Source organism: Elgaria multicarinata, chromosome 5 (assembly GCF_023053635.1).
Source record: "Elgaria multicarinata webbii isolate HBS135686 ecotype San Diego chromosome 5, rElgMul1.1.pri, whole genome shotgun sequence".
Classification (NCBI taxonomy): Eukaryota; Metazoa; Chordata; class Lepidosauria; order Squamata; family Anguidae; genus Elgaria; species Elgaria multicarinata.
The window spans coordinates 105508586-105783840 of record NC_086175.1 but is presented as its reverse complement, the minus strand read 5'-3'; the positions used below and the strand labels follow the sequence as shown (position 1 = coordinate 105783840).

Here is a 275255-nt window from a genome sequence, read left to right as displayed (position 1 = left end):
AGAGTGATGCTTTCAGAGTCAGCATGACGAAGAGCCATCAAACCAGAAAAAATGCCTACAGGGATAGGCAGAGATGGAGCAGCAGAGGCTGGTTTGTAAACACTTGGCTTGGCTTCCAGCAGCGTTCAGAAGGAATGCCCACCCACACCCAGCCACCACCATCCTTTGTGGCCTCCTGCCAATGCTAGGCAGGTTACACAGCACCAAGCGGAGGGCCTACCAGGCCAAACAAGAGTGCATTACAGCATTCTCCCCGGGTAGAATTCCATCTCCGTGGATGGATGCAAACCACGCCTCCTTTCTAAACCGCTGCTTCCCTTTACATGGGAAAGGTGCAATTAGCTGCCGTACATCGCCAAGCTCATCTGCTTTGCCTTGTTTAACAGAGGCTTTAATTAAAGACCCCCTGATGTTAGAAAGCCACATTAATTATTCAGCTGAAAACATTTACATAGAGTCCCCCGTTTCCCTTCTTCAATAAATTATCAACTTCACGTCTCCATAATTTATCAAAATGACTAAAAATACATTGTCTCAGCCCCCGTGACCTCCCTCCTTGCTCTGGCTTTGTGTCTCCAAAATGTGATGGGTTTGTTTTCTTAATGGAAAGATTTCCTGTGTGGTTCACAGGGGGGAAAAGAGACTGGAGGAAGAAAAGATGGTGGGAGCTTGTGCTGTACCAGCTGATGCAGATGGGGGCTCTTCTTTCTCTTCCATCGATCTGGCATGAAGATGGGACTCTAAGAAGTTCTCATAGAGGACAGTCTCCTAGGGTGGCCATTTAGGCATCACCGAAAAAGAGGGCAAAAGGGGACACCAATTTGTGTAACATTTGCTTACATCGTTAGAAATAGTAACTATAATTTGAATAGAAATACAGTACATCTCACCATAGTGAAGAAGACTGACCAAGTGACCTGTGTGCCTGCTGCTCAGTCTGCTGTCCAGGTGTTAAGTGTTGATGGGCAACTCCCAAGTCCCTATCTGATTTCTTTCCTTATAGTTCATTAACATGGATTAGACACCTCTTCAAACAGCTTTAACTGTTGATGAAGAGGGAATTTCACCAGGTGCTGCAGGCATACAAATGACACCTGCTGAAATTTCCCTTTCTATACCATCATGCTAGATGTAGGGAATGTGGACATAAGCTTAAATATGCCGTCAATCTCTGCTTTGTTCAGCTAAAATGGTTTAAAACAGGGAGCACGAGACAGAGCGAGAGGTAGTAAAGTGCTTCTAGTAGATCTTAAGAAACAATGGAAGAAAATTGGATTGTGGAACTCACTGCCACCAGATGTAGCTGAGGTCAAAAAATTGTTGACTGAAGAATGGATCTCAGATCTCTCTATGGATAATGACAACAACTAGAGCTTTAATATTACCAAATGTTGAAAAGGATATAAAAACAGATGCTGCAGGACTAAATCTAATCTCTAACTACTAAAGATTAAGATCGGACTCCTTGTAAGAGCAATTTATTCCCCATCTGCCAGCTGTAGGGAGCTTGTTTGCAGGGGATCTTCTAAAGCATCTGGTACCGGCCACTATCAGACAGAATTGTGGACTGCACAGACTAGTTTCTGGGGAAGACGAACAATCTTTAGATTCCTAAAATATCGTAGGGATAAAAGGTTAGCGACTTTGAAAATCCATCTAGAGGTTGACAGGAGCAGTGGAAAGAAAACCGCTGGTAGAGAGGAGTACATTTTTCATTGACCCTGGAATGTCATAATGTACAGCTTTAGCACTGAATTTAGCATCAGGTTTGAACGCTTTGCAATGCGTTTTGCTCCTTCCTTTATGGAAGCCTTTGCTGGGGACATACCAGGGAGGGGCTGGCAGTCTCGTTTGCTTTCTTGCCCAAAGTGTGAGCTTCCCTGAGACACCTGGCTGGCCACTGTGGGAAACAAGAGGCAGGCCTGGATGAGGTGGGCCTAGCAGAGTTCTTCTTATGTTCTTGGGAACGTTAGTAGCTTAGGTGCACTGCTGATCTGCTCCAGAACGAAGCTTTTGTATTCATCTTTCTTGTGTTCATCACATTTGCACTTTTAATTTATACATATTTTTTAAACAGTGCAAACAAGGTTTGGTCTCCATTTGTTTTGTGGGTTCACCTAAATTTGTGGCAGCATTTCGAGGCAAAACCCCAAAAGAAAAAGAGAGAGGTCAAAATGGGGCTGGGGGGCTGGGAGGAACTTATATTTGGGGTGAGGGTGGGGACCTGTTACCTTCCTTCTTTTTCTTTTCTTGATTTTAAGCATTTTTTCCCAACTGATATGTATATGAGTTAATAAATGCTTTTGACTAGTCAAGTAGTTGGCCCCAATAATATATGATTAGCATAAGGTTATGAAAATTGAAAGGAAACAATAATCATTTTAATAGTCATTTTAATGTTCTATTTCTTTATCTTCTTTTCTTTTCTATTTCTTTTAAGGAACAACCATGTTCATTATTAAAGTCCACATTCCCAACTGCACAAAAACTTAGTTTCCCACCCCCACCCCAGCCACAATGTGTCCAGCCAGAATAAACCTTGCAGAGACTTTAGTGGTGCATCTGGCCACCAATGCTCTTCCTTCCCAGTGAGCCTCTAGAAAAGGTGCTGTCATGTCCAGGCCTTACACTGAGGCAGGCACTCTGGGAAGGAAAAATGACCATGGTGGCAGCTAAATTCTGGTGGTTTGAAAAAAATGTCTGGGGAAAATAGAGAAAAGGTAAGAAGTCCCCACCTTCAGCATGGTAACCTTTATTGGATATGACCCCACCCCACCCCCACCTGCACTATTACAGTACAGCCATCCCAGTTAAGAATGTCATATTAGATATTTTCTGGCATCACCACCCTTATAACAGCATTGACAAATTTGCATGACTTGTCAGGAAAAAGGTCGCCAGGTCCTAAAATGATTTCCTTCATCTTGGAAACTTTAGTAAATACTCTGTGGAGCACAGCAGTGGTGTCTGCAGGGAGTGTTTTGGCAGCAGAAGGAGAAATGGGTATGTCTGACTAGAACTTGGGGTTTATATTTATTTATTTATTTATTACATTTATATACTGCCCCACAGCCGAAGCTCTCTGGGCGGTTGTAAACCGCCCAGAGAGTCCAGGCTTTTTCTAGAAAAGCCTGAACTAAATTTAGTTTTTACATGGTTATCAGTCATCTTTTGCACCAGCTAACCCAGGTTGGAGAGCCTCAGGCCTGGGGTGTGTATGTGTGCCAATCTGGACCTCCGGGGTTCCCCAAATGGTCATGCTTCCCTGCCCACCCCACCCATCACTGGAATGTGTCCCCCAAGAGTTTCTCTGAAATTGAATTTGTCCCTCAGGTTGAAAGAAGTTTCCCACACCTGTGTTAATATAATGCGACTTTTGCTTACCTTGCATTTTGAACTGCACAAATGTCCTTTTGAAATGCATCTTTGTATCTGTTTGCCCTTTGAAAAATGCTGTCCATCATGTTCCCTTGCTACACCGAGGCCTTAGCTAGACCTAAGGTTTATCCCGGGATCGTCCCGGGGTCATCCCTGTTCATGTAAATGACACACAGGGGATCCCGGGAGCAGGCAGGGATGACCCCGGGATGATCCTGGGATAAACCTTAGGTCTAGCTAAGGCCTGAGCCTGGATAAAGTCTTCCAGAGTGAATCCAGACTTGCCAAAACAGTGCCCAACACATTCTTCTTGGTACACCGAGTTTGAACAAGGCGTTCCAGTACATTCTCTTCATCTGCAGCTATTTCAGGTGTTTATAAGTCCCCTGCAATACTAAACAATACCGTCCACACAACATAACTCAGACCAGATGATAGGCTACAATCAGAAAGCAGCAAATCCCTGGCGCTTCTTCCTAACGCATTCTGTTTTATTTTGCAAAGAAGCAGTGTTTTCAGAGTGTTGGACTATGAGCCGGTATGCTGAGTCCCGGGAGCCCAAGATCACTAGCTGATCTTGGGCTAGCCATGCTCTTTCAGCTTAATTTACCTCATAGGGCTGCTGTGAGAATAAAACTAGGCGGGGGGAGTTTTGTGTGCCACCTTGAACTCATTGAAGGAAAGGCAGGATATAAATCAACTGATCAGAAATAAGTCTAGATCAACCCTTTTCTAACCTGGAATCCTCCAGATTTATTGGACTACAGCTCCCATCAGCCTTATCCATATGTTGTAGGCCTTTTCTTTTACTAAACATGCATAGGATTGCATCCTTATCCTGGCATAAGCTTTTATGGACGCTGATGAAGTGGAGAGTGTCAAGAATACATGTGTTAGTCTTTACGGTGCCACAAGACACTTTGTTGATTTTCTCACAAGTAAGGTTCAGGTGTTGCACAAATGTTGTGTACAGAATAATGGTGTTGGCCTTGTAGACTGGGGAGACCTGAATTCAAATCCTTCCTCATCCAATGTGTTTTCTAGGTGGCTTTTGAGAAATCACTACTTAACAGGGTTGTTCCAAGGATAAAATAGAACAACACCCATTCCTGCCACCCTGACCAACTTGAATGATGTGAAATCAATCTGCCATTCCACTCTTCCCACTCCCATATCAGGGATCTTCATAAGTGAACGTAACTGCTTCTTAAAGCTGGAGTCTATTTCATCAGCCATAAGACTATCTGTTTTCTTACACTGACAGGAAATGGGTTGAAACAATTAAAATTTGGACATGAAATCAATATTTCGGAAATAGGTTTGACATCCGCTTCTCAGCGGCTTTAACGGGGAGTTGCTTCTGTTGCCTGCTCTTAGTAAGGTCCAGTAGCCCCTTGCTTTGTCATGAGAAACTGACAGTCCGGTTAATTGAACTGTGCTCAAATTGACGCAGTGGACACTTTAGCCCAGGGCTCATCAAACATTGCCACAATTCGCATAATAAACCTCCCAAGGTAAAGAAATCCTCTTAAGTGGACACAAGTAATCACAGGTAGCGTGACTGGTTAAATGCCTTCTTATCCTAGGACCAGAGGCAGGCAAATCACAGGGCACTGGAAGAAGCAGGACCATGAAGGAATCACCGTGCGATTTGTATGGTACTTGAGGGAAAGAACACAAGAAGAGCTGTGCTGGGATCAGAACAAGGGTCCATCTAATCCAGCACTCTGTTCACACAGAGGACAACATTACTGTTACTTTGTTATAAGCTACAAAGCTACAACATTACTTTGTTATAAGCTACAAAGCTCATAAAAATTGGTTTCAGAGAGTCAATGCAATTGTCATCCTGATTTGTTTTTTTTTAAAACTGATCAAGAAATCAGACTATTAGTCTATTTTAAACACAGATTTGCTTACATCAGGGATGGTGAGTAGCTGTATTCTCAGGGGCTGCTTCACTCTCCAGACAATGTAGAAACATAGAAATCTGTTTGTATTGAATAACAGGGTTGTGTAGACATTTTGAACGCTGTCATATCTGTCTTGCACATTATCAGGTCAAAACCTGCATCAGGTTAAGAGGTCATGATTGAGAGACAACGCAGTCCTTTGTACAGCAAGACAAGACCCATCCAGTCCTGGTGCCAGGTTTTTGAGGGCCCCTGAGCAAGAAACCCTTGATGGGTCCCTTCCATCAGTGTGTCTACCTTCTTGCCACCATCGGCACTGGCTGCTATTTCTCTTCTTCTTTCTTATTGCTTGCTTGCAGAGAGCCACCGAGCAATTAGACAGTGGTGTCTCCTGCTGTTTTGCACCACCACTGTTGTCTGGGCCACAGCAAGAGCAGATGAATAAGCAGGGTGCAAAAATGAAAAAAGAGCAACTCTCTTAGCTTGCTGAGATATGGGCCTGGCTCACTCCACTGTTTGCCTTTGGACCAAAGTGTGGCAGTTCTGCTATACAGTTCCCAGAGACCAGGCTAATTAGTAGGGCTGCAGTCATAATGGACTCATATGGGAGTTTGTGGGGAAATCAGAAAGGTTCTCTGACTACTCTTAGTAATCAACTAGCAAAGGTGTTCATTAGTGAGTGGCAGCTAAACCCGCTCACTGCTCTGCATGATATCAGTCATGAAGGAAAACACAAACTAAATAACAAAACACAAATAAGTCATTAACCGAGTAGGTGTGTAGAAATGAACAGAGTTGTCCCTATATATTCAGAATAGGTTGCTGCTGAATAAAAGTGCACAGTATTCCAGCATAGCCTTTTCCATTTCCTCCCTCAATGATCTGGCAAGGGCCCCATTCAGAAGACACCTTAAGCCATGGCTTTAACCACAGTGAATAAGGCTTTTTGCCTTATTAATCATGGTTAAAGCCATGGGTTAAGGTGTCTTCTGAACACAGCCCGGCTTTCTGGCTTAACTGCCATGGTTAAAACTGTGGTTTAAGATGTCTTCTGAACGGGGCCATTGAGTGAGTGATTCCCTCAGCCTTCAAAATTATGTCACTTGTGACAATTCCCTGCTACTTCTGTCCCCACTGTCAGAATACTGACAGGAATACTTAGGGTGACCATATGCAAAGAAGGACAGGGCTCCCGTATCTTTAACAGTTGTATTGAAAAGGGAATTTCAGCAGGTGTCCTTTGTATGCATGCAGCACCAGATGAATTTCCCTCTTCGTCACAACAGGAGCAGGAGCCTGCCCTCTTGACCAGATACAAAAGAAGGCAGGGCTTCTGCAGCTTTAAATGTTGTGATGAGGGAATTTCACCAGGTGCTGCATGCATGCATGCATGCTTCCAGCTGAAGACCTTTTTTATTCACTCAGTATTTTAACACTTAATTTTAACTTAAATTTAAATTTTACTGTTTTAACTCTGTATTTTAATCTTATATCAACTTTGCTGTGTGGTTTTATCCTGGTTGCGCTTTTTATATTGTATCTCGTAATTGTGTTTTAACCTGTTGGGTGTTTTACTGTGGTTTTAATTTTTGTGAACCGCCCAGAGAGCTTCGGCTATTGGGCGGTATAAAAATGTAATAAATAAAATAAATAAAATAAATAAATAAATGCAAATGACACCTGCTGAAATTCCCTTTTCAGTACAAGTGTTAAAGATACGGGAGCCCTGTTCTCCTTTCCATATGGTCACCCTAGGAATACTGGAATTTAAAACATTGGAGTACTGGCAGTATTCTAGTTTCAGAGTAACACTAAGCATGGCTGACATAAATTTGCCTGCAGTTGCTGCCAGTCTATCGGGACAGAAAAACCTTGATAACTTTTAAACAGCTGCCTAGAATTTAATCAAACCAATGAAAGGCACACCTCCTCAACAAGCTTAAATAAAGTCCATCAGTAGTTTTCCTCAGAACTTGAAAGAAATATATGATATGCCAAGCCACTGGATGAGTAAAAAGTACAAATCTATCACTTTTTCAGTACTTTTTAATTTGCTGTATCTGTGGCAATTGGTATCAGATTGATTTGATTTTTTGCACGATTTCTGACCTGAGCAGGTAGCATATATATAGATGCTATGTTCCTTCTGACATTGGAACGGAAGCCATTAGTGGAAGGGATTTCTTCTCTCTCCTGCAGGCATCTTTGCCGTCCCCCCCCCAGCAAATCTGCTCTGGAGGTTGGAGGGAAAGATTTACAGGGCACATGGGTAACAGCAAGGGAAGGAGAGGGTGGGCAAGTCCCATTGCATAAGCAGAAGTTGACTTGTGCAATGTTGGATTTAAGCTGATGCTTAATGTGCTATAATGGCTATTCATTTCTCATTGACAATAGAATCTATACCATACTCCAGCGGTAGTCACTCTGGTGCACCCAGTTGTTTTGGACTACAACTCCCATAACATCTCTACGGCACCAGGTTGACTACCCCTTGCAGAGATCCACCCAATTGAGGCTTTATTATTTTATTTATTTATTTGACGTATCTGTATCCCCACCATATTGAAGTGGCTTGAGGGTTGAGTGTGAGGATGCCTAGGTGGCTATCTTTTGGAACTGGGGCTTGTGGAAGAGCGAACCAGTTAGTGGATGAAGAAGGCTTGAGGATGCTGGCAGCCAAATACAGGGAATGGGAGCATTAAGGAATAGGCTCTGATTTACGCCCAACTTTCCACAATGCAGGAACACTCAGGAGAGGTAATGAAGGACTGGCAGACACAAAGATTTCACCATCATAAGAGTGATGCTGAATCAGATGAAAGGTCCATCTAGTCCAGCCTTCTGTTCACACAGTGGCCAACCACCACCTGCAAAATCAGGAGGTGAGGGAAGCATGGGCGGTATCGGAGTTGTCCTTTTAATAGTGTAGCTCAGCCCTAAGGCTGGCCCATTCTTTCCCGTTCCATTTTTTCTAGAAGATACTTTAACTGGGTGTTAGTGAAAGCCACAAACTCAGGGATCAGTTCATGACAATTAATCATTTAAGCTTTGTGTGTTTTCAGTAGCTTGTTGTAGGAGCACCTCCAATCCAAATGGCTATAAAAAGTGGTAGAAGACGGGTTCCCTCCTCTTAGTGCAGCTTTGTGTCTGCTGATATAGAAGGGTTCTAATAAATCCATCTTTATATAATTGTGAGTCTGGGACCAGAGACCAGCAATGATTTCTATCCAGACTAATTAGGTCATAATAAAAGAAAACGTGCTCTAGCCCATGCCAGCAGGGCACTTACATGGTGGAGTATTTAAAGAAACAGAAATGTACATTTGTATGCAAGGGTGGACAGCACAGGCAGCTGCTGCTTGTCAACTTTGAGCACAAGCCAGACTATGTCATGGGTCTTAAACGTCTGTGACATCAGGGTCAGATGCTATCACCATCTTCTGAGAGGCAGAGTCGTGCTGCTGACTCACTCTGGAAATCAGATTAAATAGATGCTATTAGTTCCCATGCAGAAGAGTCAAAGCTCTTCAACGTCAGAGGGAGCCTGTAGGTAGTAATCCCTGTTGAGCCGCTGTCATAAGGTCAGCGTAGTACAGAGGGCTGGGTGGGGAATGGCTTGAAGAGGGTGACCCCTGTTCAAATCCCCGCTCAGCCATGGAACCTGTTTGGTGTCTTTGCTAAGTCACTGACTGGGTTCACACAACGCACTAACCCATACTCAGTGTTTGAGTATGGGTTGTTGGTTGAACTTTGGGTGAGCGTGTTGTCTGAACCCAGGGCATTTTCCGCAGGGTGGCTTATTTTTCTTGGACAAGCCACCTTGAGAACCCATGGTTTGACGTTGGGTTGTTCAGGGTGTTCAACAAGCCACCCTGCAGAAAATGTCCTGGGCTCAGACAACACACTAATTCACAGTTTTAACAAACAACTCTTGGTTGAACAATAACTCACATTCAATAACTGACTGTGGGTTAATGTGTTGCATGAACAGCATCTTCCTGCTTAACCCATCTTGGCTCACAATGCTGAGAGGGAAAAAGAGACAATTACAGTCAAGATTTTTGCATGCTGAAAATGGCTATAGAAATGGTAATGACATTTGAGCTTCACAGAACCAGAATTGGAGGGGGTTGTGGTGTTACCCCACAATTGAGTATCCTGTATGTGTCTGGCTTAGTATGTCTGGTGAGTATGGAATGTTAGAACTGAGTGGATGTGGTTTGTGATGTAATAGGTAGGGTGGAAGGAAGGAGTATATAAAGAGTGACTGAGGGAGCAGTATGGTGGTTAGGTTGTTGTTGGGAGTGGAGATTGGAATAGTTTGTGGTGTGAGGGGAGATTAATTGCTAGGGATTTAGGATTAGTGTGGAGAGAGAGAGAGAGGGAGAGAGAGAGGAAGAGAGAGAGAGGTGATTGGTGTGTGTGAGGAGTTTGGATTGGGCAGGATTGGAAGCATTATATTTTTATCTAAAGCTTTTAACATGTCAATAAACTTATTATTATTTTGTTAGCTACCAATTAGCATGTGTCAGCTTGGCATTATTTAACTGCCTCAGTTACCAAACACCCTGACCAGAACATACCCACAGTACACTTAAAAACAGATCCTATATTTAACCTGTTTCCCTCATAGCTAGGGGAATGGTTTTATTTAACCCACCTTCAGATTTTCAAGTGGTGGTACTTGTCCTGAGAAGGGTTTATGCAGCGGGTCTAGTATTGGTGTAATGTCGCAGGGGTCTTGTAGCCCATCTAGCCCAATCCTTTACTCCGAGGGTAGGCAACCTGGTTTTGGACTACAGCTCCCATATTCCTTGGCCATTGGTCATGCTGGAAGGGGATTATGGAATGTAGTCCAAAAATCATCTGGAGGGGACCAGGGTAGAATCCTATTGTGCCTGTTCATTCATGAGAGTGACTGCTTGCGCAATGGAGCATTCACACTTCAAAAAATAATCTGAAATGAGCTTGCAGAAGGGAGTTACGCTGACGTGTCCCAATCTAGAAATGAGAGTTTCTGCTCATTTCTGGGGTTTTGTTTAGAATTGCAATACCCCCATCGTGCAAGTAGTCACTCCCATGAGTGCAACGAAAACAGCGTAAGCATAACAGCCCCATAGTATACTGTCCCACATTGCCTTACTTACTTATAGAATCACAAAATAGTAGAGTTGGCCATCGAGTCCAACCCCCCGCTCAGTGCAGGAACGCACCCTAAAGCATACCTGACAGATGGTTGTCCAGCTGCCTCTTGAATGCCTCTAGTGTGGGAGAGCCCACAACCTCCCTAGGTCATTGGTTCCATTGTCGTACTGGTCTAACAGTCAGGAAGTTTTTCCTGATGTCCAGCCGGAATCTGGCTTCCTGTAACTTGAGCCCGTTATTCCAGGTCTTGCACTCTGGGAGGATTGAGAAGAGATCCTGGCCCTCCTCTGTGTGACAACTTTTCAAGGATATCAAAGTGCTATCATGTCTCCCCTCAATGTTCTCTTCCCCAGGCTAAACATGACCAGTTGTTTCAGTCTCTCTTCATAGGGCTTTGTTTCCAGACCCCTGATCTTCCTGGTTGCCCTCCTCTGAACACGCTTATTGCAGAGTATCCAGATTTAGACCATCCCAAACTGATGGCAGTCCGTCCTCTGCTTGAAGACCTCCAGCAACGGAGAACTCCACTGTTGGACTGCTCTTACTATCATGCAGTTTCTCCTAATGTACAGTGGAAATCTACCCTCCTGTTAGATCTCATGCTGTTTTCTGGAGCAGCATAGGAACAAGTCACTGCCCTCTTCTAGGTAAATGAAGACAAAAGAGGACACCAATTTGAATAAAAACTATGTGTGCTAATTTATATGTATAGATGCAAATTTAGAAATAGCTCTTGAACAATTTCTCCAGTGAGGCCCACCTGGCACCAACATTGTTGTCTTTTCGGCACCAGGTTAAGACCTTCCTCTATTCTCAAGAATATGATAGGTTTTTATTTTGGGTCCTCATTTTCTTATAGATGATTGTTTAAATTGTTTGTGTTTGCATTTGTGTGTGAGAGTGTGAGTGTTGTGTACAGTCTGTTTACATGTTTGTACATAAATATTTGTCATATTATATACACTATTGTATTTTTAAGATTTTTAATCTTTGTAAACTGTCCAGAGAACTTTGGCTATTGGGTGGTAATGAAATGAAACATATTGGGCCTATTCAGACAACATACTAAGCCATAGTTAGGCTGCTAACCCTTTTGCAGCAAATGCTTAGTGAGCATGTATAAACTGTAAGTGTTGTAGCCACCATGGTTAAGAATGGTTCGCACGACACGCTATGTCATCATGTTTAGCTCAAAATGCTTAACCACCATGGCTTAGCGTGTTGTCTGAACAGGGTCATTCACTGGCTCCTGTGGAGGAGCAGGATTCGAGCTACACTGATGATGCCCAGTAAAGGCTTATTGCCAGTTTTAGCAAAGGGTAAAGTTAGAGCAGCAGACTCTAATAAGTTTAATCTGTAGTTCAGTCAACAAAAGCTTTAGTTGATTAATCATTGGAGACAATTTTAATCGATGCCAACAAATTTTAATGGCTGGGGCTGAGAGTTAAGGATGCAATGCTTTATTTTTGAGGCAGTCTTGGTTCTGGTCTGTTCATCATAGATAGGAATGGAAAAGAAAATTTTAAAGAGGCCTTTCCTTCTAGCAAGGAGCGATAACAGAATTAAATTGTGAATTATCTCACAATGCCTTTAAGATGACCTCAGCACCAAATGTGATGGGAAAGAGTCTGATCATTCTATTTTTCCAAGCTTTAATATATATATATATATATATATATATATATATATATATATATTATCTTCTTATAGTTTGCCAGTTTTATCATGTACAACTGTTTCATTCTTCTGTATTGTGTATTTTATGAATCCATTGTAGCCACCTTGCGGACTTCCTTTTCAATAAATGGGAAAGTGGGATAAATGTTTCTGAAATAAATAAATAAACTTGTAAAATGTTTTGAAAGGTTCTTTTGACATTCTCTGCCTTATCAAGCACACACTCTTCTATTGTCTCACAAAAAGAAACCTGCCATTTTGCACGTTCACTGAAATTTTATTAATTTACTGAGTTACCCTAAGTGAACAATGGCTGCACATGCCCATACTTTTATTTATTTACAGTGTTACTTACTTTGGAACTCTTAATGAGTAGGATGATAATAGGCCGAGGCATTATGAGGCCTCTTACTATCTACATTTGCAGCAATTGGAGCTAAACATTTCCCAGCTCAAAAACTGTCTTCTTGTTTCCTTTTTGCTGAATGAACATATTACTGACATTTGTCCTCTGCCACTACTGTCAAGAGAGTATGAAGTGATGTGTAAATCATTATCTAAATCAGCAAGAAGTAAAAAAAAAGGACTGATTTGAATCAAGTTTCCCATCAATACAACTTCATATATTTTCTAAATGCTGGTGCAAATCTGACCTCTAAATCGTGGTAATTTAACCAGGCTTTGTTAGTTGTGCAACTGCTAGCAGAACAACACCAATTCCTGTTTGTGTAACATTGAATGTAATCCAGAACTAGCACAAGTAGCACAAGCAATACCTAGTCTAATGAAGTTATAATGAGTTGCACAATACTTGTGCAATGACTGCAGAACAGCTTCTGCATCGGCTTGTTTAACAGATTGTGGATATCTTTGCACATTGGCTTGTGCAGCACATTGTGAAACAGCCTGCACAATGGCTTGTGCGACACATGGTGCAACACCTTGTCCAGCGGCTTGCACAAGCAGAATCAAAATACTGGATTTGACACTTGGGCAAGGATAAAAACAGGGTTTCTGCAAGCAGTAGAAGTTTAGTGCAAGCAGGATGACGCAAATGGATACAAGCCTATGTGTGATTTAAAGTGGCCTCTGTGTGGTGACTGTATCATGGCACCAGCCTTTTGCTACGGCTTTGGGGATGATTTGATCCATTTGTCATTTATAGCAAAGCACTTTAATCTCTTTCCAAGTGCAGAGTGGAACTCAGCTGTGGAGCTGCAATCATTGCTTTCACAAAATAAAAAAGGACAATATTTCATTATTCTCCTGTTGCCAAGAGAATGACAATGGAAAGAGGGAAGTTGTGGGATCATAGCCATATTCGTGGGCACTTAAGATGTGTTTTATTTCTCCAGCAAGGAGATTGCCCCCAAATCTAGCTCAGATGCCAAAAGTTTGCAACATTTCACACTGGCTGATTATTTTAAAGGTATCCGTTATGGATCTAATAGGTGTTAATGTGGATGTAAGGATGTTGCTAGGAAACTTGCAGGAGCTAAATGGAGAGATGCTACTAATAGAGGCAGTGACAGAGCAGGGCTAGAAAATAAATGTTTACAGCTCTTCTGTAAAGTTATTACATATGCAGCATTTAAACACTGATTCAGCTAGTTATTTAAACACATTCTTCAACGTGTCCTGGCTGAACCGGAGTCTTAACCAGGGAGAGGAAAGAACAACCTGTAAGGCTTCAGATCAGGGGTGGGCAATGTGTGCCCCCCCCCGATGTTTTGGCCTGAAATTACCATGACCCCTTAACATTGGCTATACTGGGAGTTGTAGGCCAAAACATCTGGAGGGCCACAAGTTGCCCACCCCTGCTAGATGTTGTTTAGTTATATTTAGTGTGGTCCACAACAACATGGGCACTTGCCAGCTCTCTCTCTACTCAGCCCTTTTCCCTTCTCTGCTACACCCTGGAGTAGTGGAAGGTCCCTCCAACTATTTTTTGGGGAGCCCACCCCATTCAGCAGAATCCCCTGTCTCTTTGTGTAGAATTTTTCAGAGGGCTGGTGGGACTCCTATGGGAAAGAGGGTCCACTTCCATCAGCGAAGTTGATCCATTGGGAATCTGGAACCAGCCCTTTCTGTTTCACATGTAGCAACATGGAAGCCTAGGGATTTGACCTGGGAATTTCAGGGTCAGGGATTAGCAGCTACCCTGGTGAGTTCTCTGTGACTGTACGTGTGCTCTCGAGATGCAGAAGGAAATAGAGATACAGAACCTCCACCTGTGCGATTGGCAGGCATGATGAAATCTCTGAATTAGCTGGATCTGCCTTCTGCCCATGTGTAATCAAGAGACCAGTACTTTCTGCCTCCTTTAGATCAGGTTCTGTTTTCTTCAGCTTCCAACTTCTCTAGCTCCAGCTCCAGGGAGCCTGAGTGGAAGAACTCATCTTACCGGTTGAGATTCAGGTCCACAACCCTGGCCAGACACTTACAATTGACATGCATTACTCAAGGGACTGTGGCAAGTGTAAAATGGTGGGTGGCTTGGCTTGCCAGATCCAATATGTTACCTGGCCTTCATCTGTGATTATCATTATTTTTTTATAAAGAAAAGACTGTTGGATTCTTTTTTGGGGAAATTATGCAAGTTTCATTTCTCCACCCCCAAATATCTTTGAAGTTTTATATACCTCAGTACCTGTTTTCCTCACACAGGCCAGGTGGTGGACCCTAGCACCCTCGGGCAGCTGCTGGGGCCTGTGCCCCCAACCACACTGATGCTGAATCCTACTCTCTACTGTTCTTCTGACTGTGGGCTCGTCTAGAAGAAGCAGCTGGGTAGGGAAAAATCTCCCCCTTTCCCCCCAAATCATGGAAAAACAAAACAAAAACAGTTTAAAAAAATCTCCCTCATTTTTCCAGCCCCCCCCCCCCCCCGCCCCAGGCCTTCATATCTCTACTTTTGGGACTGGGAAGCTGCCCACCATTTTACATCTCCTATAGTGCCCCTGGAGTGATGCAATGTCAGAGCATTGTGGGAAATTTAAAATGGAGGGTAGCTCACACCCGCCATTCACAAGTCACAGCACTGCTATTGCTGCTGGCTGCTTTGGGCTTTGGTATCAGAGGGGACCCACTGGACAGCTCCTCAAATCTGGACCTGGGTGAGTCTGCAAACATTGGAGACTATTTCAGCATGTATTTTCTCCCACAATTGGTCTGGTCTGCAGCTTCTGTACCAGATGAGTCTGTACTATGCAACAGGAGCTGACATCTTTTCAATGCAGCATAAATCAGGCATCCTGATTTATAACATTTAGCCTCTTTGAAAGCATGGAGGTGTTAGTGCTGAGATCCTGGCTTAATTCCCACTTGAGTAATTATATTCTGCTTCCCCCTGCAGTTTCAGCAGGATAGAATATTCTTCATTGCTTGCTGTAATGTCAGAGATAGTTGGGAGAAAAATCATCCAGGGTAAATTCAACAGCAACAAAATCATGAAAGAAGTGAAAAGAAACTGAAAACAAGGGGTGTGTGTGTGTGTGTGTGTGTGTGTGTGTGTGTGTGAATACTTTTCCAACTTATTCAAATGGCCAGATATATCCCACCACAGCAGCAGTGTTTTACTTCAGTTTTAAATTTTGTTGTACAGGCATACATATTTGGTGTTTACTGTTTTCATCTCTAAATACATTTGGAGTGAGGTGACATCGATGCTTGATTATAATATGAGATGATAATATTACTCATAGGTGAGGCATCCATATACAACACATTGGAGGCATTATTGAGATATATTTATCTTTTGGGTCTGAGCAGCCTGCCTCACTTGTTCATCTGCTGTTTCCCATCATGTGACAGATGAAAAGAGACCACGATCTTAAGCATAGTTCTACAGCGCTCCGATCATACTCACTCACTCATACACACAATGATAAAGGCTTGACTTCATTTGCTTTGAAAAACACTATTTCTTTTGTACGTCTTCACTTGTCAGTGATAGAGATTGAGGGCGTTGCTAGACCAGGCCTTAGCACGCCTTCCAACCCGGTTTCCCTGCTGTGCGTCCAGATGACGCACAGGGGAATCCGGCGGCAGGCCGCAGTGAGGCCTGGTCTAGCGCACCATAAGCTAAGTCGCTTATGGCGTGCTTTTTCCCCGGCTCCGGCCTCAGGCCGGGGCTGGGGGAAGTGTGGAGACTTCCGCAGCTTTTCGCGGCTCCTCGCTTACTCGCGAGGAGCCGCGAAAAGCCGCGGACTGGCCTGGCACAGCGCTCGTATGCTTGGGAGCGGCAATGGCGGCGCATGGCGCTCCCTATGTCACCCGCCCCCCCTTGCCACCCACCCTGCCTTCCTCCCCCCCCCCCCGGTATTTTTTAAAAAACCCTTACCTTCCCGGTGTCTTCGGGCCACCCACAGCCCCTTTAAACAAAACAAAAAAATGGCGGACGCCACAGGGCTTCCGTCCTCCCTGCGGCTCTGCCGTCTGGAAGTGTGGGGGAGGCGCGCTAACATTAGCGCGCCTCAGCCCCGCCTCCCTGCCGGCGTAAGCCAGCACGTCTAGAAAAGCCCTAAATCCTAGGCACACTTACTTGGGAGTAAGTGCCATTAAACTCCATGGGACTTGTTTATGAGTAAACATGCACATGTTTTTCATAATGTGTAACATATGAGTGGTTAGAAAAGCCCTGGTAGATCAGATTAAAGGGCCCAATTATCCCTGCTTTCCACAGTCAGGGTTGGCCCAAGACAATTTGCTGTCTGAGGTGAAAGAGTAAATATCATGCACATACATTGCCAAGGTGCATAGTAGCTCAGGCTGCCCAAGTTACTTTGGCACCTGAGGGAGAAAATCCCGCAAGTGTCTCTTCCTAGCAGTAAAAATACCAGAATATGAATTAAATAATGGACAAGATTCTGCCCTTTTGTGACACCCATAATCAGCTGCTGCAGGAGGTTGTTTCACTTTGCCTAATGGTAGGGCTGGCCCTGCCCACAGTGACCAATCAGAGGTGGCTTGAAGGCAATAGACCTCCCCGCAGCAACCAGCATTCAATGGCATATTCCTTCTGAGCATGGAGATTTCATAATGCCATCATGACTAATGGTCGAACTACACATGGACATAACTTCATAGCTCTGGCTTTAAGTGCAGCCCCTCCCCAACCCCACATGCACACATTACCAGGGCAAAATTTAACTCCTTTCCTCCATTGCAGCCCCAGTTTGGATCAGGGGCCCTGTACCTGAAAATTGCATTGCAAAAATGGGTTCCATTGAAAGAAATCTGACCTCTTTTTGCAATGCCTCGTCTGGATCTGGACTGCAGCAGGAAGCGAAGAGTTAAAGCCCTTATTACACTAGGGGCTCATCTACACCTGCAGCCCTTTGGGGGGTGGGGAGGGACAATCACGGAGTTTTCCACTTCCGGGATCGTCCCTCAGGGGCCACACGCCAGTGAGTTGTCACGGAAATAAAGAGGGATATTCCAGTGGCACAATTTTTAAAAAAGAAGAAGAGACAATTGTGCAATCGCATGGGCATGATCCTGCACGAAGGAGCTATTGTTTTAAAAACAACAACAGCAACAATAAACTCGGTGCTGGAAGGCACCAAGCGCCATCCCAAGGATGGTGAAAATGCTCTCCCCCTTAACCCCCTTAACCCCCATGCCCACGGACTCCCCCTGCACAGCTCCTTGCTCTTTTCCTGAGCCCTGCTACTCATGGGGAAGAGGGAGGACCCTGGGAGGGAAAGCCACACTGCCCGTGGAGCTCAGGATGGTCCCAAGATGGCAGGAAAAAAACAAGAAAAAAAGCAATCCCAGCTATCCTGGGAGAACGGAGTGCTCGTCCTGGTTCACCCCCAGGATCAGCTGTGCATTATTTGGACATGCAGGTATGACCTCGTGACCACCCCAGGATAAATGGCAGGTATAGATTAGGCTTAGGTTCCCAATCCAGACTGAGTCCCCAACCCCTCCTGGCAATTTGTGGACCTGCCTACACTCTAGGGTCATGTGTAGTTTGGCCCTAAGAACCATTGATAGGCTTATCCTTCACGAATGTAAAAGTTATGCTCCCTGAAGCATCAGAATTCCCATCATTGAGATGGTTAGAGCAGGGGTCCTCACCATTTTGGGGTCAGTGGGCGCATTTGGAATGTTGAAAGAAAAAGTGTTGTGGGCATTCTCATAAAATGGCTGCCACCTGGGATGGGTGGGAGGCTTCCATATCTCCATTTCCCAGAAGGCAAAAAAAGTAATTAAAACTTATCTAATAAAATAAAATAAAAATCAGGAAGGATGGGGATCTTGGCAGCCTCCAAAAAGAGTCCGTAGGCACATTGGCTTATGGCCTCATGTCTTCTGCTTTAGCCGTTTATTTTATATAATCATTATGTTTCACTTTATTTCTGTGTCTGTTTCATTGCCATGATTTTCCAAAGCACTCCATGCATTTTGCAAGACATGACAGCAGCAGCAAAATACTCCATTTCAGGAATATTGGATAACTGCTGTAGTTGTAGTTGTTGTTGTTTTAGTTTTACATATCTCATAGGTCTCTATATCATTAAGTCAAATGCTTTGGTTTTTGTAACTCTGGAAGTGCTCAAAAACTGTGAATAGGTAGCTCATTGCCAAACAAGATGTTACCCAGAGTGCCGTGTTACTTTCCTCTGCATTTTTTAAAATTTAAAATCCAAAGTTGTCTCAGCAAATTGCCAATCTCAGCTGAAAAAGGAGTGGTGGAGAGAGAGGGTACTTAAGCCTTTTCCCTCCAAACATATTGGCTTCATCTACACCAAGCAGGATATTGCACTATGTAAGTGGTATATAAATGGCAGGAGCCACACTATTGCTTTATAGTGGTATTGAAGTGCACTGAGCCCATTGACGCATACTATATATACCACTTTCATACTGCTATATCCTGCTTGGTGTGGCTCCTGCCTCTTATATACTGCTGTCAAAGTGCAATACCCTGCTTGGTGTAGATGAGGCCATTGTTTCAGCTCAGAATAAACCCTCCTCTTCTATCCATGGGAATATGAGGACCGTTTGTCTTTTTGACCCACAGGTGGGAAAGCTCTTTGGGGTGAGCAGACACGTGGTTGGAAGGGAAAGGATAAAGGGCTCTTTCCCTCTCATCCTTCAGATCTTCTCCATGTTTTTTCAGGTGTTCGGGAGTTTTTTTAAGTCAGGAAAAGAAACAAGGAACTCTGTGTCACATCTAATTTATTCCTGGTTCCTACTTGAAAAGCGGTTTTGGTCTCTTCTTAAATTGTGACAGGCAATTATTTGCACAGGCAGATTCATTTCCTAACTAATGCTGCTGTGACTTTCAGGAAACTGTATATCTATATTAAAGTGTTGTGACTGGGGGTCGGCAAGGAATTGTTCTTTCATAATTTGCTGGGAGATTTGTTATATAGTTTTAAAAATTCTGCTCAGGGTGTCAAGGTATTAGGCGAATACTCGGGGAGATCCAAAGGTGAAACATGCATGATAAATTAACGTACTGCTGCAATTTATTGTAGCTGAAGACAAAATCCATGCCTGAGAAAGCCCAAGAATTGAAATTATCTTTTATAACAGGAGTGGAATATTATTGGATCTTCATGCATGGGGATTTAGTTATTTTGTGTGTATCTATAAATGTTCTACCTTCAGAAATGAATCCCCTAAGAGGTAAGAGGTTAAAAAAAAAGTTTGATTACAAAAATAAATGAGAAGGAACCAATGGAGAAGCAGATGAACAGTGGCCAAAAAGCAATGCAATGATGGATGACAAGTAAAGTGTGCACTGATAGCTCCCTTTCTTTGTATTGCTAAGGTAGCAGCATTTTTCTATGTGCACAGGAGAAACATCTGTGCCTCGTTCCTTTTTATGGAGCTAAACTGGTGTATATGGTTACCAGTTAGAAAGGCAGGGCAGGTTGTAAAAGAGAAAGTAGCATTAAACAGAAGGGAAGCAAGAGAAAAATATAAGTATTTGGTTCACATTGTTTATTTAAAAGTTGTTTTTTTTAGTTTTTTTCTAAATACAGAGATATTTATTTTTTATTTTTTTATTACACTTATATACCGCTCCCATAGCCAGGGCTCTCTGGGCGGTTTACAGAAATTCTAAAATTGAGGTAAAAACAAGTATACAAAATTTAAAACTCTAAAACACAGAACATACACACATAAAGCATTAAAAACCAATTAAAAACTAAACATGTGGGTAATTAGAAATAACACCAAATGGTATCCTCATTCCACCCACACCTGTCTAAGAGTCCTCCCCACCCCACAGTAACCCTACTAGTTTGATAGTTAACCTCCATCTGCAAGGGGAATATAAAAACTGTTACTCTGACATCTCCTTCTCTATTCTCTCCCGTTATCTTTTGTCTCTTGGGTATTTGATTTGTTTGTCTCTTTTATAAGTCTCTATGTGTAGCAGAACTATTAATTATAGAATTGACACTATTTGCTGATAAATGAAATAAATAATAAAGAGAGGAACTGGGAGTGAGCAATGGTTCTATTCTGAATTTCTAGCACTGGGAGAACTTGCGTATCTTTCACATTAGGAATTCATGTGGTCCAAATTCTAGGGTGACCATATGGAAAGGAGGACAGGGCTCCTGTATCTTTAACAGTTGTATAGAAAAGGGAATTTCAGCAGGTGTCATTTGTATGCATGCAGCACCTGGTGGAATTCCCTCTTCATCACCACAGTTAAAGCTGCAGGAGCTATACTAGAGTGACCAGATACAAAAGAGGGCAGGTCTCCTGCAGCTTGAACTGTTGTAATGAAGAGGGGATTTCACCAGGTGCTGCATGCATACAAAGGACACCTGCTGAAATTCCCTTTTCTATACAACTGTTAAATATACAGGAGCCCTGTCCTCCTTTCCAAATGGTCACCCAACAAAAGAAGGGAAGTTTAGCAGTATCATATATTCCAACTATCTCTCTTTACCAGAGGAATGTGCCAGTTTTGTGCTACCTGTCCCTGGTAAGTCACCGCCTCTATTTTTGTCTTTGAGGGATGCCTTCATATGTAAGCTGCTAGAATTGTCACTGTTCCTCCCTCCCACGGTCTCTATCAGTAAAATCTCTGAAGACCAAACTGGATTTCACATTAGTTGCAATTAATGCGATTAATTAATAGCAATTAATGCAATTAACATGTACATTTAAAAACAAATAGCAGCAAAACCGCAGAGGGTACAGAGGGAGAGTTTCACTCTTCACCCCATTGCTGAGATCCCATAGGCAGAAACAGTCAAGAGGAACCAGGGTTGGCAATGAGAAGTGCTTCCTGGAGAGGGACTAACATCAAGGGGTCGAACATTTCCAACTGCCTCACCCACCATTTGGAGCAGGGTTGGATTTAGGGGTAATGAACTCAGTGGTTGCCCGGAGGGCCTTCTGCCAAGACTCTCGTTCACGCACTGGTTATCTCTCGGTTGGACTACTGCAACCTTCTTCTCTCTGGCCTTCCTTCGTCTCACATCAGTCCGCTGGTCTCTGTTCACCACTCTGCCGCTAAGATCATCTTCTTGGCCCGCCGCTCTGACCATGTCACTCCACTTTTGAAATCTCTTCATTGGCTTCCAATTCACTCCAGAATCCAATATAAACTTCTCCTGTTGACCTTCAAAGCTTTTCACGGCCTAGCTCCTGCCTATCTCTCCTCTCTCATCTCACACTATTGCCCCGCTCGTGCTCTCCGCTCCTCTGATGCCATGCTTCTCGCCTGCTCAAGGACCTCTACTTCCCTTACTCGGCTTCGTCCTTTTTTTTCTGCTGCCCCTTACGCCTGGAACGCTCTTCCAGAACACTTGAGAACTACAAACTCAATCACAGCTTTTAAAACTCAGCTAAAAACTTTTCTGTTCCCTATAGCTTTTAAATATTGAGTTTGTTCTGACTCTATACTGTTTAGCTTCACCCTACCCAGTGCCTGTTTACACTTCCCTGTGCCTGTTTGCATTCTCTTTCCCTCCTTATTGTTTACTACAACTTTATTAGATTGTAAGCCTATGCGGCAGGGTCTTGCTATTTACTGTATAATCTGTACAGCACCATGTACATTGATGGTGCTATATAAATAAATTAATAATAATAATAATAATAATAATAATAATAATAATAACACCTGCACAAAGCCCCATAAACCTTCTGGGTAGCCCTGCAAAGGTAACACCAGGGGCAGGGTACCAAAGGCACTCCTTGCCTGGGGCACTATTGATCTGTAGGCCGGTCCTGCCTTGGAGCCTGTACAAATGTACTGCCTGAAGACCAGTGCTGGAAGGGATGCTTGGTGGAGAGACAGAATATCAAAACTTTGTGGGCTAATGGGGCTTGAGGAAGAACTGGCAATCTCTACCTCCCCAGGTGAGAGACAGCAAAGGAACTATGAGAGCAGAGGCAGGTGAGAGCTGGGAGAGAGGAAGGCTGCCATGCATGAGAGCTGTGCTTGTAGGCAAACTGTGGCAAACCCTCCTGTGGAATGGAGGTTCTTGACAGCTGCCCAACCATGCCTACTCCTGATGCTGGGACTGGTTCAAGCTAATGTTTTATCATGTGATGAGAATGTGTTTTCAGTTGACTGATGGCCTTTCTCATAGTCAAGCGGTCTTCGTGAAACAACTTCTTCAAGCATAACATGATGAAGATCTTGGTTGAAAAATATTGGCCTATCTTCACATAATGAATCACTATTTTCAAGCATGAGACTTGTCTTTTCCTGTCATTATGTGCAATTATTTGGTGTGAGCCATCTCATAGGCAATTGTCTTGCAGATTGCAAAACTGGAGTGCTTATGACAAGGAGAAGCGATCAGTGTGACATTCAAGGACGGATCCCTCTGGTGCCAGCATCTTTTCTCTGAGCTTAAACAAAGAACAGCTTATTGGTTATTGAAGGGCAGCTGGCAGTGAAATATGAAACAAGCATCTTCTCCAAAGTATCTTGCCAGAAGGAATGTTCAAGACAAAGAGACGTCACGTAGGTCATGGGTATTCTACAGTCACACCAATATTTTGCTATCAGAGTGATGAAGGTGCTCCTGGTAGAAACTAAAAAACAACATGTTGCACTGCTTCATTGTGTTCTTTCTGGATTGTCCTGTAAGTCCTGCTACAAAACCAATAGCTTTCAGGGGCAGCATTTATCTTGGGTGGGTTTCGTTTGGAAGGAGAAATCCCTGGAGGCTCCTGGAATTTTAGTAATAATGGCGTTCGTATAGAAACATACAAGCTGATGAGAGGTACAGACAGCAGAGCACTCTTACAAGCAGAAAATCCAGTGCTCCACATCAAAGGCAGCCTAGTACCTTTCCCCCCTTTAATTCTCAACTCATCTCCCTCTTTCTTTTCATCTCAGTCTCTAGGCTCCTCTAAATGAGTGATTTATTACATGCTTGTGATTGGCCACTCACTGAAGTTTGTGGGTCAATTACGTGACATTGTTAATGCCCAGGAAGTCTCCTGTGGTATCCCTTGAAATCCTGCTATAAGAAGAACCACTTTTAATGTGGTAATATCTGGGGGTAAAGCAAGATCTTCTGCCACTAGATGTCATGTCAATTGTAATAAATGTAATAAATAAATAAATAAATAAATAAATTAAATTAAGTGAATGGAGGAAAAGAGTTTAATTTTAAGTTATTATTAAGTTAAGGATGATCTAGTTATTTCCTGGCTCTCTGTGCCTGATCTGGATTGCTCTCAAGTACCTGCAATTTCTGTTGCAAAATAGTGATCCATAATAATAGGCTTAAGCAAAAGGCTCACGATATATGATTCATTGCTGATATCTTCCTTTTATCCATGTATGGTGCCATTATGAATCACCATTTTGCAATATAAATTGCGGACACGGGGTCCTGATCCATCTAGCCTGGTATTGTTGACACTGACTGGCAGCAGCTCTCCATGGTTTCGGGTAGGAAATTTTCTAGCCCTACTTGGAGATGCCGGGGATTGAACCTGGGACCTTCTGCATGCAAAGCAGGTGCTCTGCCACTGAGCTCCACCCAAAAAGGCTACCCCTGAGCTATGCATAGGGATGGTGGAGAAATCTGAAATGGGCTTAAATAAGTTTGGATTTCTAAGCTTTTCACTGTCTAGCTCCTTCCTATCTTTCCTCTCTCATCTCACACTATTGCCCCGCTCGTGCTCTTCGCTCCTCTGATGCCATGTTTCTCACCTGCCCAAGGGTCTCTACTTCCCTTGCTTGGCTTCGTCCATTTTCTTCTGCTGCCCCTTACGCCTGGAACGCTCTTCCAGAACATTTGAGAACTACAAGTTCAATCGCAGCTTTTAAAGTTCAGCTAAAAACTTTTCTTTTTCCTAAAGCTTTTAAAACTTGATTTTGTTCTGACTTTTATACTGTTAGTTTTACTCTACCCTGTGCCTGTTTGGTGCATTCTCTTCCCCTCCTTATTGTTTTATTATGATTTTATTAGAATGTAAGCCTATGCGTCAGGGTCTTGCTATTTTATTGTTTTACTCTGTACAGCACCATGTACATTGATGGCGCTATATAAATAATAATAATAATAATAATAATAATAATAATAATAATAATAATAATAATCCAACCCTGCAGAATCTGCTGTGGATCAGCCTCCACTGGAACGAATGATGACACTGCACAATCCACAAAATCCAGACATCCCTAGCTATGCATCCCATCAAAAAGAGAAAATGCATCACCGAAAAGGAGGATTAAAAAGGATGCAGATTTGCATTTAATTTGCATGTGCTAATTTCGAGGTATAGGTCCCAATTTTGAAATAATTACTATAATTTAAATAGAAATGCAATACATCACACTGTGGTGGGGAAAACTATGACCAGGAGGCCTGTGTTGCTGTGCAGTCTGCTGTCCAGGTTCTGTTAATTGACAACTTTAAGACTCCTGCTGCTCTCCCTTCTTAGGGCCCTGTATCTTTAAACTAGACTTAGGGCTCCATCACACCTACTTCCCCACCCCCCTGGTTTGTTTCCACGATTTCTAGCTCTGTTTCATTAGCACATCAAGCTAAAGTCCTCTTTCACATGCGTTTGTGGCATCGTGCTATACCGATGAAACCTCCCTTTCGCTTGTTTGCTCTTCCACTCCACCCCACACCGCCCCTTCTCGTTCCACCTCCAGTTCATTGGTTGTAACATTGTGATGGGCGTGAGCTTGTTCCCCACTCGCTCTGGCGTTGTTGTCTAGTGATTTACTGATTTAATGTTTCATCAGCTGGGCTCCGTTTCTGCAGGCAATGAGAGTGGGGTTAGAGCAGTAAAAGTCCATTCAACCGACTCGGCACAAGTCCATTGTTTCAACACGGTCCTGGAGGAGGAGAACTGCCCCACCCTCCCCTTTCATCAGCAAGCTCTCCCTTCAAAGCACATCCCCCCAATAAAGGAAATAGCGAGAGGATGGCACTACACAGGGGTTATTATTATTATTATTATTATTATTATTATTATTATTTATATAGCACCATCAATGTACATGGTGCTGTACAGAGTAAAACAATAAAATAGCAAAACCCTGCCGCCTAGGCTTACATTCAGGGCACTTTAATTCCATTTGGGGGAAATAATCCAGACTTTCCCTGCTGTAGGAAAAAACGAAATAGGGAGGGGAAGAGGCAGGGTGTCTGCAGGACAGGCATGACGTCATCTGAGTAGTGTGCTGCAAACTAGGCATGACGAGAATGCAATAAAACTCTGGTGTGATGGTGCCATTAGAATGGACAGCCCTTCTAATAGAGGGCACTTCAAACTGAGATCTGTCCTCTGACAATCTTTCAAAGAGAGGACTATCGTCTGTCAAACAGGACACATTGCCACCCTGTTCCTGAGTTGGGCACTGATTTGCCTAGTCTCACTGGTGAGTGCTAATGCCACCCCAGAGACATGTACGTGTATTGGAGTGCCTGTTCTGGTCATGGGAAAAGAAGAAATTAAGATGGAACTTGGCAGCAGCCTTGCTTCACTGTGCAATCTTAAGGTCTGTTTTGTGTTAGCACACTGCAATGGCAACATTGCATGTATCTCCTCCTGTGCAGCTACTTTAACGGAAATGATTTGAACCTTCTTGACATCAGGGTTGTATGTAGTTTGTTAAATCTGTTCCATCTGTGTTTCCCAGACAGCTAGGCATCTTTTGCTCCATTTTGCTCATTGGTGCACAAGTTCATAGAATTTGTGCAACTTGGAAAAAAGGCAGCCTAATGTGGAATCCATACGTTGGATCATAGAAATCCAAACTCATTTGAGTCTGTTGCGGATTTCTCCGACATCCTTAGCTGACATACTTCAAACATGCACTAGCGTAAATGAATAACAATAAATAATAATTACATCTCTGCATACATTAAGTTTTGTTTGAGCCTTCCAAACTCTCTCTCTCTCCCTCTCTGTATATTCTGACTCCCATTATGCTCTTCTTCACAAGCTACTCATGACATTCCTTTTTCTACACAGCTATTAACAAAACAAAACAGGGACCTTGTCATTTATTGCTTGTGTGTACCCTACTGGTATCTCTTCTGTTTGTCTAAAGTGAGTCTTATCCTCTGTGCCCTCTGTCTGCGACTGAGATCCAAAATGGCATCTTAAGGATAATCCCTGGGGCTGACTCTAGCCATGGGGAGTTCATTAATTACATCGAGATAAACGGCCTTCAAATGATCATTTGGAAATCTTCCAGATATTCTCAGCACACTTGGACCAAAACATTGTGTGAGGTTTTGGAAGGAGGCATTGAAAAGCCTGGGCCAGGCATTACGGCGAGCCATGTGGTAGAGCCGTGTGGGGAGGGGGCATAGCTCAGTGGTAGAGCTTTGCATGTATAAAGTTCCCACTTCAACCCATAGCAGCTTCAACTAAAAGGAAACCAGGTAGTAAAGAAAATAATTAAGATGTTGTTCAACAAATGATGACGCGGTTGCTTTATCAATCCATTCCTTTGCTCAACTAAAGTAATAAAGATAGCTGTGTTTGTCCATGAGAGAGAGAGAGAGCAAATGATTTTTTCCAAATCTAAATACACTCTTATTTTAAAACCTTCACATAGTTTAATCCTATAAAGTAGGCTGTATTATCCCAATTTGACAGGTGGAAGCTGGGAAGTGGCCAAAACCAGCTAATGTGCTAATGGAAGAAGTGAGATTTGAATCAGAAATTCAGAGGCCTAAAACGAACTAGTGGTGTATACTCTATGAACATAAGAAGAGCCCTGCTGGATCAGACCTGAAGTCATCTGCTCTAGCATCCTGTTTCTACAAGGGTCAAACAGAACCCTTCCCCAAGCAATTGGTGGCAGAAGGGGGACCAGTACCAATTCATCAGCAGCAATCCCAAGAGGCTGTTCAGTGGGAGGTGGAGGGGAAGCAGGGCCTTTCTACTAGCACTATTGAAAGACTGCTTGATTTTTTCCTCTTTCCTCCCCATCCCCCTTTCCTTGTGTGTTGTGTCTTTCTAGATTGTAAACTGGGACTGTCTAATTCAACTGATTGTATGTATGCCACTCCGGGAGCCTTTCTGGCTGAGGAGTGGAATATGTCATGGTGTAGAGTTCTCCTGTTCTGATTTACACACAGACACATCTTTTTATTCCCACTTCCCCTTTGGTTTTCTCCCTTTGCCCTACTAGGATAGCCAGCTGCAAAAAAAAGAAAAAGAAAAAAAAGGACAAGGCTTCTGTATTATTAATGGTTGCATAAAAGAGGGGATTTTAGTAGGTACAGCTTGTCATGCAACCAAGAATCAGTCAGTGGAAGCTGGTGGCTCTGATATCAGTGGGGTTGTGAATCTGCGCTGGGTTTCAATCAGAATCGGCCCTGGTTAGGCCTCACCTTGAATATTGTGTCCAGTTCTGGGCACCACACTTCAAGAAGGATGCAGACAAGCTGGAGTGCATTCAGAGCAGGGCAACCAGGATGATCAGGGGTCTGGAAACAAAGGCCTATGAGGAAAGACTGAAAGAACTGGGCATGTTTAGCTTGGAGAAGAGAAGATTGAGGGGAGACATGATAGACATGACTCTTCAAATACTTAAAAGGTTGTCACACAGAGGAGGGCCAGGATCTCTTCTTGATCCTCCCAAAGTACAGGACACAGAATAATGGGCTCAAGTTACAGGAAGTCAGATTCTGGCTGGACATCAGGAAAAACTTCCTGACTGTTAGAGCAGTACGACAATGGAACCAGTTACTTAGGGAAGTTGTGGGCTCTCCCACAGTAGAGGCATTCAAGAAGCAACTGGACAGCCATCCATCAGTGATGCTTTAAGGTGGATTCCTGCATTGAGCAGGGGGTTGGACTCGATGGATTTATGGGCCCCTTCCAACTCTACTATTCTATGATTCTGTGATTCTAAAGGAGCTATCCAAGGGGCCAAACACATTTTGGATAGCCTCTTTAGCATTCTGGTTGGTTTTGAGTGAAGCCCAGAATGAATTCACAACCCCACCAAAATCAGAGCAAGAAGCCTCTACTGGGTGTAGCTTATCACGCAAGCCTAACCTCCCTGCAACAGTCCACCAGAATTTTGTGTCCACTAAGCCTGCCCAGTCCTCATAAAGCTATTTTTTTGGTAGCGGGGGGGGGGGATTTCTCCCTGAGATTTGATTTACTTCTGTAAACCTTGAGTTTCCTCCCCATCCTACTGATTTCTCCCCCTTGTCCATGCATGCTGTTATTTTGACTACATAAACACTGGTACTCAATTCAGATTGCTATTCCTATATACCTGCTCTGAAGAAGGAGAATTCACTTAATGATCATGGCTAATTTCCACTGACGGAGCTGTCATAGAGAAACAGCCCATCCATCCAAGCCCCAAATAAAATATCTATATGGTGTTATTTAATAGCCTTAAGCAAAAGGCTCACTATATTATTCACTTGGTATATTAATACTCAACTGGACTGGATGATTTGTTTTTATATTTAAAATAAAAAAATATAAAGTAGAAAAGAAAAGAGGCAGCTATCCGCCATACATTTGTTAAGTCTCCCCTTAAAGCCGTCTAGGTGATTGGCCATCATGACACCTTGTAGCAGCAAATTCCAAAATTATGTGTTGTGTGAAAAGGTACTGTTCCTTTTTCTATACTGCTTCTATTGATAATCGATTTCACTGGATCAACACAAGTTCTAGTATTATGGAGAAGGGAGGTTCTCTTTGTATAATTTTATAAATCTCTTATCATGTTCCCGTTTTTCACGCACTGTTATTTGTTCCTCAATTACACTGGCTGAAATTCAGCCAGTAGAACGTCCACTGCATTTCCATGTTGCAAAAAGTTATACTTTGTTACATTTATGCCTTCCTATATCTGTTAGAGGTACAGGAACTCTGGCAGAACAAAAGAAAAGAAAGATGACTACCAGTGCAATTGCATACAGCTCTACTCAAAAGTAAGTCCCACTGAGTTTAATGGGACTTACTTCCAGGTAAGGGTGTTGAAGATTTCATCCAATTTACAGCCTGCCTGGAGTTCTTGGCCCTTTCATTAGATGCATGACAGGCTGAAGTTCAACACGTTGTGATTTTTCAGGCCTTGTGATGCAAAAAGCTTCCCCTGTTAAATTCCTGCCTTTCATGCTGTGGTTAAATGCTAATTTACTACCTGCCAGCCCCTGGGTCCATCAGTAGTTCTTTCTGCTCTTCCCTCAGGAGGAAAGAGTGTAAAACCTGGACAGTATCATCACCTGTCAGGGGCTAGAAGAGGCTGCTGTTTCCCTCACACCGAAGCAATAATTATATTGTATCTTTTTGCAGGCTTTAATTAGCTGTTTGGAGAGAAAATTTTGGCTGAAAAACTGTATAGAAATACAGTAGAGTACAATCATTTATTTATTTTTGCTTCTGTTTTGCATTTTAAAAAAAATATCAGTGAAGAATGGCTTCACTAAAAAACAACAAACAACCATGCCCCACGGTTATGAAATATGAATGTTTTTAAAAAGTGGTTCTTCCATCACATTGAATCACCAAATTCAGAGACACAGTGAGGAAGATTGTTCCAGACAGAACCCATGTGGCTGGTGGTGTCAATACACAAAAACAGCCACACAGTGTCAGCAATAACATCAGGATTAATGGTCCTTGTTCATTTTGATTTACATGATGGATTGTAATAATTTGAGATGGGAGGAAGACCTATTGAGATCAGATTGAACACGATCTCAGAGACAGTTCCTCACATCTCCCAGCCCAATAAGGCTATTGTGTTGGGAGCCCAGTTGAATAGTCAGCTCTCTTCTTGTAAGTCCCTTGCATTTAGGCTCAATTCAGAAGATGTATTATAACTCAGACTTCCCCAACCTGCCTGGGAATTATGGGAAAAGCAGTCCAACGCATCTTGAGGGCAGTAGGTTAGAGAAAGCTATTAATCTCACTAATTTCAATGGAGTTGCATCAGGGATAAATTTGGCATTTGGGAGAACATTCATACAGTTATGTGCAATAGAAGGGAAAATGTCTCTAACCTTCAGGGCCATTTTACCCAGCACAGTTTAATGTTTATGCATACACACACACACAAATGAACTCATATAGGACTTATGCGTAGGCATGCTCAGTATCACCAGGATGAGCCCTAGACATTTTTCTGCCTCAAGCAAAGGACAAGTTTCAACTGCTCAATTCCACATACCTGACGCCACTTCCTCACTTTCCCTAATGGTAGGGCTGGTCCTGAAATATCTGCACATCATATTGAAAGCAATAGCATTTAAGTTATTTTCCTGTCAAGCCCCACTGAATTCAGTTCATGCCCAGGTAAGTGTGTTGGTCATGAGTGGGGAACTTGTGGCCATCCAGGTGTTGTTGGACTACAACTCCCATCAGCCCCAGCTAGGGTGGCCACATATGAATCACCAAAAAAGGAGGACAACTGAGGATACTAAATTTGTATAAAATTTGACATTCTATTTTATAAGTAAATATGCAAATTCTGAAATAATAACAGGAATTTAAATATACATATAGTACATCTAACCATAGTGTGGAAGACTGTGACCAGATGACCTTTGTGCCTTGTTCATTCTGCTGTCCAGGTGGTAATTTATGGTTCTTTATCTATAAAATGGAATTGGACAGCTCTTCAAATAGAGGATGACTTAATAGAGATCAGTCCTCTTTCAGTCCTTCAAAGAGAGGACTGTCCTCTGTAAAAGAGGACACCCAGCCACCTGAGCAGGCAGCCTAGCAAATGATGGGGTGTGTGTGACAGGAACTACAGTCTAATATCTGGAGGGACATATGTTGAACCCAATCCAACCCAACCCAACCCAACCCAACCCAACCCAACCCCGCCCCAATATTGCAGCAGCCTGATTTATTCATTGCCATTTATATCCTGCTCTCCTTCCAAGAAGCTCAGATTGACATACTTGGTTCTTCTCTCTCCCACCCATGTTAGCCTCACAACAACCCTGTGATGGAAATGAATCTGAGAGATAGAAATTGGCCTAAGCTCCAAAGCAGGTTGCAGTTCCACACGTCCAGAGGTTAAGTCCCAATTCAGGGGGTCCCAATTCTGCTCTTCCAATCCAAATCCCTAGATGGGCCCCCTTTCCCTGGCCCTGCTCCCTTCCCCACAATCACCGATTGTGTTTTCCCAGTTTTATGCAGTTTATGAAAGGTTGAAATGCCTCTCCTAAGGCTTAGATGCTGACAGTAAGAGCTTTACGCTACAATCATTTGTGTGTTTAGACAGAAAAAAAGGTCTATAAGTCCCAGCATTTCCCAGACGGTTGGGTTTGGTAGGTCTTCCTGCCTAAACATCAGAGGGCTTCCACCTTCAAGCTACAAGATGCTGGTATTTCTGGTATTATCTTGGCCCCTTTCCCCCTTGGCTCCACCCACCACTGGAATTTGGGGCTTGTCTTGATGAACGGTTTGTGCCAGAGTGGATTTGGAGTGGTGGCAGGTCACCTACATGATGCAGGCACCATTATGAAGCCATCCAGGGGCAAACCCCAGAAACTCCGCTGAAAAAAAGGCAGGCACTTACCCCAACCTTTTTGGTTGCGGAGCCGATGGCAGCCCCTGAGTGGTTGCCATCAGCTGGGCTGGACAGAGAGGGGGCTGTCTGGGAGCTCCAAGTTGAGCTGCAATAAATAAATACTGGAATGGGGGAGGAACGGGGCAGCCGGCTCTCCTCCCTCTGACCTCGCTCTGGCTGCCCCATTCCTCTACCTCCCCCGTGTTGTTGTTTTTAATCTGTAGATGCGAAGGTTCACATCTGCAGATTAAAAATAGGGGGAGAAGAACGGGGCATCCAGAGGGAGGTCAGAGGGAGGAGATCCGGCTGCCCCATTCCTTCTCCTTGGTGCAACAGCACCTCCGCATTGGCACTCCTTCCTGTACAATGCCAGGATGGAGCACCAATTTGGGAGCCCGAGGCCTCGCGGCGCAGCCCCACCGCTGTCAAGACGGGGGCTTGGTCTTCAGGCTGAAAGGCATTCAACAACCCTGCTCTTAAGTCACCAAGAGAGCATCAAGGCCAGCTGGGCATTTGAACCTGGTTTCCTCAATCCTTGTCCATTTCTCTAACCACTACACCACACTGGCTCCATTGAGTTCATTGAGACTATTGATGTCAATGGCACCCTTCCATGTTGCATCAAATAGTGGTGTGTGTGTTTTAAAGACATGTTAAATGCATTTAATGCAACATATAGTTTAGATCTTAAGCATTTTTTTTTCTGGATTGAGCCCATATGTTCATTGCTTCAGTGTGGATTCTGATTAAAATAAGCAAGCTCAGCTAATTCAAAGCTGGGTGATCAAAACAGAATGTCTCATACAACCTTAGCTTCCCTGCTAATTAATTCAAATTTGCATTTTCATTTATTTTGGTTTTGTTTTGCAAAACATGAGGTGCTGGAGTAAAGCAGGACTGCTTGCAAAGTTTCAGATCTTCTCTGCAGATTGATTATGATTAATTAAGATGTATTATCTATTACAAATTTTCCCCACCCTTCTTCCAAGAAGCTCAAGATGGGATGCTTAGTTCTCCCCACTACCTCTTGTAACTTTACAAGAACTCTGTGAGATTGCTTTGGATGAGAGAGATGGTGATTGGCTTAAAGATGCCCATGGAGCTGCACAGGTCCCCCTACTCTGGCAACTCTAGCCACTACACTGCACTACCTCTAAGATGGCAACTTTAGGAGATCAGATTTAAATAATGAATATTGGAACTTGAAGGCAAAGAAAGGTATAGTCTTTGCTATCATGGTCAAATAGGACATAGTTCCAACAGCACATAGTCAAACTATGGAATTCGCTACCACATGATGTAGTGATGGCCAGCAATTTGGATGAATTTAAGAGGGGGTTAGACAATTTCCTGGAGAAAGCTATCAATGGCTACTAGTCCTGATGGCTGTGCTACCTCCAGTATCAGAGGCAGTAAGCCTATTTGCACCAGTTGCTGGTGAACATGGGTGAGAGGGTGCTGTTGAACTCATGTCCTGCTTGTGAGTTTTCCATGGGCAGCTGGTTGGCCACTGTGTGAATAGAATTCTGGACTAGATTGGTCCTTGGTCTGATCCAGCAGGGCTCTTCTTATGTTTTTATGTTACTGTATTTAGGCTTTTTAGCTTAGAAAAAGGGTGAGTTGCGGTGTGTGGGGAACATGTATAAAATTAGGGAAAGCAAGGAGAAAGGAGATAGGGAAAAGTTTCTCTCTCTCATAATACTGGAACCCAGGGTCATCCAATGAAGTTGGGTAATAGTCAATTTAGGATAGATGAAAGGAAGTACTTTTTCATACAGCGCCTAATTAAACTATGGAATTCACTACCACAAGATGTAGTGATGGAAGAATGGAGGTTGGTGAGTCCAATTTTGGTGAGGCTGTGAATCCATTCCGGGGTTCAGATGGAAACAGCCAGAACTCTCAAGGAGCTATCCAAGGTGCTGAACCCAATCTCCAAAATAAGTTCAGCACATTGGATTGCTTCTTTAGGGTTCTGGGTAGTTCGAATGAATTTGCAGCTCCATTGATATCCGCACCACTGACCTTCATTGTGATAGAGACCAAGTTGGACAGCTGTAATAGGACAGTTCTTCATATTACCTCCTGTATTGGTAATATACACTCGTTGCTCAGGAACATGAGCTGGAGGGTGCTGTTGCTTATATGCCCTGTTGTAGGATTCCCATTGGCTTCTGGTTGGTCACTGTGAGAATCAAATGTAGAACTAGATAGGCCTTTGATCTCATCCAGCAGGGCTTCTCTTTATGTCCTAATTGCTTTATGAAGGATCTTAATGGTACATCTTTTTAAAAATTAGGAATATGTCCTGAATGAATTTTAATACTGAAATACTTGCTTGGTTCTCCCAGGAAGAATTAGAGCAGTGCAGTGGAGCATATGCTTTGCATGTGTAAGATTAGAGGTTCAATTCTTGGCATCTCCAAGTAGGACTGTGAAGGATTCCTATCAAGACACTCCAATGAAGGATTCCTGTCCTGTAGTGTAGACAAAACAGTGTTAGATGGACCACAGTATGACTTGGCATAAGGCAGAATTCTAAGCTTTTGGCATGGATCTGATAATGATATTTAAGGAACTGTTGCTGAGAGAAAAGAGATTACATCAACCTCCCTTGGACTTCAGATGTCATCAGGGATGGTATATTAAGGACAACCAACCTCACCTTAATTTTACAGCCATCTTGAGACTCAGACCTCACTTTCTTGCCCTCTTGTTCTGTGCCATACACTATATATATGGAAGTGTTGATGTTCACAGGACAGTGTACAAACGTGTGTGGTTTCTGGTATATCTACACAAGGCCCAAGCAATTGCACTGTGGCACCACCAGTGTCCTCCTCTCCTCTGAGGATGTTGCACGGGATTGCCCAAGCACTGCTTTGGTGTGCCTTGCTCCCCAGAAGCATTTTGCCTCCTCCATTCTCCACTCCTCTGCCTAGTCATTGCACTCCTTGCCTGAGTAGATGTGCATCTTTCAACTGCCAGTGGTGTGGGTTGTGTACTCTAGCGAAAGAAAGAAAGAAAGAAAGAAAGAAAGAAAGAAAGAAAGAAAGAAAGAAAGAAAATGGTGCATTTCTTGTGCCAAAGCAGCCCCACCTGCTGGCTCTGAAATGATTGAATCCTGCCATGAGCAAGGTAGTTCTAGCCGTACAGTCATTATTGCTTGCAGTATAGAAGAATGCAAACATAAATCCATTGCTTTATGTTCTAGCTTTGCTTTTCGACATTTTTAAAAGTAAAGGAAGGGGGCAGGGCAGGTTCAGTGTACCCTAGTTAGCAGTGCTATCTAAAAGGGTGTCTTTTAGCAACGACAATATAACACTCCTGATATCCTTGTGACACCAAATGGAAGTGTGCATCCTCTGTTTGCCTCAATATAACTTTACATTCTCATTCAGATTTATGAAAAACAACCATCTCAGCCTTCCTCTGTAAAGCAGAGGAGCACAATTAGATTCCGCTTTCTGAATACTGCAAGTATTGTTCTTAAAAGGTTCCCTGTTCCTTGTCTCAGGGTATCTGCTGGCAAGCTTCAGTTGATCTATTGAAGTCCATGCCGACTTGGGGAAAGGAATGGATCTTGTGTTCAGAGCTGTGGGGACAGTTTGGCATGTTATTGTGGCAGTGGTGGTGGTGGTGGTGGGGTGATAACAAATAGTGATAGGGCTTACTCTCACAGAGGAGCAGAGGAAGGAGAAAGCTCTCTGGGAAGTTTAGCCAATGACAGTAGGGCAGCCACTTAAAAATTGTCCCAAAAAAGAGGCAGAGAACATTAAAACATATGCAGAACCATGCTGGATGAGACCAAGGGTCCATCTAGTTCTGCATTCTGTTCACAGTGGCCAACCAGCTGTCAACCAGAAACCTACAAGCAGCACCTTACCATCCATGTTTCTCAGCAGCTGGTATATATAGACAAAAGAGGGCAGTGGTTTGCATAAAATTTGCAGATGCTAATTTCTATGTATAGATGAAATTCAGAAATAATTGTTAATTTAAATAGACATATAGTACAACTACCTGTGACCAGGTGATCTGTGTACCTTTCTCAGTCTGTTGTCCAGGTGCCAACTGTTGAAGGCCCACCTCTCCCTTCTGATAGTTCTTTATCTTTCAGCCAGACTTGGGCTGGACAGACCTTCAGATAGAGGATGCTTTTGAAATAAAAGGCAGTCCTTCAATTAGAGGGCTGCCCTGTATAAAATAGGACACATGGCCACCCAATCCAGACAAGGAGAAAGGCAGTCAGAAGGCCTAAGAAAGGAAAGGCAGAAAACAGAGGTGTATGAAGGGAGGAGGCATACAGTAGGTCAAAGGAAACAGGATACCATGGAAAGAGAGGTTAGAAGAGGTTGTTGTGGTTCAGAAGATTGAGGAGAACACAGGTACGGGTCTTAGGGCCACACTAGGCATGACTTGAATTGCGTGCAAGTAGTTAATAGGCATATTATTTAAATAGCAGCTGGGGAGGGTCTGTCGCCTGAGCGTGCTTGGAACATGGAGGTGGGAAGGCGAAATTTAGTACTTTCTCCACCTGCAATGGTCCTGACCAAAATTGCCTCTTGGAAGCTGCTGTTTGTGTTTAAAGAAAAGCTATGCACCAGTTGCTGGGGAACATGGGTGGGAGGGTGCTGTTGCACCGTGCCCTGCTTAGTTGGTCCCTGGCTGATGGTCTGATCCAGCAGGGCTCTTCTTATGTTCTTATGTCCTTTTGGCGCCAATGGGGGCTTTGAAATTCAGGCAGCCGCTTTGGAGAGGCAATTCTTCTGAGGACTATGACAGGGAGAGGAAGGGTTCCATTCTACACTTCCCATGATCCAGAAGCTGCTCAGGCTTTCTAGTGACATAACCTAAACTGGGCACACTAACCGCATTCGTGTAATTAATGTCATGTTAAGTTTGGCCCAAAAAGGCAGAAAGAGAAACAGGGAGAGAGAATTAACAACAACAACAACAACAACAACAACAACAACAACAACAACAACAACAAGGTGGGGGGAGACACACGTGGCCGAGAGTTACAGAGGTCAGAGTGGCTGAAGTTGACATACTGACTTGAAATAGCGGCCTGGTTCAGACAACACGCCTTAATGTGCCTTAATGCATTGTGCCTTAATGCATTCCATTAACCATTTAATCCATTGTGCCTTAATGCATTCCATTAACCATTTTGTGGTTAAGCACAATGGTTTAGCGTTTAGCGTGTTGTCTGAACCAAGCCAGCGAGCCAGATCTTTGGCTGCAGTGCCAAGGATTTTCTTTTTCAGTAAATGGTGGTGAGATAAAAATGATATAAGGTGATCACTGGTGGGACTTCCACAGTTCACTACACTTAGCTGAGTTTGCTGTAGTCAGAGACTTTGTTGCCCAGTAAAATCTTCTAAAGATTGTGTTCTTCGGAATGGGTGGGGTGGGGGGAATGCAGAGGTAATTAAATGGATGCATTTCTGATGTTCTGCCATAATGCTCCCTAAATAGAATTAAGGCAAAGCAGGCTGCCAAATTCATTTCTTCAATAGCAGCACTGTGAGATAACTTGGTTTCAGCAGGCTGAGGTTATTAATGATCAGTCCAGTAAATTTTATCTATAATGTTATAGCTCAGGAGAGCACTTGGATGAAACTGATTTTGATCAAACCTTGAATACTGTCACCTTTAATAAATTGTGATCTGGTGGTGGGTAACCCAATATTGGTTTCGGAGATAGAAGAAAAGGCAATTCTGGACTTGGCACCTGATAAAGTAAACGTTCCTAAAACAGACGGATCTCTCACTAGTTTTTCTGCAACATTTCAGAAACAGGTGGCACTGATCCTGGGTCTTCCCTCAAATGTTCCAGAGAAGAAAAAAATAATCCCCAGGGGCATTAAAACACTCTTGCTTACCAGGATACTTAGAAAGGCTAATGCAAGTGATAATTACGGAATCTTTCACCTTGTGTGTTTGCTAAATATAGATTGGATGCACAATCTCACCAGCGCTATTAGTCACTAGGCTTCATTATCTCACACCACTTCTCATTAAAAACATGAAAGAGAGACTTACAGCTGCCAACTCTCTGCTTTGGATTTTATCACCTATCTCGTTTTCTTGATATATGCCAGGATTCACGATCTCAGTTTCAGTGAGAAGCTATCCTCATCAGGCAGTGTAGGGAAACTGAGCCCATAAAGAAAAATATGCCATAGTTATTTACTTATTGCACTTATATCTCACCTCCAAGAAACTCAGGGGGGTCTACATAATCCCCCTTCTCTCCATTTTATCCTCACAACAACCCTGTGAGGTAAGTTGGGCTGAGATTCTGTGACTGGCCCAAAGTCACCCAGTGGGTTTCCATGGCTGAATGGGGATTAGAACCCGGATCTCCCAACTTCCAGTCCAACACTCTAACCACTACACCATACTGGCTCTACTTGCCATCCTATTCTTGCCATTCTTTCTCTTTGGCTCTCATTGCAGATGTATGTGTATGCATAAGCAATACTTAGTATGATGGACAAAATGTAACAGCCTCAAGGGAAGATTTGCCTCAATGTGAATTCCATAGGTAGATGTGAAAATCACATTTATTCTAGCTACTATAGGTTGAGAATTTGCAAGAGTTGGGTGCAGTGAATTACTACTCAACAAACTGTGAAAGAACAGTGGTAATCCCTGTAATGATTCCTACTGTCAAACATCTGGCAACAACAACCAGCAGGGATGAACAGTGACATTTATTTATTTATTTATTTATTTATTTATTTATTTATTTATTTATTTATTTATGGTATTTATATCCCACCTTTTTTCCTCCAAGGAACCCAAGGAGGCATATATAATTGTTCTCCTCTCCATTTTTATCCTCACAACAACAACCTTGTGAGTTAGGTTGGGCTGGGAGTCTGTGACTGGCCCAAAGTCACCCAGTGGGCTTCCATGGCTGAGTGGGGACTAGAACCCGGATCTCCTGACTCCCAGTCCTACACTCTGAACACTATACTACACACTGATAATGGATGAGGAGAGACTAATAATGACTACAGTGGCTAAATCTTCTAGGTACCTTTTCATGGAGGTACTATTCCTGTCTCTCTCTCCTACTTTGATTCTGCTATTTTCTTTTAGGCACAAGATTGGGGAAATGCCAGCACCATCTGTAAGCCCTGGAAACACACATACGAATTAGTTGCTAGGTATGTTGGATTATTTTGATGGGATGCTAAGTGAAATTTTTTTGTATTGTCCAGGCTAATCTGTATTCTGAACGTAAGCCACCATTATTATTATTATTATTATTATTATTATTATTATTATTATTATTATTATTTATTTATTTATATAGCACCATCAATGTACATGGTGGAGATTCTACATGGTGCATTCCCATATTCTCAGTTTGGCACTTTTCCTGTAAAATGGAATCAGGGTACCTTTTTTTGGAGGATATGCAAATTCACATATTGAATTCAGCCCTCTCTTCTTCTGCTACCTCGACCTCAACAGGTGTGAATTGGAAAGCCCAGGGGGAAAGCGCTGCATATCTGATTCCTCTTAAAACCATATGGAATTGCCTTTTAGTACTGGTGGGGGTTTTTTGTGGCAAACTACAAAATGGGGGTGAGTGGGATGAAAATTAATCAAATTATACATACATTACATATATTCTTCCAGAAATATATTCTTACAAAACAGATCATTCAAACTAGAAAGATTTGCTTAAATGTCCTCTTCATTACCACCCTGTTGGGGGAAAAAAAACCTCTTGTGTTGTATGATAGCTCTGAATGGCAAGATAAAGGTTCTACTCTAAGTTTTTCAATAGTCCACTGGTCTTTTTTATCTCAAAATTTCTGTTCCTTCCAACACTCTTAACTAGGGTGACCATCTGGAAAGGAAGACAGGCCTCCTGAATCTTTAACAGTTGTACTGAAAAGGGAATTTCAGTATGGTGAGTTGTAAGGTCAGTAACAAAAGTCACAGAGGATAAAGGGTTGTTTTAGTGGAGTCTGCCAGGAAAATTAAAGACATTAAGTTGGTAGCATGGTGAAGACCAGAGGAGGGAAGAGGCAAATAGGGGACTATGTTAGCTGGCTTGCTTGTCTCCCTTCCTTCTCACTGTGCAGACTAAAGCCTTCGACATCACAGATGCTAAAACTAAGAATCCACAGTTCTTGTCTACTGTACCAGAAGGAGGTTTATTTTTGACTACCAAGCACAAATGCTGTCCTCATACTTTGTCCCACTTTAGTGATTATCCTAGTAATGTGTAGGACGTGATTAAAACATACACAGGCAGTTGTGTTTTTTGGGGTGGGGGTTGGGGCAGGGGATTAGAAGGTAATTGCTAATTGATTAATTTTAGGGTGACCTGTATCTGTAACAGTTGTATAGAAAAGGGAATTTCAGCAGGTGTCCTTTGTATGCATGCAGCACCTGGTGAAATACCTGCTTCATCACAACAGTTAAAGCCCTGCCCTGTTGACCAGAAACAAAAGAGGGCAACTTTAATTGTTGTGATGAAGAGGGGATTTCACCATGTGCTATATGTATACAAATGACACCCATTGAAAGTTCGTTTTCTATGCAAATATTAAAGGTACAGGAGCCCTGTGCTCCTTTTTTTATGGTCACCCTATAAATTTAATTTTAGAAGTCTTCAAGCAGATAACATGTTATCCAATAATAATAATAACAACAGCAAGTTTGGACAACATGAATTAGATGCCTTAGAAAAGTTATTTATCAAATGTTTCATTTGTCAAGAAGGACAGGTTAGGTTCTGGGTCTCTGTAGATAAGAACAACATACATTTCAGCAGAATACAGTTTCATCATGCAAATGCTGCTTTGTTTCTATGGTCCTGGTCTATCTGCAAAAGCACTTGTCCTCAAATACTTGGTTTCCAGGACAAATTCAGGGAGGATTTGCACATTATTGCTCCTGCTGCAAGCAGGAGTGGCTGAGCAAACCATCAACCTTTCATCCATGGGTTAGAATCATAGAATCATAGAATAGCAGAGTTGGAAGGGGCCTACAAGGCCATCGAATCCAACCCCTTGCTCAATGCAGGAATCCACCCTGAAGCATCCCTGACAGATGGCTGTCCAGCTGCCTCTTGAAGGCCTCTAGTGTGGGAGAGCCCACAACCTCCCTAGGTAACTGATTCCATTGTCGCACTGCTCTAACAGTCAGGAAGTTTTTCCTGATGTCCAGCTGGAATCTGGCTTCCTTTAACTTGAGTTCATTATTCCGTGTCCTGAACTATTCCCTCCACTCCAACACGTAAGATAAATAACCCACCAACAAACCACGGCCTGTTGAGGAAGAGACAAATCAGAGATCTGGGTTAACATGTCATGCTAAACAAACCTCTGGGTCCACGTGGGGCCCAGAGGCATTCAGGGGAATGAAGATGGCAGCTGGCTGGAGGCCAGTGCTTCATTCTGAAGCATTCCTGTTCATCCCAATTTAAAATAAAAATAAAAATTATCACAGATAGCTATCAGAAAGATACTGGCAGATGTAGGGAGAGGGGTCTATTGTGCATTGGTGTTCATGGGCATCATGTAGCCTACTGCCTGCGAAGGATACATTCACATGCAACTAGTATTTAATCCATTCCTATATTTGATTTGTTCCAGTCTGCTAATTTCTCAGCATTCAATATTGCTCCCCACACACCAGGAGGGGAGGGTTAAACCTCTCCCACATTTTCCCAAATTGAGCGTGTTTTTTTTTTTTTTAATCTCCATTGGTGTAAATGGAGGATCCCCCTCCCCCCGCTGCTCATTTTAAACACCCCTGTGGGATTTTGAGGGAAATGTGGTGGTGGGAAAAGTTTAATCCTCCCCTCCAGTGTGCGATGGTCCTGATCCAAACTGGGATTGTATATTCTTACATTAGAGTAAAAAAGAAGCTAACCTTCAACTACATGCCATGCAATTAACATGATGTGTAGCTTGAATTTAGGTGGTGTACATGGAGGTCCTTGGGTGTTTTACCATCCAGGCACAGGACAAACCCAATTTTGCTTAGTTTCAGCAAGATGGCTGAGTCATGGTAGTGCAGTGAGTTGAGTGGGTCAATACAATGGTTGCACAGCTGTTTCAGTGGAAGTAGCTAAGATATAGACTTCTATATTATGGTAGCAGCACAATGAGGACCACCAGAGGGCTTAACCTTAAGTGGTGTGCTTGCTTCCCTTCCTTCTCATGATGCAGGCTGCAGCTTGTTCTGTCACACCCTTTCCCAAAGTTGTACTGCCCATGACACAGGTACTTGGATTTCCCCCATGCTACTAGCAGTTTCCCCATTTAAATTGGGGAAATAACCTGTGTGTGATGGTTTAAGCATCCTGTTTTCCCCAATACCAGCGCTGTGATCAAAATCTGAGCCCCCAGTAGCTGGTTTTAAGTTTTTTAAAGAAGTCAGGAGATCAGATACTGGATCTTCTGTATCACATTAATTATGGCTCTGGTTTACAAACATTTAAGAGGCAGCTGGACAACCATCTGTCAGGGATGCTTTAGGGTGGATTCCTGCATTGAGCGGTGGGTTAGACTTGATGGCCTTATAGGCCCCTTCCAACTCTACTATTCAATGATTCTATGATTTGGGGCACATTTAGAAAAGGAGTGGATATGTGCAACTTTCCCATGACGAGGAACATTTCCTGTCCTTGATAACAGCATTAAAAACAGGGGAAAGCTTTCATGAAAATGCTTTCATGCAAACAGTCAAAAGATTTCATTCAATAGATATAATATTCTGCCTCTGAGAGTGGTTAATTCCATGAAAGATCCCGATAACACGCTTTAGGAATCACTAAACTTGTTGTTCATCACCATTTCCTCTGGGTATTTTTTGTCTGCTTTTCATGTGATCATTTTGGTTTTCAAGAATGCTAGCGCCACAGTCACTCCCATTACTAATATCATAACCTGAGACACTAAATTGAGTTATATACTCAAAAAGGTCCCCAAGGGCAGTTTACAACCTAAACATATATTTCAATATAAAATGAACTGAGAAACTTTGGCCAGTTCTAATGTCTCCAGGAACAGATACAACTGGTGCACTGACAGAATATAGATATCCAGTGCAAGGCCTGGTTTAGGGGCATCTCCCAAGATGTGAATTTGGTACTTCAGTGGGAGTACAGCCTCATCCAGAATAGGCCATATTTCCATTCTCAAATTAGCTTAGTCCTCTTCAGGCATTCCAGATCTAATCATGGAGAGGACATAGGGATGTACAAGTCTCCTCCTCCACTCCCTGACTTTCTCATGCTGAACTGGAAGGTCTGAAATGAGATAGTAACTCCACTCAGCTGAATGTGGTTACAGTCCTCCATGCCATTGGGAACCCTGATTTCGCAAAGTTCCTGTTCACATGAAGGACTTTAATTGCACTCAACTGAACATGGTTACAATCTCTTTTCAGAACTTCCAGTTCAACATGGGAAGATTGGGAGTGGAGGTGTCATGGACCAGTACCCTGAACCATCATCCTGAGAAGATTCTGCCCCTCATCCTTAGATGAAGCCCTGGAGTCAGTAGGAGAAAACTCAGCCATGGAAAGGCATTGTGAGGCTTCTATCCTCCAAGGACCAAGTTCTCCAGAGGAACTCCAGGGAGCATCCCTCTCCCGCGAGTCCAGAAGAGGATCCATTATTGTCCTTAGCTATGAAGACACTAAGATGCCACAGCCCCTCCTATGTTGCTTCAGCCTGAGGCTGCTAAAACAGACCAGCCCACTTTAAGGGCTAAATGATAGAAGAAAAGCTAGTCTGCCTAAAGTCAGTAACTTGCTATTTAAGCCTCAGTCTTGCTCTGATCTTTGTTGGATCAACATACATTGTAGCATTAAAAAAAGCAGAAAAGACCGATCTATTCTGGCAGGCCTATCCAGTGAAATTTTAGAATGTTTTTAGGATGTTTTAATCATGTATGCTATGTTTTTAATCAATTTTTTAAATGTGTTTTATATTCACTGTTGTTCCCCACCTCAATGCAAGGGGAGAGGCGGGTAAGAAATTATTATTATTATTATTATTATTATTATTATTATTATTATTCAGACAATTCTGTCTGCTTTCCAGCTCTAGTATCACTTGGTGCTTTCTATTGCTTCTTGCAAAACCTTACCCAAACTGATCCTTGCTCAAGGTCTGATTGCTAACAGAACCCTCTGAGCCAAGCTACACCTCAGAGCATCATCAGAATTCACAGCCTGAAATAGTACTGGCAGGGTCAGTATGGCGGCTTCTTTCTTCTTCTTCTTCTTCTTCTTCTTCTTCTTCTTCTTCTTCTTCTTCTATTTATTTATATAGCATGTTAAATGTAGATGGTGCTGTACATAGTAAAAGAATAAAATAGCAACACCCTGCCACATAGGCTTACATTCTAATAGCCTTAATGCATTCCGTTAACTATTTTGTGGTTAAGCAGGATGGTTTAGCATGTTGTCTGAACCAGGCCTATATGTGCTCTCCATCATTCGACTTTGGAATGGCTGGATGGGGCTTCACACTTAATTCAACACAGATACAGTGGGGCAGCAGGACCACACCTAGCTCCACCCTCAGGTTGCCTAGTTTCTCCCACCCTTCCCCTTCACATGTTCAGACTGAACTTCTGCAGTGGGGACCTTATTCACACATGGAGGCTCCCCATGTCATGGGTTCTAAATCTTGTGGGGAATTTCCACAGCTGCAGAAGACTCAACAGTGGAGGCTGGTGGCTCTGATTTCAGTAGGGCTGTGAATCTGCTCTGGGTTTCAGTCAGAACCACCCAGAACTCTAAAAGACCTATCCAAGGTGCTGGATTAATTTTTGATGTGTAGGTTCAGCACCTTGGATAGCTCCTTTAGTGGTCTGGCTGAAACCCAGAATAGATTCATAGCCCCACTGAAACCGGAGTCACCAGCCTCCACTGGAAGACTCCCTGCTGCAGGTGGTCATCCTGAACATGTGAGGGGCTGGGATGAGCTGCATGACCTCAAACCTGGGACTAAACATGGCCAAACCAAAATGTGTTGTTGCCTGGGCAAGGAGAAGATGGTGCCTCTCCCATTCCGTTATCCAAAATTAACTGGACTGGAAGTTGATCTTACTTTGACTCTGGTAAAGGGACAGCATCCTCTACTACACCTGAAGACAACAGGCTACCTTAGGCTGCATGGCCTAGATCTCTCCTCCTACGCCTTGCTGCTGCTTCCCATGAGCTGTCATCTGAGGCCATCACATCACTCTGCCTAATGGTAGGGCTGGCCCTGATGCTAAAGCACAGCCCTGTAATCCCACTGTATTCATGTTGACTTTAAGTATGAGTAATGCCTGAAGAGCATTACTCTTCAGAAAGGGAGATGGGATCTCTCTCTCCCCCCTCCCTTTCTGCACACCCCGGGTCGCAAAAAAATCTACTGACCATCAGTACATTTCCGTTGTCTGGATTAAGTCTCAGCTTGTTAGCCATATCCAAGCCAACATTACACCCAGACTTCTGCAGCCTCCTTGGCATTAGTTGAAAAAGACAAATAGAGTTGGGTATCACCAGCATTTTACCACAACATAATAAGAACTTCCACGTAATCCCAGCAGGTTTGGGATCCCCCCTTGCAGCCCTATAGATTACCAGAAGTTGCCACTGTATGGGACCTTTGGGATCTATGAACTAGACCAACCCTTCTCAAGGATGCTTAAGCTTCAATTGTAGTGCATTATCTCTTTGGATACCATTTTTTTTTATTTATTACAATTATTTATTACATTGGTGTCTGAACATACTAGATGGTTTGTGGAGGATACCCTGGATCCATTTTAAGAGCTGAAAAATAACAGGGGAGACGAACCAATCTCTATTGTAGGGATAGGCAACCTGGTGCCCTCCAATTGTTTCGGATGACAACTCCCCAAATTCCTTACCCTTGGCCATGCTGGGTGGGTCTGATGGAGTTGTAACCCAAAACATCTGGAAGGCACCAGATGTCCCTGCAAAAATATGGTGGGGACCTTAATTGTGTTCAGAAGATACATGAAGCTAGTAGAAGGCTGGAACAGTGGTGTAATACAATCCCAGCATCCTAGTCCAAGTTTCTGAAGGCCATCAAGAGCATCTCATGAAGCAGCTTCCCCTAGCCTGGCTGGAACCCTCTAGATGTGTTGGGAGTACTATCCCTGTCACCCCAGCCAGCATGTCCATTGTCCATGCCGGTTGGAGAAGATTGGAGTTGTCACCCAACCCATCTGGAGGGTTGGGGAAGGCTGCCGTAGAGTGTGATGTGCTTCATGGTGGTGAATCAAGGACACCATCACTTTTACATGGGTTGCAAAGAAGATCTGCCTCCTCGTACAAGGTGTGAGAAAATTGCTCCTGGTAAGTGCTGGAAAAGGAGGAATGTGAGTGAGATCCGAGGTTTAGTGATACATTCTGGAGTGCTCTGAAGTGATGAGCCTGAGTGACAGATAGAAACATAACCCCCTTCAATGGCACATTTCCAAACTCTGCCTCCCCATCATTACGTCTGTCGTGCCTGGATTCAGCTTCAGGTCGCTTGCCCACACCAGGTATCCACTCCAACCAGAGGGAGCTTTGGCTATTATCCCGAAGTGTAGTGAGTGAGTTACACTTTCTTCTTCTGCATTTTTAGGGGAATGTTTGAAATGGGGATTTGTGCATTTCTCCTGCAGTGTTTTTTTTTTTTTTTTTTCTTCAGAAGCATGTACAGGCTCATGCATTTCTCTGCAGGGGAGATGTGCAAGAGTTGCATGAGCTGATCTCTCTCTCCCCCCTCCCTTTCTGCACATCCCGGGTCGCAAAAAAATGAAGCTCCACAGCTTCAGCCCGGTGGGTTTGGCCACCCCAAGAGGCAGCACGGCAGGAACCCAGAGAGGCATGCCCCAGCCAGTTCTCTTGCAATGTCACAGAGGATAATGCAGGTGCAACTCCGAAGACTGCTGCACGTGATCCTAGAGTTGATCCTTGCAAAGGATCCTGGGTTGCAGTTTGGGCCACCCTTCCGAGAGGGCTATAAGCAAACGGAAGGAAATTGTTCCAACTTCAGCAGCTTGCGTCTAACATGTGAGGGCAGAATCCCTGGAGAGGAGGGGATGGGAGTAAAGCCGGGCTCTTTGGGTTAGGTCTCTTTCCACCCCACCCCCCCGCCGCCCCCTTTCGAATGCAGTTTTCTGAGCTGCTGGTAAGTCGCCTCAGGAGTGTTTGGGGCGGCGGAAAGGAGGAGGGAGGAGGGAGGGGCGCGCGCTCGAACTTTGGGACCCGTCGGCGCCCGGCTAATTGGCGGGAGCAGCCCGCCTTTCGCGAGGCGCGCGCGAACGGCGGCGCGAGTCCGGAGCCGGCGGCGCCCCCCCTCAGCTCCCGCGGGAGCCGCCGCCCAGCCCTCCCCGCTCGCCCCACCCGGGGCAGCACGAGCCAGGCTGGCGGGGGCGGCGGCGAGCGCGTGTGCCGCGGCCGAAGGCAGGGCTGCCGCTCCTGCGTTGCCGCAGCTCGGTGGGGCCGCCAGGCTGCGCTCTCGGGCCGGCTCGGAGCCTGGCTGCGTCCCCGGGCTGCCGGGGCTCCGGAGCGCCACAGCCTCCCGGGGAGCGGGCGGTGCGAGCGGGCGGTCCCGGGACAGCAGCAGCTGCTGCAGCGGGAGGAGCCGGAGCGGCTCGCTGCTGCAGCGGGAGCCGCCCCGGCTCGGAGCTCCGCTTAGCCGGGCTGCGGAGCGAGCACCTGGCGCCCCTCGAGGGGGGCTTCTCGGCTGGACTTGGGCGGCCGGAGGCGAGCTGCCTCGGAAGCGCCGCCGCAGCTGCCCGAGGTGCCCGTGCAGCGCCTCGCCCTCCGCGCCCGGCATGACTTGCAAGGGCTCATCGAGCTGGGGGCTTTGGGTGGCCCCTTTGGCTGCGCTGCTCTCCCTGCGAGGTAAGCGGAGGCTGGAGCGGGAGGCGAGCTGGGCGATGGGCGGGCGGCGGCGGCGGCGAAGAATCACCTGGCGAGGTTCGCGGCGCCCGAACCCGCGGGCAGCCGTCCTCCCTGCGCCGGATTCGAACTCGCAACTTTGGAGCTCGGGAAGCATGCTTGTTTGGCGCTCTGAGGTGGGCAGAGCAGCAGGCTGAGCCCGGGTCCGGGTGTTGGGCGCTTGTCGGAGTAGGTGGCTTTTGCTGACTCAAGCAAGTTGCTGTGAAGTCCCAGAGAGAGTGAGAGGCGCTGCTCGACGCCCCCCCCCCCCCCAAATCTAGAAATGTTTCCCCGGACGCCCTGATTCTTTTGCAGAATAGTAAGACCTCTCCTTTCAGTTCTGTGCAGAGGAGAAATGGTGCAAGGAAGAAGATATATAGGTTTTTTGTTTAGTTTTTGTTATTTTGGAGAAAAAAAGAAATCTGGTCTGATTATGTGACCTTTAAAGAACAGTAGCTCCAGACGTGATTTTATTATAGGGAACTGGAAAGGCTTTTATTTCCTCCTATAATCTTTTCTTAATGCAGACGTAGAAAGATTGGCGGAGAGGTTATATCTACCAGGTGTAGAAACTTTTCTTTTTTGTTTATGTACAAAACGGTGTTATTTGAAAAACACACACAATGAGATAAGTCCATTGTACTTTTAAAAGTATGATTTTGTGAGGCCTTTTTTTAAAGAGTTATAATTCGATTTACAATTTGCCAGTTGCATTTGTCTAGCAGTGTCATCTTTAAAAACAGCTGTTTTTCCATAACCATAAACAACTTCTTCTTCTTATTATTATTATTATTTACAGTATACATTTTAATACTACCTTTACTGCACTTCACTTTACTGAAACCAACTTTAATGTGGTGAAGTTCCTTTAACTTTCAGGTATTTTTTTTCACAGTTATGAGTGCAGAAAGTTTGATGTAGGAAAACTTTCTTCATTAGAAGCACAGGCGCACTAAAAATGTAGTTAGTAAAACTCTCTCTAGCACTCCAATCCTATGCGTGTAACAGAAATAAGTCCTAACAAGTTAATTGGAGGTTATTTCCAAGTAAGATTAATGCCTAGGATATTTGGGGCCAGATTAATGTGATATTTTATCTTAGCTTTATATATTGCTTCAATGCTAATTGTTTCCATTTTAGTATGGCAAAACCTTCTGTGGGCACATACACACAAAAATGGTATTGGTACAATGGGGTACAAAGAAAATTAGTATTTCTGTGTAATCCTTGTTAGATTAAATCTCAAAGAGTTGCAGGTTCCCACATCAGCACCTTGTTTTGGATTTCAGTTGTAGCTTGTTTCATAAGGGCAGCAATTCCCTTGAGATAGAAAATAAGTCAGTGTCTTTGGTCGTTTATTATACAACATAAATTGATTTTAAGTCATTGAGGTCATAGTGAATATCATTAATTTTGCTCTGGGATGTGGTAACAGCATTGCTTTGTAATATATTCGCTTTCTTAAAATTTGCATGGGACATACATATGACTAGGCTAGGAAGTATGGCTAGGAAGTATGATTTAAATTCACTGAATTTATTTGTAGAACAGTCAAGAACTGAGCTACAGGAATACTTACTTGGAAGCAACTGATACCAATGGGACATACTGTAATTGCAAGTAACCATGTTTAGGATCGGGCTGTAATACTTAACTTGGCTCAGTTTACAAAAACTGGAAAGCACCTGAGAGCCATAGAGTTACCTTCATTTCAGTACTTTCTGTCCACTAACACTCTTGAAAGCAGATGAAAATCAATAATGTTGCTTTTTATTTTTTTTTAGCACTTTATAGAAATACAGGAATTAATTTTGCCATTGGGTTGGTTTGATTACATGCAAATATGATCAATCCTTTATCACTGTGTCTTTTGGATAACTTTTTAAAGTCACACTGGGAGTTTTAGTAAACAGAAGGTATTTTTGACTCTTGTCTCTCTTTGATTATATGATTCAGTTACCACAGCATGTGGGGTGTTTCCAGGGGACTGTTTTGTGCCACTGAAGCTTGAGACTGAAGGACTGAGGCCCCTGCTGCTGCTAAGATCCAGATGTAGAACTCCACCAGCTGCATTGCAATTTGTTTTGTATCTTTGCCAAAGCACCTTAATTTGATTCTGCAACACTCCCTGTATTTGTGCTACTGGTTTTTCTCCAGCATTCATGCAGTTTTAAAACCTTGGGAAAAGGTACTGGTTGTTGATCCTTTGTTCGGTTTTCTTTAGTCTTAATATACAGCACATACACATCTTTCCCTCCCATCTCTCTTCATCCTATCCAACCGCTTTCTATTTCAGTGCCACTCCCAAAAATTGTTGCAGGTATTCCTCAATCCAAGGCTTGTTTTGAAACAGTGCAGAATTATAATTCAAGTGAGTTCATGTATGACCTTTCAACATCAGTTTAGTAGGTCATGAAGTGGACTCTGGGCTTCACAAGTTATGGTTTATGAAACTGGGTGTGAGCATTGGGGAGGAGTGATTCATCATGCTCTGGCTTCAGTGTGAAGAACCTGGTTTGTATTAAGCCACATTTTCCTGTTATGTCCAAACCAGGTGATTCTGGCTGAAAGTCAGCTAATATACTAGGAAAATAAGTCAGGAAGTAATTGGCTGTAATAGGGAACTTTGGCTTAATACAAGCCAGGATCTTCATGCCAAAGCCAGTGTGTGGTGGGAAGAATGCTTGGCTCCCATCCCATCGGCTGTTGCACTGTGTCCTGCTTTGTTGGTCCCTGGTCTACAGCTGCTTGGCCACTGTGTGAACAGAGTGCTGGATTAGATGGACCCTCAGTCTAATCCAGTATGGAACTTTTTATGTTCTCTCACGTTTGTTCTTGGCTTCATAAGCATCTAGGATAGTCTCTTTTAGGCCTAGTGTTAGGCTAACTTCTCTTAAGAAATGTGCTTGCTAGAAGTGGTACAGGCTCCTCCCCAAACTCCAACTATTGGAAACAAATATTTCATTTCTTATGGGATTTCCCCCTTCTTTGCTGTGGGCCCAGTGAGAGTTGGACCTTTCTGTAGGACCAAAAGAGGTATGCATCAAAGACCTTGCATATTAGTATGATACATCCACAAGCCTTGATGCAAGATCTGAAGAATTTTACTCTTCATAAATGGGGGTGTGGTTTTGCTGTAAAGGTAACGTGGGCGGTGGAGATTGTCATTCTTCTGATTGTGTCTGTCTGTGTATGTGGGCTAGGGAGTCCTCTAGCTCTGGCTTTGCACTGCAGAGGATCATTTGGCCAGAATGGCAATTTTTCCCTAAATGATGGAAGGATGAGGTAATGGCAGAAGTGTGGAAGCTTATGAGCTCTGCAGACTTTTTCTAAAGCAGCACTGGATGTGAACTTCAGTACAGGGTGTTGTGCTGAAGTTCACAGCTACCTAAAGGCATGCATTAAATAAAAGTTCCAAAAATTATATGGGAACTGGAAGGGTTGAAAGGAGGAAATTGCGTGACTAAGGTGACTGATATACCCTAGATCTTGGCCCATGATATACATGCAATGGCACTACACATGGCAACTGTAATACCAGTAGTTTAGTTATTTGGGGAGGGTGGGTATCATATTTTCGTATGTGCAAACCGTGATGGGAAATTTGATATGCTCATAACAGAAGGGCAACCACTGGAGAAGACTGCTGGACACTATGCAATAAATGGGCAATGACTCTGCATTTATTGTAATGAGAGTGTATTGTGTAGAAAGGACATCTGTGGGTAGTGGTATGGAGGAAAGTACTATGCTTTTTCCTATATATGATGGGACAGAATTTCTTGCTTCTTGTAGGAAGGGGAGTACCCAAAGCTTCTTCCCCAACAGCCATGGATCTATTTCTGAACTAGAGAACTAGCAGAGGCTGAATGACAGAAAGGAAGCACTATTTAATATGGTGAGAATAAAAACAGTTTTCATCTTGACATCGGAATGTTCACTCAATGTATCAGGGCTCAGATGTTGGTCAGGTCCTACTCAGATGGATGAGACTTGGCATTGCTTTGAAAATTGCATTGCCCATTGCTGGGTATTTGAACCATCTATTTTAAAAGGAAGCAATGTTTTCTCTTCACTTGTATCAAAGCCTTCTCAACAGTTATTCATCACAGTGCAGCAAAACAGATTTATGCCTCCTTTTGTCTGTGTAAGCCACTCTCTCAATGCCTATATCAGTGGCAAAAATAATTACATGTTCTCAGGGTTTTTTTGGTCTAAGGTTTTCTAATTATAAACCATGGCATTCAGAATGACAGCAGGATCTGTATGCCAGATCTAGGCTTCTGATGCATCTGTAGTGCCTAGATTTGTTCTCCGTTTCAGCACTGACAATTGAGACAAATAGGCAGAATTGCTCTCAGAGCAGGACCCTGCCCATTTTTTTATTTTTTTTGCAAATGTGTTGAGTTACTGCAATAGGCATTTCCTTTTCTCTTGCCTCCATCAAAGGTGTGTGTTTGTGTGTTGTTGGGAAAGCAGACATAAACAAACAAACCTCGATTCATTCTCAATAACTCATTTTTGGAACTAATTTGAGAGAAGTAAAATGTTCAAGGACTAAGAATTGTTGATGGAACTCAGGGATCTTTTGAAGAAGAGATGATGGTAAGTTTCTGCATGCCACTATGCCACAGTATCCTCTCCTTGTTCTGCAAAGGTATCAAGTTCTCCCATTCCAGGTTTTATATAGTCAGGTATATGAGGATTTTTCTACATTATACGGTGGTGTCATTCTGCTAGTGGACCTCTTGCAAAAACCCTATTTTTTATCCTTGTGCAAGTGTCAAATTCAATACTTTGATTCCACTTGTGCAAGGCTAGGTGTTGCTTGTGTTAGTTCTGCTAGTAGTTGTGCAACAGGTAGCAGAACAACGCCAACCCTTGTTAATTTTAACATAATGTTTGATATAACCCTACAAGTTAGCGCTGACCTGAAGTTGATATGACAGCAGCATAAGAACAGAAGAAGAGCCATGCGGAATAGGACCAAAGGCCTTTCTAGTTTAGCAATATGTTCAAATAGTGAGCAACCCCATGGGAAGCTCACAAGTAGGATATTTATGCAATTGCACCTTCTGGCTCATGTTCTGAGGAACTGGTATACATTCTTTAATACTGTAGGTAATATATAGCCATTGATAGCCTTATTCTCCATGAATTATTGATAACCTTATTCTTCATTTATCCAGTTCCCTTTTAAGCCCAGGAGGGGGCAGAAGGAAGGTCCTTGGATGCTTTGGACTTCAACTCCCACAAGCCCCTGCCAGCATGGCCAGTGCTAGGAATGCTGAGAGTTGAAGTTCAGAACATCTGGAGGTCCTCTTTCTGCCCACCCTACTTTTAAGCCATCCAAGTTGGTGGCCATCACTACTTCTTGTGGCATTAAATTCCGTAGTTTAACTGTGCGCTGTGCACACACCCTTTTATCTGTCCTAAATCTCCCACCATTGCAGGGTCTCCGGGTTCTAGTATTGTGAGTGAGGAAGAAAAACTATTCCCTATCCACTTCTTCCTATCTACACTGAAAGATTCTGAGTCCTAGTGTGGGTGCCAGTGGATCATTAGGGTTGGACAGCTCAGATTGTTTCTCTCACTACCTCAAAGTAAAGCATTCTCAACTTCTAATTCTCTCTCCCAAATTCAGAAATGGAAATCCTTAGTTAACATTAAAATCCATAAAATCATAGAATAGTAGAGTTGGAAGGGGCCTATAAGGCCATCGAGTCCATCTCCCTGCTCAGTGCCGATGATGATCATGTGTTGGCCGAACAGGTCTGTTTTCCCTGTGCCTTTCCTTACCTTTCCCCCACTGCCTGGCACAAAAGGTGATGGCATTATCCTTCAATCCCTTCAGCTGTAGAGAGTATGAAAGTTCCAGTGCTGCAGCTCAGGATGCTGTTCACAAGGTCTCTTGGAGGAGAGCTAAAATAGTTTGTATCCGTATACACAACAGGAAGTGGAGGCACTCAGCAGTCCAGGTCTGACCTGGAATGAATAGATGGCATATTCTTGGCTCCCTGGTCCAAGTCTTAACCACTAGAGAACATTTTATATCTTATGGCAAAATAAGCAGTATTCCCCATGGTACCCCTTAGGGGATATTTAGCTACTCTTTTCTGGTGACTCATCTATTTGGCAGGATGCTACTATTATACTTTTAAAAATACAGTATGCAAGAGTGCTTGTAAACAGCTTATTTCAAGGAGAATTGCACACACAACATATTTGGAGTTCTTCGGAGCAATAAGCTTGCTTTCCTTGTTTTAAAGGCCTATTCACACTTCTGAATAGTTGCAAAGTTGTTGTGTTTGAACTGTGTGAGACTTGTTACCCCAGTGTATTTACATGGTCATTCTTTTTTGCAAGCTGGAAAATGCATAAAATATTTGCTTGCATTTTATAAGTAGGAAGTTTATATTGGGGTGCTTCCAGCAACATGATGCCATTGTCTTGGCTCATTCACAGAATTGTCTGGGGCTTCAATCATCATTGAGCTCCTTCAGACAGGGGAAAATCACGTTCCTTTACCATGGCTCTGCTTCCTGCTTCTCTTCCGCATTTGCAATGAGCTGTAATTACACAAGGAAGAGAGCTGTGACTACATGGCCCATACAATTCAATGGATAGTGCCCTCTACTGGGCATTTTCTAGCACAACTTTGCCTGTACACAGCATGAGAACCCGAAAAATACCAATATATCTCAGAAGCAGTGGGTTTTCTGAGGTTTATTTTTTACCACTAAAACTGGGGATGGAGCGGGAAATGTCCAGGAGGCTGACGTTGTCAAAATGACCCATGAACATATGTGAGTGGCCAGTCATAGGCGTGATATGAAACACTCATTTAAAAAAGCTCATCGTCTTCCACTTGCAATCCTCCTGTGTTTTCCCACCATGTTCTCCATCTTTTTTCTTAAGAGAAAAAATGGAGGGAAAATCACATTTCCCTACTGTTGCTTTGGCCTCTTGCTGCTGTTCCACACGGTGAAGAAAGAGGAAGCAGCAACGACCATGTGGCCCATTCAGTAGGCATTTTTATTGTGCTTCTTTTCCTGCGCACAGCAGGAAATGGCAACAAGTTGTTTTTTAAAAAAATTGGCTTTAAAGGGTCTTATTTTTGGATGGAAAAAGACCAGAAGGAGCAGGAGACACACAGGAGGTGGACAGTGTTGTCCAAAGGACCCCGAAAAGCCACGAGTGGCCAGTAACAAGCGTGTGATGAAACATTCGTCTGATGACGCACTTACTGCAGAAAATCTGTTAAGGAGAAAAAGATGGAATAGTTCATCAATACCTTGTAATTGGTAGTGCTGGAAGATCTCCATCACTGAAACAAAATCCACTTTTGTGAGGCAAATGGCACCTGAAACTGCATTTGTTCAGGGTCGAGTGGGTGAAGTCCCATGAGTAGAAATGAAAGTCATCAACCGCGTAGAACGTCATCAACTGTCATCAACTTTGGGGCAGTGAATGAGCAGAGGCTTGCTCCTCATACCTCCCCTCCACTCTCTCAGTGAGGTGCAAGGGACGCTGAGTTTCTTCGAAGTGGCCATGTTTAGCAGATAGCTCTCCTCCATCTCTACTCCACAGCAGCAGTTTCAATGCAACAGGGCTGCCTGCCCACCCACTCCCACGCTCAATGCATATTTAAAACAAAGGAATTCTTCTGACCTCTCTGCTCCAATAGGCAAAGTGCAATTGACCTGACTTCCGGGTAGACATGTTTAATAGGGATGTGCTCCGCTTCTAATCAGACCGGCGAATTAGAAGCGGAGCGGGGGGCTTCGCCTGCCCTTAAGGCAGAGGCGAAGAGGATTGGGGGGCCGGCGGAGCGTGGCAAAGAGGATCGAGGTGAAGGCGGATCCTTCGCCTCGATCCGGAGCTCCGCTGGAAAGGTAAGTGCCACTGTCGCCCGGTAACCCCCCCGCCCTCCTCTCCCTTACTGTCGGCATCTTCAATTGAGCCCGCGGTTCAACCAGGAAGTCTGGTTGAACCGCGGGCTCAATTGAAGACGCCGATGGACGGAGGCAGGTAAGGCCCCCTCCCTGGTCCCTTACCGGGCTCTGCCGCCATCGCCGCACGGGCGGCGATGGCGGCAGGGCCCAGTAAACCTCCCGCCCTCCTCTCCCGGCCTTACCTGGCGCCACTCCCCTCCACTGCAGAGCTCTGATTCGGAGCCGGAGCTCTGCGGTGAAGAGGAGCGGAGTATGGGCGGAGCAGCGCGGAGCGGAGCGGGCCGACCCGAAATTTTCGGATCGGCCTGCGGGGCGGAGCGGGGGGTCCGTGCACACCCCTAATGTTTAACTCTCTGCTTCCCTCCTCCCCAACTTTCCTTCTGCCAATCAACGCTGCTCCCAGCAGCATGCACTGAGGGCAGTTCAGGTCACAGAGACTCCCAAACCCCACTCTGAAGTTGATGCGACGGGAAAATCTGTTAGAAAACCAGATTCCGAAACATTGAATTTTATAGCAAGAAACAATGCACTTGCAACTGGTGAGTACGCATCATTTGACATGATTATTTTCGTGATGCAAAAGGACTGGAGAAAGTACCCCATGTAGATAGGCCTTAGTAATATGTGCTATTACTGTCTGTATTTAAACTACCTCTCAGTTTCATATTGATGGCCACTCGTGTCAGTTTCAGCTTTAGAATTTTAGTTTTGTTTAGATCCTGAAAGCACAAATGTATTGACTATTATTAAAAATCTTTTTTTTTACTAGTTTCAGTCATTGTTCCCTATTCATGCAAATAAACACAGCCTATGCTAAACTTTATTCTTGTTGAAGGATGCAATCCTGAGTATAAATACTTCATCTGTTATTAGTGGAACTTATTAGTAATTAAATGTGCCTGTCACTTTGACTCAACCATCTTCACATTTCTGTCATATATATGTAGGAACACTTCTGGGTAAATTAGTGTTAAGAGATTAAAATTCTTGATGCCCGAAATAACTGTGCCCTAGAACAGTTGACATGGAACTGACCAGAGTGGAGGAGATCCTGGATTTAATCCTCAATGATATCATCCAGGACCTAGTATGAGTTGTAAATGTTCTTGAACCTATTAGAAGCAGTGACCACAGAGCTATCAGATTGAATATATATTTAAGAGGAAAATTGCCAAGGAAGTCCAAAAGAGGAAACTTCCTTAAAATGAGGGAACTGATAAAAAGGAAGTTGAAAGGGGGAGTCAAGAAGGTTAACTCCCTTCAAAATGCTTGCAGGTTACTCAGAACCACAATAAAGCGCAACTAGAATATATAACAGGTCATGAAAGGTAGCACCAAGTCCAAGACATCACCAGCATGATTAATGAGCATTGTCAAGGAAACTCTTTGAGAAAAGAAGGCTTCCTTCAGAACATTGAAGGCTTGATCAAATGAGGAAAACAAAAGAGAGCACAAGCTTGTACCAAGGCGATGCAAACAGACAATAAGAGATGGGAAAAAAAAAAGAAAGCATTTTTGAGGAGCATATTGCTAGCAACATCAAGGCCAGCAATAAAAATATATATTTAAATATATCAAAAGCTGGAAACCAGCTAGGGAGGCAGTTGGAACGTGGGGTGACAATGGAATTGAAGGAATATTAAAGGAGGATAGGGAGATTATGGAGAAGTTCAGTGAATTCTTTTAATCTGGTACATGTTTTCAGGAAGGGAGTCTGAGGAACTCAGGCGAATAGTGCTGACAAAAGATGAAATTCTCAACCTTATTGACAAATTAAAAGCTAATAAATCACCAGGCCTAGATGGTATCCATCCTAGAGTTCTTAAAGAACTCAAAAGTTAAATTGTAGATTCTAACCAAAATATGCAACATGTCCCTAAGATTAGCCTCTGTATCAGAGGACTGGAAAATGACCAATATAACACCAATTTCTATAGAAATTTAAGCCCTGAAGAAAAAGAATTAACATGGCTTCCACAAAGGCAAGTCCTTTCTTACTAACCTTTTAGAGTTCTTTGAGAATGTCTGTATGGATGGGTAGACTTCTAAAAGGCATTTGACAAAGTCCCTCTGAATAAGCTAAGCAGTTATGAAATAAGAGGTGAGATCCTCTTATGGATCAGCAAATGGTTAAAAAATAAAAAGCAAAGAGTAGGAATAAACATCATTTTTTTTCCAATGAAGGGATGTAAATAGTGGAGTCCTACAGGGATCAGTATTGGGACAAATGCTTTTAAACTCCCCTCCGCCCCAAATTCTACATCATTTAAAGAGAAGGGAAAAAATACTGAGAAAGGATTTAATATTTCAGATCTTTCAGGTTTAATTTTCATATTTTTCAGTTTGAAGAACATAAATGCTTTTAAATAACGGACAAAGGGAAGAGGTATTCTAAATATGTAAATTTAGACAAAAGTGTTTTCTCTACTGCCTCTCTTCTCTGCCCTGTTCCTGCTATGTGTAGGAATGGGTCTATAGAACCAGCAATAGCTTTCTTGTTTTGGTAATGATTAGCATGGCAAATGTTTCTGTTCACTTTTCTGACAACATAGAGTTTTATCTACTCTCCTAACTAGGGAACTGCACAGATGTTTCTAGTGCAGCCTTCCCCAATCTGGTGCCATCCAGATGGGTAATACTACAACTTCTATCATTCCCAGCCAGCATGGGAGCATTAGTTTGGGGAAGTATTTTCTAGTGTACAGTCCACAACGAGGCAAGGTCTTACTTTGACTGGTTAGAAAGCAATGGCGTTTGCGTCTATGCACAGACTTCTGCATAGTTTGACATGAGTCCTGCAGTATTTCAATGGAATTCCATAGAAAAGAAAAGATAATGTGTCAAAACCTTTGCAATATGAAATCCTTTGCGTGTGTTAAATGTCTTCAATTTGTCATAACCATACATACTTGATTTAATCTGCCTTCATATTGCCTGGAACCCTAGCTTTGTTAGATAAACATTTCCATAAAGGGAGACAATGCAGCATTGCTGTGTTTTTCCTTTATAGGGAATGACATTTAAATCCTTTTGACTGTCGTATACTCTGGAATAATCTGAATTTCCTGCTGCTACTTTGACATGTTATTTAGAAGGAGAAGGAGCTGAAAGGTGCCTCTTAAAACACATATAGGTGTGACGTGCCTGAAGGCCCTTATGGATATATCTGGCTGTTGTATAGTGCTGTCTGGTTCCTCCTCCCCACCAGGCCTTGGGGAACCTGTGGCTCTCCAGATGAGTTGGACTACAACTCCCATTACCCTTCACCATTGGCCATGTTGATTGTTGCTGATAGGAGTTGTTGGAGTCCAACAACATCTACAGAGTTTTGTGTGTAATTCAAGTTGTGATATGGTATGGATCTTCTAAGCTGCTTTAGGTTCCTTGCAAAAAAGGATGTGATATATATATAGAAATAATAAATAAATCTTAGAGGTGCTTGAAAAGGTAACATACAAGTCACTTCAAGCAGATACATGGAAGTCAGCCTTTAAAAATGCGAAATATGCATTCAAAGAAGACATCCCACAGCCTTAATGTGGAGTAATCATAAGTATAATTATTGGCATTTTATTTTATGGTCCCATTGCTTCCTGCCTCTTTAGCTCAATAAAAAAAATTAACTTGACCCAATCCTAATGAAAACATTTGTACACAACCCAGTGCTCATTAATTTTTCTGTGTGCTGAATATGTAATATGTAACCATACACTTCTGTTTTGGCACATCTCTGGTAGAACTATTGTTACAACAGGGTGAGCACGGTCTCCTTGTTAGTTTTTATCCAAGAGTCTTTGGCTGCAATCCTAAAAACACTTATTTGGAAGTTCATTTTATGGCAATCAATGGAACCCCACTTGCAAGTAAATGCAGCTAGGCTCATTTGTCACCAACCTGCTTGATAACTTCATGGCTAAGGCTGCAGCTTTAAGCAGGTTTATGAGGGAGGGAGCCTTATTGAAGACTATGAGATTTACTTTTGAGTAAACATGCTTGAGATGATGGTATGACAGTTCTTCAATCTTACTATCAGGCAGCTTGTGTCCACAGCTTAGAGCGTGGATGCTGCATGGGAGAAGGATCCACACATAGGTGGAATTGGATTGAAAGTGGACGCTTTGTTGGTTACAGCTCAGAGTTTTGGTGTGGCATAGGGCAAGGATCTAAACATTCAGGCAGCCTCGATGCTGACTGATATCATCTCAGCCCCTAATGCTGGGATAACGTTGGATCTTTGTCTGACCTTGGTGGGCTATTCCTGGTTTAGCATGTTAACCCCTAGACCTGCCTAAGTCCTCGAAGTGACATCCCCAAGATCCCTTAGGGGGAGTTACCTCAGTGGGGAGCCGACCCATGCTTATGCCTGCTATGGATCTAGCCCAATGCCTCCAGTACCAATGCCTTGGGTCAAGACCTCTACTGGAAGCTAGGAGTAGGCCAGAAAGAGAAAGTTCCTTCTCAGGTCTACTCTAAAGCCTCTTCCCCAGAAGCCAACTGGCTAGTAGACTGGCTCCTAGGATAGGGCTTGAGCCATAGCGTGGCCGAGCAAAGAGCCTGATCAGGAAACTGCTAGTTGCATGGTGGAAACAATTCCTCACTACCTAGCTGTACTCAATGGGCCTTAATAGGAGAGGATCCTAGCTTCTCCCCACTCTTTTTTTAAAATAGTGTAATGGTGGCCTCTCTTTCTGCAATACATTTCGTTTATAGCATCCTGAGACAATTCTTTCTTTTTGTGTTCTCTGTTTCTGTGCAAACTACTTTTCTTTTAGGCTATCTGCTGTTTTACATCCAATTATTCTACTCTAGGGTGGGCAGACTTCAGGCTTGCGGAATCTACTTTGTTTTCTAATAGAACCCTGAGATCCACCAACTGGATCCACGTAGGTAGGCATATGCTAAGAACAGGGTGCATCTGAGCACATGCTTAGCCCAGAACCAAGCTCACAGGCCCTTCCACACAAAAGTCTTTCCACACAAGCATTCTTCAGGCATTCTGTCTAATTCAGGCAGCTGAGGGTGGAGCTTTTTAGTTGTTCTTTTGCTAGATAATTGGGAGTCAGAAACCTAGTTGTGTTGTAGTGTTGGACTTGGACTCTGGAGACCTGGGATCTATTCCTCACTGGGCCAGGAAGGTCACTGATTAACTTGGGGCCAGTCACTGACAGCATGGCTAGATAGGGTGATATCCTGTGGATTGCCCCAGGATCATCCCTGTGCATTCACATGACACACAGGGGATCCCGGGAGCAGGGGGAGATGATTCCTCCCTTTCCTGGGTTATCGCCCTACCCTTTTAGCCTGCTTTTTCCACGGTCTTGGGATGATCCTGAGACAATGGAACGTGTGGTCAGGCGTCATGGGTTGTCCCAGCTCCTCGCGAGTAATCTCAGGAGCTCTGTGCCCATCGGGAGTGGGGGGAGCACGGAAATGGTTTTTTTAAAAAAACAACTTAACAATTTGCGTTTGAGCGCTCATGTGCTCCTTCTCCTTTAAAAAACAAAACAAAATGGTGGGCGTGATGTCCTCTTCCTCCTAGCCATGCCCTGACTCTCAGCGTAAGCTACCTCACAGGGTTGTGAAGATCAAATGGATAGCAGGAGGGTCTTGTATGCTGCCTTGGGCTTCTTGGAGGAAAGGCGGGGTATAAATGTAATAAAATGTTTGTTTGTTTGTTTGTTTGTTTGTTTATTTATTTATTTATTTATTTATTTATTTATTTATTTATTTATTACGTTTCTATACCACCCAATGGCTGAATCTCCCTGCAAATCACCCAGAGAACTACCAGTAGATCCTGATTGGTATTCTGCCCACTCCTGCTCTACTGCAGTGGTGAAAGCAGTAGCTATCTTGGAAAGGTGAGGAGACCCAAGAACCATGGTGCTGTCAGCTCTCAAGTCAGGAGCCCTAAAACCTTCATCTGACCAAACCTCATTGATGTTTTGGCTGACTCCAATCATTGGATAACAAACAATTGTCACATGTTCAGAATTTTTCTCCCAGAATCTACAAGTATGAAAACCTATTCCAATCAGAGCTTGGATCATATTTTTATATATATATATATATATATATATATATATATATATATATATATATATTAAGAGGCCAACCTGTACTCCTGTACAATAAGTGTTGCGAGCACCTCTGTTTTAATGTGTGTTTGTCCATGTAATTTACTTTTGAATTCCTTTATAATCATAGCTTTAATTACCATTTCAGGTAGTTTATGTCTTAATGAACTGTAAGTTCCAACCACTTTTAAAAGTACAGTGCAGAATTTGCTGATATTTAGTATTCCTGATTATCATCTGATCTAGTAAGGGAGTGAATTTTATTTTGTTAACACTTCATCCACTCTGTTTTGCAGTTGCTCAAAATTTGTACAAGCATCATCATCCTGCGCTGGCGGTTCTGCACTTATTAAGAATGCAGAAACATAGATTGAAGCTTAATTTTATTTCGTGCATCCAGACAAATGTTCACAGCAGTCTTATGGTACAGTGAACATTTGACTAAACCTGTGAAAAATGTGGACTCTGGTCATCAATGTGCATCATCCCTTTTTCATCTTGACACCTTAATCCTCTGGTACTGTTCTATTAACTAAGAGAAGTAATAGATCTGGTGTATAACATTTCCCCGGAATCCTCTATGTAGAGATAAATATAGGAAGATAATGTTGCTTTCCTGCATTGGCTGTATTCATAACTTCACCTTTTATTCTGTGGTTTTTAGATATCTAAAGTACTGATAATCATGTCCATGATTTTTCTGGTTTTCTTAATGAAATTAATGTTTATATTTTCTTTAATTGGCTTCATGATTTTCAAAAGAGATAGATTGGACTAAACTCACTAAAACCGACTAAACATGCATAGGATTGCGCCCTTAGATAGAAAAAGTACAACTCCCAGCATTCCCCAGCTGGCATTGCATAGGACTGTGTCCTAAATTGTTTTAGAAGTTTTGATTTTGTTCTTCACTGACTTATGAAAATTTGAAGAGAAACCCTCCAAATTTGTTGCTAGGGACATTTTTTTTTTTGGAGGATCTTATTTTTTAGAGTGTAATCCTGTGCATGTGTAGAGAAAAAATAGGACTTTTCTCTCTAAGCATGTGTAGGATTGGGCCTTAATGATTTTTAGTATTGGTATATTATCTCACACATTTCATTTTATTATGTATGTATGAAATTCACTTAGGTTTTTAGGTTGTGTCCATTCATTTTATTGAATAAAGTGACACCTTGTTAATAGTAAAATATTTCCTTAGAGAATGGTTGCCTTTTGAAATGAACACTAAAAATTTAAGTACGTTTATATTGAAATAAGTTCTATTTATTTCAGTGGAACTTCACAGTGCTTATGAGTATAGCTTATAATACTCCTCACTCAGGGCTGACCTACACATGATGTTGTATGTTTTTATATATATCCCCTCCCCATATGTTGTTTACAAAATCCAACTGCAAAGACTGCAATATGAGGTAAGAGGCATGATGAGGGGGTTAATCCTTTCCCCTCCAGTGAGTTTTCTACTAAAAATGACTTCACCAGCTTCTTTTCTCCTACAGGGGAATCTATATGGGTATTCATGTATTTTTCTCCATGGGTAGAGCGGATGCTTTGGGTAACTTTAATGGAAAAAACTGCCAGGGGAAAGGGTGAAGTAACCCCCTCACCAGTATACTGGTTTTCTGTTTCAGATTATAGCATCCATGGCTGCATTTGGTGTTTTAAAAAAAATTACAGGAAAACTGTCTGCAACTGAGAGGTGTTTGGCCTCATAATGAGTTTTTGAGTCGCTTCTGGTATTCAGTGAATTATGACCATGAAATATTTGGTGGCTTAAGCCCCATTGAGTTTAATAGGAGAGTTCAGTGAAAGAGTGGGACTTGAATGTTATTTACTAAGGATGGATCCTGCCTTTGCACATATCTAGAATTATTCAGCGTTATGCACCAAGTTCTGCGAAATAAGGCTGCTCCTCTGGATATAAGACTGATCTCTTCCGGCAGGCCTATCCAGGGGAATTTTAGGATATTTTTAGGTTGTTTTAACAATGTATATTATGTTCTTAATTCAGTTTTATGTATTTTATATTTACTGCTGTTCCCTGCCTTGATCAAAATAGAGAGACGAGTAAGAAATAATTTATTATTATTATTAGGCATCCAGAGATCCTTCAGGATGAAAGATTCCATAGAGATGTAAATGTTTGTGAGAGGGTTTTTAAAATGGCTTACAATTAAGTGTTTTAACTAAACCACTTGTGAGGGAATCTGTCAAAAGTATTGAGAAAAGGACTGCAGTTGGTGTGTTTACACACATTGTTTGGGGAAGAGGAAGTGATGTTTATCTGTAGCTACTCTATGCTTTTTCTGCAACATTTTTCTGTTCTGTTCGTCACAGTGTTTAGTTAAACTTTTATAACAGTCCAGTAGCTATAGAAACAGTTAACCTTGGCAACATGGAAATATAAGGTGGTTTGTAGGTATCATGTGGACTGTGACAAGACAAAGAGGAACAGATGAAAGGTAATGTGGCCTTAGTGGACCAGAGTGCTGTGCTCGAGAGCTCGAATCAGATCCCTGTTTAATAGGGCGACCATGTGAAAAGGAGGACAGGGCTTCTGTATCTTGTGTAGGAAAGGGAATTTCAGGAGGTGCCATTTGTGTGCATGCAGCACCTGGTGAAATTCCCCCTTCATCACAACAGTTAAAGCTACAGGAGCGATACTAGAGTTACCAGCTACAAAGAAGGGCAGTGCTCCTGCAGTTTTAACTGTTGCAATGAAGAGGGAATTTGACCAGGTGCTGCATGCACACAAATGACACCTGCTGAAATTCCCTTTTCTACAAGTGTTAAAGATACAGGAGCCCTGTCCTCCTTTTCATATGATCACCCTATTGTTAACTATAAGCTCTCTTGAGATGAGCCTTAGACGAGGAAGAATGAATAAGATATCTGCATAAAAATACTTTATATACTAAATTTGGCTAGAGAGACAATACTTTGCAAAAAGTTGGTGTGTGTTGTGCTGGCATTCTGCCTCTCACAATCATTATAGCAGCACATGCTTCTTCTGATTTCTGGTTCTTTCTCCCCTTTCCTCCTTGCAGTTGGAATGCAAGTTGGGAAGGGGGCATGCTTTGCATGCAGAAAGTCTCAGATTCGATCCCTGGCATCTCCAGGTAGGGCTGAAAAATTCCTGATTAAAACCCTGGAGTGCTGCTGCCAATCATTGTCAACAGTACTATGTTAGATGGAACAATGGTTTGACTCAGTATAAGCTAGCTTCCGGTGTTCTTGATCCTAGAATCATGCACACTTAAAAGTGCCCTGAAACACATTTTTTTCTTGCCCCAACTATGTTTCAGGTGTCCTGGCTCTGCTGGTGTCCAAGCAATCACTAACCAGTGAAAGAACATAGGAAACTGCCTTATACTGAGCCAGACCATTGGTCCATCTAGCCCAGTATTGTTGACACTGACCTGCAGCTTCTCTCCAGGGTTTCAGGCAGGAGTTTTTCCAGCCCTTCTTGAAGATGCTGGGGATTGAACCTGGCACCTTCTTCATGCAAAGCATGGGCTCTGTCATTGAGCCACAGCTCCTTTCCTATGTTACAGTGATGTGAACTATGCTTTCAGTTCTTTAAATGGTCTATTGCAAAACTGCTGCCTTGTTAATGTAAGGGTTAAACCTCTGCTGGTTCTGGATTGGAGGGAGGTACAGTTGATTTGTGGGGTTGCTGTCAGAATCCCATGACCAGAATAGACCAAGGAGACCTTGGCTCACTGTCAGAGGAACAAAATTGCCCAAGCCTTTGTCTTCTGGTTTGTCAAGGGCAGTCCCTTTCTCTGCCCTTGAAACAGCTGGCATGCCTCTGGCCTTTCTTACAGGACTCATCCATAATCAGGGTCTTCCATCACTGTGCTGTTTGCCCATGATGCAAATGATTTGCCTCTTTTTCAGCTGGATGATACTGACATATATGCCACATTAGTAGCAATATTGCTTGTGCATTCCTTGGGTACATTATGCATCAATTTTATTCTGAATTCTCCTGTCCTCTGCTGTTCACTTTAGATTCCCTCTGTATCCAATCATGTTTCAAGTATCTATAGAATCTGATTGATTGCCAGACCGAATTTTATCTCTTTATATTCAAACTCAAAGTGGTGCTCTACTAACTGGCAGTAGGTGCACACCGCTTATGCAGTGTGCTAGAGACTTAATTTGTGGTGCTGCCTCCTGTGAGCAGGAGAGAGGGGACCAGGCTCCTTATATCCATGTTCCCTTGCTGTATCCTACTTGAAATGGCCCTTCTAGCATCAGCAGTATCTTGATGTAATTGACAAGAGGTGCTGGATGCTTGCTGAGTCAGTGAGGCGTGTGCTTGCCAAGTGATTGCAGCAGAAAGGAGGCTTTTGCTAGCCTCAGATGGAGCAAAGCCAGTGTTCTGAGGGCCGTCTTGTTGTTTATGTGTCATCTTAACTTTGGGCTTCTCTCCCCACCATAATTCAAGGTTTGGCAGAATTAACACTGAGTGTGGAGCAAAGGAGAGAAAAGGTGGAAGGAAGATGTTCTTACTATAATACAAGATTAATAAGGTTGGGCTCTTGGTTTTGTTACCCTGATACATCACGCTCTCCCCTTTTATCAGGCTGAATTCAGGCCGAATTTAAAATTCAGGCTGAATTTTGTGATAAGAGAAATGGTGACCTGTTTTTAACCAAAGCAAGTCATGAAGACAGCGAGTCCTCTAGCAATGTGACAATCAGTTGGTGTGCAAAACTTGAATTCAGGTTTTCGGGTATAAAAACCTGCATTCCCCCCACCCCCCAGTACAATTTGCAGCATGGCATTAGAATATGCAGTTTTAGACACAAATGTTCCCACTTTCATATTTATATACTTCAAAGTAACATGTCTTATTGTAGGGTTTCTCATTATACCCCATTATTGTGCAAGTTTCTCTTAATTGAGCAAACACTGAATTTCATGGTGTCTCATTCACTTACATTAATTCTGACTAGAACTTTTGTGAACCGCCCAGAGAGCTTTGGCTGTTGGGCGGTATAAAAATGTAATAAATAAAAATAAAATAAACTAAACATTGCTGAATTTTTGCCTTAAAAAAATAAGGGTGAAAAGGTGAAGCAGGTTTAGTGGGATTATTAGTTCCTGACACTCCTTCACTGTATGTTTTCACATTTTTGCTGTTTTGTAGGAATTCTCCCCCCGTTTTTTGTTGACACCATTTTTCCTCCAGTGACCTTTTGGGGAAGAGGGTAGGGATCTCCCATGCTTTGTAACATCTGTTTGAAGCCACTGGATGAGGTCATTTGGGGATCTGGAGTAAGGTGCCACCAATAAGCTGATGTTGCCTATCTCTGTTTCTCCTTGTCAACTGAGCAAGGTGAGGCTATGCAGGTGCAGAACCACTATCTGGAGTCAGTAGTAGTTTGGATGAAGGCCAGTGGACTGAAGCTGAATCTCATTGTAATGGTGGTCCTCTGGATAAGTGGGCCTCATGTCCAGGAATTGGATGTACAACTTGTTCTAGATGGGGTTCCACTCCCCCTGAAAAAACAGGTGTGCAGCGTAGGGGTACTCCTTGGTCCAACATTGTCATTTGAAGCTCAGTGGCTTCAATGGCTAGGAGTGGCTTTTACCTGCTTCAGCTGGTTCATTTGATGTGGATAGTTTGGCCAAAATGGTTCATTCTCTCGTAACCTCCTGGTTGGATTACTGTAATGCATTGTATGTGGGACTGACCCAGAAGCTTCAGCTAGTGCAGAGTGTGCCAGACAAAATTTGTGATCAGTACACCCAGGTAGAATCATATTACATGACTTCTGAAGGAGCTGCACCGGCTGCCTATTTTTCTGAGCCCATCTCAAGGTGCTGCAGCCTACACTTAAAGCCCTAAATGGCTTGAAACCTAAATATCTGCAGGACTGACTCTCTCTGTATCAGCCTGTCTATGTCTTAAGATGATCAGGGAAGGCTGTTCTCCAACTACCTTGGATATGCATCAACAAAAAAGAGAGCATTCTCAGTTGTGGTACCCCAACTATGAATACCTTCCCGTGGAGGTGCTACTGGCACCAACAATGCAACTGTTTCTGCTCCAGCTCAAAATCTTTTTGTTTAAAAGTATTTTAATTGATTGATTTTTGTATTCTATTTTCTGTTGTATTCTATTTGCTTCCTTCTCTTTTTGATGATGTTACTTTTTGGTGTTTATATTTCATTATTTATAATTTGAATTGTGTTTGCACACTGCTCTGGTATTCATAAGAATGAAGGGCATTTCAAAAATGTTTTAATAAATCTGTGATGTGTAACTAATAATTGCAATTTATTTTGTATGGCCTGAGATTTCCAACAGAAATTAAGTCACGTATGCTAGGCTTGTTGGATTTCAGCTCTAATTTGCCCCTCTGGGCATGTCTCCCCATCTGTAACATAGGGTAAACACACAACTGTTTGCAAAATATAATGTGTGATACCTGTCATTAATGCTTATCTTCTGCTCTATTGGGAGGTTTTAGGACTAAATGCGTCTAGTATTCGGGCCTTATCTGCCCTGAAAGCTGACTTCGGTTTTGGTGCAGTGTTTGGTTTATGTTGATAATAGCACATCATGTGTTTGGTTGCCTGGATCTTCAGGCATATCTGTATTAGAAGCAGGACATTTGGATTATCCCTAGGATATGTGAGTTGTTTAAATTCTAACATTTCCCCCTAAATCCCCTTTTTCTGAAGAAGAAAAAATGAGAACCTTCTGTTAGTAAAAATTAGTCATCTGCATCTAACAATTATTTATGAGTAAGTGTATTTTGTGTGTTTTCTAGTAAACTAGCTTATATGAAAAAAATGTTTAATACAACTGGCCTGTAAATACATTTTGAACCAAGGAGGGGATATGACTGAGCAGCACAAAAATGGAGGCAAGACAACCAAGTATCGGATTTGCATATTTTTGTAGCTGAGTGTAGTGAAAGAGTTCTAATTCTACCAGTAGGCAGGCTGAAGTGACATGCCTCAGTCCCACATTTGGGTGTACTGTTAAGGGTAGTAAACGGTAAATTATGTCGTTTGTATTTTTCCCTTTACGAAGACACCATCTGAATTTTCTGCCTTAGGCTCTATAAATGTCTTGGTCCACCTCTGATGGTAAAATATTCCCTCCCCTCAAACTGGGTCAGTGTATAGCATGATGAAAACAACACATTATACATGCTTACACAAATCCCCAGGTGTTCTCAGCACAGACAAAGCAACATTAGTAAACGAATTCTTAAGCTGAATATTATATTTTCCTTTGCATATGGCTTCTGAATTCATTGTAGCTCTGGCTTATAAAGGAAGAGTGACACAGATAAATATAAGATGTTGTTGTTGTTGTTGTTGAGAGTGGTATCTTATCTCTGTCCTATACTTTACTGTTTTGTAAAAGATGTACATTAAATGGGGTCTGCATTTTCTACCTACTGTGCTAGATACCTCTTCTCAGCTGAGTAATTTCTGTAAATACAGGGCAATTGGTGCAGTGTTAATGGCCATCTAATCACATAACTGGTGATCTCAGGCATTTCACACTTCGTGGGGAAATTGGTATCCTCCTGGCTTGAAACTGGGTAGATGTGAAACAGCCGGTTCTGTCCATTTGGTCCCAGCAGGTGCTGATATACTCAGAGACAGGTGTTCACTTTTCAAAGCCAGAACTGAACTAGACGTGTTAATTATAAATGTTGCTGCTAAGGACAACACAACTTAATTATATTTATTTCAAAACCCAGATTAGCCTTGTTTTCCAACTGCAAAATGGGAATAATTTGCATTCCCATTTGTGTTTTCCTGCCCTGTGAGGTATTAAAGGCTGGGGGGCATATCATATTGAGGTATTTTCAGGCATGGTGCATAAGTGGGGCATAGACATGTGAAGGCCTGGGGGAAAAAATAAAAAAATCAAGGAAAAATGTTTTAATTTGAGAATCTTAATTCCTGTGTATATTATAGACATATACAAACTCAGATCTAAGCTATGTCACTATTATGACTTCATAAGGCTGTTTCTACCCAAAGACTGTTCCTTTTGTTTACTACATCTTGTGGGTTCTATTTTTAACTACTTCTCCAATGGCCAAACCTAAAATACATATATTTGGATAGCATAGAGTGCAATGGTTTGCATTTCTCTCTGTTTGGTGTTTCGCATACTCACAATTTTGCTCATACAGAACAAAGGCTTCATATCTTTAAGACTGCAACCCTATATGCATTACCTGGGAGCAAGCTCTACTAAAGTCTTACCACTGAATAAACATGCATAAGATTTCTTTGTACTTTTCATAAATATGCCAAATAGTACAGTTTTATATGCAAACTAAAATATACAGTATTCATTTTATGTTATTAAAGCAATACAAAGTTTAGGTTTGTTTTTTCTCTTACTGGCAAAACCTGAAAAAAACCTGTGAAAAACCTATGGCTTCAAAACATTCTGGAAATTTTATACCTCTAGAATCCCCTCCTGAGAAAAACCTGTTTGATTCCATTTATTAGTTAATTTCATGAACACATTGCCCTCACAATGCTGCATACAAGGTAATTTACACCACAAATGTAACAATATAAAAATAATCAAATTAAAATCCACATCACACCTCTTAAAATGAGCAATAAAACTTAATGATGACATGATAATTAATAAGTGGATTGCAATAAAAGTATCTTAAGGGATCTCTTCAAAATGAACAGTGATGGGACCATACATGCTTCCTTGGGGAGGGCACCCCAGAAATGAAGACCTGATTATTTCAGAAGGCTTAAATGTTGCGTAGTGCTACAGCATTGTCCTGTCCTAATCGTGTATGAAAGCCCACAGGGTATAGACGATGCCTGAGAAAGCTCAATCAGGCAGGTAGAATGTAGCATCACGCTGGAATTGCAGGACCTTGGATAGCTCCGAGAAGCCAATTAGCTTCAAAAAGTTACTGAGTTCAACTATGCCTTGTTTTCCTTTTGGATCAACCTATCTCTCTCAGAGTGACATCAGACGGGGTGGGGAGGGATAGCATTTTCCTAGCATTGCTTTGTCTCCTGCTTGTGTCCCACAATAGGGACGCACAGCTTCCTCTTCCTTCATGTGGTCCACTCAGTGGGCATTTTTATTGCACTGCTTCTCCTGCACACAGCAGGAAATGGTGGCAAGTTTCATTACAGCCAATTTTATTTTCATTTTCCTGGTCTTTTTTTATGATAGAAAAATGAGCAGAAGGAGTAGGAGATGTGCAGGAGGTGGATGGTGGTGTGAAATGGACCCATGAAAATCCGTGAGTGGCGAGTAATGAGCATGCTATAAAACGCTCGTCTGATGATGCTTTCAGGCTTCTTCTCAGTCAGCCCTCAGATTAAATGTTCCCTGTGCTGGTTCACAGGTATTGGGGAGTGTGAGGTCCCTAGGATAAAGGGAATGAAAGAAATCTGGCTAAGGAGCATGCTCTGGCTCAAGCAGGTTCTGGGTGACAGGCTCTGGCTTGACTTTGGGTTCTGTGTTCAGGATCTATGCAGTTTGTACCACTGGTCTTCCTAAGCCAGCTGGTTCCTTGGTCCTGCTCAGAGTTGGGGGACATGATAGCCCCCACTTCCCATGTGTTGGTTGTTGTGGCTTTTGGGAGGCCATGAGGACTTGTTTTATTTTCATTATGGTTTTATAATTGTGTGTATTTATTTATTACATTTATGTACCGCCCCATAAGTTAAAAACAGTGAACATTAAAAAGTATACAAAATTTAAAACATAAAAACAACAGTATAAAAACAACGATATCCATTTAAAAACAACAGTTCTGGGGTCCGTTAAAAACAATCAAACTTAGCGTTGTTAAATGCTGTTTGTGCATGTGTGGGTGTTTGTTTTACAGTATTATTAGCTGTCTTGAGGATCTTTTAAAAAAGGCGGGGTATAAATGTTTTTAAAATAATAAAATAATTATGATGACCAATTTCATGATGGCAAAGAGGAATGGGAGATCTTTAAACCACTTCCATACTAGAGTGTGAAAGAGGATGGTTGTTGTTTTATGTTATTGGTGCTTTTTTCTGGGTGGAATGCTGCAATATGACATTTACTGAGGCTGTGTTCTGACCTGCACTGTTAAGCCTCTTCTGAATTCTTCATCCAAGTTGCAAAGGACAAACTTTTAAAGTCCTGTCTAGTTAGAAATCTTATATTCTGTGTCTGAGACATTTGGCTCCTCACAGGGTATCACTTTAACATGTCAAAATCTCATCCTCTAGTTTCCATAATTTGGGTCAGGCAGTTCTCCAAGGAGGATGCCTTCCCCACTGTAAATAATTCTCGCTTGGCAGTCTATAGAACCCGGACATAGTGTCATGTTTCACAATGAAGTACTCTTCCAAGGCTTTGCATCATAAAGATGGCTATCTTTTATTTCTGTTCTTGTGGGAGAGCAAAATGGTCAACAAGATATCATAGATTGTGAAGAGTAGTGGTTATGGGGGTGGGCTCTGAGTTTGCTTAATTCTCTCCCTTCCAATCCTCCCTTCTGGGCATATCTCTCATTTCCCCATTGTCCTCAAATCAGCTCTCTAGCACTGTTGGGAATATGGAAACATCATGAGAAAAGGTGGATAGATTGCTTCCTGGGACACCCTTGCACATAGGCAACCAGAATCATCTAGTTTTGTGGACTGTATTGCCTATGCCAATCTTGCAGCAGCTTCTTTATTTATTACTTAAGGATAAGTGGAAAACCAGCATATGCGGAAGCCTTTTGCCTGATCTAGCTAAATAAGGCTGCAATCCTATGCATGTTTGCTTAGGAATAAGCCTCACTGAATGTAGTAGAACTTGCTGTTAAGATCAACGGGCTCAGGTTGCATGTCCTATTCCAACCAATGGGGCATCTGTTTCTGAACTGCAGGGATTTAATGTATATTATGAGCTATCCTTTTAGAAGTGTCTTTAGATTAATGTTTGATTCTAACAATTATAATGCATCATTTAGTAATCTTTATAACAATCCTGTAAGGGGCTGGGGGAAGCAGGATTATTAATTGAAGATGAGAAAATTGAGAACACTGAAACATAACAGGTTAATCATAGTGATGAGATTTGAACTGAGAATGTTCTGATTCACAGTTTAATGTACTAGTCACTATGCTAGACTAGCTCTAATCTTAATTTAAGGAGATACGTTTACTTGGATTATGAACGTTCAACCCCCTCCCCCCCTTTTTGAGAACATTAGACCATGATTTAGAGAGTCGGGTGCAAAAAGGAAACTCCTGAAAATAAGTCATGAGATTGGTGCCATGAAACACATCTTTTCCTTCCACCCCACCCCCAACTATTGTAATCCACCACTGTTTGTGTTTAACACAATTCCTTGCTGTGTTAAATCTACTTTAGACTGTAATCTCTTTGGGTTAGTGGGTGTGCTGGATTTATGTATAATGCAGGGAAGAAGTGTAGAACTTGGCAATTTAACTGATACTTACTAGCCTTAGAAACTGTCAACATCTGTGACAGATACCTATGGCATTTTGCCCATCTTAATTTAGTTAAAACAGTAGTGCCTTGTTTAGATTGCTGCTTGATCTGCAGGACACTGCTCCACTTTCACATGTGGGAAACTATTTCCTAGGTGCAAGTGTTTGGCCATCTTTCTGTCTTTTGGACAACTTATGTTCTGCAAAAGTTCTTAGGCAGAATGATGAACTTTATCATATTTTATTTTAATGGAAGCAGGGTTAGATCAGTATAGAATACTTGTGCAAAATTATCCATTGAATACATAGGTGCATATATTTTTGTTTTTCTTTGTGCACAAGACTACAGATACACTTTCTCTTTGCTGTCTAATACACTTACATTTTGCTGTTAAAATAGCTACCAAGAATAGAGATTATTTAAAAATATGTGAGAGCTACTTTACCGTGGGTATTAGTCATTAAACTTACTAGAACTTCTGACTCTTTGCTTCTTCTTGGAACAGCAGACCCCCAGGCCTTATCCTAAGTTGGCTTTGTAACTCTCACTGAGTATAGATAGCTAAATGGTATGGTTTTCTGGATTCTGAGTTATATATATACTGTGTTATAGCTTCCCACCTCAACATGAAGAGTCTTATCTGGCTATCTTGCCTTTCCATCAATATTCTCTTCCTGTCATTGGGAGCATTATATCCATGTTTAGGATGTAGCTGATTTCAGGAAGGAAATTTCTTCAGTCCAGCAACTCTTGTTAATTTTTGCTTCCATACTTCCCCTCGTTTATGTTTACAGTATGTACTCCTTGTCCTACAGGTATGTCTAATTTGGGTGCATCTATAGCAGCCTTCTCCACTCTGGTGCCATTGGCAAACTTGGGCAGTTCACTGTTCACTCCTAATTCCATATAATTTACGAACAGGTTGAAAAGCATTGGTCCTACTACAGATCCCTACGGGACCCCAATATTTACTTTCCTTCATTAGGAGATTTTATCATTTATTCCTACTCTCTGCTTTCTGTTCTTTAACCAGTTACTGATCCATAAGAGGACCTCTCCCCTTATTCCATGACTGCTTAGTTTGCTCAGGAGACTTTTTTGAGGGACTTTGTCAAAAGCCTTTTGGAGATCCAAATAAAAAATGTCTACCAGATCACCCCAGTCTACATGTTTACTTACACTCTCAAAGAACCCCAAAAGGTTAGGTAGACAGGACTTACCTTGGTGGAAGCCATGTTGATTATTTTTCAGCAGGGTTTGTCCTTCTACATGCTTACTAATTTTATCTTTAATAATGCTTTAACTAGTTTACCCAGAACAGATGATAAGCTAACCAGTCTGTATTTCCCCAGTTCCCCCCCACCCACCCCGGATCCCTTTTTAGAAATTGATGTTACGTTGGCCATCTTCCAGTCCTCTGGTATAAAGACTGATCTTGGGACATGTTGCATATTTTGATTAGAAGATCAGCAATTTCATATTTCAATTCTTTGACTCTAAGATGGATACCATCTAAGCCTGGTGATTTATTTGCTTTCAATTCAACAATAAAGTTGAGAACTTCATTCTTTGTCACCACGATTTGCTTCAGTTCCTCAGGCTCCCTTGCTGAAAACATCCGTTCAGGCTGTTTATCAAACTATATCTTCTGCAGCGAACACTAATGAAAAGAATTCATTCAGATTCTCTGCAATCTCCTTGTCCTCCTTCAGTACTCCTTTAACATTATTGTCTTCCAATGGTCCAGCTGCCTTTCTACTTCTGATATATTTAAAGAATTCTTTATTGTTGGTCTTGATATTGTTGGTGATATGCTCTTCAAAATGTGCTTCCTCCCCCTCCCCCAATCTCTTACTGTCTGCTTGCACTGCCTTTGTGCGACTTTGTGCTCCCTTTTGTTTTCCTCACTTGGGGAAGACTTCCATTTTCTGAAGGAAGCCCTCTTGTCTATAATAGCTTCCTTAATAATGCTTGTTAACTATGCTGGTGACCTCTTGGACTTGGTGCTACTTTTCCTAACCTGTGGTATGCATTTTAACTGAGGTTCTATTATTGTGCTTTTTAGTAATCTCCAAGCATTTTGAAGGGGCTTAATCTTCTTGACTCCTTCTTTCAACTTCCCTTTCACCAGTTCCCTCATTTTAGAGAAGTTTCCTCTTTTGAAGTCAAATGTGACTGTGTTGGAATTCCTGGGCAGTTTTCAACTTAAATATATATTAAATTTGACAGCACTGTGGCCACTGTTTCCAATTGGCTCAACAACATTTACATCTCATACTAGGTCCTGGGTGGCACCATTTAGGATTAAATCCAGGATTGCTTCCCCTTTGGTTGGTTTCATGACCAACTATTCTAGGGCACAGTTATTTAAGGCGTTAAGAAATTTAACCTCTGTGCCGTGACTGGAATATGCATTTATCCAGTCAACGTGGGGGTAATTGAAGTCACTCATTATTGCAACACTTCCTCTTTTGGAGGCCTCTCTGATTTCATTTTCCATGTCAAGGTCACCATGAGCATTCTGGTCTGAGGTTACGATAGCATGTTCCTAGCACTAAATTGTGTTTGGAGCCCGGTATTGTCACACACAGCACTTCCTGCATGTTACAAAGAATACACATTACCAACTGGAAGTACTACTATAGCCAATTTCGTGTTAGATCATTTTTGGAATTGATGGGACAGGGCAGATTCTTGTTGTACTACTTCTGAGGTAGTAAATATCCACCTCTTGTAGTCACTTAAATCCTGTTCTGCTTTATGGGCTGCTCTAATATAGTTAAGTCATAGGGCGCAGTATTCCACTGAGTGGATTAATTTGCTAGCGTTAGTTTGGGTGTGCTAAATCTGTTGAGGATTAGATTAGATTATTTTAGTTTCTCTTCCAGCCCCATAATTCTATGTAATTAACATTACATACATTTTATAGATGCACAGGGCAGGTTTAAACATAACGTGAGGCCTCATCAATAGTATAATTATCAGAGAATGCCTCTCAACTTAACCCTGCTTCCTGTGAAAGGTTCCTTCATAAGACCACTAAAGGGCTGTGTAAAGGCTGAGCATTTGTTTTATGAGCAGGATGGAGATGGGCCAATCTTCTTTATATAAACTGACTTGAAGAGAACAACTTTTGCATCCCAAGGGATCCCAGATCTAAGCAGTTCTGATTGGCACTATTAATTGAAAGCAGTTGCCACTAAGTTTGGCAATGCCAGGCAAATAGGATGCAGGGATAGATGAATCCCCCACTTGCATTCATAATAATATTAATAATAGTAATAATAATAATAATAATAATAATAATAATAATTCTTACCCACTTCTCCATCTTGATTGAAGTGGGGAACAACTATAAGTATGAAATACATAAAATATTGATTAAAAACATAGTATACATTGTTAAAACTTCCTAAAAATGTATTAAATACATAATAAAAGCATCCTATGTAGAATCTGGTCAGTGGTGGCTTCTATTTCAATACCACAAATTCAGGCTACGTGTAACTCTACTTCCCCCCTTTAGTTTAGTGTTGTGGGGTAGAGTACTGCAGAGGAAAGGGAGTATTTTCTGTTTAAAAAATTCTGATAATCGTTTGCCCTCCTATTTATATAACTGTGCTTTGGCTGTGAGGAAGAGAAATAATATGGACTGCATGGGCTCCTGTTCTTTTCTCTCCCCCCCCCCCCCCCATGGATCCATGACTCTACTAAGGCTGTTCTTGGTTTGAATGGGTGGGGCCTGGTTCTGGTTTTTCACTAGTTTGTTTTATCTGGATGTCTGGGCTTTCAAGTTAGCTCAGAGACCCTCTCCCCAGTGGGATGATGTAAGTGTGAAATGTTATGTTTTGATATGCATCTGTCCCAACCATAATCCTGGTACTGAATGACACTGAAAAACAGTAACAACAATGGCTGGGTTCAAAGAACACAACAACCCACAGTTGGATCTTGAGTGTGGGTTGTTGTTGAACTATGGGTTGTTGTGTTGTGCAAGCCCAGCTGTGCTAACAAACCATACTTTGTTAACCATGAACAACCACAGTACACAGCTCAACAACAAGCCATGGGTTCTCTTTGTGGGTTGTTCGTGATTAACAAACATTGTTAGTTTGTTAGCATGGCTGGGTTCCCACAACACAATTGGTGGTTCAACAACAACCCACAGTTCAGCCACAAACCATACTCAAACGTGAGTATGGGTTGTATGAGTTCAGTCACTATGTGTTCACCACTGTTTTAATCCCAACCTATTCCGAAAATTTAGCGGGTAAGAAGAAAAATTTCCTACAGCTTCCCTTCACCAGCCATGCTGGCTGGGACATACTGGGAATTGTAGGATTACTTTCTGTCTAAACATCATAGGATTGAACCCTTAGGGTTTCACTTCAAGAACCTTGTCTATTCTATGCAACCCATTGCCTATCTTGATTAAAATGTGTCTGTGTTTCTTCATGTATTGTTTGTGGCCTCTTACAAAGGACATTACTGCTAGAGAGAAGAGTAGATCAATCAAGTTTACTGATATTCCAGAACAGTGCTAAGATTAGGTGGTTGGCCATTTCATAACTAATTTTCTTTTTACTGCGGATTTAATAGTAGGTTATCAGTGACTGCAGGAAGCAGGCATTTGAAAAGTGATTGCTGGTATTTCCTGTAAGCGTGCAGGAGCCTCTGCAAGTTTAATGGTGTATACTAAAGTGCCATTTACTATATTGCTATTTTACAATGAATTGTGTCCTTGTGCATTCCCACTCTTTCCTCTCTGTCATGAACAGGACAAATACAATTCTGAAGACAGTTTGAAACAGTCTTGGTCTCATGCAAGATGCCTTTTTATGATGCCTGTGTTTAGTATGTTTCTAGTGTACAGGTTTCTAGGACTCATCCTGCAAGAACTTGAAAGGAGAGAACTATTCAAACTTAATTAGAACTTAAAATCTCATTATTTATTAAGCCCTTCTTTGTATAAAAACTAATATTTATTAAAATTATGTGTATGTAAAACGGAAGGTTTGCATTCAAATTGGAAGGCATACTTGCCTAAGCTCTGAACCAAGAAGTGTAACTACCAAGAAGAGGGCCTTTACTGCTTTGGCACTCTGGTTGTGGAATGAGCTTCCAAGAGAGGCTTTCTGGTCCTAGGTGAAGACCTTTTTTATTTTCCCAGGCATATTAATTTTTTTTAGTTCTCTTTTAAATCCGTTATTGTAATTTAAATCCCTGCATTGCTGCTAGGTTCTATTTTGGTTTGTACTTTTACGTTGTAGTTTTAATCTTTTATATTTTGTATTGCATTTTATGATGCATTTTTGTGGTTTTAATTGTTGTGAACTGCCAAGAGAGGTTCATCTATTAAGCAGTATAGAAATGTAATAAATAAATAATAAATAAAACTTTGTGGGCAAGGAGCAATTGTGTCCTTTCCATTTATTGGTTTCCACTGAAATTCCCACAGTTGTGGAATCCAATATATCGTTGTGATGCTTGCCTCTGCTCCAATCCCTTTCTGTCCCCAGAGACTAGACTGTTGGGGCAATCAAGGTGTCCCACCATCAATGTTGGTATTTCTTCTTCTTGTTCTTCCATGGCTGTCCTCTCGACAGTTCTGCTGTATCACTGCTTCTTGTTCCTTTTTTCTTTTCATTCCATCTTAACTTGTATGAGAGCCAGTGCGGTGTAGTGGCTAGAGTGTTGGACTGGGAGTCAGGAGATCCGGGTTCTAGTCCCCACTTAGCCATGGAAACCCACTGGGTGACTTTGAGCTAGTCACAGGCTCTCAGCCCAAACTACCTCGCAGGGTTGTTGTTGTGAGGATAAAATGGAGAGGAGGAGGATTATGTACGCCACCTTGGGTTCCTTTGAAGAAGAAAGGTGGCATATAAATGCAAAAATAAATAAAATAATAAAATAAATATACTCACTTTAAAAGCACAGAAAGGACAATTGGTTGGAAAAAATATTTCACTATTTCTTAAGATGCTGGGTGGTGGTGTGTATGTTTTTAATTTTTTCAGATGGTTGTAATTTGCTTGATTGCCGGCTGGCCAGATGTGCACTTTGCATCCTTGAGACTGAAATAAGAATGCAGGCTTTCTAATGGGCCAAGATTTCTTGATTTTTAACTCCTGTATGCCGCTGAGTTTTATGCCTTGGCACAACACATTCCACCAATGGCTAAGTCAAAGTCTAGTGTTTTGCTATTATGCATTTGCAATCTTTTGGTTTTTTAATGCCTTACTCCATTTTCTAGATGTGCTACAATTTAATGCACCTGATAGTTGGCCTGTATTGCCTTCTTTACTTTAAATACTGCAGATCTCTAGCTTGACTGTGTAGTAACAAAGGAGTGATGTGAGAGAAGTTAAAGAAAGCTCAGACTTTTCTAGCCAAAGTAATTATTCCTGATGCAAAACTTCAGGTTTTGGCTACTCCATGGAACTTTAAAGTAGGTTAGCTATTTTAGGATTGAGGACTGATTGACATTTTTCTTTTTTTACTCTTACCCCACAAAGTGTAAAAACTGTCAACCCAATATTTGAGTCTCATGGGAGCAGAGACATAATCTACTAGGTTAGTCCTGTACAAGACCACCATTTGTCTCCATTTCCACCTCTGTGCCTTAAGGGCTGCATCAGATGTCCCTAATGTTCGCATGTTGCTGCAGTTGAGAAACCATGAATTGCAACTCTTGCTGTCTGTTAAGGAGAAACCTCCTGATGGTGTGATCATGTGTTAGTGTGTGGTTGTGACAGAAAATGTGATAGCTGAAATTGTGTTGTATAAGGAGTTTCATTCGTGGAATGCAAAATTGTCATGGGATTGAATGTGAAACCTAATAAAGTTAAACACTGGTACAGGAAGACATTATGTCAGATTTTTAGTTTACATTTCATAGAGTGATAGCCTGATTTTCCACAGATGAGGTTGACAGGAGTTTGACCATTAATTTCAGTGTATGCTGCATTGGCATTGTTTAATTGGGTAATAAATGCATCCTATAATCAGATTAATAGTCTTCTATTGCAATGCATACTGTGTGTGAATTTCATGCCTGCGAAATCATTCCCCAGCAGATGGCTTCATTTTGCAGGTCTGATTATGACATAAATACGATCATTTTAGCTTTTTGGTGCATCAAATAGCTTGTGTATTCTTGTTCATTTTACTGCCTAAATTGTTACAAGAATAGCAGTTTTATAGACTCCTTAACCCCAGAGGTACACAGCTCTTTGTAAGGTGTCACAGTTTCTGTTTTGACAAGAATTTATGATAGTATGGAGAGGCAGATTGATGTGCTGAAATGGGGGAGCTCATGGCTTGAACAAGTAAAGTGGAGTAGATGAGTAAATCATTAATAGCACACCAATCACAGCCACAAAGCCCACAACGTCGTAACTAGCAATGTGCTGTGTTTGGTTGGAAAAGGAATTCTGCTGATTGTTCTGTTACTAGAGAAGACCAGCCAGAGTATGCCTTACCAGGTAGTCTGAATGAGTGCAGTTACTCTGCATTGGGGAGAACAAGGCTATGGTCCCTATGGTCTCTCTCTCCCCCAGTCCTGCTGGGTGCATATGGCTGCTTCTCCTCCTCCCGGGTCCTGGGAAGGGTAGAAGCAGCCATTGTGTGCAAGTCTCTCCTTCTCCTCCTGGGCCCCAGGAGGAGAAGAGAGACTCATGCACTGCAACTCCAGTAGGGGGAGAAGCAGCCATTTGCACATGGCAGTGGTGACAGGGGCTCCCACCATTGCTCACCACCCGCCACCATGGGCGGGTTGCACATGGCAGTGGCTGCCTGCTGCCATTTTGTGCAAAAGAAACTAGCAAAGTTCTCGGGTTTCGAGAATTGTTGGACGGCTTGTGAGTAAGGAAACAAGAGTACACAATAAATGTTTTGTGTAGAAAAGCTCTAAGTCTCACCAGCTTTTTCTTCTGTGAAATGTGTATGTTGTGACTGGCCACAGAATGTTTAAATTGGCCAGGGTGGCTGGGGTTGGAGTTCTTTTCGTACTGGAGTAAAAGAGGTAGGGCTGTAATGTTAGGAATGTGAAGACTGAAAGAATTGTGCATGGGGAGACAGGACAGTCATATGCGGAGTCACTGGTCTTCTTTGCCTCCTTGTCTCTACACTCCTGACGAAGACTCAGTATTTATGACTCCTTTTCAAGCTTGCACTTTAGTATTAAAAATTGTTGGTGATGGAAGAATTCTCTTTTGGATCATTTCTTAACAAGCTCAGTTTTTCTGAGCATTTCATAAAGAATTGTTGGAGAAAATTTGGGTTCCTTCCAAGAGTTTTCTGAGAGAGCTTGAAAAGACCAAGTGGATGAAATCCCTGCCAGCCCTTCCCTGCACCAAGACAACATAATTAGGAATGAAGACTAAACAAGGGCTTTGAAGAAAACATGGGTTTTGAGGTGAAATGTGGGGGATGGAGGGAGAGGGGGAGATGGAACTATGTACTTGCTCTGGGAGTGATCTCCAGGCATAAGGGGCTGCAAGGGAAACTGGGCAGAGATGTTCAAGGTAGGAGAACATCCGTCGCAGGTGATAAAGTTGGAGAACTGAAAGTGATAAGCAGGGCAACCCGTGTGTGTGTGGTGTGTGTAAATGTGTGTGTGTGTGGGGGGGGGCTCTGAAGATGGGCATCTCAGCTTGAATAATGGGAGAGGTAACATTTTAAAATAAAACCTTAAGATAAAAATAACATGAAGTTGAGCGTTTCTTTTGAGGAAGAGGCAAGAAGGGTAATCAATTTTATATGAGCCAGTCACCTGCCAAAGAAAAGTAATTCTTCGAAAGAGGGATGGGAGTGCAGGTCTTTCCCTTAATCTCAGAAAATGGCATCATAGTGCAGGTTAATGTTATTGCCCTGCTTCTTCGGTTGCCTTCACCAGCCCAGTACTGTAAGCACAGCTGTCTTAGAAACATGCTATTGTGTTTTAAAATCCCAATTGTGACCTGAGCAAATGAGTTCGGACAGAAGTCCTGTGGGAGTCTGGGATTTTTCAAACCTGCTTTTATGCATTGGCTTTTGCTGTACATTGAGCTCGCCTTGCTTCTGTCACAGTCGAACAGGACAAGGCAAAACAAGCAAGGGGAAGAAATAATACACACATTTCCGCATCCACAGCAGCTGGAGCGAACATCAAACAGATGGGCTCTTCCACCCCGATTATCCTAACCTCCTAAATATAGAAATACGTGCCTTTTTAAAATAAATTTAAATTACCCGAGGGGGTGGTGGTAGCGCATGCTAGGGCAGTGCTAACGAGTGCAAATCGAAGTGGGTTGCTGATAAGAGTGGATCCTGGAGCGCCCACTGAAGTCTGTCTGTCTGTCTGTCTGTCTATTTCTTTCTCTTGCAGGCTCCTCTCCCCCTCTGCCGTGTGCTCACTCTCTTCATTATAAAGCTTATGCCAAGCAGAGGATGAAAGCTGCCTTCTCTCCAGATGGGGCTTTTCTTTACAGTATATATATAAAAAATGAGCTTTCGGTTTAAATCATGACTAACATTTCACATACATACTCATGCATACACCGCACAGTGAATAAGCAGTAAAGGTAATAACAGTCAAAGCAGGGTCTGTTACATTCTACAGTCACCCAGCAAAAGTGGGACAGAGAATGGAGTGGAAAACTCTCCAGAGCAGGTCATGCTTTCTCTGGGCAAGAGCCCTTTCCAGAAGGAGGTGTTGTAGTGGTCATTGGAAAATCTCAGCTCTATTTCACTGGCTAATAGTTCCAGCGGGACATATTGCAGGAATAGTACAAAGGGAAGCTCAAGCGCTCTCTCTCTCTCTCTCTCTCACACACACACACACTCCCTTCCTTCTTCCCTCCAAACACACATCAGAATGTGTGTGTATTACACATAAGATACAGCTGCAAAGCAATCTTTTAAAAAGTAATGTGTATGGACGGACGGCTGCTGCAGCTGCTTCTATACACTGTTCTCTCTTTATTCTTTCTCCAGTGTGTAGTAAGACAATAAAATAGATTCTGTGGCATGTGTGCTTGTATATATTTGAAATATTTTTTTCTTTACTATTTTTGCTGTAGAAGGTACATGACATTGAGTGGGGTGGGGTGGGGTGGGAATGTAGAATCCTTGTTAGTTGGAGGATATGTCTGCTTTGTTTTTCGTTTGTTTGATTTCTCTTCATTTACTTGCTTTTGGACTGGATTTAATAAATATTCCCAGTTCTGTGCTTATCCATGCCCATGTGTGAAACAGAGAGGGCAGGAAAAAAGATGAGCCAGGTGTCAGTGGAAGAGTAAGAGAGGTGCAGCCTAGTAGATGGGGAGCCAGTCTGGGGAGTGCAACTTATTATCCTCCTCCTATCACTTAATTTTCCCCCCAGTGACATGCTAGTCAGCCCCCTCCTTTAGTTTTCTCATCTGTAAAATGGAGATAATTAGTTACTTGCCTTCCAAAGGGATTGGAAAGATTAATTTTGGGGGGAAGTGGTAATTTCATAGCTGCATTGCTGATGTCTATTTATCTACTAATAGCTCCCAGCTTCTGGCGGGCTAGCAGATGCACATTTTGTGGCAAAGACTCTTTGCAAAAAGGAAAGCTAGGTATTTATTTTACCAACAGCACACAGACCATCCTGCTATATTCTCTTTGGGTTTCTATCTGGGGCATGTAACAGGCCTACAAGTAACCTAGGGTGTTTCTGCATTTTGTAGGCCACTGTGGTTAATTATTCCTTCCCTGCCCATTCTCCCTCCTCAAAAAAGCCCCTTCAGGTGTCTTCCTGAGAATACGTGTACACACACACACACAGAGAGAGAGAGAGAGAGAGAGAGAGAGAGAGAGAGAGAGAGAGAGAGAGAGAGAGAGAGAACACCAAGTTCTTGGTCTCCTACTATGTACTGACTGAGTCTGTTTATAACAGTTACCTGTGACAAGAAAATAAAAGACCTGTTGATAGTGTAATATTTAAAATACATTAGAAAACATATCAATAACAAGTTCATATTTAGTCAATTTAGACATCGTTGTTAATTATGGTACTTCAGTGTCTCTTCATTTTTAACAATTTAGGTCTTAGCTGATCCTTATTTAGCCCAAATAGTACCATCCATGCACAAGAGAGAGATATCAGCAGGTATAGGGAAACCTCTAGAAAAACACCCTAAAGGAAGATCTCTAAAGACAGCCCAATGAGGATTAAGCATTTTCAGTAGCCACAGAATGCTGAATATTTGCAGAGGGATGGAAAATGATTAAGGGGCTGGAGCATCTCCCCTATGAGGGAAGGTTACATCAACTGGGATTGTTTAGCTTGGAAAAAAGGAGGCTAAGGGGAGACATGATAGAGGGGTTCAAAATTATGCATGGTATGTAGAATGTAGATAGGGAGACATTTTTCTCCCTCTCTCAAAATACTAGAACCCAATGGGGTCATCCCATGAAGCTGATTGGCGGGAGTTCCAGGACAAATAAAAGGAAGTACTTCTTCACACAGAGCATAGTTAAATTATGGAACTCACTACAACAAGATGTAGTCATTGCCACCAATTTGGATGGAGGCCTTCCTGGAGGCAAAGGCTATCAATGGCTACTAGCTCTGATGGTTGTGTGCTATCTCCAGTATTCGAGGCAGTAAGCCTGTGTACACCAGTTGCTGGGGAACATGGGTGGGAGGGTGCTGTTGCACCATGTCCTGCTTGTTGGCCCCTGGCTGATGGCTGGTTGGCCACTGTGTGAACAGAGTGCTGGACTAGGTGGACCTTTGGTCTGATCCAGCATGGCACTTCTTAAGTTTTTATGTTAGGAATAAACACACTTGTTATCACTAATTCTCTTCACCTTGGAAATGTTTGACATCTGGCTGCTTCCTCTTATGAAAGAGACTTCTTCACTTCAAACATGGAGCTGAATGGGTAGCTGCCAGATTTCTTGCCCAATAAGCCCTTTCTCTCAAGATGTTTATTAGTGCACTTGTGAGGGAGGCTAACATAAATGTCAGGGAAATCCTTCTTCAGTAATGAAGGCTAAGGTGGAAGGAGGAGGAGGACTTTTCTGTCTCTGGGTTGACTTCTTTTTTTTAACTGCCATACAGAGGACAGGAATTCCACTTTCGGGATCGCAATTGTAGTGTTGCATTTTGTTCATCATGACCTCTGACTTTGGACTGAGGTGACAGGGTCACAGAGGGGAAAAAATCCTAGATTATTCTTTGGAAGCTACTCCCACTTAACTGGCCTCTTTTAACACAAGACTGAAAATGTTGTTTGAATACCAAGATGACTTCTAGACTTAACTCATTTTATTGTGCTGTATAGCAAATAAGCTCTTTTAAAAAATTAGGTCAGATGTTTGTGCCTTTCTCTCTATAGTCCCTTTTTCATTTGAACAGGGGAGCCCACTGTTCTTCTACATCACACACAGAACACATAGGCGGTTATCTTGTACTTAGTTATGCAGACTTCTTTCCCATTGATTTCAATGGCAAAAAAATAGCTGAAGTTTTGGAAACAATGACACAACTTCAAAGAAATCCAAATCTGTTATTCAGTCTGTTTATAATTCCTAAATTCATATATCTAGATTTCCCCCCAATTACATGTTTAGAGGCAACAGTTTCAGAAATATGAATATTTCTGAAATATTTGCAGTATTTCTGAAATATTTCCAACAGTTCATAGAATCATAGAATAGTAGAGTTGGAAGGGGCCTATAAGGCCATCGAGCCCAATCATCAGCTGCCTTCTGCCACCTGCCAGATTCATTAGAATGCCAGACGATACAATGCAAAATTGCTGTAGCAACCCTGCAAAGTTCTTCTGTTGTAGCCCTCAAGCTGTTATACTTCTCTCACTTGCTTTGTCCTGTCAACTGGATGAGTACGTGAAGAAAAAAAATATGTATTAAAAGTTTTTTTTTATCCTGTGCCTCAGCCAAAAAGGCTCCTGGAGCAATGCACATGCATTCAATTCATAGAATCATAGAATAGCAGAGTTAGAAGGGGCCCATAAGTCCATCGAGTCCAACCCCCTGCTCAATGCAGGAATCCACCTTAAAGCATCACTGTTGGATGGCTGTCCAGCTGCTTCTTGAATGCCTCTAGTGTGGGAGAGCCCACAACTTCCCTAGGTAACTGGTTCCCTTGTCGTACTGCTCTAACAGTCAGGAAGTTTTTCCTGATGTCCAGCCGGAATCTGACTTCCTGTAACTTGAGCCCATTATTCTGTGTCCTGTACTTTGGGAGGATAGAGAAGAGATCCTGGCCCTCCTCTGTGTGACAACCTTTTAAGTATTTGAAGAGTGCTATCATGTCTCCCCTCAATCTTCTCTCCTCCAGGCTAAACATGCTCAGTTCTTTCAGTCTCTCTTCATAGCGCTTTGTTCCCAGACCCCTGATCATCCTGGTTGCCCTCCTCTGAACACGCTCCAGCTTGTCTGCGTCCTTCTTGAATTGTGGAGCCCAGAACTGGACACAATACTCTAGATGAGGCCTAACCAGGGCTGAATAAAGAGGAACCAGTACCTCACGTGATTTGGAAGCTATACTTCTATTAATGCAGCCCAAAATAGCATTTGCCTTTCTTGCAGCCATATCGCACTGTTGGCTCATATTTAGCTTGTGATGTACAACAATTCCAAGATCCTTCTCGTTTGTAGTATTGCTGAGCCAAGTATCCCCCATCTTGTAACTGTGCATTTGGTTTCTTTTCCCTAAATGTAGAACTTGGCATTTATCCCTATTAAATTTCATTCTGTTGTTTTCAGCCCAGCACTCCAGCCTATCAAGATCACTTTGAAGTTTGTTTCTGTCTTCCAGGGTATTAGCTATCCCACCCAATTTTGTGTCACCTGCAAATTTGATCAGCGTTCCCTGCACCTCCTCGTCCAAATCATTAATAAAAATGTTGAAGAGCACTGGGCCCATGACTGAGCCCTGCGGTACCCCACTCGTTGCCTCTCCCCAGTTTGAGAAGGTTCCATTGATAAGTACTCTTTGAGTCCGATTCTGTAGCCAACTGTGAATCCACCTAATAGTTGTTCCATCTAGCCCACTTTTAGCTAGTTTGTTAATCAGAATATCATGGGGCACTTTGTTGAAAGCTTTGCTGAAGTCAAGATATATGACGTGCACAGCATTCCCACAGTCCACAAGGGAGGTTATCCTATCAAAAAATGAGATCAAATTAGACTGACAGGATTTGTTCCTGACAAATCCATGTTGTCTTCTACTAATCACTGCATTGATTTCAAGGTGTTTACAGATTGACTTCTTTATAATCTGCTCCAGAATTTTCCCAGGGATGGATGTCAGACTGACTGGTCTGTAGTTCCCAGGTTCCTCCTTTTTGCCCTTTTTGAAGATAGGGACAACGTTAGCCCTCCTCCAGTCGTCCGGCACCTCACCCGTCTTCCATGATTTTGCAAAGATAATAGACAAAGGTTCTGAGAGTTCTTCTGCTAGCTCCTTCATTACTCTAGGATGCAGTTCATCGGGCCCTGGAGATTTGAACTCATTCAAGGAAATTAGGTGTTCTTTGACCATTTGTTTATCAATCTCAAACTGCAATCCTGCCCCCTCAACTTCTCCTTCACTTTTTCCAGGGGGGTCATAGACTTGCTTTTGGGAGAAGACTGAGCCAAAGTAGGAATTGAGCACTTCAGCTTTTTCTTTGTCATCTGTTATCAATTTGCCATCCTCATTGAGCAGTTGAACCACCATTTCTTTCCTCTGTCTTTTACTACTCACGTATCTGAAGAAAGCCTTTTTATTGCTTTTAGCGTCCCTCGCTAATCTCAGCTCATTCTGAGCTTTAGCCTTCCTGACGCCATTTCGGCACTTCTGTGTCAACTGTCTGTACTCTTCTTTTGTAGCCTGGCCTTCCTTCCACTTCCTATATGTATCCTTTTTTGTTTTCAGGTCATCTCTGAGCTTTTTGTGGAGCCACATTGGTTTCCTCTGTTGTCTTCTATCTTTTCTCCTTGTTGGAATTGTTTGTAACTGTGCCTTTAAAATTTCCTTTTTTAAATACTCCCACCCATCCTGTACTCCTTATATGAGCAGGGCTGGTTCACCTTCATCTCACTCTGTTATAAACTGCTGGAATGGCTTGTGATGGTGGTAGGTGAAGGAGAAAGAACCTTCATCGAGGTGGTCTTCTCACAAATGTCCACTTGTGAATTTGCAATCCAATGATTCCTTCCTTCTTTCCTTTCGTAGCAGGATATATATCCTTAGAATTCTGAAGGTGATTGAGCTTTAAAGTCCAAACGGCTTGAGGCCAGAGACTGCAGGAAAAATTGGGATAGAAGTGTAGGGCCATGTCACGGGGAAAAGGAGGGACCATCCCTCCCTGCTACCAGGATCCCCTGTGCGTCATGTGGACACGCATGTCTAGACATGCCCATAGTTTAGTAGTAACTTTGGATAACTTTCTTCCAATCTGTTAATAACCATAAGTGTGGCAGGATCATATGGATGGAAGAAGATGTGTCTCTCATGGTCTTCCCTCCCATTTCTCTATCTATTGACTTTATTCTGAATGGACTTTGGAGCTGTATGTTGTTGCCAAGTGTCCTAGTCTGTGCAAACATCGCATCTGAATGAATGGAATGATTGAGAAGGGCAACACAGGACAAATCTGACTGGACACAAGTGGGAGCGTATATTAAGACTTAAGCTGTGTTGATGGTGGCAAAAAGATCTGTTGCTTTTCTGTCACCCTTGTATCCACACTCTGCTATCACAGTTTTACAAGACACATGTCTTCTCCAACTTGGATCCCATGATTCCAGCAGATCATAAAGATATACCTCTGGCACCCAACTGTCCTGTTATAATGGCTGTGTTTCAGTTTGTACAGCCTGAGGATGTGGAGAAGATTAGATTAGGGCCCTGAAATGAGGGATAGGGGGCTTTAACCCTTTACGCCCTGCTCTGCTCCCAATTCAAATCTCCCCATGTACTATTTGCATTCAAAACAAGCTCCCATTTAACCCAACAAAGCAACAAGGAAAGCAAGCTAAATTTAATAGCATGTGGCTAACCCTCATAGTTTTGCCCTCATCAAAACCTACAAGAAGTTATCCCAAACTTGGAAAAGTAAATCTATGCTGCAATTCTAAACAAATGTACCTATGCCCTGTTACTTCTGAGTAAACATGCTTAGGATCGCACTGCCAGTGTTGGAGTAACACAAGCAGGCAATTTAATATTGTATAGTTAACATCATTCATGTCTCCTGTAAGCAATTTTACAATATTTAATTATTTTTTCCAACTTAGTGATAGATTTGAATTGTAGTGAACCAATCCAGAGATAAAAGTGAGTAGAACTAAAATAAATAATAACTGCACATTCACTCCAATCTTCTCTCTGTTCTGCTTCTCTCACATCTCTCCTATGCCCCCATTTTAAACCAGCAATATATCTAAGGAGATGGTGTTTGTTCTTTTCTCTGCACAAGACTTTGATTTCCATTTGAATAGCAGGCTTTTTGCTAACACTTCCCTGCAGTCCAGCGCAGTAGACAAGGAGCCCACTGTTCATGGACTAAATGTTCAGCCAGCCCTGACGTAGCTGTCTTTATCAATGCATTTTATTCAATGTTTTTCTGTATGCATGGTGTGGGCATGGGTGTGTGGTTTTCAAGGGGAGGGGAGAGTTTGCTTCTGTTAAACATATCCCACTACACTCTGTTAGCACTTCAGCAGTTCCAAATTTTCCAACAGTATCCACTTTAGAGCCTTGTGGCTTATCACAGAGGCCTTTTACAGACTTACAGCTGGTTTTTCATGTGGTCCTTTTAATTTTCATAGAGTTGCCCTCTGTTTTTGTCAGAGTCTGTACATGCTGCAATGTGAGTGATTTATTTACTTTGCACTTTCTCCCCTTTGGTCTTTTTCTTTTCTCTTCTTTCCTTTTCTGCACATCTTTACATCTGCTTACCATTACATATACTATAGCACAAACACTCACACCGTAAGACCTACCTACTACCTACCTCAGAGGATTGTCCCAGCAACTTAGTATCATCGAACCAATCAAATAAAAAAGAGGAGTCAGGATGTAAAGGTGTGCAAAGGGTCATTAGCTGGAAGCTAGAATGAAATGAGAGTCTGTAGTTTACATGTCTAATAAATACAGCTTTCAGTGCATCTAGGACTCATTCTCTGAAATTGCAGTGAGGCCTCAGGTTATGTACAAAACTGCAGAGCATTCCTAATGTTTTCCCCCTTAACAAGAGGGAGAAAAATGTATTTGTACTGCCTGTCTCCCAGCATCTGTACTGGAAACAGCTTTGTCTATTAGCGTTTGTTTTCAGGCATACAACTGTGTCTTTCTCTACCATTTCAGATTGTCCACGGTATCACCATCCCCATTGTGCTTGAAAGGATGTGTCAGTCTTTTGCAACTGGGTCCCAGTGGTAGAAAGGAAAGGCAGCATGTGGGAGACTTAAAACAAATGACAGGTTCTCGGGGATGTAACATTCTGGGCATCTTAGGCCCTCTACAACTAAGGTAGGGTGACCATATGAAAAGGAGGACAGGGCTCCTGTATCTTTAACAGTTGCATAGAAAAGGGAATTTCAGCAGGTGTCATTCGTATATATGGAGAACCTGGTGAAATTCCCTCTTTATCACAACAGTTAAAGGTGCAGGAGCTATTCTCGAGTGACCAGATTTAAAAGAGGGCAGGGCACCTGCAGCTTTAAATGTTGTAATGAAGAGGAAATTTCTCCAGGTTCCCCATATATACAAATCCTGCTGAAGTTTCTTTTTCAATACGACTGTTAAAAATACAGGAGCCCTGTCCTCCTTTTCATATGGTCACCATACCTAAGGATTATCCTGGGCAAAGGGAGAGATTGTCCCTGCCTGCTCCCGGGATCCCCTGTGTGTCATTTGCATGCACAGGGATGATTCCGGGACGATCCTGGGGAAAAAGGCAGGTGTAGAAATGGCCTTAAAATGTAAGACCTGAGAGTTTGCTGGCTTGGATTATAGAACAGCCAAGTATAGAGTTGGGCCAACAGACCCTGTAGTAATTTCTGCAGCATTGCCCTTTGGAATAGGTTGTCTTGGGTGCTGTGCTACATTTTTTTCTGTGCTGAAAAGTCTTTTTGTAGGGAAGCACAAGAAGACTTGTCTACTCCTTCAACTACTTTTAAGCTTTTATATTTTATGTTTTATGCTGTACTTTAATTTTTGAGAACCACTCAGAGAGCTTCAGCTGTTGGGCGGAATAGAGATGTAATGAATAAATAAATAAACTGGAGTTAACATCTAGGAAATGTAATTGAATGTATGCAGTGTAGTTCCAGGAACAGTTATATGGAAGAGGAAGGGAACCTCCAGAAAATAAAAGAAAGACACTTAACTTACTTAGTAACAGATTTTTATTAACATAATTTCATAGGAACATGAGGTTATTAAAAAGGTGTTACGTAGCTAGAGTATGTCTAAGTATTTAATATTAATTTGGTCATATTTTTAAAAGTGTATTTTATATATCCTATTACAATGCTCTTATAAATTTATAGTTCAATTCTAAGTATGCCTACTCAGAAGTAAGCCCCATGAATTTCAGGTAAGTGGCTATAGGATTGTAGCCTTAATGTAGCTATGCCATTATTGGGTTGTGTGCTTATTTCCTGAAGAAAAGAGTTAATAAGGGTGCAATCTTATGCATGTTTAGACAGGGAAAAAGTCCTACCACTCCCAGCATCCCTTCACCCAGCCATGCTGGTTTGGGCATGCTGGGTATTTTAGGACCTTTTTCTATCTAAACATTCATAGGATTGCACCCCATTGTTACTGAGTTTTTACCAAACAATCCCTTGCTTTGGTGAGATGTATATTCCATGTACATTGTCATCCCTGTGACTCCTTTTTAATACTTCCAGTCTTCAAGCACTCCAGCTGAAATATTTTGGCAATCCAGTTCCCATGATACAGAACAGATTGCTTAAATTATCCAGTATAGTTGCTGACTGTTCTAAAACTGAAATAAGCACCATAATTTCTACATTGTGATCTATTACTTAAGAGCTAATTGTAAATTAATAATCATACATTTGAAGTTGCTTAATGGTTTTTTTGGTGATGTAACAAGCTAATTTTGATCTCAACGAGATATTCAGCAGAGGAGAGCATGGCTCCTGGGAAGGGTTCTCTTATCAGGAAACACTTGTATTATTACCAGCCACTTTTATTGGTACCAGTTTCTGCATGGTGGCTGTCAGCTGAAATGGTTGAAAAACAAAATGCATTCATTTGATTTGGTCATATGGCACACATCAACTCATTTTGCATTTTTCTCAACCCCCCCCCCCCCGGCTGTTCCCTTTGGAGGGGAGGGGACAGGACAAAAACAACTGTATTACCTAAATTAGTACAGCTTACGTTGTCAAAATAGTTTTTTATTTCTGTAATTATTGCATATGCACATATTTCTTTCATTAGTGGTTAATAGAAAACTGCACAAAACTTTTATGTATAATAATAGGTAAAAGAGGCTTCACAGCCCACGACCAGTTTACAATGAAGCCCTTATACAGCTTGGGACTAGGTACCTGAAGAACTGCCTTCTTCCACCTGCCTGTGCATAAAGATCATCATCTTAATTGCCTCCTCCTTCTGAGGTTAGGTGGTGATTGGGGAGAAGGCGTTTTTTAGCTGCGTCCAGCATTTGTGAAATGTTCTCCCCAGGAAGGCTGACATCTAACTTAATCCTTTTTAGCTTCAGGCAAAGAACTTTGTACTTTCCCAGGCCTTTTAAGTGTTAGTGAGAAGCATACAAACTGTGAGCCTGAGTGTTTAGGGGGAGTGTGTGTAAGCCCATCCAGCACAGGTTGAATTCCTATTCTCTGATTTCTCTTTTGACTAACCAAGATCACTTCTGTCTTTTCTGGAATAAGATTCAATTTGTTGGCTTTCATCCAGCCTATTAGCGACACCAATTAGGGAAACCTATTAGGGAAAATAAGGGAAATTAGGGGAAATTATTCTTTGGGGGATGGTTTTCACCCACCAGGGACTCTCCTTTCTTATGGGAGCGGCCACTAGAGGCAGAGATAGAACCCCAGGAGCCCTTGCAACATCTCATCACATCAGGACTGAGTTGACAATTTGCTGTGAGCCAAAGATTTAAACATATTTATGAAAATCCCTAACTAATCACATTAGCATTGAGTTCATCCTTACTGAGTCATAAAGTGGTCATCACTCAAGCTTGGCACGAAGGAGCAGGCACTGCAGGATGCATAGTAGCCTGACACTCCCTGGACTTCACAGCTGCAGAACAGAGTTCCAGCTCTGTGAGATTTGTGAGAGACAGCCATAGAAGCTGGCAAGGGAGATTTAGGGCTCATCAACACCAAGCAGGATATTCCACTATGAAAGTGGTATATAAAAGGTAGGAGCCACACCATGCTTTATAGCGGTATTGAAGTGCAATGACAACTGATGGGGCCCATTGACACATACCATATACCACTTTCATAGTGTTATATCCTGCTTGGTGTAGATGTGTCATGGGCCCCAACAGTTGTCAGTGCACTTCATGACCACATAAAGCAGTAGTATAAATCCTGCAGTGTACTTCAATACCGCTATATAGCAGTAGTGTGGCTCCTGCCTTTTCTATACCACTTATGCTTGGTGTAGATGAGCCCAAAGTGGTTCTGATGTACACTGACAACTGTTGGGGCCCAGGACACATTTACATCAAGCAGGATATAACACTATAAAAGTGGTATATGATATGCGTCGTGGGCCCCAACAGTTGTCAGTGCACTTCAATATCACTATAACGCAGTAGTGTGGGTCCTGCCTTTTATATACCGCTTTCATATCGCTTCCATAGTGGAATATCCTACTTGGTGTAGATGAGCCTTTAGACTAGGAAAATAGGATAATTCATCTTCTTATATTACAATCTAAACATAGTAGATAACATATGTACTTAGTCCTTGCAATGCTTCACAATGTAATAAGGTCCTTCCCTTAGCAAAATACAGGTCAATGCTCTTTTGTTGTAGAGCAGTGGTTCTCAACCTTCCTAATGCCATGACCCTTTAATACAGTTCCTCATGTTGTGGTGACCCCCAACCATAAAATTATTTTCGTTCGTCTCTACACAATCCATTGTCATGGGATGGTTTGCTAATGAAAATAATACATAACAATAGCTTTAATAATACAAAAGATGATACATGACATAGTTCAGTCAATACAGTTTCCTAAGACCATCGGAAATATGTGTTTTCCGATGGTCTTAGGCGACCCCTGTGAAAGGGTCGTTCGACCCCCAAAGGGGTCCCGACCCACAGGTTGAGAACCGCTGTTGTAGAGGGTGTGGTTTCACATCCTACCAGGGACAGAGGTATGTCTCTATTTTCACTTATAGTTTACTCCAGGTGTAAGAAACCTGGTCCCCTCCAGATATTTTGGATGTCAACTCCCAGAGCCCCTGACCATGCTGGCTGGAGCTTATGGGAGTTGTCCCAAACATCTGGAGGGCACCAGTTTGTTGATTCATGCCTTACTCTGTTCCTGAGCCCAGGTGAAGTCCAAGGTATTATCACCATTATGGGTGCAGCCTGAAGCATACTTTTGACCTCCAAAATCTACACTCTTGTCATTCATCTACCTGCAATCTGTATGAATTGCGCTAAAACTGCAATCCTAAACATATTCTGGGAGTAAGTCTCATTGGACACAGTGGAACGTACTCCTGAATAAGCGTGCTTTTCTTTTGTTGCAGCATCAGAGCAGGATTGTGGCATTCCGTAAAGAAGGACCATTCTGCTTCAAGAAGGACCATTTGTTTTACTGCTGTTCCCCCTTGAGATAAATCAGGTGTTTTAGGTACAGAAAGGTACAGCCTAAGGCTCGGGTCAGTGGACTGTGCTTAACATACCCTAAAATACTTGGCCAAGTGCTTACCCAAATGGAAATGTCTTATGATGGAGACTTGAAAAATTAAACAGCTGAGGATGAGCTATGGATAGTGCCAGGAGCTTAAGCTCCCTTGCCTCTCGTACAAAGAGAACCTCTCCCCCAAACATTCTCCTACAGCATTTATGTACAAACTGCCCTACCAATCTTGAAAGATTGGGGCAGGGAGCAGTGTAAATGGACTTTGTTCTGATCTCTCCTGCCCAAACCTGCCCCTCTCTTCCTGGTCCCTCTACCAGATGATCTGAGGTTAGGTGAATAATAGTGACCAGTTAGAGGGCCTTCTTAGTTGTAGTGCCTCAGAAATGGGAAGAGATAAAGGAGTAGGCAACCAGGGGCCAGCCATCTTCCCCGGGCTTGTAAGTGTGTAATGTGGGAGATCCCCGATGAGCTCGCTGAACGCTTGGTCTCTAGCTAGGTTTTGTAATGTTCAAGTGTTGGGTTAGAGCAGTGGTTCTCAACCTGGGGCACTCCAGATGTGTTGGACTGCATCTCCCAGAATGCCCCAGCCAGCTGGCTGGGGCATTCTGGGAGTTGTAGTCCAACACATCTGGAGCGCCCCAGGTTGAGAAAGGCTGGGTTAGAGTCTTAGTGGATTGTTGTGTTGAACTGTTTGTTGTGAAGTGTATTTTTAACCTGTTAATCCTTTCTTGTGTAAAGTTTGTTTTAAAGTATTGTTCCAACTTTCCCTTACCCCCCCTTTCCCCTTTTTAATATTTTATTGTCTGTGTCTTTCTGTGTTTGACTGAAGCCTTTCGTGTTAGTAGTGTAGACTTTTTATTAAACTGCTCCAGTCCTTAAACATGTGTGAGTGTCTTATTTCCCCAGAGGGCTGGCTTGGACAGGAGTGGGGTGAGGCTTATCCGGGGAATTGAGTACCCAAAAGGCCACTTGTCTCCACATGTGCCTGTCCACACACCAGCATCCTTAACCTGGGGCCCTTCTTCAAGTGCTTTGCCATCTGAAGTTTGGTAGGTAGCAACTGGGAGAAGCCCCTTTGTGCTGCTGCTGGTGGTGCCCCAATTGCTGAATGCATTCCCCAGAGAGGCATGACTGGTGCCTACGCCATTGTCCTTTTTGCCACCAGGGTTTTTAATCTAACCATTTTATCTATGCAGGTTGTTTTTCTCGTTTTAATTCTGATGACTGATTTTCTACTGCTCTCTTTTAAACTATATTGACTGGGGTCCTATGATAAGTTAATTTAAGGAAGTTCACCGAAGAAAAAGGAAAATTCCCCCTCCTCTACTCCTTCAGAAGCAATATATCCACCACCCACCCCCGTAAAAAAAAAGCCCTCTCTGGGATATCAAGGGTCCCTACTGAACAATATGGGACAGGGAGGAGGATGGGAAACTTTCAGTGGAGGCTGTTGGCTCTAATTTCAGCGAGGCTGTGAATCCACTCTGGGTTTCCATCAAAACCAGCCAGAACTCTAAAGGAGCTATCCAAGGTGCTGAACCCTATCATCAAACTAGATTCATCACCTTGGATAGCTCCTTTAGAGTTCTTGCTGATTCTGAATAAACTAGGGCCTAATCTACACCAAGCAGGATATTGCACTACGAAAGTGGCATGAAAGCAGTATAGAAAAGGCAGGAGCCACATTGCTGCTTTATAGCGGTATTGAAGTGCATTGACAACAGTTGGAGCCCATTGACACATAACATATACTGCTTTCATACTGCTATATCCTGCTTGGTATGGCTCTTGTCTTTTATATACCACTTTCATATGCTTTCTTAGTGCAATATCCTGCTTGGTGTAAGATTAGATGTAGGTGTGGATTAACAGCCCCACCGAAATTGGAGCCACCAAGTTAACCTATTTTACAATCCAAGCCAAATTTATTGTTTTACAATCCAAGCCAAATTTATTGTTTCAGGAAGGCCCCCTGATCATCCGGGCTTTTCAGGGGTGCATGGGATATATACTAGGAGGGCAGGCAGGAAACTTCATAAGTTTTCTTAAGGGTGCAATCGTATGCATGTTTATACAGAAATACGTCCTACAACTCCCAGCATCCCCTGGGCAGACATGCTGACTTGGGAATGCTGCGAATTTTAGGATTTATTTTTGTCTAAACTTGCATAGGATTGTGCCCTCAGTTAATGTATTCTGGGATTCAAGCCATTGTGTTGATCTTTTTTGTATTTCTATTTGTAAGCTGCCTAGGGGATTTGATCAAAAGCAGGGTATTAATCCCTAAAATAAACCATGCCCTCACCATGCAAAACCATTGTTGTGTAATGGATAGAGTTATCTAGACTTGGACCAGAAAGACCTAGGGCATGTTTAGATGAGGGGGGTGGAGGGGGTATGATCTTGTGATTTTATGATTGTGAGATCGTCCCCCTCTTCTACACAGTTGTATAATGTCCTGTGAGGAAGAGAATGTCGTGCCCGCCATTTTGTTTTTGTTTTTTTGAATCGAAAATGAGCACAGGAGCATTGCTATGCAAAAAGAAAGTTGTGGGTTTTTTTTAAAAAAAACCTCCAGCTCCCCCCACCCCACCCCTGATGGGTCCTGGTCCCGGTTACTCGTGAGGAGTTGGGACGAAAACGGGACAGGTGCCCACACGTCCCGCGGTCTTGGGATGAGACCATGGGGAAAAATGGAATTAAAACCGGAATTAAACTGTAGGGCCATATCCCTCCCTGCCCCCGGGATCCCCTGTGCGTCATGTGGATGCACAGGGATGATCCCAGGGCAATCCCTGTGATATTGCCCCGTCTAGACATGCCCCTGGATTAAAATCCCAGTGGTGAAGCTCACTGAATTGGCTTTCACTCTAACCCATTTCACGGGGTGAAGATAGAAATGGGATAACCCAAGTGTGCCACCCTAAACTTTTAAAAAGGATGCACATTCGATAGTTGGAGTAGTGTGGTTGTTAGAAGCTTTAACATATACTTTCTGTTGTTGATAGAGCTGTGCATTATGTGCAAGAAGTGCATGTCAAAAAACGGATGAAAGTTTACATGTAACAAACCAAACACTGCTTGAACTGGTTAAAATTATGTCTTAAGCCTTTGTGGTGCAGAGTGTCTACTCTTCTGGAAATTGAACTGGTTAGGTGAATCTCAGTTCAAAATTGGAAATGGAAGGAGAACAGAAAAATAATTATTAGAACAGAAATCATAAGCTGCACAATGACTGAAGAATGGGAAAATGTATACAGTTGTCCCGATTAGGAATGTTGGATTAGCTTTTGTTTTGGAGTAATGCTTCCAAAAAACCCCATTTAAATTTTGCACAAACTACTTCTATGTTATTTTCTAGAGAAGTTTATTCTGTCTTCCATTCTGGATGCCTTTATCCTTTAGGAAATCTGGCAGGGTGTTCATAATACTTTTTAAAACCTGAGAATAGAAAATGTATAAATTGGTATTTTTTTCTGTTTCCAAAAAAATCCAAACAAAAAAATGTCTTCACTGCTGTTAAGATTTTTTGATTTTTTTTTTTTAAAGACGATGTATTTATTTATTAAAATGTGGGGAGCAGCAGAGGGCCGCTGCTCATTATTTATAAGTCTTCCTGCTGTTTTTACATGAAATGTGGAGGCACTTTGATAAATGTGATGGAAGCTTGTGTAGTTTCAACGGCCACTTTTCCAAAGTGCCTGCTGTATCCTCCACTGAAATACTGTTTCATAACAAAACACTCCTGTGACTTTTTAAGAGGTACCTGTTGCATGCACAGTAATTATGAAGACAGAAGAAAGAAATGGATAAATTCAGTGCAAACCTGAGAGATTTAGGCATAGCCAGGGGAGAGAGACAAAGAGGGAGGGGAGAAGAGACATTAGAGTTGCTGAGGCCCACGATATCCTTTGGTTATTTAGATGGAAGGACATCATTCCTCTCCAGCTCTTGTGGTCTTGAGAGCATCAGAAGTTACAGTTTTCAGTGTGTGTGTGTGTGTGTGTTGAGTACATCATGTGACACTAGGGTTGCCATATTCTGAATCCACAAAATGGGGACAATTTTTTTGTGGGGGGGGGGGGCTAGGATTTTTTTAAAAACTGAGCAATATGTAAAGGTCTAGGGAAAACCCAATTTTTCAATTAAAACATCAACAACTGTTAAACCACACATCTTAAATTCACTGGAACTTACTTCCAAGTAACAGATTTGAGGCTTGCAACTCAAATCCAAGGAGGTGGATTTTTGAAGGACGATTTTTGGGGGAGTGACTTTCCTTTCCTTTCTCCCCTCTCTCCTTTCCTCTCCTTCACCCCCTCATCCCTTACTCGCTCCCTCCCTCTGCCCCCATAAAACTCTTTCTTCCCCCACAAATAACCCAGCATCTCCACCCCGGGCTTACCCTAAAGGTCTGACCACAACCAACCAAGCTCACCAAACTCCTTTGCATTGCATGGGACTCAGGTAGCCTGACGAGAGCATGTGCGCCTTTCTTCGCTGTTGTTCCTCTTCGACGCAGCCACAGGCACAATAAGGTGACTCATGGTGAGTGTTTCAGATGACCCTGTGGAGGAGCGGTGATGGTCTGGAAAAAGCACCTGATTGATGCATCCTTTTCTCTGCTGCTGCTGCTTCGCTGAGCAGACTCAAGGCACCATTTTGGAGGTCAGAATTTCTCCGGCCAGCTGGACCAGGAATCTGGGATTCTTGCCCAGCTGGTTGGGACATTTCAGAATCTCCTGGAAATCAGGACATTCCCGGTTTTCCGGGACATATGGCAACCCTATGTGACACCATTTATGCAAAGATAATAATGTTTGCTGGTCCAACGTACAAATTTAAAGTACCAGAAGCAGGATTTTAAGGATGACTGGACCATGATTAAGGAAAGGGTCTAAGCAGACATTTTCAGGAGAAACTTCCCTTTTCCACTACAGTAGAATCTTCATACATGCATATTTCTACATACTTTATTCTGAACCATCCTGGGAGCTGTTATTTGAAGGGCAGTCTGTAAATGCCTATAATAGAATATCTGTGATGGTTTCATGTGATTCTTCTTTTTTAAAAATAGGTTGTACACAGGTGGAGAAAAGAAAAAAATCACATTTCTTCTTTGCTTTCTAGGTCTATTGGAAAAGGTTGTTGTTGGCATATGGTATGCTTTTATTTCAAGATATATCTAATTCAAGCCATGAAGTGTTGAGTTATTCCACTTTGGAAGCAATAGCTGAAAAGCAAATTAGGAATATGGTAAATAAAAATAAATTTCTTTGGGATCTTTATGGGTTGCATCCTGCCAGTTAGTGCATATAATACTGAGCAAAATAGACAGGTGGTCTTGTTACAAGGCAGTTTCAAATGTTCCTATATTTGGCTAACAGACAGTTGGGGTTAAATGTTAGGAATTCTGGATAATGTTTAGATCTGTTTTGACCCTTTGTTACATCCAGACCTTGGTCTTCTTTCCTTCCTGAGGAGTTAGGAGGCATACAGGGTTGATCTTTGGTTCAATTGTGCCCACAATTCTGAAATAGGGCTTGCCATTGCGTTAATTCCACAGGTAAGTTTTTGTAAGTAGAGAACCTAAGCTTTGATCAGAGTTTTTCCAGTATCCAGACTCCAGTTGGAACTAAGCAAGCCATTATCCCTGAAATCCATGTGTTTTCTCTGCCAGGAACCTTTTGGCTATGGACTCAGCTATTGCCTCTTAGAATCGATCTCATAGCCTCCTCCAGGAATTTATCCAACCGTCTTTTAAAGCCATCCAAATTGGTCATCACTACATCTTGTGGTAGTGAATTGAACATTAAAAAACGGAATTAGAGAAGCCCAGAGATATTTTTTAAATTTGGTAAGCAATATATAAGTCTATTAAATACATAAAATTCATGGAGGATAGGACTATCAGTGGCTACTGGCCAGGATAGCTAAATATTACCTCCAGTTTTAGAGGCAGTATGCCTGTGAACACAAGTTGCTAGGGAAAACAAAACAAGAGCATGCTATTGCACACATGTCCTACTTTGGGGCTTCCCATAAGCATTTGGTTGGCTAGTACTGGGAACAGAATCCTGGACTAAATAGCTCTTTGGTCTGGTCCAGCATGCTCTTTGTATGTACTGTCTGAGCCCTGTGCCGCTTCTCTGAGCATATGGAAAGCTGCTCTGGTTTGGTGTTGCAAAAAGCCATTTATCAGCTAAGAGGGCAATAGGACAAAACTATTTTCAGCAACATGACTCCTCTGAGCCAATTGGATTGTGTTGATGAATCCAATTTGGCTCAGACAGGGCCACTGTAACCTGAAGGAGCTTGTGTTGCTGTCCCCAATGGCCAACTTATGCGGAAGTTCCTGTAGATTTAAGAGTATCCTGAACATATTATTAGGCTGCTTGGTATGAAGAAGTTTTGCTTCTTATTCAGTACAGAACAATATAGCATTTGCTGTTTAAATCCATTCTGCTATTGTATTGCAGCTAGTACTTTGACGGTTGCTTTTTGAGCACAGTAGCAATCTTAAAAGCCACATTTAGCGATCGCACCATCACATAGTCACTTTCTGAATAATCCAGTATGGTGGTTGGTAGCCCATTGCATTCACTGGATAGGGACAAAGAATGGGGAAAGTTTCAAGAAGCTACGTTTTTGGCTATGCTAAGGCCTTAGCTAGACATAAGGTTTATCCCGGGGTTGTCCCTGCCTGCTCCCGGGATATCCTGTGTGTCATTTACATGAACAGGGATGACCCCGGGACGATTCCGGGATAAACCTTAGGTCTAGCTAAGGCCTCAATGTCTCTGTAGCTGACCAGGAAGTGCTCCCCTGGATTTCAGAACTGGACCAAATGCAGTGTGAAAACTTCAATCATGTGTAGGGGTGGTTTGATTTCTTAACTATTTTAGTATGCAACAGAAGCGCTAAATGATGAGTTTACTTGCTGGCTCTGATGACAGGAGGAGAAAAATGAGAACATGGACAAATACTATACAGTGCCTGCAGCCTGTTATTCATAACCCCACTGTCTCCCTGAAGTGATAAACTGCACTGACATCCTGTCTGCCTTACATAGCCTTCTATCATTAGCAAGCAACTGTTAGTTAATCCCCAGGGTAGTCCCTGTGGGAGATGGAGATTAGCCATTCTCCTTTAAGGGGTAACATAAGACTTTAACGCTGGCCACAGGGAGAGGCCTCCCAGATACTCCTGAACCCTGAGAATGGAGCAGTTCTGCTTCTCTTCAGTTTAGCTAAAGCTGCTGTTCATTTTACAGAATTAACTTTTGCTACTATTCATTTTACAGAATCAACTTAATAGTCTTTTCGCATTCAAGAAGGCTATAAAGACTGTTCTCTTCCAGCAGGCCTACGCAGATGAATTTTAAGATGTTTGACTGTAATTTTAATATTGATCAGTTTTATGTGTTTTTAATCAGTTTTATGTATTTTGTGGTATTTGCATCTAATGTTGTTCCCTGCCTTGATCCAGAGGGAGAGGCAGGTAAGAAATAAATTATTATTATTATTATTATTATTATTATTATTATTATTATTTATTGCAATGGGGAACTCTTTTTGCATCGCAAGGAGCTTCTCTCTTGTGATGATTGAATTTGTTGTTTGAAATGTCCATGGACATGCAGGTTTTTCTGGGCACAGCTGGAAGGACCAACATGGGAGGCTTCTGCAGTTAGCACACATTTCCTGTCTTTTTTTTAGATATGTCCTGCATTGAGGTATAGAGGCTAGAATGTAGAATGTGCACGGACCCCGCCACCAGCTTCGGAGGCTGATTCGGAGCTTCTGAATTGGTCCCAACCTACCTTGGCCCAATTCGGACCCAGTCCGCCTTGCTTTGGGCTCTAGATCTGAAGTGGAATTCAGACACCTGAATCCCACGCACCCCAGATTAAAACAAACAAATCACTTGGCCACCTCATACATCTGATGAAGTAAGCACAACCCCACTGCTCCTCACCAATGAAAAAATTCTTTGCAGTTCTCCCTTTCCCTGCAAATGAGGCAGAAAAAGGAAGGCCTTTTGTGTGTGGAGTGATACATGAGAACTATATCACACACTTGCTGGGTTTCTTACAGCATTGCAGATTTAAAGCCTCTTCACAGCTCAATCCAATATATATGCCTGCTTTAAGATAAGTCTCATCAAGTTCAGTGGCTCTTACTTCCAGGAAATTGGGTACTGGATAGCAGCTCAAGGAACTTCAATCTTTGGTTTGTGAGGATAAGGACAATAAAAAGTTAAACAATAGTGTTATAGTTTCTGGTTAACCATTCTTTTGTTTGGTGGATGGTGGATAATTGCCCAGAATGGTTGGCTGGGGTTCCACAGTTGGAGATAGAGTAATCTTCAACCCTTTAAGACATGCATTAAGTAACCTGTTTTAGCCCAAACATGCATTTGCAGATCTGCCTCTTTAATTTTTGTTACCATATATTTGTATGGGGGTAATGCTGCTGTTGTGACCATTTTAACCCAGGCTTTTTCTGAAGTGTGACCCAGCCAGCTATGGTTTGTAACACAAAGTAGAGACTGTGGTTTTATTGTTGATTATTTTTGTATTTGTGTTTTATTGTTATATTTGGTAATATCCCGCCTTTTTCCTCCAAGGAACCCAAGGCGCCGTACATAATCCTCCCTCTCCATTTTATCCTCACAACAACTGAGAGTTTGTGACTGGCCCAAAGTCACCCACTGGGTTTCCATGGCCGAGTGGGGACTAGAACCTGGATCTCCCAACTCCCAGTCCGACACTTTAGCCACTGCACCACACTGGTGTCTAGGAATGGCTCTCTCTTCCATTTCTATGTGGCTGTTTCCCCCCTAAAGATGTTTTCGTTTGTGCAAACCTTGGGGTTTCCATGATTCTGCTGATACCTCTCTTGTTTTTGGGTGGTGTGATTTTGGTTCCACTTCTGCAACCCTGCCAAGCCTCAAATCTGCATTAGTATATATGGTGACATTTCAAATACAGCATAAATCCCCAAGACATTTTCATCAAAAGAAAAGCAAACCTGATAGTGTTGCCTCGGAACATCCCACTGCTCAGAGTAGTGAAAGGCATGCAGCACTAGGATTAAACATGGATGGAAAAATACTGGTTATCTGGAGCCCTAAACATTTGAGGCTTGTGCCTTGGAATACAAAATATTTTTTCCAGGACTGTGCAGGGCTGGGTCCTTAAGAAAAAGCAAACTAATGAACTGTGAAGCTTGGCCTTTGGAACTGGGCAACCCCCACTCCATCCCCTCCCCTCCCATCCCATCCCATGGAATTTCTGATATATTATTATTATTATTATTATTATTATTATTATTATTATTATTTATTTATTTATATAGCACCATCAATAATACTGTTTATGAGCTACATAAATACAGTTTATGATGGAAATTGAAAGTGTAAAGCCTGATTATTTATTTATTTATTTATTTATTACATTTTTATACCGCCCAATAGCCGAAGCTCTCTGGGCGGTTCACAAAAATTAAAATCATCATAAAACAACCAACAAGTTAAAAATACAAATACAAAATACAATATAAAAAGCACAACCAGGATAAAACCACGCAGCAAAATTGATATAAGGTTAAAATACAAAGTTAAAACAGTATAATTTAAATTTAAGTTAAAATTAAGTGTTAAAATACTGAGTGAATAAAAAGGTCTTCAGCTGGCGACGAAAGGAGTACAGTGTAGGCGCCAGGCGGACCTCTCTGGGGAGCTCATTCCACAACCGGGGTGCCACAGCGGAGAAAGCCCGCTGAACTTATTTAAAGATCTGAACTCAGTTGAGTGGTCCTAGCAATCTCATAAACACACACACACATGCACTTGTAGCTATATTTTCCAAATCAACTTTGCAATTAGGAAACCTTATAATTTCTATGGTTTTGTTTGAATAGTGGTGAAGTATGATGCGTTTTTGAGGTACGGGTGGCTCTTCCTCTTGCCATGCGCATAGTATTGCATTTCTCATATCACTCATAAACCTGGAAATAAAATCCATGCCTTGCAAAGAGAGCATGTGAATTGAGGAATTTCTGTGCCAGGGTAGGTCAGTTGGGTTATATAATTGGCTCTAATTAACACTTTCAGAAGCTGTGACATTCCTTACCTACAACCCTGGCCTCCAAAGGTGTGAATACAATTTACAGATTCCAATCAAATGCTTGCCAGCCAGAATCCTGCATTTAAAAGCCAAGTAATCACCGTGATAATTTGGCACCAAAAGGAAATAACTTCAGTCACCTAATTTTTGGATTTGTATCTCCTAGAAGTGGTGGCTCAGCAAAGCGTCAACCGTAATGATTACAACCTTTGGGGCTCTAGGAACTATAATCTAATGAAGAGTACAGATAAAATCTTGGGTGAACTAATACCGAAATCTAGATATGTGGGTTTTTTTCTTCCTTTACCCTCCTCTTTCCCCTTGCTGCCAGGAATAAGTCTCAAATCTAGCAGGGTTAGAGCAAATAGTCTCCTCTCAATCAGATTTAACCACAGCCCATCTGTTGTCTACATATTGCTTCACTCCTTGTCCAATTAGAGCAGCTTGCTTAGGGCGAGGTGGAATTCCCCCCAGTAAGGAGTTTTGCAGGGTTGCCAAGTCACAAGAGTGTATCATTAATCTCATGATTTAAAAACTCCTTTTAAAGGCCCGGAATCTTAAACTTGTAATAATGTTTTGAAAAAATCCAAGTGGTGGCAATGGCATGATGCCTTTGGTTAGGATCAACTAAAAGTTGTAACAGGCTAACTTTCATGTTTCGGAGAACCCTTCTTGATGATGGGTATTTAAAAAGAGCGATGGCAGCGGAGAAGAGAAAAAGACATTGCTGGTAACCGGCGTGGTGAAAGCCCTGTCTGCAATATGTGATAGATGGTGACTTATGGAGATCTTTGCCAAGTGACCATGTTAGCTTGTAAAGGTCTCACGTTTGTACCAAAGCATTCCATGGCAGTGAAGCAGTAACTGCTCTCTTTCTTGAAAACAGAAAAGCTGGCAAGTATTTGGATCTTAAGTCCCTTGTTAGGTAGAAAACAGAAGTAATAGTAAACACAGCAGTTTTTGTGTTACCAAAGCTGGAGATTAATTCTGATGATGCAATTATATTCCTCCAGGAAGCTTGAGTGGTGTTCATTTTATTCTCTCAACAATCCTGCGCAGTAAGTTACGTTGAATCAGAAACTAGCTCAAAAATAGTTTCAATCTCAACCTAATTTACCTTAAATCTCAGGATTTGGATTTTGGAACTGCTGACGGATACTGTTGCTAAACAAGTTAAAAATGAATAAAATAGGACAACAAGGAGACAGATCAGTTGAAAGCCAAGGGTTTTATTTGTCTCCCAATGGATTCTCTTCCAGAAACTGCTCCTTAAAAATGAACTGGCATGACTAATGTCTTTGGCTGGTGTTCAGGTCTCGGTGGGTAAGGCAGAAAGATGTTTGCTGTTAGGATTTTGACAGGATTGTGGATTAGCATCTATCACTGAAACAGTAATCAGTCTCTTTGCTGGTTCTCCTTGTTTAAATCATGGTGGTGGGCTGTGACCCCCACTATATTACTCCGCAAGAGTTGAAATTCTCTGTGGGTCAAAGCGGCTGTTTATAATATCATTGAAATCCTATCATCTTCTCACTTTGTTTTTTGTTTATTCCTGGCTTGCCAAATCATCAGCACAACAAAAGGCCCTTGAGAAACCGAAAGTTAGTATTTATTTCCAGATAGGACAAGAATTAGACAGGATGATGCATTGTTCCCGCCCACTGCCCTTGTGAATAATCGGAATAATTGTCTAATTATGCCACAGTTTCTACAGAAAGAATAATGATAAGAAACAATACTGCTTTTTACAAATTGTGCCTGTGGCATATTCTTGGGAAGCAAAGGGCAGATGCTTAAACCTCTGCCTCTTCAGTGAAGCTTTAATACCCTTTCGTCAGTAAGCATCACATGTGAAGAATGGTTTTTCAAAGAATGTAAGTTTCTAAAGTTGCAGAACGCTTTTAAATTTGGCCAACATTGTTATCCTCTCTTCACAATACGTGAGACTAATGGACACAGATGTCAAAGCCTAGATACATCTTCCAGGGAATATTTATCAGGTTTTATTCTTTAAATATCTTCTTGTCTCCCAGTTTTTAGATTAAGTGTCCTTGGAGCTGGGACACATTTTGTAGCATGTTTTGTCAGCTTTTGTTAATATGTATTAAACTCAAATACTTTTTGTGTTTTTAAATAGCAAATTTATTTATTTATTTATTACATTTTTATACCGCCTAATAGCCGAAGCTTTCTAGGCGGTTCACAAAGTAAATAATAAGTCAGTTATTGCATGTTTCAGTCATACGGGCAGGGTTGTGGGTTTTTTTTTTCTTGTTCCTTGTGAAATTGTGATACAAATCAGTAGTTTTTTCTTTCTCTAGATTCCTCTAAAAAGTAATTGTAGCACTTTAAAAAAAATGAAAGCAGAGCATACTTTTATAGTAGAAGACCTATGTAGATGACAGAACATGCAATTATTATTTCCTGGCATGCAGGAAGGAATGTTCTGTCTCTGTTGTAAAGCCCATTCACTTGACCCCAGGGGGCATGGCAACAACAGATTTTTCTGGGTAAAGTTCCAATGCATGAAAAAGTGACCATCTGACTCAAAGCAGCTATTGGGATTCTGATTGTGCACTGAAACTGTTTTGCTACACATTGAGAATTGATCTTTTGCCTAGAAGACAGTATTTATTTATTTATTTATTTATATTTATTTGTATTCTGCCTTTTGCCAATACAAGGCGGCTTCACAGAATGTAAAACATATGCAATTAAAACACATAAATGGATGTATACAAAAGTTACAAATATAATTAAATAATCTATAGTATTAACACATTTAAAAGATTAAAAGAATGTCAGATTTAAAAAATCCAGTGCATTAACAAGGTCTAGACTATTACCAGAGGCCTGCAGGAACAAAAATGTTTTTGCCTGCCTCCGAAAGTGTAACAAGGAGGGAGCCATTCACTTGACATGGGAAGGGAGTTCCAGAGCCCTGGCCCAGTCACCGAGAACGCCCTCTCCTGCATTCCCACCAGGCATATCTGTGATGGTGGTGGGATTGAGAGAAGGCCTGCCCTGAAGATCTCAGGGCTCAGGCAGGTTCATAAGGGAGAATATGGTCTTTCAGATAACCTGGACCTGAGCCATATGCCAACAGGTTGTGTGAATTGGCCCTTACTCTACCTTCACTGGTAGACAGTTTCACTCATCCTATATGACCTCCCAATCCTTCACATCTCTAGTCAAAGCATGCTTCCAGACAAGGCTTTTATCAAGCCATCATCCTGTTTCATTCATTGAATTTATTGAGTGTTCATGTCTAGATGTTGACCACTTCAATTGTTCTGTGTTTTCCCATCACTTCTTCCAACTTCTTTGCTTTAAGGAAAATAATATGGAATAGCTGCACAATGCCTTTCGGTTGTTAGTGCTAGCATCCCTCCGTCTGGAAGCACCCTTACCATTGATAGTAAGCAGGTACTGCCACTTTTGCCAACCCTTCAGTCTTAGCACAATTCAAAGTGTGGTCCTTGGTTTTTAAAATGTTTTTGACCAGGGCTTTCAGAAACTGGAGTAGATGTTCCACTGGGCTCTTTAATACTGCCCGTGTTGTGCATATGATGAAGGGGGTCCCATCAAAACATTTTATTTTCCTCCATATCACACTGATCCTCAGTACAAAATTCCCATCTGTCAAGCATTTTCAGCACACCCTTTGTGGTTAGTACTAAGCTTCCTCCTCATTGAACTATAGGAATTGCTTCAGCCCTTTCCCCCATCTTTGATGAGCAAGGGCTTAAAATGGAAGAGCTCTCTGAAATCCTGGCCATAACCTCAGGAAAACTAGCAACAGCCAAGCAATAAGACACCCTTGTCTTGACATCACCATCTGTCTCCTCTAACTTCCATAATCCTTCATTTGATGGATTAGAAATTATCCCTGGAAGGGGCTGGATTGAATCCAGGCCAGGGCTAGTATGTGTGGCTCTCCTGAATTAAATGTTTTACTCCCCCTCTCCATTGCCTTAGGTTGCATGCTTGCAATGCTCAACCATGTGGACTACTGGGATTTTTCTAAAGTGTTATGTGTGTGTGTGTTTCTTCTTCGCATCATCTTCTTATGTGGTGTTCTTTGTTAAGTGAAGTGCATATGCCTTTGGACTGCCCCTACAATATGAAGCCTCTGGTGCATGTTTTTAAGCTCCACCAAAACATTCTACTTTCCTTCTTTTTCATTTTCCTGGATCTCAGTGCTACAAAGCTTCTTACTTGATTACAAATGCTGAATCTCTTTCAAAATTAAGTAGAAATAAGACTTAACTGCAGTGGTGAAAGTATCACTTTGGTCTGAAATTCAGAACTTTTAATTTTCTCCCACAGATTCTCCTTTATGGGATATTAATTTAATTTTGCTTTTATGCAGCCGTGCTTCTGTGTGAGCCCATATCCAGTCCTGCTTGCTGCTTTACAGCTTTGATGATAGAAGGAAGAAGTAGTGAAACTTTATTTTAGCCAATAAAATATGGACATTTTATCTAGTGAATAGAAATCTTTCTCACCATGCTTGGAGCTTCAATTTATTCTAGAGGGGTGGAGTTCACAAACAGAGCTTATATTGCTAGATCAGAGTACAATGAATTGATATTCTTTTCTGAAGTGTGTGTGTGTGTGTGTGTGTGTGTGTGTGGATGTACCACACACAGTCATAAACATACATGTATTTGAACACAAAAGACTTTCCAAGATTAGTTGATCGTTAATGATAATTTCCATCTTTATTTGAGCATTTATTACTGTTATGGGGCCACATACACAAGTTCTTCTAGTTATTTCTATTGGTTTATTTAGATTTGTAGCCTGACCCATCTATTAGAATTTGGATCAGGGGTTCCAACACACACACACACAAAAGTTAAAACAGCAAAGAAAATAGAGTAAATAAAATTAACGGATATTAAAGCTCTCCCATCAGTCTTCTGTGTGACTAGAAAGGCCTCAATGATTGGGTTTACACAACACACTAACCCCCACTCAGTGTTTTGAGTGTGGGTTGTTGTTCAACCAGTGTTGTTTGAACTCAGGACATTTTCTGCAGGGTGGCTTGTTAACCATGCATTATGGCTTACTTTTCTCAAACAAGTTACCTTGAGAACCCATGGTTTGCTATTGGGCTGTTCGGGGTGGTTAAGAAGCCACACTGCATGGCTAATAAGCCACTCTGCAGAAAATGTTACTGGGTTACTGGGTTCAGACAACACAGTAACCCATGGTTCAACAAACAACCCATGGTTCGACAACAACCCACACTCAACCACTGAGTGTATATTAGCATGTTGTGTGAACAGTCCCAATGGTAATTTCCTGAGATTCACACCCTGCTAGGCTGTACACTATTGTAGGAAAAAAGTTTATGGACACAGTTGTCTGTTTCAATGGGTGTATGCTGATTGGAAAACCACTGGAATTCAGTTGCTTGGGCCCCAGTGCTCTATCTGGAGCCACCATTGAAACTTGCCGTGTGTGTGTGTGTGTGGTCTGTTGTTGTTGTTGTTGTTGTTGTTGTTATTATTATTATTATTGTTATTATTATTATTACTATTTTCAGCATAATAAAACCAAGGGGTTTTGTGTGACCAGATTTGGTTGCTATTTAATTTTTTCACAATGCCCCAGAGCAATGCTTCCTAAAGGGTCCTGTGGGAAATTAAAAATGGTGGCTAGATTCAGCTACTTACTGCCATCAGAAAGACCCAGCAGAGAACACTGCACCGAGGGACCTGATTGTATATATGTTTTCCCACCCCATCAGTTTATGGGAAACACCGCCCCAAGTTTCCGTGCTTGTTTCACATGTGAAGTTAATTTCCTAAGAGTCATATATTGGCATGTCTCCAGGGCAGGCAGAACTAATACTAGTCTATGCTACCATCACTTACTTATTTTATTTAGTTCAATTTGTATCCCACCCTTCCTTTAGGAAACTTGGGAGAGTATATATGGGGCGGGTATTATGCCATCTCCACAACACCCCTGTGAGGTAGATTGGCCTGAGGGAGGGTGATTGGCCCAAAGTGATTATGAAGAAATGAAACAGTTCAGCCATTTTGTGTGATAAAATGGTTGCTTTCCATTTAGATGCTAAGGTTATTTAGGATTTACAAGCTGTTCTTTCTAGGGGGTTTAAAAGGTCATAGAAGGTACAATGGGTTAGCCAGGAAACAGAGACCTATGGTGAGGGGGAAAGAAACCTAGTTACTGTGGGAAGCTGAAACTTAACAAAAATCTGCTGCCCTTCTGATTGGTTAAGATGGGGAGAGGGGGAGATTGGTGTATAGAAACTGGCTAACAGGCTGTTAGCAGAACCACCAGCTTAAGGGCTGTTTGGATCTCGTCCTTGGGTGAAAAGAACATTGATCTAACAAGGCAGGTAAGCAATTTAAAAACTAGAAATCAGAAGAAAGAGTGGCAAAGGACCCGGACTTCAGAGACAAAATAAGCTGAGTAAGAAGGCCAGGAGATGTATTGAACTAGAATGAGCTGAAAGAAATTGCTTTGTCACCAGGACTTGGCTTAATTGGGAAAACTTAAATTGGACAAGGTATCGATGGATATATTTGTTCACATTATTTTCATGGCAGACTTGTCTATGGTTATCTTTTGGACTGGCTGTCATCATATCATACATACTTCTCTAGGTCGCTAAAATTAATTAGTGCAGCCTTCCCTCAACATGGTATCTTCCAGATGTGTTGGATTAATTATTTCTCTATATAATAACATTTAAATCACATTAACTGTGCTTTATTTTCCCCTCAAGTATTTCAGATCAAATACTTGTGGTGTATTGAGACAAATAATTAACATGGCTGCTTTGTTGTTAACTAAATTCTAGGGATGGTTGTTGTGGGGAAATCTGGTGCTTTTTAGGATTTCTGGATTTCTCCAGAGCCCTCAGCTCAGCTTGCATTTGCCAAGCCGTGCGTTCCGCCCAAAATCTGGGAACTCTTCTTCGGGGTGCATGTGTTTCCTCCTTGAATTGATGTTTATGCATATTGTGACTGAAATTTGCATAATTTGCACAAATTGTGTTTGCAATATGCTTAATTTGTGCAAATTTTACATGCAATTTGTGCAAATTCTGGGTGCAGTTTGCACAAATTAAGCATTTTACAGGTGTAATTTCCGCAAATTAAGCAAATTACTTACCTAATTTGCACAAATTATGTGAATTGCAGCTGAAATTAGTGTAAATGTTGATTTTTTTTTTTTGGAGGGGGGAACAAGTGAAAATCTGTGAGCTGGCCCGACTCAATCTGTGTTGAGTTGGGCTAGCTCATGGGAAAGCAAGCCAAAATCTAGGAGGCCAAGCTGTTGAAAGCTTGAGGAACTTCACCCCTAGGCAGGTACCTCAGACATCCCTACTAAATTCAAGCGAAATAAGCAGAATAATTAGACAGTTTTTTCCAATGCATTCTGAAAAAAATTCCAATGCAAAATACCCAGTGCAAGGTATTTGTGTAGGAAAATTTCCCAATTCAAAATTTTCCAGAAGATCCATATCACTGCTTTTGGTTAACTGGTACACAAATTTGTTTTGTTTCTCTCTTACTAGAAATATCATTATAATAGCTATTTTTAAACCTTTGAATAAAACTAAATTTGTTGATAGTTTACTCTTGTTTTGATGCCTTCATTTTCACCCCAACACTCACTGCCTTCCAAGTAATGAAGCCCATAGGGGACACCAAAGTTGCAAAGCATAAAGAGCTGATTTAGTGGAGGCTTCCAAGCAAATGAAAAATGTTCATTTGGTGGCTGTGCTGAGGACCACAGAAGAGGAAAGGCAATAGTGGGCTAAATTAGTTAGTTTATTTATTTAGTCATTTTTATCCCACCATTCAGCCAAAAGAATGGTTTACATGGCGGCTTACAAAAATATTTCTTGACAGTCCCTGCCCACAGGCTTACAATCTAAAAGACATGACACAAAAGGAAAGGGGATTGGGAGAGAGGAGGAAGGGGAAAGTTGGTTTGCTTGCCTTCCCTTCCTCTTACAATGTAGGCTTCAGTCTGTGCTGTGATAAGTCATTCAGTGAGTTACATGGCTGAGTAGGGATTTGAATCTAGGGGCTCATCTACACCAAGCAGGATATTCCACTATGAAAGCGGTATGAAAGCGGTATATAAGAGGCAAGAGTCACACTATTGCTTTATCGCGGTATTGAAGTGCACTGACAACTATTGGGGCCCATTGACACATAGCATATCCCACTTTTATACCACTTTCATAGTGGAATATCCTGCTTGGTGTAAATGTGTCCTGGGCCCCAACAGTTGTCAGTGCACTTCAGTACCACTATAAAGCAGTAGTGAAGATCCTGCAATGCACTTCAATACCACTATAAAGCAGTAGTGTGGCTCCTACCGCTTTCATAGCGGAATATCCTGGTTGGTGTAGATGAGCCCTAGGTCTCCCTGGTCCATGTCCAAGACTTTATTATATACTTCTTCCACACATACAAAATCCTCTTTGTTTCTCTCTTTTTACATAGCTGTAATAATGAGTGATACGAAACTGCATTTATTTTAAAGCTCTTGGAATTCTAACAAGTCATGTCTGGCTTTCCAGGCATGATTTCATAGCCAAATTGGGAATAAAATTGCAGAGTCATGACTCCTCCTCCTTACGTGCTTTATGTGCAAGGTCATCCTCTTGTCTGACTCCTCCAGTCCTGCCAATTTCCCTGGCAGCACATCTTCTGCAGCTTTGCTGGAACATAGTTTTGTGTGCCTGTATAAAGCTTCATATGCATTTTACCCTTCCTTCCTAGTGGTGTAAAATATATAAATAAAATTCTTACCACACATGGGATGTGCATAATGTAAGAGTGAAGCCCAGGGCCTGATACTTAATCCTTTTATCTTATCTTTGTGTGTTTGCATGCTGGCCTTTACCTTTGACATCTTTGCTAATGATGTTATACTTCTTTCCCTTTTTTATACATATCATGGGATGGGAAGCTTTGGAAGAACAATTGTTCAGTTGCAAGCAATATTCACTAGTGTCTGCTTATGTGTCTTGAGTACATATTTGTGAGAAGGAGCATAGTTCAGTTGGTAGTGACTATGCTTTTAATGCAGGAGGTGATATCTGTATGTGACGGTAAAGCTGAGAAAGACCTTGATCTAAATCCTTATAAAGCCACAGCAAGTCTATGAAGACAATATTGGGTTAGAGATACCCCCATAGTTTGATTCAGTACAGGGTAGCTTCATATTTTCCTATTATAGTGTTCCCTAGCAAACTGTCCTGTAGTCATGTTCATAGATCCACCATTAGAATTTATTTCCGAAGTGATTTGGATGTCTTTTCTGAATGAGGAGCTACTTCATTAGCACAGAACAAGTGATTAAGTCTCTACAAACACACACACACACACACCGCCCACTTTATGGACTTTTTGGCAGGTTTGTATTTGCTTGAGGACAAAAGGAAAATCACTTATACTACAGGAGAGTTTGAGAAACTCTTTGTAGAGGAACTAAGGAGCGACAAATACAAACCCCTGCAAAGGTGCCACTGCAAAGAATGTCAGTATTATTTTAAACACAACAAAGTGTCTTTTGGATTCTAGTCCTTCAGGTATCATAACACTCTTCGTTGTTTTTGCTGCCACAAAACTACCACAACTACCCCTCTGGAAAACATCACTTCTGCTGAGTGCATGTCCACACCCTTCTTGTGTTTCTGCTAAACTGAGTAAGAATCATAACTATCAGTTTCCTTTATTAAATATATGCAGAGAGTTATCAAACTACCTTCCTGGCATTTTGCCTAACATTTGGTCCTTTGACTGGAATAACATCCATCATCAGCACTGCCATGCTCATACAAGAACAGTAGCAAGAATTCCAAATTACTCTGTCTCAGGTGATCAATAACGACCCACACTTCACCTTCACAGAAGTCAACATATTTCTATATTACTAGTGAAGTCTAGTGTGTGTGTTTTACTTTTGGGGTAAAAAAAAAAAAGTTTTGTCATGCCAAGCCAAGTATATTCTCTTCCCTTCTTGTCTGTGTCTTAAAGCCTTCTGCTTCTCTCAACTCGCTTCAGTGTGGCTGAAGGTGGTTTGTTAAAACATTTTGGTTGAGGAAAGAAGGAAGTGATTCCAGCAATGAGAGGTTTTTTGTGTGGATGACGTTGCAAGAAGAGTGGTGGAGGGTTTCCTTTTCATCAGTCAGAGTTGTGATGTAAAACATCAGATTCTTAAGTAGACCCCAGTTACTAGTGAAATGGCATTTGAGGAGAAAGGCAAATCTGGCGCTCAACTTTGAAGGATATATGGGTTGTTCAGGGCCAATACTGGCAAGAAAAAGATCTTTGGAGCAAGGCAGGTTTGTAAGACATCATCGGTGGGTGTGTGAATCCATGATGGGTTTTAGTCAGAACCAACCAGAACTCTAAAGAAGCTATCCAAAGTGTTAAACCCTATCCCCAAAGTGGGTTTAGCACCTTGGATAGCTCTTTAGATTTCTGGAGGGTTCTGTCTGAAACCCAAAATGGATTCACAGACCCATCAAAGTTTGAGCCACCAGCCTCCACTGGATAGGGGTCAGACCTATAAAACAATCGGCTCTTGCCTTACAACTGTCCATGTGGCTCATTACTAGGCTACCTGATTATCCTGCAGTTTTCCCTTGGGCAAAGAGAACTTGGTGGCCCACAAGATGAATAATTTATTCAGGCCTTGCTATGGATTTTAAGCCTTTTAATTTTATTACATTTTAGTCCCTAGCCCTTTTAAAAATATATAAAATAGAATAACAAGATTTTAAAATAATATAATTCGAAACATACTTCATCAAAGCTATCGTGCCAAATATTAGAAGTAGCTTTATACTGAGTCAGTCTCTTGGTGCATGTCTACACCATGCATATATCCTGGGGTTGTCTCTAGGTTGTCCCTGTGTGTCCAAATGATGCACAGCGGATCCAGGGGTCAAGCAGGGACAATCGGAGACTTTCCCTGGGATAACTGGGACTGCAGATTTCCCAGTTTTTCTGTGGTCCCAGGACACTCGCGAGGACTGCAGCTGGTGTGGCGTGTGTTCACGGGTCGTCCCTTCTTCCCTGTGAGCAGTGGGGCTTGGGAAACAGGCACAGAGCTGCACAGGGGCAGTCTGTACCCATCAGGGGTGGGGATGGGAGCAATTATTATTATTATTATTATTAATAATAATAATAATAATAATAATAATAATAATAATAATAATAATATAGCACCATCAATGTACATGGTGCTTTACAGAGTAAAACAATAAATAGCAAGACCCTGCCGCATAGGCTTACATTCTAATAAAATCATAATAAAGGTTCCAAGGTTCCAACCAGCTCCAAGGTTGTTTTTTTAAAAAGAAAAACTTACTTGCGGTGGAATGCAATTGCACTCCCATTTCTGGTGAAAAACTGATGCCCACAATGTCCCTCTTGATTTCTGGTATGTGCACGCAGAGGGATGATCCAGGGAGCTGTAAAGTCTGGGATCCTCCCCCCTCCCTCCCAGAAGGCTCATAGGTGTAGATGAGCCCTTGGTCTATCTAGCTCTATTCTGTCAACACTCACTGCCAGCAGCTCTCCAGGGTTTCAGGCAGGAATATTTCTGGCACAACCTAGGTATGTGGATTGAACCTAGGACCTTCTGCATGCAAACCCTGTGCTCTTAGCACTGAGCTACATCCCTTCCCTAGCATAGCATAGTGTCAGGATCACTATGAAGTTTCAACAACACTAGAGTTCATGCATCATGAAACAGGTGCATTTTATATTGCTTTTGAAAAACTGGCAATGCTGTACACATGCACATCTCAGTCTCTGGGCTAATAGCAAGAAGGCTTATTTTGCCCGATCATTGTTCTAATATTTCAGGTGTTCATGTGAAAAGAAGTGTTCTGTCATTGGTGTGTGTGTGTGTGTGTGTGAGAGAGAGAGAGAGAGAGAGAACACATAACAGTCCTTTAGTGTGCCATGTTATTTCAGTCCTATCTGGGTTTGGGGAGATCCCTCATGTGTGGATGCCTTTTTCATTGACAGACTTGCCTTACGTTTGTTCCATATGTCAAAACCGTCTCACATTTGTTTTACAAACATAGTAATTTTTCAAACAAGCATTACAACAGAGAAGGGATTTATAGATTTGCAGAAGCTTGCCGCCAACCCCCCCCCCCCCACTCCAATCCATTAATGCCTTTACTACCAAAGGAGACTTAACTAACTTCAGTCCTTTATGACATCGAATAACAATCCCCTGGATGAGTGGGCGAGGGAATCAGCATTCATGTAAAAGGGAACAAAAACAGAGCAGCTCAGGTTATCAAATCAGGGCTTTTTTTTGTCAGGCAAACCTAATCCTGAAATTAATGTATAGCTTAGGCAATTTAGCTATATTCAGCTCTGGGCAACATTGTGTCCCAAGTGACTGACATGTTGGAAAAGATTCAGTGAACAAAAGCAATTATTAAAGGGGCCAGAGGAGATGGATCTACGTTTAAGAGAGAAAGAATTCAGTAGATTAATGTGTTAGCTTAGTGTTGATTAGAGAGGGAACATAACTGTGTGGATGTGATTTCATGGGCATGGGCACTACAGAGGAAGAGAGAATTTGTTTAACATGAAGTCAGAGGACGATTGGAAGGAATAAAAGCATATTTTAAAAAAGCAAGTTAGATGAAAATGAAGGAGAATTGCAAATTGCAATTTCGCTTAATGTGACTGTTTAAGGTCAAGTGATGGAAGTTATATTACTTGCTGATATTAAAGGTAATTTCTTACATTACATCAGCCTTTCCCAACCTGGTGCCATTGGCCATGGGCAAGAGCTGATAGGAGTTAAACTCTAAAACATCTGGAGGGGGCCAGGCTAGCTAAGGCTGCATTTCACATTTCCTAAATGGAAAGTACTTCTGAATAAGCTGAATAATTTTTGTGAACCTCCCCAGAGAGCTTCAGCTATTGGGCGGTATAGAAATGAAAATAAATAAATAAATAAATAAATAATGTGCTGCCTTTATATAAATTATAATATAATTACATCATATGTAATTATCACAACTGCTAACTTCAGATCCTTAAGCATACATGAAGAAAAGAGATGTGTTTGCAGTTGTGACATGTTGCAGTTTATCTCAGGGTTATGCATCATTTCTTATATGGAGTATCGTCAGATGTGAGGAAATCACATTACTTTACCATTGCTTTTCTGTCCCCGCTTTTGTCCCTCATTAGTTTTTTTTCAGCCCAGAGGGGAAAGGGGTAAACAAAAACCACACGGCCCATTCAGGGGCCATTTTCGTCTCACAGCTTTTCCTGCACACAGCAGGAGATTGTGGCATATTCCATATTTTTTTAAAAAAGCCACATTAAAAAGGGACTGTTTTGAGACGGAAAAATGAGCGGGAGGCACGTGGAAGGCGGACATTGTCATATAACAGACGCGCGAACATCTGTAAGTGGGCAGTAGCGAGCGTGAGATAAAATGCTCATCTGATGAACCTCATAGTGTTGGTGGGGAAACCCCGATGTATGAAAAGTTCATAATTTTGAATAAGTAAGAGTTAATAGTGAGCTACATATAGATCTACAATAAAAGAGATAATGGTACTCTTGCATGGGATTACTGCACAGTTTTACTTAGGCATTTTAGAGCACAGCCAGATGTTTCAGAAAGAAACCATGAATGTGGATTGCAATAACATTCCAAAGCCTTACTCATTTTGACCTTGAGGTGTCTGCATTGTAGTTCTGCTTTTATCTCCCTGCAATCTGCTGAGCAGCAAAGGTGCCATATAGATATGAGTCATCTATGCCGTGTTTCAGACCACTTGTGGCTCTTCCTCAGTTGCAGCTAGGGTGGGATCTACACTTATGTGGAAAAAAACACGTTAAGGAATGGTTATGATAACTGATTGGGACGCATTACACTCGTTTTGAATGTTTTTTCATCGTTTTTTCCTTCTTTCTATCGGTATAAATTTTCTTTCCTTACGTTTTAAAAGTGTTGCATGAGGTGGCATGTGTCCCCTTCCGTCGTTATTCCTTCGTCTCTCCGAGATTTCAAACACACCCTCTTCGTTGGCAGCTGGTTACTGTAATCCTCCCTCCCCACCCCGATCCACCCCCAATTCCCATGATTTTATGAATTAGAAATGTTGCAAGGGACTTCCCTTTTGTAGGAGCAAGAACTCCCGGGTTGCCAACACACACACCCCCGCCTCAGACGCTCAGCTAGGCTCCTTCGGCGATTGTAAAACATTGTTTAGCCAATCGTAGTCCTGCATTTCTCCTCGTGTTCCTTAGCTCACCCTGTGGGGTGGGGGGAGGGAGAAGGCAGGAGATCAGGAAAAGGGTGGATCACAGTATCAAGCAACGAAGAGTGTGTCCTGGTTTAACGCATAATGACTGGGAAAGCGAAAGGTAAGTAATGCTGCATTCACTGAATGTGACCCGTGACGTTTAAAAGCGTCCCAAACTGAAATGTTAGAAGTAGTAAAAAAAATGTTGTAAGCAATTGTGTAGATTCGCCCTAGATCTCAGACCAACTTACCGATTGCACATTTCAGGGGCTATTATGAATACCTTTATGGATCTGTGTCCTGTGTTTGCATGTCAAAGTCGTAAATCCCGTTGCCTAAACAATTGATTAACTGATCATGTTGAAAATATTGCTGTAGTTCTTTAAAGGTATTAAAAATGTGACCCCAGCAAAACTTTTATTGTAATTAAATCTTAAATAGATCCAACAGTAAGCCTTTCATAGCTTTTTAATATTCTTTTCATCTTCCGCCACCCCCTTCCGAAAGTTAAAAAGGGAGGCACGCTGTGCAGGCCCACTGGGGATCATTGGTGGATCTGTATGGATTGTCTGTGGTTTGGATATACTGACTTCAGTGCAACCGTGCCACCCCCCCCCCCCCCCAAAAGAAAAAGAAAAAGTTTTTCCCCTTAGACTCTGCAAGACTAATAGAATTTATGGTTTCTTTTTCAGCATCTCTAATATTATTTTAGGAGGAAGCCAGGTTGACTTGATCAGCGGAATGAATAGCGGAGACAGCACATTTGTGTTGGAAGAATTTTAGTGAGCATTAAGTAATGTTTTGGTAATGGATATCTTTCTGACCCTGGAATAGCTTTATTAATTTAATCTGCTTTTTATGTTCTCATATTGGGGCAGTCTTTCTGCAGTCTGGCAGCAGTTTTGCTACCTTGTGTGGCGTTGCTGGTTGGTAGCAATTTTTTTTTCCAGGGATGGGATAGTAAATTCCAGGAACTTCCCTGGTATTTTTGGAAGACTACACTGTCGTAAAATGATCTACTTCTCCCTAAGACTGTTTTGAACTGCAGCAGGTGTCCTCTTCTGAGTGGAACATACATCTACACTCCTAGCTGCTTGCGGCTTAACAGACCATACAGGGGCTCTCAGTGTTATATCTTCACTCCGGTGCAATGTTCCTAACAGCTGGGAGGTTATCCTTTAATTCAAGCAGTCAAGATCTGTAATTTGGGAATAGGAAAGCATAAATAAAAAGCAGGCTACACAAGATGATGATGACCCTATGGAACAGAAAAGTTGGAGAAGAGGAACCAAACGTTTTGAGAAAAGACACCAAAAATTCACCTCAGTTTTTCATTTGATCTGACACTTCTGAGAAATACATTTCTCAAAGTGTCCTTATCATTTTGAATCAGACAAATTCTGTGACCAGTTAGCCAGCAACCAGGTATTTACAAGACAATGTCTAGGGGGATTTTATTTTATGTGGGAAAAGTCCCTCAGTTGAATTTTAGGTATTTCCAGAGACATTATTAGGCCACAGTGTGCAGTGTGTTGATAATTCTGAAGGTTTAAGGAAGCTGGTTGTTGTTTACAGGGTTATTGCTACTATTTCCCTTACAAATTCTGCACATATGGATTTTGCTATCCTGCCATGCCTTGAATTTTTCTACTAACAGGTATTCTGCAGCCTCTTCTGTGTTTTAACTAGAGCTATGCACAAGTGGCCTCTTGGAATTCTCCACCCTATTTGTGGGTAGAGAAATTGGGGGACGATGACAATTTCACCAAATTTCTCCACAGGGAGAAGAAATTCTCCTACAATTTCTCACAGGTAGGCATCACCATTGGCAAGGGCTGTAGAACAACTTTCCTAGGGTGCTTTTTTCCACTACCACTGCAAGTGGCATCAGCATCAACTGTGTTGGCAACCTGGCCCCCATTTTGCATCCTCCACAGTGCCCTCATATACTTGTCATCACTCCAGGCCATTGAGGGGAAGGAATTCAGCCATCACAAACAATAACTGTTAAGAAAATGTAGAGAAAATTCTGAAAAGTGTCCTTTTATTTCTAAGAAAAGAAAAATCTCAGGAATTTTCTGAGAAGAATATCTTCTAATTTTGGCTCAGCTCTAGTTGTCATTCTTATGGGAAACTTCTCTAGGGTCTTCCAAATCTTACATTTCTGAGGAGTGATTGTGGATAGATCTTGTCTCTAATGCAGATAATGGCAACACTGCTCCTTCCCTGAAAGACCCTGAAAGCCATGTTGCAGGTGTGAGGTGGAGCTGGGGCTGTGTTGCGTCCCGCTCCAGGAAAAGGGTGGAGCTAACACTGTGCCAAAATCTATTCCCCAATTTCCTGAAAATTTTCTTTTCCCATGAAAGAGGCTTCCATTTGTCTGCCTCATTCCCATGGCATTTTGAATATGTGTCAGTGGTGTTTTTGTCCTTACCTAATAACTGTGAGGTGACTGAGGGTACAGTCTGTATTTTTCTTTCTATTACATATCTCAGCATTGCTCTACATTCTCTCAGGATACCCACATTTTCTAATCTGAAAAAGCCCTATGAGAGGAATCAATTCTTGACATTTCCTTCTGGGTGGGAAGTGTGTAAAGCCAAGGAGGCTACAGACTGCCTGAGAGATGATTGTACAATGAAAGACAGGACAATGACATATACTCCTTGGCCATTTCATAAGTAAGATAAGCACAAGAACCTTGAAAAAAACTCATGAGAATTTCCTCAAAATTTCTTCTCCTTTGAATTTCTTTTCATAAGCAGTTTCTTTTCTATCAAATTGAACGAGAACGGTCAAAATTTTTGTGTGAGAATTTTTTGGCGCAGCACTAGTTTTAACCTTCTACCATCAAATGTCAGTTACAGTATATCTCCTCTGCCAATTGCTTTTCCCAGTTCAACGAGACTCTGTTAGCTGGATGTCTTGTGAAGACACCCAAAATATTTACATAAGCATGAGAATTAATAAATAGGGGAGTAATTTATACATTGACGAATTCCTGTGGCCTGTATGAGGGCCATACTATCAGTTACTTTTATCAGGAATGTTAGATAACTGATGTTGCGCATAAAAGGTTTCCTGCTGTGTTTTCTACTGCAGTTTAAATGTAGTGCCGTTCCTAGCATTACCATGTTTCATTGTGTTTGTCGGAGAGCTTGCAGGCTTTCCGAGCTGGTAGAAAACACTATTTGTGGCACTGTTTCTCCCATTTAAGAATCTCACCTCATTAGTACCCAAAGCTTAATTCATTTACTATGTTTAAAGATGCCCTTGGGAGTTGATGCACTATCTGTAATTTGTATCTTTCATTGTCTTCTTTCCCTAGTCTTCCCCCAGTTTTCTACATGTGCTTCCCTCCCTCTCTCTGGTGATGTGTTCTACTTTTATTTATTGGATGTCCAAAGGCCCTGGTGCAAGATGTTGTAATAGTACAACAGTGACATGGTGGATACACTTTGTCCGTTCTCTTACCTGGGGCAGCCATTCCTGTTTTGGTGAGAATAACATAAAGTGACTCTGTTGTGATTCCCCTGCAGTAAACTTAGCTTACTGTAAATTGGAGATATTTACAACTAAAAGGTTCACATTTGCCTATATTGTTCTGTTGTATATATGCTTCCTTTACTTATTATTTCATAGGCTTTATTCTGATAGGAATTGATGATATAACTAATAACGTCCAAATGAATTTTCCTTAGAAATACATTAACCTTGCTAAACCCCATAACGATTCTTCAGATTTCAGCACCCATTAAGATACATTAGCCAAACAACACCAGATTTCTAGACAAATATTCTACCCAATACGTCCATACAGGACAAATCTATTGTGAATCTTTTAATATGATGCATATTATTTTTGGCTTACCTCATAAGATGATTATAAAGGTAAACAAGGAGAAGGCTAAAACCCATGTAAAATTATATAACATAAAATGGGAAGAAGTTCTAAAAGTACTGCTATTTTTAAAATGACAATCTTGGGAAGGAAAGTTATTATAATTAAGCTTTTACTTTGCAAAATATCATGCACATTTCTGATACAATATAAATACTACTACTACAGTGGTATATAATGTTTAGTGTATTAAAAAAGAATGAATAAGATTAAAAGTCAGCATGCTGGAAATTACAGTCCAAAATTAGAAGTATTGTGGGGGGCAGACCAGAAGGGCACACAATTAAGTCCTTGCGTAGAGTGCTGACTAGGGAATGCCAGGAGTTGTATATATTTTTTCTGTCGTAATATGTATAGGATTGTATCCCATAAGCCCTCTGGAATAGCTGTGTTTTACCAGATACCTAAAAGAATCAAGCTTTGGGGCCTGATGAATTTCCATGGGGGGCAGGCATTCATAGAGTGTATGCCACTACCAAAAAGGCCCTGTTCCCATCTCATTTGACAATGATATCTGGAGCAAAGCCTTAGATGTTCAAAGGAACATATGGGGAGGGATATATAAAAGCAGGTGGTCCTTAAGGTACCCTGGTCCCAAGCCATTTTGGTCTTTAAAGGTAAAACCCAGCACCTTGAATTGCACTGAATAATGAATTGGAACCTAGGTCAAAGGAAGTAGGTGTAATGTGTTCCAATTGCCTGTCTCTAGCTAAAAGCCAGGCAGAAGCACTGATTATGGATCTGTTCATAAGCTAAGGGTACTGCGAAAGCATTGCAAGTCTGATAAATAGATTATTGGGCTACGTGATCTAAGTCAGTGCTTTGTTGCTTTCATTACTAATATAAGCACTGTCCAGCTTTATAAAGAGAAATAGCTGTAGCCATGATAACGTTGGCTAGGATGTTGCATGAAAAGTTCTGGGAAAATAAATTAGAGAACTATGCAGTGATGTTGAAAATGACAAATTATAGCTGTGCAAAACAAGGAGCTCATAGAGCCAAACAGAAAGCAGTTCTAGCATCAATGATTCTCCAGTGTCTATTACATATTTCAACAAATATATATCCTTTGAAGTAAGAAATGTCTCATTTGTGGTCCAAGCTAGAAGTGACATGAATCGTCTAATTGGCCTTGCATCCTTGTTTTTTATTTACTACTAAATAGCAGCTGTGCCCCCTTCAATCTGGATCGACCATGCTCCAGGGAGAGCGGATTAAACTCTTCGTTCCATTGTGTTCTTCATCCAGATTGGTGCCACACCGGTTCTTATTTGCCCTGATGAGAGATACCCAAATTGGGGTCAAAGTGTTACATTCCCTTTCCCCCAAAGTGTTACATCCCCTCTTCCCCGTGGTCCAGATTCCCCACTCCCTCTCATAGGTACTAATTAGTAGTAAACAAACAAACAGCACACAAAGGCCAATCATGTGCTTGCCATCATATATAGTTTGCCCCACAAGTTAGGCATTTCTGATTAGAAAGAATACATATTTGTTGGATCATGTAACAAAGAGCCTCTGGTACTAGAAATGTTTCCTATTATAAAGAGAAAATGAGAATTTGTATGGTCTGGACATAGAGAAGGTCAGCATTACAGTAACTCATAAATAAGAAATACACTTATATTAAGTTTATATTGTATTCACAAAGAATACAAATGGGACTTGCAACAAAATGTTGCACTGTGCAGTGTTCCTGTTTAGGGTCCCAGCCAGCCAGTCATGTTGTCTTCCAGGTTATTCCAATCTACACACCCTGATTTTCATTCAGTGCCTGCTGAGCATGCTCAGTCCTCATTGGGTTGCCACCCCTCTTTTTGGTGGGAGGTAAAGGATCTTTTTGTCCATCTACAATCCTTTGGGTTCTCCCAAGCCTGCCAATACTTCCCTCTTGTGTGTGGATGCTGGTGTTCAAACTTGGTGATTGTGTTGCCTATTAATATATAGAACCAAGACATCATACGTTCTGTCAGCTCAACCTCCTACTCTGAGCCCTATTTGGTGTGTGTGAAAGGGGGAACTCCCACAGCTCACCATTCTGTGACATTGGCTTGAACTTGCTGGGATCCCTTGTTTGGCTTGTTTGTAGAATAGCCTTGGAGTACTGGCTGTAATTATCAGGTCAACTTCATGTCTTGACGTTAGAGAAAGAGTTGTAAAAATATGCTGCTTTCAGACTCTACTTCTAATCTGAATGTTTTCTGTTTAGCTAGTATTTGATTTTAGTTAAAACTACTCACTTTTTAGGGGTAACATTTTTCTAAGCAGTGAAGGGACCAAAAAATAAAATAAAAAATCCTGCCTTTTGATGTTATGATGGAAATGGCTGAGAAAATATTCCTGGTTTTGGTTGCATTACCCTCTGCTGCATTCTGTCTCGGTTCCAATTGCCTTGCATGATGTCATTGTGTAGTCAAATCTTCATAGTGGTGTGGTGTAGTGATACCATCATGTTCATTATGTAATAATCCCTGTTTTGTTGGGATCATCCATTGACTAATATGAGAAAAGGAAAACGCAGGGGAAACAATGGCACCAGACACTGAAAACTATGTGTAGTCTCACAATTTAAAGCATTTTGGAATCCAACCCAAATACTATCTTCAGCATTAAAGTCAAAACAGGAGAATATTTGGCACAACTCCAGAGTGAACAAAAATTCATCCCTGAACTAATTTATATGTATTTATTGAGATATTTATAGATTACCTTTCACCAAAACATTCACAAAATAGTTTGCACAGCAGAACTGAGTAATGACTATATTATTATCAGTTTTATGATGCAAAGGATTTTCTAAAGTTTTCACTGGAGTTTTTTTTAATGCATTCTTCTATAACTCTTACAGGCCTTCTTGGGCAGAATTCTCAGTGGAGGACACTGTTGGAGATGCTGGGGGAACATTATTGTAAAAATTCCTCCCTGGCCTCCCCTTTCTGTTTTGCTTTGCTGGGTTTGCAGTGGGCACAGGGGAATAGCTCCTCCACAACCACAAAAGGGATTAAAAAGAAGCTGTAAAAGCCAAACCGAGAGAGAACTGCACCAATGTACTGCTTCCGATACGCTTTAAGAAAATATCTTTATCAAGGGAAAATCTTTGAATCTTCTAAAACTTCCAAATGGCTTTTTAAGATGATGTCACTTCTGACTCTTGAGACTTCTTTGTTGAGATAGTGAGATAATCTTAAGTAGCTGTTTGGAAGTTTTGGAAGAAACTTAAGGATTTTCCTTAATAAAAGAGATTTTCTCAAAACGTGTTGAGAACATTACAGTGCTGCAGCTGTCTTTTTCTTTTTTGAATAAAGCTCCAGCACCCTTGAACTGTATTATTGGGCATGAGTATTTGTGTCCAAAAAGAGTGGTGAATTCCCCTCACTAATTTTAATATTTGGTGAGTGAGGCCGTAGCATCTGTATATATAATATAATCTTATGACACTATCAGTAGTATAGCCTAGTACAGATGTTGGTCCCTATACTTGGCTCTTCAATATACAATGATTCCCCCTCTCCCTTGATTTGACTGTGAACTTTCATATGCTCTCAATAAATAAGGGATCAAGCAAGTGAATGATATATATCCATTATGAAATGTGAAATGTGTGTCCTCTGGATTCATCTGAAAGGCAGTAAAGACAAAGAGTGATGTGATTGTCTAGCTGGGGTGATGCACTGCATAGGCACTGAAGAGGAAACTGAATGCACTGGAGAGAGAGAGAGAGAAATTTGGACCTGCACTGGGAGATATTTTAGCACTAAGTAGAACAGACTGTTCAAAGATCAGAAGAAAGATCCATCCTAATGCAAGGACCAAGTGAGCCTGTTGGGATTTACCTTTCTGGTGACTTCATTACTGACTGATCAGGCCTTGCTTGGACAAATGGGGTTGAGGATTGGGAAAAGTCCAGTGACTCCAGTGCACAGCATTGTTGCTAGTCCATGTGTATATTTGTGTGTGTATGTGTGTGGAGAGGAGGCCCCCAAGTGGCACCAAAGACCCCAAATGGCTTCGTTGGTGGTGCCTTTAGCCAAAGTAGCTCCTGCTTGAAAAGTAGTGAAGATCATTGGCATAGCCATTTCCAACCGTTGTCATTTTTTATTTATTTGATTGTCAGCAGTGCAACCACTATACTCTAAACATGGCAAGAAGAAAGTGACAGCAGTGAAATTGAAACTCGTGGAAATATACCAGAGACTGAAGACTCATCGCAAGATACCCTGCGGGCACATCAGAAAGGCTGTGATGCAGTGATGCTTTTCTTTTTTCTTTTTTAAAGGAAGGAACACTGCAGAACTTTGATCAATATTGCTGAGCATGTAAAACACAGAGTTGCACAGATGGAAAATGGTGTTGCTGGCCAAGGAAGCACTATAAAGATGTGCGACTTCCATCTTGAAGAAATGAGACAGTTTTAATGCTGCCTGAAAAGTGACATGTGGGCACCATTTTCTCTTGCTATGCTCTTATATTTTAAACCTTCACACATAAGACATCTTTCTTTGAAAGTTCTGGAGACGTAGCTCCTTGCTTTCTAACGTGTGGCACCACACCCCTGTGTTTATACGCATGCAATGTTAGGTACTTTTCTAAACATGAGCTTCATTTCTACATGTATTTGAAGTATGTCACAGCCAACTTAATGGGATTTACTTATGACTAAACATGCACAGGATCACGTAGTTAGCCTTTCTGCAGTTTCCCTTACATCTTTCAGCACTCCTTTAACAACTTTGTCATCTAATAGTCCCACTGCCGCTCTGTTAGGCCATGGCTAGACGGGGTTGGAGAGTGACGATCTTGGAATTTTATGATCGTGAGATCGTTGCCCTCGTCTACATGGGGTGCGCAACATCGTGGCCACTATTTTGGATTTCTTTGTTTAAAGAAAAGGAGCGCACAAACACTCGAAGGAAACGTAAGTTAAAAAACAACACCTTGTCCTCCCCCCACCCCCAATGGGCACAAAGCTCCTGAGGAGCTCCATGCCCCGTGCCCGGTTCCTGGCTCCTCATGGTTACTCGCAAGGAGCCAGTACAATCCGCGACGCCTGCACACATATCCCAGGCCAAGGGAGGGATCATCCCTCCCTGCTCCCAGTATGCCTTGTGCGTCATGCAGACTCACAGGTATGATGCCGTGGTGATCACCGGGATATCACCTGGTCTAGCCATGGCCTTAGTTTACTGCTTCTGATATAATGATGATAATGAATAAACTTACTATTTTATATATTTTAGCAGTTTGCTTTTACTCTTAGTTTATTTTATTGACCACTGCATTTGGTTTGCAAGCTCCATGCTCTTTTTTTTTTGGCATTTGAACAAGAATTCTGCTTTTTTCATAAAGCAAGAAACAGTGCAATCCTATGCAAGTTTACTTAGATGTAAGTTCCCATAGTGTTCAATGGGGTTGTCTCATGCATAGCATTGCCCCTTATATTTAGGAACCCCCTTGATTATGTTACTCCTGCACCTTTCTGAGCCTCTAATTGTAAGCTTCCTTGACTTAAGTTCCCTTAGTGTTCAATGGGGGCTTACCAGAAGAAACCATGCATAGGATTGCAACTTGTCTTTAAGAGCCGCCTTGATTCTGTTACAAGTATTCCTGCACCCTTCTTTTTCTATTCAGTATATACTTATGCATGTATGAACCTTTATTCTAATATTTTTCTATACATCTAGAAAGGATATGATAGTCGTAACAATGCTTACAAAATCCTTTCATTTTTGAGAAATCCCCCATTTCAAATTAAATATGACTGTATTGGCTTTTCTCCACAGTTTTCCGTTCATGTGTATGTTGAATATACTCAACTCAAAGTAAAGGGTTTAGGGTGGAGCGCTTGGGCACCACTTACGCTTAAATCAAGAAGCATATTTTCTTTTCGGCCCTAATTGATCCAAGGTATTAAATATATTTTATTTGTAAATGTTGCCTTTGTCATGATGTGACTGTACTCTCTTTCCATTCAATATGATTTGCACAGTTATTTCTAGAGGAGATGCCTTTAGAGAGAAGCTCTACTGTATATTTTTTTTGGATACAGATATATCTGCAGCAAGCAAAACTGTAATACTTGCTTGAGTCCCCTCTAATCTGGCAACAGCCACCAAGCCGCTATGCATGGTGTGGAGAATGTGGATAGGGAGACATTTCTCTCCCTCTCTCATAATACTAGAAACCGGGGTTATTTCATGAAACTGGTGGGAGATTCAGGACAGATAAAAAGAAGGACTTTTCCCACACAGCGGATAGTTGAACTGTGGAATTCGCTACCACAAGATGTAGTGATGGCCGCCAATTTGGATGGCTTTAAAAGAGGGTTGGATAAATTCCTTGGGGGTAAGGCTGTACATTAGCTACTAGTCTTGATGGCTATGTATTACCTTCGGTATCAGAGGCATAAGCCTATATACACCAGTTGCTGGGGAACATGGGCGGTAGGGTGCTTGTGGGTTCCTGGACGACAGCTGGTTGGCCACTGTGTGAACAGAATGCTGGACTAGATGGACCTTTGGTCTGATCCAGCATGGCTCTTCTTACGTTCTTATTTCTAAATAGGAGTAGCGGTGGGGCTTAGGCTAAGTACTTTAAGTGTGCTGCTTGACTACTTTCTCCTTGGCCAACATGTTAGTTTAGTCCTCATTCAATCTAATGCTAGCACAAGTCAGGCAGTGAAACAACTCTCCATTCATCTTAAAGGCCTGCAGGGTTTTACTTGTTTTTCAGAACCAACCAGTAAAAGATCAAGACAAAAATTAAAACAAAACAAAATGCACCACTTTTTTTTTTTTAGTGCATAAGATGTGTGACAAATGCCTGGAGAGTAAAAATATTCAACCTTAGGGCAGCACTTTAATTTTAAAAGAGTTTGCAAAGATGGGAGGATTAGTACCCAAGGGCCTTTTTTATATTCTATACAGCCTTGTGCTTGATTCATGGTTGATGACAATACCATACCCTTTTACTTTCTATTCAACTTACGAATGATCAAAGTTCCCTTTTCATTCTTTCCCCCCCACCTTTACTATATGGGAAAATTGCCATTGTTAAATGAATGTTTAAATTCTCATTTTAATCTTTTGTCTCCAGATGTTAGGCATTAAAAGAAACTTTTTTCATTAATGAAAGCAAAGCACAAAGTTGGCAACTCTATTATATTTTCTTTTATTATCTGCATTCTGTTTTACAGGTGTGAGTCCTAAGTCAGATATCAAAATATCACACAATTCAGTAGATCTACCATAAATAGCCCACTTGTGCCATGGGGTTAGGCTGCACCTTAGGGACAGGTTGGAAAGTGATCAGAAAAAAATGCCAAAGGATCATTGGTAGGCTGCGTTTGTACTGTAGAGTGCAACGTCTCGTACTTTGGTTGTGACTTGTAGCACAGTTGCCACCATTGATGTGTAGAAGTTGAAACACTTTTAGGACTAATTTATTTACTTTGAGGAGACCCTTATCTGATATAATTAAAGGATGCATCTCCTTCCTCTACCAAGTTCTTCTTCATTTTATTAAGTATTAATATTCAATATATGCCTTTCCATGCTGAACCTTTATGACAGACTGTGTTAGAATCGGAGATGTTAGTTAGGGACAAATAGCCTCTTGAATTCCAGGATTGATAAATTTCAGTAACTCAGTGGAAGAAATCCATACTTCCCACTTGACATGTGGTTTAGTTTACTGCAATTGTGAAATACTGAATACATTTCAAAGACTTCAAAGCTCAGCTGCTGAACTCTCTGAGCTGAAGTGGTTGTTAAAGGCACAGGTGGGTCCATTCTGGGCTAGGTTTTGGCAGCTCTGTGCACGATTGAGATGTCTGTTATGTAGTAGATAGCTGGGGAGAATCTAGGATGAAATTCAAGGTGTTTCATTTTAACTATTATGCTTTAATTTATAGGACTATTTTTCCTCCTCCCATCATCTTGGAAGGTAATCAGAAATCAATTAACTGAACTAAATGCACAAGAGCTATCTGAAGCATTCAGCTTGCATTTCAGCAAACCACTTAATTGGCCTATCCCTCTGTTAGGCTAGCAGTCAGCAGATCCATTTTCACTCTAGTTACCAAGACACTATTTCTTTCCTTTGTAATTTATCATAGTTTTACTGAAATGCCCTGCATTAAAGTTGCTTTTCTGAATCAAAGGTATTGCTCAGCAAACACTTGAAGAGAACTAAAATAGACTTGGTGACCTATCCAGTAAAACAAGAGGAAAGATTGGGTCTGAGCACTGGTAAAGGGAATAAATAAGATGAATGATGTCAGGGCTGCACATTTTATTGTTCAACCAATAATACACAAGAGAATTTTTTAACATTGAGGTCAAGCATACCTACCTTTTGTATCAGTAAGAATGAGACCCATAGAGGACATCTCTAAGGAAGACTATAATATTGGGCATTGCAAAATATGCCTTTCTTTTAAAGGCTACCCAAGGGAGCCATTTCCCATTGTATTACTACTATAGTGCTAAGTGAAATTTCAAATACAGTGAGACTCAGCTAAGTCTTATTTGATGTGTTATATCTTTGCAAAGTTATGAATGGATTAGTTTTTTGTATATCAGCGCATGAACCCCATTCATTGTGGCATGCAGAAAGTCAATCGAGAAAGAGTGAGTGTGATCAACAGTCACATGACTATCTCAGCAGGTACAGTGCTGCTGGTGCTTGTGTGTGACTGAGTCTTAAGCTAGTCAAAGGAAAGTTATAGTGTCAAATATACTCGACAATGTTTGCAAAGTAGTTGAGTGGATATTTCCAAGGTCTAGCGGAGAGAAGGCATTACTTAGATCATGAAGAAGGAGAGGTGTATCTTAATGAAAAATGTATGTCAAGGGATAAGGACAATAAAACAGTGAATAAATGGTGGAATAGATTTGATTGCAATTAATGAGAAGTAATTGCAATACAGATGTGCCAAGCATCAAATATACAATTGTCGTGTATTCAATAAAATCCCTTTATTTGGTTTCAATTCATATTGCAAAGGGACAGTTAAGCAGGACTCTGATGAAGATAGAGCTGGAGAACAAGGTTATCTATTTCTGCCATCTACATTAATATTTTACTATTCTACTTGGTGCTAATGGGAACTTTTATTGCAGTATGAATATAACCCCGATGCATTCCAGACTGTTAAACAGCTCATAAGGTTCTTTAATGCTATCTTTTTCATCCTTCTTATGTTGGCAAGTCACAACTTGGTTCATTTCTCTTTGGAAACTGCATTTCAACTTGAGCACCCATGCATATGTCTGTTCAGCTATTTGAATATTTCCTAAGTTAATACAGGCCTGTTTTGCATATGTGGGACTAGACGATTTTGTATTTACTAAATTATACAGTATTGGATTGTTCAACAAGTCTAAATCAGTTGAGTAAATTAGCAATATGCATGCTATAAAGGGCAAATTTCCTTTTTAATGGAAATAAGCAAATGTATATTTTCATTTGTCTGTATTGTGTTTGGACACCGTTGGCTTACTTTTGCAGACATTTGTGCTGACAATACTTATAGATTGTGGATACATACATGCACATACATATTGGAATTGAATATTTGAATTTTTATGCCACTTTAATGCCTAAGGGGCCCAAATTACAACCAATTAAAACCATTGTGTATTATCATGTACATGGAAGTAACAGGTGAAATCATCTGTTTGTGCAATAGAACTTTCCTTTCTCCTGCAGCTACCTGCACTGCCCAAACTTTGCTGTAATGGGCGTTACCTGGGAGGCAAAATAATTACTTTCATTTCATTGAAAATTCATTTCATTGATGAGAAACTAAGGTTGAGAGAGGGGGCTGGCTCAAGGCCAAGAGTTCATGGGAGAGCAGAGATCTTGAACCACAATTTGCTGGTCTAAGGCCCAACGTTCTTTTGACTTGATTTCTTCAGCTCTGTACACAGATCTTTCATTTGACATGGTGTTCATGTATTTTAAGCCACATAAATAAACAGGTTTTCAGTCATGTTGCTCTTACTTCAGAAATTCTACGCGCTTTGTGCTTTTTCTATGTGCTTTTTCTATGCTATGTGCTTTTTCTAAATCTTTTAGATCAGCCTGAAGTTTAATCTCTTTTAGTGGTATGTACTTACAAGGAAATGTACTTAGGATTGCAGGCTAAAAATGGGTGGGAATGATGAGGGATATGGCTTTTTTGACAGTGGCTCCATGCCTGTGGGGCTCGTTTCCAGTTGAGATGCATAAGGCTCCATTACAGACTTTCAAGTGGTCCCTTAATACCCATTTTTTCACTTCTGGTTTCTCCTAAATAAATTGATTTGCTTTTATTATTCTTAATAGGTTGAAAGTCATTTATTTAGTATAGTTGAATCTTATTATCTATTAATGTAATTATGGTGTTTCATGGTTTTAGATTTATTGATGATGGTATCTAGGAATGCACCTTAAAAAGCAGCCTACAAACATTTTAAATAAATAAAAGTGTCATCCGTGAGTCTGTACCGGTAGGATGAAGAACGTTTTCCTATCAAGGTTTGTCAAGGTCTGCATTATCCAAGTTAAAATCTGTTGGGTGGTGGTGGTGGTATCCATACTCCAGGAGTGGCCATGGCTAGAATAAAAAGCGGCCAGAGTCTTACCTTTCTTCATTTGCATCCAGACATTCTCCAATTTGTGTAAGGTTCCCCCTTCAGCTTTGTAGTTGGGCTGCAAGAGAGAATGAAATAAATAATGGGCCTGTTGACACAACGTGCTAACCCACACTCAGTTGATGAGTGTGTGTTGTTGTTGATCCATGGGTTGTTTGTTGAACCATGGGTTAGAGTGTTGTCTCTGCAGGGTGGCTCATTAAGCATATGGTGTGGCTTACTTTTTTCGAACAAGCCACCTTGAGAACCAGTGGTTTGTTGTTGAATTGTTCAAAGTGGTTAAGCCACACTGCATGACTAACAAGCCACCCTGCAGAAGACGTTGTGGGTTCAGACAACACGCCAACCCACAATTCAACAAACAACCCATGGTTTAACAATAAACCACACTAAACCGCCCAGAGAGCTTCGGCTATGGAGCGGTATATAAATGTAATAAATAAATAAACCACTGCGTTGTGAGAACAGCCCCAATATCAGTAACCTGAAGCAGGGCCAGTGAAAGGTCATGTTAAGGGAAATGGGGGCACAGGCCTGGGAGAGTCTGGAGGTCTAGATTTGTAGGCTTGGGGAGGTATTTGGCTCAAGGGCTAGAGGCTTCCCAGGTCTGGTCTATGTTTTTAATTTTACGAGTAATGGAGTGTCCTGTGAAATGTGTGTCTGAATTCCTTGTTCGGGATCCGATCCCCTTTGGAAAGTTCCCCACCCCCACCCCGCACCTTTGCTTAACTTAAGATGTGACATGACAGGTTGAAATAAAGATTGGAAGAAAGGATTTGTTTGAAGAGGGAAAGAGAGGAAGATTAATCATCTTGATATTGTCTTTAGTGGGAAAAGAGGGAGGGAGGAGCATGGTAAGGAAAAAGGAAACCCTAATGGTTGGATAGCTTCTTGAGATGCCCATTAGAAGGGGTTGGATTCCAAATCTGAACTCTGTGCACTCCATTAAACAGGAAAGCAGGATTGGGATGCACAGCATGGGGTGGCCACAGGCAGGTTTTGCGCCTTTGATTAAATTGATTGCTGTGCAGGGTGGAAGAGGAAGTTTGTTAGGGTGAACTCTTTGCTCCAAAGCCATTTAAAGCAGCCACCACACCGTGTTTAATCACTGTGCTCCAAGGGATTCACTCTTAGCTCACGCGTAGCTCCTCTGGCAGTGTGTCTCTCACACAGGAGCAAAACAATTTGCTTTGAACTGCTGTATGGTGCTGGTGAGGCTGCTTCACACAGGGTTCACTTTAGTAGAGCAACATGGCAGAAACTGTGCTGAGCATGCATGGAGAAGACAAGGCCCAGGAGGAAGACGAGCTAATGGTTTTTAGTCGACAAGTCTTCCTTAATACCTAGCGCAGATCCATAGGCAGAGTTGCCTGAGGAAAGATGAAAAATTAATGGGGGACATTTTCACCCGAGCTGCCTCACATGCCATTTTTAATTATGTTGGCGACATGATGGGCTTTTTCTGCCTGAGAAGAGGCGCCAGAGAAAATGTGAGGTGCCGGGGAGTTGGTGGTGGCTTTACACCTAGGACAGTAGAAGAGCAACAACACAGGGAAATGTGTACATAAAGGAAATCTGACTCTCTATGGAGCTGCAATGCTAATTTCAAATATCTATGGTTGAGGAGTTTGGAATTCATTTTACAGCATTAAACTAAGACTATCAGGGTATCATAAGGAAACGGAACACCCAAAATGGGGACAGTACTAGCCACTTCGCAATTAAAACATTACTTTAAAAATGAACATAATATAAATCCTAAACATATAGTGATCAGTGTATTCAATTTTAAGCTTATGAATTGTACTACTTAGTTTTTATATGGCACCTTTCAAGTACCCAGAGTGTTTCACATACACAATATCGTATCATCATTCTGTAAAATATTGAACACAACTGACGAAAGCCAACAGAGCCACTGAGAAGCATGCTTGGGAGGAATTCTGTGGTTTGCATAAGTACAACATATCTTTTATAACTAACACCCCTCCCCAATTGCACAGTTCAACGCAGTGAGGGCTGAGTATGTTTAGAAGCCAGAGAAAAGAAAGCCAGGTGTGTGTGGGGTGGAGTTGAATGAAATATCCCAGAGAAAGGCATAACTGGCAAGAACCCTGAAAAGGAGCACTCTTGTTAGAACGTGAGAATTCATTGTGGTACGCCCCACGTTTCTCTAGTTGTTTGTATTGAGCCCTACTTTCTATATGGAATATAAGTGTCCAAAGATAGAAAACTAAACTTGATTATGTTTGGGAAAGTAACGAATAATAGCTTCATTCAGAAGCCCCATTACTTCGATTTTGGCATTCTTCCTTCTTTATTGAAATATATGTAGTTCTTATTAGCTAATGTTTTTCACATGTCATGGCACTTATTTAAATCTGCTAGGCTGGTTATTTTTTATGAGAGAACAATATGGCCCTTTACTTTGATTCCAGTAATTGGATGTGGGAAGAAAATGATATGGAACATTTGAATGATATGGAACAGTTGAGAATGGAACATTTGAAGGCTAGATTTCTTTTAGATCTGGGGTATAACACTCACACACGATGTCGGAACCATTTCCTACATGTATTTATCCACAGTGGTGAGGCAGTAAGCCCCCCACCCACCCAAAGCATGGATGACTTGCAGAACTTCCTTCCAGAGCAGTCTCTAATCTAGGTTTGCATCAAATACTGGCTTACTACATTTGTTATGTTGATCCTCCATGTGGCTGTTTTTCCCACTCTGCTGTTTGTTCAGCAGCATTTTCTTCTCCTTCACTTCCTGATTCCAGCCAGACAGGGATCACAGAATAATGTGAAGATGCCATGTTGCTATGTAAATAATCTCACAAAGTCAGTTCCAAGTGAAGACAATGCTTCTTGTCGTCAGTCTTGAACTGATTTCAACCGGTCAAAATATCCATAAAAGCACCTCCAGTTATGGATTGGTCCTATTCCCAATTCATCCTCCTTGTTGCTTTTCCCAGGCTTGGGCCTTAGGAAAGCTGCCTTTGGTGGGCTCCCATTTGCTGTCTCCCTTGACTTACTAGATGGAAGGTAGAGTGCCTGTTTGTCTACCTCGCCAGTGACACTGAGAGGAGCTCCAGGTCTACACCTGAACTTGTCAGCACCACCATCATAATTATGTTGCCCTGCCGACCAATGTTGGCTTTTTTGGCATACTTAACTTGGTGTTGCTGGTGAGTTCAAGTCTGTGGACCTGGAGTTCTGCTCAGCACTGCTGGTGAGCCAACCCAACAGCCATTGCTTGGCTATCAGTAGTAGTAACAGCAGCAGCAGCAGCACCAGCAGCAGCAGGCACTGTGTTTTGTGCTTGGCCCAAGGTTAACTCCAGCCAATGCTAGGGTGAGCATAGGGAAAGGAGGACAGGCCTCCTGTATCTTTAGCAGTTGCATAGAAAAGGGAATTTCAACAGGTGTCGTTTGCATGCATGCAGCACCTGCTGAAATGCCCTCGTTATCACAGCAGTTAAAGCTTCAGGAGCCCTGCCCTCTTGACCAGATACAAATGAGGGCAGGGCTCCTTCAGTTTTAAAAGAGGGAATTTCACCAGGTGCTGCATGCATACAAATGACACCTGCTGAAATTCCCCTTTCAATACAACTGTTAAAGGTGCAGAAGCCCTGTCCTCTTTTTCATATGGGTCATTCTAGCCAATGCTAAACTTCATCTCATATGCTCCTAGGCATCCATCGCCACGATGAAGGGTCAATGTTGACATTTTAAAACAAATCTGAATTATTCTAATATTAAGTTATATTAAACTTATGTCCTTAGCTGGCACTAGAAAGGCTGAGTTTCTATTTATTTTTGCAATTATTTAACAATTAGGTTGGAACTTAGCATGTTAGATCATCTCTGTGAAATCTCACCTCTGGGAAAGAGGCTCTCCCTCACACATATATGAAGTGTCACCCAAACAAGCCTGCAGTTGTCCAAGGGCCTACGTTGCTAGTCAGATCAGAATGTAATTGTGGAAAATGTTGCAAAAACTGGTTCAGATCAATGCGTAGCAAAGTCGTTGCTGGGCAGGCTTTGCAAAGTGACTTCAAACAGTTTGTGCAACATCCTATATACCAATAGCAAGCTCATTCTCTGGATGCTAATCCTTATGTAGCCAGGAAGACACTGCATATCTTCTTCATTTGAGGTAGCAGGTTTTAGGGGAACCTCAGGGTTTGTAGAAGTATATATGTTTTGTTTTGTTTTTTAAAGAAAAATAAGTGTACCAAAACAGCTCAGTGAGGACTGAGCATGTTCAGTGGCCACAAAACACTGAATGTTGTGGGTGGGGATTGAAATCCAAGAGAGAGAAGCAAGTAGAACAGAATGCAATGTCGTGGGAAAAGAAATGGTTTGGAATGCTAGAGTGTGTGCTTGAAGGATCAGGCCCATGAGAGGCTGGCAGTAACCCTGAACAGGAGCAGTCCACACCACAGCATATTGTGTGTCCCACTGGTTGCAGTTAAATTCTGAAGGAATTTCATAATGAGTCGTGCAATAAATGAATCAATGAGGGTTTTACCCTGAGATGGGGCCATAAGCATGATTTCAGATGTCTTGTTTGTTTTGTAGTGTTGACAACTATACAAGAAGTATTTAGCTATCTTACCAGGTTTCTTTCTGGAGGCAAGTACATGAGCATAAGCAATGTATATTGATGCAACACATGTCATTCTACTGTTATATGAAATGGTCTTGGCAGCAAATCACTAGAGTAGTATGCACTGGATTGAAAGGATTTTTAATTTCCATGAGAAGACATTTGTTTTTTTCAGCAAAACACCACTGAATTATTTACCATAGATGAATGTAGTAGGAAGCTTGTACTAAACGCAGCCATGGCTGAAAATGGTCGTTCTGTGCCCCCTTCTATGACATCTAGTACAACTTTCCTGTGCATAGCGTGTTACTGAGATGTGGGAAACACACAACACTGTGACATCAATGTATGTGTAAATTCTGGTAGATGTTACAAATGCCACTGCTAGGAAGCAATTAGGCATGGGTCTGATTATATTTTGGCAGTAGCCACAGGTATTTTGTAATGGCTGTTTCCAGCCTAAAATATACTGATATGACCATAAACAGGCTTGAGCCTTCCATTTGCAAACTACTTCTGGAGGGCTGGTCCCAGTTTTTTGTTTTAAATTCATTCATTCATTCATTCATTCATTCATGTATTTATTATTACATTTAGATCTTGCAAACAATCCAAGGTAGCTTACATGGGCCATCTCCTTTCCATTTTATCCTTGCAATAACTCTGATGCTTAAGAATTTTAGGATTTATTATTGCTGTATAGTAGTGAGAACAGCAACGAAATGTTGCATTCTATCCTCCTTTCCAAACAGGAGTGCTTCTGTTCAGGGTTCTAGCCAGCCAACCTCTCTGCAGGATAGTATAAGCTGTACAGGGGCTCAAAAAGGCTGATTCACTCTCTGCTACTCCCCCGTTACCATTTTTCCCCATCTGACCCTCAATATTCTGTGCCTCTTGGAGGTCACTGACCATGCTCGTTTTTGTTCAATGAAAAATTCCCTCTTTGGGCTTAAAATGTTTTGTATTATGCATACCTCCAAGCATGCTGTTTCTTTCTTCTTGTTTCTCATTGACCTGGTTTTTGCTCCAGTCCTCTTGGCACTCATTGTTAGAATGATGTATTGGTATTGGTATTGTGTAGGGGAGTGTACAACTATGAAAACTAATACTGGCCCTACTGGTTTACAATGTTGAGGTTGTAATCTAGGGGCTGTCTTCACAATGACTCATTGGTGCCATGAGCCCCAAAAGCCCAGTGCTTGCGCTCCTGCGGGTTGCCCCCATGTTGAGCGAGTGTGGGGTTTGCATCAGAGGAGCCACCGCCGCACCCATGCACTGCTGTGCAAATGCGTGCCCCTCGACGTGTTTTTTTTTTTACCTTTTCTTTTCACCTTCCCCGCCAAGCATGCCCCTCCCCACACCAGAGAAGTGCGGAGGTGTTCCAGTGTCCATTCGGCTTGCTGGCCCGCCCGCCCCGTCCCCCCTGTCCGGGCAGATTCCGACCAATCAGGGGTTGCCGTCTGCTCAGCCATGCCCCCCGCCACGAGTCCGGAGTGGCAACAGACGCAGATGCGTCGTCGTTGCCTCGTTGCAGAGGGGAAAGTCGGGTTAAGTCCCTGACTTTCTTATTTTGGATCTTCGGGGGAAAGCCCTGGGATGGCTCCGCAATACCTTCTGCATTATATAAACAACCCAGTGCCACTGTGGAGCCACCCTGGGGTTTTCCCCTCATAGAGACATCCCCCTAGAATACTAGAGTTTATCACTTTTTTTCAGTTTCATCCTGTTCAGTAACTGGTATTTAGTTCTCTGCATTTTTGTCATGGTGAAAAATGTTACTTCTCTGGCATTCTATTCTCTATTGTTTTGCCATTGATTGAGTTGGAAATATTAAGTTTCAACTGCATGGCTGCTGATATGAGGCATGTGACAACTGCTGTAGTGTAATAGCCTGTGTAAACACTGTGACATGATGCTTAAAAATCTACTTGAAAAGAGGCAAATCTCTCCTCTCCTGTAGCTGCAAAAGTCTGTAGATGTGTACACATCAATCAGATGTTAACAACTGTTATGCTTATGGACAGAACTGTTAATGTTCTTTATTACCACTGGTTGAAAAGGAAAGATTTCCTTATGTAGACTTGTTTGATCAGTCAACCCTGATTATCTTCATGCTGCGAGATGACCTAAGAAATGCAAGAGATACTTATCTACAAGCCGGAACACTCAGTCATGAGAGATTCAAAAAGGAAGCTGTAGGAGGGTGGATTAAACCCAATGAATATTGTGTAATCCCAGGGACATCATAGTTACTCTGATGTGGGAAGTGAAGAATTAGAGCTGGCACATTTATTATTTAAAGTATTTATATCCCCACTTTTGGTTTGTGACTCCAGAAAGTGGCTAACAAAACCATTTTAACATTTTTTTTTTAAAAAAACTAGGTTTATAGAGTCAAGTTAATGGGATTCAGAAAAAAAAGATTTGGCAACAATGTTGAGGTGCCGAGCTTGATACGGCCCCCTCCATGTGTGAGGTTTGGGGCAGTAGCCCTGTGTGTGTCCCTTTAAAAGGCTCTGAGTAAAACTGATGAAACCAGAAGAAGCCCAACAGAGTCACCACCAAGCAGCGGTGAATAATTTAAAGGATAAATTGAATGGGGGGAATAAATGAACTGTGAAAGCTCTCCAGAACAGCTCCACATTTGCTTGCTGTCTAGGGATGGAGTAGAATTGGACCTCTTCAAGGGTGGAGGGAGACCTACAGGCTCAGCGCCATTATTGAGAAGGCACATGTTACCACCACACAAGGTCCCTGTAGTGGTACACGGGGCAGAGCCTCCAAGCAAAATCTTAATGTCTGGGTGGGTTTCTGTGTAGTGTCGTGGTCTGATAATAAGGGATGAGGGAGCATTTCATTCATTTTGAATTTTGACAAGAACTTATGACTTCCTGAATCAATCTATGAACCAAAATGCAGTTACCCTTCGGTATTCACTCTTCTCAGAATTTTAGAGTGTAGTTTCCTGAACAAAAACAAACAAACAAAAAACTGTGTACACATATGTGTATATTGGGGAATTTTTTTAATAAAAATTCATAAATTAATGATAACATGAAATTAGGATAGGCACCCTGTCCCAGCCTCCTGTCCCAGCCTTCTTTCTTTTCCCTAATCTGCAGAAAGAGGGACAATAGCTTTTATAAGGACTGCTGTGAATAGTGCATAAACAGTAGTTCAGAGTTCTAAGGCATATAAATGCAAATTACATTGGGTGACCTAAATGTTGTTTGGTTGAGGTAGGAACCTTCCTCCCTCCCACCCAGCACCTAGAGATTACTCACATTTCAAATTGTGAAACACAATCCTTACTAGTATGTTATATGTCCAGAGACCACGTACTCTGTAAAAAGATGCTGTTTCCATGGGAGTTTGAATTGACCGATGCAAGTGAGCCAAGCTACACGCTGAAACAGAAAGTAATAGTGAAAATAAGAATTCATAAATGAGCTCCAAATCCAGAGTCACATGCAATAAGGCCTGTAAGACCTGAAAATAATAGCACTCTTTTGGACCTTGAGTAGAAGTAAAACTCCAGCCGAAGAAGAACAGTATGTTTTTGTGTGGGGCGTCAGGTATCATGTCATCATGCCATCTGCCCTGCTGCAGTGCAGGCTTCATTCCACAGTGCACTCTGGATCCCTTGAAGCAGTTGCAATGCTCCCCAACACCCCGGAGGTAGGGGGACGGACGGACAGACGGACAGTGCCATCTGGTAAAGCCTGCAGATACCACTATTGCTTGCAAGTCTTCCCATTCGGTTTAAATTTCCCGTACAGTGACTGATCCTACCCCATTTTTTGAGGCTGCTGTTTGAGCAGTCCCCTTTTCCCATTTGTATGGCTTTATCAGCACTGCCACTGCATGTTCCAGGAAAAATAAAGGGACTTGTTGCTTCCTTGCTGTGACCACAGCCGCTCATTCTTTGAAGCGTGCTAAGAAGACACCGGTGGAGTTTTCTGACAAAGCCAGGAACTCCAGGCAACTGCATCTTTACAAAGCAGTTGACAGAAGCAAAGAACTAGAATTGTCATGTACAGTCCTGGCAGTTGGCCTACCCAGCTACCACAACAGACTGCCTTTCAGGAACCTAATAAACTAAAGCAGAAAGCAGAAATCCCCAGCTTCCAGCCATGCATTACTGCTAGGCTGCATGTCGGAACTCATAAGGAGTTCCTGGCCTTGCAAGCAATAGACAGCAGTGCCGGGCTGCTCTGGGGCCAATGATTTAATGGGCTCAGAAAAATGGAAGGGACCAAAAGGATCAAGAGCAGAAGCAAGCATGACGGAGGGCTCTCACAATCCTTATCCTAAGCAATCTATCTTTAAAAGAAGTAAAAAAATAAACCCAACATTTTGAACTTTCCCCAAACAAAATATCAGTTAGCACAAATAGTTCAGGAGTGCCACAGGCAGAGATGGACAGATCAGTCTGTTTTCAGTCCATGTCAATTTAGCCTGTGTTCACTCATAAATCCATTCTTCCTGGTTTCCACATTAATCTGCAATTGAACCAAAGCAAAATTTGCAGGGAAATCCGTATTTAAATGAACTTATTTTCCTCACAAAATGTGCATTTCTAATTTTGCAAATATAAACTATTTTATCCTAAAATATGCATTTTAAAATGCAACTTGGTATATTTTCTGGGCTGAGAAATAAAGAGCAACGTTATGAGATGTGAAATTTGAAGAAAAAGTACATCCTAATCCATACATTCTAGAAGTGTGTTTATTTGTTGTTTCAACCATCATAGTCATATCAATTTTACAGATGCAATACAGGTAAGCACACAAAAACTACAATGCAAAGAAGTAAAATACAAAAGATACTAAAAAGATTTCATTAGAAGGTGCCCACAAATATGTAAAAGTTCACTTTAATACAAAGAATTGGGCACCTTCTAATGAAAACCTTTTGTAGTATCTTTTGTATTTTACTTTGCATTGTAGAGGTTTTGTGTGTTTACCTGTATTGCATTTATAAAGTTGATATGACCATGATGGTTGAAACAACAAATAAACACACCTCTAATCCATACATTCTTATCTAGTTTTGGAGGTGGGGATCAGGACAGTTTACATAGATTTCACAAAGGTCGATTTCCAGAAGCATCCCTAGCCATGGAACTTACCAAATTGCTCTGCCTGACAAGAGTTATTGCTCCATGCTCTTGTCCAAATCAAGCCAAAAGGAGGGGATATAGGAGGGGGTGGGGGGACAGGTTGGGCAAGGAGAATAACACATAATTTAAACATGGTCATTAACCACTTGCTGCAAAAGGCTTAATGGCCTAACCATGGCTTAGTGTGATGTCTGAACAGGCCTAATGTTTAGATGAAAATACTTAACTACAGTGGCTTAGCCTGTCGTCTGAACAGGGTCACTGACCCTCATCCTAACCTATCAGGATTGTTGTGATGATAAAATGGAGATCATATACATCACCTTTGGAGGAAAGGTGGGATATAAATGTAACAAATGAATAAATAAATATGCAGAGGTAGGTTGCCACTGATTACCACTTGCTGGATGGTAACAGGGGGAGGGGGTGGGAAGGACTATTACCTTTATGCCTGGTTGGTGGGCTTTCCAGAAGTGTTAGGTTGATTAATATGGAAAATAGGCTGGACTAGATGGTTCTAGAACCATGGCTTCAGTGGACCACTAATACAGTTAGCTTTTTACATTTTCCTCTGACATGTAGGCTGTGGTACAAGGGTAGGCAATTCCATGTCCTCCGGAAGTTTTAGACATCCCTGACCATTGGACATGGTGGTTGGGGCTCATGGGAGTTGTAGTTCAAAACAGCCGGAGGGCCCTAGGTTGCCTACCCTTGCAGTAGAATATTTTATTTTCTTTATTTACAAAATTTGTATATTGCTCCATATCTAAAACAGATTCCGGAGCAGTGAACATCAGAATTAAAACACTAAAAATAAAATAGATTAAAACATCATATTAAAATTATACTTTTAAAAACAGAATGCCAATAAAACTATGGCTTCCAGTTAAGGGATGCTTCCTGAATAGACCTCTTTTCAGGAGGCACCGGAAGCAACACAGTATTAGCTCCTGCCTGACCTTCCAGGGTAGGGAGTTCCAAAGTTCCAAACTCATCCTTAGTTTACAGATGGCTAGATTGTGAGTTTAACATATGTCTCCTAGCTGTCTCATTTATTTCAATACCTGGATTCACTGTAACTGAAGTGTAGGAAGGGTATCTCCATGTTATGACCGATGCCTCTGTGCAAAAATTTAAAAATGCCTTGCAGTCTATGGCTTCCCACTTCTACTCCATTTAGAGTTAAGTTAGCTTTGTTTATGGGATGATGATAGAAATGCTGAAACCCTCTAGTGGCCAACCTAATTTTACATCTCCAGGTGTGTATTCCGAGGGAAGCTAGGAGGATGGCAACAAGAGAGGGGGCCTTCTCTGTGGTGGCCCCCCAACTGTGGAACAATCTCCCTGATGAGGCCTGCCTGGTGCCGACATTGTCATCTTTTCGGTGCCAGGTCAAGACTTTTTTCTCAGGCATTTAGCAATAAGTAATGAGCCTGGGTCTGTTTTTCGGCTCATCATTTTTAAAAATGTTATAGTGGTTTTAGATGTATGTGTATATTGCATGTTTTTGTGGTTTTTAATTTTTGTATATTGTTTTTAAGTGTCTTATGTGAATCGCCCAGAGAGCTTTGGCTATGGGTCGGTATAGAAATGCAATAAAAATAAATAATCACTTTTTTCTTTCTTTCTGTTCTCTTTGAGAGTTTCACTCCACCCAATAGTGCTTGGGGGGCTGGCAGTCTCGATTATCTTGCTTGCTGTGGGAATCAGTGCTGCAGAGCCCAATTCAATCTGCTGACAGCTAGAAATAACATCTCTGGGTAGTGTGATTTTTTCTATATAAATGGAATGTCGTCATCAGAATCTGATGAGGATGGAGGGTGGGGATGAGAAATTAACTATTTGATCCCTGTTCATTTCATGTGAAAAAGCCAAGTGTAATGTAATTGTGCATATTCCACAATCCTAAACTGATGATCTTCCTTCACAATTGTCCCTTGTAGTTTTCATGGTGCAGACGTGTGCTTGCCAATACTAGGAACTGTGGTACTCTGTAAACTGAAAATGTAAGGACAGCAAAGAAATAAATTGGGTGCAATATAAAAATAACAGGACCGGCTCTCACGTACTGCATGATTCAGATTTAATTCAATAAAGAAATCCCTTTTTAAAATTTATCTGGGGCTGCAGCAGGATTTCCACTGGTGCATCACAGCATCCAGGCATCCTGCCCATAGAATTATGATCCAGCTTGCTGTGTCAGGCATACAGCTAGGCCTATTAAGTGCTGCAGCTCGTGAGAGGAATCACTCAGGCAGCCAGAGGGATTGTGGTGAAGGTGCCAAGTCCAAAGGCATATATTTAGGATCACCTTAGTTTAGTTCTTAACACACCTCCATCACTATGTTTTGCACATATTCTTTGGATGGGAGGGAGGGGGAGAGAAATTGTAAAAACTGCCAGTTCAGTTCGGTGCATTATTTTCAGCCCACATTTATTCATCTGAAGTGTTTATATTCTGTCGCAACCTTGGCTCCAGATGTGGGTTAAAACAAAAAATGTATGAATGAGTGGGGTGGGAGTTATTTTAATAACTTTGAATAAAAGGCAAAATTAGAGCAAAATTATATTTGATCAGGGATGGGTGAAAAATTGGCCTTAGCTAATGGGGCTTTATCCCAGGGCGATCCCCGGGATTGTCCCTGTGCATGCACATGACGCACAGGGGACCTCAGGATCAGGGAGGGATGATCCCTCCCTTGTCCCGGGATCTCGCCCTCCCCTTTAGGCCTGCTTTTTCCATGGTCTCGGAACGTGTGGCCGGGTGAGGAGCCGGGACCTCGCGAGGAGCCGGGACCCACGCATGGGGCACAGCGCTCCTCAGGAGTACTGCGCCCATTGGGGATGGGGTGGGGTGGGGTGAACGGGGAAAGTAATTATTTTTTTAAAAAAATACTTACCTTTTGCACATGCGCTGCTGTCCCCTTAAGAAAAAAATGGCGGGTGTGATGCCTCTCCCTCTGAGGTCGTCGTGTGCCTTGAGGGGGAGATCTCGCGATAAAAATCCTCCACCCTGCTAGACTGCTAGGTCTAGCTAAGGCCAGTGTCCAGGTTAAATTGTAATGTGAATGCACACCTACACATAAACCATAAGTAATATTTACATTTTCCGGAATTTTGTGATGCAGTTTACAAACAAAAACTGTGTACAAAAAAGCATAGGGTGGAGAAGAATTGAACACAACTAAATATTAGGGAAATTACGTTATATTAAGGGAAATCATTTTAAAATGTCTATATTTAGAAAGGTGTGTAGAAAATGCCTATATTTGAAAAATGCATACAAAAATCTGTACATGTAGATAAATGTGTACAAAAAACATGTACCTTTTAACCTGGAATTTAAAAAAGCAAATTAGCAAGCTGATGTGGAAACAAGAAGGAAGACATTTAATGTAGGGGAAATTAGAAACAGGGTGGAATCAAATCTATAATTGGTCATCCTATATGTGATGACGTCAGTTCCATGTGTTTAAATGTGTAGAAAGTGAAATTGGGTGGTTATATGGGAGTGGGGGTGGAATCCAGTCTGAAATGCCAAACATGCACATGCGTGTGGAAAGTACTTACAACCTACCTAACCGCAGCACCTTCCCAAGTATTTTTCTGCTAGTCGAGGTCAGATGTCTATGGTCAGATGAAGAGAAAAGCACTTAGGGGAGAGCCTGAGGGGAGGCAAGCTACCTGTGGGGAAAGGATGTGCCATCCCCACCTGTGACCCCCTTGTGCTGTTAAAATGGTACCTTCCCTCCATTCTAAACACACAGAATTGTCACTATCATGTCTAGTTTGGGCTGAGTTCCAGAACGAATATATTGGTGATTTATTGGAAGCTGAACATCACAAGGCAACTAAAAAAGTAATTGGGATACCAAAGCATCATCCTTGTCCAGGATAAAATGTCTGAAGTGAGAATGAATCCATCATGGGCTCAACATATATAACATTTCAGTTTTCAAGACAGTTTTTCCTGCAACATATATCTATCCTGATGTCTTCATCATAACTTTGTCCTTATAAGTGTGCACTTGCCCTAATATATTTTATGTTCCTGTAACATCCTGCTTATTTTGCTGGCAGAAATGTTATACTTCACTGTTTTTAAAATGAATCTTTTACATAAAGCAACCACTTCATTGATTCATACACATTTAACACACTTTTTCCCCCTTCATTTTTTGCTAGTACAAGTACAGCATCTTGCCGAGCCTTTAGGCATATTTTCTAGGTTTCAAAGCTTTTACTTTATTCTTCAGTGTTCTCTTTTCCCCGCCTCCCTGCCCACCCCTGCTTGTACTACTTTGCTGTTGTCTCAGATAAATCAAAGGCACTTTGGTCATTGTTGCTTGGAACAACTTCTCTCAGCTGTTTGTATTAATTTCTGCAAGTGAATGGCCTTTTCTTGTTCTTGTTCTTGTTCTTTTTTTTTTTTTTTTTTTTTACAAAACCTTGCTCTAAATTATTGCTTATGGTAGCAATTAATTACCGGCCCATTTAAGGAATAGCATTTTAGTTGAAGGTATGCTGCAAAAAGCATGTGGACATAATACTTTACAAGTTTTCAGCTTCAGAGGGAACATTGCAAGCTTTCTTATACCAGTCAAACTATATGCTGGGTCCATCAAGCCCATTATCACCTATTCTGGCTGGTAGTGGCTCACCAGGTTCTCAGGCAAGGGTCTTTCTGATTAACCGGTGTCTGATCTTTTTAACTAGAAATGTCAGGGCTTAAACATCGGGCCTTCTGTATACCACTCATATACTCTACTACTAATCTGAAGCCCCTCTCTGCTTTCTTAGTGGGTCTTCTGGGCCATGATGCTATACATATTTGCCTGGGAATAAGTCGAATTGACCTCAGTGGCTGAGGTCGCACAACAAGCTAACCCACACAGAGTGTAGGTTGTTGTTGAACCATAGATTATCGTGTTGTCTGTACATGGTGTATTTTCCAAGGAGCAGCTTGTTAACCATGCAATGTGGCTTGTTAACCATCCTGAGCAACTCAACAACAAGCCATGGCTCCTCAACATGGCTTGTTTGAGAAAAATCATCCACACTGTATGGTTAATAAGCCACCCTGTTAAAACACACACTGCATTCAGACAACACAAGCCAGGTTTCAACAACAATCATGGGTTAGTGTGTTTTGTGAACTCAGTCAGCAGGACTAAGTTCTGAATAGACACTTACAGGATTGTAATATTTAATATTAAAATTATTTCCATCCCACCGTTCTGCCTCAAATTATTTCCATCCCACCTTTCTGCTCCCAAAAGGAGTTTTGAAAGATAAATAAAATATATAAAGAAAAAAAGGAGACAACAGATAATATAAATGATATATAGTGACTAGTGTTGCTCTGTTTTGCTGACCTCTCATTACTGCTTCCCTTTTTACTGACCAGTCACTACTGCTTTCTTCCTGGATTGCTGCTGTTGTTATCATTATCATCATCATAATCAACATCATCGTGAACAACAAAGACAACAACAAAGAATTTACGAGTCACCCTATAGCTGAAGCTCTCAGGGCAACATAAAATAAGACTAAAAACAAATACAATAAAGCCAATCATAAAAGAAATAAACAATTTAAAAGCAGTAACAACAATAATAATAATAATTTAAAAAGAAGAGAGATATCAAAGCAGCTAAAATGTGGGAAAGGACAATTTTAAAATGCAGCTTTAACATATTAACAATTAAACAAGGTAAGCTAATTATTTTAAAGGCCTGGAAGAATTCAAAAGTCTTTTGCCCAGCACTGAAAAGTCAACAAAGTAAGTGCCAGGCTGACCTCTCTGGGAAGGGCAGTTAGGGGGCCACTACAAGAAAGGCCTCCTCACAAGTAGACACCCATCAAAATCTCAGTATGTGGTGGCATTCAGATCTCCTTGGAGGAAAGTCTGGATATAAATGCAATTAATAAATAATGCAGTAAACTATTTTATTAATTGTGATTATTGAATTATATAAGCCAGTTCCTCACCTGGCAATCTGGAAAAATATAATTATTTCAATGTCAAGCAAATACCTACCTTAGTTTAAAGTAGATTTTTTTGGTACGGGGGGTGGGGTGTCGCTCAGCTGTAGAACACACACTTTGTATGTTTCAATTCCCCCTTCCAATCCCAGGCATCTTCAGTGAAAAGAATCAGGTATGCCTGAAACCCTGAAGAGCTGTTGGTAGTCAGAATAGAGGAGCTTTCTCCTATCTGGTGGCCTCCAGGTGTGTTGCACTTACAACTCCCATTACCCATCCCAGCCACCATGGCTTGGATCAACGGGAATTGTAGGCTGACATATCTGGAAAACAATGGGTTGGAGCAGGATGGAATAAACAATATTGGGTGAAATGGGGGGGGGGGAATGGACATGTTCTGTGTTCTCTTGGCAGCATTGTAAAACGGGGCATTCTGTTTAGGGTGACCCATATGGAAAGGAGGACAGGGCTCCTGTACATGTAACAGTTGCATAAAAAAGAGAATTTCAGCAGATGTCATTTGTATGCATGCAGCACCTGGTGGAATTCCCGCTTCATCACCACAGTTAAAGCTGCCCTCCTTTTTATCTGGTTAAGAGGGCAGGGCTCCTGCAGCTTTAGTGCTGTGATGAAGAGGGAATTTTACCAAGTGCTACACGCATACAAAAGACACCTGCTGAAATTCCCTTTCCTCTACAGGTGTTAAAGATCCAGAAACCCTGTTTCATTATTATTATTATTATTATTATTTATTTATATAGCACCATCAATGTACATGGTGCTGTACAGATAACACAGTAAATATTTATTTATTTATTTATTTATTACATTTTTATACCGTCCAATAGCCGAAGCTCTCTGGGCGGTTCACAAAAATTAAAACCACAGTAAAACACCCAACAGTTTAAAACACAATTACGAAATACAGTATAAAAAGCGCAACCAGGATAAAACCACACAGCAAAGTTGATATAGGATTAAAATACAGAGTTAAAACAGTAAAATTTAAATTTAAATTTAAATTAAGTGTTAAAATACTGAGTGAATAAAAAGGTCTTCAGCTGGCGACAAAAGCAGTACAGTGTAGGCGCCAAGCGGACCTCTCTGGGGAGCTCGTTCCACAACCGGGGTGCCACAGCGGAGAAAGCCCTCCTCCTAGTAGCCACCTGCCTCACTTCCTTTGGCAGGGGCTCATGGAGAAGGCCCCTTGTAGATGATCTTAAGGTCCGGGTAGGTACATATGGGAGGAGGCGTTCCTTCAGATAACCTGGCCCCAAACCGTTTAGGGCTTTAAATGTTAATACCAGCACTTTGAATTGGGCCCGGACCTGGACTGGCAGCCAATGAAGTTGTAAAAGGACTGGCGTAATGTGATCTCAGCAAGACCCAAATAGCAAGACCCTGCCGCATAGGCTTACAATCTAATAAGTTGTAGTAAACAATAAAGAGGGAAGGAGAATGCAAACAGGCACAGGGAAGTGTAAACAGGCATCGGGTAGGGTGAAGCTAACAGTATAGAGTCAGAACAAACTCAATATTTGAAGGCTATAGGGAAAAAGAGTTCTGTGTATGGCATAAGTCTGTACATGACAATCTCTGCTTGTGTCGAGCCTCAGAGAGCTAGAAAGAGCAGCATTTGAATACTGTTGGCAGGTGTAAGAATTTGTTATGAGTCAGTGCTTGGAAGTTTTAGCAGTAGCTATTTGCCACTGAAGTGCAACGGATACGATTCTTTTAGATAAGTTTTCCCCCCAACATGTTTTTATATAACTTTATTGTGTACATCTTGTTAAGACCATTTTTCATATATAAGGACTTTCATGTCTATTAAAGCTGCCATCTTATGTATCCTTACCTGGAAGTAAAACCCACTGTATTCATTGGGTCTTACTTTTGTGTAGACATGCCCAAGCTTGCACCCTAAGTTGTTTTTGTTTGTTAAACTAGACTCTAAAAGAAGAAAGAGTTTTGAGGCACTTTAAAAACTAACACATTTAGGGTAGCATAAGCTTTTATGGGACAAAACCCGCTTTGTCAGATGCATTCCAAACTGAGTTCTGAATTATGCCACCATAATTCATAATGCATACTTAAGTTTCTCACTGGAAGAGCTGAGACCAAAGTTTGGGGAGCTTTTATTAAATGTTCTTATACCCAGAGCCTCATTCGACTGAGTACCCCATCCTCTGCCCTTTTTCCACTCCGAAACAATATTTCCAGAGTCTCTGCAGACTTCCTCTGCATATTGAGGCATTACCCCATCCTTGCTCTGTGACCCGTACACCAAAGCATAGTGGAGCATTGTAAGAGATTTATGCAAATCACCCTGTAATTTATTCTCATGTGGGCTGAACTAGAAATGCCTTGTCTACTAAGGTTGATTTTAAAAGTGCAGTTTTAGTCTCACGAAGGCCTTAGTATCTCAGCCCAGTGATACAGAAATATTGAAGTTTTTCTTCTTTTCCTTTTGATTTGGTGGTTCTTGATTTCCTTATATAGCATGCTATGGAGGCTGCTAGATTATCACTAGATATGAAAAACTGTTTCTTACATTTACAGATATTGTCACTTTCACACACTTCGGCATGACATGTTCAGGATGCTTTTCCCTAAAAGCAGTTGTGTGATTTTTCATAAGTGGATGTGCAAATGTGCCCAATTGAATGTTGTATGTAGTATAGTTGATAAGATTATTGGATCTGGGACAGCCACAAACTTCGCTGATGGCCAAACTGCAGGTTACTTTTAATATGTTGGATGCAGCTATGGGTGCTTCAAGACAGAGGGCTCTTAGCACTACCAATCAGAAGGCATTGTGCAGCTATTTGACCTTTTTTACTTAACAGATTTTCCATGGTAAGGACAAAGATGAAAGTGGTGATGGGAAAACACAAGATGGAGTGATGGCCACCATCTTGGATGGCTTCAAAAGGGGGTTAGACAAATTCCTGGAAGATAAAGTTACTGATAGCTACTAGTCCCTCCAGTGGCAGAATGCCTATGTACAGCATTTGCTGGGGAATATGGGTTGGGAGGTGCTTATTTATTTATTTATTTATTTATTTATATTTTGCCTTTTCCCCCTCCTTAAGGAACTCAAGGTGGCATATATATTCTCCTCCTCTCCATGATATCCTCACAATAATAACCCTGTGAGGTAGGTTGGGCTGAGAGTCTGCGACTGGCCTAAAGTCACCCAGTGAGTTTTCATGACTGAATGAGGAACAGAACCCAGATCTCCTGACTCCCAACCCTAGCCTCTACTCCACACTGGCTGTTGCACTCATGTCCTGCTTGTGAGTTTCCTGTGGGCAGTTGGTTGATGGCTGCGTGAACAGAATGCTGGACTAGATGGACCCTTGGTCTGATCCAGCATGGTTCTTCTTATGTTCTTAAATTCTTATGAGGGGCATGAGTGGAAGATGCAGCTCCTACCCATCCCATGTTTTACCACCATTTTGTTCATCTTTTTCTTGTCCCTGTCCCCATAACATCCTTCAAATGAGGCAGGGCAATGGCATGATGAAAGCCTTGTTTTATTTATTTATTTATTTATTTATTTATTTATTTATTTATTACATTTTTATACCGCCCAATAGCCGAAGCTCTCTGGGCGGTTGTATGGAAGTATCCTGAGAGCTTCTCTAAAGGAATGATTTATAGCATACTCGTGATTGTCCAGTCATAGATGTTTGCATGTCCATTACATGATGTCATTAACAGCTAGGATGTCTCCCACACTATCTCTTGGAAATCACGGATTTGAAAAACAAATTGATAATGTGGCCATATCCAGAAAAACTGGGATCTTTCGACCACTAGATAGCGCTGTCTCATTAAAACACAATGGGGCCTTTCCAAGCAAGGAACAAATCACATGGTTGTGTGTGAAGGAGTGTGTCGCAATGGTAGGATTACTGCAAGGAGGAAAGCCATCTTAAAGTGCGGGATTTTTCCTGTGTGTAGAGATGCTCTTAGTCTTTGCATTTTTTTTAAACTCAGAAGTAAGTGTAAAGAGCACATGGGGAAAGGATTTTTAATCTTTCCTTGTCCAGCCACGACCTCTCCCATCCTCTCCGCCATGTTATAGTAAAAAAAAAAAAAAAAAAGTTCCCACTGGCACCAATGGGGGCTTTTAAACTATCCCCAATTACGAAGCCGGGGTGGGGGGTGGGGGAGATTAAATCTCCCTGTGTGCTGTTTTTCTAATCTGGATCAAGTCCCACCATGCTTCCATTTGAGTAAGAAAAAAGCAGAGACTCTGTGCATGAAAAATGCTGTGCAGTTGGACTCTCTGTGAGCTTTGTGGCTGAGCTAGAATTTAAACTCAGATCCATCAACCGTATCGACTACACCATACATAATGTATTAAGAATAACATGCAGTTTGATCCTTAGTGACTTGTGGCCTGTCACACACACAAACACACATACACTTTGCCCAACCTTCCTTGCGTGAGGATAAAATTAGTGGGTGGAAAAAACCATGCCCGGTGCTTAAAACTCCTTGGAATAAGTGAAAAATAAAAACATAATGAATTAATAAAACAATATTCCTTATTCAAAAGTTTAGGCAATAGTATAAATTGATGCAGATCTGAATGATGGTTGCATCTCCAGACAGTGTGCTTCATGTGCTTAGCTCATAGGTCTGTTTCTGTCTCTCCATCATACTAAACCCTTTTTTGTGTGTTACTATGCACACCCACACCCACACCCCTTCTCTGAACAGTTATGGCTTTTCCTTTCAAACATTCCAGAGGTTTGGGACTCCAAAGAGGTGGAGATGCAACTGAAGTAATCTAGTTTTGCATTCACCAGTGAGAAACATTTGCAACTCTCACAGAATCTAACTAGGATTTATGTATAGCTCAGATATTCCATTACTACTACTTCTACTACTACTACTATTTGAAAAACCACCTCTGGAGGGTTGCAATTGGAGAAACAGTAGTGTGAGAGGGAGGTAACCTTTGACCACTCAACATTTACTTATTAAATTTATACCCTGCCTTTCTCCAAGGAGCTCAAAGTAGCATACATGGTCCACCTCCTTAATTTTATCCTCACAACGTCCCTGTGAGGAAGTCGCTGAGTGAGGATCTAAACCTGGGTTCCTTTCCCTCTGCCCCCAATCATAGTACAGCACTGTATCATAGCAGTTCTTTAAACTGCCCCCACCCCACCCCGCCCCATGCATCTGTTCTCAATGAAAATACATATTTGGAACCACACAGTGGGAAAGAGGAGTGAGATTTGGAGCAGGAAAACAGCAAAGAGGTTCACACCTCTTCCCCATTGCTGCTTCTCTGATTATGCCCCAAAGAGGTGTCAGGATAACTTTGCATACTTGTGTGTACACCTAGTTTGTCGCACAGCCTTAATCTGGATTAGCAGGTCTATGGCATGTTTGAAAATAAGGCTGATGTTGCACATAATTAAAGCACAAGGCAATCAATAGTATTTGCCTTTTTTACCCTAATAATCTTAATTCACTGACGAGTGTATAAAACACTAAAAACAAGATACACTTTTTAAAAAGAAAAGATGTGGCTTTAAAAGCAACTAATTCTGGTTACTAAGTGACTGCAATAAATATTTTACTCGTCATTGTGTCATGTGCAAAATGCATACATAGAAAAGGAAGGAAATTGCTGGCTTTGGGCATTAGGACTCTAAATCACATGATTATTTTAAATTTGTAGGGAATTTTCATTATGGTAATTAGACAAAACTTTAGACAAAAGCAGTTGCTCAGTGCAGTCCATGGTTGAAGAAAGGAAACGGGAGTATTCTACTTGGGCCTTAGCTAGACCTAAGGTTTATCCCAGGATTGTCCTGGGGTCATCCCTGTTCATGTAAAGGACACACAGGATATCCCGGGAGCAGGCAGGGACGATCCTGGGATAAACCTTAGGTCTAGCCAAGGCCATAGTCTCAAGAAAACAGACCATGATCTGAACGTGTAATAATTTAAGAGTTTGGTGTCACAAATATGCTGATGACAGCCGGTTCCCCCCCTCCCTCCTCACAGTAACATCAGATCCAGGAGCAGCTGCTTTGGTTCTTATGCAGTGCTTGGGAGACGTAGCAAGGATGGATAATGGGCGTTAACAGGCTGAAACTGATACCACATTAACACAAAAGTGGTGGTGATCAGAAATCCTGGCACTCCTTAGATGGGCAGCCATCTAATGATGGTGTCTGCCCCTCAACAGTCAGTCAAGTCCACAATGTGGGAACAGTGCTGGGCACTAGCCTACTTCTGGATGCATATAGTATGGCAAGCTCTAAGGCTGCGTTTTATTGCCTCTGCCTGTGAGAAGATCTATCTTTGGTGAGCCCTATGGTGGACATCCATGCTTTTGCACCAAGCTTGACCACTTTTCTATCTGGAGCCGCCTTTGAACATTGTCCAGAAGCTGAACTCAAAGCAGGTTGCCTAATTTAGTTTTGTGTGAACTGCATTGGCTTCTCTGTGCAGTTCAAACTGCTGGTGTTTTTCTGAAGCCCTAAACTATGGCTCTTCTCATATCAGTCAGACTATGTTTTCAGGCTATATCTGCCCCCAAATTCATTTTTTAAATTGTTTTTTTTTTTTGGGGGGGGCAATGGCATCCAATGGTGGCTACGAAGTGTTCAAACTGTCAAACTTTTTTTCTGCAAACAAGCTATTTATGGTCCTTTGTGGCCTCTGTAGCTACCATTTTATTTGTTTTAATTTTTTTTAGTGCTCATTGGGGGTGGTATGGGTAGCAAAAATCTTCCCTGGAACTCTTGAAGTTCCCCATTCTTGATCTACCAGGAGGGTTCCAGGTTTTTTGGCATTCATCTACAGATGCCTCATCAGCCTGTGCAAGGATGAGAGATGTCCTTGGAAAACCCTGCATCCTCTAGAACAGGAATGGGCAGAAGCTAGATTTCCAGACTTTTGGCCTTCAACTCCCATAAGCCCCTGCCAGCATAGCCAGTGGTCAGGAATGTTGGGAAATGAACTTCAAAATCTGGACGTTTATTTTCTGCTCGTCCTTGCTCTAGAATGCCCTGCAGATACTTGACATTTCTAGGCTTTATGAAAAATGTGACCTTGTTTAAAAGTATTCCAATGTGCTGTCTTTTTAAATCTTCTGGTGCAACTAAGAAGATTTGAGCAGTGACTGTATTTGTTAATGTTCTTAGGGTGCAATCCTATGCATGTTTAGATAGCAATGCTGGGAGTTGCAGGACTTATGCATAGGATTGTGCCCTTACTGGATCTACATCTTCAGGGTCCCCATCCCCCCATTTTCTTCCCTTGTTGGTCTCTTATCAGCCACTAGCCATTTTGCAGCTCAGCAAAAGGAGAGTGAGAGAAATCGAGGCCCTTCTTGTTGGCTGTCCTGGGCCATCTGCATCCAAGTGAATCAGCAGTAGGGGAGAGGGGGACAACAGGGCTCATACCATCGGCCTGTTTGACCCGTTTGTATTTTATACTTCTTTTGTTAGCCACCTTGAGTTTTTATGTTGAAAAAATGATATATGGCTTTTTTTGAAAAGTCGCTTTAGGAAAAAAAAGTTTATAGGGAAAAATGGTATATAAACCCCCTTCCCAAAAAAGGGGGGTATGTAAGCAGCATATAAATGGCATAAAATAATTAGTGGTGCAACTGGATAATGTAGATTCTAGATTTATTTAGACAATAATGCCTAACACCAGTCATCTGCCCCAAGTCCTGTCCTGGTACCACCTCTGAAAATAGCATAGGACGCACAATCCATCTATAGTCTTTGCATGCACACAGGGCTTGCCCTTAGCTGTGCGTGGATGTGCACGTGTGATGCTAAGAACACTGCAACTTGTTCTGCCATTACTGAAAATGCAAGCCTATCCCCTGCCTAAAACAGAAGTATTCAGAAAATACAGTTTACTCTTACAAAGAGCACAAGTAGCTTGCATGCTGGGGCTCTGGATAGTAGTATCTCATTATCTATCCCTAAGAGGTTGATTGGTTGTTCCACATGCAACTGTACAGATATGGGATGTGCTATACTGCAGGCGGAAGATCCCATGTTTGAAGGTTCTGCTAGGTTAAAAATTTTCCAGCTCCCTACTAGTAACAAAACTAGCACATTAGATGGAAAGTTCCAACCTATTTCCTCCTTACTGTGCCAGACTTTTTGTTTTACTTGTTGGGAATTGTTCTTTGATTTTTGTGTTTTATAGGGAAGAGAATTCAAGGATGGCTTCTCCCACTTTCAGTACGAAGTGGTTCAGGCCTTGACCAACTCATTGTGCTGCACGTGTAAACTATCCCTAAGTGAGATGTAGAAGGGCCCTATGTTATTGGTAACGGGTGGATATAGAGCTGTGTTCATGTGGCTTTTCAAAATACTCCACCCTATTTGTGGGCAGAGAAATTGGGATGGGGGTAACATGTCAGTGAATTTCTCCAGGGGAAGAGACATTCTCAGAAAAATGTCTTTTGAGAAACTTCACCTTACCTCTAGGAGTGTGCACCCAACTGAGGATGCTTCCCAAATTTACTAAGGTCCAAATCAAACATTACCTTAACTCTGTATCTAGTAGCTACATATTGTTCAATTTTACTTTGGACAAGGTGCAGGTCCCCCAGTTTGCCATGGTGGGGGATAGAGAGCTTTTAAGATCTACATTGGGGGCACAGCTTGGATGCACAGGAGAGAATTGCCAAATAAAAAGTCAAAGCATGTTTGAAATGCCAAAGTTGCAGGCTAAGTAGGAGAGAGTAATCCAACCCTGCTCCTCAGAATAGATATATCCCCACTCCCAGTATTTTTTTGTAACTGTATCCCTGTGAGACTGAGGATGGAGGCACCAAACCTGTTGCATCTTTTAAAGAGTAATATCTCAAGACTTCAGAGTTTAATTCTGTCTGAGAACCAACTGCTGAAGGAAATCTTTCCCCATCAGAAAAACCAGTAATGGATCCCATAAAACTATACAACAGGTGGGAAATGAGTAGTAATCGAGAACCATACTTAGTCAGGTTATTAATATACAAAACAGGCATAGTTACAAATGCAGGTATGGGAGAAAGGGGGTGGCTGAAGGATAAAAGAATGCCAGTGAAGAAGGAATCAAGTCAGGAAAAGGTATGCTTGCCTCAATGCAAAGGCCCGATCACCATCTGGGATATAACATTAATATTCTCACTGGTACAGATTGGAGAACAATGTTTGAGTTCATTTTCTGCCTTTTTCTTGTTTCTGAATGTGAGTGCCTTTTTTGTTTGTTTTTATGAACAGGAAAAGTGGCAATTTTTTTTAAGTAGGCACCCAAATGTGCACTTTCTTCCCAAGTATGAAAATGTGGCCTTTTTGAAAACTGCAGATTTTAAAGAGTGCATTTTTTAAAAAAGGATACATTTTGTGAATGTGCTCACAAGCTCAAGAATGTGCAAGCTTTTCCTGGAAAATGTGATTGCATTCGGGGTTGCAAGTGGGCCTGTTCTAACATTTTTTGAACTGAAATGAAATTTTCATACATCCATACTTGCTGGTCCAGGTCATCTGGTGGAATTTTTATGGAATCTGTTGGTTTTAAGATGGTGAAAGAACTCTAGATTTTATTCATGTTTTGCTTCCCCTGGTAATTCTGCAGAGAAATCTTTGGTATTTTGTACCATAAAAACAAGGACACTATTTCAATAAAATTATTTAGCAAAATAAATAATGTAAGGGAGTGATTGTTCTCTTCCATTTCACATATTAGTGGTTTTTAAAAGTTAGCTTTTGTAATTTAAAGTGTGTTCCCATAAAGGATGCTGAATCTGAGCACCAGTTGATACAGAAATTATATCACTTACTTTAGGTCCGGTGTGTTGTGGATGGAGACACCAAATCAATAAGTGCTTAAGTAGAAGTAATAAGGGGTGCAAAACTACTACCAATCACTGTGTCCCTGGAAACATGTGGTAAAGGAAAGATGTCACATGTTAAGCATTTTCCATCCCCCTGCAAATGGCAGCCAGTGAGCTGAGGTGGAAGCAAGGAAGTGCTGAACGCAATGATGTCACATCACACATTCTTTTACTAGATATTACCAGGAGCACTTGTAAGGAAGATGTCAGTCAATGGTATCTTGCATCCCCTGTAACGCTGAATAAGATCACCCTCTTCTATCATGAATGAGCTGATTTAGAATTGAAACCATTGGTTCCTAAGAATATAAGAAGTGCCATGCTGGATCAGTCCAAGGGTCCATCTAGCCAGCACTCTGTTCATACAGTGGCCAACCAGCCATCAGCTAGGGATAAACAAGCAAGACATGGTGCAACTTCCCAAGCAACAGGTGCACACAGGCTTACTGCCTTGAATACTGGAGATAGCACACAACCATCAGGGCTAGTAGCCATTGATAGCCTTCACCTCCAGGAATTTATCCAACCACCTTTTAAAGCCATCCAAATTGGTGGCCATCACTACATCCTGTGGTAGTGAATTCCATAATTTAACTATGCGCTGTAGGAAGAAGTACTCTCTATGATCCTATTCTCACAATGACTAGTACATGTTATGAACTATGGTTTCTTAGTGTTAGTTAACTCTTAAATTGAACAACCGTTTTGCTCTCTATGATCTTAGGACCGGTTTTGGTTTCTTGCTTATTTTTAGGTTTGCTTTTTCTATCCCTGTTCCATCCAGCTCCTTGATCCCCTAGATCATGTTGCTGAGCTACTCTTTGAATTATGCAGCCACCTTTGTCACGTGTTCATAACTGTTCTCTACTAGTGACATACTTGTGATCTTGATGAAAAGGCAAAGAGCATTGTGGTACCCTGGAAATGAGGTTAGCTGTAGATGAACTTTTGTAAGAAGCAGATGACTATCCAAAGCAGAGAAAGAACTGAAAAAAAACTCAGATACTAATTTTGTACCGTATTTCTTCGATTCTAAGACACACTTTTCCCCCCATATAAACATCTAAAAACGGGGTGCGTCTTAGAATCACGGGTGCATTTATTATTTCTTAGAATCAAAGCTTTTTTTGGTGGTATGGAAATTAGTGTGGTCTTACAATCGATGGCATCTTAGAATCAAAGAAATACGGTACATTACTTCTGTGCAGAGTTTAATACATGGGATGAATAGCAGTTGGGGCAAGCGGAGCAGCCTTCCCCAACCTTGTGCCCTCCAGGTCCCCCACCTATTGGGATATAACCCAACACATTGGCAAGGCAGCAGGTTGGGGAAGGCCGGTGTGGAGAGACATGGCTGAAGGCAGGAAACAACTTTGGGTCTCTTTCACTCTGCTCCCCTCTCCAAACATGGAGCTGCCACCACCGGGACTTACCTTCCCATCCGTCCTCCTTGAGAGCTGAGCTGCGATTTAAAGGTAAGATCACGGGGGCTCTCTTTTTAATAGATCTATGGTCACAAACTAGGGGAAATGGTCCTTAACGGCCGCCATAGTTTGTGGCCATAGAGCTAGTAAAAAAAAAAGAGAGACCCCATGATCTTACCTTTAAATTACAGCTCAGGTGTCAAGGAGGAGGACACATGGGAAGGTAAGTTCCAGCGGTGGCGCCAGCGGCAGCAGGATGTGACTGGGGAGGGAGAGGAGGGCAGGGAGGGAGAGGGAAGTGAGCCTGGTGAATCCACTGGACTCACATGGACGGCTTGTGCCTGCTTTCCTGCAGCCCCTCCCCCCCCGAATTGGCCTGAGGCACCTCAAGGCCTTCAGTACCAATCTGCTTCGGCCTCAGGGTGCCTCAGCCAACCCAGTACCGCCTTGTACTCACACTCAGAGCTTCGACATGAGGTGGTGCACAGCCCTAGTTTTGACTATTCATCTTCTCTGACAGAGGCAACTTGAGTTTCTATCAGTGACATAAGCATGGTCCTGGGCATGGTATTGTTGTAGTAAGAAGTTCCATGAGCAGTGATATCTATGTTTGGCTCCTCTGAAAGAGAGCTCTGGACGTTGTGGCATTTTTGTAATATTTTATTCATTTACAAATATATTCATGTTGGTTAGCAGCAAACACACTTCCACCTGCCAGCAGATCTGCTACTTAACATCAGCTCTCCAGAGAGAAGCATTTTGCATGCCAAGATGTTTAAAGTCACCACTCTTTCTCTCTGCCTCTGTTCCTGTTTGTCCTCAAACAGCCTTATTTATTTATTTGATTTGTACCCTTCCTTTCTAGCAAGAAAAATGACACTCACTGCAGCTTACAATCAAAAGTAAAATCTGATTTAAATAAGAATAAAACAAACACGTTAAAACACAATTAAAAACACAGCAATAAAAAAATGAAAACAGCATCAACTTACCAGAATTTATGAGTCATTTACATTAGAAGAAATACAAAAATATACAAAAGTATAGTATAAGATAATATACAAAAATATAGTATAAGATAATAATTAATACTATATATTATTACTGACAATATTATCTTCCTGGGGATGCTTGTTTGAAAAAGTATGTTTTCAGTAGATGCCAAATGCCCAGAAGGGCTTGCAGCTGTCTAATTTGTAGTGGTAGGGAGTTCCAGAGAGAGGGCAGTATGATTGTAAATGCACTATTCCAAGCCATCATGGGCCAGACCTCCGAAATCATGGTCACTATCAGAAGGATAGTACAGAAACCTCCCCCTCTCTCCCTGCCCCCCCTCTCACACACACTGGTGTGTGTATTTGTATGCATGTATGACTTTCCAAGATCTGATAGCCTCCTTCATTCAAAATCCTCACTAGAGATTCCCAACTATTTCCTTGTCATTAGACCCCACCCCCTATTGAGGAAACATCTACTAACCATCCTGGGCCATTAACAAGCAATCTGGGTAGGAAAGGAAGGTGGCCTAGCAGCCATAATATTCTATTTTGATCATGTAAAGTATCACAGCACCCCCTAATGCTGTCCTTTTGCACTGAAGGACACCATATGCCCAGATTGTCAAGGGAAGTGGGACAATGCCACCTAAATTCCCACTAGGCCCTTGAGAAAGTGACAGTACACTGGAAAAAGAAATACTTTCCCTCTTTTTATAGATAAAAGAACTGAGAGCAGTAGAAAGTGTCTTAAACCATCAGAAGCACCAGGGCTGCTGATTAAGATGCAGTAAGGAGCAGGAAGTTGCTTTTCAACTGACAAGTCTACTCAGAGATCATTCTGGCCAAATGTATATTAAATTTCTCTCTGTGTTTCTGACTTACTGTGCTCTACAACAATCACAGCTGCAGTAATAATAATTTACATCGTGCTTTCAGTGTTTAACACACTTCACTTATCACTTCTCAGTAATTTATTTATTTATTAATTATTTTTTTCCCAACCATTTATCAACAGAACTAAAGCTGGCTTACAGTCACAAAAGCAAACACTATATAAGCCAAACTATCAGAAGAACATAACATATAAATTAACATCACAAATCAACAGTTCCAGCAAAACTAACAATTCATAAAACTACAAAGTGAAAAGAGCAAAAGGCCAACAGCATAACATGCCCATAACCGGGGGAGGGGCGGGAAATCAATTAATAGCCCTCTTAAATAATCAGGCTTTAACCAAATGTCTCAAAACATGTAAAATCTGTGATTCTGCCATGTGAAACATACAATAGCCCTATTCAGGCATTCTTAGACTGGATATCGGTATCATGTAAATAGAGGGAACACACTAGTTCTCTCCTGTTCTGTGGTTGCATAGGGAGTAACTGTCTGAAGAGCAGAGCACCCTGTATCCTGTTCCAATTCTAGGAATCCCAGAATGGAAATAATGTGAACATGGGTGGCAAATTCATTTTTAAAGGGCATTGTACTGCCCAATCTCACATTCATTTTATATGCAAGTTTTTTCTTATTTGGGGAAATGAGAAAGATATCACTGAGGCTTGGTTGATTACACTTTTTGCTTCCTATCCATCATTAACTGCGATTATGTTGGTTCTGTGCATGCACATTTAACCTTGGACTCCTCTACACCAAGCAGGATATTCCACCATGAAAGTGGTATTATATAAAAGGCAGGAGCCACACTACTGCTTTATAGCAGTATTGAAGTGCAATGACAACTGTTGGGGCCCATTGACACATACCATATACTGCTTTCCTACCTCTTTCTTAGTGCTATATTCTGCTTGGTGTGGCTCCTGCCTTTTATAACAAATAAATAAATAAATAAATAATTTACTGCTTTCATTCCACTTTCCTTTTATATCCTGCTTGGTGTAGATGTGTCATGGGCCCCAACAGTTGTCAGTGCACTTCATGACCACTTTAAAGCAGTAGCATAGATCCTGCAGTGCACTTCAAAACTTCTATAAAGCAGTAGTGTGGCTCCTGCCTTTTATATACTACTTTCATACCACTTTCATAGTGGAATATACTGCTTGGTGTAGATGAGCCCATAGAGGTTCTTCTTGTTTCTCGTGTTCTTCAAAGATGCTGTTTAATATTTACATGAAACCACTGGGTAAGGTTGTTCGGAATGTGCTGACATGAGTAAGCTTATGACACCCAACTCTATTTCTGCTTTCCCTCTATATCAGGTTTGGTTGGGTTTTTTGGCGAGTGACTGTGTAATTTCAGTAATGGGGTAGATAAGGGTGAATAAACTGGAATTCAATCTAGACTAGTTTGCTGCTGCCCCTCTCTTTGCTTTTTACTCACAGGTAAGTCCCTGATCCGAATCAGCATCACAGAACACAGGTAAGGGAACTTTAAATCTTGGTTGCAGAACCTCAGGCCTGGGGGCAAAATCTGGCGCTCTGGGATTCACCAAATGCCCTTGTCCGCTTTCCCTTTAACCGCTGATCATTTGGTGATTTTCTGGGGCGATGGACACAACATCCCTCTACCCTTCCGGGATGTCTCACTTCCATTTAGATGGCCAGGGACAATCCTGGAAGCAAGTAAGTCCAGGATTGTACCCCCTTCCTCCCCGAAGGCCCTAAGGTGTAGAAAGAGCCCAAACCGACACTCTAACCACTACACCACACTGCCCTTGCCCACTACTGCAATGCAGCCCCAAGAGCTTTTCCAAAATTGAATTCGGCCTTCAGACTGAAAGAGGTTCAACACCCTTGTTATAAACCTTCCCCCTTGCTGCTTGTTTTCCGATGTTCACCCACCAGTGGTGCCATGTTAAATGAACATGCAGGTTAACTCTTAGTTTTTATAAGGTTAGTGAGAAAATGCACACTTTAAAATAAATAAATCAAGAACACTTCTTAAATTGGATTTTTGCCATGCTGAACTGATCTTCTGGGTGCTTCCATGCCTGTCCCAGTTGCAATTCATCAAATCCTAGAAAAAAAAAATCTTTTGAAGAGGTTTAAAGCAGTGCAATTTGATGCATGTCTACTCCAGGTGTAAGTCCTATTAAATTCAATGGGACTTAATCACAGGTAAATGTCTATCGGATTGAAGCTTAAATTGTATAATGCACACTAGTTCCTAACACTGTGTAAGCACCTCACTGGAGGACACGTCATACAGAAAGCCCTGCTATGTGTATGCTGCAGTATAGAATATACAGTTGAATGGTTCCTACTGCTGTTCATGGCTAAAACAGAACAAAACCAGAAGTGAATTTCATTGCTTTGCTTTCTTTTAGTAAAGCTTTCGAAATGGGTACCGTGGGGTCCCATCGCTGTAGTCTTCTGGTCTGAGATGACCTCGCCATGGTTCAGAAAGGAGATTGGTGCAGGCGGGAGAGCTGTTTCCAGATATAATGCAGTTCACTTTGTTCCTGACCTCAGGGCAGATGGGTAGGGAGTTGAGCTGGGAATGGCTCATCATAAGACTGTCATCAGTCTGTTAAAGTCAATACCAATTACAAAGCTATTAATTGAAAAAAGATGTGACTGCTGCATATAATGAATATAACCCCTTATTTTCCATGTAACCATCCTGCACACACCCAGACTAACCAAGGTGGATCTGAAAGCAGTGACTGTTAAAGGGCCAATGCCAGCTTTGAAGAGTTAGTGTTAATGTCATTTGAAATTACAAAGCCCTGTTGTTCCCTTTAGGGCACATGTTCAAGGCCACTTAACTAGTTACGACTTAATACATTGTAACTGTCCTATTATGTTTATAAAAAGGGGTCCTTCCCCCTTCTCTTTTAATTTGTGCTCAGAGGTGAAGTGGAGATTCTGTGAGCATGGAAGTAAGGTACTTGTAATTCTGAAGTAATTCTGTGTGAAGCCCAAAGGATGCCATCTTCCATTTGTGATGTAGGTGTTAGTCATTAGGTACTTTCCTTCCAGAATTTCTGAGCTTTATAGTAGTGTGGATGGTATGTAGCTGTAGTGTAGAGTGGTGAGGAAGGAGGTTTTTTCCTTCTTCTCTGAAGCTCTGAGGTGTTGTAGAACAGTACATCAACACTTTAAAGAGCAGTGACCTATGGGAATTACAGTCTTAATAAGGACCACCGCTCTTTAAGTCCTGACATATTTCTCAGTGAGTCCTGGTGTCCTAGAGGGAGGGGGAGTAAAGAAAAATATTCCTACTTTTTCTGTTGCTATTGGAAAAGTTGGTGGTGAGGGAAACACCACCATATTGATTGATTGATTGAGTTTCTATACCGTCCAATAGCTGAAGCTCAGTATTGTAGTATTGGATTGTTGCTAGTATCGATGCCTGTAAGTGAAGGTATACTGTGGTAGTTATAGAATTGCCTGTCATGTGAAATTGCAAATCCCATTATTTGCTTTTCTAAAAGCATATTCATGCCACTCTGGTCAAAATAGTTAATATGCAATGTGCAGATTATTGTGTATATGCTTATATGTGTATGTGAGGCATACTGTGGGAACATTTGGGAGTTTTTGTAAAACCTGTAGTAGAATCTCTCGCCTTATTTTAAGCATCTTGAAAGAATCGTTTGGATTTTGCTTTCTTTGCTTTACTAGACTTTCTCTACTGTTTCTAAAAGAGTACATTTTCCCTCTCCCTTCTCTTGTACATACACAGCCTTCGTAGGAGGGATCCAGGTAACCTTGAACTATCAAATAATCTTGGCAACGAAAACAAACATTCTGTTGAGTCTCCTGTCTCCATCCCTCCCCACCAGATTTTAATCAGGCAGCTTGGGTAGCACTGGGGGCAAGAGTCCTTTTTAGAGATGCATGTGCATTTGGTTCCATCACTGCTGGGCAAGACAGATGTGACTCAGTTTGCATCAGTGATGCAGGAAATATGCATTTGGCCAAATTCTGAATCTTTGAATGTCCATTGAGAGGAGATAGGATTCCCCAACTTCTCTCTTCTGGCTGGTAAGGCGGCAGGTTAGTGTAGCTGTGGATGGACTAGAAGCCAGCACAGAGCGGGTCTCTCACTCCCTGAAGTATTTTTGGCAGTAGGACAAGTTTTTTTTAGTGGTAGCAACACAACATACCCATGTAGCGTAACAGCATAGGATTGATGCATAGAAGCCCTGCTGGAGATGTTTGTCCTCTGCAGCATCTGTTTTATTTTTGTGTGTATATTTTCCCCCATCCTATATTTTTTAGGTTTTAATCCCTTCCAAGGTTACAGTGATATCATTTGCCAGACAATCCAACAGATTTCTTTCATACTACAGGATTACATAAAAGAACACAAGCTTTACTATCAATTTAAGATATATTAACGTTGTGGCTTATTTCTGCAGCGATGAATCCTAGGGAAAAGGCTTTCCCCACGCTTCCTCTTCAATCTGCCACCTCTTCCCATTGCATTATTTTTAAATGGTTTTTTCTTTCTTTAAAAACATCAGAAATATGTAGACCTCAAGTCTTGTGAGATCTGGAAAAAGCAGTGTACATGGCAGGGTGGAATTAGTGTGGTATTCAAGAGATGGCAGGAAAAGGAGGCATCCAAACCTTTACTTATTTCCTGGTTTTAAGTTATTTGCATTCAGAGATAACTTTGGTAGTTCGCAGTCTTGAACTGTAATCCTCTGTCTCTGAGGTTAGCCTATGGCTCAGTTCACACACTTTTCTCAACGGTGGTGTAACAACTCCACTGTGCAGTTTTTAAACCACCATTAAGAAATGTGTTGTCTGGTGGGAAAACTTCACCCCACGGTGGAGTTTTTTTTTTTTTAAAGAAACACTCTCCCCTGAATCTCCATGCTGTGCAGAGGAGAGTTCCTGCACAACCATTGTGTTCCATGTTGTCTGGAGGGCTCTGTGGATTTTCCTGTGGAGTTTTCCAATGGCCATAAAGTTCCCTGGCAAGAGGAGTGAAAGGAGGAAGTGCCACTCTAGGAGAGCTGCTGGGATTGGTTTATTTATGCAGCATTAACTGATGGGATACCACTGAGAGGTCTGGGGGAGGAGAGAGGACAGAGGAACTGTCAATCAAATGCATTGACTTTTACTCCACTTCACAGGAGGCCACACCCAAACAACGATGGAGTTGGAACATGTTGTGTTGTGAGTACCCCTTACAAACTCCACTGTTGTATGGAGTTTTCCCACTGAGTAGAGAAAAGTGTTGTGTGAACTGAGCCTAGGTGTTGGCTATTAGAAAATTAACTAGTGGTCTGTAGGAGAGTATGTGTGCTTCTTTCCCCCTGTAGTGTGTGGTAGGTTCACCCAAAGCAGAATTGTCTGTAGGACTGAGTTGAAATAGGGAGAAGTGTTATCCAAAACGGAACCCCCTATTTATTTGCCCTCCTTGGCTTTCACAATAATATGGGGATCTGTGAAAATAGGAAAAAATGCTCCTCCATTCAGTTTCAGAGTGAAAGAAGGAAGCATTACTTTAGTCAGATTTGGATTTGTTACATTGTCACATATCTAAATTTGATATGGTTCTGCGTGGTTCTGGGACATCATGAAGCTGGCTATACGATCCCTAATTTGTTGGCTTAGGTAGCTCAAGTAATTACAAAAATTGTGGGTGATGGACACCAAATTAGAAGGGACATTTCCTTTTCTGTGTTGCACAGTAGGAAATGTCTTTACCAAGATAGAGCCTACTGTGACTCGTTGTGTATCATCTAAAAAGAAAGTATGCTTTTCTTCGAGACTGTTGTTTTATTCATAGGCAAGCTTATACAGATTTAATTAAATCGATTAAAACTCTTACAACTAAGTGACTGTGGTTTCTTTAATTGGGCATTTTTTTCTTTTTAACTACAGATGCCAAAGTTATCTGCCAGGTTTGATTTCTGACACAAATACTATAGCGGCACTGGTGCAAACAAGTATCTAGGATGCTTGTTATGCCCGATACATTTCTGTCAGGAATTTTATTTTGATCAGCAGGTGGATGCATAGACTCTGGCGTATTCTCCTTGGGGGAAATGTTTTAGTTGCAATGCAAAGCGTGTTGACAAGCATGTTTTGGAAAAAAAAATATTTAGAAACAAACAAAAATGGTTAAGGTGTGATCTGGATTTGTTAATAGCCCTGTTCAGGCATTAACCCCACATGCCATTGGAATTGCACGAGGGGGAGAGAGGGACCTTGCTCATTGGCCCTGCCGCCTCTGTTTTGTCCAGTCATTTCATTATCCTCCACATGTTAGGATGGTAACTTCTTCAGCTGGGAGTCCGCTGTACTTGTGTTGACTCACTGTGTAATGTAGACCCTGAAAAATCAGCATAAGCATAGAAATTTCGATCTGGGTTGGGACCCTAGAATGGGGGTACAGGGCTTTTAAGATCTGGATAAGGCCCCATACACCTTTTCTAGAGTATAAATGGGGAGAAAGACATAGTAGCTAAATAGAAATTTAAAATAATGTCTGCATGGAGCCAACATAAGTAGAAATTGCTTCCAACAAATAGAGGTCAATGGAGCTGAGAAATGGGGATGCATTCTGTGAATATAATGGGGATATAGTCCAAAATATAATCTCTGTGCTGTTCTTCTCCATAATGGCCCAGTTCAGACCACCCCTGATGGGCACTTTAAATTAAAACTGCTCGCCCTCTCCCCAGCTCAGACACCCCCCAATGGGCATGGAGCCTGAAGTATAGAGCAGCTGCGGCAATTTTCACCGCTCTATACTTTGGGCTCTATGATTTTGGCCCGTTAATGACATTCAAGCATCAGATGACACTCTTAGCCATAGTTAGTGCTGCTAACCACGTTGCAGAACGTGGTTAGTGAGCCTAACCACAATGGGTTAACAGACCAAAATTTTAGCCAAAACGTGTCAGATGACACGATAAACCATGTCTAAGGATTCCCTTAACCACTTTGTGGCTAAGCAGCATGGTTTAGCGTGTCATCTGAATCGGGACGATGTGTAGGATCATCTGCCCCATGTCCTGACACAGTCTTTTATGGCAATTCCTTCTCCGTGCTGTGGAACGAGGCTAGGGAAAAAAGAACCTGATGCCGTCACAACACGGGTTAAGTACAGATAGCCTACATCTTTTGGAGGAGAAGGGGAGAATTAGGGATTCCATTTTCAGATTCCATCATATCTCCTGTAACATGTCGTTAATCTGAATTTTTTCACCTGCTCTTGAGAAGCAGCACTTATAAAGATCCCCTAAAGCGTCAGCCGGCATAATCTATGAAGGAATTGGGATCGTAACTGCCTGTAGCAACTCCCTATTCAAAAGGAATACCCATAGGCTAGAGAAGAATTGTTCAGCAGGAGGCCAAAGTCAATATGTAATTGAACTAACGAGATCAATATGCATTTCAATAGCATGCCTCGCTACCACCCACTCATCACAAACTGCGACTCATTTACCTTAGAAAGATGAAAGGCTTAGTCAACACCATAGGGAGTGTAGACAGGTTAGATCATTGAATCTACGCTTCTGGCAATAGCAAACCTTACACATTGATCTGAGGATTCTTTGCTGCTGAAGCAGTTAAGGGAAGCTTCTTCTTTGTTTTTTAAAAAGTGCTGATAGCTCTTTATGATAGGTTACAATGTTATATCATAACAGATGGGTTAGAATGATCCTGATCTCTTGGCGTCACTGTATTTATCCAGAGGCTGGACGGCCAGCTATCTTTGAAGATGGTGGAGGAAGTTCAACTGCTGCAAAATATGGCTGCCTGGGTACTGGTGGGACTCAGGAAGTCAGTTCTCCGTTTGCTGGTGTGTTTGGAAGCACATTTTAAAGGGCTGTTTTTGACTTTTAAAGCCTTAATTGGGTTGGGTCCGTGCTACTGAGCAACCACCTTCATCCATATTAGCCTTCACACACTTCAAGCTCAGCAATGGAGGCCTCACTTATCCACATGTGATGGCAGTTAGGCTGGTGAGTACAAAGGTCAGCATCTTTTCTGTAGTGGCATCACACCTCTGGAATGAGTTGCCATCTGGGGTCTATCATAGGGTGACCATATGAAAAGGAGGACAGGGCTCCTGTATCTTTAACAGTTGCATAGAAAAGGGAATTTCAGCAGGTGTCATTTGTATATTTGGAGAATCTGGTGGAATTCCCTCTTCATCACAACATTTAAAGGTGCAGGAGTTATACTAGAGTGACCAGATTTAAAAGAGGGCAAGGCACCTGCAGCCACTTTGAGAACGGTATGCCCTTAAAGGTGGCTAAAAATATATTTAAATTTTAAAAAATGAAATGAAGCCTGTTAGAAGTGCTTTATTTGCATCCTTCATTCAGCAGGATGCAAATTTAAAATTCTATGATTCTGTTAACTTCCTCCTTATCTAATTTCATAGTGGGATTTTTGGAATATTTCAAACACAGTTATCCAGAAGGGGTGTAGCTAGTTTACCAGCCAAAGTTTTTTTTTTTTTTTTAAAAAAAGCACTCTTTGATGTAGCCACTGCATAGAATTCTAGGAACCAAGCTGGGTCCAGAAGGCCTACCTACCTGAAAACTTGAGTTACCTATTCTAGATGATCCCTTCTAGAATAGGTAACTCAGTACTCTCCAGGTTCTCTGGATTTTTTGTCATAAGCAACTCCATCTTATTTAGATTTCTGTATCCTCATGACGTCAGTTATTGAACTAGGTACACATTAGGAACTCCATTACCACACCAGGAGCTAATGAAAAGTATAGAGTTGTTTGTCATTGGCAAAGAAGGGACACTTCACACCTGACCTCTCCCAGAACTTTTGTGTAGATGATAAATAGCATGAAGGATAAAATAAAGCCTTTTGAAACTTCACGAAACAGGTGTCATGGGCCAAGTGATAGATAATTTTCTAGCTACACCTTCCGAAACCTATCCATGTGGTAGGAATATAACCCTATCAAAGTAGCATCCTAAACTCACAATCCTTGTTGTCAGTCCAGAAAAGACACTTAGCTGGATGGAAACAACTGCTGTTGTGAAGTTCAGCAGAATAATGCAAGGCTACACCTCCACTGTCTTTTCTGGTGAACATTATCTGCTAGAATGATTAATGCAGTTTTGATCCCAAATCACAGATGGAATCTGAATTGAAATGGATCTAGAAAACTGGTTCCATCCAGAAAAGCCTGGTGTTGTTCGATTAGGAAAAAAGGATCCAGTGAAGGCTTTACCAGGAAAAATTAAACTACTGCTTCCTTTGATGCTGATGGAAAGAGGCCCTCTCTTTAGGAAGACATGGAATGGATGCAAGCAATTTTATTTGCAAACAGCTGTGCAAAACTCAGTGAGTCACTAAGGGCTGTAGACCCACTATTAAGGAGGAACCCAGATGTAGCAACCTTCGTAACATGCTATACAAGTCCACTGGAATGGTCATTTACGCTTTTAATGTTGTGTAAATGGCTGCTTTATGGCCGCCATTTGTGTAAGATTTGATATATGGAAAAGAAGAGTCACAATTTTTATGCAAAATGGCGACTCGTTGAAGGGAAGGATGGTTGCTGGGCACTCACAGACAGTTCTGGTAAGGGCTGGAGGCTTGCAAGCTGTCCAGCGGGTGGGAGCGAGGGCTTGCCAAGCACCCAGAGAAACTGGACAGAGGTGGGGCTGTCCAACCCTAACTAGTACACACATTATATACACAGATATTACAGGGGTTAGAGAGAGGGAGATGTACCTAAATGCTGGGGCTCAAAATGGAATATAAACCTGTAAAGCAAATTTGGCTGGGGGCAAGTTCAAATATTACATGCAAGGTACTCGTCAAATAGGAAGGTTGCTTTTACCCTAGCTTTCATTAATGTGGCTTTATCATTTTTAAAATATTTGTATTGAGGATCCTAGCTTTGAATTCTATTGGTGACCTTGATAAATTCTTTCTGTATATGCAATTATTGGTATTTTGGTGTCCTATTACCCTTCATGCTCTGGATAAATATATCCCTTTACATGTAAACTGAGCACATTCTGAGAAAGAACTGCAGTGAAAGGCTAATTAATAATAGTTATATGCACTGCAATAACTTTCCATCCTAGAATCTGAGAGTGCTATGGAACTGTGAATGAATTCAGTATTACAGTGTCCCATGAGGACTTGCCAAATATTATTATTCACATTAATAATCTTTCTGTATGAATTTTAGTAATTGTTATGCAACACTGTGTACGAGGATAGATAAGTCAAACCAGTTCATTTATTTGCTGAAAACCAGAGGCCACCACAATATATATACAGTATATATAACTGCTGTTGAATCACATACAGTGGGGCTAGTTTGGACTTCATGATAAGCCAGGATTCCAGAGATTCCTGGTTTACCAGGATCAAGCAATTATAGTTATGCCCACTGCCCAATCAATCCTGCTCAGTTCTTCCTGCAAGCAGGAGTGACTTAAGAAAGAAAATCCATGGTATGTTTATCGCAAGATCCAATCCAGGGATTCTGACTTGTCTCTTCCCAAACAAACCAGAGTCATAAGCCAACAACAAACCATGGCTTAGCTCTAGATTGTTTGGGGAGAGACAAGCCAGAATGCCCAGCTTGAACACCACAATAAAGAACAACAGAAACAGAGTCTGTGGCCTGCTAGCCACTCCCATGATGGGATTATTTAGTAATATTCCTGACGTCCCATTGGCAGGAAGAGCCATGGGAGCAATTGGGCAGTGTGGACCAGTATGCTTAATCCCTATAAACAAGGATCATCTGGAAACCTGGCTTCTCATCATATCCAAATGGTAAATAAAGAATTTTTCACAACGTAAGGAGAATATACATGCCCTGTAATAATAAGCATCCACTTGGAGCTAGCTGCAATAAACACCGAGTTATTTCATAGTTTACCACCAGTCTTAAAATAATTTAATTACCTTTACAAGATTACTGTAATTGATTACCTTATGTTCTGTGATGATCATACAAATAAATCTATTTTATTTATTACATTTATTTCCTCCCTTTTCCCGCTTGCAACAAACACAAGGCAGCTTACATGATTTTCCTTTTCATTTTATCTTCACAACAACTATGTGAGTTAGGTTAGGCTGAGAATCCGTGAGCTTCCATAGCCAAGTGGGGATTAGAACCCGGATCTCCTGAGTCGCAGTCCAACGCTCTAACCAATACACCACGCTGATTCTCAAGTGGTCACTCATTTGAGAAACAAGTTATCTGGTTCCAAAAACGATGTGAACTTTTCCTCACTCAGACATATCATCATGCCTTATGCCTATTATACAGTTCCTAAACAATTTTTCCCCAGTGGTATTATACAGTCGTAATACAAAATGGAATGGATAATATACTCTACTGCCTCCTGGCCACAGTCCTTTTTGGCCCTGTCCTCCCCCTCCGTGTCATCCAAGCAAGGCCTCAGTCAGTCACAATTCTGGCACATTCACTTGGTCCTTGAATTCGGATGGATCTGTTCCCCATCAGTATTGTACTCCACTAAGAGATGCAAAATCTCTTAGCACAGGTCCACATGGCTCTTTCTGTTTCTCTTACCTCCGTGTTCGGTTTCCCCTTCTACACCTGCAGCTGGCCAATCATGCTCTTTGCCTCTTGGGCTCCTCCTCTACCACTGGTGATTGTGCCTGTGTTCTCCTCCCCGACACTGACTTCCCACCCCTAAAGCCATCTCAGGTAGCCAGTTCCCAGCACCCACCACCACTAAAGTGAACAAGGAAAATCTAGAAAGCCACGAATGAGCAGCTACTGGAGTGTGTGTGTGTGTGTGTGTGTGTGTGTGTGTGTGTGAGTGAGAGAGAGAGAGAGAGAGAGAGAGAGAGAGAGAGAGAGAGAGAGAGATGAGGTAGAGAGACATTCTTGAAATGATTGAGAGCTGCCAGTGTCCCTCAGACCTTGCAGTGAAGAACACTGGTTTGCATGTGAATTTCTAGTAAGCCTTTTTCAAAGATTTTAACAGGTTGAGATTTTAAATCACCATTATTGTGTAACCTGGGGGAAGTAGGGATGGATGGACATATGCACCTCCAGTTCCATTGAAGGCCTTCTAAGCCACCCACCCACCCTGCTCGTTGCACCATGTGAGTTTCTTTGTGGCTTGGTGAGCACCCAACAAAGCTGCGAGGCTGTCCAGCCTCACCCAGAGCCTCTGTGATTGCACACAATGGAGGCTCCGGAAATTGTGTATTTCCTATGTTGCATTAATGGTGGGCATATGCGAGTTTAAAGGTGTGAACGGAGCATTCATGCCTTTAATCTTTCTTAAATGGGGGCTTTATAGCTGCTGTTTTCACAATGTAGTAAATACGCAATTTTCGGAGCCTCCATTGTGCGTAACAGTGGAGGCTCCAGACGAGGGCAGATGGCTGTGAGGTGGTTGATAAGTTGCTGGGTGCTCCAAGAGCAGGCCTGTGAATGTTCTGCTGCCAAATGAGCTGGGCTGGTGGGGGGATGTGGGGGAGCCCACAGCATCCCTAGTGGGAAGGGGATTGTTTCCCCCCTCTGTTGTCTTCCACTATAGATGAGCAGAATTGGGAAAGCTGGGTGGGGAGGGGTAGTGACCATGTCAAATGCAGTTTGAAAGATGTAAAATCCATGCACCTGAACCTAGGGACAGCAGCAGTGGAGGCCTCTTATGTATAGAAGATTTGCATGTCTAGCTGGTAGCAGTATTTGAGAGGGGGAAGAAGTAATAGTGGCTTCCTCAACAAGCCTGGCTGAAGGCCATATCTGGGGGGGGGGCAGCATGTTGGGAAAATGGGAGCGGGTTATCCCCTCCCTTGTGAAGGCCTCCCCTATTTTACAATAAAGCAAAAGCAGAGGGAATGAAAATCTAACCTTTGTGTTCACTCTGTTCTGGGCTGAAGAATTGCATGAGGCAGAGTGACACTACGAAATGCATGTGCAGACCTCACCTACCATTTGTGTGTGGGGGGGTTATCCCCTTTTTTGCCGGGAGGATGTTTTTCACAGACATATTTCTGCATAGCTGAGTTTTCCCCCCTGAGAATACTGAAGTGTTCATTTTGTGGCTGCATTTTGTCCTCAGATCTATTGGCATGGGCCACCTGTGTTCTCTCTTAAAGGGAGTGATAACTCAGCCAAAGAAGTTTGTATGAAACCGGCCTTTAAGCACTGAGTTTTTATTTGACTCCTTTCCTCTTAATGTTGAGTTAGAGGAGGTGCTGCTGCCAATATTTCCATTTCAGTTGCTGCACAAATAGCTATTAGAATAGGCATATGCTTATTTAACAACTGCTTAATTCTTATAATCTCATGAGACAGATTTTTAACCAAGTGACTGGGAAGTAAACATTTGTTACCTAGTAATTTCAACTATTGGGTACAAATGTTTGCTTACCAATAAACATCTGTTAACCAATAATTTCAACTAGGGAGACTGCAGCAATCCACCAGCTTCAATTTCTGACATGAATATTGTAGTTTGGACTGGTTTGGACAAGTATCCTAGGGCTCATCTACACCAAGCAGGATATTCCACTATGAAAGCGGTATATAAAAGGCAGGAGCCACACTACTGCTTTATAGCGGTATTGAAGTGCACTGACAACTGTTGGGGCTCATGACACATCTACACCAAACAGGAAATAACACTATGAAAGTGGTATGAAAGCGGAATATGGTATGTGTCATGGGCCCCACTAGTTGTCAGTGCACTTCAATACTGCTATAAAGCAGTAGTGTGGCTCCTGCCTTTTATATACCGCTTTCATAGTGGAATATCCTGCTTGGTATAGATGAGCCCCTGGATTCTTCTTGTATCTGATTCTATCCAGTTTTATTTCCATTGGAGAAAAAAGTGTATCACCAGTGGAAGATTACTCCTGCACATGCCACCCAGAGAAATAAATTAGATGTGGTTGATTCAAGCACAGTGATTTTTTCACAAAGGCTATAAAGAATAGTGGCTAAACCAGCTTCACCTACCTCTTTAGTGAGCCTAGAGAAGTCCATTTACTGAAGAGCTGGAATTGAAAAGGAGTTTGGAAAATCTCTACAGTCAAGAGAGTGCTCCAGACTTAATTTTGTCAGTTTCATCATTGCTATTTGCATCCTTTGTCATAGGCACAAAATAAGGAGTGGTGTTACAATTGTAGGATTTTTTTTTTTGCAAAAGACTAAAGAAGAGTGAGAATTTTGTTTCAGTTAAGTTTTGATAAGAATTTTCCAAAATTCACAAATTTCTTAAATATTCAGACGCAAAGAACTTGAGAAAAAAATGAACGTGAGAGAAACTGACACTGATAGATTGAGACATGGAGATCCAGGCTTTTGAGTGCTTATCTCTGAAAAGTCTGTGTTGGATTCCCTATATAGCCCACCACTTTTATGGTGTTCAATTAGGGTTGGCACCTCATTTTTCTAGCAGGCTCTTCCTCTATTCAAGATGAATGGCTATATGGCAAGCAATCGGTCTTTTACGTGCTAGGAAGAGCTGTACTTACTGAATTTGAGCAGTGCAGATGGGGGAGAATTTCATTTCATTTCCGTTTTGATAAGAGTTCATCACCGAGATTCCCTTGGGCAGAGGTCTATTCCAGTGGTCCTGCTTCAGATCTTTCACAAAACAAAGTGGAAGGGACTGAGTGTGGGTCATTTTCTGTGCTGTACGACAGAGCTGGAACCTTCCCCCCTGCTTTTTATGGGTGGAAAGTGATGTACTGAGACTTAATTCATTGTTTGATTGTCAGACATCTACAGAGAAAATTTCTATGCTGCTTCAATCAAATCATATCAAAGGAATAAATATTTCAAAATCATAGAAAACCCAAAGGGAAAAGATATACTTGAAGCAGTAGATGCTTTATCAGCTCTGATTAAGGAGTTGGTGGTCTTTTTTTGGTTTGCGTAGGGATTTCCCTTTTCCATATGCAATAATATTAGCAATCCTTGATCGAGTAGGGAGGACAGTACAAACAAGTTGATGAGAATGGTCTGCAAGAATTTTCAACTAAGGTAAGAATTGTGTTTTTCCTTGATTCTCTCTGCCCAAGACCTCTTACAAAGGTCTTCTTATTTCTCTCCCTCGGGTGAACCTACAGAAACTCCCATTTTCTGTATTTCCTCCAAGAACAGCTTGGCGACTGGAGCATGGTAGCATCAGAAACAAATATTATTTTGGAAGAGAGTTCACTTTCCCTGAATTAATTCAGCCTGACATGGAGTAAGGGAACATGTGCCATCTGGTCAAATCTGACTTGATTTTGTGAGCACGGGGGGAGGGCAACTGATACTTTTATGAACAGAAGAAGCTGCAGAAACACTAATCCCTAGGTACTGAAAATGCGAGATGCTAATCGGAAATTAAAATGGCCCAGTAAGGTAGAGAAGGTCAAAATGTTAATCTCTAAGGAAATGAACCATTTTTCTCCTCAGAAACCCTGGATATCTAGAATTTGCCATCATCCTCATTAGATTTACTTTTCTTTCCTGTTGTTATATTAATTGAACAGGACCAATTGGGCATATACTGGATATACTGATCCTTTTATTTTAGGATCAGTACATCCACCATATCCTCCCCAAAAGGCATGCATTCTCCACGGGGAGTCGTTTTACTGAAAAACTATTGGCTTTAAGTAAGAGGCAGGCCTTTGGAGGCATTTGCAGACAATTGCCAAGGGAGGCTTAAGCTCCTCCCTGCCTCTGTTCCAGTTGATGTCTTGATTTAGCCTGAAGGCACACTGCTAGTTCCTTGCCAGCTCCTCCAAAGTCGTACAGAATAACAGATTATGTGCTACATCCTTTATGCTGTTTGTCTGAGGATCGGGTGGTCTCGTTTTGCCGAGTGATATTTTCAGAAATTCTCTTCATCCAAAATTCTCCCAAGATGTTGGAGTTCTGAATTTATCTAGCTTTGCATCTGAAGGCACCCATGCATTGCTCTGATATTTATTTCCAAATTTAATAAAGCAGTTTGTGCAAATTTAGTGCAAGCAGTTTGCCAAAGCTTACCGATCTTCACATCTCTCTCTGCACCTCTTAACGTTAAGAAGAGAAAAAGAGCTCTGCTGGATCAGACCAAAGGCTATCTATTCCAGCATCCTGGAGATGACCTGAAAACAAAACAAAAAAGGGACACATACAGTAAATGGAAGGAAGGCCAGGTTACAAAAGAAGAGTACAGACAGGTAACACAGAAGTGCAGGAATGGCATCACGAAGGCTAAAGCTGAGAATGAGCTGAGGCTAGCGAGGAAGGCTAAAAGCAACGAAAAAGCTTTCTTCAGATATGTGCATAATAAAAGACAAGAAAGAAATGGTGGTTCAAATACTCAATGAGGATGGCAAATTGATAACTGATGACAAAGAAAAGGCGGAAATGCTCAATTCCTACTTTGGCTCAGTCTTCTCCCAAAAGCAGGTCTATGACCCCACTCGCAAAAATAAAGTACAAGCTGAAGGGGTAGGATTGAAGCTAGAGATTGATAAACAAATGGTCAAGGAACACCTAATTTCTTTGAATGAGTTCATATCTCCAGGGCCTGATGAACTGCATCCTAGAGTAATAAAGGAGCTGGCAGAAGAACTCTCAGAACCACTGTCTGTTATCTTTGCGAAATCATGGAAGACAGGTGAAGTGCTGGACAACTGGAGGGGGGCTAATGTTGTCCCTATCTTCAAAAAGGAGGCGCCTGGGAACTACAGACCAGTTAGTCTGACATAAATTCCTGGGAAATTTTTGGAGCAGATTATAAAGAAGTCAGCCTGTAAGCACCTTGAAAACAATGTAGTGATTATTACTACAAACCAGCATGAATTTGTCAAGAACAAATCCTGCCAGACTAAGGCCTTAGCTAGACTTACCTCATAGTCTGTGACGGAGGAGGGAAGATCTCACCTTGTGATTAACACAAGATCCCTCCTCCGTTTACACATGAGGCGTGATGACCTCAGGAAGAGAGGCATTGTGCCCACCATTTTTTTTATTTTTAAAGAAGACCGAGCGCACGAACGCTCATGTGCTGAAGGTAGTTTAAAAACAAAACAAAACTTAATTTCACCATTCCCCCCACCCTACTCCCGATGGACGCAGTGCTCCTGAGGAGCGCTGCACCCCGTGTGTGGCTCGAGCTGGGTCAAACCACGGCAACGGGTCACACGTTCCATGGTCTCGGGCTCAGCCCGGGACCGCAGAAAAGCGGGCCCAAAGGGGAGGGCTCTATCCCGGGGCAAGGGAAGGATCATCCCTCCCTGATCCTGGGATCCCCTGTGCGTCATGCGGATGCACAGGGATGATCCCAGGGTTCGCCCCGTGATAAACCCCGGTCTAGCTAAGGCCTAATTTGAACTCATTTTTTGATCAGGTAACCTTCCTTGTGGACTGTGGGAATGCTGTGGACATAATATATCTTGACTTCAGCAAAGGTTTGACAAAAGTTTTAGCAAACTAGCTAAAAGTGGGCTAGATGGAACAACAGTTAGGTGGATCCACAGTTGGCTACAGAATTGAACTCAAAGAGTGCTTATCAATGGTACCTTCTCAAACTGGAGGGAGGTAACGAGTGGGGTACCACAAGGCTCAGTCCTGGCCCAGTGCTCTTCAACATTTGTATTAATTATTTGGATGAGGAGGTGCATGGAATGCTCAATGAATTCGCAGATGATCAATGCACAACACCACTCATTGTCAAGTGTCTGTCTTTCTTCCTATTCTTACAGTATTTGTCCTCAGGAAGTTCTAATTACCATGCTAGACTCCGTAGAGTTAAATATGATACACAAAAAGTGCTAATCAATGACAATATAGAGAATTTTGGAGAATGTACCATCAACATTTGAATAAATGTTCGTAGGTACCTAGATAATGTATTACAGGTATCATAATTATAACATATATGAATATAAATGAGTGGTTGTGATTGCTGGGTGTGTGTATGCAGGTGTCGGGTTGGAGTTTGTTTCCCTCAGAACTATTTCAGGACTTTTTCAGAAGTTCTAGCTTCTATTAAAGAAGTTTCTAGCATACTATCAGGAAAATTATACAGACAATATTCTACTTGTTTCCTCATTAATCAGTAAGCCTGCTCTCATTTGAACCACCCAGAGAGCTTCGGCTATTGGGCGGTATAGAAATGTAATAAATAAATAAATAAATCTTCCAGCGTTCTAGCCAGTGAATACATAGGCACTGGGATGATCGACAAAGACCTAAATAGTTATTTAAAATTAACATTATAAATAGCTTTGAACATGCCAGACTATTTTTCATGCTATTTCTCATGATGTTCTCTTTCCGCAGTCTCCCAATGTATCAGTAGGCCCAATACTGCAACCACAAAATGTCTGGCTACAAGCCTGTATTAAATATAGACGAATACAATTGAAGAATTCAATCCTGATGCATAGAATAATGCTGCAATGGAATGGACCGCATGGTGTGCTTAATAATTAGCCTGTAGCCATGCAAATAGTTTGCACATGACCCAGTCTCTACAATCACGCAATCTTTTAACTGCAAGCTCTACAGATAACTCGTTTACATGAAATGTAGCCTTATGCATGTGCATTTAGTTAAAGGTGGAATATACTACAGAAGTCCAGAAGATATTTGAAATTGAGGGAGGTCATAGCACATCCGTTGCATAGAAGAGCCCACATTTTATTTATTGAAACAGTTATGTCACTGTTTGATCTGGATTGGTTACCTGTTCATTTCTGTACTAAATACACTGTTCTTATTTTTAACTTTAAAGCTCTAAACGGCTCAAGACCTGGGTGTCATCTGAGCTCCTGTGCTATGTTCTCCTGCGATAGGCGGCCATGTGAGGCAGGGCCTATTCTGTTGTGGCATCTGGGAATACCTACTGAGAGAAATGCGCTACAGCAGGAAAATTGCCTGGCTCAATATACACTTTTCATAATTTGGTAAAAGCATGGCATTTTAGGAGGCATTCTCTGCTTCCTTGCTGATGTGTTTGGGTGCCCTTTTTTAATGGATTTGTTTTTTATCTGCTGTTATATTGATTGTATTTTCTTTTTCCTTTAGTTTTTGCTGCTGCTCTAGCTTCGGCTATGGGGTGGTATATACATGTAACAAATAAATATTGTTTAGTAATCTTGTTTGTTGTAGTTTGCTTAATTTGTATTGTTCATGAGTTTGCTTGCAAGAAAATCAGGATGTATAATATTTAAAAGAAAACCCTAAATACACACATTGGCCATAGCTAGACCTAAGGTTTATCCCAGGATTGTCCTGGGGTCAAACCTGTTCATCTAAGTGCCACACAGGGCATCCAGCGCTCAGGCAGGGACGAACCCGGGATGATCCTGGGATAAACCTTAGGTCTAGCTACTGCCATTGAATGTCTATATAGGCTTAAATGTGTTGGACCTGGGGAAATGGATACATACACAAGTTTAGCTGTGAGGCTCCCAGGCAGGTTGGAGAAGTTTACTACATATCATGGCTGCTGCTTGAAGTGCTTTGGAGGAAGGGTGTGATACAAATGTAATAAATAATGAATATTTATTCTATCTCTTGGTTGCAGTTCAAGAGTGTTTTCTGAGTTTGGTCTCTCCTCTAGATGTTCCTCAGTCTAAGGAAGTTAAAGGTTAGCTTGTGGTTCTGCCCTGCTTAGGCTGTAGCACACTCTAAACGCAGTGAAGTTAGAAAGTCAAGTCTGCAGGTAGTTAGTCGAAGGAGTTCAGCTTATAACACTGGTAGTTAAAATCCAGGCAGAGGTCAGAACACAGGCAGTCAGGCAGACAAGAGGAAGAGGCAGCAGTGGTCAGGATAACAAGCAAGAGGTCAAACACAATGAATCTGTCAGGTACATTATGCAGTCCAGAATCAGAATAATTAGGCAGTTCAAAAGGTCAGGAACCGGGACATCAATCACAGGCACGGTTCAGGAGGCAAGAAACAAGGCAAAGGCAGGATGGACCAAGTTGTTCCAATGCTGGCTGGATTTTCTGTGAAACCCAAAGCCTGCTGCGCCCCACTCAGAGCTCAGCTGCTGTAATCAAGCCTCCCTTTCCAGAGCCTTTTTCATGAGGAGTCATTTTCTCCCGAGGAGACCTTTTCTGGAGGTGAGCACTTCTTTGCACAGGAGACTTACTTGCCTGTTGCTTGAGGTGACAATGCTCCTGTGGGTCAAGGGGTTGCTCAGCCCCTACCTCAGAGGTGCAATCCTTTTTCCCTCATGGATTTTTCTGCAACCATCTCCCCTGAGAGTTAAGGCTCCTGTGGGTCTGGTGGCAGTCCCTGGTCTGGGGTGCCCTGGGTTTCTGGGCCCTCTATCTCTTACTTTGAGGAGGACTCCTCCTCCAGGTGGGGTGTGACAGGTTCTCACTTCCTACATTCCTTAGTAGTGCCTGTGTAGCTCCCCCACCCAGATACTGACATGCCCGTTGAGCCAATGTATGCATTATATATAACCCTTAGCAGCTGCCTGAATCATGTCCAGGGTACCTATGTGGGTGAAATGCAGAAGGCTATAGTTTACACATCCTTCAAACTCCTTAGCAAACTCCAGGAAGATTCCACAAAAAGATGGTGCCATCATCAATATTTATGAGACTGGGATGGTGACAGGCAGACTGCCCATCTACAAAACAGGGGCTTCTAAAACCTGGGAAATTTCATTGTACTAAATGGGCCAAAACAATAATGCAGAATAGGAGAATTCTGTCATAGTCACCCTGAATAAATTGAGTGAATAGGCAGCCTATGCTAAATAGATGGCCATTATCAAGATCTTATTCTGACCCATGCCTTCTCAGGGATTTCTTATAATATTGGCGCTCAGTTCTTATTTTATGTATTGGGGTTGTTTTGATTTGATGCATTTACTTGTTTATTTTTTGTATTTATTTATTTATAAATAAGAGAGCTTCGGCTATTGGGTGGTATAAAAATGTAATAAATAAAATAAATAAATAAATAAATAAATAATTTATCTATCTCACATGAAAACAGTCTCCATTAATAATGTTAAAAGATGTATCTTACAAAACAAGCTAAAACTGTTCTGAAACCACAGCATTGAAGTCCTAGGCCTTAGCTAGACCTAAGGTTTATCCTGGGATCATCCCGGGGTCATCCCTGTTCATGTAAATGACACACAGGGGATCCCGGGAGCAGGCAGGGACAACCCCGGGATGATCCCGGGATAAACTTTAGGTCTAGCTAAGGCCCTAGTCTCTTTTGCCTGAATACTAATATCATTCTGAACACAGAAAGCAAACTCAGAGGAATAGGTCTTCCATTATTTCAAGCGTGTGAGTTGCTTAGACTTGGATTCTGCTAGTCTCTGGTTGCAGATTTGCTGGCTGGAGATGATGGGGGTTGTAGTCCAACACATGTGGAGGGCACTACCTTGGAGACTGCTGCCATAGATGTCATCAGGGAAGGTGCTCAACTAATTTAAGAGATTTCAATGGCGATCTACTTTCCGCCCAGCCCTGCACTAGAGGTAAGCAACCTATACCCGTAGTAGTCATCAACAGTGGCTGCTTAGAGGTAGTTAAGCATCCACAGGGTTGTTTCATGTGAGCCAGTTCAAGCTCTACTAGCATAGACCGTTTTCTCCTAAAACTAGGGTTGGGATTTGTTTCAGCAAATCTTAGGCTTCAGTTGAACTCAGTGGGGCTTACGTCTGAATACTCACTTATAGGATTATGCTTTTAGATGATTAGTCGTAGGAGTACTCAATTAATAGATTAAATTTATTCATCTATAAAACAATAGTTTTGAAGAAAAAGGCATACTTTGTTTTGCATGCCTATATGAAAACAGAAGGTACTATCTTAGAAGGGGCACTTTCTCCTGTGTGAGAAGGAAAGGGGGACATGTCTTTTCTAAGATGGCATCCGAATAGAGATATATGAGAAATTTGTTTCAGTTCGTTTTTGATCAGGATTTACACATATCACACCTTCTATACTGAAAATGGAATTGGACGCAATCTGCAGTTGAAGTCGAGACATTTTTGAGCTTGCAATGTGATTCACACGTGTTCAAAAGCGTGTATATTTGAAAAATGCATATGAAAAATTGTACTTTTGAAAAATGTGCACAACTACACCTTAATGGTAAAAAAATATATGTGCACATACATTTGGAAAAAGATGCATGAAAATACTCAGTGATTTTCATGGGTCAAGGGGAAAAAGCTTGCAAACTGAATTGGACTCAAGTTGGAATGAGCTTCCAGATGGAATTCAGAGAACTTCCGTAAACTCAAATTTTGCTGATTTGCACATCCCTATATCTGACATAAGCAGCTTTTATTAACAGTTTTAATTAGAAATAAGTTTAAATAATTGAAAGTAAGTTGGATTTTTTAAAAAATACATATGTTGCCCCAATAATTAGGGAACTTTTTGATCAGTTAATCTAAACCAACCCTCCCCAATTTGGCTATGCTCTTCAGATGTGTTGGCTACGCAGACTGGGACTTGCAGTCCAGCACATGCGGAGGGGCACCATATTGGGGAAGCGTGATGGAGCATATAAGCAGCACAATCCTATATATGTCTACTGATAATATGTCCCATTCGGTTCAATGCGGTTCACTCCCAGGGAAGTTTGCATAGGACTGCAGCCTTATTGAAGATGTATTCCAGCTTCACCTAAAACGATTTTCACAATGGTGGCTTCCAGAAAGTCTCTGCTTTTCCCCTTTAAAAATGCAGAATGTGAATTGGTTCTGATCTGACGGCAGGGCAGTCTGTGAATCTCAGCAGGACACTCTTCTGCTCATAGGTTTGTAGACAGATAAATGTAAGACAGCATTATGAGTAAGCAGGCTGAGTCAGGGGAAATCCTCCTCTTAGCTTCCGTGGTGTTTATGCAGCACCCAGCTGATGGGGGGCATTGACCCAAGAGGCCTCTTAAGTGCTGCCTTAAAATTAATAATGAATAATGAGAGTTAATAACCATTATAATCTTCTCTTATGGAGCGTTAATGGCCATGAGATTATCAAGAACTGCTGAAAAATGCAGCATAGGCAGAAGAGGGAATCCCACAGGGTAGCTGCACATTGTATGAAGCCTTTTTATCAAATACAAAGGCAAAAAAGCAAAGCCAAACACCAATAAATTCAAAACAGAATAAAAACCAAGGGGAACCATATAGTAGTTTGGAAAATGCGGCAGAAAGTACAGCTGGGAACTCATAGGAGAGTCTTTTCCCTCAGCTGTACGATGGGGGATACTGATACTTCCCTGCCTTACAGGGTTGTTGTGAGGATTGCATGTGAAGCACACACTCTGAGTTATTAGAAAAGGTACCACATAATACATAACTACAACAGCATTACTATCCAGTAATCATTAAAGGTTCATTTCAATTAGATATATTGAGGTTATTTTCACAAAGCTGCATGTTCCATGTTGTTGGGAAGGGAAAGTCCTACCTTAAAACCTCCTCTCTGCTGCTTCTCCTTTTTCTTTTGGTTGTTCTCTTTTTTTGCTAGGGCTACTTTTCCCAGCAAACATCAGCATACTTCATTGGGATAGACTGAAACAGTGGTACTTTCACCCCTGATACATGTTTTATATCTTAAATGTAAATTGGGTTGTATCCAATGGAGGCCCTTCCGCTTGTGGAAGGCTCTTCGCTCTGATGGAGGCTTCCGTGAATGGAAGGGAGACGGAGGGAATTTCCGTAAATCCCAACCTTATCCATGCAGGCCCCCTGAAGTACCCCAAATCTGCTTGTGAAGGTGACATGGAAGCTGAAAGAGAATTTGTGAAAATTGCTTGCTTCCCCCTTTCAGGCACAGAAACCACTGCCTGCAACAAAGAGTCTTCCTTGATTTGAGGGGCATAGTTGGATTCAATTGATTCTATCTAATTGTAAGAAAATGACATTTGTGGAATCAAATGTAATGGGCTGGATGAGGGCTAATAAACTGGAGCTGAATCCTGAAAAGATGGAAACTGTGGATTGGGGGTTCTCGAGTCTGGCAATTGGGTAAGCAACCTCAGGTGCACTTCCTCAGAAGAAGCAAGGGCGTAGCTTGGGAGAAGTCATTGATCCAGCTTTGTCACTGGGGGCCCAAGCGGACTCGGTGGCCCAGAGTACTTGGGGTCAGCTTTGGCTGATCCACCAGCTATGGCCTTTCCTGGACAGGGACAACCTAGCCACAGTAGTCCATGCGCTGGTAACATCCTTATTAGACTGCTGCAATGCATTCTACGTGGGGCTGCCCTACATTGGCTGCCTATATGCTTCCAGTTGGAATTCAAGGTGTTGTCAATGACTTTTAAAGCCCTAACTGTCTTGGGACCTCAGTACTTGAGGGAGTGCCTCTCCCTATACATGCCTGTCCAAGATTTGAGATCTTTTGGAGGAGCCCTCCTCTGTGTCCCACCAACACGAGTTATACATTATGGTGGGACATACGAGAGGAATTCCTCTGTTGTGGCACCTCGGTTGTGGAATACCTTCCCCTTGGAGACCCGACTGGCACTGAAACTGGCTACATTTCATTATTATTATTATTAATTTATATAGCACCATCAATGTACATGGTGCTGTACAGAGTAAAACAGTAAATAGCGAGACCCAGCCGCATAGGCTTACATTCTAATAAAATCATAATAAAACAATGAGGGGAAGAGAATGCAAACAGGCACAGGGTAGGGTAAACAGGCACTGGGTAGGGTAAAACTAACAGTATGAAACTAACAGTACATTTCAGCGCCAAGTTAAAACATGGCTCTTTATCAAAGCCTTTGATGGCTAAATTCACCATGGTAATACATAGTTTTAATTGTTTTAGTTGTTTTTATTGCTTTTTAAAAAATTCTTCTCATTTTAATTTGTTAACAATTTAATACTTTTTAAGCTATGTATATTTATGTTTTCATTGATCTTATTTTATCTGTATGCTGCCCTGAGATCCTAGTGATATATGGTGGGATACAAATGTATAAACAAAATAAATAAATAGAGAAATATATGTTGCTGTGCTGCTCCCATGTCTGTCTTGAGACTAGAGTTGACATTGATGGAAAGAATTTAAAACTATAACATGGGGAATAGCCCTATGCAACTTTACATTACTGTCCAAATCTCACCAAAATTTACTCTCTTAATTTTCAGGGACTTCATAGCTTACATACATCATGTGTGTAATAATGCAAATTATTCTTTTAAGGAGTAGGAGCAATTTATTTTTGCTTGTTTTATTGCATACTTTTTATGCTGTTGTCTTTATTGTTTATAGGCTCTATTTTAATAGAATAGAACATAGACTTACAGGATAATAATTGCCAAGAACACAGTTGTTATGTATGCTTTTCCATAGTCTTCAGGAAACTTTCTTCCTAACATGCATTTTTAGACGTATGTTTTCAAAAACAGCTGGAAAGCATGGATTCTAATTCAGAAGGTAGTGGAAGTAGACAAAAGGTGCATGTATGCACTATTGCTTCTATGGATCATCATGGGTGCCCTGTCCAAAATCATGTAAACAACACCTGGTGAAATTTCCTTTTCATCACAGCAGTTAAACTGCAGCTTTAACGGTTGTAACGAAGAGGGAATTTCACCAGTTGCTGCATGCATAAAAATGACACCTACTGAAATCCCCTTTTCTATGCAACTGTTAAAGATACAGGAGCCCTGTCCTCCTTTTCATATGGCCACCCTAATTCAACACACTCACACCACCTGCAATGGGATACTTTTAATGTTTACTATTTTTAATTGTTGTAAACTGCTCAGAGAGCTTCGGCTGTGGGGTGGTATATAAATGTAATAAAATAAATAAATAAATAAATGGAATCATTGAAACAAGTGTTAGAGAAGTGGCAATCCAAGTTGACCCAGGAAAGGGCCAAGCTTTGAGGATGCGGTTCTTGGAGAGCATAGTTCTTTAGTGGTCCTGTAAGTAGACCAAAAGGTAGTAAAATAATGGGAGTGACCTAAATGCTATGGAGCCTTTGCTGCTCATTCTTGGAACAGCACCGAGAAATGCTCTGGAACTTTGATGCTCATTCTTCACTGCTTAATATACAATCTTGCAAGCTGAGAGATATAGGGCCACATACTAAAAAGCAAAACAAAACGAACATGGCAAAGAGTGGAACAGCTTAGGTGATGAGCATCCAGAGCAGGTCACAAAGGTATGAAACACATTCTCCAGTTGCAAAATCAATTTATTGACAAGAAGTCCAATGCATTTGGCCTGTCCTTTACTTTAAGGCCTTCTTCAGGGGAGAGAAAGAAGTGTCTGCAGAATTTCTTCCAGAAAAAAAGATTGACTGTATTAATCTACTCTAGGAACTAAGAGCCACATCATGGGCCGCATGGAGCCTGTTTACCAATGATGCTATTGATTCCCACTAGGTTGAATGATGTGTAAATATTCAGTTTCTTAAAAATCTAAGAGAGAGAGAGAGAGAGAGAGAAAGAGAGAGATCTGATTTCTGTAATCCATCCTATGCTCTATTTTTTCTTATTTTAAGGTGTGTGTTTTTTTAAAAAAGAAGTAGCTGCCCTATATCTTAGCCATTTTTTAATCATTAATTTCACCCATATCTTAATTTATTAATGAGCCTACCTTCTTTTTGAGATTTCTCCCCCTTCCCCAATATATTTGCAAATCCTTTCTTATTCCCTTTAGGACATCAGCTCATCTGCTTTTTTTTCTTACTCTTATCTTTCCCTTGCAGCCTTAACTAAGTCTGGGTAGAGTTGCTTCCCACCCTTTTCATATTTAACAGATTCTTCTAAAATCATTGTTTTGTTCAATTATTGGTTGCAACTGAGAAAGCTGCTCAGCACAACAAAAACATTCTGATTTTATTGTCAAATTACTTGCATGGTGGTGTCTTCTCAAGGAGGATTTGTTATAGGAACAGACAGTTGTTGTAAAGACAAAACATTTCCCATCATCCCTTCTGGTTCATGTTTCATGTTCTCATAATGGGAGTAAATTACATGACAGTGACTTCAGAATGGAGATACTTTGAGACTGTCCATTTTCTACTGTGTTGTATGGGGCGGACTTATTTCAGAGAAAGCTTTTCTGTACTTTTTTCTGATATTCTTCTTAACAGGTAGCTATCTCATCAAATTATGACTTGTAGTCCTAGTCACTCTTTTTGTTCAGTCCCTGTTCAGAGGCAGAATGAATGGGAGGGATTTGATGGAAAATACTCAGAGAGGGAAAGGATTAATCTATGTAATTCAAAATGAGGGCATACAGTAATTCTACTAGTGTAATCTTCACTTTTCAATATCTGCCTGGGCCAATTGAAAAGTTATGCCCCCCATTTGAAGGCCGCCAAAACTGCCAATTGGCCCATCTAGCTGTTTGTCCATCTATCTTAGTATTGTCTATTGAGACAGGAAATGGCCTCTAAGGTGGCAGGCACATTTCTCCTGCCACCCTTCCGACATCCTTTAACCTGATAGTCTTTAACTCAAGCTGCCAGTGATTGAACTTGTGGATGTAAAGTATGTGCTCTACCCCTAAGCTATGGCTACATTTAGTCTGGAGAAGAGAAGGCTTAAGGGAGACATGGTAGCACTCTTTAAATATTTGAAAGGTTGTCACACAGAGGAGGGCCAGGACCTCTTCTTGACCATCTCATAGTGCAGGACATGGACTAATGGGCTCAAGTTACAGGAAGCCGGATTCCAGCTGGACACCAGGAAAAACGTCCTGACTGTTAGAGCAGTACAACAATGGAACCAGTGACCTAGGGAGGTTGTGGGCTCTCCCACACTAGAGACATACAAGTTCCCTTTCTTACTCAAGCTAGAGTCTGACAAAGAGAAAACAATACAGATTAACTTGATTATTAGCATTCAGAATGAACACTTCATTGAAGCGGGCGTGAGGCTCAGGAAGTCACTGATTCATTATTTTTTCATGGGATCTGTTGTTTCAGTGATTCCTTAACGGATTGCATTCATTGCACTTCCCCCTTCCCAGATACAGCATCATAGCTGTTGCTATGGAGAGGGTTATGGATAAGTAAAGCCAAATGAGGTCACTCGCTGTCATGTGCATAAGGGACTGACTTGCCCACTGCTTCTACTCGGGTCATTCTACGTCTCTGCCTGCATTTGCCCTCCTTTCCTAGAGATTGACGGCCTTAGACAGAATTTGACCATAATCATCAAAAGGGGGGAAGAACCAATTGGTTATTTTTCGTATATCTGGAGCCTCACCTTGCATTCTGTATTGTTGTTTTTCTATCCTATATTCCTTTCCCAAGTTGATTCTGCTACGAGTGTAGAAAAACAATGGGTATTTTGGCCTGTTCCCATTGGTGGGTGTTTATTCAGAAAAATATATTTTATGGGGCCTTTTGTTTACGTGGTGAAGCAAAAAGCTTAAGGAAGAGACCTGGCACAGAGCAGTTGGGATTCGGTTAATCTGCTTAGAAATACATTAATCCAGGGATCAGATGCTGTCAACAATACTCTCTGCCCTCACTGTGTTTCCCTCTCATCGTTCCACCCTCTCCGTCTGTTCCTACCCTTCACCCTTCTTGTCCTCTTTCCCGGCTGTGAAAGTCAGTGGGACAAGGAGATTAAAGGCAAATTAACAAATAAAATATTAATCCTGGATCTAAATGGAAATTAAAAAGAATGTGCTTTAGGATATTTATTTAAAGATCTAAAAATACACTGCAATTTCAGCCCAAACGGGTGCAATCATTGTTTTCCTGGAAACTACTTGGGCAATAGGCATTTCTCAGTAGAAAACCAAATCCTCACTGTTTACCCTATACTCACTACAGGATAAAGTCACTCTGTCAGGACCTCTTTCACGTGTATTGGTTGATTGCATCATCATCCTCTAGCATCCAAGCCCAGCAATTTTGCACTTTCCAAGCCCATTAAACTGCAAACCTATACATGCTTATTTGGGAATAAGCCCCATTGGAAACACTCACTTCTGAGTAGAGAGGCATAGGATTGCAATGTCAAGTGTCCGAACCTGGCAAGTGAAACAAATGAGAATACTCTTCAGTAGTTACTTTGGAAAGAATTGGGTGACAAATACTGAGAACTTTAGAGACTCAGCAATTTGTCGTGGTATATGAGATTGAAGCGTAATAAACCAGTTGGAAGTCTCTGGTTAAGATCACATTGGCTGGCATAAATAAATCACTGTCTACCCTCCTTACTCCCAATCTAAATATGAAGATAATAACACTAGACTACCTTATAGGTGCATTGTAAATAGAGATGAATGAATCTACCTATTTCCAGTCCTTTTCACATGTGATTACCTATAAGTCTATTCTGTTCTACCTCTGCATTGATATATGGTTAAAAAAAATCTTCACCCCCAAAATCACATTTAAATACATATTTTAAATCTGTTCCGTTTCAAAACTTGCATTTCTAAGCATACATTCTCTGAAAATACACATTTCTAAATGTAATTTCTCTGATAAAATTGTAATGTATCTTGATATTTTTCCCCCTCTGAGGGCAAAAACTGCTAGATAATCAAGGGAGAAATAAGTCTTAGAACTCCCAGCATTCCCCAGCCAGCATGGTTCTCGTTAGTCCCAGGGGTTTGGAACAGGTCATTTTGTATTGGAATTTATGAATACTGAATTCCTCAAGCACTCCTAGTTATTTCCAAGGATTACTGAACTTATTGTATGTGGAGCAATTAGGACAGAAGTGGATATTACTATCGAAATGTGCATTATTATGAAGGTTGGGATTGATAGATTGATTTTTAAAGGGTTATGCCGAGTTTGTCTATATTATACACAAAGTGGCATTAACAAGAAGAATGAATGTGCGAAAAAATAGTTTATGTATTTCAGAGACCAGTTATTGACGTTTCCAAAGTAAAGTGTATTAACTCCTTGCTTTGGAGTATGAACCTTGCATTTTGAGATATTCATCTTCAATATGAGGTGAGCATTACAGCTCCCTACATTCTTCTCTGGCTCTGATTTTAATCGAAGGTGCAAAATAAGTCCTCCCTCCCCTCCATTCACACCCACCCATTTCCTTAGTTGCTGCTGTGGTAGCAGAGGCATTTCCCCTCTCTTGCACTCCTCGCCCACCCCTTTTCTAGTGCTTGGGATGCTACTATGGCAGCATCTCAGTGCCAGGAGCTTCAGAAAACGTAATTTTCCCAGAGTGTCATGGGAAAACTGCATTTCCATGGCCTTAGTAGCATTTCAGGTACCAAGTAGGAGGAGAGGTTAAAGAAACCTCCCTTGTGCCAATGAAGTAGTTGCGACAGCAAAGGATGTGAAGTTTGGGTGCCTGTAGTAGGGTGGAACTTTCCTGGGGGAGGGAGAGAGAGAGAGAAAACTCCTTTTCCTGAGAGTTCTACAGAGTAGGGGTGTGCACGGACCCCCCGCTCCGCTTCACTTGCAGATCCGCCATTTTCCGGATCGGGCCGCTCTGCCCCGCCCCCGCTCCGCCCACTTCCGCTCCGCTCCGCCCGGAGCTCCGTTTCTGGATCCGGAGCTCCGTTTCCCCCCCCCCCATAGGCTTGCATTGAAAGCTAAAAAATTATACAACTTTTTTTCTGTTCAAGTTAGAAACCTCATGTTTGGCACCATGACACCTCATGGGGATATACACACGCACGCCAAGTTTCAAAGCAATCCCATCATCCCCTGATTTTTGGCGAATTTTTGAAAATCGGGCACCCCACACACAACATCCCTGCGAGGTGGGCAGGGGAGGAGGGAGGGAAGGCAGGCAGGCATGCAGCTGGCATTTCTGGGGGCATAAGGAAGTGAGCCAAGGATAAGCCAGTAATGCATATAAAATGGAATAAATCAATCAATAAACAAAGGAGGGGTGGAATTAAAAGCAGCAGTGTTGCTCAATAAACAGCAAGAAGAATTTTTTTAAAAAGGCTATATCTGTCTTTTACCAGCAATAGGGGGACGTGCCCGGGGGAGGGGGAAGTAGCTGCCAGTTCAAGACACTGACAGCCACCAACAGCTCTGAGAAGAAGTAAAACGCTCACTTCGACTCATAACAGGCATTGCTCCACCACTGAAAAGTGACCATTCACTTCAACTCATGATAGGCATTGCTCCACTGTTTTACTCTCTTTGGAAGGCTCTAATGGCCTTCCAGTGCAGGAGAGAGTGGGGGCACGTCCACGATGAGATGCCCTAGGGGAGCTCATCCCCTTGCACCACATCGATTCAGTTGTTCACCAAGGTTAGGGTGGGGAGCAGTGCTGTGTTTCTATCTCTTATTCTTGGCTTAGTATATGATTTCAGGTTGTGTTTGTGCATTTGGTGGGGCTACTGTGTTAAAAAACACGGGGAAAAGCCCGTTCAGATGAAGAAAGAGAAGTTTCCCAGAATCCCAAGTTACCTGTTTTGCCTATGCCCTCCTCCAACTTTGGGATCATCATGACCGGGAGCTGACTCTGCCACTCAGCCCTTTGAAAAAGGTATTTTTCCCGCCGATTTTTTAAAAACGTCTAGCCCGCGACCCGTACGATGCAGAAAGTTGAGAGTGGTCTCAAAATGACCCCCATCCACGACTCTCTGTGCACAAGAATTTTCAGAATGATAGCTTAAACCCCCCCCCAGTTATCCCCGATTCTTTCCCTCAATGCAATCCTATGGGCGAAACGCCGTTTGAGCCGCGCGGTTGACCCGATTTTCACAAAAATATAGCCCGCGACCCGTACGATGCAGAAAGTTGAGAGTGGTCTCAAAATGACCCCCATCCACGACTCTCTGTGCACAAGAATTTTCAGAATGATAGCTTAAACCCCCCCCCCCCAGTTATCCCCGATTCTTTCCCTCAATGCAATCCTATGGGCGAAAAGCCGAAAACGCCGTTTGAGCCGCGCGGTTGACCCGATTTTCACAAAAATATAGCACGCGACCCAGACAACGCAGAGAGGTGAGAGTGGTCTCAAAATGACCCCCATCCACGACTCTCTGTGCACAAGAATTTTCAGAATGATAGCTTCAAAAACAACGTAGTTATGCGCGATTATTTGCCGCAATGCAATCCTATGGCGAAATGTTTTCAAGATGGCGACCGGAGCACTCCGCCTGAACTAGGAGCTCCGAAAAATGGGCGCATCTCTTCGCCTTGCTTCTAGGGGGTCCGCGGTCCGCTCCTACTCCGCCTCTGGGTAAGGCGGAGCAGGCCAATCCGCTACTGCTTCTACGCTCCTAATCGGAGCGGAGCACATCCCTACTACAGAGTATCTCATAATTACTAAATTGAGCTTGGGGAGGGAGTGTTAATCCAACCTTAGATCCAGTAAGTGTCTGGGCACTGGGGACTTAGACATACATGGCAACCACATGGGGTCCCTGCTGATGGAGTATTGGCCATTCAGCATTGGTGGGCAGGTTTTACCGCACTGCAATATTCTCCCCAAGTGTAGTGTTTTAGCTTCCCCATAGGAGTGAACAGCAGCTATTTTATGTTGGAAAGTAGAGGTGCACTCAAGGATACCATTGGGATAGGGTCTTAACTTCTGCCCTGCCCCTTCGGGATCCATTGTCTGCTTTGAGGAGCAGCTTTTGACCTCTTTCAAGTGTGTATTACATCCTGTTTACCCCAAAGAACTAAATGGGAAACAGTGTAAACCGCCCAGAGAGCTTCGGTTGTGGGGCGGTATATAAATGTAATAAAATAAATAAATAAATAAATAAATGTGAACTGATGATCAATCTCTGTTTATAGCCAAAGCGAGCATGTGGACATCTGGTTGACCGCTGTGTGAACTGGATACTGGACTAGATAGGCCTTTGTTCTTATAGCCCTCTCCTGGAATCCAGTCTTGGTCATGCTAGAGTGTGGAACTCACCAGAGATCGCTAGCTTTTTTATTCCCATCAAGTGTGTGAAGCTTTCAGCTGGAAGTATTCCATATTTACTTGGATGTAAGAAATACCGGGTTTAATGGTTCCCCCTTCCAATATTCATAGGATTGCAGATTCAATGATTTTTTAAAATTTACATTTAGTATAAATATCAACGCTCAGATTTATTCGATTTTTATAATTTATTCCTATTATAGTTATGTGGTTGCAGACTTTTTAAAGCACTGAATTCCAGCCTTTTCTAGTGATAGTATGGTTGAAGGAATGAATGTATGGGACATTTCATTTAGGGTGGTAGTAATTCTTTTCATATACACCTTTGAGTTGTGCTGAAATGAAATTTTATGTAGATATAAAAGTCAGCCAAATTTCAAAATTTGAACTTGACATTTAGAATATCCATCTTTTCCAAAACTTGCTTATGAAATTCAACTTTGAATATACTTTTAAACCAATCCTCAATTCTTAACTTATAATTTTTATGGCAATTATATCAAGAATCAGCTTATTCAATTCAACACATACAACTTTTTAAAACATTTATAGCCAACAGTATTAATATTTCGTAATGCTATAAAAAAGAGAGTAAGGAGAACATGCATTGAATTTTTGAAAGTAAACAAATTCAAATTAGGATGATTTTCTGTACAATCCCCCCCTCCCTCCCTCTCTCTCTCTCTCTCTCTCTCTCTCTCTCTCTCTCACACACACACACACACACACAAACACACACTTACTTCAGTTCTACGTCACATATTTAGTTGATGATAGGGTTAATGGATGTGGCATTTTGCAAGCACCTTGCACGTCACGTTTTCTTCAGCTTTCCCACGGGAAGCGACAGGTGCCTAGTGCAGAGAGACTGCCTGTGCCTGGATGTCATTCTAGCAACATAAAAATGCTGAGTTAAGCAACTTTGCAAATTCCTGCATCTTGGCTTCAACCCAGAAAGAAGCAGTAATGATCCAATAATAACCTTCACCAAGGCATGTGCCTTCCTACTGTCCCAGCATACAAAAGCTCCTCTGCTAGTGACATCACAGGGGTCCTGACATTAGACCTGTAAAATATCAAAGGAGGAGAATTGACTTTGGAGCAACATTGCATGAATTTTGAGTTTGGAACAGAGTATTTTTAGTCATTGTTCCTTTGTGCAGTTTTCATATCAGTCAGAACTTTGCAGCTTTTCCAAGTGAACCCCTACCTCTGCCTAATGATGCACAGATTATGTATTTCTTTCAACAACAACAAAAGGTGCTGATGGGGAACTCTTCTCTTTCTGCCTTTTGCATATCCTTCTCCCTCATTCTATTTTTTTTACCAACTGAAAAGTGTGAAGAAGCATAATTAGACAGAAAGTTAGAGGAAATCATCAAAATGTAGCAAGACACTAAAAATGCAAGAGATGAAAAAGATATTCCTCCATACGTTCTTTAAGCCACGTGTCAGTTGATAGGAGAGAGTGTATCGGAGTGGCAAGATCAGTATCCATATATCTCTAAAATCCAAGCTACTTCCCAGTTCCATTTTTGAGTCAAAGCCTAGCAATAGGTCTCCACAGTTTCAGTCTTTCTCAGCCCCATGCAGACCTGCAAGCCATTGATCCTGGGACCTTCCACATGCAAGGTACATGCCCTGACACTGTAACTACCAGCTACTACGGATAAATGAGTGGTGTTGGGGGATAGTTAGCTCCTGCTTTGCTATGGTCAGTGCAATACTGTAAAATACCTGTCCCAATCTGGAGCCCACCACATATTTTGGAGTACAATTTAACTCCCAGCAGCCCCAGCCAGCATGGCCAATGGTCAGAAATGCATTGGACATCCCAGCTAAGGCTGCAGGGAGTTAAAATTGTAGCCCACAACATTGGAGGTCATCAAGTTGGGGCAGGCTACTGTAAATCCACTTTTGTTCAGTATGTTTATTTGGTAAAGAAGTGGCCCCTCGGTGCAGATGTTCCTTGTAGTCTGCCCTTGGTTCCTCATGGTTCTCTGCTTCCCAATCCCTTTATCTTTGGAAGTCCCACCTGTTTCCCTCTAACCAGCAAATTGTTGCTTTCTCCATATTGTGCTGACTCCATTCATTCATCTCTTAAATGTCCTCCAATTGGAGCACACATCCTCCAGAGCCATCTGTATCCTTATTGCTGGAGTTAAACCGCTCCCTGCTCATCTGGTGACATTTTCATTTATGTTCCCGTATGATGGTGCCCAGGGCATACAGAAATGCTCATTAATTAACCCCCATGAGCATCTGTCCCTGCCAGGCATATTGCATCCATCCATCTATTCCATCTGGCAAAGAGAATCACATGCATAACATTAGAGTGTACCCTATCCATCCTTAACTCATTTAAATTGGCCCAGTTAGTTAGCCCACTGTGCATGCCAGGAGGAATGTGCATTGCTCTAGGATATATGGAGACGCCAAAGGGGTTTTACAGGGGTCACATTCTAAATGCTAACATTTGACACCAGCACTCGACGCACCTTTTGGAAATTCAGATGCAGAAAAGCCCATCAATATTAACCAGGATTAAGTACCCCCGTTACTCTTTCAGTCTATTGCTGTAGTGGTCTGTCTTAGAGCATTATTGGCTTTACACTGTGGCTTTTACACTGTTGTTTGGATTGTGATTGATTTCATTGTTTTTACTATTGTAAGCTGCTTCAAAACCTTTTGTAGACATGCAGGGTAATAATTAATAATTAATGCAGGTCTCTATAGTGCTGAGAGAGGGTGTGTGTGGTGAGGCAGGGGCAGGACCTATATTCCAACTATATGCATTATTTTAAAATCATGTCTTAAATAAAGAAATTGACATCCCGTTCTATCCTGGAGACTCTGATAAAACCATTAATAACATGAGAAACCAGGTAAGGTACTCTGTTGGGGGATTCTACAACATAGGAAGAGGCTGGAGAGAAGGTTAACAGGGAGGAGAATCAAGCCATACTGAGTTGTAGTAGCTTGCAGATGATGCAGTGGCACCCCAGGAAATGTTACAGCCATGAAATGCTACTACCATGGGGAAGACTTACAACCAGTTTTGGCATCATGATTTACAACCTAGGGTACTGGGCATAGGTTGTTTAGCTCCATTCAGCATGCAGCAGGAGCGATCTGGTGGTGAGAAGCAAAATGCTTACTTGTTATCGTTTCACACTCAACCACTCAGGGTTTAGGGGGGAAAAACCCTGTGTTGTTGTGATGTGTGAACTGGATCATACTGTTTCCTACAAACATCCTTTTTATTGTGCATTAGTGTGTGATTTGAACTTGAAGCCTTAAAACACACACACACACACACACACACACACACACACACACACTGATGGGGCTGGATAGGGGACATGTGTGGGTAGAAAGAACAGAGGCTCTTGTATTGTATTGTATTTTTTGAGTTCTTGTGATCTTCCCAGAGAACCTCTGTTACTGGCCAGATTAAAAATAAAATAACTAATAAATGAGTTTCTTTTGAAGGGCTGGGCTGTGGAGGGAGGAAGAGGTGGGAATGGGGTGAGGAGGAACTGGGCACATTTTGCAGAACTCTCGTCTGAAGCTGGACCTCAGTGAGCTAAGAATCTTCTCCTAGGCTGGCAACATTAACAAGTAAATAGTAGAAACTCATCAAAATAGCTCCTTACTGCCCAGTCCAATGCAGTCCAAACACAGCAGTATTTCATTTAACTCACTTCTGCCTTGTCTTTCAGTTCAAAGAATGTTTAAGGCAGATTCAGTAAAATTCAACAATGATAACAAAGGTAAAAATATAAAACCACAGTATAATTCCTAACCAAAATTCTGCCAATAAAAAAAACACAGTTTGTGCCCAGAAAGTTAAAGTGAATGGGCAGTGGTGATAAAGGTAACCAGGTGTGCCCACAGGCCACTCAAGGACAGACACCCCCTAAGAGCATTGTGTGCAAAGGCTCTTCCAAAATCTGGAGCCAACAGTGCTGTGTTATCAGAGGCAAGCTGGGGGTGGGTGGTGGTGGAGGTTGTATTTATAAAAAATGCAATAGAGTTGAGTGTGTGTATGTGCCTGTGAAAAGTCAGGATGTTACTCTGGTCTGGTTCCCCCCCCCCCAATACTTCTAGTTCTCTATTTTCAATTTGATATATTTCTTAATTTATCTCCTCCACTGCTACACAGTTGCCACATTCAGCCCCAGGGGAAGGTTGCATTTCAGCTTTAAAAAGCTATGATTCTGCATACTGTAATTTTTATGCCAGGCTATGTTATCATTTTGGAATCCTGCAGAATAAAAAACAATATATATAAATATAAGGTTTCATTTTATTATTACTAGTTCTGGTAGTTACTGTCAGACCTTTATGTAGCACGAACAAATTTTTCCAGCAACTTTTTTTAAAAACAACAACAACAATAATCTACCTTTTTGGGGGGAAATTAACTTCTTGATGTTGCACCCCCGCCATCCCATGACAGTTCCCTGATGCAGTATAAATAGTATGAATTATACACATTGGTTTATTTTTCTCATCCTACGCGTCAGATGAAAATTGTCTGCCAAAGCAGCTCAAAAATTCAATACGGTACTGGTAGCAGGCACTGTGCATAAATGAACATCAGACATAGACTCAACACCCAGGCTACTAAACTAAAAACACACCCACAGGGGAAGAAGAGGGGGAAAGTAGAGAAGAGAGATCAATTTGACAGTGCCAGAATGCGCTGGTGAGTTGGTGATCTTCTTGCTTGGACAGAAGTGGTGCAGCTGCCTGGTGGCTTGTACTCCTCTTTGTGGCTGATAACTGGGGTCAGGCTGTTCCCACCCTTGCCAATATATTCTTCCTGGGAGGAAGAGGATGCAACTTCTAGGTGGCCACTTGCACATTGCCAGAAAAAGAGGAATGCACCAGCTGTACCAAGAGGACAAAAAAGGGACAATTGTTTGCATAAAATTTGCATTTCCTAATTTATATTTATAGATGAAAATTTAGAGATCGTTACTATAATTTAAACAGAAATGTAAAACATCTCACCATAGCGGGGGAGACTGACTGGTGCTGAACATTGATGAACAACTTCAAGGCCCCTGCTCAGCTGTTCTCCCTTCTATATGGTTCTATAATTTTTTCCTGAATAATAAATTTGGACTGGCTCTGAAGGAGTAATGCTTAAGGGGAAAGAGAATGAGTTTCAATAGGTTTAATAGGTTTTTATTTTAATGTAACTGGACATTAGTAGGTGTGGGTGTGTGTTGAATCTTCATGACATGCCAGACTGAAATGTAAACAAATTACCCACCATATTGTTTAACCCGTTTCTTATGTTCATATACATACATACATACATGACTCTTTGGTCCCTTGTTCCAATGATTTTCTTGTTTAAAATTCCTCCTTTTTAATTTTTGAGCCATTTGAATATACCTTTATCTTCCCAATAGGTGACAGCTGGAGTATGCCCCCCCAACCCTCCCTAATATGCTTCTGTATTCTGTCTTGATAAATATTTTCTTTTCTTTTTTTGAGTTTGGTGTTCTTGGGAGTTGGAAACAGAGGTGATTATGTGAAGCTGTGTAACTGGTCTGCTAGTGTTTGTGAATCTTCTCAATCCTTTGTTGTAAGGCCAGTAACCGTAACCTACAAGAAAAAAAATCTGAAGGAAAAGGGGCCTCTTGAGCCTTTAAAGAAGTGCTCAACACTGCTCAGGTTCCAGAACACCTCGCCTTAAAGCAGCATTGCCCAGAAGGCCACGCTCCCTTCCACTGGTCCGATGCCCTCCCCCCGCAAGAGCTCCTTCATCCATTTCAACAGAATGAGGTATTCCACACACAATTTCTTTTCTTTTTTTGGCAGGTGTGAGCTGGTCCCCCCATTTAACGGAATTGGGAACCTTATAAACACAAGAGACCTGTGTAGGCAGATCTCTGGAGCCCTGATGATTATGTGCTACCTCCAGTATCTGAGGCAGTAAGCCTGTGTGCACCAGTTGCAGGGGAACATGGGTGGGAGGGTGCTGTTGCACCATGTCCTGCTTTGTTGGTCCCTGGTCGACAGCTGCTTGGCCACTGTGTGAACAGAGTGCTGGACTAGATGGACCCTCGGTCTGATCCAGCAGGGCTCTTCTTATGTGCTTACGTTCTTAACAGCCGTTTATGTGTCTGTCCAAGAATGGAAAAAGAACCAGCACAGTACGTGCATCTCCATGTATGTACTGTAGAACATCCAAACACTTTCAAAACCTCCACATATAGTGTCCTGGGAGTTGGAATTGAAGGTGCATGTCATCATGAAGCCACTTTTGCTTTAGAGCAGCCCTCCTAACCTGGTGCTAAGGGATGTGCAATGCTGGGAATTCTGTTCCATTTAAGCCCGATGGGATTTCACAATGTTTCCATTCTGATAAGTGGTGTAGAATGTAAACAGATTTCCCCGATTCCAGAAATGGTTGTGTTTTTCACTTAAATTAAATAAATAAATGCATTTCCAAATGAAGGAGGTGGGGGAATTGCCGACTTGGAGGATGAAATCAATGAATTATTTGACAAGTAGGGAACATGGCTCTGCCTGGCTGAATGAAGTAGTGTGTGAAGAAGATGAAACTGACAAGGATATTACAAGGGAAATACATAAGGGACAGCTAGACTTGCAGAAGACCATGGATAAACAAAAATTGTTTAAAAAATTGAAAAATCACAACCCTATTTGTGCAAATTTAAAGACCCCAAAAATAAAACAATCCCACTTACACAAATGTAAAGACCTGAATAATAATAATACACCATCCCATTTGCACAAATCATGAAATTCAAAAAAGAACCCCACCATGATCCCATTCATGCAAATTGCTGCTGCCATAATCATTGTCATTATCATAATATCAGAAATCCTTGTATTGGACCAATTTCCTACACATCAAGTCGACACCAGTAGGGGGAAGAGAACAAAATCTGCCCAGACCTAACTGGTAAAATCCACCAAGATTTCACCACCAAAATGGAATTTTCATATATGTCTACCTGGTGCCCTCCAGATGTTTTGGACTACAATTCACATCATCACCAGTCAGTTGCCACTTAGGATGATGGCTTTGTATTCCAACACATCTGGTGGGGGTGGAAAGGGACCAGGTTGGGGAAGGGTGCACTAGAAGAGGGCCAGTAATCTCTTCAATTCAAATCCACCCCTCTTCCTTAATATGTTTACTGAGGAATCCTCTTTCCATTTCTTCTGCAAATCACATGCTTGGCTTGTGATGGTGGTTCATTCTGTTGACTGCACAGAGAGAGGGAGAGAGAAAGAGGCATGTCCATACATGCAGCACATAGCTGACTTGCATTTTTAATAATGCAACTCATTTACAAAACTTTCCCCAAATGTAAGAATTTTTAATGAATTTTTAATCCTAAACTTAACATTAAACTTTAACATGTATTTGGAGTTCCCAGTGAAAGTAGTTGTTCTTATAAGACTTGAGGAGAAATTTCAAACTGTCTGGGAAGAGAAACTCCTTAGGGCTCCGAGTTGGAGAACAAATGTCATGCTTTACAAACACCTGTAGTATGTATGTATGTGGAGGAGAATTGCCTTGAATGAGAAAACAGAATTTCAGAATTAATTTTATTTTAGGTTCTGCCCTGTTTAATCTGACCTACTGACTGGCTCCATTCCCTCCTATTTTATTTAATTTCATTATTTATAGACCACTTTTCATTGTTTCTTCCAAGGTGATTCACAATATATCAAAGCACAAAATATTACAATATCATAATGAAAAACAACACATCTAAAAATATAATAGCACTGTAGTTTAAAATAGGTATCAGCAGAAAAAAGCAATCCTAGGCTGAGTGCATTTTTTTTTTAAAAAAATACTTTGGGTTCTCCTTAAAAAAGCAATGAAAAGGAGACTGAATGTATCTCCCTGGTAAGGTAGTCTCAAAGTGATAGGGCCACTACAGAAAAGGCCCCGTTGCTTAAACGAGGGACATAAGAATTGCCTAACTTGATCAGATCAAGGCCCATCTAGGGTAACAGTCTGTTTCCAGCAGCGGCTAAGCAATGCTTCTGGAAGCTCATATGCAGGACATAAAGCTCATGGCCTTCCCCTGTTGTTTATCCTTGCCTCTGGTATTCAGAAGAACACTGCTTCAGTACATGAATTTATTTATTTATTTATTTATTTATTTATTTATTTATTTATTTATTTATTACATTTTTATACCACCCAATAGCCGAAGCTCTCTGGGCGGTTCACAAAAAAGGTTTTGTTTAGTAATCATTGCCGTTAATAGATTGTTCCATAAATTTGTACTATATATTAACGCCATTTAGTCATCAACATATCATGTAGGAGTGAGTCCTAAAAATCCCTGGGGGATTTCCAGTAGATTGGCAAGGGTTTCTGACTCCCAACATTTTAATGATAGCAAAAACATTATATGTACCGTGGTTGGCCTTGTGCTAGTTGCTTATCTCTTAGCCTCAGGTTAAAGTGCATGATACTTTAAATATATAGCATGCAGCTTAGCCTTTTTTATTTACAATAAAAAAAATCCCAGTCCAGATCAGGACCACCGTGCATGAGTGGAGGAGGTTCAAATTTTCCTAAAGCAGCTTCTTTTCCCTGTGTTGTGGGGGAGGGGATGAGTCTGGGAAAACAAGTGGGTGGGTAGGTAATGTTTGAACCTCCCCAACCCACATGCAGTGGTCCTGATCTGGATTGGGCCCCCACATACTTATTTGTAAGTCAAGAAGCGAGGCTAAGCTGCATCCTACACTTTCAATATATTGTTTTGCTCTCAGTGTTCCATATCTGTGAAATATGAATATTAGCTGGTTGCCTTTAACCAGATCTTTGTGCAATCTACTGGCCACTTTGAGAGTTTGGTGTTAGAATACCTGATCTTTATCAATTCAGATACAGCTTTGAATTTGTATATACAGTCTATGGCTCATAGGATGCAGTAGGTTATTGACTCCAGTATCCCCAACTACTTTGCACCTGGACATTTGCTTCCCACGTTCTCTTTCGTTATCACCATTCCTTTCTCCCTGCCTTCCCTTGCCTTGGTAGGATTTAAATGTCAATATTCCTAGAAAGCTTATAGAAGGCATTAGAGTTGGTCCACAGCCCCTTTGGTTGGCTCGTTGTGCTTGTTGCACCAACTAGCGCCAATGGACTGCTCTTTTTATACCGTTAAAGAAAGAAGCCGGGCCCCTCCCTGGCAAGCACAGGTGTCACCTTGTTTTCACGTCACTCTTCCGCTGCACCTCCCAGCTGATTCAGTGCCCCTTTGGTTTGGCTCAGATTCACAGCCCACTCTTCTGGCTTTAGCAGTGTCTTGGCAGAGTCATATTACCAGGTTTCTGCTCTCCCCCTTAGAGCAGGGCGGGGAAAGAACCAGGGTTTGGTGACTTCTGTTATATAAATCTCCTTCAACTGGAATGTCTTTCCCCCCTTTCCCCTTCTTTCATGTTTGAACACATTTTAAAAATAAGCAGTTTGTGCAATTTGAAGCTGTTGGTAAAAAATCATAATATCCTTTCATCATTCTGCATGTACTTTGGGCCTTAAAGGTTTACAGTGCAATCCTATACATATCTATTCAGAAGTAAGTCCCATTGAGTTAAATAGGGCTTTCTCCCAGGTCAATGGGTATAGAATTGCAGCCTTGCTGTATTATTTTCCTCCTTAATTACTTGGAAATTGCCATAAGGAGTTCCCCAGAAATATCATTGAGAGAAGCTTGCCAAAAGCCTTTGTTCAAATGTGAAATGACAAAGGGCAGAAAATCTGTTGCAATATCCCCTTTGCATTTAGAATGCACTCATGTATTTAGTTGACTTTGCATCCTCAACCTGCCGGGCAGGCCGCAGCAGGGCAATTTATAATCCATGTTGTGGATTAGCAACCTGAGTGCATGCCATTAAGCAGTGTTTTCTTTGAGCCAAGAATCAGTTTCCAGTACTTGAGCCTTTATCACCCATATTACACTTTAGTGAGAACTTCTTCCTATACTTACAGGATAGCTATACTTGCCTCTAAGCATGGATGAAGTGCCTCCCACTTCCCTATGTCTGGGATTTGGTTGGCATGATAAACTCCTATGGATTTTGTACTTAAAAAATCTAAGACAAGATGGAGGTTACAAATCAAAGGCCTTAGCTAGACCTACCTGATAGTCCGCGACGGAGGAGGGAAGAACTCGTGTTGTGATTAACGCGAGATCCCTCTTCCGTTTACATGCGAGCCATGACGACCTCAGGAAGAGAGGTGTTGCGCCCGCCATTTTTTAATTTTTAAAGGAAGAGGAGTGCACGAACGCTCGTGCGCTAAAGGTAGGTGCTCTTTTAAAAAATAATTTCATTTCCCCACTTCCCCCACCCTATCTTCGATGGGCACAGCGGCTCCTGGCTGGGTCAAACCGCGGCAACGGGCCACACGTGGAAAAAGCGGGCCCAAAGTGGAGGGCTCTATCCCTCCCTGATCCCGGGATCCCCTGTGCGTCATGTTAGCCCCATGACAAAGCCCAGTCTAGCTAAGGCCCAAGTCAGACTATCCCTTTGATTTCAGTAGTACTACTATGGAATTAAACATTTTGAGGGGGGGGGATATTGGCAAATATATTGTTAAGAAGACTATCTGAAGAAGTGGGTTTTCCAGTGTGAACCTGCCCATCCACTGAGATTATCAGCAGAGGCTCTGCTCCTGGTATCCCTGCTTTCATGGCTTTTTTTACTGGGGCACCACAGCTTTGGAAGACCATTGTTGGAGAGGTTTCCTTGGGGCTTTACCTTAGTGGGGTTGGAGAAGGGATACATAGTAGCAGGTCATTCACAATGACCAAAGCCTTGTCAACTCATTCTGGCAAGGGTGAGATGCAGGGAGGTGGATTTACCACTTTTTGTCACACAGGCTTCCTTATTCCCCCATCCCACCCCACCCCATTGGAAGCAGATCTGGGTTCTAGTCCCCACTCGACCCTAGAAGCTCACTGGGTGACTTTGGGCCCATCACAGACTCTCAGCCCAACCTACCTCACTGGGTTGTTGTGAGGATAAAAATGGAGAGGAGGAGGATTATGTATGCCACCTTGAGTTCTTTCAGGAGGAGAAATGACAGGGTATAAATGTAATAAAATAAATCAAAATAAAAATTCTAGGCTGCCTCCATCCTGATCCTGACCCACCCACAAAATATGCCATTGAGGGGTCTACCTACATCATCAGTGGTCACTACACCATTCCTAGAGACGTAACTTTGGCTTCTGGAATGGATGCATCCGGTAAAAGCCATTTATAATCTCTTGGGCCTTCCCCAATTACATTTCGTTTTTACTCTTGCTGATTTGTGCTGGGTTGGTTTTTTTTAATGGTTGTCCTATGATTTTATTTATGTAGTGCAAGTTGCCTAAATAGCTGGAAATGGGGGAGGGGTGTATATACGTATTAAAATTACGGATAAATAAATAAACTCCAGGGTTTCCCCCCCCCCCAAGGCTTTTGGGAGATTTTTTAAAGGTCCTTAGCACTAATAGCATATGGACTGTGATCAACCAGCGTATGTGGTACAAAAGTGGAAACCTCAATGTTCATTGAAAATAAGGAAGTACGCATGATTTGTTTCTTGTCCCTGCAGTTCTCAGTCATGTCTAAAAGAGAACATTTACATTTCCAATGGGAAGAGATGCGCCACCTGTCCTAATCTTAGGAGGTGACACATATCTTCGCAAGGAAAGATGTGAAAGGTCCCCATTGGATGTAATGGAGAAGTACAGAGAACAGGAAGCACAAGTCTCTTTGCTTATTGGCCTGTCTGCAGTGAAGATAAAGGCGCTTGAAAGCTAACTGCAGTATCCGAGGAAGTAAGCCTATATGCACCAGTTGCTGGGGAACATGGGCAGGAGGGTACTGTTGCATCATGTCCTGCTTTGTTGGTCCCTGGTTGACAGTTGGTTGGCCATTGTGTGAACGGAGTGCTGGACTAGTTGGAACCTCAGTCTGATCCAGCAGGGCTCTTCTTATGTTCTTATTGACTAAACTAAAAAGAGAATTCCATTTTGTAATGTTTAGACTCTGTCACACAGTTGGTATGTCTCTTCCTTCTATTTGAAAGCATTTTTGTGTATTAAAGATGTAACATGAGTCTCAACTAATGTCATGTGTTTTCCAGCCTAACCTTCAGTTTTGCACTCTTTAAAAAACAAAAACAACGTTCTGAAACAATGACTTGTTTAGATGACATTTTACTGGCTTGTAGTGTGTCATGAAGGAAACATATGAACAAAATGGTTTGGTCTTTTGGGATACTTTTAGACATATAACAGGTATAAATAGAAAGTTCAAACATTATTCATTTATAGATCTTATTAAGGAAAAAATATTTTAAAACTAAGGTTCCAAGGATGTTAAAACCACTATTTAGCAGTGCCTGAATCTTTTGGTGGGTGGGGAGGAGCAACAGGAACAAGTGTGTATGGGGTGGTGGACGAATTGTGCTGTAATTGTGAAAACAGCACCTGAATTCTGGTCAGACTAACATCTGAGGTCACAGACAGGTGGCATGATTTTATAAAAAAAAATCACGAAAAGGATGAATGACTCATGGGGTGGGAAGGCAAGAAAGGAAGTTGAGGAATTAGATAATTTAAATCAGCCTTCCCCAACCTGATTCCCTCCAGATGTTTGACTACAGCTCCTATCTTCCCCAGGCGGCGTGGTCAATTATCTAGAGCAGGGGTAGTCAAAACAGTGCCTGTGGGTATCAGTGTGCCCCAGACATCTTTCTTATTGTTCTCCAAGATGTTCTACCCCTCCCACTTAAAAAAAATATTTTAAGGGAGCAATCCTATGGTCCCTAGACAGAATATGGGGTGTGGTGGAGGGATAGGATTCTTTGATCCAAGGTTGGAGACATTGCTTTGACTGCGGATCTAGGAATCCATGCTCCCAGCTTCCTCCCCCTGCCCCTCACAACCCATGAAGAGAGAACCATGCTTGCCACCTTTCCGAGGTCACAAAATCAACCTCAGAGAGGGGGTAAAGGGTGTGTGCCAGCAGGCGGAGAGGGGAGGGAACTGGGGGAGCCAGGATATGATGTATCCCAAGGCTTCCCCAGCCTCCTTACTTCCTGCTCCAACTTGCCTCTGGGCTACATGGTGAATAGACTCACCCCATGGCACCCATTTTGTAGTAGTACCTGGGATAGTTTCTCAAATTTCAAAATGTACCTGCAAGCTCAAAGAGATTGCCTGCTCCTCTCATGGGCCTGATTCCTAAAGCACACACTCTGGCGCTCTGACACAGGACATCCCAAATCAGTGACACTCTTTTATTGTAAAAAACAATCCCATGGTAAAAGCTTTATCATTACACTCTTCAGAAATCATATAGCTGGTGACATAAGAGCATAAGGAGTGCCATGCTGGATCAGACCAAGGGTCCATCTAGTCCAGCAATCTGTTCACACAATTAGCTATAGGCTCCTTATGTAATTCCCAAAGAATCCAAAGCTAATAACTGTAACTGTGTCAGAGAGCCAGGCAACTTGGGATCCCATGGCAATCTCTACAGCTCAGAACACAGGGGGAAAGGCTTGAGTGATTCCTGTTGTAAGGCATCCCAGGCACAAAAAGAGAAGGGTTTCCAAAAACAGGGCAAGGGGTGCAGAAGATTCCTGGCGTAACCCATCCCAGTCAATCTAAGTCAAGGGTTCTAGAAAAGACCTTCAAATACACACATGCAGAGGTTTAGCCCAACATTGAAAAACCCTAATCTAGAGGATGAAATGGAAATCTCCAAGGACATTTGGATGCACAATAGAACAATCTAAAGTACAGAAAGTGGAGAAAACAGCAATATTAATGGGGCTAGGCATGTAAGAGGTTTAATCCAGGTTTCAGCCAAGTCTGAAGCAACAACTAGTATGCTAGAAGGCACTGATTTAAACACATAACATTTAATATAGTAGTATACTGAATTGTAGGGGTATGCACGGACCCCCCGCTCTGCGGGCCAATCTGAAAATTTCGGATCAGCCCTCTCCGCTCCGCTCCACCCATCGGAGCTCTGCAGTGGAGGGGAGTAGCGCCAGGTAAGGCCAGGAGAGGAGGGCGGGGGGGGTTTACCGCACGGGTGGTGACGGCGGCAGAGCCCAGTAAGGGACCAAGGGGGAGGGGGGCCTTACCTGCCACGGTCCGCGGTCCGTCGGCTTCTTCAATTGAGCCCGCGGTTCAACCAGGAAGTCTGGGCCACAAGTGCGGCCTAGACTTCCTGGTTGAACCGCGGGCTCAATTGAAGAAGCCGACAGACCGCGGATGGACGCAGGTAAGGGAGAGGAGGGGGGGTTTACCGGGCCCTGCCGCTGTCGCCGCATGGGCGACAGCGACAACGGCAGGGCCCGGTAAACCCCACTTACCTTTCCGGCGGAGCTCTGGATCGAGGCGAAGGATCCGCCTTCACCTCGATCCTCTTCGCCACGCTCCGCCGGCCCCCCAATCCTCTTCACCTCCGCCTTAAGGGCAGGCGAAGCCCCCCGCTCCGCTTCTAATTCGCCGGTCCGATTAGAAGCGGAGCACATCCCTACTGAATTGCATTTAGAGCTATTAAAAGTGAAAAGTACTATCTATTCAGCTACCTTGTGGCTGAAAACTAGCTACAGAATTGGGTGCTTCAATTTTAATTTCAAGAAAACTTTACCTTTAGTGCAGTACATTTCCAGACTATGCTTCAGGGAGCCCCGGGGTTCCTTAGAAGCATATCATAGGGTCATCACTGTGACAAATTTCCCTGAAAGACATCTTGCCCATCACTGTGGAGCTTCATGTTACCACAAATTTGGGAGCCAGAGCCCTCTAGAAAACACATAGGCTATAATCCTAGGCATGCTTACCTGGGAGCATGTCCCATTGAGTTCAGTGGGATGTTCTTCTGAGTAGGCATGCATAGGATTGCACTGTTAACATATGTAGCAGTCCAAGGTCTTAAATGAAGATTAGTTGCAAAACATTTTAGACCAGATGGGCAGAAAGGGATTTAAAGGCATGTAGTCCAACTCAGGTAAGCTTCTTCAGACCTAAATGTTCTTCTCTGGTTTCATTAACTTGGTGAAAGAATAGATCCATTTCAATAAAGCAGAGAAGATCCAAGGTTTCCATATCAGAGGAACCTTTAGGATAATAATAAGAGTTTAGAAAAGTAAAGGAAACTACAAAAACTAAAGCATCACAGGCGTGCCATGCTACTTTATCGCAAACTGAATAACTTTAACCCACCCACCCACCCCTCCCTGGTCTGGTGACCAATTAGCTTTTGAGAATGAAAGCAAAGCATATGCAGGCCTGCTTATTTAATTCAATATTTATTTTTTAAATGTTTTCTTATATATGAAAAAAAAAACACAAAATATTACAATTTAGGACGTGCAAATCAGCAAAATTTGAGCTTACCATAGTTCTCCAAATTCCATTTTGAAAATGTGAGCTTTCTTTTTTTGTTTGTTTTCATGTGAAAATCCATGCGTCTCGGTACAGAATGAGATATGCCACTGAGGGCTGCAGCAAGTAGTGGGGTGGGGTGGGGTGGGGGATCAAGGAAAATGGGCTGTCCAGTCTATACGAGCAGAAGCACTTTCTGCTAAGGCAAACCCACCATTGAATAGAAGTCTTTTTATTTAATTTACATAGTGATACCACATGGGTGTGATAAAACAATGCATAATTTAAGAAAGAGAGAGAGAATATGTTTGTTTAAATATCTCAGTGCCTTGTTATTTCTGGAACATGCATCTGCGTCACTGTAAAGAAAGCTTGGGTTTTTCTAGACTGTCATAATGAGAGCAGAGCACAGTGCCACCTGAGGTCTCTTGTAGACTCCCTGTAGAGAGGATGTTGACATCCAGGGTGTAGGGAGGCAGCAGGAAGTTTGGTTTGAGGGCCAGGAAGGCAGTTTGTATCTCTGTCCAGACTGTGGTCACATGAACAAAAGTGAATAGCTCTAGGATAGGGGTTATTCATTATACAGTTCTCACTGCTATGGATTGTGTTACCACACCCTTGTGATGCAGGAGTAAATACCTCACAGTATATACACAAGATCACACTTTCATAGTCTGAATTAATTAATCTGTAAGTTCTATTATGTCCTAGTTCCATACTCACAATTACTAAAATAGATTAAAAACCCAACTTTACAGTAAACATGTATTAACAAGGTGGAAAGGATGGTTAAAGGTGTTGGAGATAATTATTCTGCATTAAGTGATTTTGAATATCCACTGTTAGTTCGGTATGCTGTTTGTGCACTTTTTATATATATACATGAGTACATAACCTACATTTTCCAATCTGTAAGGAGTCATAATTGGATATCTCAGAGGTCTTCTATGTCATTCTTTCTAGAGAAAATTAATCACTTTTTCTGTGATGCAAAGAGGCATCCTGGGATCAATTAAAGAACAGGACTGAATTTTTTAATCAATGGTGATTAATCAACTATATTTTAAAATCTGGCTCCCTGTTAATCAGTGGGGTTGCTCACTTTTAAAATCTTTGGGACTTTTGCAGGTTAACATTGATGTATTGATTCTCTCCAGCTTACCTACTTATTTACTTAGAATGGGTGAAATCCAGCATTGTGCAATTGGCAGGCAAGCTCATACAGTGCAGACTAGAATAAACAAGTCTTTAAAATCCTTGTAATGGCTGGCAAGTAGGGGGCCATATGCACTTCCACAAGGCAGGAATTCCAAAAGACCCTTTCCTTGGTACTTGCCATTCACACAGCTCTCATTGGTGGACTGAAGATTAAAATATCAGTGCTAATTATAAAGCTCAGAGAGGCTGATATGGTCTGAAAGCTTGAGCAGGCTCATATTGGTACAGGTGTTCCTTCAGATAACCTATCCCAAACCATTTAGGTCAGCCAATGCCCATATCAGCTAGGAATGATGATGGCGCCAAGAAGCAGCAGTAGTCACGGAAACCAAAGGGAGCCAAACAGCATCAAAACAAAACAAATGCTCAGTGAAGCCAGCATTAGACATGTAGGCGGGGAGGGGGGTAGTTAGTTGAACTGTGTCGCATCCACTCATTTCAAAGTGGATAGCAAAATTAAAGTCACAAGTATATTTTCCGTACGGATTAGTGAGAACTTTGTTTCGGTTTGGGTTTGATAAGAATTTACCAAAATGTTCAAATTCCTCCATATTTGGGATGAAAAGAATTTGAGATTTTAGAAATTCAAATGTAGGAGAAATTTTTAGAAATGACATTTGTCTATCCAGGCTCAGGTCTTTGGGTCTTGGTGTGAATCCCTGTGTGCTCAACCATATTAGTGCTGAATTAGGGTTACAACCTTTTTTTTTAACAGTTGCATGGCAGGCAGGTACATCATGATCCTCTCTGTGCCAGATAATGGGCCTTTTCAGACAACACGCTAAACCATGGTTAGTCCACTAACCCTTTTGCAGTCAACGGTTAGTGAGTGTGTTTAAGCTGTGGTTATGTAGCCACCATGGTTGGAATGGTTCACATGCCACCATGGTTAGGAATGGTTCACATGCCATCATGGTTAGGAATGGTTCACATGCCACCATGGTTAGGAATGGTTCACATGGCCTTAGCTAGACCTGGCTTTATCATGGGGTGAACCCCGGGATCGTCCCTGTGCATCCACATGATGCACAGGGGATCCCGGGATCAGGCAGGGATCATCCCTCCCTTGCCCCGGGATAGAGCACTCCCCTTTGGGCCTGGTTTTTCTGCGGTCTCGGGCTGAGCTCGAGACCGTGGAACATGTGGCCCATTGCCATGGTTTGACTTGGCTCTGTGCGATTACTCATGTGGAGCAGGGAGCTGTTCACAGGGCAGAGTGCTCCCCAGGAGCACTGCGCCCATCGGGGGTAGGGTGGGTGGACTGGGGAAATGAAATTATTTTTTTAAAAAGCACCTACCTTTAGCTCACGAAGGTTCATGCCGCCTCTTCCTTTAAAAATAAAAAAATGGTGGGCGCGACACCTCTCTTCCTGAGGCCGTCGCGCCTCGTATGTAAATGGAGGAGGGATCTCGTGTTAATCGCAACGTGAGATCTTTCCTCCACTGTCACGGACTATCAGGTAGGTCTAGCTAAGGCCTAAGTCATGATTCACATGACACTAAGCCAAAATGTTCAGCTCAAAATGCTTAACCGCTGTGGGTTAGTGTGTTGACTGAACAGGGTCACAGTTAGGGGTGGGTGAACTCACTCACATCCGACTCAGCAGATGCTCACCCGGCCGTCCATCCTTGCTCACCGGGCTGTGTCAGCTCTTTTGAGGCTCAGCTTGGCCCAGTGAGCAGTCGGCAGCCTCCTGCCCTCACTGCCGAAATTGCGCACTTCTCCCCCATTTTGTCAATGGCGGCTGCCATTGATGCAGTGGAGGAAAGTGTGCGATTTCAGCAATGAGGGTGGGTGGCTGCTGGCCGCTCGTGAGCTCTCAAGCAGAGGTCCGAGCTCAAATGCACCTGACTGGGACTGGTGTGTGTGTGTGTGGCAAACTTGCAGGGGTCCGTCAGACTTCTGGACTCAACTGGGGGCTTGCGACATCCCTAGGTATAACTGAACCTATTGAATTTGGCTGGTGCAATTGTGTGACTATTTCAATTCAGTTCATTTCTGATAAGAATTTACAAAAGTTCATATTCAGGAGGGAAACGAAGTTGAGATTTTAAAAGAACTTAATGTGGGAGAAAGCAAAACTGACAGATCCATCCCTCTCTAACTTTCTGCGAGCAGAAGCTGCCAGTTCCACAGCTCACAAATCTGGTATATTGGGTGGTGGCAAATGAGTTACATGCAGGAATCACAAATGGCTTCCATGAACCGGGAGCTACTGTGAATTGTCTCTGACGCTCCACCTGCCGATGAATGAAAAATGCCACAGCTCCACAGTGTCTCCCTGTTCTTCCATTTTTGACTTCCCATTCCTCGAGCAATTCTTCTAAATCCCTGGGGAGTGCAAAGCAGATTTCCATTTTATTTTTGTTCCAAGGGAGAACAACTCCCTCTTTTTATTAGTATTGTTTTGTGGTGGTGGTGGTGGTGGTGGTGGTGGTGATGATGATGATGATGATGATGATGATGATGATGATTGATGGTGATGATGATTTATATATCGACTAAGAATATACAGAGTACTTTCATGCTCCCTAAGAGTCATCAGGCCCCTATAGCAAAATTTACAATCCCATGTTTTCAGTGTGCCGTTTCTAACAGGGCATTGTATAGCATTGCTGAAACTGTTTTCTTTCCTTCACCCATCTGTCCCACTACCATTCTGTCACCTTTATTTTTCAATGCACACACGGCTTACACGATTACAGCCTACCCCTGTATCTGTTCACCCACTCCCCAGGGACCAGGTTTCCGTAAGCCCCTTGGGACCCTTTCCACCCCTATCCTGATCTATTATTGATCATGTTTGCGCCTTGAGTACTTTTCTTTATTAGGCAGTTTATCACCGTGTTACCTTTTTCAGGGAGGAGAAGGAAATTTACGCTTCTGAACATAAATCATTTACGAGGCTGCTGGGCCATTAATGTATTTTTTATGGCTCGGCAAACAGAGAATAGGAACAAGCCCCTTGGCAGAGTCTCCCTGACCTGTTTCAATTCCCCTGCTTCTACCTTGGACCCCCGATTCTGGGAGCAAGCGGATGCATCCTTCTGCAGAGATACCAGCAGTGCTCTCATCTCCCCAGAGGGTCTGCATTGCTGTGTCAGCAAGGGAATGCACGCTGCCGCTGCTGCCGCCACCGCTGCTACTGCTGCTGACTGCACTTGGCACCGATCCGCAACGCAGTGCATCATTGCTGACTAGGCTCTGCTGAATGAATTTGAACAGAGAAATTGGGGGTTGAGGGGAGAGTAGGTGGCAGCAGCAGGAGCAGCCTTGCTACTGTTTGCAGCAGTTCCTTGTGAGGCACTTCCATTAGATTTCTGCCCTTTGTGCTCAATGTTACTGATTTCACTTGAGATTTTGCATGCTGTCTAGACTCTCCTATGGGGCCAGTTTGGGCTGGGCAGGTGGGATGCAGTTGTGCTCATTAAGGGGGACGCTTTTAATGCCCATGTGGCCAATGTCGACCACAGGCCACCTAGGTCCAAAGTCTTAGCTGGGGAAGATCTAGGGCCCCTGCACACATTTCATATTAAAAATACGATTTTTGGTGTATCCCTAAAAATATCAATTGTAAATATGCCAAATGTGTGCATCACAGAGGTACATTTGTCAGGGAGTTGTGGTTGTAGCTGGTTGTGGAGCGTACACTCAATAGCAAAGCATAATGTCTGAATGGGCCCTAAGGGATTTAGGTCTCTTGCCTACACAATGTTAGGAAGAGGACCGATTTGCATGTTCAGCATATCTGGCAAAGCAGGGCCGTTGTAATTTGTTCCTGGACAAGTTCTCATTGAGTGAGTGAATGAGTGAATTAGTGGTAAAAGCTGGTCATATAGATGAAATTGGAAACTTCAAACTTTAAACTCTTAGACAGATTGTCCCTGATTGTTCACTGCCAAATATAAAAATGTTGTGGGAACTTGGGATGCTTAGTGGAAAGTTCAAAATTCAGTGCAGCCACTTCAGTTGAGGAAGATATTGCATCACTCTTTTGATGTCGTGTATCTAGATAAGAGTGTTTCTGTGCGTTAACTTATTATTAGCTGCTTTAGCCCTTTTGCAGAAAGCAGACCATTTATATCCATGTAAGGATAGCAAGGGTAGGCAGCCATTTTGGACCTATGGGCCCATTTGGCAATTTGAAACACTGTCTGGGCACCATCACAGAATCTTTGCCATGGGAGATATGGCAAAGAGTCAGTAACCTGTCCAAAAGACTGAAGACAAAGCAGAAGCACTCACTTTGCTTTGAAGTGATCCCAGCTGCTGGTAAAAATAGTGTTAATTAGATAATGAAATCAGAAGGGTAGGGCACCTTGGCTGGTGCCCAGAAAGGTGTCCAGGGACATATTAGTGCCTACGGACTCCACATTGCCTACCCTTCGGCTAAGGAAACCCGACTTGAACCCAAATTGTCCATTCATTCATTCATTCATTCATTGTATTTCTATACTGCCCCTGAGCTGAAGGTCTCTGGACGGTTCACAAAGATTAAAAACCATTAAAAATCCATTATACAAGGTGCAAGGGGTTTTACATAATAAAATATATAAACAGACATCTCACACAGAGACATCACATATTTTCAAAAAGAATTAAACAATCACTAAAGACAATCCAGAACCTGATTGAAAACCTCATTATATGCTTCCAAATGCTTGACAGAAGAGGGCAGTTTTAACCTGGCACTGAAAAGATAACAATGTGGATGCCAGGCGGGCAGCATCAAGGAGATCATTCCATAATGGGGTGAAGGCATCACCAAGAAGGCCCTCTCCCTTGTTTCCATCCTCAGAGACTCCCTCAGAGGAGGCATCTGGAGAAGAGGCTTAGATGCTGGACATAATGTATGGAATGGCTCATGCCAGGAGAGGTATTGCGGTCCTGAGCCATGTAAAATTTTATAGGTCAAAACTAGCACCTTGAATTGGGCTCAGAAACATTGTGGGTGAATTCTCCCAGTAAACACAAGAGGTAGGGAGAGAATCTAGTAAGTATTTAGGAATTGGTTACTCATCCTATTTGGCAGCCTTGATTCATGTAAAGAGTCATTGAGTGTTACCAGTGCAGTTGTTACAAAATTCCTCTGCAGCCAAATGAAATTGCAGGGACCTCAAGGTCTAACTGTTCAGAAATTAGCAGTCTCTAGACTTGGCCAGTGTCAGATGCATCAGAGGAAAAGCATTAAACCTCCTATAATGTACCTAATTGTGAAATGCTACACCAAGGAGAAGAGATTAATGCATGCCCCAGAGATTGATGGGGATTGATTAGCTGTATGCAAGCTAATGTCATTCTTGATGCTATTTATAGTCCTATCGGTGTACTTTCTTTTATATTTATAGCCTCAGTAATAGTACAAAACAACATTGACATCATCTTCTGAAATGCAACTATAGCTCAGGATATATTGGGGAGAGTGCATGAGAAGAACAGCAAGGCACGTGAATTGGCAAATCCTGCAACCAGAAAGTCCAAATTCTGCACTTTGAATAAATTAGCCAAGTGGACAAATTTACATAACCTTGCTTAATTTTGCCCACTTTGCTTCTTTGTACATTTTTCATGCAGACATTTTGATTTGTTTTTACAAATTTATTTTAATCGTGGACTAAGGCAGGATTGGGGACCTGTAGCCCTTTAGATCATAGAATCATAGAACAGTAGTGTTGGAAGGGGCCTACAAGTCCGTCGAGTCCAAGCCCTTGCTCAGTGCAGGAATCCACCTTAAAGCATGCCTGACAGATGGCTGTCCAGCTGCCTCTTGAAGGCCTCTAGTGTGGGAGGCATTCCCACAGTAGATGATGGTATACTATGAGGCCTCTAATCCCTGACTATTAACCATGCTGGCTGGGGCTGGATGAAACTCAGTAATACCTGGAGGGACACAAATTTCCTACCCCTGAACTAAGGCGAGGACATAGAACATTGCAGGAAGAGGCAATTAAGTTTTCGTAGAAAGAGGAAGGAATGCACAGTCCAATCCTATTAATGTTTACTCAGAAATAATTGTACATAAGATTGTAGCCTTACAACCTAAACTGCATCTCTCTGATTGAACTGCATCTGCCCCCAAGACTCCTAGTAGTTTATCTGCATTTATTTATTTATTTATTTTTAACTGACAATGCACTGTCAGGATTTTCTTTGCAACAACCAGGAAATGAAGCTGTTTCTACTGCTTCTTTTTTTCTTAAAAAGAGCTCAGATTCTCAGGGGTACACTGCACCTTATGCACAAATGCATGCAATTGAGTCCCAGAGCTGCTGTTTATTTACAGCAGGGGAAGGTGAACTGTGGCACTCCAGATGTTGTTGGACTCCCAACATCCATCTTCACTATCTATTGGTCATGCTGGCCAAGGCTGATGGGAATTGGGGTCCAGTGACATCTGGAGGACCACAGTTTTCCCACTCCTGATTTACAGCTTTGGGTGGGGATCATATTAGAGCAGAGAAATTCTAAGAGGAATGGGTGCTTAATTGTTTTGCTGTCTGCCGTTTCCATGGTCAACATTGGTCCCTTCCAGGTGTTCCATCATGGAATTCAATCTGTAGCAAACATAGGATTCTGTTTCAAAGGCCACATTCTGTAGTTGGTGGTATGATGACAGCTTTGCAAATGTGTAGGACTCCTGGAAATGTGAAGACTGTTGCAAATTACAGATGCTGTGTGGCTAAAGGCTCTTGTCTGCCAAGCCAAAGCATGCTAATAATCAACTTTGTACACATACATAGCTGATAATAAGAGCCAGAAGGCTTGTAAAAGTGTCAGAACGACCCCCTAGGGCCTCTTGTTAGTGCCGTGAAAGGATTCACCGTTATCTGTCTCCATTGTATTCCAATTAAAGAAACGTTTGTTCCATTAACGCAAAACACTTGAGTCAAGGTAACTCTTCTAATGAGTAAGGCAGACTAGCAGAAACCGAACCGGTGGGCACAACTATTTTAGGCCTACTTATCTTATCGTCTTAAGCCCTGAATTCCTCCTCTGCTGTGTCGATGGCAGCTTGGCTCAGAGAAGAAGGTAGCCACGCTTCCAGTTATCTCTGGAAGCGGCCGCCAACCCTCCTCCCAGCCACTGCAGAGACTCCTTTCCATTGTGGGAGAAGGGAGCTGTGGCATATTATCACTGCTCGCAAGAACAGCAGCTGAGTCCTGAGCAGCAGCAGCAGCGTAGGTCAATGGGGCTTCGATAATCAGGCCGTTACTCCGTTTTATTTCTGCCAAGCCCAGACGTAGGCTATCAGCTACCGAAGAAGGGGGTCAGGTGGAAGCAGTGCAGCTTTGTGGGTAATGGATGTGTCTGCCAATACATTTGTTGGTAGAGCAATCGCCAATGCCTAGGAAGCTCTCAGGCTCGAGTGGCTCTGAGCAGTAATTGTTGCATATGTCTGCTTATTTAGAGTGCTACATGGCATGTAACCATGTACAATGAGAAGTAAGGATAACACGGCTGATTTTGTGCCCTCCCCCTCCCCAGTTGTATAGATGTTTATGCTAGCAAAGGCCTTTTCCTGCTTTACTGAGTCAATATATCAGCAAACAAAAAGGGATGCGTAAGGTATCTAGTTTAACAAGTGTTATTGCCACCTACCCATTCTGGTATTGGGACACGGGCAGCTCTCACTAATTTTAATTTAGAATCATAAAATCATAGAATAGTAGAGTTGGACGGGCCTAAAGGCCATCGAGTCCAACCCCCTGCTCAATGCAGGAATCCACCCTAAAGCATCCCTGACAGATGGCTGTCCAGCTGCCTCTTGAATGCCTCTAGTGTGGGAGAGCCCACAACCTCCCTAGGTAACTGATTCCATTGTCGTACTGCTCTAACAGTCAGGAAGCTTTTCCTGATGTCCAGCTGGAATCTGGCTTCCTTTAACTTGAGCCCGTTGTTCCGTGTCCTGCACTCTGGGAGGATCGAGAAGAGATCCTGGCCCTCCTCTGTGTGACAACCTTTCAAGTATTTGAAGAGTGCTCTCATGTCTCCCCTCAATCTTCTCTTCTCCAAGCTAAACATGCCCAGTTCTTTCAGTGGGGCTTTATGGGACACAGAATGGTATATGTGGCCAGAAACTCAGATACCCTAATAATAAATAAATAAATAAATAAATAAATAAATAAATGGCTTTAGTATTGCTCTTTGTAATAGCAAATTCAGGTATGAATGCCTGTAGAATTGTAGTCAAAATGGGGCGACTGAGAAACCAAAGGGAGCCATCACCATGCTTCTTAGGGGAACCCCAAAGTTTGCAGTAGTTCAAAAAAAGCTTTTTTAGAACCTAAGGGAGCACCGTCTCCCAACAGCCCAGGGAGGACTGAGCAGGCTCAATAGCTGTGGTTTATAGAGTGAGTGTTAGAAAAGTAACATGGGGACGGAGGGGAAGACTGGAATGCCCTGCTTGTCTGCAACCCTGGACAGGAGCACACTTTTGAGCAGGGCGGGTGTGTTGCAACATTGTGTTGCAGGTCCCACTGATCCTAAATGGGTAGATGACATAATGGGCTTTTTTGGTAAACTGAAAAAGAGAAGTTTTCTGCTTCTTGACACAATGCATATGTCTCTAGATAATGCATCACACGTATCTTTCAGGATGATCTTTTTTAAAAAATAAAATAAAATAAAGTTTATTGAAACGTTTTGTTAATATTAAACTACAAAATAAGCCCTGCAGTTGTGCTCATTTTGTAGGACTGGGTCAAATCTTGCCTTCCATAGGTCCCAGTCCCTTCCACGGGTCCTCTGAGGTTCCCCAAATGGCCACACCCTATCCCCCTAGTTCCCAACTACCCATCATTGGGAGATTTCCTGGCTTTTGTGCAGTTTTTCCCCATTCTAAAAATGTTGAAGTGCCTCTTCTTAAGGCTCAGTTACTGGCAGTAAGAGCTGCCCCCCTCTGCCTTTGGTTCTGCCCATTACTGGAATTCAACTTTGGACCTTCTCCAAAGTTAAATTTGGCTCTCAGGCTGAAAGAGCTTCCCCATCCCTGCCTGACAACAACACATCCTCTCCCTGGACACACACCCCTTGACTGAAAGCCAGCAAACATAGAGGACGAGAAAAATATTGACAGCACAAGAGGGGGGAAGAAACAGAGAGCTAAACGAAAAGGTAGCTAGAAATGTCGGAGGGGGATCAGAATTATACAACTCTAATAATTTAGATTGGATACCATTGCATTTAGTGTTAGCACCATGCCTATGAAGTACTAAAGGCAGCTGTGTTCTACACTCCCGCTGATTGCGTTGCACCAGCAGAAGTGACTGCTTGCGCACTGGGGATTTAGCGCTCCATAAAGCTGGCCCCAGAAGTGTTCATTTTCAAATTCTGTGAGCTTCTCTGTCCTGCCATGTTCTGGGAACATTTTTGCTTGTTTCACCTTGCTTTACGAAGCACTAAATCCCCATTGTTCAAGCGGTCATTCCCACTGGTGCACAGGCACATACGGATACACCCCGCTATCCACAGTCGGGCAATACCGAAATTAGTGCAGTTCCCCCGGTGGAGGTGTCCGGGGCATTGTCTGATTCCGTATTTTTGCATGGACGGCACCAGAGAGAGGGTGCAGGGGGGCAAACACGTCCCCAAACAAGGCCCTCGCCACCCCACTCGCCCCTCCATGGCTGGACTCCTGTCATTCCTTGAAGGAAAAACACTTCCCACATACACCAGTGCATTCATATATTATTATCTCAGTAGCTCTTCTACAGTTCAGATGCAACCCTTGAGCCAACAAAGGCTACACATTTTGCAGCTACTGACATAGTCTTCAAGATGCCAACAGGCTGTGGCCATCCCCTGAGGGGAAAGGGGGAACATCTGACATGCAGGAGAGAGAATTAACATGATTTATTATTTATCTACTGTATAGGGTGCTTAATAGTAAAAAGAAAAGAATTAACATGTTTCAAAATTAAAATTAATTTCCCCTTCTGGGTTGGTGTAGGCCTAAAGTCACCTTTTCCCATTTATCATATGTTTAGTTTGGGAGTTTCAATATTAAACACACCATTATTTTTCTTTCTGAGATCGTAACATATGGGACACATTTTCCCCACCTAGAAATATATTTTGTCCCCTCTGCGCCCACCCCCATTTTTTTTCTGGTGCTATCACTGCTTGGATGAGTTTCAGTTCAGAAAACCATGCTGGCTCTAAGACAGAAGAATTAAGGTCTGGATTGTGCTCTCAATATAAATGGTCTCAGATGCCCAGGGAGTCAAGTCAAATCCTTACCTAGTAATCCTTGAGCGTGCTTGTTGTGTTGTCACAGAAACTGCTATGGCTCATCCAAAATATTCTTCAGCCTTTCTCTCTGCTTCTGCGTTCATCCAAATCGGCAGTAGACTCCACAGAGACCACACATTGGTATGTTCTTCACTCTCCATCCTTCCAGAATAACGGCTCTGGCGTCTGTAGATCTCATTCAGATATCCTAGCAGGCTGGCACTGCTAAGTTATTTACTACTTTGGAAACATTAGCTACCTTTAAGTTTGCAAATTCAAGTTATGAATCCCCCGCTGTGGAAAACCAACTTTGGACTCGGGTCAAAAGTTCATTTTCATATGTAATTATCCTAAAAGGGTTTCAATTAATTATTCTTATTTATTTTAAAAATTTATAAACCACACTTCATCCACAGGATTCCAGGGTGGTATACACAACATGAAAAACAAATCAATCTAATGTAAATAAATAAATACATTTATGTTTTAAAAATAACTCATAAATAAATCAAACAACAACCTGTTCCGGTTAAAAATATTTATTTATTTATTTATTTGTTACATTTCTATACCGCCCAATAGCCGGAGCTCTCTGGGCGGTTCACAGAATATATATTCCTTTACTTTTTTTTTTTTTTTAAAAAAAAGGTTAGAATTCTAAAATGTTAAAATGCACCCTAAGTTAACAAATTGCTTTTTGTGAGTTTTATTTGACCTCTATGCTTAGGTTGCATTGTCATTTTGATTTTGAATTTCTTATTATTATTTACCACTTACAGGCCAGTGAAATTTCAGAGATGGGCATTTGGGGGGAAAATGTTCCCATTCTCATTGCCACCCGACTTGCACCACTCATTGGCTGGGTTCACACATCATGCTAAACCACACTCATTGTTGTTGAACTGTGGGTTAGCATGTTGTATAAACCCAGGACATTTTCCATAGGGTGGCTTCTTAACCATGCAATGTGGCTTATTTTTCTCAAGCCACCTTGAGAACCCATGGTTAGTTGTTGGGTTGTTCAGGCTGGTCACACTGCATGCTTAACAAGCCATCACTCCACTTCTGAAATCTCTTCATTGGCTTCCAATCCACTTCAGAATCCAATATAAACTTCTCCTGTTGACCTTCAAAGCTTTTCACGGTCTAGCTCCTTCCTATCTCTCCTCTCTCATCTCACACTATTGCCCCGCTCGTGCTCTTCGCTCCTCTGATGCCATGTTTCTCTCCTGCCCAAGGGTCTCTACTTCCCTTGCTCAGCTTCATCCCTTCTCTTCTGCTGCCCCTTACGCCTGGAACACTCTTCCAGAACATTTGAGATCTACAAGCTCAATCACAACTTTTAAAGCTCAGCTAAAAACTTTTCTTTTTCCTAAAGCTTTTAAAACTTGATGTTGCTCGGACTTTATACTGTTAGTTTTACCCTACCCTGTGCCTGTTTTCCCTACCCAGTGCCTGTTTGCATTCCCTTCCCCTCCTTATTGCTTTACTTTGATTTTAGTAGAATGTAAGCCTATGCGGCAGGGTCTTGCTATTTACTGTTTTACGCTGTACAGCACCATGTACATTGATGGTGCTATATAAATAAATAATAATAATAATAATAATAATAATAATAATAATAATAATAATAATAATAATAATAAATCCTGTGGAAAATGACCTGGGTTTGGACAACACCCTAACCCAAAGTTTCAACACTGAGTGTTGGTTAGTGTGTTGTGTGAACCCTCCATTGCTGCCTTTCATCCAGAAACCTAGTGCTGGGAAGAAAGCAGGAACAGGAAGAGGTGATGTGCTTCCAAATGTTCTATTGTCCTCTGCCATTGCAAAGGCAAGTCCTGGTTTTGCAATCCGTCATGAATTTCCAGTGCTTCCCTTCTCCAACATAGGACCTGGCTTCTCTCGCTCCCCCAAGCTGGGGGCCTGCCATCTGTCGGCAGCTATGAGAAAAGGCACAATGTTTAACTGGCAAAATTGCTCTCTATTTATGTATCTATGATTAAAATCCTATCAGTGAGAATCTCATTTTCAAAGCTCACTAAATCACAGAGGACTTTGTATTTTTTTTTTCATTTGAGCTTTTGAACTAGCTGATCTTGATAGATATGATGTAGCTGGTCTGGACTGCCACACTGATCCAGTACTGAAGTTCAGCTCTCATTCAGTAGGCACCTTTGGATGGAAGAAAATCAATAAAAAGCAAATTAAGAAATACTTTTTTAAAAAAAAATTACGAGAGTGATTCTGTACCTCCACCCACCACCCACCACAGGAACTGGCAGCTAAATTCCAAAAACTCAAATTCATAGGTCTGCACTCTGCCTCTTCCAATCCTCATGTGATAGATCAGAACATTATTGCCCTTTCTCAGGTTCTGAAATGCAAAACGGAGCTGAAACAGCACATTTGTTTTTCGGTGCTTCAGAAAGACCTCCTTTCCGCCCTCTGAAGCGGACGGCTTCCTGGCAGTAGGCTGTAGACTCATTCATAGGCCAGAAGGGATTCGTGGCAAGGACAACATGATCCTTATGCTTTGGCTGTCCTTGCTGTGTCAATGTCATCGATGCTTGGAACTGAAGTGATGGTGGCTTCTTAAAACAGAGGCCATGCTAGCAAGTGTTTGCATCCAGTATATGTGTTTGCATATATGCCAAACCTGTTTCTTCAAGCAAGTTGCATTTTTTTTTCTAGATTGGGAAAAAGCTTACTTTTCCTTTAAGCTATCAGAATCCTTTTACAGTAGTTTTCTGAGCTTACATTGTGAACAAACAACAACAACAACAATAATAAATTTATTTCTTACCCTCCTCTCCCTGTGGATCGAGGCAGGGAACAACATTAAACACAAAAATATCATAAAATGCATAAAACTGATTAAAAAAAACATATAACTGATACAATATTAAAATAGCAATCAGACATCTTAAAATTCATCTAGGTAGGCCTGCCAGAAGAGACACTTACCTTCAACTCGGGGCATGAATCTGGGTTTCTCCCTCCGGAGGAATATGTCCCTATCCCACCCTGGCTGCCCTCAGGACATTCCACAGAGGAGAGGAGAGAGGAGAGCAGCCAGTGCTGCTGCTTTAGTGGGTGCGGATAGGCTAGACGATGCAAAGCGAGCGCACGCACACGCACACGCACGTGCCCCAGGTGCACACTGATGGCTGCCTCCTACCTCTCCATTGTCAAGGAGATCGGCAGACCCAGCAGCAGACACCCCCCCACACCCCCTTGGAGCAGACCTCTCTCCCCAACTTGCTCTGTCTTTTGTATTATAGTGTATTTCGCTGTGTCCCCCTTTCCTGTTCAGAAATATCTTACCGATATCTTACCCGATTTAATTTCCATTAAGAAAGGAACAGTCCTCATAGGAGTTTCCCATGGCTACCCAACCCCTTCCCCCCTAGTGCTGCGTATCTGTTTTTGTGCTATTTTGAACAATTAAAGAACTTTTTTTTTGGAAAAAAAACCAACAACTTACCATCCATAGCAATGATGGAGATTTGGCCCTTATTCTGTAGATGTTTGTTTGCTCCACGGGTGCACAACCACAGACCACAGCAACTGCCACTGCTGTAAAATCCTTACCACTTCTGTTGGAGGTGTTGTCACTATGGCCTAGGAGAGATAAAAGCTCCCCATGCCTACTAACCTTGCCTCTGAGATTGTGGTGGAGAAACACCTCTCCCAACCCCAAGCAATCCCTAGTTCTAAGCAGTCAGGGAGATGTGTATTCTGAGAGTGTGTGGGTATGTGTGTCTCTCTGTGTGTATGGGGCGAGCAGTGTGTGTTTGTATGTGGGGGAGTGTGTCTGCATGGGGGCAAAGAGTGTGTGTTTGTATGTGAGGGGAGTGTGTGGGTGTGCATATGGATGAAGAGTATGGCCATGTTCAGAAGACACAAACCACGGTTTTAACTATGGTGGTTAAGCCAGAAAGCCAGGCTGAGTTCAAAAGACACCATAAAACATGGCTTTAACCAAACACCTTATTCACCGTGGTTAAATCCATGGTTTAAGGTGTCTTCTGAACACGGCTGCCTGGCTTTCTGGCTTAACCAACATGGCTAAAACCATGGTGAGCCCCTGCCAAAGGAAGTGAGGCAGGTGGCTACTAGAAGGAGGGCTTTCTCCGCTGTGGCACCCTGGTTGTGGAATGAGCTCCCCAGAGAGGTCTGCCTGGCACCTACACTGTACTTTCGTCGCCAGCTGAAGACCTTTTTATTCTCTCAGTATTTTAACACTTAATTTTAACTTAAATTTAAATTTTACTGTTCGAACTCTGTATTTTAATCTTATATCAATTTTGCTGCGTGGTTTTATCCTGGTTGTGCTTTTTATACTATATTTCGTATTTGTGCTTTTAACCTGTTGGTTGTTTTATTATGGTTTTAATTTTTGTGAACTGCCCAGAGAGCTTCAGCTATTGGGTGGTATAAAAATGTAATAAATAAAATAGAATAAAAATAAAAATAAAATGGTTTAAGGTGTCTTCTGAACAGGCCCTGTGTGTTTGTATGTTGTGTGTGTGTTTGTGTGTGTGTGTGTGTGTGTGTGTGTGTGTGTGGCCACGGCCACAAATCCATCACCAGGTGTGGCCATTGGGTGCAAAAAGTCTGTGCACTCCTGCCCCATGGCCAGTTTTTTCTACTTTCAGTCCCGGTAAAATTGTCCACATGTTAACATTGTTCCTGGTCTTTATTTCTTCAGGCTTCAGATGGGGTGGGGGTGGGGGACTGCATGTTTGAATTACTCCTCCATAGGAGGAAAATATCGATATGGAAAATATAAAGCTAACAAGTCAAGGAGAAGACTGGTATAGATCTCTCTCTGGCATTTAAATCTGATTCAGGCACTCTAAAAACATTTCCACATAGAGTGTGACCTGCCAAGTGGCAGAAGTATTATTATTATTATTATTATTTATTTATATAGCACCATCAATGTACATGGTGCTGTACAGATTACACAGTAAATAGCAAGACCCTGTTGGCAGGTGCTGCATCCTAGTAGTAACTGGGCCACCACGCTGGCATAAATCACTGTTGAAGAATGGTGACCTTCAAGTATGGACACACTGGGTCAGATAATTGCTTCCTCTGTTCAGCTATTTCCACAAGGACCTTCCTGCAGGCATACTTTTAAAACACCCGTGTACAAATCCACAGTCTATGTGATGGCCAGGACATAAAACGCCCTAAATAAGTTAGGTTCTATATATTTCAGATACTGTCTCCTTCCTCCATATTCCTAGATGATTTTAAGATGGTTGTGAAGAGCCAGCTTAAAATGATATTCTTCACCATAGCAAATCTTGAAATCTGGATCCCAGTGAAAAGTCACCAGTTTGCTACATCATGAATATCGGGATAGTCCATCATCTTTTAATTTTTATGCCACTTTTCTACAGAAAGTGCCCCTTACACACAACACAAATAACATACACACACAAATACAAAAACAAGAAATCATACCATACATCAATTATAATAATAGAACATTACAATAATAAACAATCCAAACAATTAATTTCACTAATAATCATATTATAGCATTCCAAATTAGTTACAAAAGTAGGCAATGTCAACCATGACAACACAATGTCAGTTATTATTTTTCAGTAAAGTGGAAGCCAGAACCAAATAAACCTTTCCAAAGACTTGATTAGGAAACAACCTGTAAACAGGGACACCCCCCCCAAAAAAAAACCCTCTGATCTCTCCCATGCTCCTATCTCATGCTGGTGCAGTTCCCAATGCTCCAACAAACAGCTCTGGCTGTTTCTGCAGCTTTTGGAGTTGGCTGCACTAAGATACCCTGTCACTCTGGAAACTCGGTGTTTTCAATTTCCCGAAGGCAAGGACGCGCCATGCTCCAGTCTCCCATGCTGGCTCAGTTCTCAAGGGTCCAACCAAGACCAGGGAGGTCGAGTTTAGTCTCTTCTCCTGTGTTCTGGGTGTTGCTGGTGCTTCATCCGTTGAAGGAACTAGAAGGTCTTTAGTCATAAACTGCATCTGGAATACTGGAGGTGACTCAGAAGATACGGGAAGTCAGGTGACTCATAGGCTCCAGATAGGGATGGGGGAGAATTTTGGTTGGCCCACATTTTAAATGAACCATCCTAATACACATTTCCCTAATATGCAGATTGGATCACAGTTATCAATGGGGTTGTGTACTTCTCCATATTTTGTGATGCAGTTCTCATCTCAAAGATTGTGTACAAAAATCCATATATTAGGAGTAATTGTGTATGAAAATAAATGTGAATTTTTGTGTAGTTTTTTTTTAAAAAATTCACAGACTGATGCAGAAATTGGACAAAACAGACTTATGATAGAAAGATGAAAAACTGACACAGACCACAAATAAATTGATTTCTCAATCCCTAGCTCTAATAATCTGCTCCCCCCTCCCAATATCATTTCATGTTCCTACACGGGTCTTTAGTCTTAGGAACTTGACTAGATAATTGAATCTATTTCGGGGGTAGGCAACCTATAGCCTTTGGCCTAATGTCAAAAGCCCCCTGCAAGCAATCAGTTGAGATTTCTGGGAAGAGCGATCTGTCCTTTTCCCGGTAGCTGCTGAGAGAAGGGGGATGGCAGAAAAGAAAAAGAGGTGACTTCACCCACTTCTGGCTCTGGTACCACCCACTGCTGGCATGTGGCTCCCAACAGATGGGCCCTGGCAGAATGCAACCCGAGACAAGTAAAAGGTTCTCTTCTGATCCAGAGCTAGTCTGCTAAACTCTAGAACTGCTTCCCCTACTTCGTTGTACAGACCCGTACGTTCATCTAGCTTTAGGTTTAGATAATTGTTTGCTCTTGTGGGACTTCTATATACACCTGGTGAGAATCCTGTGGGGAAATATGTGTTCTAAACGTTGGGAGCAAGTGGAAATGTTCCTGCTAATTGCTCCACATTGATGGAACACCATTCCCCCAGATGCCTGCCATCATACTTACCTAAATTCATTGCAGAAGTACTGCTGGCTTTTGTACTTCAGCACTCAAGCGGCCAGAGTATGTCAGGAAATATTTCTGATATTTTATTTTATTACTATTTTTATTAATACTTTCTTACCTCTCCTGAGACTTCAGGGTAGGATGAGGCATAAGCCCAAATAAATATTTTTTCACAAGTGTGTAAGAACTATCCAGGTCCAGTTTCCAAGACCATTTTGTGGCATGAGCAGGTCATTTTTTTGTAAAACTGAGAGGAGGGCATTTGGAGAATGGTTCAATATTAAAAGTGTTGTTGTTATTATGGTGTGTGTGTGTGTGTGTGGGCACAAACGTGTTTTAAAGACAGCACCGGGAATAGCAGATTTCTGTTGCCTATAAAAAAATGTTTCCCAGCCAAAGCAATGATCTGCCAGACATTTCTCCTACACAAAGGAGAAACGGAATTGCAACATTTATTATTTACGTTACTCCCCGAGACTTCAAGGCCAGAATGTAAAACATTGCAGAGAAGCTCAGCAAAAAAAGAAAGAAAAGGGATTCCATCCAAGCAGTTAGCAACGAACCCCCTTCAGTCATTACAAGATTGCTCCCCTGGTACTAATGTAAGTGAGTAGGCTTCTGGGTGTGCATGTAGCAAGTTGGTATGTTTCCAGGATTGAACTTCAGTGGAGGTGCCCAGGATAATTCAGATCTGTTGCTTTTCTTGAGAAGGTGGCTGCTTCATGTCAATAATTTCATTTTCCATAGGCCCAACTCCACTGGGAATTTCTCCTCCACAAGCCCCATTGCACTGACTGGAATTCTCATTCCCTTCTATGGCCCTGTTCAGAAGACAACTTAAACCATGGTTTTAACCACAGTGGTTAAGTCAGAAAGCCAGGCTGTGTTCACAAAACACAAAACACTGCTTTAACCATGGTGAATAAAGCAAAAGCCTTATTCACTGTGGTTAAAGCTGTGGTTTAAGGTGTCTTCTGAACACAGCCTGGCCTTATGGCTTAACCACCATGGTTAAAGCCATGGTTTAAGGTGTTTTCTGAATGGAACCCGTAAGTCTTATGCAGGACAATTGCCTAGCAATCTGTGACCTAGGGGGAGTCTACACCAGCCATTTATTGCAGGACTGTATCGCAGTCATCACTAACGGGCCACATGACGTTCACCTGCTCCCGCGGTGATCTTGGCTCCACCTCTCAGTTTTCCTGGAATATCCCTGACTGATTTTGTTGCGCTTTTTCCAGCTCTCTCGCTTCTATTCCGAAGAACGTTTGCGGTGTGGCCCCCTCTTTGTGAGGATGTGGCTGTTTGCCATGAGTTCCAGGCTCAGCGAACAGCCTAAATAAGTTAGGCTGGTGGGGCATGCGCATGGGTATTGGAGGTGTGTGGGAGTAGACCTGTCTGCCATTTTTTGCCACGTTTTCGATGGGTGTTTTACTGCTGTGTGCTACATATATATCTGTGCAGGAATGCATGTTCAATAGCGTATATATCCCCCTATGTGTTGCTGTGCATCTGCAGTCATGTGCATCCCTCACGAGTCATAAAAAAACCCACCTCTGCCCCTTACCATCTTCGTAGCCCTGCCCACTTCTACCAATATACATGTGCAAACGCTGTAATGGGGCACATATGTTCCCGCAATGGCACTCCTGTAATTGCGGTAAACATCGGTCGCGTGTGCCCCATGAGTGCTGATCGCGGAAGCGGGGAAAATTTGGAGCAGCCCTCTCCCATTACGAAAGGGCTGCAGGTGTAGATTAGGCCCTTGCCTGCTGCTTGTGTGGGTTTTTAAGGGCGGCTTCAAACAGGATGACTTTTCTACATGGGTATCCGTTGTGTAGAGCAGACACCTGTGTCTATTTTGCCACAGAACAGAGAAAAGAAAGCTTCACAAGAAAACAAGCATGTGGGATGTCATCTTTGCATTCCGTTTGTATATGCATGAGAAAGGCTCCTGTCTCAGGCGACTGTGGATCTCTTGGTTCGGACCTTGGTTGTCTCACGCCTGGATTACTGTAATTGTCTCAAAGCGGCTCTTCCTTTTTCCTCTCACTGCCCTTTGATCCTGGTCCAGAATAGTCCTGTTAGGACTGTTCTGGACCTTCCCCAATTTGCCCACACCTCCTTCTCTCATAGGGCCTTGCACTGGCTTCCATTGAAGGTCAGGGCCCAATATAAGATCTTACTCCTGCCCTTTAAAGCCCTTTGGTTGTACCAACCAACTTACTTTTCCTTCCTTTTGTCCTGGTATGTTCCAGGCTGGGCCACCAGATCCATGGGTCAGGCCCTCCTGACCCATTCTACCATATGGATTGCATTGTCCCAGTATCAGGCATTCCAGGACCTTCTCCCTCAGTTGTGGAATTCACTCCCCCTGCCACTGCGGCTGACTGAAAGTTTGGAGGTGTTCAAGAAAGGTTTGAAAACCTTTCTTTTTGAATAGAGGGGGTTGGCTTGCTGTTCCTGAGATAAAACATGCTGATAGTTTTTGTGTCGTGGCCATGACACATTTGATATGGTTTTTTAAAAGTTGTATTGTTATATTCTTTTAATTTCAGCTAGGTCTTTTATTAGAATTATTGTATTTATTCCTTTTTTGTAAAGTCCCTGACCTATTTTATCTTATGTACTGCGCTTTGTTAGAAAGTGCTATTATTATTATTATTATTATTATTATTATTATTATTATTATTATTATTGAGAGATCAAGTGCCCATCTGTCTACATTTGTAAACTTTATCAAGGCTCTTTTTTATGGATTCACCCAAAACACATTTCTTGAGCCTTTTGGTGAGCCGAGATGGAGTTGGGTTCCAAAATCCGCATTTTTTCAAGATTTCCAGTGGAACTCATCTTGGGAGAAATGCAAACATCAGGGAAATGTGCACACAAGATGTATATGTTTGAGGGAACTGTACACAAGACAGCATTTCAGCAATGTAAAGTTCTTGGGAAAACATATGAAGCAATGGCATTGGAAGACTTCGAAGGGCCTCCAAGCTCACACCCTTATGCAAGTCAAGACCATGCACACACCGACCCAATACAAACCAAGATTTACAAATATCACTGTCTGTCACAGGTGCAAGTGAAATGCATTAAGGAGCTGGTAGAGCAGCAAGCTTCAGATGTGACCAGATACAAAAGACGGCAGGGCTCCTGCAGCTTTCACTGTTGTGATGAAGAGGAAATTTCACCAGGTGCTGCATGCATGCAAATGACACCTGCTGAAATTCCCTTTTCTGTGCAACTGTTAAAGATACAGGAGCCCTGGCCTCCTTTCCATATGGTCACCCTACTTCAATCAGATGGTCCCAGCTATATACTATGAATGATGCCAACAGAGGGAGATAGATTACTTCATTATCCTAATATAGTTTTTTAATTTGACATGCTTTTCAAAATGGAAGATATTTTAAGGGAACTAAGGATTGTCTGGACATTACTACTTCAGATTGCTGGTGGGGTCTGAAGTGGTACATTTTGTGAACCGCCCAGAGAGCTCCGGCTATTGGGCGGTATAGAAATGTAATAAATAAATAAATAAGTAAATAAATAAAATACCCTGCTTGCTTTTCCACTGAACTGAACAAAGCAAACCCTATGCGTCATGGAGTTGGATTCAGCCTAGCCATTTCTCTGAAATGCTACTTTTGTATATGCAGGGATTTGTTTTTAAGATGGAAAACATTTGGACATGGGACACTGACCACCCTACAGTCCCACTGCAGCTTGGGGAAAAAAGCAGTGCAGAGGAAGCTTAACCACTCAATGGGCCTGTTCAAAAGATACCTTAAACCTGTTAAGGCTTTTGTAAAGCAGCAGGGTTTAAGGTGTCTTGTGTAGTGCATGTTGCTAAATCCTGCTCACTCACTAACCACCTGCAGCAGGGTGAGCGACTCTAACCGTGGCTTAACGTGTTGTGTTGCGAAAGCACGGCTTGTGGTTAGTGCTAACCTAGGGTGACCTGGTGAAATTCCCTCTTCATCACAACAGTAAAAGCTGCAGGAGCTATACTAGAGTGACCAGATTTAAAAGAGGGCAGGGCACCTGCAGCTTTAACTGTTGTGATGAAGAGGAAATTTCACCAGGTTCTCCATATATACAAATGACACCTGCTGAACTTCCCTTTTCAATACAACTGTTAAAGATACAGGAGCCCTGTCCTCCTTTTCATATGGTCACCCTATGATAGATCCCAGAGAACCACAGTTTTGCTCACTGCAGAGCCTGAAGTGTCATCTGAACAGGCCCAATTCTGTTGAATGTGTGAACTTGCTCTTACATTGATTCTGTTGGTCTGCTTAGGACGGGATGTGTGTTCTGTACATCGGTGTATATCTTTAGCAGTCTATATTTGAACAGCTTTTATAAGTGCATTATTATTATTATTATTATTATTATTATTATTATTATTATTTATTTATTTATTTATATAGCACCATCAATGTACATGGTGCTGTACAGAGTAAAACAGTAAATAGCAAGACCCTGCCGCATAGGCTTACATTCTAATAAAATCATAATAAAACAATAAGGAGGGGAAGAGAATGCAAACAGGCACAGGGTAGGGTAAACAGGCACTGGGTAGGGTAAAACTAACAGTATAAAGTCAGAACAAAATCTTAATTTAATAATTTTAAAGAAAAAATGTTTCATTTTGTTTTTATTTCCATTGTTATTGGATGTAAATAAATTGTGGAGTGGAAAGGAATGAATTGGATTGTAAGCCTGTGGGCAGTAACTATTGTAAATTTTTTATGTATGATAAAGCTTGCAAAAGCATAATGCATGATGCTGGTATTGGAAGCCTTGGTTAGAAAGCGGAGCTTGTCAAGAACAGTCACTTTTTTCATCTTCCCTTTGCTTTGCTTTCCTCTATCGGTAGTGCTGCCTGCCTTTGTGTCTCAGACTCAGCCTGTCCCAGCGTAAACAGATGCAAGCTCAGCATATGCTCCTCCTTCTCCTCCTCCTCCTCCTCCTCCCTTGTTGCCTTTGCTACGTTTACCTGTCAGAAGCAGTTGTGTCTGCTTTCCCCATCTGTAGCCCTGCAGGTGCAATTTAGCTTAGCAATACGAATCGTTGTCTCTGTGTCTGCCTCTTGCCTCCTGCGCACCAAGAGCCTGAGAGATGCCACTGGCTGTCCTGGATTACTCATGGCAGTGGGAGGTTGTGGAAAGTGGGCCATGTGGCAGCCAAGTTGGTGGAGGTGGGGTGGGGGGAGCGGAAAGAAGAGAAGATAGGATGTGTCGTCTCTCAGCACGGAAGATGGAAAGCTGTTTTTCACATTTGTCCACGTACTCAGTATGTCAGTGCAGACACAGGTTCAAAATTGTCTGGTGAGTAAACTCTGTCATCTTGGTTCTTTCTCTCTCTCTCTTTTCATTAAAGGTCTAGTGAGTCCCCTAGAGGTGTTCATGAACTCAAAGAGTGTGGAAGTTGCTCGGGGCCAGACGGCAGTCCTGCCCTGTGGCTTCACCACCAGTGCTGCGCTCACGAAACTTAACGTCATCTGGATGGTCACTCCACTCTCCAATGCCAACCAACCTGAACAGGTACCAAACTCTTTTCGGTTTCTGTGATGGGTTTAGGGCTGCTTCCTTTGTTGGGGTTTTTCACATATTGATGTTCTGAAAAGTTGAAAACAGCCAGAGAGGAGCTGCAAATGCTTGCCTTTTTAGAGTGTGAATGGTCAAACATGGATCTCTGCCTTGTGTTTCTCACGCTCACATCCAACCATTTGCGTTTGGCAAACATTCATATCTTTGTGTATTCATTTCTGCCTGTTTTCTTCTGGGCGTTTTGAGAACAAGGGCACCAGAAGTGACCCTTACAGGTGCTTGGATGCAAACCATTGGCACATTCTCGGTGTAGCCAGGCAGGCAGACATGGAAGCACAGAAGGATGGTCTCAGCAAAAATGATTTCTGCAGAATGAGGGAGTGTAGCAGACAAGGGAAATTTACAGTAACTAAGCAGTGACATAGGGTCAGGCCTGACCCACAGGGCTACTGGTTCCAGCTCTGTGATGCCTGACAGGCTCTTGGTTATTGCTAAGGAGAGACATTATGGGCTGATTGGTGAAAGGGCTTAGTTCTTGAATACGGTGTGCAAGTGTGAAAAATCATTTAGTTACTTTGTTTTCATTTTTAAAAGTTTCATTTTTTTATTATCCATTCGTTTGTTTTTCATTCTGTTTCATAACCGACTTCGAGCTAGTTTATTCATTCTCACTATTCCCATTTGTTTCTATTTTCTATTGCTTTCTATGGGAGATCCAACCAATTTTCTGGTTCCTGTAACTTTGATGTTTTCTGTCCACATGGTACCATGCACTGTACTTCTGGAAAAATCAAAATAATGAATTCCAAATGAAAGTCAATTTGTTTCTCATTTCTTTTGGTTGGAGCCCCAGTGGAACAGCTGGTACAGTTCAAAGAAATGTCACAGGGAGTGGGGGTGGAGAGAGAAAATGGGCAGGCTCTGTTAGTGATGGGATGAAAATCTGCCTGGGCCCACGAGGGCAGCAGATGCCCCTCGTGTCTGGGCCTCTGTCACCCGCCGGACACACCGGACAGATTTTCACCCCATTGCACCTGCAGATAAGGGGGGCACATGTATGGGTGGAACTCAATTCCACCCTGACATGCACCCACCTTTTTGTCCTTTCCCCCACTGCGGTAATGGTGGTTGCCATTAACACAGGGGGGTGGGGGAAAACACAGTTTCCTCAGACCTGGGGAAATTGTGTATTTTCATCCTCTGCTTTAGTGGAGGGTAAAAATCCGTGATTTCCCCAGCCTTAGGGAAATTGTGTTTCTCTCCCCTCCACATACTGATAGGGTGGGAGAAACGTCAGTTCCCTCCCCTATGCCAATCATGGCCTTTAACGCCATCTCAAGTTAAGAGGGCCTTTAAGGCCACAATTGGCATGGGGATGGGGGGAAGGGAGGCAAAGTGCACTATCCGGGGCCTCTGGAAAGTGTGCCATTTCCCCAGCATGCTAATGGTGTGCCAGGGGAATTGCATACTTTCTGGAGGCCCCCGAAAGTGCGCTTGGCCAGGCCGGCTCCTGGGAGAGGGCGAGCCAGACAGCGCTTGGTGAACTTGTGGGGCAGGCGCCCTGTGAGCTCATCATCCCCTAGGCTATGTGTTTCTTTTTAATTGCAGACTTGCCAAATTTCAGATAGACAGGGGAAAAGGCCCCTATTATATAGACAATTACTTTGTTTCATCTTTCAGTATTTTAAAATCAGATGTACACTGCTACTCTGGAATGGTTATTGCATGTGGGTATAGATTTCGTTTGACACCATTATCCCCAATGCTTTGGTTCCGCATTGGACTACTTCTCCTACACTGCAGTATCATATTGGATGACTAACGAGCAATCAGTTGCTAAAAAATCCAGCTAAAATAGACTTGAGTGAAAGTGTGTGTGTGTTTGCTTCAACTATAGGTGAAAGTTGCTGTTCTTTGTTATGGTGGTGTTCTATAAAAACGTATAATAATTAGGCCTGACAAATCTGCTAATTTCAGTTTCTCTCAGTTTCTTATTTTTCTAGTCTCAGGTTTGGTTCATCCCAAACTTTGATATTTTTTAAAAAAAACATTTGCATGAAAACTCATTTGTATTTTTGTCTGTACATGTATTTTTTATGCAGTTTTGCTGAATATACATGTTTTAAAGCAATTTCCCTATTATATGGTGTTTTTAATGTTTGTTTCCTTAATATATGCATTTTGTATGCATTTTTTTGATTGGAGAACTCTATTGCAAAATTCAGAGGATTGACGAATTCGAAGGATAACTGAGTTTCCATTCATGTATTGGTTTCGGAATGTGAAATTTTGTAAGTTTGCATTACAATGCAAACCAAATAAATTTCTCCTCCATCCCAAATGATAACACATGCATACAACAGTAAAAAAGAAAGAAGGAAAAAGAACCACACAAAAAAGCAACTTGATGCAATTCTGAATACAAAGTGTTCATACTAATGCATCAAGATTAAGGATGGATGAATCTGCTTTTGTTCAAGCACAAGTTTGTTCCATCCTGTTTCTGTATCAGTTTGCAATTTTTTGTAGGCATTTTCCCCAGTGTGTGTCTTTTTGTATGCTTTAAAAATAATAACCAGAGAATTGTATCACAAAATTCCAAAGCAGTTGGCAATTGCAATGAACTGCCAGTGTGCAAAATTTAAAAATAAAAATCTGGAACAGCGGAGGATTCATAATTCATTGGATCTACTTTGGGAACAAAACCAGGTAATGTAGAACTCCAAAATCCAGAGAGCCATTCACTTGTGGCCAGCGTAATTTGGAAGCATTCCTGCTCATAAGCCTCTTTGAATTCTGCTTCCAAGAGGAAAGAAAGACAGATAAAACAAACTACGTCTGAGTCTTCCCTTTAGGAAGCACTTCATTGTAGTTTTCCTGATATCAGTTAAATCGACTGTGCATTTCTCTGTGGTAGCAAAAGTAGAAATGGAGTACATAGTAAGGATCCAGGCGCTCCATATGCTCTGTAAACCATTGTTGTTTTTGAATCGCACTAAAACCACGGGGCATTGAAACTTGTGCATAATGAGCAAGGAAGCCCATATTGTAACCTTTACTTTGCTTGAGGCCGTGCTATGTCTTTGTTTTCCAGGTTATTTTTTACCAGGGCGGTCAGATTTTTGGTGGTGCACCCCGATTTTATGGGCGTGTGGGGTTTGAAAAGACGATGCCAACCACCAGTGCCTCCATCTTCATCAACAACACCCAGCTTTCGGACACTGGGACTTACCAGTGTTTGGTCAACAACTTACCAGACCGAGGAGGGCGGAATATTGGAGTCATTGGGCTCAACGTCTTGGGTATGTGCTTTGGAGGAGCAACCTCTGGCAGATGAACAAAATAGGGATGCACTCTTAATGATTTTCAATGGGAATGAGTAGGTCTGCCCTGTTAGTTTGTTGGAACAATACATTTTTAGCTTACTATATTTATCTACTCACTTTATGTACATCGTCTAAACTTTGATTTTCAAAGCAATTTACAACATAACACATCTAATATTGTCTAGCTTGGAAAAAAGTAGGCTAAGTGGAGACATGATAGAGGCTTACAAAATTATGCCTGGTATGGAGAATGTAGTTAGGGAGACATTTTTCTCCCTCTCTCAAAATACTAGGACCCAGGGTCATCCCATGAAACTGATTGGTGGGAGATCCAGGACAAATAAAAGGAAGTACTTCTTCACACAGCGCATAGTTAAATTATGGAACTCACTACCACAAGATGTAGTGAGGGCCACCAGTCTGGATGGCTTTAAAAGGGGGTTGGATAAATTCTTGGAAGCAAAGGCTATCAATGGCTACTAGCCCTGATGGTTGTATTCAAGGCAATAATCCAGTATTCAAGGCAATAATCCTGTGTGCAGCAACAACCTATGAATATCCCAGTTGTTGGTGTCATGTCCCAATACGGACATTTTGAGTTAGTCAACCCAAAGTTAATCTAAGAACAAACCACAATTTGCCACCGAATGCTGTCATTATATGTGAATCAGATCTATATGTGTGAAGATGATCCCTGAAATTGCTAGGGGTGAGGAACAAAGGAGTGTGATGCTATATCTCCACTACTAGCTCTCCTACATCTCTTTCCCAGGTCTTATTTGCGAGTCACTGGCCGCTCCACAACCCTTGAGTGAACATAGTGCCAAACTGGATAAGAGAAGATTGAGGGGAGACATGATAGCACTCTCCAAATACTTGAAAGGTTGTCACATGGAGGAGGGCCAGGATCTCTACTCGATCATCCAAGAGTGCAGGACACGGAACAATGGGCTCAAGTTGCAGGAAGCCAGATTCCGGCTGGACATCAGGAAAAACGTCCTGACTGTTAGAGCAGTACGACAATGGAACCAGTACCTAGGGAGGTTGTGGGCTCTCCCACACTAGAGGCATTCAAGAGGCAGCTGGACAGCCATCTGTCAGGGATGCTTTAGGGTGGATTCCTGCATTGAGCAGGGGGTTGGACTCGATGGCCTTGTAGGCCCCTTCCAACTCTGCTATTCTATGATTCTATGAAACTAGACATGATGCACCATGTTAATATTGTTAATGGGCTATATTTTGTCAAATTTGTGGCATATGGAAAGTTAACCATCTCTGATAAAAAATCTCCTTGTGAGTAGACAGCAAGTTTCTATAGGTGACTATAGGTACTTGCCTTCTGGGCTTTATAGCTGCCACGTAGAGTGGTGGGGAGGTGATTTTCACTATGGGGAAGAAATTCTTAACTGTTCCCTCCCTGTGTGCTGCAATCTTGACAAACGTCCACCCCCATGGCAGGTATTAACAATAAAACAGCAACAACGCCATGGCACTTCAGGTGATGCATTTAGCATAGTGTCTAGTTACTCAGCACGTAGAAGTGTAGTATATCTGTAGCCCAGCCCCTTTAATTCTAGAAAGCCCTGAAAGAGGAGACTGTTACACCTTCCTTCCTTGAAACTGGAGGTCTGCCTTATAAGTGCATCCAGCATGGAACAATCCAAGGCACTGATGGGACAGAACTTTGGGCTATAGGAGTTCCAAACTGGCTTTGGGGATGGGTTGGAATTGGGATTGGCAACAAAGCCCTGGGGTATAAGCCCCAAACAAGGTGAGACTCCTCCTTCCCTAGACATGCTGTAACAAGTCTTGGAAAACTCTAGCTCAGCGATGTTTGAACCTGTTTCAGCCTGGAGCCTGAATTTAATTTCAGAGAAGCTCTTGCAGGTGGGTTGGGGGAGAGGCACATTTCAGTGGAGGACAGGGCCAGAGGCAAAACGGAGCAGGGGCCAAATGCCAGCCTATTTTAGCTTAAAGCGTTTCTTGCCAGTATCTATGCCTTAGGAGATGCGTTTCAGTCTTTGAAAAAGGGGCCAAACCTCCCAAAAGCCAGGATGCTACTGAATGCATGGTGCTTAGTGGAAAGGGAGTGTGGCCGAGGAAAGGGGACGTGGGCATCTGGGGAACCCTGGAGGGTCCAGACCTGAGGTTCTGCACCCCTACTCTAGTTAGTAGTACAATTATACACTTCCCTAGAAGAGAAGGGAGAATTTCACCTTGTCTCATCATAGTTTATAGCGACAAGAAAAGCTGCAGCTGGCTGGTTTTTTCCTTCTCTGCCACTGTTGTCTTTAGATAAAGGACCCTTATCAGGCTGTGGGCCAGGTGAACATGGGCGCCATTGGCTCACTAGCTCACAGTCAGCCGGCTTCCAAACCTATTCCTGCCGTGCCTCACCGGGGGTGGAGACAGGGCATGGTCCAAAATAGGCAAGGTTGAGTTCCAGGGAAGGCAGATCAGGATCTGAAGGGCAAGAGGCCACGATGCAAGCAGCGATCTGGAGAAAAAGAGCAAAGTCTAGGCAGAGTCCTCACAGTACAGGAAAACTGCCCAGAGGCCCAAGTTTGAAAGGACTTGCTGTGATGGGATTTGTAGTTTAGATGGTGCCCTTAAAACTCAGAGCTCAGTTTACCAGGCATAATTCATTACAGAGTACTAGTGACATAGAAAGTAAAGCCCCCACCCCACACACCCCACCTCATAGCTTCCTTTCTTCTAGCATCTCATGGCCTCTTGTTTTCATAGGTATAAAATGAGTTCTACGTTCTTTTGGGATATCCTGTTTACCGCCATATTTCCACCATCAATTGTTTCCTGAACTCTCCCTTCATTCCTACAGTACGTCTTTTCCACTTTCCTTTCCTTCTGTGGTCAAGTTTTGCCTCTTTCTTTCAGCAACCCTTTCTTCTATTTCTTTCAGCAATCCTGCCTTTGAGTTCTCTGTCCCTCAGCTTCTCTATCTCTGGCAAACTCTTTTCACTCAGCTTTCTGGTCCTCTGCTTCTGTATCTGATCATACACCTCCCCCCCCCCCCCGGTATTTCGCCTCCTCAAGCAACATTCACTTACCTCACAGAAGCTAGACTATTTACAACGTCTTTTGTTGTGGAGTTGATGTTTGCTAACATTCTATGACATAACAGTTCAGTAATAGAATGTTCACAAACATCAACTCCACAAATCCTTTCGTGCATGAGGCTGAGTGAAATTTTCCTGAAATGACAGCCAAACATGGGGTCCACAATTCCACCCTGCCCCCCACCAGAATACACTTCAAAGCAAAGCGATGTAGTTTTGGGGGGCATTCTGGGGAATTAAACGTGATGGCCAGCGACAGTAAGGAACCACAGGGAATGCCCATGAGTTTCCTCCTGATCATAGAATCATAGAATAGTAGAGTTGGAAGGAGTCTATAAGGCCATCGAGTCCAATCCCTTGCTCAATGCAGGAATCCACCTTAAAGCATCCCTGACAGATGGCTGTCCAACTGCATCTTGAGTGCCTCTAGTATGGGAGAGCCCACGACCTCCCTAGGTAACTGGTTCCATTGTCGTACTGCTCTAACAATCATCAATATTCACCTTTTCATGAAAATGTGAAAAGGGGGAAGGCAGTTTCATCTCACACTTTCCCCCATGCTGCCATCAAATTCAGGCCAAACTTTCAGAAATTTGAAAATTCAGCCCAGCAGTAATTACAATACAGATCACAGCAGTAGTGCTTGTGGAACTGTACACAAGTGGGGAAAAGGGCTATGAAAAGGGAACGTATGTACATGGTCCATTTTTATCACTTCCCGAACAGTGTTTATATGTAGTGCTTCCAAGGACCTACTCTCCCCGCTAGTAGTGCTATCTTTCTGCATAAGGAATAGCGTTACCCCTCCCGTCTTTGTCGAAATAACAGAATTTGGCTTGAAGCAAAGACTTTTAATGATATCTTTATTGTTTTAGCTGGTGGGGAGCTGCAGATGTTGTTCTTCCCCGTAGAGGACACTAATCGAAAATGGCCACAATTAAGTCAGTGGTTATGACTGAGTTAACTCGCTAGCTACAAAAGCCTTAGCAGGTGACCTCGCCTGTTGCTCCCCTATTAGTCTCAAGCCATCTGTATCTTTTGCCTTCTCAGCCTGCCTTCTTACTTTAAAAAAAACAACAACCCAAAATTGTCCATACTCTGCTGCCTACAGTCCATACACAGTTCCTGATCTGTCACTCTGCCGTCTTCTCTCATTTGCAGTTCCTCCCTCTGCCCCGGTCTGCAGAATTCAGGGCTCCTTGAACATTGGTAGTGACATCACACTGACCTGCAATTCAGAAGAAGGCATCCCTCGGCCAACCTACCATTGGGAAAGAGTGGACAGTGCTCCCAAGCTGCCTCCGACAGCCACACAAGGTGATCATGGCGTCCCTCACCCCAGTTCCCCTGCCCAGTGGTTTACATGTCGCGTTGCTTGTTCTGCTGTCACAGTTTGGCCCAATCTGGTGCCCGATTACTTACGTTGGACAAAAAACACCCGGTCCAAGGAGGTCATGGAGGGGAGTAAAACATTTAACATTATGGTGATATTAGGGATGTGTGAATCAGCAAAACCCGAGCTCGTAAAAGTTCTTCGGATGCCATCTCAATGCTCATTCCAAGTGAAGTCTTTATCAAATTGTGAGCTTTTTTTCCCCTTCTCGCAGGAAAATCTGTGCGTATTTGTTCCAATTGTATGCATCAGTCGTACATATTCAACTGTGCAGATTCTTCTCCCATTTATTCAAGTTTATTTGTGCAGTTTTCTCCCCCCCCCACCCACACACACATCAAAATTCTCATTTTTTCATGCACATTTTTCAAATTGCCGAACACATTTTTGGGGGAACCCAAATCATATTGCAGGTCAGAAATGTACGGTCTTCGACTGGAGATTGTGCTTGAGTCCATGTTTGTTTTAGAAGGGTAAATACTGATCTAAAACAAACTGAAACAAATTTCTCATACAACCCTAGATGATACACCTGCAAAAACTCAATAAAAATAAATAGGGGGGAAATGCCATGTTCAGTGTAATAAATGCAATCGAGCCTGTAGAGCGCTGGGTGCCCTCTAGTGGAATTTCTAATGATGGTATTATTAGTAGTATTTTAAAAATCCGTGCTAGCCAACCTTATGGGCAAATTTGCCAGCAGTGAAGTCAGAAGCATGAAATATTGTCACTGTAGGGTACACTACAGAACAACACCTGTCCCTATGCAGCAGAGGCAGACCATGAGTACAGGTCTGATTCTCTGCCTTAGTTGGCTTGCAAGACTGCGTGCAGGTTAGCCGTCCTTTGGTTAGAGATACATGTTGCATGTCCATCGGAGATCAGAATGAATGGTCCATTCATCTCTTGCATTGCTGCTGCTGTTGCCAGACTAGTCCCTGAGAAAAGACCCGGGAAATGGTTTGCAAAGTGTGTAGGGTGAATTTGAGCACATGGATGAAGCTGTGATGTGATAAGTAGACTGATAGATAGCACACTGGCTGCAGCACATGATAAATATCTTTCTAAAAATGCCCAGGGAGAAGCAGCATGTCCTGGGTAACTGTATGGAAAAAGTCATGGCTTCCACCATTCCCCACCCCACACCCCTAGATAATGTTCCTGGTAACCTCAGAGGTCCATTGCATGGAGGGAAAGATGGCTACCCCATAGGTACATGGTGGAAGCCATCTTTTTTCCAATACAATTACCCAGGAGGTGACAACATGTTACTTTTAGAGGGGGGAATATCCCACATGGCAGCTGTGGCACTTTGTAGCTGCTGCAGAGAGCTTTAAATAGTAAAAAAAAAGGAAAAGAAAAAAAGACATTAAAAAAAAAACAGGAAAAACACACAGAGCCATTGGGTCACCTCTTTAAACTATGATGTCTGCTCATTAAAAAAGTGCAGTAAATCACATATCCATTATTCCATTCTGAGGACAGGTTGGTATGGGAGAATTTTAAAACGTTTGCATTAAAAAAAATGAAGCGAATTAAATTCTCCCCCATCTTTAGTCAATACCTCTTAGCAGATGGAGAGCTCTCACATCAGGAAGAAGAGGTCTAGGCTAGGATTATAGCTTGTCTTTTGTTTTTAAAGGTTTCCTCACTCATTCATATTTTATGCGCATGGTAGACGGGTATCCAAACTGATCGGGGATCAATGATCAGCCCTGCGCCAAGCTTCCTGTCGTGGCAGAGAACAGAGCTGCCCCTTCGGGAGACAAAGCCCTTCAGGTCTCCCCATGAGCTCTGATCAATGGATGCGTTGACTGGATGAAACTGAGAATCATATCCAGACAACTAGGGCCCTTTCTACACCTAAGGAAGGGGGGATGGGCCCAGACTTACCTGCTTCCGGGATCGCCCCATGTGTCTAAACGGAAGTGCAACATCCCAGATGGGATGTCGCGCCGGCCATTTTTTTTTTTTAAAAAAAAAGGAGTCAGAGTGCACTTGTGCTCCAGCGCAAAAGTTTTTTTTTTTTTTTAAAAAAAAGCCCCAGTCTCGTTCCCCACTCCCAATGGCCCTGGACTCCCCCCACATCCCGGCTCTTTCCCTCTGCTGACCCCTGCTACTCATGGGGAGGAGGGAAGAAGCCAGGACAGGCGCCCACCCTGCCCGTGGTCCTCGGGATCGTCCCAGGACCGTGGGTAAAACCAGGATAACTAAGATCTCAGTTATCCTGGGGAAATGGAGGGATCACCCTTCCCTGCTCCCAGGATCCCCTGTGTATCATTTGGATGCACAGAGATGATCCAGGGATGATCCCTGAAAAAAAGGCTGGTTTAGAAAGGGCCTAGTTGTCCACGCTCCATCCACTCCACTAAGCATATCACGTGAAGAAATTGCTCAGGTGTGCCTGTATTTCTTTATTTGCAAAACCCTTCAGCTTCTGTTAGCCACAGGTAGAAGGACGAGGAGCTGTATGGAACACTGAACACCCCCATCTTTGTTTAGACCTCCTAATTGCAGGGATGGTTCTTGATTCAGGAATTAAAGGTGTGTTTTTTTCTTCTGGGAAAAAAGAAAAGAAAAGTGGTTGACAAGTGGTTACTTGTTAAAGCAACAGTTAAGATTGCTGATGGCTCTTGCGAGTTGCCTTGCCTTGCTCACTAGGTCCTAAGCTTTCACATACATAAAGAATAATAATAATCTTTCAGAAGAAAATGTCCACTGTAAGCTCCTTAAACCCTAAGCTTATCTGTGTCTGATGCTTTCATCTCTAGGTTGTTTTCTAATTTATCTCTTAAGAGTCTTGCAAGAATTTACAATTTACTGGATTTGCCTTTTCAAGGCTGTGGTGGAGTGGTTGTCTCCCCTCACACGCACCCTAATTTAATTTAGATCTTTTCCCTCCCCTCTCATCTAGATCAAGTTCAGGGTACAGTCATTCTGCGCAATATTAGCACTGCCTCCTCAGGACCGTATCAGTGCGTGGCTACTAATGCCATTGGAACCAGCACCTGCGCGCTTGAAGTTCAAGTGATTGCACGTAAGTCCGTTCTAATAGTGAAGGGTGTGGCGCTGGTGGACTTGTAGAATTACATCTAATTTCTTGTCTAAATAAAGCCCTGTTCTGCTGGGTTGTTTTTTTATTATTATTATTTAGAATAAATGAGATCAAACTGGAAATTGAGGAAGAAACGTACTTTAAAGCAAATCGATGGAAGCTCAGTGTTTCAGGAAGCTCATTTTTGTATTGAGTATCCAAACAACCTGTAACATGTTGAGGTGGGGAAGAAGGCTTAAAGACACTTGCGCACACCCCTTCTTTTTTGCCCTAGCTCTCAGCAGACATTATGGCCAACAGTCCCTAAACCCACCAAGCTCATCATGGCACTCCTTTCATCTTGGTACAAAGGGTGAGCACCCAGCTTGCCCATGCCAAAGGCCGTCCCTGAACAGGCATGTGGGCTGTCAACAGGGCATTATTTCCTGCAGGAGGAGTGTATTGCCTTCCCCGCCTAACCCCCTATAGTAAGCTAGTTCATTAATTATAGAGACAAGGGAAAAGCAGAAGAAAGATTGACTTCATTCTGTTTTCCCAGTCTCTGCTGTAATGTAAGAAAGATCTCATTGATCTTGGTTGCAGTAAGATCTGTAAGTCCCAGATAACCCTCTCCCTGGGATTCCCTACTCCTGCTAAGAATGAGATTTTGGAGTCCCATTTTAGACATTGGAAGTGGATATACCGTATTTCTTCGATTCTAAGACGCCATCGATTCCAAGACGCATCCCATTTTTAGAGATGTTTATATGGGGGTGGGGGGAAGTGTGTCTTAGAATCTAAGAAATATGGTAAGAAAGCAAGACATAATCTTCTGTAGTGCATGGAATGTCTCTGTATGTGTGGGAATTTGCGGGTCGGATCCGGGCCGAAGTGAACTGGAAGGGGTCAGATCAGGCTTGGAACTCTTTGGACCAATCAAGATGATGCAGCAAAACAGCCTGGAGAGCCGGGTGCCCGGCTTTCCTGAGTGCCTGCCGAGCAGTTGCCCTCTGCTCCTTACATGGATCCATTGCAAGTGCCCACAGCCATCTGCGCCTCTTCAAGGAAGCTACCATCTATTTCCAGATAGAAAATTCTGTGGAAATGGCAGCAGTAAAGCAGCCATGTACTCAATATTATGCCTGGACCAGGAAAACTGGGTATCTGGACAGCCCATCACATGCCTGAATAATTCAGACAGCTGAATCTCACTTCAATCTCACTTTGGACCAAAGCAGGCCGAGGCTGATCAGGGCTGATTTGGAAGCTCTGAATCAGCCTCCGAAGCGGATGGGGGGGTCAGTCTGTGCACAGCCCTAGCTTTAACCACCCTAAATAATTTGGTGTTGTCAGGAAACTTCACCACCTCATACCTCACCCCAAATTCTAGATAAGTTTTTTTAAAAGAACTGATCTCAATACAGATTCTTATAGGACCTAGCTGTCTCCTGTGGTCTCAGACTAGATGATTGGTTGGGTGTGAATTTTGGAGTGATATGTATCAAGCCAGGAAATACCATAGGATGGATGGATGGATGGATGGATGGATGGATGGATGGAGATAGATATATATATATATATATATATATATATATATATATATATATGAAATACCACTAGTCTCTCCTGAAGCTGAACACCTCCTGTGGTTCTGTGACCCTGCTCTGTATTGTTTTTCTGCTCAGTTTTCTCATGTATTCCATGTTCCTCACAGCCCACCCTCGGAGCATCGGCCTGATTGCTGGAGCTGCAGCTGCAGGGGCAGTTGTGCTCATTGTCTGCATTGTCTTGGTGGCCGTCACACTCTTTTATTGGAAAAACAAACACAAGGAGGAAGAGGAGGAGGAGATTCCCAATGAGATAAGGTATGGCCTTGGAGAAGTCACTTGTCTGCCCTTCCTTCCTTCTTTCCAAGCAGGGATGTTACACTACAGAAGGAGAAGAGTGGATCCCATAATTGCTTCCTAGATGAACTCTATAAATTATAATTATATTTTGGCATACAGGAATCTCATACCTGATTCTTCCATGGCTAGCAGTAGTGTGGTCACCCAAGGTCAGGGGAGGTGGATACGGGGCATAAGAACAATGCCAGCTCCACTCACAATCTCTTTCTTCAGATGTGAACCGCCCAGAGAGCTGTGAACCGCCCAGAGAGCTCCGGCTATTGGGCGGTATAGAAATGTAATAAATAAATAAATAAATAAATAAATAAATAAATAAATAAATAAATAACGTTACCAAGAGTGGCATGTGAACATATACACCGCTCTTGGTAAGAGCATAAGAAGAGCCATGCTGGATCAGACCAGGGCTCTATCTAGTCCAGCATTTGGTTCACACAGTGGACAACCAGTTGTCATCAGGGAACCGACAATTAGGACATGAGTGCAATTGCACCCTTCCACCCATGTTCTCCAGCAACTGCAGTTCAGAGACATACTGCCTTTGAAACTTGAGGTAGCACATAGACTTCAGGACTCCAAGAATTTGGTAATCTGAGAACTGCCCCTTGATCCAGAGTGGAAGTCAAAGGCTAGTGCTAGCCTATTTGGCAAGAAAGAACCCCCTACTTCCATCCCCATTTAAGAGGGGAAGAAGATCAAAAAGACCCTCTGACCACCATTACCGATTTCATTTGTGTTCTCTCCAATCTGAGCTTTGGCAGAATGATGCTGGGATATCAGGCCAAAAACAGGAATGTAAAACCTAAGGTGGTGATGTCAAAGTGGTAACATGGTTGAGCAAACAGGGCATCATGAGGTGAGTTATTGTGACGCTTTGTTTTTCCCTTCCCTTGTACTTCACCAGTGAAAGGCAAGAGAGTGTTTACCTTCATTCTGGGGATGGGAGTGCTAAGAGAGGGTCACAAATGCAACCCTAACTATGTCCTCCTGTTTCTCTAGGGAGGATGACCTGCCGCCCAAATGCTCTTCATCCACAAAAGCATTCCATGGGGATGCTTCCTCGTCAGAGAATGACACTCTCACTTCATCCAACACCTACAACAGCAGGTACTGGAATGACCCCAAAGCCAACCATGCCACAGACTCCTTCACCCGCCTCAACAATGACGCACGCCAGCCCTTCTCCCGCTCTGGAAGCACCAATGCCCGGCCCGTCTATGCCAACGGAGGCCACCCAGCACCCCCTCCACCCAAGACATTGGTGGTGACAACCAACACAGCCCCCTCTCCGCAGGAGATGGCCAGGAGCAATGGCTCAGTGAGCCGGAAGCCAAGGCCCCAGCATACGCGCTCCTACGCAGTGAGCCAGGCGACACTGGAGAGGATAGGTGCCATGCCTGTCATGGTGCCGGCGCAGAGCCGAGCTGGCTCTTTGGTGTAGGAAATGGCTGTGCTTCTATGGAAAACGAGGACCTGTTGCACTGTGTGTGAAGACCTGGCCAAAACAAGAGACCCTCCTCTTCCTCCCTGAAATGAGTTGAAGGGGAAGATCGAGCCTCTCCTCTGTGCTCTTCCCCATCCTAGTCAACTCAGTCCCGCTGGTGTGATGGTCCCTCACTTGCAACCCCACCCTCATGATCTCAGGGGGCTCGTCAGCTGTGCCAAGGCCAGAGGAAGAGCCACACACAAGGCGTCACAGCGGAGATGATGCCACGCTGGGTTTCTAAGTGCTGCCTAGTGTGAAATTGAGGGCGCTACCACGAGGATGGTGCGCAAGCTGGGGTTTGGAGAGCCTGACGGCCGGGAGACCTCGAGAAGGGAGACCTCAGCAGCCTTCAGGATGGCACACTGACTGCTTGGCTCAACACGGGTGATGATATTGGGGGGAAGTGGAGAGAGGCTGGCCGAGCCCAGCTGACCACAGAGGGAAAAGGGAGAGAGAGAACTGTGAGCCAGGTCAAGGAAGGGGGCAGGCGGGTTGGGAATTGGCTTGAGGGTTATGTTTTCTTCTTTAGTTCGTCCTTTCCATCCCTCTCTCCTCTCTTTGCTTTCCCCTTTCCCCAAACTGGATGCTCCCCCCACTTCCTGCACTAGTCTTTTGGATGCTTCCAGCACCCCATTGTCACCTCCATGGAAACCATTGTCACCCTGGCCTCACTCCCTGGTGAGCCGCTTGACACCAGAATGTGCTGCTGCTGCTGCTGCTGTTTGCTGCTGTCGAGAAGTGGAGTCCGGGGAGGGCATGGCATGGGGCGGAAAGCTGAAGCCTTCATTGCTTACAAGAGCTGCTGTGTTTTTCCGGGCATTCGTGGCTGGCGTTTTCCAAAGAGCGGAGCTTCCAAGCTTTGGCATTTGCATGGCGGGATCCCCCTACAGGGCTGTTTGGGGCTGACGGTTGAACATTCGCACATTTGAGGCATCCCATTTAACCCTTCCCTCATTGGATATTTGGGGCTTATTATAGTACCGGGGGAGGGAAATACAGAGAACAAGAGAGCAAGGAGCAGCAAAAGGATGGCTCATGGCTGCACTGGCCCCCTTCCTCTGACTGGCACCCCACAGCAGCAAGCTGGCCTGTGACCCTGTCGCACCGCCCCCCCCCCCCCGGCATCTCGCCTGCTTGCACGGCTTGACAGGTTTCCCTCTTGCAACTTCAATAGCCTTAACTCAAACACAACAAAACAGAAACAGTCCTGTGGATTTAGAGAAACAAACAAGGGTCTTTCGTGTCCCAGAGGGGACTTTGAGCTGGGGGGGGAGGGGCATTTCCTAATACCTCGAGGAGGCATTGCCAAGGGACACCTCACTGCTTCCTGCTGTCCACACTTGCCTCGTTTGTAATGCTGACACACTGATCTCCTTAAAGGGAAACACTCCCCTTGGAAGCTCCAAACAGGATTTCCTTCTCTGCACTGAAAAATAAAAGAGGCACCCTCTCGCTCTAAACCTGGCGCTAGCGAAGCGGGTGTGTGTGTGACTTGTTTCACAGGCTCCCCTCCACCTTCCGGAAGGCATTGGAAACGGGGTAGCTAGGGCTCAGTCTCTCCTGCTCTTCTGCTTCCACTCTGCCTCACCCTGACTTTACTTTTCTTCCAAACGGGCACAGAGGCCGTCCGGAGGGCTCCCTGCCCGGGCTGCGCAACTTCCATGCCCCGTGGCCATCGCTGCAGAGAGAGCCCTCCAGGTTGCACTGGGTTTGAAGCTTAGCTGAGATTCTGTGCCTTCTTTGCTTTAAAACAACAGCAACAACCCACTCTCCTCCCCCCCCCAATCTCCCCAACCCCCATACCGCATCTACAACTTGCTTCATTGACTTCTGAGCACACCAGGCAAACAGATGGCTGCCGTATTTATATACACACACTTGCCAGGGAGCAGTCTCCTCGTGTGCTCACTGCCGGTTTCTCCTTTCGGTATTTGCAGGTTGGGGTGTGGGTGGGGTGTGGGTGGAAAGTGGCTTTTAAAAAAACAACAAAACCATAATGCAAAAATAGAGGGGGGGATAACACACACACACATACACACACACTGCTTTTATAACAACGAGAAACGTTAGAGACGTTTTCAAGGGACGCTGTTCACAGCAGCCCAAACTCCAGTGCTTGGGAAGTTCTTTCCGGTTCTACCATTCATGAGACTGTTCGCTCTCCTCTTTCTTTGTTCTTTCTAATTGTCTAAAAACGAAATTCAATAAAACTTTTATTCGTATAAAAGGGGACATGGTTGTGTATTGTTTGCATTATTTATTGGATGGGTTTATATGACACACCTCTGCCAACAAGTTCAGAGCAACTTATATTCAAGTAGTAGAGCACATGCAGAAACTCCAAGATTCTACCCTAGAAGTACTGTTTTATAGTGTAAAGGCAGGAGATCAATCAATCAATCAATCAATCAATCAATAATAACCCCCTGGCATCACCATTTAAAAGGATGATGTATGTCAATGAACTCTGCCTAAGACCTTGGCTTGTGGTTCTGGTTTTGATGTGGCTGTGGAGCCATTCCAGGTTTCAAACAGAACCAGCCAGAACTTGAAAGGACAGTTCCTTTCAAATTCTGGCTGGTTCTGATTGAAACCTGGAGTGGATCCGCAGGCCCACTGAAATCGTAGCCACCAGCCTCCACTGCCTGAAGGCACTGCCAGTCGGAGTATTTTTTTATTATTTTTATTGTAAATAACTACAAAGCTAGAAAAGATTTCTATAAAAATAAAATATATGCATTAAAACTTACAGCCTTCTAGAAAAAGTGGATTTGACATAAACTGCCAGTCGAGAGTAGTCAATTTTGGTTAGATGGACATACTGATCTGGTGTCACACAGCTTCTCCTGTTCCTCAAATAAGCCTCCCTAGAGACATTCCTAACATGTCAAGACTTACTCTAGAGCAGGAGTGAGGGAACTTTTTCAGCCTGTGGACTGAACTGGTTCTGGAAAAACAGGGCAGGTGCTGCATGCCAACAGTGCTTAGGGTCACACCCCAAAGTGGGCATGGACCCCCGACTGCTAGCATGCAGCCTAGCTCTAGACCGCAAAAGGCAGCAAAATTGCAATGAAATTAGCAAAATTAAGCAATTTAAACCATGAATGCTGGATTAAAACTCAGACCACCTTGAAAGGAGCAAACACCTTAAGAACTTTGTTCCAGAATCACCCTCTGCACACCCCTAGCAGATGCTGACATGGATGTCATGGGAGAGTATCTAGACCAAATGTTATATCAATGAGATGTTGTAGCCCTTTGTGAGTTTCCTAAAAATGACTAGGCAATTGAAGAATGCATTTGATGGCGAATTTATAGGTAATAATAACCAAATGTAGTTAATAAAACTGATAAATTGTCCAATTCAGGAGTGGAGGACCTTTGACTCTCCAAACATTAAACTACAAACCCCATTATCTCTGATCATTACCCATGCTGGTTGGACCTGATGGAGTTCAACAAAATCTAGAGGACCACACATTTCCCACCCCTGGTCTAATCATGTAAATAGTCCTATTTAGTGTTGGGTGAACTTACCCCAAGTGGATTCATTATTTACTTTGAAAATAACAGACTCGCCCATGTAGGCTTGGATGAGAGTTCTCCCTGAATGTAAGCTCTCGTTCCATGTAAATGAGGTTTTGCACGTCTGTGACAGCAAAATGCATGTTGGGAGCCGTAGTTTGGGATCGTGTAGTGCCTCCTTGGAGGCAGAGCTGCTGTGGTGATGGTGACAACAAGGGAAACTGTTGAGGAGAGTGTAGAGTGACTAAAAAAATTGTGTGTGTGTGTGTGTGTTGCTGAGTTCTCCTAATGGAATCAGCAGTAGCAGCAGCAGTGAGGAGGGAAGCAGCATTTGATTAAGCAAGGAGAGGGTTAATCCAACCAGTGCAGTGGATGCACAGAAATTGCATTTTTTAAAAGCTACAAATGGTGCATGCTGAAAAGCTTGCAATCAATTCTGAACTTAATACTCAATTTGTAAATCGCTGGTCTGGGTTCCTTAAAAGGGTGAGCAATATGAACAGGTGAACTTTGACCAATGAATCACTCGTCCTATTTTATCTCTCAAACCAATAGGAGGTCTCCAAGGATCAATGCCAGTGGGTGGCCATCTCCCCAACAGGGAACCTATGGTTGGTTGATAACATATTCCCACAGATGGTATGGTGCATGGTAGGGACAGTTCCCACCAGCAAAGACACTTCCTGGCCCCTGGCTATATATGTTGTGCTCCATTGTTCTGGGGGAAGCAGATTCAAATGGTTGCTGAGCTGTTCATGTCCAGAGCAGAAGGGAGATGGGAGCAAGCTTCCCTTCAAGAAGTGTCTATCTCTTTGTGGTAGCTTGGTGGGGGGGGGGGGTTGGAAACCAGTTTAGAAATTTTAAAATTGGAAATTGACTGAAGTAAATAAATAAAGGGAAACTCTTGCAACTTATGAATGATGGTTTGTGTTTTCCCTGATGTGAGTCTCAGCTATTACGCATACAAAGGGTAAGGAAACAGGAGAAGGTTTGAGTGCACAGAGTCAGCAAAGTTAATTTAAAAGGCAGGAACGTCTTGCAATAGGAGGACACTGTACGCAAGAAACCTCCTGACTTTAGTTCTACTTTTATCCCGCATGGGGAAAAGAGACAATTCTATAGGATACACTTTCAAGGCCAACAGGTAAGACTGCTGAGTAGAGAAGGTTCTGGTTAATCTTCTGAAAAGTTCAAAATCCTGCACTGGTGTAACCCAAATTATGTGCCCAAGAAAAACAGTATTGTTTTCTAAATTATACAGATTAAATAAATTTGCATAATTCTTATTTTGAATCATTTATACTGTTTCTTCTAGTTATTGGAAAAGGTGAGCAGCTCTGTGGAGACTGAAGCTCTGCCTCTAACCACAGAAAGCCAGTCTGCAGGGACGGATGGATTAGTCTACAGTGGTGGCCAAAATTGTGGACACTTTTTGAAATTTTCATGTTTTGCAACTTTGCATGCTTATAGAAAATGTTCTGTTTCACGGAATTCAAATGTTTATATATCAATTGAAAGAGAATTCAATGCTGAATTCAATACAAAAAACCCAGAATGCAAATATCTGCAGTTCAAATGCAGTTACGCTTACTTTAGTCTAAAAACAAACACAGGTGTGATTGAGTGAAGAAGCGGATTGGAATTGCAAACCCTACTGGCCAATCACAGCCCTTGTTCTGGGGGACCAATCATATGGCAGTAGCTGCGATACATCATGTTTCAAGTTGGGGAAAGTCAGTTTTGCTGTTTGTTCTATAACTGAAATGCAATTGGAGATTGTGTGAATATTTGAAGTATTTCTCAAATTAAAAGTGTACGTGCGTACATCATAAACAGAGGAATGGCACCAAAGAGAAGAGTTGGTTGGACACCCAGGAAAAGAAGCAGGATTGTTGTATTACGTGAATCAGGTCTTTCAATTGATATATAAACATTGGAATTTCGTGAAACGGAACATTTTCTATAAGCATGCAAATTTGCAAAACATGAAAATTTCAAAAAGTGTCCACAATTTTGGCCACCACTGTATGTTGGCTTCTCTCCATTTCTGATTTTCACAAACTTAAGTCCAGTTCATATTGAATTTTGGGCATTTCTCCAGTCTTATGTTTAGTTCATTTTGAACTTTTAGAATATTTCTGTTTTAAATTCACATGAAAATGTGTAAACGTTTTTGTACACATTTCTCCTAGTACATGCATTTTTGTACACATTTTTGCCATATATATATATATATATACCTAATATATTGTATGTTCCTAACAAAATGATATATTTCCTGATATGCATATTTTGTATGCATGTTTTAGTTGGAGGACGTGACTGCGAAGTTTGGAGAAATGTGGATTCAAAACATAGGCCTTAGCTAGACCTAAGGTTTATCCCAGGATCGTCCCGGGGTCATCCCTGTTCATGTAAATGACACACAGGGGATCCCGGGAGCAGGCAGGGACGACCCCGGGATAAACCTTAGGTCTACCTAAGGCCATAGTGGTTCAAAAGGGAAAAATTAGGTAAATTCACACTAAAATGTGAACTGAATGAATTTCTCCCTCATCTCTACTCCTTTGACATTGGAGATGTAATCAGGCATTGCCCACATCTTTTCAAGCATTCTTTCATTGCCATAGGAGCTAGAAACTTGATTTGTTCCCCCCTTCTATAAACGAAAAATAAAATTTTCAGAAAACTGAACCATGCACTCAATACTATATGCCAGCCCTCCCCTGTCCAGACTGAGTGAGGTGGTTGCGGGTTATGGGAGTTGTAGTCCAAGACATCTGGAGGAAACTAGGTTGACATCTGGAGGAAACTATTTACTATGTAGCAATGGAATCTCCACAGAGCCCTGAAAATGAGCTACCTTGAGTTATTTTATGACTTCATGTTGTCATAACAATGGAGGATGGGGGGTGGGGTCCCTTGGCATCTTGGTTCTGCATTTGATAACTTCAAAAACATGTATTTACTTATTTATTTGTCTTTACCTAAAGAAGTCTGCTCCTACAGTCTGCATGTTATTTAGCTGCATGAAACCCTAAAAATCAGGTTACACCTATGTGTGAAAACTCAAGCCCTGAATTTCTAGTCAAGATGATGACTTTCGCCTCTGCTCTAGCCAGCTTGACTTTAGAGGGAGGGAGGGAAGGAATGTGTTTGCCCAGATTTTAATCTATTCTTGCGGGGGGGGGGGAGCGCGGAATTACAAATAGCATCAAGGAGAGGAGATTAGATGTGGTTTGTTCAGAGGGCTCATAGGGGATTCTTCTAGCACTCGACACTCTTAGGGTCATCTTGTGGATTTGGACTTATTAAATCGTGCTTAAGAAGGAGCATGAGTGATGTTTACATACAACCAGTATCCTGCTGCTAACAGCATTGTGGAACAGCGGATAGGGCACAGTTCAGGGAACACAAGCTGAAAAGCCAATTTGGCGGAGAACGGCAGTGGAACCAGAATTTTGAGCTTTTATTGTGTTTCAGTAATAGCTGGACCAGAGCTACAACTTGTAGGAGGAGACACTTCCCTACCCTAATATATAAATAAATGTTCTTTATATTGCGATGGAGGAAGAATGAAAAAAATCCAGGTTGCACAAAAAGTATTTTTTCAGCATTTTACATATTGGGAAACTGAAATTAGAATGGATTAGTCCTGCCTGGGAGGTAGGAAGGGATCTGGAGATCAACTAGTCTGCTCCCCCCCTGATCATTGCAGGTTCTTCAATGCAGGGTGGAACTGCAGCATCACTGAGAGATAACTGCCTGGCTTCTGCTTAAATACCTCCAGGGGAGGAGAGCTTAACAGCTTTCAAGTCAGCCTGTTCCATGATTAAATAGCTCTCAAGGTTAGGACGTTTCTCCTAATGGTCAGCTGAAATCTGATTCCCTGAAGCTTTCACCTATTGGTTCTAGTTCTGCCAGAGAATATGTAAGGGCCAGGATACTGGGCTGTGTGATGATGCATCCATAAAAACCATAGGGATGAGTCTACAAATTGTTCTGCTCAAGCTGAAGGGTGCACTGAACTTCTCCCCAGGTCAGATTAGACAGTGACTCTTTTTTCTTTTCTTTTGGTCTTCTCTAGTCTGCCACTTGACATCTTTGCTTGAGTCCTATAAAGCTGATTGGCCTTTTTGGTGTTGTTGCCAATCTAACTGGATGTATTCCAGTTCCATTTTAATGTTCCCAGCCCCAAGCAAGGGATAGTTACAGAAAATCCATTGTCTGAATTGAAATTTGCTCACTAGTTCTCTGCTTCCAGAGTCTACAGCTTTCTCAGTTGTTCGATGTAATTTATGCCCTTGGGTGTCTGCAATTTTTGTTTGTTTTTGTTCTCGGCCACACACTACACTATGGGGTTGCAGTCTTATGGGTGCAATCAAACACACAGGGTGTAATCTTATGCCTGTTTAGACTCCCAGCATTCCCAAGCCAGACATGATGGCTGGGGGATTGCTGTGAGTTCTAGGACTTGCTTCTGTCTAAACAGGCATAGGATGGTGCATTTAGTCATTGCTGCACATGGGGACTTCACTTGACATACTGCACCACAGAATTCGGAGCTTTAAACCTACACATCCGCTGAATAATTCTTGCACATGCATATATGGCCTTGGCACAAGTAGTAATATGGTGGGATTTTGTGACTGTCCAGAGGATATATCTGTCAAGAACGCAATACTTATTGAAAACATCCACATTGAGGGAGTGGTCGATCACTGGAAACATGGCTGGTTTCTGTATGGCTAACCAGACTCTTCTAAGCAGGATTCTAATTTACTGGAGTCACAATATTCAGCATAAAATCTGCTTCCTTAATTTTGTGAACCGCCCAGAGAGCTTCGGCTATTAGGCGGTATAGAAATGTAATTAATTAAATAAATAAATAAATAAATTCCTACAGACATTTAGGATGGAATCCTATGGTGGTAGCCAGCAACCTCTGAAGTGAGAGGCTGCTGAGTATCTTAATGCAGGATGGTCAGAGCATGGAGGGATTTTGCCCATCTAGGCATTGTGGTTTTTGGAGCAGGTGATTTTGCCCATCTAGCCACAGTGGTTTGGAGCAGGAGGAGAGGAGGCAGGGACAAGTATAGGAAGCTGCGTAAGGCAGCTTCCTCAACCTCCTCCCCTCCCCGCCACTGGGTCTGTCTCCTTTTCCCCATCTCCGTGCTCAAGTTTCTGAGCATGGCAAGGTAGCCAATGTGGGGAGAGAGCGAGAGAGCAGGGAGCATGGTTTACTGGCCCTGAGTTCAGAATCCTGTTTCCAACCTCAGAGCCAGTAAACTGAACAATCCTATGCTCCCCCTCACACTGTCTAGGGGCCCTAGGATTGCTCTCTTAATTAATATGTAGGAAGCATAAGGGCAGATGGATGTACCATCCAATAGGGTGGGGTGATTTGGACATGGATCATATTTATTAATTTGTTTATATAATTTATTACTCACTTTTTATTGTAAAATAATCCCAAAGCAGGGTACAACCAACAGAACACAATAAAATTATACAGCATTGACTAAACAAAAAGCAGACAAACACGAGAGCAGTAACAGAGATAAATAACACAGTATAGATGATGCAGCAAAACAAATTCGGTCAAAAGTCTGAGTGAACAAATAGTTCTTTAGTTGTTGCTTGACTTGGCTCTGACTGTATATAAGGGGATGATGATGATGATAATGCTGCTGCTGCTGCTGCTGCAAAGTGCTCTGGGTAAAAGATCAAAACCTTAATAATGCAATATACAATATAATATAAACACCATTTACATATAAATCTTAAAAAAATCCTTCAACAATAAACCCCCCAGGATTGGTTAAAACCTTATCATATGCTGTCAAATGCCTGGGAGTAGAGTTCCACAGTTGGGGAGTCTGGCTCCCCAAACCCTCTCAGTTTGACATGTATCGAACTACAAGAAAACGTGGTCACTGTCCAAAGGGCATCTTTGCTCAATATTAATATCTGGACAGGTGCATAAGGGAATATATATATATATATATATATATATATATATATATATATATTCACAGAATCACAGAATAGAGTTGGAAGGGGCCTATAAGGCCATCAAGTCCACCCCCCTGCTCAATGCAGAAATCCACCTCAAAGCATCCCTGACAGATGTTTGTCCAGCTGCCTCTTGAAGGCCTGTAGTGTGGGAGAGCCCACAACTAGGGATATGCTCCGCTTCTAATCGGACCGGCGAATTAGAAGCGGAGCGGGGAGTTTCGCCTGCCCTTAAGGCAGAGGCGAAGAGGATTGGGGGGCCGGCGGAGCGTGGCAAAGAGGATCGAGGTGAAGGCGGATCCTTCACCTCAATCCGGAGCTCCGCCGGAAAGGTAAGTGGGGTTTACCGGGCCCTGCCGCTGTCGCCCATGCGGTGACAGTGGCAGGGCCCGGTAACCCCCCCCCCGCCCTCCTCTCCCTTACCTGCCTCCGTCCGTGGTCCGCCGGCGTCTTCAATTGAGCCCGCGGTTCAATCAGGAAGACTGGGCCGCTTGCGGCCCAGACTTCCTGGTTGAACCGCGGGCTCAATTGAAGACGCCGACAGACCGCGGATGGAGGCAGGTAAGGCCCCCCTCCTCCTTGGTCCCTTACCGGGCTCTGCCGCCATCGCCGCACGGGCGGCGATGGCGGCAGGGCCCGGTAAACCTCCCACCCTCCTCTCCTGGCTCCCCTCCACTGCGGAGCTCCGATTTGGAGCCGGAGCTCCGCGGTGAAGAGGAGCGGAGTATGGGCGGAGCGGGCCGACCCGAAATTTTCAGATCGACCCGCGGGGTGGAGTGGGGGGTCCGTGCACACCCCTAGCCACAACCTCCCTAGGTCATTGCTTCATTGTCGCACTACTCTAACAGTCAGGAAGTTTTTCCTGATATCAGCACAAGCACCTTGCATTTGGCTCAATTGTATAATGATCAGAGCATGGAGGGATTTTGCCCATCTAGGCGCAGTGGTTTGGAGCATCAGTGGAATACATCCCCTGGATTAGATCCCACTCTGCAGTGTTGCCACAGCTAGCTGCAGCTTCCAGGCCAACTTCACAGACTGCCCCATACAAAGCCCATTGTAATAGTCCAACTTTGAGCTTAGCAGCACATAGGTCATTCTGTCCTTATGAACATGTGCTGAATGTTTAACGACTTGCTTGGACACGTCTAGCATTTATTTTCAGCCAGACACGACAAACACTCCAGGACGTAGAGCATTTCCTGGCCTAAATACAGGACTAAAAGCTGACTTAAAGCTCAGTGCAAACACAGTCTCTGTATTGCTGGGATAGGTTGGGATAGGCGTATTTGCAAGCACATGCCCCAAGACTTCACATGCAGCTGGAAGAAGATGCAGCCCAATGTACAGCTAATGCAAGCTTAAGAGGCATTTGGGAGAGTTAATCATCTATAACCTGCAAGGAGGCACCAGGCACCATTACTTTGTCTGTGTTACCTGTTGCAATGCTGTAGCCATGATGAATGCCCCTCTTCTTCGGAGCAAATTGCCCATATTCAGCATGTCTGTGTATGCTGTCTCAGGCAGGTGGGCTCTCTTTGATTAATAGGACGGTTTGTGTGTGTTGCTGCCACAAGAAGCACATGGTGTCACGGAGGTATGCGCTCGCTCGCTCTTTCTGGATTTGGGTCACAAGTTCAGCTTATTCGACAGCTCTGGTCTGACATCTGCTGGAAGGTATCAGGAAGTGCACCGGCTGCAGAGCCATCTTCCTGGTTGATGTATCACTATTGTTTGGGATGTGCAGAACAGAAGTACTTGAGCTCGCCAAAATCCTCTGAATTCCAGCTTGAATCTTGTTCTGAATCGAGCCCATGCCACACTGTGAGCGTCCCCCGCAACCCCACATGAAAATCCCTGCATATTTTCACACATATTTTTGGAATGCCTGCATCAATTGGGCGCATCTTTGACATATACATATTCTTCCACCGTTGACTGAAGTGCATTTGAGCGCATGTTTTCATGCACATTTTTCAAATCCACATTATTTTTGTCTGCAAAGCACAAAGCAAGCTTCAAAGTGTACAGACTTCAAGTGTAGATGGTGTCCGGGTCTGTGTTGGGTCTGGGAAGTGCAAACTGGGCAAACCTTGATTTATTTATTTTTTAAAAAGGAACTAAAACAAATTTCTCATACATCCCACACTGCTGTCATTGCTTTGTTTAAAGGCACATGTTGCAAACTGCACAGACTGAATTTTATCTTGGATAACCTGTCTGATGATATGAAGTGGGAGTATGCCTCAAAACAAGACGGTACTTTTTAACCTCAGTGCATGCACGACCTATGTCATTGTCCACAGTCATGATAGAGGCATACTGGCTTCACCCGGCGACAGTTGTAGATCTTCACCCGGCTACAACTGTGGATCTTCACTGTGCAGGCAGTCCCATGCACTGCTACTGGGTTGACTCCAATGTTATCCTAGTGGAAATCGGCTAGCGCAATGAGGCTTTCTTATTTTATTAATTTATTTACATTATGTATATACCACTTCCCATTCAGAATGTCCACCCTTGCAGTCCTCTGTGCCACCTGAAAATCTACTCTACTATCTCAACCCTACAGAGCAGACTTTGAAGGTGCCCTGAGGGCAGCAGGAGGTGGGGAGAACTGCCCCCTACTCCTGCTTCCCCTGATAGGAGCAGTTCCATCAGCAGAATTTCACCATTGGATCCAATTCAATGGTTTGAATGAACTTTTCCTCTTAGATAATGCTTACTGCTCAGTAAGGACGTGTCATTTGTTTGTTTTTAATAGTAAAGGCCTTTTTACTTGAGTACCTGGCATGGTGGTGGTGGTGATGTCACATGAAAAGTGACATGAGCTTTAGCATGTAGACCTCCTCTGCAGCCACATGGCTCTGATGGTGGGTGATTATGCGGTTTCACATATGATAGGGTGACCATATTTTGGAAACCAAAAAGGAGGACAACATGGCCGCCCCAAGGGTGTGTGCTCACCAACATGCCCAGCCCCTAAGGGGGCGTGCCCACCCAAAATTAGGCCTACCAAAATACAAGCACACCAACATCCAAAAAGCAGTCTTACATAAAACGTGATCAATAGTCACGGAATTTCTGAATCAGTAAATGACACCATCACTTGGCAAAACCCATCATGTTCACCTATGAAAACCACCACGAGCAAGAAAAGAGAGATAAATAATGATAATAATAATAATGGCAACCCTGTTAATTTTTTAAAAGATTTTTAAGAACGATGGACAATTATCAGCAATTTTTACAAAATATACATCATGCCAATTATATCAAACAAATTGGATAGTAAGGTCCATGGGTAAAAATGCATTGTTTAATAAGAACATCACCTCCAAATCATCCCTCAACATGCAGAAAACCATGGCCCTCCCCCACACACACACTGCCAGCACACATACTGCCAACACACACACACTTGCCAGCACACTGCCATTCAACCAGGCACCTTATTCACCCATACACTTTCACACCCACACCCACACATACCTTTGTCTTACCTTCTACTTGCTTCTTCTCTTGCTGCTGCTGCTTCCTCTTCTGCTTCCTCAACATGGGGGGGGCGCATACTGGAGGACGTGTCCTCAGTAGTGTGGGAGCGCGGCCCTCAGCCCATCACCTCGCGTCGATCCGGGGCTCTCCCTGGTCACTGCAGTGATGTCACTGCAGCAACCAGGGGGAGCCCCGCTGGATGGAAGCGCGGGCGGTCTTTAAGCTGCGCGTCTCGGAAGCGCGCAGTTTAAGGACCGGCCCCCGCTTCCATCCAGGGCTCTCCCTGGTCGCTGCAGTGATGTCACTGCAGCGACCAGGGAGAGCCCTGCCGGATGGAAGCGGGGGCCATTGTGCCCAACCAGCTTAATCCTAGAGCAGTGCCAGCTCTGGGAGGGCTGCTCCAGGGTGCACGCATCCTAGAGTGGCTCCCGGAAGTCTGAGAACGTGTGTGCCATGGAGCCCCCCCCAGCATTGCTGTAGGCTTTGGCTGAGCAGGCGCCATCGCGCCCGCCCAGCTGAATCCTAGAGCAGCTCTGGGAGGGCTACTCCAACGGTGCATGTATTCCTGGAAGTCTGAGAACGTGTGCCCTAACCCCTTTTTGCCCGGACAAAATCAGAAAAATGGGGAATTCCACTCCAACCATGTTTGGCCCCCCCATTTTCAGTCATGTCTGGGCAAAACCGGACGTATGGTCACCCAAACATATGATGTGTTTTGTAGAAATGTGCAAATACAAATGCGTCTTCAATAATGTAGCAGCTTCAATAATGTATTGTCTCAAATACGTTTTGTCTTAACCATTATGCCCCATAATAGAACTTTAAGGCTTACTAGTAAAGTTTAGGTAGGGCTCCTTTATAATATAAAAGAATAAAATCCTGGTGTGGAAGATGGGGGGTTGATTTTTTGCCCTCCCACTTTGGTTCCAACTGGACCATGCAGCAATTTCAACTGGGCAAAAATTTCTCACTCACCTGAATGGGAGGTGTGTGTGTGTTTTCCTGATGCAAATTGCACATATACACACAGACTCCAATCCAGATAAACCCTTTCTCCCTACTGTAGTTCTGATCTGAATTGGTTGATGGGTGTGCCTCCAATATGCAACAGGAAAAAACCTCCCACTGGAACAAATGGGAGGTTTTTTGAAATTCAAATTGGAGGCACAGAGAAGGACAAAGCCCTGCCCCTCACTCTAAACTCCTGATCCAGATTACGGCCCTGTGCCTGAAATTTACAGGCTGATTTGGTTCATTCTCTGTAATTTTCAGAGCATTCTAGGGAGGAAGATGAATGAGGGGGCAGGGCCAAGGATGAGAGTCCCCACAGCTGGATGGGAAACCTCCATGGCATGTTACTGGCCTGTGTAAGTCCTCCATCCCCCAGCCCATGGGGCCCATTCCCCAACCCTTTTTATGCAAGGGAGAAGGAATGCACACAATGTACATCAAAGGAACTCTGTCTAAGCTTTCACTCAGTGGGGCCTCCAGGGCTTGGTCATATAAACTCACGGATTGCCCAGCTAAATTGCTCTCAAAGCTCAAGAGCTTTCCATCCCATGGACAAAAGCCCTTTGCACAGCCACCTCTAATGTCAAGGACTTGAATGAAAAGCAGAGCCAGTGTTGAGGATTCATCTGAAAACACAGGACAAAGGGAGGATATGTGAAACTGAATATAAATGGATTGGGCTGGTCGTTTGAAGCTTTTTGAGAGCTAAACTGAACAAGCTGACGGTACAAGCCAACTAACTCATGCTTTGCACAGAATCCAGACCTAAGACATAACAGTCCTAAGACACAGAGAGCTTCAGCTATTGGGTGGTATAGAAATGCAATAAATAAATAAATAAAATTATGTGAATGAGGGGGAAATTATGCTGTATCAATGATTAACTTCACTTTTCATGAGACAACCATGGAATGTTTACTAGGGAGAGAACATACCAGTGCAATCCTATATATGTCTACTCAGAAGTAAGCCCCATGGAATCCATTGGGGCTTGCTCCCAGGTAAGTGAGTGTAGGATTACAGTCTAGGACTGTTAGCATTGACTTCCAGGTAATCTATCTTGTTCACAGTTTACTGTCAGCTTAATGCAAGGTTTTCAGCACCATGGAAAGCTCCCTGAAACCACATCAAAACACATCAGATCTGCTAAAATATACTGAAGAGTCCTCTTGATGGCCACCACCCTGCTCCTCTTTTACCACCTGAGTCTGGGAAAAGGGAATCTATCCAGCTGCATAATCTGCAGATAACATTTTGGCTACATCACTGTTGATCATTCCAAGCATGCATCAAGGTAAGTGGCTATGAAGTGGAAATAATACAAATAAACCAATGAAATGTTGGATTACGAAGACAATCATAAGACAACCAAAAGCCAGGATTTCCCCTGTGTGATCCAACTAGCATTGTATCGAATGTCTGACTGAGTCCGTGAGGGCAGCGGATGCCCCTGTGTCTGGCCCTCATGGGCCCAGTTGGACCCACCCAGCACTATGATAGGCCTGCGCCTAACCACTCCTGAGCCTTCAAGAGTGGTCAGACATACTGTAGGTCCGCCCTGGCCCATGCTCATTGCCCTTTCCCTTGCTGCTTTAATGGCGGCCACCATTTAACACAGCGGTGGGGGTGGGGTGGTATGCAAGTTCTCCCTCTAATGGAGGGAGAAAATGCACCATTTCCCAAGCCTTGGAGAAGTTGCGTGTTTATTTCCCCCTCTGCTGATGGGGGCCTTAAATGCCCTATTAACAGGGACTCTGAGGCCCCCCATTGGCAGGGGTGGGGTGGGGAGAAACATGTGATTCCGCCAAGGCTGGGGAAAACAAATATTTCCTTCTCCACTCTAATGGCAGCCGCAGGTCCCCCACTCCATGCCAATTAGGGCCTTTAAAGCCCCGATTGGTAGGAGGGACGACAACAAAGGGTACTTTTTGAGGCCTCTGGAAAGTGGCCACTTCCACCGGCCATGCCATTAATGTGGCTGGGGGAATTGCACACTTTCTGGAGGCCCCAGTTTGTGCACTTTGTCGAGGGCTTGGGAGGCTCGCACCGCCTCCCATGTGCTCTGCAAAGGCTCACGCAGTCCGCCTCCTTGAAGCGGGGCTCAGCAAGCTCATGTGGTGTCTCCCCTGTGAGCTCTCCAAAGCCTAGATCTGACTATATGACTTTCTCTTCCACAGCATTTGAGCAAATAACTCCTTCCCTGTTCAAATGAAACCACACATTAGTGTTGCAAAATTAACCACTAAAGAAAAAAAATCCACCATATTGTGGGCCAAAGACTATATTTTAAAAAGTATGTTTGAGGCTTCTGATGGATATGAGAAATTTAGAGGACCTTGAATTTTGGATGACTGAATTAATTAATTAACAAGGAATAAATTCCTGCCCCTTAGTTCTGTTCTTATACTTACTAATGTGGATTACAATATGCATGGGGCACTTCAGGGCATAGTCTAATAAACTGGGGAATGTGGATTAGTTAAACATCGGCTCTTGGCTATGATCCTTCTATCCTCATAATCTGAATGGTTAAGGAATGATTTGAAATGGACCCTTTAAGCTCATTCAATAATGCATAAGGAACCATTCTATTTTATTCAGTCTATTTTAATCAATCTGGAATATTCTGAGATTCTCTTATTATCAGAAAACTTATTAGAACCACTGTGCCTCCCTTAAATTTCTTTGGGGAGTTCAGGAAAAATCCTGTCTCTCATTTTATACTTTCTTGGTGGTTTTTAAAAGTAGGGTTGGTCCTCTGATTAAAGAAATGTTAATTGATTAATTGCACAAGACCTAACCCATTAAGTGATCACATTCAAATGAATTTGCATATGCATTAAAATAGGAAACGGTGAAGCAAAAAAAAAAAAAAAAAAAGCGTACCTTAAAAAGAGAAAAGAAAAAGAAGATGTTGCATGCATATGCATATTTCATAGCAGGTGTCATCTCAGAATACACATATCCTGTTTGAGAGAAGAGGAAATACCTCTCAAGATCTTACTTGCCATCTGTAAGTTTTCATTGTTGTCAGCAATTTAAAAAGTAAATCAGGGCACCTTTTTAGTCAATCAAAACTTTTTAATAAATGTTAACCCTTCCCCCCTGTTCACCATTTATTTGGAAGGTTTTGTACAGGTTATATAGCTATCTACCCATTCTATCCAATGTTTGTACAGTTTTCTACCCATTTGAAAAGGTTGAAAAGCTTCTCCAAAGGGTTGGTTACTGGCAGTAAGAGCTTCAAGCTGAAATATCCTGGGAATTTAAGGTGCCTTTGGCCCTGCACCTTTGACTGCAGGTACACCCATCATTGGGTGCCAAATGCAGAATAATAATAATAATAATAATAATAATAATAATAATAATAATAATAATTTCTTACCCGCCTCTGCTCTCTGGCTTGAGGTGGAGAACAAATGCAACAACACAATACATAAAACTGGCTAAAAGAGAATATAAAATTGATACAATATTAAAATAACAATCACAACATCTTAAAATTCTTAGGTTTAAAATTCATCTGGGTAAGCCTGACGGGAGAGACTAAGTGAGAAGCATGAGTGAGAAAAGAGAGACTAAGGCCATTTCCACCCCTGCCTTTTCCCCCCAGGATCGTCCCAGGATCATCCCTGTGCATCCAAATGACATACAAGGGATCCAGGGAGCAGGCAGGGACGATCCCTCCATTTTCCTGGGATAACCCTTAGGTGTAGAAAAGGCCTAAGAAGGTATAGATGGGAGAAGAACGCACTGGGTCCAAGAACTACCCACCACCACACACACACCCCCAAATGTCATGTGAGTTCATAGAATCATAGAATAGCAGAGTTGGAAGGGTCTTACAAGGCCATCTAGTCCAACCCCCTGCTCAATGCAGAAATCCACCCTAAAGCATCCCTGACAGATGGTTGTCCAGCTGCCTCTTGAATGCCTCTAGTGTGAGAGAGCCTACGACCTCCCTAGGTAACTGATTCCACCGTCGCACTGCTCTAACAGTCAGGAAGTTTTTCCTGATGTCCAGCTGGAATCTTGCTTCCTTTAACTTGAGCCCGTTAATCATCCTGGTTGCCCTCCTCTGAACACGCTCCAGCTTGTCTGCATCCTTGTTGAATTGTGGAGCCCAGAACTGGACGTAATACTCTAGATGAGGCCTAACCAGGGCCGAATAGAGAGGAACCAGTACCTCACGTGATTTGGAAGCTATACGTCTATTAATGCAGCCCAAAATAGCATTTGCCTTTCTTGCAGCCATATCGCACTGTTGGCTCATATTCAGCTTGCGATCTACAACAATTCCAAGATCCTTCTTGTTTGTAGTATTGCTGAGCTAAGTATCCCCCATCTTGTAACTGTGCATTTGGTTTCTATTCCCTAAATGTAGAACTTGGCATTTATCCCTATTAAATTTCATTCTGTTGTCATTCTGTTTTATCCTCTGAACCTTGCAGGGACAATGGCATCTTGGGAAATGACATAGGGATTGGGATAGCTAATGTATACAAGATGTGCTGGAGTCTCTGGGACAGGAGTCAGAAGACCAGACTCTATCATCAGCTGTGGATCTGGCCTTTCTCAGCTTTGGCTTCAACCTCATGACTGACATTCAGATCAGCCAGAAAGCCACTATCCTGTGTTTGCGATTCCTCAATCTCTTATTTATTTATTTATTTATTACATTTTTATACCGCCCAATAGCCGAAGCTCTCTGGGCGGTTCACAAACATTAAAACCATTAGGAACATAATAAAACATCCAACAAGTTAAAAACCCAAATACAAAATACAATATAAAAAGCACAACCAGGATAAAACCACACAGCAGAAATTGATATAGGATTAAAATACAGAATTAAAACAGCAAAGTTTAAATTTAGATGTTAAAATACTGAGAAAATAAAAAGTCATTTCCAGTAGTGTCACAGGCACTAGCCAATAGGTGCCTGTGAGTGTGACATAGCACTCCACATTGCAAAAAGCATGAAAAGCTAGGGTATGAATCTTGCATTTTCTGTATGAAATAGGCCCTAATTTTGAAGCAGGGAAATTACTAGGGGAGTTAGGTGCTCTTCTCTGACTGTTTCCTGTCAGAACTACTTTTTTAGTATGAATTGTAGGGGTGTGCACAGACCCCTCGCTCCGCCCCGCGGGCTGATCCGAAAATTTCGGGTCGGCCCGCTCCACCCATACTCCGCTCCTCTTTGCCGCGGAGCTCAGGCTCCGAATTGGAGCTCCGTAGTGGAGGGGAGTGGCACCAGGTAAGGCCGGGAGAGGAGGGCGGGGGGGGGTTACTGGGCCCTGCTGCCATCGCCGCCTGTGCGGCGATGGCGGCAGAGCCCGGTAAGGGACCAAGGGAGAGGGGGCCTTACCTGCCTCCGTCCACGGTCCGTCGGTGTCTTCAATTGAGCCCCGCGGTTCAACCAGGAAGTCTGGGCTGCAAGCGGCCCAGACTTCCTGGTTGAACCGCGGGCTCAATTGAAGACGCCAATGGACCACGGATGGAGGCAGGTAAGGGAGAGAAGGGCGGGGGGGGGGGGGTTACCGGGCCCTGCCGCCGTCGCTGCATGGGCGACAGGGACAGCGGCAGGGCTCGGTAAACCCCACTTACCTTTCCGGCGGAGCTCCGGATCGAGGCGAAGGATCCGCCTTCACCTCGATCCTCTTCGCCATGCTCTGCCAGCCCCCCCAATCCTCTTCGCCTCTGCCTTAAGGGCAGGCGAAGCCCCCCGCTCCGCTTCTAATTCGCCGGTCCGATTAGAAGCGGAGCACATCCCTAATGAATTGTGTATATGATTGAGTAGGCAGTGCTGAATGCGCCATTTTACCAGACTATAAATTCAGAATTCTTGCACCAGAAGTCAGTATTCTTCATGATATCGTACCTGTCCTGCAGACAACCTGCCTCTTCTCCTCCCTTATTCATGTTTTCCTCTCCGATTCTGGGAAGGGTTGCTTTAAGGCAGAATCACAGGGGTCTCTTCCACTTTCCAATCTCTTCCACTTTCAAAGGTTGGCCAGAAAAATCATATTTCAGCGTATCGTTCAGGTTATCCTCCAAGATGAAGATGTCTCTCTTTGTGGCAACCTCTTCATCTGAAACGATATAGTTAGAATCTTGCATTTCTCTCCTTATGTAAGGCAAACTCTGGGAGGGAAGAATAAAGAAGAGTCAGGGGGTCTGCAAGGGAGACATTTCAGTTAGGTTAAAGCATAAAAAACAAGGGCTGTACACCGCCTCAGGCCAAGGCCCCGAATCCGAGGCGAGGCAGGCTGATTCATCCCGAATCCAAGTTGCCTTGGAGGGCCCGAATCTTGCCTCGGCTTTGGCACTTGCAGCTTTAACTGTGTTGATGAAGAGGGAATTTCACCAGGTGCTGCATGAACACAAATGACACCTGCTGAAATTCCCTTTTCTATGCAACTGTTAAAGATACAGGAGCCTTGTCCTCCTTTCCATATGGTCACCCTAGAATTTGCAGGCGGTACTCAGCAGAAGCACAACCCAATCCCTATTATCTTATCCCGATGTAAGAAAAAAATAATGAAAACACATCTATCATTCTGCTTGATCTTAAGGCAAGGAGGAACTGCAGGTGAAAACTCTTAGATGTACTCCAAACATGAAACAATTCTCACTTGTGGCCCCTAGCTTGGTACACATATGCATGTCTCCTTGTAGGGGGCAGGAGCAGGGCCACCAACATCACACCTGCACCAGGCCTTGGGGTGGCCCTGCAAAGTTGACCCTGGGACAGCAAAGGCACTCCTCTCCCATGGCGAGCTCTGCACACACACAATATGAATGCAGCCCCTCCACATTGACCCACATTTTAAAGCTTAAAGCCTCTCCTCTCCTGGTGGAGGAAACAGTGATCTCAGCTGCATTAGGACTGATGGGGTGGATGGGGGCAGCTTACAGCCTCTTTGCCCTCCAATGACCCTGACACAGAAAACCTTCCCAGTGCTGCCACAGTGTTCTTTCCCCTGATGCTCATCTGATGGTAGATCAACTGGGCCATAGGGAAAATATGTGGGACTCCCCACAACTCTAGCCACCTGACACTGATTGGCAACAGCAGCTTCCCAGGGTTTCAGATGGGAGACTTCCGGCCCTACTTGGAAATGCTGGGGATCGAACCCAGGACCTTCTGCATGCAAGGCAGGGGCTTTTCTGCTGAGCTATAGTTCCTACCCCGCTTCTCACACCACCTGTAGCTATGTGTGCCCACTTTGCAGACGGAGAACGGTGGCATTATGGCTAGAAGGTTTTAGTCTCCTAAACGTCCTTGGGCTGCAGAATAAATATCTGTGACCAATAGAGGACAACGGCTTGTCATTTTAAATAGGGTGACCATATGAAAAGGAGGACAGGGCTCCTGTATCTTTAACAGTCGCATAGAAAAGGGAATTTCAGCAGGTGTCATTTGTATATATGGAGAACCTGGGGAAATTTCCTCTTCATCACAACAGTTAAAGCTGCAGGTGCCTTGCCCTCTTTTAAATCTGGTCACTCTAGTATAGCTCCTGCAGCTTTAACTGTTGGGATGAAGAGGGAATTTCACCAGGTTCTCCATATATACAAATGAAACCTGCTGAAATTCCCTTTTCTATGCAACTGTTAAAGATACAGGAGCCCTGTCCTCCTTTCCATATGGTCACCCTATTTTAAAAGACAACTCTCCCTCCCAGACCATAAACTACACTTTAAGCTCCAGCCATTGCTGATTTGTTCTATGGTCACTGAGCACACCCTTTATCTTAGTTCCCCGACTCCCCGTTGCAAACGTGTTGCTACTTAGCTAGCAGAGTCAGGCTCTTGTCACATCCGTAGTCGATAAATGACCTCTGGTCCGGGCTGCCCATTTTTCCTGGGCTTTTTGAATTCAAAGGGCAAGGTACTGAGCATTGCCACTAGGGGTCATCCTCACCATGCGCTGTTCAGTCATGCTCCAAGAAGAAGCGGCCAGATGTAACTTTCAAACTATTCCTGTCTGCCTGACAGCATTCTGCACCTAATCTTTGGGACCCGGCTATGTTCCAAATCCCAGTTGCATCAGACTGTGGGGCGGTGATCCTTTAACATGCAGCATATGCATCTCATTTCCCTATTCACTGGGCTATTTGTAAACCTAATTTAAGCTAAATCTTTCATGACGCTTATCACTGTGGAAAGCACCAAAGGATGGGACATGGCTGGCAGTAATAAACCTTTCCCCCTTCACTGTAGAGTAGTAAGCTTTCCAGTCACTGCCTTGCCAGCGCAGAAGGGCGTGACATCTGTCCTTTTCTGCCCTGACTTTGAGTTACAGCAAGGTCAATATCATGGGCAGCAAGCCCGGCTCAAAGATGATTGGACTGAAGAAAATGAATACAGCAGGGGATGCTGTTGTTTCTGAAATGGCACTCCAGCCAGAATCTCAGAAGTGTGATCAAGGGGAATGCGCTTCAGAAAGGACACTCGTCGTTTCTTGAGAAGGTCGCTCCAGGTCAAGGGTACAGAAGTTCTTTCCATTTCAGAGCAGCTCTTGGGGGCCACATTCCATTTCAGAGAAGTTCTTGGGGGTCACATTCCATTTCAGAGAAGCTCTTGGGGGCCACATTCCACTTCAGAGACGCTCTTGGGGGTCACATTCCATTTCAGAGAAGTTCTTGGGGGCCACATTCCATTTCAGAGAAGCTCTTGGGGGCCACATTCCATTTCAGAGAAGTTCTTGGGGGCCACATTCCATTTCAGAGAAGTTCTTGGGGGCCACATTCCATTTCAGAGAAGTTCTTGGGGGCCACATTCCATTTCAGAGAAGTTCTTGGGGGCCACATTCCATTTCAGAGAAGCTCTTGGGGGCCACATTCCATTTCAGAGAAGTTCTTGGGGGCCACATTCCATTTCAGAGAAGTTCTTGGGGGTCACATTCCATTTCAGAGAAGCTCTTGGGGGCCACATTCCATTTCAGAGAAGCTCTTGGGGGCCACATTCCATTTCAGAGAAGTTCTTGGGGGCCACATTCCATTTCAGAGAAGTTCTTGGGGGTCACATTCCATTTCAGAGAAGCTCTTGGGGGCCACATTCCATTTCATAGAAGCTCTTGGGGGGCATATTCCAGTGGTGGATGGGGCCAAAGACAATTGGGTGGGGGTAAGCATGTTTTAATATTGGAACGTATAATATATTTTAAACTTTTTTATATTTCTGTTTATAGGTTTTTAATGTATATGTTTTAAATTTTGTAATGCGACCTTGAGGCCCAGCATTGGGCAAAGGGCAGGAAACAACAACAACAACAACAACAACAACAACAAGCATTTCCGCCTTTTAGCTTGGGAGGAAAACTGCAGGGAAATCACCAAATGCTCTTTGGCAATTTCTCCTTCCCCTGCGACCTCCTCCCATAAACATGCCCCAGAGAGTTGGGGCCCCTTCAGACCAGGGTGAGTGAGGGAATCAGTGAAAATAACACCCTCCTCTCCCCGCTCCATTCAAAGCTAGCAGTGAACCTCAGTCCCTTCCATTTCCGAAAGAACAATTCTGGATCCGACCCTGGCACAGGAGTAACGCTGGACCATCGCTCCGTAGCATAGCCCCTGCTTGGTATGCAGAAGGTCAAGGGCTTCATCCCCAGCATCTCCAGGTAGGACAGGGAAATCGTCTGCCTGAAATCCTGCAGAGCTGCTGCCAGTCAGTGTCAACAATACTGGGGTCAATGGACCATTGGTCTGACTTTGTATAAAGCAACTACCTACGTTCCTATGTTCCAATAAGCTACTTCTTAGCGAGTCCTGCCCCCACCCCCATTTTGAGAAGTGGCAGCACCGCTCTAGCAATACATCAGTCTTCCCTGTTTCGTTATGCGAGGTGGCCTGTTCCACCCTGCCCTAGAGAACACAGACTAGACACTGGCTTTTCTAGTTACCATAAACAGTTGTTTTCTTCTGATTAAGGCTGTGTCTGAAGTAAATGTAAATGCCAAGATTAGGCTTGGATAATTACTCGAAACCAAGTTTGCCCTCCAGCAAAGTTCACTCAATTGCTTTCATTTGTTAACATTGCTAATTCAGACATCAAAGCACGGTACTTCATGATCTTAGTACCTTGCCGCTACAACACTTCATTTAAGTATTGAGACACAAATACCCACTGCTGAAATCATTAAACAACAAATCATCATTTCACATTATTCATATATTTCTTTAAGGTTTTAATGGGACCTCATTCATTCATCCTTATAGCCCATGAGAAAGGACGCTGTTATTCCCATTGTACTAGTGGGTCAGAAAGAATGCCAGGCAAAGAATTCCCTCAAGATGATCTTGTGCAGCCCCAAGCTGGCACCCTTGAGGTGTGTTGGACTACAACTCCCATCATTCCAGCCAGAATGACCACTGCAGGTTGTGGATGATAGCAGTTGAACCCAACACATCTTGGGGATGCAAGTTTGGACAAAGCAGAGCCTTAGTGAATCCATGACCACAGCTGTACCAGATGTTCCCATACTTTGTGTTAAATCTTTTTTAAAAAAAAGTGCTTTCAAGGGAGTAGGCAAAATCTACTCCTTTTCCAAAACCCTACCCCAGCCTTTCTTTCAGTGCCATCCCTCCCCCCTTATTACTAGGCCCTGATGTTTCAATAGCCAATCAAATCTAGCACATAGGAAGCTATCTTGCATCAAGTCAGATGGACATTGGTCCATCTATCTCAGTATTATCCACACTACAATGACTGGCAATGGCTCTCCAATGTCACTGACAGCTAGTAAAGCAAACAGGATAAAACAGTGGTTCCTGGATCGGTCACATGGGCAGCATCAGCCAATTGAGGTTCATATAGAGAAGGGGAGGATGTCACAATACTATGGAGCCAATCACATAGTTGAGGTCACTGAGGTCATACAATGCCAGTCCCAGAAGTATTCTCTTGTCTCTGAACAGTAAAGCCCTCTTTCAACACAGTCACAAGCAAATGGCAGACAGGAAGGGGGTGCTTTTTGATGTAGGTCAAACGGTACATACACACCCCACTGCCTTAGTCCTCTCCAAGAGGGCTTCCACACACAGTCTTCGGGGTGCCCCGAAAGCGCTTCAGGGCGCCCCGAAACTCCTAGTGTAGCTACCTGGTCAGAAGAGACGGAGGAAGAGGTGGCGGTGGTGAAAAGTTCCCAGGGCTCGGTGGCTTCCTTGCCGCCGAGCCCAACTCCCCGCCGGCCTCCTGCTGCCGGCGAAAGAGCCACCCGGGTTGGAGAGCTCGGCGGAAGAAGGCGGGCTCTTCTGCTGAGCTCTCCAACCTGGGTGGCTCTTTCGCCGGCAGCAGGAGGAGGCCGGCGGGGAGTTGGGCTCGGCGGCAAGGAAGCCGCTGAGCCCTGGGAACTTTTCGCCGCCACCGCCGCCTCTTCCTCCGTCTCTTCTGACCAGGTAGCTACACTAGGAGTTTCGGGGCGCCCTGAAGCGCTTTCGGGGCACCCCGAAGACTGTGTGTGGAAGCCCTCAGGACTAAGAAGGAAGGTGAACCATGTTTTCACAAAT

At 42.5% G+C, this 275255-nt stretch overlaps 1 protein-coding gene across 1 annotated transcript; it reads left to right on the top strand.

The window, feature by feature from the left end:
• Positions 1-47915: 47915 nt before the first annotated feature.
• IGSF11 (immunoglobulin superfamily member 11) lies at positions 47916-249853 on the top strand. Its single transcript, XM_063126942.1, has 7 exons — positions 47916-47991; positions 235304-235467; positions 238568-238775; positions 243038-243193; positions 246184-246306; positions 248018-248168; positions 249210-249853. The coding sequence occupies exons 1-7, from the start codon at positions 47922-47924 to the stop codon at positions 249649-249651; spliced, it is 1314 nt and encodes a 437-aa protein (XP_062983012.1). The 5' UTR covers positions 47916-47921; the 3' UTR covers positions 249652-249853.
• Positions 249854-275255: the final 25402 nt, after the last annotated feature.

Bases quoted from the DNA above. Each gene is read 5' to 3' on its own strand.
- IGSF11 (XM_063126942.1), top strand. From the start codon at position 47,922: ATGACTTGCAAGGGCTCATCGAGCTGGGGGCTTTGGGTGGCCCCTTTG. The intron at 246,307-248,017 runs GTAAGTCCGTTC...TGTTCCTCACAG, and splicing joins TGAAGTTCAAGTGATTGCAC to CCCACCCTCGGAGCATCGGC. The intron at 248,169-249,209 runs GTATGGCCTTGG...CTGTTTCTCTAG, and splicing joins GAGATTCCCAATGAGATAAG to GGAGGATGACCTGCCGCCCA.